This window comes from Symphodus melops, assembly GCF_947650265.1.
Source record: "Symphodus melops genome assembly, chromosome: 1".
NCBI lineage: Eukaryota > Metazoa > Chordata > Actinopteri > Labriformes > Labridae > Symphodus > Symphodus melops.
In genome coordinates this window covers 37,557,485-37,839,491 of record NC_136691.1, presented here as the reverse complement: position 1 = coordinate 37,839,491, position 282,007 = coordinate 37,557,485, and the positions used below count along the sequence as shown (strand labels likewise).

Genomic DNA, 282,007 nt, shown 5'->3' with positions numbered 1-282,007 from the left:
GTGCGTGCGTGCGTGCGTGTGCGTGTGTGTGCGTGTGCGTGTGTGTGTGTGTGCGTGCGTGCGTGCGTGCGTGCGTGTGCGTGTGTGTGCGTGTGCGTGTGTGTGCGTGTGCGTGTGTGTGTGTGTGGGTAAGGGTGATGAGTTGTGACAGGTGTTGTGGCCGCTAGTGGTGTTGGAGGAGGCGGAGGAAGAAGAGGGGAGGGAGTAAACGAGAGCAACACAGATGATTATTTAATTACTGTCTAATACTGTGTACCCCCTCCCTCCTCTCCCTTTCCTTCCTCCTCCCTCCCTCACCCCCACTCTCCTTGCCCACCCTCTACCTCTCTCTCTCTCTCACATACACACACACACACACACACACACACACACACACTGCTCCACCTCTCTCCCCTCTCTATCCTTTCTTTATTAATGAACAATCCGGGCCTTTCTTCAAATCCGCCAGGGCTTACAGTACCCCCTAGACACTGTGTGTGTGTGTGTGTGTGTGTGTGTGGTGTGTGTGTGGGGGGGGGGGGGTTATGCTCCTAAAGGAGAAGCCAGCTATACCCCCTCTTCTCACTCACTAAATCACACACTCGAAACATTAAAACACACACACACACACACACACACACACACTCACACACCCACACACACACACACACACACACACACACACACACACACACACACACACACACACACACACACACACACACACACACACACACACACACACACACACACACTGCCTTTGGTTCAGTATGCAGTTTACTTGATTCTAGGCATTGTATGTACAGTATGTAAAGTAATCGCTGTGCATACTCTTACACCTTTAACTTACATCACTTGTGCATGTTACACAGTAGGGTGTGTGTATGTGTGCTCAGGTAACTGTCAGACTGTAATGATGCTGCTGACAGTGACAGTGTGTGTTGCATCACTCTAACCTAGTTCTGTCCTTATGGCAGCACACAAGAGTGGAGTGAGTGTGTCAGCAGGTCCTGCGACTCTGTACTGTAACAAGAAAAGTCAACAATCACTAGCTTTAACACAGACAGATCCTCAATGAAGAAATGTCAATGTTTTTCATCACTATCTATACAAACCCTGCAATGGAATATGGAAACGCAAACACAGACCAGCAGGTGCACTTGCAGGCTGTACAAGTGAGTAAAAATTGCAATCCAAATTCAAGTCAGTGTGCATGATTTCTGTTTTTTAAGAACAGCTCAGCAGATTCCTAAATTGAGGATCAGTTCGTCATCACAACAAGAGCTACTCAACTGTAAAAATAGTCTAGAAGGGCTCTCTGTTAAATGCAAGAGTTGTCTTGATTTGAGATTTCAATTTCAAACAGAAAACCTGCATTTAAAAATGAGCACAAGAGTTAGAATTAGTGGGGAGTTATAACAGGTAAATAGGGACTAAAAAGCATGGCATTATGGGAAGTAGGACAGTGTTTTATTAAAGTCTTCTTATTGTCATTTACAGAATACAAAAAAAGAGAAACTAGAAATAACCAATCTCCACACGTCAGATCATCAAGTGTGTGAGGGCGTTGATGCAAACTTTACAACACCAAACTATGCACTGTGTTGTAATTCACAGGCCTCACTGTGTTCTGTGAGTCCTTATTACTGCAGATGTTTCTGTGGGACTGAATGTATTTAAATGTTAGGGCAGTATTCTATAAATTAAAAAAGATAAATAAAAAATAAAATAAAAAATTGATAGCCAAGCAGCAACCTCCAGTGTTAAACAAAAAGGGGAATTCCATTCTTAGGCGGAGTTACACTTGTATAGGTAAACTATTTTTGTGTTAGTCATAAAATCCCTTTTGTAGCTCAACAAGTCTTTGTCAGTCTCTAACACATGTAAAGCAGTATTTGTAAACATTTAAAATTACGGATATATGTAACCATTGAAAAAATAAATTCTCAATGATTTTGTAACTGGTTAATGGTTTAAGTCTTCAAAAGTTCTGTTTGTTGATAATTACACTTTAATATGTTTTAATGTCTAATGTCTGCTCAAAGCTTCATCATAAACTATCTACAAAGTAGTTATCAATGCTGAGAGGAGTAAAATCTGCTGTTATAATGTTAGAAAGACCTGAGGCATCCATAACAAGACCAGAATAACATTTCTGGGGTTTTTTTTGTTTGTTTTGCAGCTGTGCCATTAAACCCTTAATTTTAACTGTGCTTCCCACATTTTTTTTAGACTACAACGATGAATCATTATCGGAGAAGCTTGACAAGGTTTTATTTGCACAAAAAACTACTGTTGAATCTTTTCATTATCTGGTCTTCATCCTCTGCCTCCTCTTCACCCTTCGTCCATTTTTCCCTCACCTCTCTTTGCTCTTCTCACCTCACTCTCTCACCCTTTTTCTTCACCTCACCTCTCACTTCATCTCCACACCTCTCCTCACTCCCCCTCTCCTCATTCCCTCTCTTCCCTCCCTCCTCTCATATCTTCCCATCGCCTCCTTCTTCTTTCTCTCCCTTGTTAATAATTCAGCAGCACTGCACACATGAGTGGACATCGGCGAGCCTCACATGGGGGATCTGGAGGACAAATGAACCATAATGGTGGAGAAATTAAAAACTTCCCCACGGCTCTACTACAGGGCCGGAGGAATCTGCCGCCTGCCCACCCCGGCTGCAGCCCGTATGTGCGTCCTTTCCCTCTCTTCCCCCCACCGCTAAATGTTAGCACGTCTTTCTCTGGGTGGGGTGGGGGGCTTTAAATGCTAAGTATGCCCTGAGTGGGGAGGTGGTGAAGTGGGGACTGCCTGGTGACATTTTGTCTCTTCACACAGCTTGTTCCCCCATTAGAGAGCTGGAGAGACCCTCTTTGTGTCTTTGCAGACGCACTCGTTTGTGGACGGGAAAAGACAATGGGATGCAAACACAAAAATGTAAATTATAGATACTAACACATTCCACGACATTTACTCATGTGAATTAAGCAGCTAATGAATAACCCCCTGTTAAAATGAAGTGCATAAACATGATATTCCCATTATGCCTCCATCTTTTAATCCACATAAAGTAGAACGTAATATTTATCTGGATTTTTTTTTACAGCATTTATAATAATAAGTTGAAAACTGATGCAGTGATATTCCTTTGCTTTGTGTAAGTGCGATGCCATTGTTTTATGGTAATATACTGACCAACTGTATTTTTGTCTTTCCAATACAACAACATTTTCCTTCATTTTCCAATTCAGTGTCGACTTAGTGATGTTTATCAGTGGAGGAAACACACAGCACACATATCTGAAGGTTATGAGAGAAGAATTAAGCAGAGACATGTCAGTCTTAGCAGTGTTACATGGAAGGAAGCTCGTGTCACCAAGGTTACCTTTAACAGAAGATTCCTCTGTTATCAACAGGCCTTGGGTGTAGAAAAATTAAGCCAACGAGAAGGTGAACAAACTGCAGTTTCTTAAGTGACCACCAGAGGCTGGCTCAAAAAGATTAAAAAAAAATCCCTATTCTGCCCCAAATCAAAATGCCCATTTTTTTCCACAGAATTAAACATGTTTACAGCCTGATACAAAATTGTTTTTGTCTCAAAAGCTAATTAGTATTTTTACGTCAACTTTTCAAAGGGTGCATTTTTATATAGCTTACCTGTTTTAATTAATAATACTTGTAATTAATATTAATCCTTTATAATGTGGGGAATAGTCACTTTAGTTGACAGGTGGATACTGCTAGATGCAGATGTAGCAAATATACAACGCTATGACAAACATATTTGCCTTTATATCAATGGTACGTGGAGTTAACGGAATCACACTATTAACAAAACAGCGGAGAACAACAAACTGACAAACATGCATTTGAATTGCCCCCCTGGGACACATAAAGTTTTTTGAATTGAATTGAATAATGCAGCTGTTCAACTATGTTCATGGAGATTGTAGCAGTCGAAAGCATACACTCTGTCTGTGCAGTAGTGACAGGATATAAATGTCATTCCCCCTCCCATTGGCTGAAGTGGAATTTTCCAGAAAATATCCTGCTCCGTTTTCACATCATCTCACATGGGCTTGCTGCAGAAAAAATACTCATTGCAGATCTTGGTGATAGTAGCAAATATTCAAACGAGAAACTGACCAAAAAATGTGGCAGTTTGTGCTCACAACATCCAGGACAAGAGAAAGTTTTTTAGTTTCTCTTCTACATGACCTATAGCTCAAATACAGCGATGGCCTAATTCCAGAGGACTTATCTAGAGAAACAAATGGGTGATGACACAATTGCAACATCATCTGTTTTTAATTTAAAAAAACAAATGTATCAAAGGAATATAGATTCACCAGAGTGTTCATGATCCTATTCTAATTAGGGAAAAAACCTTTTGCTTTTTATTTTGTTTTGGAAATAGAGAAAATGACTTTTTTCAGAACAGATACTTTTTTTTAGGTTCAAATGAAGACAAATTTGGAGCTTGCAGTAAAAAAAAAAGAAGAAAAAACCCCCACAACATTCGAATGTGATATGATTTGGTGCGTCTTTGATCAACTGTATATTTCTTATCTTTCATCTTGGCCAGTTTGAGCCACTTTGCTCGGGGATTATGGTTTATTTCAGGAAAAACCATGTTTGTGTTTTACTAAATCTTGTAGAAAATAAACAAGGACAAGGAAGGACGAGTCAGTGACAGGCTGAGGAAGGGGACGAGGTGTAATTTGTTCCAACATCCTTTAGGTTTCACCACAGCAACCATACTGTCAGTCAGAGAGCCAAGAAGCGGGCATATGTCACTGCATAGTCACTGTGGCAATGACAAGCACATTGATGACTCAATGTGACACATGGAAATACAACAAACAGACTGCAGGCCCACACACACACACACACACACACACACACACACACACACACACACACACACACACACATACACACACACACACACAAATGAGTCAGGGAGACATGATGATTCATGACAACACAAATAAACAACACATTGGCATATGCACAAAAAAATATACAAACATACAGAGATACCCAACATTATGTTTATGTGTACAAAGAGACACATTTAATGGTAAAAACCTTCCTTAGAAATATATAAGCCCTAAATAAATATATAAATATATATATATATATATATATATATATATATATATATAAGCCCTAAATAAAGAAGTTCAAGGACCTATAAATTTAAAGGGGAGATGAGCATGAAAATACAATGAAGAGTGCTGAACAGGCGTCACTGGGAGGCATCATATGACATCACAGGATGGAGCAGAGACAGCCAATGACAAATCGCCAATGCATCTTACAGGTCATCAAATAATTCAAAGGTTGACTAAACACCCTGTGGATACACACATCTGCACACATGTGGACCTGCACCCTCACAGCACACATATACACACATAATCTGAGAGAACATTGCTGCTTTTCATTGTTATCTACAGACTGGGACTGAACTATGTTCATATATTTACACATTTTATATAATGTTTTATCAGTATATCTGCAATTGTTGAAGACAGGAAGAAGAAGGGGGTCACTGTTTCTTCAGGACAGTATCAGCATAAAACCTCAACTGTCAAAGTAACCACCTCTGAGCCTAAAGAAATTGGACAATTTGGAACTGTGAAAAAAATGCCTTAAGTGGCCACTTGAGGCTATCAAAAGTAAATAAAATATCATGGAATTAAATGTCCCATCCCTGACATAAAAAACAAGGTTTACAGACTGTGATAATGGTTAAATGTATTAAGGCTCACTGTGATATAAAATTAAGAATGTGGACACTTTCAATGACAAGTGGTTGCAGCAACAGGAGGCGCTTTGCCCATTTGTGACAGAATCCCAGTTGTATAAATCTCAGTAAGAAAAGTAAAAAATAATAAGTCCCCAAAATGTCAAACGTACTGATTTAATAGTTTATTTTGTTGTTGTTGTTGTTTTTGTTTTTTAAAGGAGTTGAAATTATTGAAAGAACACACATTACAGACTTAACTTTTTTCTTTTTCATAAACCTTTGGCATTTGTAGTAAAATCTCATCTCAATATCTTGATAAAACATACAGTAGACCTATTGTTTTGGCAGATAAATAGAGGGATTATTGAAAGTTTCTGAATAGGAAATATGAGAATGGATCAAATTGTGCTTCCTCCCAACAACAAAAGCAGCATTAGCACAGAGAGGTGATAGTTTATGAATAAAAACACTCCTCTTTTCTTGTTTTTGTCCTCCTGAATACACTGCATGTAACAGCGATGCCTGTGTACTTGAGTGTATATGGAGATATATTTTGGCAGCAGCAGCACCAGGTCTGGTTATAATCTCTTATGTAATCTGAGACAGGACACCTGCCCCATTGTAGCAGATGTGTGAAAGAGACAAATCACTTCAACTTTTAAACACTTACAAGAACTAAGTGTTAGCCTTCAACCTTGACTTGTTCATTCTATAACATTTTATGTAGCACTGAATATTGTATGAATCCCTTTCAACTGTTCTAGGCATTCTAATTCTGTGAGGGCTCAACATTCTTGTCGGACCCTTTAGACTGAGACACTGAAGCTACCTTTAAATAACCACTAACAAGTACCGTACTAAACGTTAGACTACCATTGACCAGAAAATCTAAGTGAGTAAAACGTTTATGTAGCATTTTTGTCACAAGGTAAGACTGGTCAGGAAATGTTGTTGTTGACTAATTTGCTAACTTTTTAGCATTATCAGCCAGTGTTACATGTAGAAAGTTTTTTGGGTTTTTTTGCATTACGTGTTGCTAGCAATATTAAGTTTAATGATAACATTCAGAAGAAAACGTTTATCTTCATAAATGGTTAACCTCACTGCAATCTACATACTTCCTCATCTTCACATTTTTTATCTTTCTACAGTGGTGAAATGAAGTGCAAAGGCTAATGTTATCACAACATACTGTAAATGAATTCTAAAAAGTCACTTACAGTGTATTGCTTGAATGTGGTTTGATGGACAAAAAGTTTATGCATACAAAGTCCAAGGGTCTGTCACTTTGCAAATGAGTGCATTGTCAGCAGACACTTTAAGGCTTTGACTTATGAAAGGACTGACCTTAGCCCTTCACCCTGGTCCTGGTACAACATGCCACCCAGACCTTCTCCACAAGCATCCAGAGGTTTGCATAAGCAAAGACAGGGGCTTCTGTCTGCCTTCCCTTCAACTGCTATAAGGCTGATTTGCATTTATCATCCCACCTACAATGGAAAGTCTCAGAAGTAAGTTGGTGTTCTCCTGTTTCTTTTTTGGGTTTCTTGGCAGCTGATGGTGGGCCAGTTAACAGCTGCTTCAATGGGTGGTCAACTTTAGGGTAATCTTTAACAAAGCCCCTGTAGTATCCACAGAACCCAAAGAATAGCACCTGAAGCTGATCCCAGCTGGTTGAGAGGTAGTGGTCTGCTTACAGTATATTATAGGGCTTACATACAGAGACAGACAACAACCCACAACCACATTCACAACTACAGACAATTTAAAGTCAATAACCTAACAAGCATGTCTTTGTGAGAGTGAGGAAGCCAGAGTTACCATGTAGAACCCACAGGGAGAACATACTCCACACAGGAAGGCCCTGTCCGATTGGAATACGATTCAGGAAAAGTTCTTGCTGCGTGCACGAACAGCTTACCTCCATAAAGCCAACGGTAAACAATGCCTCCGAATATTAACTTATGAGTTTCAATGTTTATGTTGGTCGCTCCTCTCGTCTGCCTAAGGACAGTCAAACATCGCTTTGGGTCTGACAAAATCTTTGACCAGGATTGCATGATGGTATATATTACTTGTACAGTGATACCACTTTTAAAATGTCAGATTATAATAGGAATGCTCATTCGTAATTTAGACACTACAAAATAGCATATTTCTATCGTGCTCTGGTGAGTTTCACGTTTCCATATAACTTTTTAGCTTTATGAATACTTAAACTAAAGAAATATTTCCAAATGTACTTATTTTAAAAGGATATTTTTATGTTTTTTAAGCAATTGATTAACTAATTGTTGAACTTCATATGACAACTGATTTGACAGCTATCAATCGAGACATTTGATCAATAAATTGCAACATCTTTAAGTTTTTACAGATAGAATAAAACATTTTTTAACTGATATTTACCAGGTTGTTATATAGGCAGACAACAGAGGTCCTTTTTTTAAAGCTTAGATGGACTTTGTATCCTTACCTTTTCAACAAAAGTGGGTTAGTTGTAGATTACTTGATCAACCATAAGAACATCTCAGCTGAGGACAGCTTTTCGCATCCATGTTACTGCAACATTTTTGCGGGGATTGCAGGGTGAGTGTGTGGGGTCTGTCTGGCAAAGAGGTCCTGCTTTAGTGAGGCTAGTCACTCAAAGGCAAGCAGCCTTCAGCCCTGAGGCAACAAAGCACAGTTTAAAAGGAGCAACGCGGATAAGGAAGAACAGAACCCAAACAGAGGAGAACAACGCCTAAATTAAACATTTCTTGAAATTTGTTTTACTTTGCAGGTGTAAGGACACTTGATTTGATCCTCATATTTCAATTTCACTTTCAGCATCAGGCAGAAATTCTTGCTGTGGCTTGAAAATAAGCTTCATTCAAATTTTATGTCAACTAAGTACAGTAGGAGCGACAGTAAGGCTCAAAGAGAGAGAAAGAGATGGAGGGAGAGAGAGAGAGAGAGAGAGAGAGAGGCTCACATGAGAGCATACGAAGGAGCTTTATATGTAGGTTTGTCTAGACACTCAGGGCATCTCTGTGCACAAATGGAGCACTTTACAAGACAGACCCACCCACAAGTCTCATCCTCTAAACCTCCCCTCCATCCAGATCCACACGCACTCACACACGCACATACATTCATCTTACCCAAACACACATCTTCATCACCATGATCTATCTGTTTAAGATTGTCTCCTTGGGCGAGGGGGGATGGGAAGGAAAGCAGAACATTCCTTTACTAATATGCTTCTCTGTGGCTTTTACATCCTCAGCATTATTTGTTGCTTTCATCTTGAAATGCAGAGTCCTCTCAGCTCTAAAGTGTGTCAGTTGTTGTTGATGTGAAATCATCTTTTATATGTGGGTTTCTTTTTTTGTATCTTTCTTCTTTGCCATCAAATACAAAAGGTTGGACAACACAAGTGCAGTGTTTTCCTAAAAAGTGGCCTTTATTTATTTTAGCTGCAGGGTGAACCTGGTTTTTAGTGACGAGTCTTTTCCCATAATATGTCATGTTTATCCAAAATATTTGTTCTTATTTTGGTCAAATGGTTCCTGATCTGCACATGGGCCATCTGTATTTACTGTCTTTTCACAAGAGCACAAGAGCAAACAATTATTATATTAACACCATTTCATCAGACTTTGGGTCATGTAAGACCTCATTAGTTTGATAGTATGATTCTGTTGAAGGAACCCTACATGTGCTGCTCTATTGCATCATACATTAATAACGTTGTTGCGACTCATATTGTAAAATTAGGGGTTCTGTGATATTAACAGAACTTGATGGTTTGTTGAATTTCAAGCTCGGCAGCTACGGTAGAGTCAGAATTTGAGATGAACAGCATTAATCCTTTCATTCTGTTCTGTGTCAAATGATTAGGCTGGCAGTGGTGGTCTGTCATACGAGTGTATAGGAATTCACAAAATAGTCAAGACACTTGATCTCTAAGATATTTGTACACATTCACACACAAATCTTTGATCTTTTTGTGTGACACAACCAAATAATTTCATTCTTTGTATTTGAGGGTGGTTCAATAAGACCTTTGTGTTAAAATGTCATTGCAGCAAATGCAGGAAGTTCCCCCTGTTTTACACAGAGCCAACAAAAGTCATGGTAGATCTTTTGTCAGTTTCAGGTACCAACCCTTTTTCATGTTTAAGAAAAGATAAAGACATTTTTTTAAGTCAACACTTATTTGTGTGACGGACAAAGCTAAAACACAAACTGTAGTATCCTGATATGCTGTTGTGGTGCAAACACTAGAATACACGTCCTCCTAAAACGCGTTACTTGATGTTCAGCCAATAAAATCCTTTTGGGATTCTTGCACTCAGCAGATAGCTGCGTTGTAATTCCCTTTTGTTAAAATGTCAGAGTAATGTTGCTGACGACAAGGAATTGAGAAGAAACACTGAGGAATATTTGGCTGACCTATATGTACCATGAATGTTTCACGCTGTTCAAGGGGTTGATTAAGTATCTCAGCACAAGAAAGGTGTGATAGGTTTAGCGCCAACCGAACATGTTAGCTGTCGCAGTTACTTAAAGGCAGTGTAGGTAATATTCGAAAACTAACATGATTTTGAAAGTAGCATCCTCTCCATTCTCCGTATTCACTCACCCCTCTGTGCTCCCTCAAAAGCCACGCCCCTCACTTACATGCACTGGAGCTATTGGTCCAGGAACGGATTTCAGCTCATGCTTTGAGTTTGGGCTCGTGCATGCATGGGGTAGAGAGGCTTGATTGGTTATAAAACATGTACCGATAGCAGACATTGGTCGAAGTTTTTATGTTTTAATTGTTATTGATGAGAGATTTTTTTCGTTTCCTTTTCAGAGCACATGAATTATTAATTGCTGTCAGGATCGAAAGACAATTTCAACCAAAATCTTAAAAAGTATCTAGAGAAAATTGCCTACCCCTCCTTAAATACAGAAAACAACTAATAAATAAAAGATGTCTGTTAAAAAAGAGAAACTCAGCAAATTGATGACTAACATGGCAACATGTCTGATGAAATTTGTTATGTCAAGTATAGGAATTAAAAATAATTATTTTAGTATTTGGGTCATTGGTTTTGTCTTCATTGGAGACTAAGTAGTTAGTCAGACTGTTGGATTCTATGATCCCTTTTATTAGACATGTTCTCCCTCAGGAGTTGAATCATGGCAGGATGATATGTTTGAAGAGTAAGACTGATTTACCTGCAGTTTTAAATTACAGACGGTGTCATAATTGTTTGTACTTGTAAGGGTGTGCGTATGTGTGTGGATGCCTGTGTGCGAGGAGTGTGTGCTCCCAGTACAATGATTGGAGTTATCCATTATTGATGATGTCCTGATGAGATCAATCAAGCCTGAGTTTTCTCGTCTTTTGGCTGCTGAAGCTGATAATGCCGTTATGACATACTAATCGTCATGTCATGAATATTTAAATCACAGGGAACACACATTCCATATTCATGACCTCTGTGTTTTTGTTGTGCTTTTTTTTTTTCTCCCGTCTGCAGACACCCCCCATCATGCATTTCTCACTTTAGTCCTTCAGTTTAGACTGTTAGAGTAGATATGGTCTCCACCTTATTTTCAATTCAGAAAACCATTTCTACATAATAAAACAGATCTGTAGTGTTATGCCTGTGCTCTCTTTCTCAGCCATGACCAGACGTCCACAGAGAACCAAACCACATCACTGCTGCATCTCCATCTCTTCAATTCTACCGCTGCATTGTTGTTTTATTTACCTCAGAGACAAACACCATATTTATTCATGATTCCTCACAAAGAGCTGTAAAATAAACATTTGTTTCCTCCTAATGAAAAGCATGTTTCTGAAATGAGTTGTTTTGTTTCGTGCTCGACCCCAAATAACTTGCTCTGGATAAAACAAATATGTTTGAAAATAAAAAGGCAATAATACGATTGGTTACAGTGTAAATGCATTTGTTCAAGCAACTATCCTGTGGAGGCACATCAGTAATAATTCATAAACAAAAGAGCTAACTGTGTTCATAATTCATAAGAGGAGAAACATATACACTCCAGTCGTTGCTGCAGCTTGCTGGGCCAACATGCTGCACAAATGAAGACGCTACGAGTGTCCTAAATTAGGATATGAAGACCAGCATCAAAGAGATGTACTTCAGATGGAAAAGCGGAGATTCTGAGTTTGACAAAAAGAAAGAAAATCTCCTGAAAAAAAGTTCAACAATCTCTACTGTTGAAAGTGACTTACTGTGTGCACATAGTATTTTAAAAACACAAAGATTGGAGCACCTTAATGTCAGTCTTTGCTAAAAAGTGTGTGCTCATTTGTGTGTGTGTGTGTGTGTGTGTGTGTGTGTGTGTGTGTGTGTGTGTGTGTGTGTGTGTGTGTGTGTGTGTGTGTAGCTTTTTCCTGCATTTCATTCTTCTCTCTCTCTGTCCCTGATGTCTGGCTCTATCCACTGCCTGATCTCTACAATAAAGGCATGTGCCCAAAAATAAATCTTTCACAATAAAATAAAATATAAGCGGGGTTGAATTCAAACAGCATGTTAGGAACTGTCAAATCTAATCTAAGTTTGCAATGCACACAGTGAACAGAAAACATAATCTTCATTTGATCGCTACAAGCTTGGAACCTGCTTACAAAACTTTGAAGTTTTCATTTTCTTTTCAATTTAAGTTTATTTATCTTAGTTAAGGCTATGTAAGGATTAGGTCTAGTTGTTGTAACCAGGAAAGAAAACTCATTGGGATTAGAAGCCAAACATACAAATACAAAAATCCATCCTTGGGTAATTAAAAGACACAATTAAGTAATTTCAAAATAATAACGCAGCTGCTGTAAAGTCCTCAGTAGATACATGTGAGATTCACAGATCTGCCAAATATCAGTGTTTTACCTGGCAGGTGAACTAGGACATAAAAGACATAAACCCATTTCAATCAGAAGAGACAGAATGAAGAATGAACAATTATTGATTTAACGTTATCGGAAAAACATGCAAAGTCTTTGGGGATTACACTCCCTCATGACGACTTCATGTACTTGGAGGGGTAATGAGGCCGACAGCAGGATAGGATACCCCCTATGGAGTCTAGACACTGGAGTTGGTGATGATAGAGGGATGCAGGATGTGATGAGGAGTTGATAAGGAGTTTTTGAGCCTGTATCTGAACTCTGCTGAGCTGAGCTGTAATGGATGTAAGTGGGGCAGAGGAAGGTCCAGCCTGTCCTCCACCAAAACGACTCCACTGGTCGTTTGTGCAAGCGTCAAATTACGACCCATATTTACATTTTAGAGTCAAGCAACCTCTAACGTATAAACGTATATATAACTTAAGACCCGGTGAATGTGTGTTTGTCATCGTCTGACGTTTCACCCCTAACCCAAGCTAGCTAACTTTTGTCCCAAAAGAATAGCTAATTACCACTTACCTTGGTAAGCGCATTAAGCAGTGTGACGGTGCAGGGTGACGATTTACTGGCATTTCTCCGTCCACAGGTAGGGGCGTTAATTTAGGAAACGCTCCTATGGGTCGTATTATGTGACAGACGACCTCTACGGTTGTATAGGTTGGAGGACTTGTTGGGAAGGTCACAGCGAACGCACTGAAATGACAAGAGAGAGAACAGGCTTTGAAATGTAACCGCGGCAGGATGATTGGTTGAGAGAGGTTGTGGCAGAGTCAGCTGATCACCATCACAGGGAAACGGAGGAAGTGGTAGAGAGGGAGTGGCTAAGATGAATGAAGAATTGTAAAACATGTGTGAGAGAATGTAACCAGTCTTCCTGCTTGAACTTACATTGAGCTTCATTAAGGACTGACTTTTGACTGGCTGTCCAACCTAACATCACTTCTTCTTTTCTTTGTGCCACTGACTGGCTGGATGCCAGTCGAGGCTCAGGGGACTACTACGAGACCTGACAGCTATGTCATGTTAAATTACTACACAACATATTGTGCAATATGCCTGCTTCCTTTTCAAGTTACTTTATGTCTTGTAACTTGTAAGTGAATGTTGTGGTTCAACCTCTGATTCAAAAGAGAGGCTGCACAATCAGCCAGTCAACAAATCAGACAGAGGCTTGTTATTGTCCTTTGTTTCAGCTTCAGTTCAAGCTTTGAGTTTCTGCTTTGTTTTAATGATTTTTCCGTATGAGTCCTAAAATCTAGAGGCAAGTTAATATTTAAGCACTGTGGAGTCTATCCTCTAAAGGCCAATGGCAAATTGAAAGTTAGACACCTGAAATAAGGTCTGTGGTTGACACAAGCTCAAGAGATTTTTGTTAGATGAGATAAACTTCATTAGGTAATACCCCCATTTGGAAATTTTGAAGTTTTTACGCGTCCTTCAAACAGCGGTTGCTAACAAGTGGCTAGACAGTGGCGGGACATTGAACGTCATCACGCCGGGAACTCTTCCTAGTTCGCCTTGCAGCCTTGTCGTGTTTTTCAGTGCTCTTGCAAATATTAAGGCCCGTTTCCATCAAGGGGTCCGGTGTGTGTGTTTGCGTTAAAGTAGAGTATAGGTTCCTCCCGGGGGGAGGGGAGGGGGGGGGGGGGGGGGTTAAAAGTGCTTTTCTCATAGAGGAGCTGTCAAGACCTCTTGGGATCTGAACAAACATTACACGTAGGTCTACCTTTTATTCAGACATACACACACAAACACACACACACACACACACACACACACCTACACACACACACACACACACACATTCCCTGGCTGTAATACCCATGTTGTGTTTGTGTAAGCTGTATGGGCTGCCTCAGGCACTGATGCTTTATGCTGTAGCTCACAGACAGAGATCTTGGATAGATGAATAGAGGGACCGATGGACAAAAATGCAGACAGACGGATGGATGGATTTATATTCCATGCCACCAGACCAAGGGGATTTAATCAAGAAACAATTTTCTCTGTTTTATATTGTAGTTCACTAGTTAGTATTTACTTTTCTGTGTCAGTATCTGCTCTGTCCAAGGAGTAATGGCTAGCATCATAAAACACACACATGCATGCATGTATACACACGCACGCACGCAAGCATGCATGCAAGCACACACACACCCTCACTCGTACCATCATCCCCTGCTCCTGATAGGCCAGAGGGGGTTCCATTAGCCCAGACCACCTGCTGTGATACACCCACTCATCCTCTCTCCTTTCACACACACACACACACACACACACACACACACACACACACACACACACACACACACACACACACACACACACACACACACACAGGCACCAACATGCACTTCTGCAATAACTTTCCTTACTGGCTCACTATTTCTCTTTCTTACATTTTTAAAATGATTATTATTAGGGATCTGCATTTTCTTTTCTTGTTTGTGCAACACAATAACTGTACAGATTTCTACTTTACTTACTTTATTAAATAAGCCAAAGATAAAACTGTAACATCATGAGAAAAAAGTAATTTTAATTATTACTAATTATTATAAAACATTTTATTAAAAGACAAGAAATCCTGTTTGAATATTTTTATTCATGAAAATTAAGGTATAAATGCATCAGTAGGGAAATCTATAAAACAATCTCTCTTTGTAAAAACTGGTTCCCTTCACATTTAAATTATTGATGCATTTACCTGCGAGTTATATTTTAAAATTGCTGGTCTAGGTACTGCATACTGTTAAGTAACAATAAAAAAAATATATCATTGCACTCATTGAAGGCTTTAAATATACAATTCTGCAGTGCAAAATATGCAAAGATACAGCAACAAGGTCGTATGGGCACACATAAAACACAAGACTTAAGCATTAACATCTCAAAACGATTAAATGTGAAGAAATTGTGTTTTTTTGGTCTTTCTCGTCTTTATTAAATTATACCATATCACCCCTCAATTTGATTAACCTCTCCTTCGTGTTTTATTCCTTGTAGCTTCACTTAATTTCTTCCTCCTCTTCTTCCTCCTCTTCCCTCCCACATTGCGACTCACTGCATCCTACCCCTCCCCTCTACATCTCTCTGCCCCCTCCTCTCTCATGCCCCTCCTCGGCTCAGCAGCCGTGGCAAAGACGAGGCGATGCGCTGCAATTACTCTAATTGGTTGTGACTTCTTCATTTACATGACAAGTGTGCGACGGTCCTGGGAACCAACGGCCTGCTTTCTGCACCCTGTTGCAGCTCTGGTCAGCTCAGGATCCCAGTCCTGTGATTTTGAGGAGGGGTGAGGGACTAATGGGAGGGATGGAGTGATACAAAGGGGGCCTGGCATTGGATGGTCCAGGGGTCCCCTGTGGGTGTAGGGATCCTGAGGTCCTGGACCAAGGGGGGTGGGTGGTAGGAGAGAAAGTTTGAAGGGTAATTGGGAGTCTCAGAGTTTGCTTGATGGAGTTTTGGGAGAACTTGTGTAAAAGGTTAAATTGACTTCATGTGACAGAGAAGATGACAGTGAAAAGCGTTTGATTCTAGTTTACATCCTGTCAGGATCTTAAATGGCATCACAAAAGATGAAAGTGATACACTAAAGTCTAAAGTGCCTGCTCTACCCAAAAAGTCTTGGGAGAGTTTCACATCAGGCGTATCAACTTTTCGGGGTTAAGGGTTGTGGGATAGTTGGACGGACGCTGAAGAACAATGTTGTCTGCGTTGCAGCATTCCTCCTGTTTATCGTCACGCCGACGCTTCCAGTGCGACTGCTACCCCTCACAGGGCAGCGATCTCAAACAGTGAAACTTCTCATTAGCGTGGCTACTGTGTGCACGTATGCGTGTGTGTGTGTGTGTGAGTGTGTTCTGCACTGTTAGTTTAAGCATGATGAGTGTACTCAGCTGAGCCATTCTTATGCTAATTCAGGAGTAAGATATTCATTCTGGTGGGCGGCTCTAATGTTTGCTTTGCAGATAAAAAGAGGTTTTTATTACCAGCTAAAGTTCACTTGTCAAGACTAATCTCATTTAAACAGCCTGCTTCGCACACACATTACTCAACACATTAGTGGCGTGAAGCATTATACTATTTCTTGGAGATCAACACATCCATCTACTCTGACTATGGAGATGTGTGGGGACAAAAACATTAAATTCATTGGCTGATAAACATGATACAACTAATATACATGGTGAAGACCATACGCCGAAGGCAATGGCCATCATGTAAGTCAGATGTGATCAGAAACAAAGCCAAGAAGACCTCAATTATCTAGATGTACAGCAAGAACAATAAAGTAACTACTCTCAGTGCCAAAAGTACACCAAACATATAACGTCCCTGTCAGGCATGAGGTGTGATGGATTCTCTCACGTTAAAGTTATTAATATCTGAACATGAAATCTGAACTGAATTATCTTACTTTTAAACATGCCCTTCAGGACAGAAGACTATCGCTGTCGGACAGGAGGGATCAGCTCTCATGGAGCAAACATGATTTATGAAGAGTCTGAGACTTTAAAGATTGTTTTTGCCATTTATTCTGACATATTCATAATATCAACAAAATAGTCGAGAATATTATAGCAAACAGGAAACGTAATAAAGCAGTTTCATTACTTGCACTTCGTACTGATCATGTGCTATTTAGTCTTTTGTGATGGCAAGTCAAAGGACATAAACGTCACCACCCCTTCTCAATCACTCATGGTAAATTTTCTTGAATATTTCCTGCAGCATTCTCACAATGGCTCACTCAAACTCTCTTCAGAAAATGACTCGGGATCTGGTAGAAACATTTCAGAAGTTGGAATAAAAAATGTCGCTGTTAGTGATTGCTCATGAAGCTCACCCAGAAACATTTTCAGGAGTTTTGTGCATGTGTCACAGTGCCATTTTAGTTCACTTTACAATTCAATTGATAGAATTAAACTGAGAGTCCCCTTTCTCCCCTGCCTTAGAAAGATGACCAAGAGCTTCTTTTAGCAAACAACAATTGTCAAGCTGATGAACAAAAAATGAAGCACTCCAGTGGCTGCAGAAAGTGTGTCAGTGTGAACACAACAAGCAAAGATGGAAGTCAATTGATTAACAGGATGACAGCGCATCTAAATCTATGTATCAGGAGGTTATAACAGAAGATTGTACGACATGGAAGAGACTTGTTTGTTTCTTATTAAATACCAAAAGCATTGTTGTTTCTTAAAATTCCCTAAATATAGGTCTAATATTGTCATACTCTTAAAAACAATTTAAACCCATACTAACTTGTACCTTTTCTACCTGTACTATATACTAAATTTAACCCAATTCACTTTACATAACCAAAGCATGACAACCATATTGCTATCAATCGAATTAAATCACCAAGTTTCACAGCATCCATCCAAGACGTCCCTCCCACTGACATCTCCTCCAACTCTTGAGGCGTTCTCGGGCCAGATGAGACAATTATTCCCTACAGCATGTTTAGTTTTCACCCTGGGGTCTCTTAACAGTTGGATGATTGAAAAACTACCAAAAGAAAGCAACCAGGAGGCATTGTGATCTAAAGCCAGAACCACCTCAAGTGGCTCTATCCACATTAAAGCTGGCCACTGCCACTACGAAGATGATCCTCAATGTTAGTTCTGCCTGGAGGGTTGAACAATATCGGGAGGAAAAAGATATTTTTTGTGTGCGCAATATAAGAAATAAGAAAATTACGTCAGATGAATGAAGTGTCTTTTTAAATACAAAAATTTTAATTTCAATAAAAACATTTTTTATATTGTCAGTCATTTTTTTCCAATTTGAAATCTAAAGACGCTCCTACTTTCATCACAAACTGGGTCCAGCCCTCTGCCATGTGTCTGTACAAGGACACAAGGTGGAAGGAGAACAGGTGGAGCAACATGTCTCTTAGAAATCTGTACTGATAAACTTGTGACTTTTAATTGTGTTACTTCATCAGCCATTTCTATACCATATTCAAAGTCACGTTTATCCTACATGACCAGCCCTGTGAGTCTAACTTCTGATAAAAATAAGAGGTCTCTGTCTTGAGCTGCCTGAGACTGACACTAAACTTTGCAGTGTGCGCTGCAGGTTCAGCCACCGTTAACGGTTCACACATGTGGCTACAACAAAAACGAGCACTGGAACAGGCTGCTTTTGATAGCAGGAGCACAGTTGTTTCAAATTTGGGAACACAGACTAGAAAGTCTAAACTAACTGAAGTTGTAAAATGAAAAAAGACCGCTTTAGATAAAGTTGTAAATCTAAAACTTTGGGTAAAGCTGCTTATTGGTTTTGGTACCTGCTGATTCTGCAAAAACTCTGTGAATCTTTTGGACATTAATTTTCAAGACATCACATTAATTACATAAAACACATGATTGTAATTGACAGAAAAGCAGTGTGTGACATGTCCAACCTCCTATTCATCAGTCCATTTCAGCTCTTGTAGTTTGGATACCTCAGCATGTGTGTAAGGCCCCTCTTGTTTCGTCCCTGTGGTGCTCTCAACAGGAGCTGACCTTACGTGAGGTCAGGGATGTCAGTCATGACCTCTGGTGACCCCTGTAGGGACCCTTGACCTCTGAGAGTTCAAACAATGGAGTTGGCTCCCTCAGGGGTGAGGAGGAGGAGAGAAGTGACAGTGACAAGGAGTCAAACAAGTCGCAGATTAGAGTCCTTATTTCTAGGATACTTGTTTTTTTTTGTGTGTTTTTCCAAACACTGGGGTTACAATGAATTCAGAGTGTTTTCAAACATCAGCTCTATATTGTCTGATCAGGTAGTAGAGCTACAAAAGGAGGTGAGGAGGTGAAATGAAGTAAGAGATAAAACAAGGCTGGATGATGAGTTAAGGAAAGTGTTCTTTTGAGTGTAACCTCCCCTTGTGATGAATATCTAATTAGACTTTTTTCAATATATAGTTTGAAATCCAATTAGTCCACAAAAAACTGAGTATTTCTCTCCCAAGGTGAAAATAGATTAAAATAGATTAGCAATTTCAAATGATCCTTTAAAAGATGGTTCATCTCACTTTTTCTCATTAATCTATCACTGCCATATCAAGCTCTGTAATCACAGGGAGGAAATCACCACCACCAACATCAATATTAGTTCAACTTATACACATCCTGTATTGATGCCCTCTCCTGCATTCAGCAAAATGCAGGAGAGCCCGAATTCAAATCACACCAACTATTTATCTAAAATGCCTGTTATTGAGATAACACACTATTTTTTAAATGTGTCTTTATTTTTATGGCGCAAATTCTTAGCAAATATTATCTCAAGACATTTTACAAAAGAGCAGGTAAAAGACTGTACTCTATGTTTTATTATGTTGAAGAGATGTTACATTACAGAGCAAGAAACAGCTTCCTTTTGATAGGTAGAGACTTTGATCAAAACCAGACTCTATCTTCTAAATGAATTATATTGTCACAGCGATCAATACTAACTAAAAAGTTATTGAGAATTCTGGAAACGATTCCATAACAGCATGAAGTGTTGTTAAAATCGTCCAAGTTTGACACTTCTTTCTTTAGCTCAGTGATTTAATGTATTCTTAAAAAAGTGGGAAAATCTCATTCTTGTTTATGTTCAATATGTCCTGTTATGTGTTTATTATTTATTAAAGTTATCATCTTAGAATTCAAGCCAACAATTTTATTGCAGCAGATTGACCGCCATGATAAAAAAAAGAAAGATAGTGATAATACTTAAGTGACATCTTTGGGTAGGTGTTTTCTTTTATCTGTACATGTACAAACTCTGTGATCAGCAGAAGTTTGATGCTACTGATCACCGCTGTTAGCTGCGATCTGTGCGACTGTGACCTGCTTACAGTTTTGAGCAGAGTTGCTTTCAGGTTGCATCAGTCAGACCTGCAACTGTGTTTGCGTGGCTTCCTCACTTTGAGATAATACAACTATCAAAGACACTGCCTGAGAAACATGCTCCCACTGCAGCTCGCGAGTGAATTCAATCAAACAATCGAGCACAGCTTCAATCTTATCTCCCTCTCAAACACACGGTTCTTTTCTTCTGTACTTCCTCCTCTAAACTTCGCCTCCAGGAAGCTGCTCAGCACTTTGGCAGCCATAAACCCCAGTATCACTGCATTATAAAGGAGTGATTGTTTTTTTTTATTCTCTGAAGGCTTTGTGTCCTGCAGAGATAGTTTGCAAGGTGTGTTCACAGAGTTTGTGTGTCTTTGTTGACTGTGAGAAATGTATAGTTTTTAAAGCTGCCTTTTGAAGGTGAGGATCCTCAGAGAGAGAAAAAAGCAAAAGAGAGACACATAATGACAAAGCAAAAAGTATAAGGAGTGTAATGGGACAGAATGTGGACAAAACCCCCACACACGGACATGTGATCGATGATACACTCACAGAAACACACACTTTTGGCCTCTCAGCAGGCTGCCAGATTCCCCGCTGAACAAGCCAAGGATGAAACCCAAAGCTAACGTGTGTGTTCTCGCTCTGACCACAGCTGCTCCGCTCTCACGCTCCCTTAGGTGTGTCTCTATCTCACCCTCTGACACACACATACACACACACACACACACACACACACACACTCACTCTCACACTACAGGGATGAGATAGCATCTGAAGATGCACAAACACACAGAATTTAATAAAAACAATAAGAGGATTTGTTTTCCTCTGCCAGCCTTGTGACATGACTCTCATAGTATAATTCCAAGGCAGGTCATGACCAGAGAGGCTTCACAGATGAACTCCTGCTGCCGGGGGTGGGGTGAGGGGGTAGAGAGTGGAGGAGGGGTGAGGTCATGACCACTGTGGCACAGGAATGAACCCTTGACTGCCACCAGGAGACTGAGGGAGAGAGCGAGGTGTAGGGCGTTATATTGCTAACAAATTAGTTTTGGCTCGTCTTCAGAGATCGGCCATTTTGATTGGCTCCCCAGGTCTCTATGGCACACAGCAATTAGGAACCACACAACCCCTGCTCTCCACTGAGACAAAAGCTGGAGACGCCGCTCCTCCTCTGCCATGCTGACTGAACCCTGGATCTCTTCTGGAGAGGGGAAATGTAGAGGAATGGGGATGGTTCTTCAAATCTTCATATCTTCAAATATGGGAAAAACACAAGAACATTCTCTAACGAGACAGCTTTGTAAGACTTGTAAGACTTTGGTCCTGATGGTCAACTCAGATGATAAACAGTGTAAATTACTGTTTCATGAGACCATGTGCACAAAAAGACAGCTACACATGATAAAGCTGTAAAGTCTGCAGCTCGGCTGTAGTATTTTGATGAAGTTTTTCTGCTTTGTGTTGTGCTACCTCATTTAGGTGGCACTCAAATACAAATCTCCTCCTTACATATTAACAAATGGCTTACATGCAATATATAGCACAAATTATTAACAGGCAAAACCATGGATAAAATGAATAAGAGATAGCCGAGAATTCAGTCAGACCATGAGCTGAAATGACAGAGACGACATCATTCTTCATGTATGTATTCAAATGGGAAAATTCTGATCGCAGTAACATGAATTTCCACACTCCCAATATGCTTCATTGTTATGTTGATGATGTTTATAATCATTATACAGACATACAGCCAGTAGTTGAACGTGGGGATTTACAGCTTTATATCAACAGGTTTTTTTTTCTGTATGGTGCATTCAGGATCACCAGGTAGATAATAAAGATTCATAAAAGACATACAATAGAGAGAGAGAGAGAGAGAGAGAGAGAGAGAGAGAGAGAGAGAGAGAGAGAGAGAGAGAGAGAGAGAGAGAGAGAGAGAGAGAGAGAGAGAGAGAGAGAGAGAGAATAGAAGTGGAGCAGAGATTTGTGCATGGTGTGAGCTTTTCTGACTGATGTGTTGAGTGTGAAACATATGCTGCTATGCTGAAGGTGACTATGGCCTCTGTGTGTGTGTGTGTTTGTGTGCGTTTATAAGAGTGTTTGTGGGTGTGTGTGTGTGTGTGTGTGTGTGTGTTTTGGGGGGGGGGGGGGTTGTGTGTGTGGCAACTCTTGCTCATTTCCAGTCAGTGCCCCTGGAGGGCATCACTGTGTGGTCACTGCAGGGCGTCCTCTTGTCCTCCCCTCTCTTCAGACACACTATCCTAACCCAACGTGACACATTCACTGTCCAACTACTATAAATGTGTGTGTGTGTGTGTGTGTGTGTGTGTGTGTGTGTGTGTGTGTGTGTGTGTGTGGAGAGACTACATGTCTCTGTCATACAGTTTTTGTCACTAAAACCTTTCATGAGTTTAAAAGAAATGTTAGTGTACAGTTATGTTGCTCATCATTAAGTAATTTTAACAATGAAAAACTGGCTTTCTGAAGAGAAAAAAGCCTAATGAATATGATTATTTATTTTCTGACTGTTTACAATAAAGTAAGTATCTCATCAAAGCGATTTTCTCATACTGGACACAGTAAAACACATTAACCTGAACAAACACTATGCAGATTATTTGATTGAAATCAATATCAAAATGGTTCCAGATGCTTACATTTTCTGATTTAGTTATACGTATGATTTATTTGATTTAAAAGGATAAATGTTAAAATGAGACTCAATACAGTGAACAGTTTAGTGTCGATCAGCTGTTACATGTCTGTGAAGGTTCTTATCTACTTTAAAGTAATTGGAAGCTTGATCCTCAGAGGCAACTTGACTGGTTTAAGATCTTAAGTATGTTTCACCTCTTCTCTGAAAAAGACTTCTTTAGTTTTAAATGGCTGACCTGTTTTTTGACCATCTTGCTCACTAACATATTTACACTTCTGTTCTGACGGCCAGTCAGTCCAGAACTGAGTAAGCCTTCAGGAAGAGAGTTGCCTTTTTGGATTAAGCTTTGAATCATCGTCTGTGAGCTTCTTGGTCTCTTACCTCAGGCAATGAATGATCTCTGAATGGTTACAGTTATTGTACATAGTCTTTAATAGTTGCATATTTATTTTTTCACAAGTTGTGCAAGCTAAGACTGCAGTATTTTATCCTGAATTTAATACCAACAGATTACTCTAAAATGAAGACGTTTGTTTATAACAGACTATATTGTTATCTATGTGGTTAATGGAGGACTAACCACAATGTTGTTTTCCCCAAAAGACTTCTAGCAAACTCTGTACACATATTCACACACATGGACTTGAATGTCTTTCAGAAGTTCATTTTTACAACAGTCAAACATGTAGTCTGACAGCTAGTTTGTGCAAAAAGTATATATTTTAAAAAACTATGTGTTACAGTTGGGGGGTAAATATTAATGAACTTATCAATCCGCCTGCCAAAGAAAAACTTTTTTTCATCATGACATTTTTTTTAAGGGCTTCCCTCCTCATTCTGCTCTCTGCCTCTTCTCTCCCCGATCTCTTCCTCTCTGCACACAGAAAGTTACTGAGGAAGTTCGCACAACTCCTGTGGCTTGGGTGGCTTTTTAAGTGTTCTTTATTCATGTGTTATTTGTTTATGTGGATAAATTATTAAAAATTTGGTGCATTTTACAAAGGTTCAAGTCTGCAGATAATGATTCCTCTCCATTCTCTCCCAATGGGTTGTGTTTATAATTTTCTTGAATATAAAAGTTGCATAATTCATGTGTATCGGCGGGCCACATCTATTAATTATGTCAGTCTTTTAGGTGCTCGCGTCTTTACCACGTCTTGTTCTCCTTTTATTCTCTCTCCCTCTTTCTTTCTCTCTCTCTCCCTCGCTCGCTCTCTTCTTCACTGAATTTGAAACAGCAATAAAACATCCTTTTGAGAATTTCCTCCACTGTTTCTCTTATTTCACGCAGATCATGAGGGTCAAATGGACTGTGTCCAAGTTCCAACTAAAGATGAAAGGAAACAGAGGAGAAAAGGAAAAAGTTTGCTGAGCTGCTGTGATGTAAATGCCCTTATTTAGTAATTTATAGAAGAGGGAATTGAGCGCAACTCTGTGGAGATTCATAACTTATTGATGTGTCTAATCTTTCAGATCCTGCCAACATGATGATCATGATCTGTGTTAGCGTGAGATGCTTCACCCTCCTCTCCCCTTCTCTCTCTCTCTCCCCCCGCCCCCCCCCCCCCCCCCCCCCCCCAAACTCTTGTTTCTGTCACTTTTCCTCCTGTTCTCTCCTCGCCTCCACTTTTATTCAGAATTTTCAACATCACAAAATGTCTTGATAAAGACTGTCACATTTTAATGCAGCTTATCAACCAGCCAAAGCTGACAACATTGGGAACATTTGGTCACAGATAATGTGAAAAAAAGGTTTTGTGGTTGGATTTGGCAGAGCTCACAAAAATCCCTGTTCTCACTGAGCTCTTTCATTAAAAACTGATAAGATATTTAAACAGGACTAAAGTAAAAAAAAAGGTGTACAGTTAGTTGATTAAAGGAAATTGTATCGCAAAATAGTTTCATATCCATAGATATCGGCCATTTCTTTAAACAGAAGTGATAAAAAATGTACTGATTTGATCTCCTTAAATGTGATGATCTTCTGTTTTTTCTGTCATTGATGACAGTCAATTTTGGTTTTTGACTTTTCTTTAGGATAGGATATTACTTTATTGATCCCCAATGGGGAAATTCAGGGTAACAAATGACAAATGAAAACATTTTACAATGACAATTGGACAAGTGTGTTCATTTTTTATGTTGCACATTTAATTCATCAAATGTCATGTAAGTGAGGAGAGAAAATAAAAGAGAGCGACAAGCTTTTGATTAACATCCCATTCAAAAGTGTTGAACTATGTTATCATTTTTCCCACCCTCTGCTGACCGCTCCTCTCAGTGGTGTGGGAAAATGTAACCAGTAAACAGTAAACCATCCTTTCTCTTTGTGCAAAAGAAGAAAAAGAACAACATGAGATGCTCCTCCTCTGAGAGTGTAAAGACAACGATACTGTATGTCACTTCTTTCCCTCGATGCCCTCTATGACCTCTGACTTTTAATTCATCACCTGCAGCTGCCTCTCACCCTACATTCAGAATAAAGTGAATCTGTTTTTGTTTTTGCAAACAAAAACATTTATATCATAAAGAGAATATGAATTATTTTATTTTGGTAGAATGTAAACTCATCATGAATGCAGCAAATGTTAATTTTTCGATGATGTGGATGTCAACAGTAGATAAGACATCAAAAAGTGTAAAAGTTATTCCCTAATATTACTTTTACATTTTGTTTAATATAATTGTTCATGTTTTACTAAACTGTACAAAAACTAAATGCATTCATATCGAATAACAAAAAGAAACTTGTTTACGTGTGTGTGCATCTCAATAAGCTCCCCTCCTGGCATAATAAACTCTCTCTCCCCTCCGTCAGATGAAATAATGTGTGGCATAATCAGAAGCGGTTAAGCAAAGCAACAGCAGGAATAGGGAAAGAAATCTATGCACATCTAAATAATACAACCATCAGTATATGCCAAATCTCCTTGCCTACAATCTCCCCCCTAAGGGTGCATGCCTGGAGCTGATTTGTATACAAAACAAATCTAATGTATGCTTTCAACACATATTTAACATATGCCACTCACTGATAAATTATTCACGAACAGGGGCTTCAATTTTTAATCGTCAATGTTTATTTTTTCCTATATGTAATGAGGAAATGGGAGGACAATGGGTCCAAGGAGAGAAGTGAAAATATTGTGTTGACGTTAATTGAATGTAAAAGTGATGTTAACGTAATGCAATGCGCAGGAGTACTGTGAGTAGAATTCCCTGTTTTTTTTCCTTCTATCTCAATATCAAATCATTCTCAACATCTTTTTTTCTCCACATTTTGAACTCATTCACGAAAGATTATCTTAATGTTGCAGAAATCAACCACGGACAGATATAGTGAGGCGAATGTTGCACCGACTGATTTTCACTTTTAAAGTACATATATAGGCTTTTGCTGCAATGTATGTACAGACATATGTTATTAGAGTAATACACATCTGCATGTTGACTTACACATGAACTCACCCAGAAGGTGACCCGTAAAGGTTAGAAGCGTTCAGAAGCTGATTTGTAGCACACGGATGATTCATAAAGCAGCCATGCAAAGTGTAAATAATACCAAGCACTGGGATGCATGGCCCTTGGAACCAATAGGACACTCATGCTAACGTGTAAGAATTTAAATGAATGTACAGTATATACACTCACATAATAGAAGCACACCTGCACCCCTCAGAGGGAGACACATTGAAATTACATTGGTCCATCTTTTTCCAGATGCAAACTGTGTTGTTGTTTTTTTCTAATGCCTTTGTCTCAGTCACAGGGATGTTTACTCACATAAACAAGCTCAATAAAATGCTCAGACACAGTGTGCAGAAACATCGCCGGCATACTCTTGAATGCACACATGCAGCCTCTGTGTTTTGACCCTCAGCATGTCCAAGCAGAGAATGATAAACATGCCAGACATGAAGTGTGTCACAAGAACAAGGAGGAGCAATGAAAACGTTTTTTTTTTTTTATTTTAAACTGAATAAAAATGATTTAACATATAGTTAAAAAAGCCTTTTCAACCCTTTGGAACTCAAAGTTATGAACACACACGTTGCAGCTTTCTTATAAGAATCAGTTGAGGCAAAAGTATCACAATGTTTGGGATTGTGATCAGGCTGGATGGATGAGCATACACAGTTGTCATTTTAATACCATTTATCACTTATATATTAATATTATTATTATTATTATTATTAAGTATTATTATTATTCTGGCTTTGACGCTGTGACAAGGCTAATTATTATGAAATCAGATCCTCATTTAAAATTCAGCCTTTCATCTTTTATTTTATACCAATACCACATTTATAAAAATCTAAACCTGCATGTTCTGCTATCAAAACAACAGAGGCCTAAAAAGGAGCTGAACCACATCAGACTCAAAATGTTGACGTTATGTGTCAGGCTTCATATTATCCGTAGCCAAAGTATTTTCATTTAATTTCTTTGCTGTTTTTTTACCCAAGTATTGGAATTGATGATTGTGTTAATCTTTTAATTAGAAAACTGAAAGTTGGTTTAAAAAATGTTTGTTATTTTGGGCAACTTCCACTTCAGCACTGTCTCCTCACTCAGCTGATTGACTGAAATACAAGTGCAACTTTCTGAGCATTTATTAAACACCCTGTTAAAGGTTAAGCATGTCAGGACATCTTCATTGAGAAATTCTGTAATTATCTTATGAGTGCTTAAAGTGGTAATGTCAAAGCTCTGTGACTCGAAACAAACTGGCATGGTTGCACTTACATGTGCTGATGCTAACAACATCCCCTGTCCACTTTAAAGCTGTGTGCACACTGTTAACCTTAGAAACAGATTGGAAACTCTTCTCTTTAACAATGTTTGTTTCCATCAGTTCAATGCAATTAATGAAATATCTCATTTTATCTTAGTCAGGTCACATTAGTAACTGGCAAGATTGCACTTAGATGGGGTGAGCCGTTACCATGTACAGTGAGGAACATTAGTATTTGAACACCCTGCGATTTTGCAAGTTGTCCCATTTAGAAATTATGGAGGGGTTTGAAATTTTCATGGTAGGTGCCTCTTCACTGTGAGAGACAGCATTTAAAAAAAATAAAAAAATCAGGAAATCACATGTGATTTCAAAATTATTTATTTGTATGTTATTGCTACACACAAGTATTATGAAGAAAAATCAGAAAATCAGTGTTAATACTTGGTACAGAAGCCTTTGTTTGCAATTACAGATGTCAAACGTTTCCTATAGTTCTTGACCAGGTTTGTATACACTGCAACAGGGATTTTGTCCCACTCCTCCACACAGACCTTCTTTAGATCTGTCAGGTTTCAGGGCTTTCGCTGAGCAACACAGAGTTTCATCTCCCTCCAAAGATTTTCTATTGGATTTAGGTCTGGAGACTGGCTAGGCCACTCCAGAACCTTGATATGCTTCTTTCAGAGCCGTTCCTTGATTATCCTGGCTGTGTGCTTCGGGTCACGACCCATCTTCAATGCTTTACAAAGGGAAAGACGTTGTTGCTCAAAATCTCGCAATACATAGCCCCATTCATCCTCTCCCTAATACAGTGCAGTCATCCTGTCCCCTTTGCAGAAAAGCACCCCCAAAGCATAATTTTTCCAACCCCATGCTTCACAGTAGGGATGGTGTTCTTGGGATGGTACTCACCCTTCTTTTTCCTCCAAACACATCGAGTGACGTTCAGACCAAAAAGTTCTATTTGGTCTCATCTGACCACACGACTCTCTCTCTCTCATGCGTCCTCTGGATCATCCAGATAGTTATTGGCAAACTTCAGACGGTCCAGGACACGTTATGACTTGAGCAGGTGAATCTTCTTTGCAATGCACGATTTTAATCCATGACGGCGTAGTGTTCTACCGACAGTAACCTTTGGAACTGTAGTCTCAGCTCTCTTCAGGTCATTGACCAGCTCCTCCAGTGTAGTTCTAGGCTGATTCCTCACCTTTCTTATCATCTGTGATACCCCACGAGGTGAGATCTTGCATGGAGGTCCAGTCCAAGGGAGACTGACAGCCATCTTTAGCCTCTTCCATTTTCTAACAATTGCTCCAACAGTTGATCTATTTTCACCAAGCTGCTTGGCCCTTTCCAGCCTTGTGAAGGTCTACAATTTTGTCTCTGGTGTCTTTTGACAGCTCTTTGGTCTTGCGCATGGTAGTAGTTGGAGTCTGACTGTGGGGTAGACAGGTGTCTTTAACGAGCTCAAACAGGTGCGACAAATTAAGATTAATAAGTGGAGTAGAGGTGGACTTTTTAAAGACAGAGTTACAGGTCTTTGAGAGCCAGAATTCTTGCTGATTGTTGGCGAAATGCACCTACAATGTAAATTTCAGACCCCTCCATAACTCCTAAGTAGGAGAACTTGCCAAATTGCAGGGTGTTCAAATACTTATGTTCATCACCGTACTGTAATGGCTCACCCCATCTAAGTGCAACTTGCCAGTTACAAATGTGACCTGTCAAAGTACAAAATAAAGTTAAAATGAGATATTTTATGAAATGTATTGAACTGACAAAAAAAAAAACATTGTTAAAGAGAAGAGTCTGTTTCTATGGTTAACTTTAAAAGCACAGTCTGTACACAACTTTACAGTAGACAGGAGATGTTGTTAGCATCAGCCCTTTTTGAATTTAACATGTTTTTGCATGTGGTGAGTCAGATCCCAAATCGAACAAGCTTCCAAGGCATTGATGTGTTTTGTTACAAACAAGAAAGAACAGAAAAAGTTGATTTGGTGTTGCATTAGGGGGCAAAAGATGGGCCAAACAACACAGAACACTCAACCAGGAGGTCAAGATTCAACGACTCTTTATATCCAATAAATGTGGCTATTTTTGTCTTAACCATAATATCTAAGGAGAGGAAAGTAAAGACCACATTCTAAGACACAACAAAAGGCTATGCCAAAGCACCTGGGCAAGTATCAGTGTTTGCATTTCATTTTTTACCCTTTTTTACCTATAACCATTTTTCCCCGTCTTTTTCATTAACATCCCCAAATCATTCAACTGGAAAGCATTTTCAACCTTAAAACACATGACTGTGCATTGAAAACCAAGAGATTTGGTCAAATGCTTTGAAAAGGTTATTTACCTCGAGCTCAGGTTGTTCTTGGTATGTTATTTTTCCATCAAAAGACAAAAAACTTGAATGAAGTGACAGCTGTTCAAAAATTAAATCACAACAACAAGCATGAAGAGGACAACGCAATAAACTACAAGAATCCTTTCTCCAAAAGTAATCTTTTCACTTGTTTTATTCTTATCTCCTTCACAGCCTTCATCCTTTTCTCTTTCACAAAATGCTTGTCAGGTCTCTCAATCCCTCCCTCTGTTTTCTGTCCCTCTCTGTCACTCTGTCCGTCTCGCTCTACTCTCCCTGGGTAAGAATAAGGAGCAGCAGTGCTATTCAGACCGGTAATTACATTTCTGTCCTTTGTTGGAGCCGAGTGTTATTTTCCATTAATGGTTGGACATGTTATATAAGAGGGTCTTTATGGGAGTGATAATGGTTAGGGACAGAGGAGATGACGAGCTGCCAAGTATATCAGTGCTGCTCTTTTTCACAGAGAGGGCAAGGCAGAGCTTTCATCAGTCCTTGAAGAGTACACACCTGACCCTGCTGACATCAAACTGAAATATGTACAGCAGTGACACACAAAGCACACGACACACTGCCATAAAACTATACCGAGTGATTACCCCCAAAACATACACACAGTTCACACACTCACAGAATCCTCAGTCACCATTGCAGATAAATAGGCCATGGTGATATGCTGATGCAGAGGTTATGCACACTTTCATGGTATAATTTATTCATCTGTTGTTTGCAAAATGATGTATGAAATATGGATGGTCTGAGTTTGGCTTTAATGTTTCATATGACCCCGACTGTGGGAGCAGGTAAGCAAAGAAACATGGCCTCTACCACTCCATCCCAAAATACAGTGATGGAATGGATGATGCATGGATAGATGGGAGAGGCAGAATCATGCTAGTATACATGTTCATTTCAGGACTATCTGCTGAACTGTAAGCTATGTTTTATAGAAATTTTTCTCATGTGAAGGGTTGGGTGGATGGATAACAAGGGAGCAAGATAATGGTGCTAACATGCCTGTATAAAATTGCAATATTAGTCTCTGTTATGATTGGGCGCCAAGGTTAGCTAAATTGAGTTGACACCCCATTCATAAGAATACCTCTGTCCTAACTTGATACCAAATACATTGGTGAAATGACACCAACTCTTAACATTGTATTATGTTGTGGTGGTGTTATGGATACATGCAAGCACCAAAGAATAAAAAGATTGCAAAGTGATTGTGGTAGAAGTTGTTTTATATTGCAAAATAAAATCTGTTTGGTGAAGGACCTGATGTGATTTTTTTTTAAAAAGAAGCTATTTTACTTGGTTTGGGTCTTTTCAAATGTACTTGTGAGGAACGAACTGAACTTGAACCATGTCTGTTCAGTATGAAATCTGTTCTTTGGGCCAGTGGTTCTCAACCCCATCAAACCAAACGCCCCCCCCCCAAAAAAAAAAAACTACATGAAAAACATTATTGCCAAAAATTAACTTATGTTTGTATTGTTTTCATCAAAGCCTGAATTGCAGGTGAGGCTGAAAAAGTAACATTTTGAATGCATGTTTGAAGTGTGGCCCTAAAAAGTTTTTGCATTATGACAGAAAAAAAATCAATAGTGGTGTTTTATAGGTATTAAAGTCTGAGCTATTTTTGGACGGTCATTAAGGAACCACTTGGTTGACATTTTTGAACAGTTACAAAACAAGAAAACCTTTCATCAAAGATATGCACAAATGTGTAATCATGCCAATTCCATATTCTTTCAAGCATTCATACAAGCTTTGAACACCGGCATATTGATAAATCTAAAAAAAACTCACTAAACAGCATGTTACCACCATAGTATAAAGCATATCTTCTTGGTAGAGCATTTCACACAACAGACAAATTGCATATAATGATGATAACAACAGTGTGAGGCACCATTACATCCCTTATTCCAGGAAGACTTACTTTATCCATGCCTTAGTTGGTAAATCTCAGTAACACCTTTAACCCCAACCATTAGTGTCACCACTGTCAGTCTCTGTGTGTTCTCTCCTGCTGGATTACAGGTGAGATATACAAAAAGTTTTTGTATTTCATGCAATTGTACTTCACTCATGCAATACTATGTTAATTTTGTTAACGACGTTCCTCTCTCCAGAGATTTCTCGGTGCATTTTTTATTTTACTATGAACTAAAGATACATGCATGACAGGAGAGAGGTAGATTAAGCATTTGTTTCAGTATGTTACACAGCTGTATCTGTAGATGACAAGCACTGCCTGTGGACAGTATGGATGGGTAACTGGGATGTATGGTTGGTTTGCAAATTGACCATCATTGATTGTCTGCAGCTGGGGTTTTCTCATGATGCCAATGTATGAAGGGATCAATGTGCTTTGGTAAAAGGTAGAACACAAAACTACTGCTGTATCCTGTAATGTGGATTACACGCAGATCAGTACACGTGCAAGATACGTTAGCTTCCTAACGGAAGAAGGTGTGTGTGTGTGTGTGTGTGGGGGGGGGGGGGGGGGGGGGGGGGTTATGCAAAGTGATATGATACTAATGTACCCTGCCAGAAACATATTTTGACTTTCATTTGATATAAAACACAAAAAAGAATTTAAAAAAAGAATAACTATGGTAATAAGACATTCCAGGCAGAAAAAACCAAACAGCACTAAACAGCCATGTAGCGTCACTTTTATTGTTAAAGCAAAGCATGATGGGAAGTGACAGTGGAGCCTGGGGCAACATGGGTGAAAGAGAGGAGACATAGATAGAAAAAGGGATGAGAAGCGGAGGATGAGGCAAGCTGTACTGTTACATCAGTCTATATAACGATGCACACATATAAATCATCCAGCAACAGTAAATGAGGTTTGAAGGACAGAGGAGCGGCCGGCTGGGTCTGCTCTTCACATGATGAGATGAAGACGAGGCTGATAAACATTTCGAAACGCCACACTGTTTGTTTGGTAGGTTTTCAGGTGAAGCAAACTGTTAATTGGGAGGAAGCATGCTTTTCCTATTTATTTTATCGCGTTACTAAGTTAAAGCTGCTTCCAACATAAATACCCAACAGACATTGAAGTTGTGTCAATCTTTAAATCTTAGGCTTGGCATGAAAGTATAGAGTTTTCCAAAATTGCAAAGTTATTCCTTCGAATAATCTGTAATGTGTGGACAAGTTCATGGGGAATGATTTACTTTAAATGGGTAATGTTTTAGGATCAAATATCACTATTAATTAGCTCTCAAGTACTAGTTTTGTAATCATCTGTACTTGTGAGTGAGTCTTTCGAGAACGCAGTTAATAAACCATTATTGTTTGCACATTGTTAGCAGTCACATTCAATAGATGCCTTTTCTCTATTTAAGATGGCTTCTGAATGCAGAAGGGAGTGCACAGTGTAGTTTCTAGAGCAATAAAGATTCATTGATATTGATTAATATGTCTGTCATTTCCATAAGAGTTGAATAAAGCTGGTTGTTCTCACAAGATATAATTAGCAAATATTATAATTGACATATGGGTGCTTGTGTTAAATACCATAGTCACAGATGGAAAACCAAATCAGACAAATAGCACACATACTTCACACAGATCTTAGACACATCACGGCCTAACAACCTCATTACACATACATAATACACTTCAGGAAAAAAAACAAAAACATAAAACAAATATTCTCTGAAAGTCAAGTTGTTCATTCTTGTATGGAGAGGATGTGTATGATTGATTCCATGGTGATAAGAAGGCTCTGACACGGTGTCCTTCAGCTCCATCATAATTACATGTGCTGGCTGAGAAAAGATAGAAGAGTAATCATAACAACATCTCTGCCTCATAATGCCCTGTAATGAGATTTGTGACCACACGTCCATTGATTCCATCCCGTCTACTCTCACTGAGACAGAAAGAGACTGAAATTGGTTTCTGGCACAGAGAGGTACTGAAAAAGAGTCAGTGAAAGAAAAGATGTCTGACTGTTGTTCTAAAAACATTTTCTCTGATGTTCCTCTCGCATCAAGGTAATGAAGGATCATTGTGGGATGATAGAAAATACATCTGTGTGAGGTGTGCACTGAGAAAATGTTTATAAAAGCATGCGTAACATTGGCACATGTATAGGAGGTGAATACACAGCTACCCATGCATACACTATTTGTTTACTTGTGCATGCATGCGTTTGTTTACAGTATGTGACATGTATATGTAAATCCAAAGTTGAATAATTTCTGTATATCAAATTTGACTTGATGATCTAAAGACCTACAATAAGCAAATACATTAGGTCATTAACAAGCTGATTTGGTCTATGTACCTGTGTACAGTACATACATGCATCCCTGTGTTTATAATGTTAGGCGAGAGTTGATGTCTTCTGCATATTTCCTCATTAGTGAAAAGAAAAATGTCTTCCATGCTTTTAATCCACAAGACAGTAAAGATGAAGGGACAGACAAGATGGCAAACAGCAGCCCAGAGGGGCATAATAGAAAAACAGATTAATGACTCACAGACTGGCTGTGTACTTATTTTAAATGAATGGAAAAAGAAAACAGGTGTAATCGGATTATTTAAAAAAGAAACAAAACTGCTGAGGACGAGGCAAAGAGAGGTTGAGGGGGCAGACAGCAGACATAACATTATTTATGGGCTGGGAGTAGGGTAACATGAAGCTACATCACAGATTGTGTTAGCTTCTAAAAGCCATGTGAAGACTCACTTTCTCTCACTCTACAGTGGTGAACACTTGGAAACACTCATACATGCTGACAATACACACACTGTAGCGCCCTAACACACCTCTGATCCCATTCAACTATCAATATTTCAAGGGGGCAGATTGGGGATGCCACTGTTACTAGGCAGATTAAGAAACAGTGTGCCAAAAATCCTAATCAAAGTGAAGTCACATTAGCATGAAAGAATGAGAAAGGAGGAGTCTAGATATCATTGGTATTGAAATGCTCTGGTTGACTTTCTGTACTTTTTTCATTGTTAGGTACCCTGTAACAAACGCTTTCTAATAGGAGGTTCAAAGATGAGCTCTGTAGGTGTGCTCAGCGCTGAAATAGTTGTATCTCGGCCTGAGATATGAACAGATACACATTATGCATAACAGACGTACCAGGACCAAAAGAACATGAAGACAAAGTCATAGAAACCAGATCTGAAGAGATGTCTTATGCATTACTAACAGAGGAACCTTGCAGCCACATGGTCGACTTCACAACTTTGCGTGGTAGCTGTTTCAGAGCGCAAAGACATGCAAAGATGTTGGTCATTGCTTTAGGTGTATAGTTATTTTTTATCTTGAAATAAAGAATATTTATGTTTAACAGTCTCCCTGCAGTGTTAGGTCAAGGAAGTGTCCAAACTTTGTAAGTACGGTGGTGACCCAAAAGGGTGTAGGATGAGGATTACTAATTCTCACATTTCATACAGATATTGTAACACTCGGAGAGAATAGATTTATTGACTGGACTGTGTTCGTCTTCACAACAGTAGATGGAGATATACCCTCCTTCAGTGAGGAACCTATTGCACCTTCTTCAAGCTGACCTTGCGAACAAATTAGCAAGTGGCAAGCTTGTTGTATGTTGAACCATAAAAACATGGACAACTTTACGTTGTGGGGGGGGGGGGGATCCCTGGCCATCCATCTGCACATGCCCTAATACAATGTTTAATTAGCTTTGAACAGAAATGATCTTTTTCCTTTCCTTATATATATATTTTTTTCTACAAAACTATTTGTACTTCTATTCAAATAAAAACATCATGTTTATGCATTGTTGTATTATATAAAGAGAGTTTAAAAATGTGGTCACTCTAACTTTGCGAGCTTCAGAAGCATTAGCTTCAGTCCGGTGTATAAATGACTTGTTAGATACAACTGTAAAGTATTATTATTATTATTATTATTATTATTATTATTATTATTATTATACTGTGAAGTATTATTAACTATTATTTTAACTATTCACTTTACAGTTGTATCTATCCCTTTGCCAGGCTTTTTTTTTTTAATAATTACAGTTACCTGTTCAACTGATAGAGATAGATGGATAGACAGACAGCTCATCATCTCAATGCGATAGATAGATAGATAGATAGATAGATAGATAGATAGATAGATAGATAGATAGATAGATAGATAGATAGATAGATAGATAGATAGATAGATAGATAGATAGATAGATAGATAGATAGATAGATAGATAGATAGATAGATAGATAGATAGATAGATAGATAGATAGATAGATAGATAGATAGATAGATAGATAGATAGATAGATAGATAGATAGATAGATAGATAGATAGATAGATAGATAGATAGATAGATAGATAGATAGATAGATAGATAGATAGATAGATAGATAGATAGATAGATAGATAGATAGATAGATAGATAGATAGATAGATAGATAGATAGATAGATAGATAGTATTGCACAGCTGTGATCTCTGGTGTGCATGGTTTCTTGAAAGCTGTGATCACTCTGTAAAACATCATGTAGTCTAAACGCAGGTCATTGCTCGTTTTGCAATATTTAGGGGCTGGTGATTATTTAAGGGTCTGCATGCCACATCTGACAACTAATGTGCATCACTGCATGCTCACCTCCTGCACCCATCCCCTCATTCGTCTGGCTGCAGAGACTGAGGGCTTGGTGACAGGGACTGAATCAGTATCTAGGGAGAAAAAGGGGATCACATCTGGACCACAGACCGAGCGAGAGGAAGAGCAGGAGGAGGGAGAGGAGGAGGGTAGGAACACAGACTCAGTTGAATGAATCATTGCCCTAACACACGCACACTCATGCATCCACACACAGTCACCCCATCTACCCTTCCCCAAAGCATGTTGCACCCTGCAGCACCCACTCCCATACAGCTGCCGACCCCCCTTCTAAAACACACTGACACAGTCATAGTAGCAATGCATTCGATTCACAGGGAAGCTCAGACAGCCACTCACAGACTGTGTATCCAATTTCATTTTCATCTCATATTCTTGGGTTATAACATCCATTTAACTCAACAATGGAAACTCTATTGAAGGACCACATTAACACTCCTTTCATTAGCATTGAAATTTGCATTTACGCTTGTTTGAAAATTTCTGATCAATTTAAAGGAGCGCCCTGCAGTCATGTTTGCCCTGTTGTAAATATCAACTCCCAACTAATGGCATTTACAATGACATTTTTAACACTCTGCTTTTCTTCACAGATGCCATTAATGTTTCTTGTAATGCCCAGCGTGCTGTGATGCCTCCTTAGAAGAACTTTGCCCCTCAGCTTATTTTCCTGTATGTTTTTTTTTTTTTTACCATTGACACTCACATAGACACAGTCAGGCAGTCAATGGAGCTCCAGTGTGATGTGGTGATTGTGCTGGTCAATGTGCTACTCTGTGTGACTGCATGCCCCCAAGACTGAGGCTGAGTCTAGACACGAGTCAGCCAAGCCGCCCTGCTGACCTATATCCTACAGTTACACTAAGTGAGGGACATAGAGAAACACAGGGAGAGAGAGAGAGAGAGAGAGAGAGGGAATAGAGAGCGGGATGGGGGGGGGGATGAGAAGAGAGGATGCAGAAAGTGAAAGGCTGCCATAAAGTAAGAGAGCAAATTGAGAGAAGGGGGAAGAGACGGGAACGAGAGACAGAGAGCGAGTGAACAAGCAGACAGGAAAGAGGGGGATGGAGACAGGAAAAGTGAGGGAGCGATGCTGCTATGGATAATTCAGAATGAGTTAAAAGGGGGAAGGGATAGGAGGGGAGGAGAGATTGTAAGTGGCAGCCACTGAAGCAAAGAGAGAGTGCTGGCTACGTACAGTATGTAAAGCAAAAGAAAGAGAGGAGAGCGCTGAAAGACTCCCAAGAGGAGGACGACAGAGACATTAAATTATCCCTTTAATATCACAGAACAGCACAGAGGACATACATCAAACTTCCATCACGATTCCATCATCCAAACCGCGTTATTGGATTGCAGTTATTGCAAGTTAATTCTTACATGTTTTATGTAAATACCAATAATGTTTGAAGTTTGTGATTAAATGTTTTAGTAGGGTTCAGTCTCTAGTCAGGAGGACAGTCATGAATTAACCATTAATAAACTTCTAAACTCAGCAGTGTGACTATATTACCTGCAATTCTATTGTTCGGCTTTCAAAAGAGTTAGCTGTTCATAAGAATTTCAACAAGTCATGACCTATGCACAATTTGAATCAGTCAACGTATGCCGTGCCTAAAACTATGCTTATATTTGTGCATGAAGGATTCATAGTGATTGGATTGTGTCAGGAATCATGATTGTGTCATTAAAAGAGTATACAATGACACAGCAATTACAAGTAAACAATCTGTTACAGCATTGAAATTGTAGATATCTGTCTTCTGATGTCAGGGCTCTGTCATATTTGCGGTCTGAAGGTTTAAGAAATTAATCAGCGTCAGTGTTGAAATTAGCAAAGTTTCTGACAAAAATGTTCAAGTTTTAGTATCATATTTCAAATATGATCAGTTATATTATGAATACAGAAACCTATTATTTAAGGCTCAGCAGCCATCATTTGTTAAGGTTTGTACACATCCAGACTCACTAAGGCCGCTCTGTAACAACTTAGTGTTTACCATCTCAACCATAAACCTCAATGGACAAATCATCATCTGTGTCTTTCCAATTTTTTCTTTCTCTTTTCCCCATTACTCTTCCTCCCATGTATGAGAGAATGAATAGGCCCAGACAGAAGAGGACAAAGACTAAACATGTTTTTCTCTCTTTTCTTCTGCGCATTGAGAGGATGAGCTGGACTGTACTAATAGTCTTTGTGTGTGTGAATGGGACAGAGGGCTTTTTGTGTGTGTGTTCCAGACAGCGGCGCATAAGGCAGGACTTAAGTAGATGTTCACCAAAGCGTACGTAATACCAGAGAAATATCAACTAATCCCTACACTCTTCTACCCTGTACCCCTCCCTTAACATCCATTCTTCTCTTCTTCCTACTCATCAGCATCATCACCATCATGCTACCATGTTGCTACATCGACTTTCAATCCATTACTCAATGCATGTGACTAAATTTTACGATAAGGAAGTCCGTAAATCCAATTTCAGACATGCAATCATGAAAAACTGCACTGCACTCTCTCTCACTCACAGATGCACACAAACACACACTCACTCACACACAAACTCACAAACTCTATGGGGGATTGTTGTTGTTTCTTAATCCTGGTGGATTAACAGACTAACAGACTCATTTTACCTCAGACCAAACAAAGAGAGATGTCAAATCATCCATCAATGCTAAAGGTGATGATCGTATTAACATGATGAAGCTGAATGGATTTGAGAACATGTTTTTTTTTTTTTTTCTTTTCTTATGGGGGGTGGGAGGTAGTGGGAATTTGCTGAAGCCCCCTACATAAAGTGAAGAATAAGAGGTTAAAATTCCCCTGCTGGAAAGGGCAAGCATACATAAACATACATATTTTCTCCTTCGTCTGCTTAAATCAATATTTTGTGTTCTTTCATTCACATCTCACCACAGCATTAAAACATGCACCAGCACTCTGATTGCATAGGAAGTCATTAGCCAATGTGCTAACTCCAATATTCTCACAGTGCTGTGAATGTAAACTGCTTAAAGACGTAATCGTATAGGCTCTGAGGGAAACGCAATGTTCTGTCAAACAGTGCTGCTGCAGAGTGTCCGCTAATCCACATGCTAGACTCCAGATTAACGAGAGGGGATGGGGATGTAGGCAAGGGAGGGTTAAAAACATGTCGCCTGGACCCACCCCCACTTCATCATCACCACACACACACACACACAATCACTACCCCTCCCTTCAGATTATAGTGCTTAGTGCTGCCCCTGTGTGACAGACAGTAAGAGGATCTCTGGGTGGCGTCCCCCAGGGCTCCGTTATTGGTCTTCTGAAGAAGCCCCCCCAGACTGAACACCTACAGATAGGGTGGGGGCCAAAGGTCAAGGGGTAAGGGTGGTAAAGTCTATGAGATGAGGTGGTTATGAAAGATACATCTGTTTGTTTTGATGAAAGGGATTACCATAAATCAAGCTATTGCTGCCTCAAGAGAATAAGAAAGAAGAAAGCTTAAAATTCACAAAAGCAAAACATTTAAGGATAATGAGAACTGCAATCTGCTTGACATTAAATTACTTAAAATAACAATTCTGAAAGTACCAATGAATAATTTCTAATTACTTTTACAATGATTTTATCACTGAATTCAGACAGGGTTTCGAGGGTCTTCTTTAATAAAAAGCCTATGTCCAGAAATGTCTCCTTTAAAGCTGACTCTACTTTCACAAACTCTCGGGGAATATTTAATAAAGACACTGATTGGCAAAGCCGTTGCCTAGCATCCCTTGGTTTGTATCATTGCAAATCACTTCAGAAAAATCAACATAACTATCCAGTAGCCCTGAACATGAAAGCCTACCACAGTCCCAGTTTGCAATGTTCTCCCTTTTTTAATGTCAACGTTTATTAAGCTCTACCAAAGAAATCAATGACGGCTAAATTATTTTGAGAGAGTGCCTCGGGCTATAGAGGAATATTTGATATGCCTAGTGAAAAAGTGTATTCATATTAAGAGGAACAAGGAGAGAGGAGAAAGGGGAAATGACTGACTCAAAGTAAAACTAGATTTAATATCTTAATGGCTTTGTGTAAAAAAAAAAAAAAAACAGATAATAGAGAAATCCAATTAAAATCCAATGATTGGCACTGTGAGGTAGAGACATGAATCTGTTTGTCTGAACCACTGGCTCTATATAAAGCTTTGATTAGATGATGCTCATAATAGTACCAGCCAGACTAATAGGTTGTATATTTTTAACTCTGATATACCACAGGCTCTAAGCACTTAACACAGATGTAAAACACTGTGATGTAAAATAAAAATAAAAAAAAAGGTTTGGACAAAGAGGCTGAATACAAATAATAGAGCAACTTAATACAGGACGACATGAAGATTTTGATTTGCATGACCACATAAAATTATACTGAGCCATGTTCAGAGATTGGGTGTGTGTGTGGTTGGTAAGAGCTTCCCCTAATGCCTCTCAAGGTGACTTGGCCTTCCTCCTTCAGGGCTTTCCTTTCAATTCTTTTTGGGATTGGAATTATGATGAAGTAATTTTTCTGCAGAAATTGCCTATGTCACTTGTGGTATCTCACGGCAAATTTCTCAAGTGTATTTTCAATCTCTCTCTTTCTCTTTCTCTCACTCTCTGTCCTTGTCTATCCATCTCTCATCTCAACCACTTTAGCTTTTTTTTTTTCTCATTCTCTGAGCCCTTACTTGACATGTCAATGTGTCATTGTCACATTACACAGAGGCAATATGTGAAACAATTTGGCACATGATTGGGAGGGAAAAACCGCCCGTCTTTGAGGTGCACAGACACTGTCATGTATATATTCTAAATACATATATATATATAATGCAGAAAAGGACACGTGTATAGACACCCTCAAAGTCCCAGACACATGTGCTCAAACCCCCCCCCCCCCCCCCCCCCCCCCCCCCACACACACACACACGCTTAAAGCTTCAGAGTGAAATATCACCTGCTTGTTTCAGGGGAAAATAAGAGGCAGTGAGGAACATGTCGTCAGATTGGAGAGGGAGATTCCTCAGAGACCTGTGGCCTAATTTCTTATTTTCAAGAGGAAACTTATCTAATTATATATAAGTTAACTTCCTAGTGGTCGATTCAAGGGCAGCGCTGACTGATATGAATGAACAGCCTTAAAAGAAACAAGGCTATCACATCCCGCTGTCTTCATGCTGGTTGTTTTCCCTCTTACTTCAACACACACTCACTTCTCTCCTCTGCACTCTTCACACACACAATAGTATCTTAACCACTGTGTTTTCTTTTTGTTGAGACAGTGTGAATATTCATGTGTGTGATGGTGTACTTTGCTTATGATGATTAGGAAATTTGGTTGTAGTTCTGCTCTTATTTGCTCTGATTAAATTACAGTTTTTTATACTTTATTATTTAAAAATCAAATGTGAAAATAATTCAAAGTCACTTGTTTTGTGTGTTTATTCATACTCAACCCACATAGATTATGGGGTTTTATTTACTTATGTCCTGTCATTTTCACTTATATGATGCAGATTAATGCAGTAAGGTACTTTGAACTCTAATCAGATCGTCTACTCTATAGGGGGTAACTGTAGTGAAAGTGTGAAGTGTCTGCTGTTGGAATATTATTTCACAGCAGGCAGTGAGATGACAATTAGCAACATTTTCTTTACTACACCTTGCTTGACTCGCCAAGTGTTTTACTTTATATGTTAGCATGAATAGGGGTGTGTAAATGTTATTCAAAATGTGTTTAAACTAAATGTATTTATAAAGATAGCAGATAGTTACACTGATAATCAATAGCAATGTATGAAATATTCAAGTTGTCATGATAAGGGCATCACTTTTACCTGTTAAAGTAACAATTGTCTCTGACAGCATTTCCCCTATATTGCTATTACTTAATCATAATTACATTAATAACTTAAAGACAGCGCTTGTGTGGTTAAAGTGTTTTTACCAGATCGTGTCTGTAACATTTTCTGGAGCAAATGAAGCATGACTCCAGTGTTCGTTTTTTTTTTTTTTTTTTAATGCAACATCTTAAACAGGGTGATGTGTCCTTTCACTATAGCTCACTGTTTCACAATGATTTGAGCAGATGCAGTCTTCGAGTAAATATTCATTTCATAGCATATCAGTTTAATTCAATTTATGAGCTTGCTAAACCAGAACCAAAAAGGTAGAAGTTTTTAACCAGAATATTTCCATTGAGACAATCTCTCTGGACAAGGGGTCCTGGCAAAGATTGTAGCATAAAATGGCAATCATAGAATAGAAAACCGAGCGGTAACAAGCTGAAATTTTCAATCAGGTGATATATTTTCAGCATTTAGTATTAAAGGTACACTATGGAGTTCTTGGTAGAAAAAAATAAGTTGGAGAAATGTACCGATTCTGTGGCATATGTTCATAACTCTTAATGCGAACTGTTTGAAAATCTCTATTGAGTTCAGAAAATATAACATACAATTGTTTCCAACGTTCACATTTCACTACCAAATCTACATCGCGCACCTTTAACACAGCTGGATAAACTTTTCTTTATCCTGATTTAAAATCTTCAAAGCTGATCAAATGTGTTGCTATAGAGCTAAAGCCTTAAAGGCAATTTTACCAAAGACAGAATCAGTTTCTGGAATGGCATACATTATGTTCCCGTGAGACTGAAGGTTACAGCTACCTCGAGCTTTAGGAGTCATTAGGCAGCTCGTGTAGTACTGGCTCATTCAGAAAAATATAAAAATGTCCCATCTTTCTATTGGAAAGGAAAGACAAACCCATCAACTCATGAGACCCAGTCATGGGCACAGAAAGTCAAACAGAAGACACATATTAAGGCAGCATGATACACTAAGTCCAACTTTCTCAGTGACAATGACACAAACAAATCACTGTTGTAGATCACTGATTATGACATCGCTTGAATGACCTTATGAAAAAGGTGTGCTATTAGACTAAAGCTGCGACTTGATGTGTAGACGCTAAGTACGAGTGTGCTATCCTATGCTATGCTAACATTTCTGTGAACATCACTATGCCAAAAATCCCACACAAAAAATGCTTAAAAAACATGATCAGTTATAATTATGTGAAAATACATGTTGGTTAACATTTGATCATTGACCATCTTGGGCAAATTAAAATTCTGGCCTCATGGTGCTGCACATGGCAATGCTACGAGATAACCAAAGTCATTACAATTTATCCTCTGGGCACAATGAATGGCTGTGCCAATTTTCATGGCAATCTATCCAACAGCTGTTGATGTATTTCAGACTGTACCAAAGAGGTGAAAGGGCCAACAGATCGACATTAAAATCCCTACAGCTATGCCACCAGCATGACAAACAAGAAAAGAGGGAAGTAAGGAAGTTAGATAGAAACGTAAAAATGAAGTGAAAAAAGAATGACAAATTACAGAAGTGAAGACAATCAGAATGAAATTGGCAAACCTTCAAGGGCTGTCAGTCTGACAGGTGGACAAAAAGACACAGAGATGTAGCAGGAGATGAGGCAGCCAATAGGAACAGACAGTGAAACATAAAGGCAGAAGGACCTAAGATCCCATCTCGGCCGGAGTGCTGCTTCTACATCTCCAAGTTCAGCGGCCCTCAGGCATGGCCCGGTCTGCTTCTCCAGCTCCCTTCCTCCCTCTTACCACCATATGGACGGAGCAGACTACACTGCAGTATATTTCATCAAACACAGCCTCCATCTTTCCCACTTTTTCCCCTCTCTCGAAAGACGATGCACATATTTGGTCATGTTTAAAGTAATTTCTTTGCTATCTCTGAGGCTCTGGGAGAACAGTGACTATTTGGCATTGAGGGGTAATCCGTCTTAATATAGTCCCCAGCCCACAGATGGATTGAAGTCCATGTAGCATACAGATCACATAAGGACACATTTTTACTACTTTGACAAAATGAAATTGAGCCTTGATTGTATTTTGAAAAGCTAACGACCCCTTCTCTTTCATTTTCACCCCCCCCCCCCCCCCCCCCCCGCCCCCGCCTGTATGTCTTTCACTGTCTCCTCTTTTCTTCTGTCTGCCCATCTCCAAGAAGCATTTCTTCATCCTGACCAGTCTGGGATTTTATCACGCTTGCTTTGGTCATTACATCACAATTATGGAGTGTGTTGGTAGAAGAGAAATAAGAGATAGGGGGAAAAGGAAGAGTGGAAAAAAGCGACAGATGAAATGTAGGTCAGTGGAGATGTGCTTGGGGCAGTTTCTCTCTCTGTTTCTCTCTGTGTCTCTCCCTCCCTGGGCCACAGCTAAAGAGGCTAAAAGAGACCGGGGGTGAAAGTGCCTCTTGTCCACACCTGCCCCTCTCCTCTTCTTCACACAGAAGCTCTGACGATGTTTCTCTCTCAGAAAATGGTTTTACTGACAGACGCTGAACGATGGGTAATAAAAAAGCTGTGATGTCATGATGTGATCAGTTTTTGCATTATACTTTCATTTACCATAAAGCAGCAAAGATCAGCATAGGCAGAGTTTGTTATTGGTATTGGTTTAGTACCTTTTTGCTCAGTTAGTCAGGGTCTAAACCTTAAATCACCCCTGTGTTTAAAAACAGAGGACACTGCAGGACAGTAACACTATGAAAAAGACTGAAGACTAAGATGTCTGTTGAACCTTAAAAAACACTATTTGGGTTCAATTATATGACTAAGATTTCCCATAGACGGTGAAGTAATAGACTGCAACTAGACTGAATAACTGGACGTCCCCTTTTAGTCTTAAAAATGCTGTTTTTTGCTCTATAAGAATGTTAAGATGTCAAACTATTTTTATTTTTGCAAGAAAAAAAAAGTTTGAACTAAACTTGATTTTTCATTTTTGAGGTTCTTCAAGAAGTGTTTTTACATTTGGGAAACTATTTACAGGCCACTGCCATCTTTTCAGCTATACACACATTTACCTTTGAATGATGATTAATGGCAGTTTCTGTAATGTAGATGTTTTGGCTTAACTAAAATTTGACTATTTATTTGTTCAGCTCTAAATCACTTCATACCACAGTATAAAGAATGCATATGAATATTGAGTATATGAATTAAAACTGAACCTGTTAAATACCATAAGTAACATGCACTCTTCCTCATGTATAGCAGGTGGAAGTTTAGACTCTAGATGTATGTGAACACCCTGCAGCCCTCACTGGGTCACTTATTGTGAAGTACAGTGGTCTCACATAAACCTACTCTTTCATTTTCCAGGTCAGTATTTCAGTGTTTCTCAGAGGATGGAGAGGACCCCGCCCCAAAAAGCATCCTATGGACACCTGAGACAAGCCGAGTCACTTGAGCTGCTGTCTGTGACATAAGATCTATTAGCAATCATATATAACCTGAACACATAACCTGTACAGGACAAATGCGGAAAATGTTGCTATTGCTTAAAATACATCCTGCTCTATAATCAGTGTTGAACCAACATAAGCATTCATTAAATCAATCGTTAAGTTGACAAAGGACTGTGTTGTGTACACTACACTAAACATGCACTATTCAAACATATGCAACAAACTTCTTTAATACTTTTTTTGTTTTGTTTTGTGTTTGTAGGCCTGCACAAGCTTAAACTGCACAACCACGTGTATGGTTGTATGATGTGTTTATTGGGTTTGTATCAATCTGTTGATATTTCAGCATTTTGTCACTTATCTGCATTTTTTATATGATATTATAATTTAACCTTCTCCAACCCAGAAGAGAGACAAAACTCAGAGAATAATGTTTTGTTAAGCGTGTCTTCACGAAGAAACTAATCAGCTCTTGAATGCAGCAAATGATTCAACACTGATTAGTCAACTGAAGTGTATACTTGTTTGTAATATACATGCTTGTTTGTTTCAAAGGTAATAGGCAACACGAATAATAAAAATCTCTCTCATAAATAATCTTAAATAATCCTATTGGGCATACGGTCAGACTTCAGTAGCCACTATGGGATAGCTATTAAAGACGGACTATTTTATTTTGAAAATAGCCTAAAACGCATGAAGCGAACTGAATGTAGCTGAAAATAAAACTTTGCACTGACTGTGTCTGTGGCGGCAGAGAGCGCAGAGGCTCTATGTGTGCGTATGCGTGTCTTCGTGTGTGTGTGTGTGTGTGTGTGTGTGTGTGTGTGTGTGAGAGTGTGTGTGTGTGTGTGTGTGTGTGTGTGTGTATGTGCGTGCGTGCGTGCGTGTGTGTGTGTGTGTGTGTGTGTGTGTGTGTGTGTATGTGCGCGCGCGCGCGCGTGTGTCTGCTCCGGGCTGGAGGCTGAGCAGGAGAGAGTGGGAGGAGCAGAAAGTGCTTTAGTCCAATCCGGGCCGCCGGGTAAAGCCTCTCCAATACGTTATTCCCTCCCTCAGCCCGCAGAAAACAGTGAAACCCTCCCATAGAGGTGAGAGCGCAGATGTCATGAGAAACGCGACCACACGACCAGAGCGCACAGACCGACGCACCGTCCAACCTCAGCCCGCCTCCACGCGCCCCGCTCTGGGATGCTTTTAGCGCACAGACGCCTCCGCTTAGGGCAGACAGTGGACGTCGACGCCGATCATCTGCACTCTTTTCGTTATTGTTATTATTTTTAACCGAGGATCTTCCCACCCCCAGCATCCCCCACCCCGTTATAAGTGTTTATGTTTATATCTTCATGACTGCTGCTTTGGGAAGCGAGCCTCAGCACCAGCTCAAGCAACGCCAACATCATGCGAGGTAAGACCATACCACTGCTCCAGTCACCAGCGCACTTTCCCTAAGATCCATCCCGCTAAACACTTCCACTCACTCAAATACACAAGCGACAGGCTTCATCTCACATTTGGCCTTGGAAGTTTAATTTGGGAGTTCTTGCTGAAAAGCTGTTTTAATCGATTTCTTACAGGACGGGTGGTTGGATATTTGCGTAAAAGTTTATCACGATACCTCCTGTGTGTGTGTGTGTGTGTGTGTGTTTGAATCTGTGTGTGTTTGTGTGTTTAGGCCTACAGTTGTGAAAGTTCATGCGCAAAGCCACGGGAGTCTGTGATTGCAAATTAAAAGTGGCACGTTATGTTTGACTAAAGCTTTTAATCATTTGAGCTCAACTCCGCACAAACATAACGAATATATTGATGACAGATCAGATCAAATGAAGTGATGGAGAGGAAAATAACTTTATTTCTGCACGTTTCTTTGATAGGTTTTAGAGTGTGTGAGAAATACTTTCACGCGCTCCACTAACCCATTTCCGTAATGCTGTGCACTGCGCCGTGGATGTTGAAATTCAACGTCAAAGTTGTTCGCGCGCGCACACAGAGAGAGAGAGAGAGAGTGTGTGTGTGTGTGTGTGTGTGTGTGTGTGTCGTACACAAGTTCTCTCTCACACACACATACACACACACAGGTTAACGCAGCCTTTTCAACTCTCACTATTTAAAACCTTTCCTTGCACATCTGTTAAAAATCCATTTTAAATAAAAAAAAGTAGTCTGTTCCTCCTTCAGTATTTCTCCTGAAAAATATATCAGTAAAACTTTAATATTTAACGTTTTAATTTTAGCTTTGAGTTTCGGCCATGTGTAACCTATTTATTTACTGTTCTCCATGCTATGCAATTATTGCTGACGTAAAGTTGCAAAACTCGTTCAACTGGATGATCTTCACTCCAATTAAAAAGTCAATGTGTTTGTTAGTAACCTGGCGCTGCTAATTGACATTTCAAACAATTAAAACTAATTTCTAAGGCTGTTTTAAGTCTCCAACCTTAATTCTGAATAGCAAATTAACATGTTGGTAAACTTTGGTCAGCACATACAAAGTTTCAAATGACAATTAAACTACAACGTTGGCAAATGTGTAAAAATAAAAAATAATCAAAGTACAATCCTACAATTTAATCTGCTCATAATTTAAACAAACAGAATGATTTTAAAATGAAAAAACTATGATGAACAAAATGTCATTTTATTGTAAAATATCATTGGTAAAATACCAATGCAGTCATTTTAATGTAACATATAATTTCATGATATTGACAAGAACACATTTACCAGTGATATAGCCAGTGTAATGGATCAAAGTAAAATCTATCTATCTATCTATCTATCTATCTATCTATCTATCTATCTATCTATCTATCTATCTATCTATCTATCTATCTATCTCCTTTTGTGTTTGCCATATAAAGCTTTCTCCAGCCTCAGCTTCAGGCCATCAAACCTGCAGGAAAAAAACATGAGGCCAAACACCCCCTACCTTCTCTCTCTCTCTCTCTCTCTCTCTCTATCAGACTCCTCGGTCATCCACCTAGTATTTTATCCACATTTTAATGGGCCTCGCGACCACTCTCGTGCATGGGATGTTTTTAGGGGTTTACGGAAAAGCTTCTGCTTTCACTTTACAGCCGTGGTCCGCAGAAGAGGCCCCTGAAGCGTCTCTCTCACCCCTCTTTTTCCTCGTCTCTCCCTCTCTCTCTCCCCATCTTCCTCTCTCCCTCTGCACGCCCCAAAGGGTTTTGTCAGATAGAATTAAATCAGTGTGGGCCGTGCGGCCCCCACTCTCAACCTGTGTGTGTGTGAGTGAGTGTGTGGAGTCTCGGCTGCCCTTACACAGAAATGCGCTCACAACCACAAGGTTATAAAAAATAGAGGCCCCTCATGAGCCGTGGTAATTATCATTTAACAATAGCCACAACTCCTGAAGCCCTGACTAAAGATGATGTCACCCAATCGCGTGGCCGGAGAAATAACAGACACAAACGTCTCATCAAGGCCTTTTCTGCAGCTCAATAAATGAAGCAATATTCATTCGTTCATATTTTTCCACTGAATATGACCAAGTGATGTGAAGGTGGTTGTGAACAGGATTGTTATAATGGCTGTATTTTCAAAGGGAAAAGCATGATGCTTTTGGGTGAATGATTGAACTCAATAAAGAAGTTATGTAATAAACTAAAACCATTTTTATTATCTGTATATTTTTTAAGTGAATTTCAGGTTAGGGCAAAGGTTTATCTTCAAATATTATAACAATCAATTCTGAATGGACATAAAATAATGTACTCAAAACACGAGTAAAGTCAGGGTCGTAGTCTGTTTTACCTTATACTTGTTAACTTACTTGAATTACTGTATCTTTTCTCACATAATAAAAAAATTAAAACATTTCATGAGCATTTAGCTGAAATAAAGAAACAGTTGTCAGAAACACTTTAAAGAATCAGAGCAATAAACAACCTGAAATCAAACATTTGATTGTGTTATGAATAATGTGAGCAGAGAGCCAGTACCCAGATTTCAGCCTTTAGGTCTAAGCCTATTGTAAACCCGGGTCAGACAGGTCAAAGAGTTCAGCTATGGAGGGAACAACAGGGGACGAAGGGTTCCTAGTGCCATTTGATCTCCTCTGTTAGCGATATGTGTCAATCACTAGCTCCATGCTCCTTCCTTCACAGACAGAGGAGGTAGGGTGACAGAAACTGTAAGAATCAGTAAGAACATGAAACTGGGAAAAGATGCAAGGAGTGACTTTCACAAATCTAACATCCTTTGTATAACCTGGGACATTTAATCCTATACGAACACAAAAAGCATGAAAAACACAAATACAACTGCACATCTTTGCAAACAGCTGCAACACTACGCATGACGGCCTCATGCCAATAGAATTAGTCCCATCCTGCATTGCTCTGGAGGCATGTGTGAGCATTGATTTGTCCAATTCTAAAGCATCCCCGAATCGATTTTCGGTCGAAGCCAACGGAAGCAGTCTGTTTAGATAAATCTATGGCATATAACTGGAAGGCTTCACTTAACCTCTAATGTTAAAAATGTTTTTTTATTCACTTTTGCAGCTGTAATGTTTCCCTATCATTTATTATTCTATGTATAAAATGTATTATTTTGCTTGTAAAAATTTACAGGTGTACTTCATGATGTTTTTATCAGATAACAATGACTAAAAAGCATTTGCCACACATAACCTTGGCACCAGTAAGACACTAAAACACAGTTATAAACAACATAAATATGTTCTAATATTTGTGGTTAAGTTCTTAACAAACACTTTAAAGCCATAAAAAATGTCCTCATCTGCCTATAACTGTAGTGTTGTAGTTTTTGGTGTTCTTTTTTTCTCAAATGTTGATACAGGATTATAAATTCTACATTTCTGTGTGGTAGCTCTAATAACACTTGTACATTGTATTATAGAACTTTAAATTCTGCATAGTAGTGAGGTGAATGAAATCAATTAATCAAAGTGCTTATAGTGTCTCCTGTATAGTGATTTGTGTTCGTCATACTCAATAGGGGGATTTAAGTCAAGTGAGGACAAGTCAACAGTTTAGAGACAAACACTGTGTAACAATGTGTTGCCCCATGATTAAAGTCATATGATTTAGTCTTTTTAAGTACCTGTATTACCAAAAGTTGTGCAAGAACACAAACAATAAAAGGGTTAAAATACATTTTAAACGGTCACACTCTCCACCGGTTAATGAGGGAGCCTGTTTGGAAACCAGCAGCTTCATCCTCAGTCATGAACAGCAGGTCAGCACACATTTTCCCTGCTTTCCATTGTTGTCTTGAAATCACTTATTGAACACAATGGGAAACACCTGGCCGATTGAATCTTCAATTTGCAATGTTTTTCTGTCTCTATGTGGTCTCTCGGTGTTGTTGATTGTGTTGTTTATTGTGTGTTTGTGCTGACTAATGGCCCAGTGTTATGTAAGAAGAGAGGAGAGATTACCCCAAGCCCATGCAGGCCACACTGTTAATCCCTCAACACAGGCCTACTGACTGACTGAGGCACCGCCACGATGCTGTTGCAACACACGCACACACATAGACACGCACACATGCGCGCGCACACACACGCACACGCACACCAAACGAACAAAGAAACACATGCATTCGACAAAAGCTTGGATTCGGGACTCACTTCCCACTATCTGTGCACCTGTCCTCAGACACCCACAGTCCTCACTTGGCCTGTCTGCTAAACTGTCTACTCAAAATAGCTAACCAGGCTGTGTGTGTGTGTGTGTGTGTGTGTGTGTGTGTGTTTGGCCTGGATGGCACGTCTGTGGTCCCACTGAGCTGCTATCATAGCTTGTGTTAGTTTAGCAATCGCCCAGCGTGCACTCCTTGTTGGTTTTGTCCCTCAGCGGCTGTCTGGGGGAGTCTAGGGGAACAGTTTTCCTCCTCAGTCAATTCTCTCTCTCTCTCTTTCTTTTCTTTTTTAAAATCTTTATACACACAAAGCGTGGGCTATATAGCACGCTTTGGTTTGTGTCTCCACTTTATCTTAGCCAGGAGGGATTTCAGCCTGAACCACTCCTAAACTCTAAATCTGCCTTGAAGTCATACAGTCCTCTGACAGCTTCTTCTGTTTTGTCAGTTTTACTCATTCATGAAGCCAGCATGTCTCCATGGACTCACAATGATATTCAATATTCACATTTTACTTCGATTTGCATTGAAGTAAGAGCCAGGGGAAGAGGGTGACTGCGCTCGTTAAAAGCAGAAACGTATGCACAGAGAGAGCATATAATTTGATGCCTGGGTAGCTTTCATATAAAAACTATACACATAACGAGACCATTAGACGAGAGATTCAGTTTCTCTGACTCACAATCAGTTTTATTTTGTAGAGAGATACAGGGGAGCAATGTTTGACAGTCCAAAGTCAGAGAGGATTATAACCTGATCTCCGAAACTTTACTTCCAAGAGTCATCGTAGTGTAGAATATTTAATATAACATTTTAAAGGAATTTTGCCTTGGTCTTGTTTTGTTTCTTATTCGATAAACATTACGTTGAACACATTTCCTTTTTCTAAACTTTTCTGCTTCTACTTTGAAAACATTCAGAATTATTAACGGCTCTATGAAGAAGTAAATAATAAAAAATGTAAGCCAAAGAGATGTATGGAAATGTAGGAAATAAAGAGAAAGGAGAGAACGCATACAGTGAATAAGTGAGATAAGAAAAGAGAGTAAGTAAGAGAGCGGCTAAAGAGTTATATAATAGTGCAGTCGTGCATGTGTGCGTGCGCTCGGGCAGGAGTGTTTAAGCCGAGTGTGTAAATAAGTGAGGGAGAACAGTTTAGAGTGGATAAAATAGTGAAATGAGTTGACTTGCAGGCATGTTAACACTAACACACACACACACACACACACACACACACACACACACACACACACACACACACAAACACACCATAAACAAGGATACAAACTGTCCTGTCCTCATATCACACTTGTATTCAGGCGGCTGTTAGTAGAAAATGCATTAAACTTCAACCTGTAAGAACAACGGACAAAGTCCAAAGTCTAGCAAACACTCAAGCAGATTAGTCCAATGTAGGTCTGTGTAACATGCCCACCTTTTACTACACACAAATACACACACAACTTAAAAAAAACTTTTTTTTTACCTCAACAAAATCTTGATATTTAAAAAAAATCATAGTTATGGAATTGTATTCTGTATCCACATTAGCCAATTGAAATATGTACCATTAATGTCAAAATGCCTCTACTTTGTGAAGGTGTTCATTGTTGGCAGGTGCACAGTGTACACTTGCAACAATAAGCCTTTAATATGACTTAGCCAACTGCAGCATCTTTTCTTATTGACAAAGATTAGCCTCTTTTAGTGCTTGTAATCCCATTGAAGAGACTCTTATTAGGTCTATCTTTCTTTGCTTCCACTTCCCTCTCCCTTTTACACTCTTGTTAAATCCTTGGTTCCTCTCTTAACCTGAATGTGTGTGTGTGTGTGTGTGTGTGTGTGTGTGAAAGAGAGAGATGTGTCTCCTAAGCAGCGGCTGCTGGCATGAGGTCTCTTGTCATTTACAAAGCAATTATGAAACCAAGACTGCTGCTGCTTTTTGCTCTACCTATCGACTCACATTTAATGTTCATGATGCATTCTGTCAAATCATGCCACTGAAGAAAGAGAGCGAGAGAGAGAAAGAAAAAGCAGGTAAAGAGTAGAGCCGACCGAGCCTCGTTGAGCCATTTGATAGTCTTTGTGATCAATTTGCCTCTGTGAGAGATGCCCCTGGGGCCACTTTGGGGAGAACCTTGTTAGGCTGAGTTAAATTGTTGCCCGAGGCGAGCTATTAGCGGCCATCCCTGAGAGAGAGCCCACACATACGCTCACACTCACTTAAACTGACACACTGAAATGCACGGATACATTCAAACCTCTTTGAAACAGATAAACTCCAATGGGAACTCTTGCAATGCTCGCGATCAAGCACACAGCCTGTTTTACTCAAACCACACATAACCAATGAGGCTAAAAGAGTCTTTACTCACAGTGTACAGGCACTTTGTTACAAGTAAAAAAAAAGATGATTTATTTTTTAATTTAGCGAATAGGACAAAGTTACACACGCTTAGAGATGTTTTGCTTGGGGGTGCGGTTGACATAAAGATGTATAAAAAAATAACAGTATGATCCTATATTATAAAAGTATAATAAAAAATAACTAAGTAATGAAAGTCATTTAGAAGGGACCATTTTATAAGATTTACCATTAAAATGAAGAGATGTGATCAGTTACTAATTATTATTTTTTTATTTAATTTTTTTATTAAACCTTTATTTTTAACATATTTTTGAGCCATGTTTGCCTAAATTAAATAGCATAGCAGGATAACCAGGAAAGGTTGGGAGGAGAAAGTAGGGATCCACAGGCTGAGGTCAGATCTGAACCCATGGCCACTGTGATGAGGACAACAACCTCTGTACATCAGGGACTTTATATAACCACTCGGCTACAGGTGCTCCAATTCAACCTTTATTTATCTAGAAAATGTTTGTTGATAATAAAAATATTATTAAAGTTTCAGACAAACAATGAGCAGCTCAACATACAAATATAAATCAAGTATTAAGTTACAAAATAAAGGACCAGCAATCTATCAAAGTTAATCACAATCATGACTATATCTGGCTGAACATCTACAGTTAGATGTGTCTGCCTTATCATAGTCATTTAACATAGGCATTCAGGGGGGCTCAGTGGTAGAATCGTCGTCTCTCAAACAACTTAAAGTTGGGGGTTTGATCCCCATCTGCTGCAGCAGCACGAGTGGGTAGGTGTGACCTGCAGTGTAAAAAGCACTCTAATAAGTCAGAAGACTAGAAAAGTGCAGTATGAGCTCAAGTCCATTTACCATCTAACACCCCCTTAAAAGCGTCCTGTGACACCACCTTGTTAAATGTTGTGGTAGACGGGGGAAATGTGGTTGTTGATGCATTAACGCGACATTAAATGATATTATCGTTGAATTTATTGTCTGCTAAGTATCCTGCAAGATTGAAATGAGTGATTTGAAGCAGAAGTTTCCTTCTAACATTTTGTAGAGTAGAATAAGAAAAAAATATTCAAAGTACTTTATGACTCAACTACTCCTGCTGGGGAGTTATTCGTCATTAATTGAACCACACTCCCTGACTGCACTTTCTTTCACAAACCTCTCCAAATAAATATCCAACATGTTTACATACTCAGATTTTAAAAAAAGGAACAAAAACACCAATCACATCTGGAAAGCAAATACTTTGGTAAAATGTGAAGCAAACATTGAAACAATGAATTCATTATGGAGGATATTAACACAAATGGCCCGTCCTTTTAATAATACCATTTAATTTCACTTGTGTTAATGTTTCTGTGTTCGGTTTTATCACACTGACTGCTGAATTTCTCTTCACCTTCTCACCACCCTTCCCCCCTCAAATACAAATACACACACACACATGCAAACACACTCACACACACTGTCATCTACAATTAGGCTCAAGAGAAACACCATAGGAGGAGGAGCGTGAGGTTAAAGGAGGATTAGGACACAAGCAAGGCCAACAAAATGTTATTTTCTGACCTTAAAAATGGAGCACGAGGATCTCTGTATATGTTGTGTGTTTGCACATGCATAAACACAGTCTAAAAACGCAGCACCTACTTTCTTGTAGCAGCTCAGCATGCACTTGTGCATGTCTGCTGACATGGAGAGCAAAGGAGTCGGGGGTGGGGTTGAGGTGGTCGGAGGGAGTTAAATATATAAGAGTCCTTTAAGCAGTCAGTTTTTCTCGCTGTGTGTATTTGCATGTTTGTCACAGTGTGTGTGGATTCTCATGGCGGATTTCAGGACGGTAATGACCAGATGCAGACCTCTCACACTTGGACTTGTTACTTCCACTCTGATGCTCCCGCTCAGTCCTTAAGGAAAGGTCAAAGGCTGAAAGGGTCCTGCAGGTCACCCAGGGGGTTTGAGTGTGTGTGTGTGTGTGTGTGTGTGTGTGTGTGTGTGTGTGTGTGTGTGTACAGTGACCATGAGAGGGAGATCTGAGAGGGCAGATGGGCAGACTGTGTGGGTGTGCGTGTGTTCTCAGGCAGGGGTTGGGTTTACCCTGTGGATTTTTCCCACGCCTCCTTCTCTTCTTATCCATCTGAGGACACATGCTGCATGGAGACTGTACTTGTGTGTGTATGTGTGTGTGTGTGTGTGTGTGTGTGTGTGTGAAGGGGGGAGCAGGGGCACACATACAAATAATACAGTAAAGTCTGCTTTTTTTCAAAGGGAGTTTGCTGTAATGTATGCGTTCAGGCATGTCTGAATGCGCCTCTGTCTGTCTCAATGCTTCTCTGCAAAGTGCATGTGTTTGTGTGTGTCTGTGCATGTGAATCGATGCTCTGGATGACAGCCAATGGCCCCCTTCTGTTCCCTCTCTGTGGCGTCCAATCATGCCGCGACATCATATTCTATGAGCAAACCGCAGCTGATCCCAGACCTGCTATCTGAGCAATTACCCAGAGTGCTTTGGGGCTGCATGGCGAGCTGGACAAGCTCATGCCCTCTGACATACAGCATGGGGGGAGGGCAGGAGAGACTGTTTTTCTGACTGTTTGTAAATGTGTGTGTGTGTGTGTGTGTGTGTGTGTTGGCAGACCGCGGGATGGGGGTCGATGAGGATGGACTGATGGGAAAAGAGCGAGGTTGGGGGGAGTAACATGTATGCTCAGCAACAGTGTGGCTGTCTCTCACAGAGTGGACAAAGCCATGCATGGCGGCAAGGGATGGAGATGGGGGGAGGGGAGAGGAGATGGACCCACTGCATGGCATTATGATTATTACTAAATCACACAGAAGAGCAGAGAGTGCAAACAAAGACAGACACAGTACAAGACTGGGTCTACCCACGCTTCCTGTTTGTTTATCAGCGTGAAGTTTAAGTTTGAGTTCGCATGAGTCGGGGATGGCAGCAGCTAACATCCAACGCAATGCTGACATTTACAGCTGCCACTTTCATGATGGATTATTCGTTTAATTGATTAATTAAATGTTTCCTCTATTATATTTCAAAAATAGACAAAATGCCCAACAACCATTAAATATCCCTGATTAATCCTTGAGAAAGTGTTGTGCAGGAAATCCAACATGAAGGACATTTATAAATGCCAGATGAGGGCATCAAATGTCAGGGTTTTGTTTGTAAGGTTTAAAATGTTTTGTTTCTAAATCAAAATGTTCCTTCCTCTGCAATTTCCTGTTGTGGCTCTTTAAGTTGAGTTTAGAGATGTTTGAGAAGTTTGTTTGAGAAAATGTCAATATTTCTTGACAATGACAATACTTTTTACATTTAATAATTATTCTTTAGGATAATTTAAAGCTTTTGCAGAAAACATAGAGTAAAGACATATAGGATACAAGTGGAGAGGTGAAAAGAATGACGTGGAACAAGGGGGTCTGTGAGGTCCGCTTAACGATAGCATTCATGGTTAAAACTGGACTGATGTCTAAATTTAAAAAGAGGGAATTCAGCGTTGAAGACAGAGGAAGTAATTAAAACAGACTTTAATATTTCTATTTCTTACAGTACAGCAGACAGCCCAACATTCTTCAATATCTTTTTTAGATGTTTCAGACAGTGATAACAGACAGGAAAGAGAGAAAAGTATGACAGTCTTTTTGAAACAGTGGAGTGGTGGTGTTTCATTGATTTTAATGGGGCAGTATGATGTGAAAACATGACAGAAGACACAGGGGAGATAACCCAAGCAGCACTGCTATAAGCTATTCCCAGCTGTGTGTGCTAATCCACTCAGCGATCACGCCACCAAAAGTTTTTCGAGCTGTTTTTCATCATCGGTAGAGAGGGGGGAAAAAAAAAAACTGCTTGTTGGTCTCTAAGCTCTGTGAGACATTGACGACAGAGCTACGCTGAGAGATGGAAATAGATCATGAAATACAGAAACTGAAATGATTTCCCAGTCACACAGCCACTTACAGCGAGAGGAGAGACGCTCAAATGAAAAAGTCAAACAGACTGAAGTGGAATGGATGGTGAACAGAGATAGTATAATTCACAGTATATAGACATCTAAGAGCAACGCTGTGTTGTTCAGGTTTAACAAGGAGTGGTGGGGGGGTAAAGTGCTGATCTCCTTCATTCTCCCACAGGATATCTAGTTAACCGGAGAGAAGCTATGCACATTTTTAATGAAGATGAGAAACCACCCACATTCATCCCCAACAAATCAACCCCTGGGACTACAGTATGAGCCATGTTTGCATTTCTGAAGTGCCTCACATTGGAAAAAGTTATAGCAGAAAGAGATTTCAACTGTTCTATAAGCTGCAAGACTACAGCGCCAGCACCAACCTCTTGTGTATATATCATGTGTGTGTGTGCGCGTGTGTGTATAGTTCGTGTGTGCGTGTGTGTGTGTGTGTGAGTTAAGTCTCTGGTGTATCATCCAGGTTGAATAAATGAGCAAGCAGGCCCTGTGCTTGTAACACTAACATACACAAATGATAAACACGTTTAGAAACACCTATACATTTGGTGTTACATTGTCAGTATAGACACACCAGAAGCAGCCTTTTTTAATGGTCATCAGTGTGTAGTCCTTAATCGTGTATTTGTGTGATCTACTTACGTGATTCATTAGAAGTATTGTTAAAATATTGGTCCTAGGCTGCTGCTTTTTTTTTTTTTTCATCAGTGCAACGCAGATAATTAGGACTCTATTTAGAGAGAGGGCCAGCCTAGGAAATACACAGGAGATCCTCACCTCATTAAAAATCAATTATCATAACACACGTGCCAGCGCTACACAGCCCTCATGGCCACAGTCAACCACACACACATAAGCACGTGTGAAAACTTTCACATCTACTATTATCTCCCCTGTAAAATTCATCTCCAGTTAATTCTCTCTGCCTTTCTCTCTCTCTCTCTCTCTCTGGAGAGAGATAGATTGCTCAGGACTGATCCTCCTCTTAGCTGACGAATCGCCAGCGTTGCAGTCTTGCTCTTACATGATAACGTCAGGATAACACTCCCGTTCCCAGAACACTCTCTGAACAAAGAAAGAAAGCCTTCCCAGCCTTCCAACAAAATAATGAGTGTAAACAGAAAGGTTTTTGTTTTTACTTAAACTTTGTTTGGAATGAATGCCTATCAAACAAGGTTCAGGGAATGTCTGCGTCATGTGTCTTTCTCTGAAGTTTTACTCTCTCTTTGAAATCAACTTTAGCCTTAGCTTTGAGGCATTCACTTTTCTTTGTAATGTAAAGCCATGAAATCTAAAACACAAACTGTATTATTATACCTCCTAACTTTGAAAACAACAAATAAAGCTTTCTTTAAGCACCCAGTAGATAACACGTCTTAATTTCGCTGTAATCCACCATTGAAGCCACAGTGTAACAAGGCAGCAGGCATGTATTGTTGACAGGATGTGGAAGTGGGAGTCCTTTAGTAAACAATTCACAAAGCCTGTGCTGCTTAGAAGGGCCGACAGGACAAACACTGATGATACACCGAGTTGGCTCCGCACACCGATGACATCACTTCCTTTAAGAGTGTGACAGCTTAGCACATCATCGCTGTGACAGCCAGACGAGTGCAGTGAGTGGGCGGTCACCCTGGCAACAGCAATGCTGTCATGACCGTCTCCCTATATCCTACCTGACAGTCCCCGCTGGCAATGAGCACGGCACACACTCAACAAAGCACACACCCACATGCACAACACATATTCACAAACATTTTGTCAACATGTACACATACTTTATCTTTCTCTGTGTCTCTTTTATAAGTGAAGCGCTCACTCAAGACGTCTTGGAAACACACACTTAAACAATGCACATGCCCACACGCCCGTGCTCCTTTGGGAATAATTATGTGAAACAAAGACGAGAATGATGTCCCATGGGGCAAAAGGAAATACATTTAAGATATAATGTAATCACTGGAGAAAGGATAAACACACACTCTTCTGAGGTGCAAAAATGTAAAGATCCTACAGAAACATTACACATGTATCACACATACAACAGAAACAGCAGGTGTGGGCTGGAAAATGTGTCTAAACTGTAAGAGATTGATTTGTTTCATGGTTAACAATGTCTTCAATCATATTGACTGATAGTGTGTAATAAACAGTTTGAATAAGAGCATTTTAGGTGATAAATGTCCTTTCCTCTGTTGCTCATATGTGGTGTGTGTTGATAGCAGCCATCACAGGGCACAACTGACCTGTTTTCCAGACTATAAAAAGTGTGATACAGGCACATTCATTGACAGTTTTGTGTGTTGTCCCAGTCCGATGCTATGCTCTGACCCAGTTTGGAGCCAGTTGGCCAAGAGTTGGTGGAAATGGGTCATGTCTTGGGCTGCACCAGAACTCTCAGTATAAGCTCTGGTAACTCGAATGCACAGTTTAAGACCATGTTGTTCACCAAAGGTTAGATTTATTCCCAATCAGCTACACAAAGATTATTAAATTTAAGACGCTAGTTGTCAAAAATAAGTTCACAAGAGATACACAAAGGTTGCAAACATCAAGTTCAAAAAGATAAGGAGCTATTGTTAAACTCCCTAACAGCCACAAGGGGGCAGAAATGAATCTGACTAGATAATTGAGAGAAATGACTGAATGACTTGAAGAGTACCATAATTATCTCTACTTTCTGTCATATCCAACATTGTTGAACAATGTCTCTGTAAATGGTGTGGTGTTTATATTGAAAGCAGGCTTAGTTCACATGGATAAGTTGTCATTGGAGGACTGTTTGATAATATCTGTTTGTGTTTTATTGGAGATAATATGAAACTATTCAGTTGGATTGGCCACAACTCACACCTCTGAAGTCTTATAACTGGTACAATGATTGGGGAAACTTCTATGTATCGTCTACTATGCTTCTTGACTTGGTCAGTATCGCAACTTGCAGAGGTTCCTACAGGTGGGACAATGCAAGCAGATTACAGGTGAATAGCTACATCAGCTTTGACTAAGCCACTGCTCATTAGAGGAGGGAACCAGCTCGTCGGGAAATAATTTCAGATTAAATAGGCTGTCTAATCTCTTTATAGAGGGTGTGCCATCTCAGCACACACCTGACTACCTCTACATCTATCCCATATCTCTTTCTAGAAACTCTCCTACTACCTATTATACCATATATAATGATTGAAATAAACTAGTGACAGATGAGTTTTTGGTGCTAAACTGAATGTTTATATTCTGTTCCTTTGGTTGTGACTGTGCATGGAGCTGCCGATACACAGTGAGTAACATTTGGACTAATGATTAATGAGTAGTTAAATTAGTGAAGTTTTAGATTAAAATAGAGGTAATCAGTGAAACCATAAATAAAAAGCATTTAATGAGTTTGTGTGCAAGTGTGTGCGTGTGTATGTGTGTGTGTGAGAGAGAGAGAAAGCAACAGAAAGAGAACATGGAGTGTGGTGCTTCAGTGATATAACCTTTTGGCTTATTATGGGCTCCCTTTGTTACCTGCAGGGGTCTCTCCTTCAAGCGTTACACAAAGAACGCCAACACACAATTAACACTATCCTGCCATTTGTGCATGTGTGTACATAGAAAAGTACATGTCAAGCCCAGTCTTTAGAAACCCACAGAATATCCAGATGTCACTTTGCCCTTCTGAAGTTGAATTCAAACACAAACTGAAAACTGTTCACACAGTGTCCTACAGTCAACAAGGTCATGTCCCATTTTGACCTCGTTACTCACCAACTGACTGAAATAGATGCTGTTCTCAAATACAAGATTCAGGAAAAAGAAAATGTTAAAATTTGTCTTACAACTGTTGTCCTTTTTTTTTCTCTTTGCTTGCAGCCCAAATCGAAGTAATACCTTGCAAAATCTGCGGAGACAAATCATCAGGTATCCACTATGGAGTCATTACGTGTGAGGGATGTAAGGTAAGACAGCTTGTGCTTAAAAACATTGAGCTCTCTAAGTCATGAACATTCTGTCCTGTACAGATTCCTATAAGTCTATATCCATGCTCTTTCTTGACACGATGTAACCAGGGTTTCTTCAGACGGAGTCAGCAGAATAATGCAGCGTACTCGTGCCCGCGCCAGAGGAACTGCCTCATTGACAGAACAAACCGCAACCGCTGCCAACACTGCCGCCTACAGAAATGTCTCGCCCTAGGAATGTCCAGAGATGGTGAGGCCCAGTTATAGTCACTGAAATAAATAATGATAATGTTGTCAAGTTGTGCATATGTGTACAGTGAATTCAAGCAGATCCTAAAGAAGAACCAAGTATCATGTGTTTCGGTCGATTGGAAGAATGAAATGTTGAGACTGTCTTTCTATTTTGGTAATGGTCTAATCTTCCTTCATTATTTCGTCACCCTTTACAGCTGTTAAGTTTGGCCGCATGTCCAAAAAACAGCGTGACAGCTTATATGCAGAGGTCCAGAAGCACCAAGCACGATTGCAGGAGCAACGGCAGCAGCAGACAGGTGAAGCTGAAGCCTTGGCACGCGTTTACTCATCCAGCCTAAGCAACGGACTGTCCACCCTCAATCACGAAATTGGGGGCACCTATGCCAACGGTCATGTTATTGAGCTACCCAAGGGTGGACATGGTAACGGAGGTGTAGTACCAGGGGGATACTATGGGATGGATTCCACCCAGCCCTCTCCCGATCAGTCAGGTTTGGACATGTCGGGCATTAAGCACATCAAGCAGGAGCCTGTGTATGACCTAACACCAGTACCAAACCTGTTCAGTTACGGAGGCTACCAGGATACTCAGCTGGGACCGAACAACGTCAGCATGGGAGAGCTAGGTAAAGACTGTTTTTTTGTAATCTTGTAGGACTGACTCAGTTAAATGGTTCATTTAAAAGCTACATGAAATACTGCATCGAGTTGGGGATAAAAGGATTCCCCAGAAGTAGTCCTGATGAATACTAATATAGGGGCATCGCAAGATTTGTTTGGTTCACTGAAGCCCTGTTTGTCCTACCCCTTCAATTACCATACATCACTTTATCAACTGTGTAAATAAAATAGATAAATAATTGGCTATAATGTAGTGAGAATAATCGATGAAATAACAAATGATCCTTATTTCCAGACCGCATTGCTCAGAATATCATCAAATCCCACTTGGAGACGTGTCAGTACACAACAGATGAGCTGCAGCAGCTGGCCTGGCAAACACACTCCTATGAAGAGGTCAAGATGTACCAGAGCAAGGTGAGATTTTATTATGACAAACACATTTTTAAATACTCCTGCCAGCTAGAAGCATCTGGTACTCCAATGCTAAAGGACCTGAACTGTATAGAACGGAAAATAATGGAACAAGGACAATTTGCTGATGTTGCACTGGAGTCTCAACACTTGAGATTCAAATTCAATACAGCTTATCTTTTCCCTTTCCCTCGTAACATGGAAATGAAACACCTTGTTAGCATTGATAAATGTGAAAGCATTTTGTAAAAGAATGATTGGCAAGACTCATTCACAGACATGACTATAACTACTGAAGGACAGTCCATATAACCTTTAACTGTGTGTTTGGCTCTAGCCCCGGGATGTATTGTGGCAGCAGTGTGCCATCCAGATTACTCATGCAATCCAGTATGTAGTGGAGTTCGCCAAGCGCATCTCAGGGTTCATGGAACTGTGCCAGAATGACCAGATCCTGCTGCTCAAATCAGGTACGTTCAATCAATAACTGTTCATAGTTATCTTTGTCTTGTTACAGGCCGGACAGTGAAGCTCAGCAAAAGAGAAATTTCTTTGTTTTCTTATTTTTTTTTGCCTCTGAGTTGTGTATCAGCTTTCATAACAATCCCAATCTGTCTCCATGGATCTTCCAGGTTGTTTGGAGGTAGTCTTGGTACGGATGTGCAGGGCATTCAACCCTCTCAACAACACTGTCCTCTTTGAAGGGAAGTACGGAGGCATGCAGATGTTCAAAGCCCTGGGTAAGACATTACTGCCCGCGCATTTGTCTTGGAATAAATTAGTGACAAGGAGTATGCATTAAAAACTAAATGAAACTACTGCACCCTGAGTTATTTTTGTGCACACATGACCAGAATAAATGTACTGAAAATCTCTTTTTTTCTCTTTTGTGTTTCCCTCCAAGGTTGTGATGACTTAGTCAGTGCGGTGTTTGACTTTGCCAAGAGTTTGTGTTCCCTGCAGCTGACAGAGGAGGAGATTGCTCTGTTCTCAGCTGCTGTACTCATTTCCACAGGTCAGTACATATTCCCTTGCATTACTGGAATACTGGAACCAAGTGCACTGGTTTAAGGTGCTAAGCAGTGTGGACACGGGTGACACTGGTCACATTTGTAGGCATTAAGGAATATAACTACAGTCAAAATCCATGTAGTTTAACCATTTTGTTCAGCACTCCTCTGCCAAATTAACAATTCTCTCCCTTTTTTCCACACTCAGATCGACCATGGCTGATGGAGCCTCGGAAAGTCCAGAAACTTCAGGAGAAGATCTACTTTGCTCTGCAGCACATTATGCAGAAGAACCACATGGATGAAGATGCATTGGCTAAGGTAAGCTAAGCCTTTAAAGGCGGATCATATCAAGACTGCGCCCATTGCTGAGAAGCTTGATGCTACTACATTATCTTGCCCTGTTTGTAGTTCATCAGTCTTATTTTTCTCACTCTTGTCTGGCAGCTGATCAGCCGAATTCCAACCTTGTCAGCCCTGTGCACACTTCATACTGAGGAGCTTCAGGCCTTTCAGCAGCTCCATCCAGAAACAGTCAATGTCCTCTTCCCTCCACTCTACAAAGAACTGTTCAACCCAGACCCCAACTCTACCATGGCCATGCCCAAGTGACTGCCTGTGGTCCCCATGCAAACGTCAGCAGAGGACCAAGAAAATATGAAGACAACCGCATCTTACGAGGCACAAGTGGCTACGTCGACGTTGTCATCACTGTGGCAATCGCATGTTACTGAACTTCCCGAGCCTCAATTTGGACGGGAGGGTGAGGATTCATCTGCCAGAAACTTACAGTTATCGCCAACAATACTAGGAATGTCCAGCACTTATCCCATCCTGTTCACCGATACAGTCTGAAGAATGTATATATAAATGAAGCGCGCCTCGAGCCACAACCTAAGCGGGGCTTCCTCCCGTCACCTGAACTGAACTGACTGACCAGAAATGAACAGACTTTAAAAGATTTAGGAACAATTTTAAGCTGTCAATCCTTTATAAAAATGGGTAAGTTAATTTGTTTTAACTTTGAAAAAATCGTTTTTGTTTGTCTGATTTTGTATTTTCACAAGAATAATTGAGAGTTTGAAGAAGCTGAATGGGGGAGGGAACTGTGGATTTAGAGAAGCTATTGTAGATATTCTCCTAGTACAGAGCGGATTCCAGTATTACTTCTTGTTCTGTTTAAATAAGTTAGTCCTAATTTAAATATACAGCAGCCCACAGTGGCTGGCTTTACCTTGTCTATGTGATTTTGTTTTGACAGTTTCTTGTGTACAGAATTTGTAAAGTTGATACTTGTAAGAGAATATTGGGTAAAACCAGAAATCAATTCGGGTTTTGTTGATATATAGAAGCCTTGTCTGGATTTTGTTCATATGTAAAGAAGGAACTGCATCCTTCTAATGAGAACTTATAAAAATGTAAAGAGAGCATATGAAGGATTTAAAAAGAAAATAATTGCTTCTGCTATTCAAGGTGAAGAGATATACATAAATATTCTATTTTGCAAAAAAATAATAATCTGGCAGATTTGCCGTCCTATCAATCATGTTTTACTCGCTGCAATAATTACGTCCAACAAAAGCTGGACTGCTTTAGAACAATCAACCAGAAACAACCAATCAGAAACAAGGACCTCGTAATGAACCCCTTTTTCTTCCCACACTCCTCTAACCCTGAACCCTTTTCTTATATTAAATAGCCATGACACTAGATTAGTCAGATACTCAGACGTGGAAATAAATCACATTGAAGAAGTGACAAACATCCACCTGAAAAAAAGCTGAAAAAACAAACAAACTTGAATTCAACTAAACACTTGCCAATCTTCAAACCCTGAATGAGTGCGTTATGCCCTCATCCCTCTCATCACTATTTGCACAATCCAGTCCGTGGATGTCAATCCCTCCAGGCTGTGAATATGACGGACCCTTTTCTCTAAAAAGCAATAACTTTCGCACTGCCTTTTGATCTTACTCATTTGTTTCCTCTTTTAATACGTTTAGCTGTTCAGTACAGGGTAGAAGAACAAGAATGCACTATATTTGACTCTTGATCTTGTAATTATATCAAACAATCACCTCCATGGGTGGCACTCATTCCCACACAGCCTCTGTAGTGTATCAATGTGAAACAACATGACCTGAGGAGGATACAATACAAAGCACTGTTTGACAAATATGAAGAAAAGTCTCCGATGATGGACATAAAAACTCACACAAATAGTTGTGATAGACAATCCCATGTTGGCTTTTGTGTTAATCATTCCATCCTCCTAAGCACTTACAGACTCTCATTTGTCTTTGCAGTTTATATCTTTTAAAGAATTTGGCCACTGTGCACAATGACTCTTGTTCAAAGTGCCCCCTTGTCCATGTTAATTTTAACAATCACTGTGAATATATGCTTTAACACTAACTGAAGATGCATGTATTTGAATGAAATCTTCAGCTTTGTGATCCTAAATATATAAGCTGATGATATTTTAACAGTCACTTAATAGTTTTTGAACAAAACAACATGTGTTGCTTCACACTCAACCTTTTTGTAAATTGAAAGTTCTAATTGAGTGTTATATTTGCACTTACAGTAAAGCTTTGATCTCGGTTAACTGTTGTTTGCAAATAGTGACAGTGGCCAAATCTTCTATTTGATCCAAGCGTGGACACACTCAGATAAGTTGTGCATTCATTTACATTAAAACACGATCATTCCTGTTTTCATCCCGAAATATTAACGCTGGGTAACAAACGGTCATTCTAGCTTCCATCTGTCTCAGTGATCCATTCGAAAAGACCCTTACTTCTTCCCCCTGACCCAACCCCAGATCAGAGGCCAGTGACTCATGAGACAATCACTTGCTCATAAAGGCTTGATGCACTACACAGCATCTCTCAGGGAGCAGCTCTTTTTCTGACTTTGCATTAAAAGAGGGTTTAATATTTTTGCAAATTTACAAAAAATAAAACGTATAAAATAACTACTTTTTAAAAGAGGCATATGCTGCCAACGGTATGCTGGCAATGGAATCTGCCCAGACAAGGCTTTGATAAGTGTGTGTATGTGTGTATAGAGCATGAATTCACTGTCCAAATCTCTTTAGAGCCCAAACTGTATGACAAGCATTGTAACGTAGCACATGGAAAAAAAACAAAAGATATATTTTATGTCAGTGTGCTCTTGTCACCACTGTACACTCATGTTTACTGCTCATTTTGCTGCTTTCGGGACAGTGAGGGAAGTCCACTAGTAAGCTGTGATTTAGGAGCCACCACGCGAGCCCTGGGACAGTGAATTCCAACTCTGACTCTGAAGTTTTTGTGTGTTTATTTTCCCTTGTTAGACTGTGAATCAGAGGGGTGGGATGGAGGTATAAGAGGGGATGTGCTGGCAAAAAAAGAGTGGCAACGCAACACTGTAAGTAAGAAACTGTAGCAATAAGAACTGGAGGCATTTACTATTGTCATGTTTGCATTGTAAGATTATTTTTTATTTTATTACTATTTACTATTATTATTGTTCTTATTATGACTACTATTCTTCTATTACTATTAGCCTATTGTTGTTCTGTTCTATTTGCATGACGTTTCATTACAGTGAAACATTTGGGGCTTATTTGTGTTTTCTCTTCTCATGATATTGTGAGTTTCGTGGGAGGGGTTATTGGCAGGGTGGGAGAAGGGTTTTTGGGCAAATTCCATCTCAATTCAGTCAGTTCAAAGGAAGTTTTTTTTTTTCACAAGCTGAAAGAATTTTTGAATAAATTGCTTTTATTTATACACAACCATTTTAACATTTCTTGTTCAGTTTGAAATGTATTTTTTCCAACCTTTGAATGTGTGAGTTGGTATAACCAGTGAATGGCCCTTTCTGAACTGGCCTTACTGAACCGGATCAGAGATCCTTAACCTGGAAATGATGTGGGGAGGGTAATCTCTTCTGAATGTTATGGAGTAGCCTGTTCAGTGTAAGGGGCTGAACGCATCATACGCCTTTACCACTCCATCAACATAGACTGTCATCGCAGAGCGCACAATTATAGTTGTTATTATACTACGTGACAGCTTGGTCAAATTGCGCAAACATTTTTAATAAACTTGGTTTGAAGTACATTTCCTACACTTAGTCGAATACACTCCAACCCAAACCTCCTCCTCCCTTTGCCTGAGAAAATTTGAGTGAGAATGTGCGTGCGTGTGTGAGAGAGAGAGAATGAGATGATCTTTGCTCTACCAATGCTTTGTAAATTTTATTGATGCATTACACATGCGTGCAATTGGAGTAGTGTTGAAAATTGTTAATTTATTGTCTAGAATGTCTTTGCATCCCAGCAAGAACAAATAAAACAAAATGTAGCACATCTGTAGCTGAAACCTTAAAGGTGCTCTTGTTACAGACTCTTTTTACACAGGACTTACATAACAAAACAAAAAAATACAATAAAATGAGACTTTTTCCTTTTTTTCTAAGTGCCATAGCTAGTGAGGAGAAGAGGACGGATTGGCAGAGTGAGGAGTAGAAGCTTTACTGTGCAAGTTACTTGAGGAACCAATCAAAAAAAAAAAGAAAAAGGGGAAATCCAAGAAACGTGTACTTGGCTACACAGACAAACCGTTTTTACATTTTATGCTTTTTGTTGGTAAGAGAGGACTCTGCTGGACTCTGAACTCTGACTCAACTATATATTCAGGAGCTCTGCAGTTTCATTTTATTTTTCACATGAGAGTGAGCGTGTGCGTGCATGCAGCCATTTGCATTAAAGAGAGACAGTTAACACCCAACACATGATGGATCAGAGATGCTTGAAGTTCAGAGCCATGCAGGGCCCTTACAGAGTCCTCCTTTGAGATGTACATACAATGTGAAGGTCTGAAGTGATTTTTGTTAAATTCTATATTTTATCGCTTTTGTAGACATTTTGTTGTGGGGAGAAAAAAAATAAATGAAATTTTATGGGTCATTTCTGTCTGTTTTTTTTGTCTCACATTTGCACATATTTTTCCGCACATGGTAAATATGATCTTTGGTACATTAATCCATAAAGAACAAGTGTATGCAGATATATGTTATCTGTCACTCTATATTAAATAATTCAACAAAGTGAAAACAAATGATGCTTGTGTATGTGTGGTCCTGAAAAAGCAGGTATGAACATATTTTAAAATATAACATGACTAAAACATGTGCACTTTCTCTGGAAATAAATTACCTTTCTCATTGAGAGAATATTGACATCGTATGTGAAAAAGAACGCAATGAAATCTTCTGTGCTCAGTCACAGACTGTGCATGTTCAGGTATCACTTTTCTATCTGCCTTTTGTCCCGGCAAAGAAATCCAGTGCGTCAGTGCGTGTGTGCTAAGGCGGGCGTATATTTGCATGTTCATGTAAAAGTACTTGTGTCCTACTCTCCTGCTCCCTGGGTCAAAGGTTACATCCCGGTTTCATCATCTTCTTCTTTTTTCCCCGATGTCAGCTCTCCCCCACGGCTGTCCGAACGCTTCCTTAAATCTGAACAACAGAAACACCAGTTAGCGATGAGTCGCTCCAATAACACAAGCATTACCACAAGAAAGAGAATACTGACAGGCCTGGGAGGAAGTCCGCACATTCGGCATGAATAATTTGGTTTGATTTGTTGGAAAAATGTTGGAGAGGACACAAGAAGAGGAAGAGGAAACACAACACACCTTTGAAATATCAAAACAAGTGTGTCTGAATGTTTGTGTTTGTGCGTTTGTTTGCTGGGCTTGTTTGTTTTTGAGCACAGTTTCTTTCCGAGCAGTTATCCTCTAGATGCCAGTATCGTGCCTACCCAGAGACGTTAATTAATAGCTAATCAAAGCTAATGTCTCAGCAGCACATCGCCAGCACAAAGACATGATTAATATGTAATCAAAGGCCGTGGAGCACAACGCACAAAGCAGGGCCCACCCCCATGCCTCAAACACTACTGTTGTTTGAGAAATAAACGAACACTAGCGACTTAATTAGCTGGCTGTTGGTGCGTGTTGTCTTCATTTGAAGTTGTTGGGGATTTATCTCAGTGCCAACGTTGGCCTACTGAGAGACGACACAGAGGTGACATACACAAACACAGACGAACGTGCATGAGAGGAAAAAACCCTTATGAAAAAAGAGAATCTGATGTATACACAGAGGAAGGCAAGTGACAAAAATCTGTTTGCTTAATGTAGTTTATCAATGTCAACACCCACACTCCTCTTAATCCCAGACTCTCACATACTCATAAACATACACACACGAGTACACACACACACTCGAGTACACACACAAAGTATCCATTAGCATTTCTGACCTGATAGGCCCAGTCTGCGGCAGCAGGCACCACAAGAGTGTTTCTGCAGGAAACCATTGATGGCAGCAACCCCAAGGTTATCAGGACCAAAAAGCATCTCCCCCCTGCTACCACTGTAACGGAGTCAAAACTGCATTCACCTGTCTGAACTTTTCATTTTAAGTTTCAAACCCAGCCGCATTTAATCAAAAAGCCCGATGTTGCTGTACCTTTGATCGTCCGCCATGATGACTGTTGGATCAGTCAGCATCTCTCCAACTCCTTTGAAAAACAACGCATAAATAAATAGACAAAAGTAGACGTAAACTAAACAGCTCCTGTTCGTACATGCACACATACATAGAAAACAAAAGTGAAGTCATCAACCTTGTATGTCCAGCACAAGAAGCTCTCTGAATGAGTACTCGTATGTCCAGTGGGAGAAAGTTAGCAGTGTTTCTTCCAGTGGGCAGCAGGGGGCGATCTCTTCTCCTGTATTGTTGTTGTACTTCATAAAGTCACCGGACATGTTCCTCTCAATAGTTAGCCACTGGCCGTTTGAATGCCAAAGGACCAGGAAAACATCTAGAAACCTTTTTTAAAGACCAGACAGTGAGTACAGGAAAAGAAACACACTCCATATATGTAGTAAAAAAAAAAAAACAGACACAAACACACACGTACCTCGGAGAGTGGTGCATATCGTCAGGTTTGACTTGGTTGAATACTTGCATCAACTTCTGGGCTGCTCTTTGCTGCTGGATCTCCTGCAGTAATGTCAAACAGAGAGGTATCATGACGTTAAAGCTATTTTATGAATGTAAACATGGACCGATAACTAACAGGTACTATTTCCTACATTCAGTATGTGCACCTTTAATGTACACTCACCCTTAAACAAAGCTGCAGTTCGGTGCTACCATGGAAGTACCTCTTCCAGGCACTTACCACCTCCGGCCTGAAGGCTTTGACCACGTATATGAGACCTGGTCTGAGTACGTCCTGCTCTGCCCAGGTACACAAGACCCTGCAGCCCAGCCGCAGACCCCCATCCAAAGAGCCCTCTTCACTGGAGAGAGGCTGCAGTAAAGCAGACAGGCCCTGTGAGGACCAGGATGACACTGTGCTGGTTTCAGTGTTGGAGTCGGAGGGCACTTCTTCCAGGGAGTAAATGCTCACCTCTTCACCTCCTGCAGTAAAAAAGGAATTCAAGGAAGGCATAAATTAACATAATTAAGAAATTTAAAAAAAAAGAAAGTCACAAACAAGACAAAAGATGAATTGTGATACCAAATAACAGGCTTACCCAAAATGGAAACAGGAGTGAAGGGAATAGTGTGAGCCAGTCTCATCAGATTGTTTTTCTCCATCGCTGTTTACACACAAACACAACACAGGTCACGACTACACAGGAGCTGAAAACACCAGTGTGATACGTTTTGTTATTTAGTGCACCGATTGTGTTTCCAGCTACAGTTAATCATACTTCTGCATACTATCTTCATACCTGAATAGTGAGGATACAGATTGTCTGTGGACTGGAATGAAGAGCTCTTTACTAAAGTCAGAAATAAAGAGATGTGAAAAAACAAAAACAAGGACGTTGTACTGAATAGAAAATCTGATGATTTATAAATACCTTCAGGATGAACACCACTCTGCAACCTACAAAAAGAAACACAAAGAAATTAACGATGAGGGTTTTATAATGTTTTACATAATAGCAAGGAAATAGGAAAACAGACTTACGAGGGCCTACGGCTCATTGGTTTGGCCAAGCTGTTCCATGCTGAATGAGTGGGGCTCCACACATCCTGAAGGCCAAGTCTCACTCACATATCATACATTTACACAATGACTGCAGCATAATGGCACAGTGAGGAACCAGACTTACCTGATGGGAAAACCCTTGCTTCTGCAACTGATCCCTCGGTTCAAAGTCTAAAACAAAAGGGAACAGTTTTTCTTACAAATATCTTAAAACGAAACCAAGAATTTGAATATTTCATACACTGCACATTTTCTTTTTCTTTTGTGCACCTTGTTTTTTGATCTATATGGTGTACAGGTTACATTGTTTTTTTTTCTTTTTTAAATACATGTACTTTATATCGATTGGACTGTGGGTTCTTACTGAGCAGACTGAGGCTGCTTGAAGCCGACCCACATGTAAGTTGTCCTCTCAATCTCTTGCACCTTCTCCAGCAGGCGTCAGACAGGTGGGACTGCAAGGTCCGCTGATTCCATTATATGTGAAGAGAGCACAGACAGTCAGGTTGGTGAAACAAAGCATTCTGTGAAGGTTTCCGTTCAATGATCCATGCAGTTTTGAATTCATCACTGAACCCTGATAGCGTTTAACTCGTAAATCAATAATGCAAATCTTAACAGTAGACTCTGAAGAAGATATCTTGTGTCACATTACATCATCAGGATTGCTCTCTTGTATCTTCACTGTCTTCCTGTTCTGGATTTTGTCTCTGCAGCCAATATGAGTTAAGTCCGACGATTTGGACAACTCTGCAGAAACAAAACAAATCCCCCTCAGCTTATTCGTTCGGCATATTCATTCTAGTTACCAATCATACATTCATCATAAAAAAATGACGTATTTTAACTATGGAATTTCAAAGCAAAACAATAATACCTCTGCTCCTGCGGCATCGTAGCAAAGTGCCGTCCATAAAAGTCCTCCCACCAGAAAAACTCTCTTTGTTCATTGGTTCATTAAGAGAGGAAACTGATCCCCTCATTTCACTGCGTGGAACCTCAGAGAAAGCCATATTCTCCACACTGGATGACAGGGACCTGCAGTTGCCGTAGGGACGGTCTCTGGACAAACACGCCTGCCTGGGGGACTTGATGGGTTTTGACGCAGAACCTGGCTCGACATCATACTGACAAAAAGCAGGATTTACCAAACCCTCTGAGATGTCCTGAGGGTCCGACAATAGGAGGGCATTGCTTGAGGCTCTGGATACTTCTATACCGGACAGCTGTCTCTTCTCCTCCTCTTGCTCTTCCTCCTCTTCTTCCACAGAAGTTTCCTCCTGATTTGGATACAGGTATGGGTCACATGTCCAGAGTTTGTGATGTGGTGACTCCAAGACCCAGGGAGAAAAAGGAGACCCACAGCGGGACGGTCCAAAGGACTCACAGGGAGTCTCACCCCTGAAACCACCAGGACGAACGCCCCCTCCGTAAAAGTGAGAGAGTGACGTATGGGATGCAGGTTTAGAGCCCCCAGGCCAATTCTCCCCGGGATGTTCAACAGCAGCCCACTGCGAGTTAAGAAGTTACTAGTTATCTTTATGAATGTTCTTTAAGTTATTACAACAGCTGTCACAATTAAATCAAAGCTTTTTGATAATAAGTACCTCCTTCGGTCCCTCCTCAGTGTGTCCTTGTCTTCCTCCCCTGCTCGCTCTGACGCCGACATAACCCTCGAGTGATGCCAGTCTGCTCCCTGCGAGAGCGACACCCTTCAGTAAAGACGGTGGGGTGCTTTTACATGACTTGGCCATCGCTTGCCGCAGATTAGGGACACCACACTCTGCCCCACTTCTGTATGGGAGGCTCCAGCTGTGAGGAAGGATGTGCTGGGACGCCATGACGGTTCCACACTGAGCCAGGCGTGCCCCCTCCTGATGCAGGCTGTTGGATGCAGAGAGCAGGGTGAGGCTGTCCACAGCCAGCACAGACAGGTCCTGGAGTCGACCCAGCTGAGAGTCTAATTCCGACAGGCTGTCCTGAACAAAGTTGACCTTCTCTGACACATCCCCAACGGTCATGCACATCTCCTCTGCTCTGGTGGAATAAATAAAAACACATTACTTAAAACTGCCTGATAATGGTGTGAAATGATGACCACTGGAGCTACAGTGTTAGGGGGGTGAATGTTTAGGTTTTGGAGTTAGAAACAGATGTTTGACCTCCCACTTTATAAATATCAAAAAGCAGCTGATACACTGAAGAGCAGTAGAGCACACTTATCCTTGTTTTTAAGACATTCTCAAATAAAACTACCAGTGTCTGTCAAAGCTAAATGTTTACGTGAGCATCAAATCTATTAAGCCTACAACGATGACATCATCCTGTGAAAACTCAAAAAAAATCCTTAAAAGGCCAGTGAGCAACTACCCTTTCCGATTATTCAAAATGTCCCGCTGTAAAAGGACTACACAGGGTTAGAAGGACATCCGATTTAAAAAAATTTAAAAATATCTGAGACTATAAATCCAACCTCTCAGCGGTGGCCCTGATCCTGTTAATGTGACTGCTGTGAAGATCTTCGCTCTTCTCATGGAAGTAGGCCTGAACACATTTCTCCTCAAACTCATGAAGCTTCTTCCGACCCTCATGGCCCAGGAGGAGCTCTGGGGACAATAGGTAAGACATGAGAAGAGACTGAATACTTGACTTGAATTCAATTACATGACGTGCATATTTCTGCCGAATCACTTTTCTATCCACACTCATACAAACTGTGGCGCTCACTAAGTCCAGAGCCTCTCTCCTCCTGCTCAGCGTTCCCTCTGCATCTCCTGTAGATGGCTCTCAAACCGAGGTGCATGTGACTGAGGAGGGTGAGGGGCGGAGGGAGCCAAGGCCTCTCCTGATAGGTCATTATGTAGCGATAACGGTTGTACTTCCACAGCTTACTGGATGTTGATGCCATGTCAAAGTAGATGTTGCTGTAAAATTGAATGAAATATTCATTCAGATTAAAGCTCTGTTTCTTGGGGATCCTCCATCATAATAGAATTTAGTTACGCCACGCATACTTAAAAAATGCAATGAGAATGTTGACCATGATGATATACTGGAAGAACATGTAGACGGCCTGGAGGAACGGAGTGAGAAAGGAAGCAGGAGGACATGGACGACCTTTGTCACAAGCTGTGAACACACACACACACACACACACACACAAACACACACACACTTTATACTCGCGGCAATGAATACCTTTACTGACAGTGGGAATACGCTGTTTAGTCGAGGCTCATTACCTCTCGTGCTTATTGACTCTTTTACAAATGTCACAAATATTTATGTCACTTAATGGATTTTTTCTTCATGAAGGATTTTTAATTGTAGGTTGGTAATAAGATTGTGTCTCAGACCACCACCTCAGTTAAGAAATGCTTTTCCCTGTCCGAGATACGCACTTTGTCATCCTCAATAGATCGTTTGAAGAACTGAAGAAGAAGCCTTTCGGAGGAGAGGTGAACCGTCTTCAAGATCTTCAACCAGCCCAGTTGCCTTTGGATCAAGCTTCAAATTGACCATGACCTGTGACTGAGAACCTACACAGACATCTTTTGTCCTGAACCACTAACCATCTATCTCTCCTGCGTAGACCTCTCCATATATCATCCAGTAAGGCTGGAAGACTACATCCCGGGCTAAGCTCCAGGACGGCTCCTCCTCTGGAGACAGGATGGCCTTCCTGGACACCCCGAAGCTCAGCAGCACAATGGCCATCATCACCACGATGAAGAACATGTTACTTGTCTGAACAGGCACAGTGAGAGAAGAGATGGGTGACGAAAAATACACTTCTGCGCTCTTTCCTCCACAAGCAATAGTGTCCAGACTTTACCCACCATCTTAGTGATCATGGTGAGATACGGGCCGGCGTGCTTGTTGACTGCCAGCAGATCCATCACCCTCACAAACCAGAAGATGATGTCCATACAGTAACTAATGCGGCCTGCCGTGCGGTACGGATCAGCGAGTAAACGCATCCCCAGTCCGACGAGAAAGAGGAGGATGGCGATAAAATCTGATATGTTCCAGTACTCTGAGAACCAGATCTTCAGCTTCTGGCTTAGCTTCCTGGGCTCAGACATTAGGACCTAATGAAGGGGAATACATCTGGAATTTAGTTTGATATGTCGCAGAGCTGCAGCAAGAAATTAAAAATGATCACACCTCTCTTGTTTTCTCCACTGCGGTGGACATGATGTAGGCTATCACCAGCCACTCCTGGATGCTGGGTCGATCCCCCATCTTCACCAGAATAACATAGGAGAACAACATCAGGAAGGCCAAATAGGAGATCTTAAAATGGACAGAAAGACAATGAAACCATTTTAAGAAGAACTTGAAAAAATTCCATGATAAACATCACATGTGCTGCATAAAACTTGATTGGTTTGGGTTGATGTGCTTTCAGCGAGAGCTTTCTTAAGTTTCAGGAATAGCTCAGTGCACACAACTTACTGTGTGAAACCAGAACTTGACAACGGGAGCTGTGTAGAACTCAAAGACTGTCTTAATCAAGGACAGACACTGGACGGTCACAGAGGAAACCGTTTCTGACACAGGACCAAGACACCTGCCCTGAGGAGACAGGCCTCGCTCTGCATCCTGACCGCCCTGTGAGAGGAGAGGAGGACAGGAGATGAGAAGACGAAAAAACCTACAGAAATAAGGCTTCTCAAAATCAGGCGTCAGTTTCAACAGTAACAGGACGTGTCGATAATAATTGCTCATTAAATGCATATTTGTGGGCTCAAATGATCACATATTAGTGGCTCTTTTTGGCCAACATGTTACATTTCCATTCTACTGTGAGTCTTCAACGTCACAATTACAGTTCCACTATTTTATTCTTCTTCAGGACAGAGAGAGTTCTTCCACTGCTCGTGTAGCGAAAGAATTACAAGCATCATTTGATCATGCAGTACATACACTTTTAGCAAATATGTTTTTGTTCAGAAAGAGCTGTGCATAGATTCATCAATTTAAACTGCTTTTTATGTATTGTTTATTAAGACGTTTAAATAATAATAATTTGAGCCTCTTGATTTAAGGTCTTGTCGGCTCATGTCACCAGTGCTTGAAAATCTGCGTTACCGTGTGATCAGTTCCTTCATGGGCTGGTTCTGTTTTCACAGAGTCAAGTCCAAACAGCATTGCCTCCTGAGATTGAGGTACATGGCACATTTCAGCTTTGCTTTTAAACTCCAGTAACAAGATGACCGGGGGAAGAAGAAGACTCAAAATTATCTGTAAGAAAAAAAGAAAACATTTACGAAAAATATTCGTACACAAAGACAAATAAATTATAATTATAATTATAAAATCCTTGAAAGAAATGGTTTTTTTTCCTCCATTACTATTGAAAACAATTCTTTGTTACCATCATAACAATCAGAGAATTTACAAGGAATTAAAGTACATCATTATTGTTTTCTGGTATGACCGAAGACACTCACCGTGTTTACAGTGCTTACCTTCAAACAGGAGTTCTTCCTCATGTTGAGCGGACCCGTCCAAAGATCTGTGAGGAGGGTCTGTGTGCACGAGTGTGACACGAATGGTCTGTGACATGAGGAGACAGCCATCTGCAGGCAGGTGAAGTGGCTCCATGCCTCCATCTCTGAAGTCAACAGCTTCATGGCCATCTGCTCATTCTGACGAAACGCGCTGTCTAACACATCAACCGCCAGCTGACCAAACTCCCTGAGACACAGGACACAGACGCAATCATAAAACACGGGACCCAAACTTGTTTCATGTGAAAAACTGATAAAAGAACATTTTCAAAGATCGACTCCCAACATACAAGAGTAAACTTCTTTAATACAAATTACCAATGCAACTAATTGGGACTTCAATCATGCTTCTAAACCTTCAAAAGTTCATAAACTGTCCCTATTGATTAATAACATATATCTTCTTACTGTGAGTATGTCTTCAATCTCTCTGCAGTGTTGTCGTCCATGGTGCTCTGCTGGGCCTCAAAGGCCATCGAGCGGTACAGCTTGCAGGCCACGGTGGCCCGTGCGAGCGCTTCTTCTCCATGCTGCCAAAGGAACAGCGCCATCTGCTGGCGCTGCTGAAGAACAGCCCACACAAACAGGTCATTGAAGTTGAAGGGAACCAGAAGTGGAGGGTCATCAAGGCCGGGGCTCAATGTAATGTCTTGACTGCTCTCAGGTGGAATGTCTTGCTCCTGGTGGGAAAAATATGAAAGAAAAAGAAAAAAAGTTCACGCAGTGATGACACAATACCAGAATTTTAAACATAGATATGATACTGGTAGAAAAGACACAATATCGATGCCCATTTCAAGAGCATGGTGATACGAATTTCATGAGAAAACAACCAGTCAAGTTAAGTGAGAATGTAATGAGAAATAACCAGCAACCTTGGGTTTGAAGGGCTGGGCAGTTCTGAAGAAATGCAGATCCTGGACACTCCTGCTCAAGTTCAAGTTTGGTACCAATCCCCTTCTCTGTTTAGAGAGGGAGGTGGAGCTGTCCCACCTACCCTCCTATAAGAACAACAAGAAAAAGGAAAAAAAAACACAAGTCAAATCGTTTTCAGACCAAAATACTTAGTAGAAAAAAAGAGTTGTCATTTTGCTGCTTACTCTGTCTTGCAGGCGGCTGTAGGCAGCTCTGAAGTGTTTTCTTGTGTAGGTACTGAGATACGCTCCTCCAATCAGGTACTCTATCACCAGGCCCATGTCAATGAGAGAAAGACGGTAACCTATGGGAAGGGAAGTCTACTCACACACAGAAACACACAATGAATAACAGTATCTGTAAGTACCTACACTGTAAATAAATGAAGCTTGATGTCATTGTAAAAGCCAACACAAACAACATTTGCATTCATATGATTTTAGCTGGTGTTGTCATCTATTCTGACCTGTTTCGCATCTTCTACAAGGTGGTGGAGGAAACGGCCTGTTTGCCCTTGAGGCTGTGGAGAGACAGTTATGTTGAAATTTGAAATAATAGAAAACTGTAAAAACAAAAGAGCAAATAAGGGGGGGGGGGTCCACTGGGTTTTAGCAGAGTTGTACATTTCATATTCAGCAGCAGCTCTGGGATCCTTACTTAATTTCTAAGGGGATTTATTATCTCAGAGGAGTGAGTAAATAAACCAGGTTTAATATTCAAAAGATAAAGATTGTGTGGAGAAAGCCAAGTGTGAGTTTAAGAGCTTTGTTATCTTAGTGGCCTTCTAAAACAATAACTGGAATAAAACTGAGACTGTCCAGGAAGTGCAGAAATGATTGATGCAAAGCACTTACAGTGCACCATTGTGATTTCAATCAAAGTCACATGTTTGAGTCTAGTGTAAAAAAAATGGAGTTTTTGTCTGTGAAGCATGAACTGAAGACAAATCAAGTAAATATGAACACAGGTGTCCGTAAGTGAAACTTTTATTTCTTAGACTTTCTATTCTAGACCAAGAAAATAAGACTTTTTAAAGTGTGCTGTAGTAACCGTGTTATAGAGCTCCTCCAGGCGATCTACAGTCAGGAAACGTTTCATTGTCATGCCGTTGTCAATCAGCAGTTTGACAAAACTGACCCGGTCCATCACCAGAGCATCCAGCATGGCCTGCTCCAAAGAACCCACCTACATAAAGCACACCGTTTGAACAATAAGACAAGATATGACATCATAAAAAAACATGGTTTATTTCTTGGGTGGAGTGATAGCATGTCTTTACACAATGTCTACATTCTCACCTGCCAATGCTGTCTGTGCACCAGGACATCTTTCTGTGCAATGTCAGCCCGATCCCAGGCTAGGGCCATGCTCAGCTGCTCTGCAGGACTGACCTTTGTGCCTGTTCATCACATAGAACAAGTAACACCAAAATACACGCCTTCATTCATTGGACTCTAAAACAGCTTTTTTTCACAGCAGAAGGTTTGACTTGTCAGAGCAGAAACAGTCCAGGTCATACATTCATGATTGCTTGTTTCACGCACTGGTGGTTTTTCTACTATTACCTGTCAAAATGTCTGCAGGAAAAAAAAAACATCAACTGTCACAACTAAAGGGAAAAAAGAAAAGTACCCTTGAGAGTAGCTGTCAAAATTGCTGCATCCGGTGTCATCTGGTCGTCTGACTCTGAGTCAAAGATGGTTATCTGTTGACATATTGAAGGTGTTGGAGTAGTTTACGTGTTGAACCACAAAACAATTATTTCCAAGCAGGGTTTCACTTACAGACTGTCTGTGGTCCATACACTGCAGGAGAAGATCAAAGAGCTGAGAGGCTTCTGTTCCCTCCACGCCAAAAACATCTCCAATCCGGACAAGAAAGTCTTCTTTAATGTCAGCATCCAACTGTCTGTAAAAATGCAGTTCACATGTTGTATTTGTGTTCCTTCAATAAAACAACGTAGTGTTACCAGGCACAATGACGGTCACCGTCCAGATCTATTGCTGTGGATCACAAAGGTAAGCTTGAATACCTGTCAACAGACGTCTGCTTGTGTAAGAAGGCGAGCAGATCAGCAGCCTTCCCTGATCCCTCAAACACAAACACGGGCACAGGCGGCACACTGCTAACGTAGTCCAACACAGTGGACACAATGGTAGGACCTCCCTCCACCACCACACACACCACAGGCACTCCTTGGTTCAGTCCTACAGTGAAGGAACGAAAAGGGCAAATAACATCAGTCACATCAAACCCCTCTCTCTGCTTCACTTAATTTAAATACTGCGCTCACACAACTCACGAGGGTGTATCTTCTGTTGTCGGATGTGTTTCTCCAGCTTCCTCCTGAGGCCTTGCTGGCAGCCATGTTTTCCCAGAGTTCCATCATCCACAAACAGAAAGTGGGAGTGGAAACGATTAAGACAGGCCTTCTTACTCAAGGGATTCCCCATTGGTTGGTAAGGTCTGAAAACCTGAACCACAATGAGTGAAAGTCAAAACAAAAAAAGCAGCCAGGAGCCAATCAAAGCACAAATAAAGCACAAGGAAACTTGAGATAAATAACAATAACTGCTTGTCAATCTGGAGCACTCTCATTAAAGAAAAAAAACACCAGACCTTAGAGCGCACTCACTCTAGGCACAGCTGTCCCGTACCGTGCTTAAGCAGAATTGTCCCCGGTCCCCGTTCCCTCGCTGGCCTGCACTCACACTGTTCCAGGAGTAACAGTGCCGGTACACAACGTCGTAAAACAACACATGTACGGCTTTACATAATCATGAGGCGTGCTATGTTAACATTACAGACTGACTCAAAAACAAAAGATGACATAAATAACAAAGGGCGAGCGGTCGAATCCATGTCCGCACATAACAGAACTCTTATTTTGAGTCCTTTTTGTCAGATACAGTCGTAACAAGCCGGGATTACTCCTGATTGAAGGCTGCCCATGTTGTGTGGCCGTGTTAGCGCTCGCGCACGAACCGTACCGTGACGAAGCACACCTTTTCCAAGCATGCCATGGAAGTGTGCCGTGCGTGAGCACAGGTCGAAGCACTCACTCGCGCTTGCCAAATGAACTGGACTTTAGGGGTGACGCTTGCTTAAGGACGGCACACAGCTCCTCGTGTGAGTGCGCCCTTGATTCTCACATCTCTGCCGATAAGGTCTGTGTTGTTTTCAATGACTCCCCATGGTGTGATGCCAACTGTGTTTCTCTTCCTCAGGTCGTGACCTCCAAATGTTTGCACTGCCTCGCCCACATACTTCGACACACCTAGAAAGTATGTGAAGAACAGAGGAATGTAAAAGGCATACACTCAAGACAGGCATCAAGTACAATATAGCTGAGTAGCAACGTTGCAAGAGTATAAACAGAGAATTCTTAGAAATGAATTCATGTCACACAGACAAGAGAGAACAGCAGAGGAAGCCAAAATGAACATCTGACAACATCATAAAAGTAAAACAGGTATGTCGACACACGGAGTTCTTTAGCTGTTTCACAGGAACGCCACTAACACCATATTTACCTGGATAAATATCAGACACGAGATCTAGTTTTGTTGAGTGATCCAAGAAAACCATTTTGGAAACCAACCAGTATTAACGCCATCAGTGAGTATCCATGCCCCTGTGCTCAGAGCAGCAGTCATCAGACCTTTGCTAAAGGCCTGCTTTACTTTCGGGGGCAGGCTGAAGTTTTCTGAGCCTCCCTGGATGATCAGTAGCAGTTTGGGTCTCTCCATCTGCCACTCCTTCAGCATCAGTTGGAGCAGCATCTCTGGCTTTGAATCCACAGCCACACGGGCATACTGGAGAGAAATCATGGAAAACTTAAGAGGACTGAAATACATCTGTGGTTTTCTCAAATGCTAAAGTATGGGCACTAACGTTTTAGAAAGACATTATCTTCCATCAAGGCAAAACCCAAGCTTGTTAAAGCAACAATCAGAATCCAAAGCCCTGTCTCGTTCACTACACCCGCCCACCCAAACATTTCCTCCACTTTGTATTAGTATGGTTATTTTCTGGTAAAGGGTTTTATTTGACCTAGAAACCCAAATACACAACAGTTTGTAGACTTGCAGACCTTGGCTCGGCAGACACGTGTGGCAGTGTCCTGAAAGTCTACAGTCCCATAGGCGTCTGTTGGAATGGCTCTGGTGTGGAGCTCTATGGACCAGTCTTCTTCCAAGTCTTGTCCAGGAACAGAGAGGAGGGATATGGGACGAAGGGACTCTTCCCATGAGTGCTCCCCTATCAGGCGGCCACAACAACATCTGGCCAATGGAAAGAGGTTGTCATTGAACAAAGCAGGTAATGCTTTCTTTATCTACAGACATGTCGTCCACTACCGTGCCCTCTTTTTGTTTTAAGAACTTTGCAATCATCTGCTTTTAAGGGTTTTTTTTTTTGTCAAATTCCCAGAAACAGCATCAGAAAGCTCCGGCCTGTAGAGTCAGCTGGTTGGAAGACTCAACTCAATATGCCTTTTCTGTTTTCAGGCTTCTGAAATATTGTTAGTTTTTATGCTCTCATGCTCTCCTTTTAAAGACCTATCTTAAACATGTATGTGTGCATTTTAAATTATACCTTTTTTTTTTTATGTATCCGACTGGTTTGATTTTCCTTATGTTGTTCGTTCCATGTATTTTAACTTTCATCCTAAACAACTGATTCTTCACAGAGGCGTGTCAGAAGTTTCCTTATGTATTCTATCATCAGTTTTTTAATCATACGTTCATCATTGTATTGCTTTTTTTTATAATTATAGGTCTATAACGTGATTCGGTTTATTAACGTGAATATTTTGTAGCACTGTGTGATTCATTTTATGTTTGATGCTACAAAACAAAAGTTAAGTGGTACGATAATTACTTGCATTATGTATTAAGAAACAGTTCTAATAATAGCCTTACACGCTGGATAAAAGAAGTACTGGGGGGGTGTAATTTAGAGACACCTAAAGGTTCAAGGTCAGTGCTACAATCCCTCTTGTTTTCCTGTCTCCCTCCCTTCCTCTTCACCTCCCTTTGACGTCTCTGTAAAGTCCCACACTTCTCGTTAACTTGCACATCTCCTTCACTGTCATACCCCTAACTTTGAGGTCCTACGTAGATGTTTTGTTTTTACATAGCCTCGCAGCACATCAAGGATGCTGGAAATATTGCTTTTCTTAATCAACCTTGTGAGATCTAAAAAAAAATCAGTAAACTTACAGCATTCAAAGACATAAAAATGACTAAGAGAAGAGAGGATACAACAGAGAGCAAGAGGAGGAAATCATGAATGGAGGGGGAGGGGAACTCCAAAAGATGAACACAACATTTCTGATTAATCTGGGTTGGAGTGTAGATTTGACTTCAGACATAAAGACACATATAAATGCATAATTAAGATATTATACCTTATCAAGCTTTGGCATACTTGACATATTGGAATGCATCTGTAAGAAACAGGAAATAACACATTATCAAATCATCCACATGCTCTCTATTCCTGGAAGGAAGGGCTGAGAGCCAAATAGTTCTCTGCTTTTAGAAAATAATTGATGTTTCCAACCACTGCTGCTATAGTATTAAGCCATGAGAGTGAGGAAAAAAGGAGTACTTTAGAGGGTCTTTGGAAGCTCATCAATGATTTTCGTTTACCTGTGTATGTCCCGGGAGGAAGGAATAAACTTCACACACTCTCTCTTGAAGAATGTTTCCTCTATCCAAGACTTCCGTGACTGGAATAAGAAGGAAAATGTTAATTTACCATACGCAGAATGAAGATGCCAAGCTCTAAATTCTCAATTGCATTGTCAAACTAATTCTCTAGTCAGAAAAAAAAAATCTCTTTTCATGAAGAAAATGTAATCAGTGACCTTCTCAGTGAAGCTCATTGCAGTGCCGGCAGCCTCCTACATGCTGAAACAGATGTAGTCACTGGAAACTGCACTCTTAAATCCGCAGATGGGATGAAAGGTATACAGCAGGCCCGCTAACCTTTAACGTCACAGTAAACAGTCTCTTTTTATGCTTCCCCTGGTCTTTCAAGGTCTGGTCTGCTCCCGTTCCCACCGAACTTTAACAATGGCCTCACTGAATATAGAGCACTGCTGGTAGGAAACATACACATCCCCTTCCTGAGATTAGAGCACATGGCTGAGAGTTGTGAGCTCCCTCACTGGGTCAGTCTGTGTAAACACTAAACATGCTTCTTAAGTGTAGCTGGTGAAGCTCAGTGTTGTTTCCCTGTAGACTCTTAACCTCAAAGGTTTCACAACTTTATTCTCCTCTATGTAAGATTTTCCACAACACTAAGTAAACTTGAATTACTAAGGCAATGAAGTTAAGGTGCTTTGTTTTCTGTGAGTTATAAGTCTACATATCTTCACAATTCGTTGTATAGTAATTTATAAAAACTTGAGTGTAACACTGAACGTGTTGGGAAAACGTGAGGCAGATCTGCAGAGATCAATGGGTAACGTGCTTTGCAATTACTTTGGTAAAACATGTTAAATGTTACCATTTTTGGGACAGGAAGTGTTGACTCGAGTAGCCTTGTGTTTAGATACACTCATGAGGTACTTTTTTAAAGTATTTCCTCTAATTTATTACTGCTCTGTCCCAATGACAGTATACTCTTTACTACATGCAGCATTTATTTTTGTCAGTTTTCTGGTTCGGTAGCATACAAAGATTATCAATCGCAAATATATTAATTTACACAAGTATGATGCATTATTGATAATATTTTAATGTAGACGTGCACGTGACGTTATTAAAAACAACAGGTATCTTTGACGTGAAGGCTCGCTCAACTCTCAAAAAAACGTGAAGTGGGAAAAATAAAAAATACAATATTGGAGCCGTCACAATAAACTGGGTTAGGACATTGTTACATATTGCAACTTTAGAAAGTTAGCATAAATTGACTACTTGGTGATGTCGAAATCACATGTAGGACTTTGCTAACCATGCTAAACGCAGCTAACTAATGACGTGAAATGATTAATTTATTTGCATACACGTGCAAGAAATACAGAAGGTGGCATTTTAAGTTCATACAATTAAATTGATTTTACATAACTTACCATCTCCGTGGCCTCCAGTTAAACACGTGTACTGCAAACATCTACATGTATGTTGAATGGAATCAAATCCCTCCTCATCATTCCTCCGTCAAGGACTCTCTGGCCTTTTATCAGCCGCCGGTTCAAAGTGCAGAGATCCTTTCCAAGCAGCCTTGAGGAGTTCATGACCCCCTCCTTCAGTCAGTCACACTCAGGCACGCATTTGATCAAATTAGTTTGTTTATTAAAAAGCACTGCTATTGACATTGATAAAAAGTAAAATAATAATATTGAGGTTATGAAAAGATTAAAAGGTCAGAAAACTGTGCCATTTACAATAAAACAAGCGTCTGTGATGAGCAGCTGTAAGCAGTAGACGGGTGTATCAGTAACACAAGGAAATAAAATGTGCTATTAAAGCATGGTTTATTAAGGTACCTTCAATTAAAAAATATCAAAATATACGTTTCCCCACAACAGCAATTTATAAACAACTTCTTTAGAATGAGTTACTACACAGCACACTGAAAGTTATGCACATGCCATCCTTTTATTTCTGTATCTTAACAGACACAGAAATACATTTCACTGGAAACTGTTTTCGATGCATGTTTTAATGGAAAGGGAAATTAACTACATTGGAGGAAGGATGGACCAGCCTTCAGAGGTTGTCACCGCTTATTCTGTCCCTACTGTAAGAACAGTGGTATTGCTATGCAGATCTCAGTGTGGACTCACCTACCTTATTAAGATCGTACACCAGCATGAGGATCACCTTCTACAGTCTACATCACCCTATCATGGTAACATCAGATTGATGTGTCTCACCTGGCAGCAATTCAAGCTACCTTAATGAAGTTCTGACATGTCCATTTGCTAAAAGCATCACAGAGTGCCTATTGATGTCAGGGCAGATTAGTATAGACTCAATGCACCACAATCTTTCAAGTCTCCATGGCATCAGAAGATGAGTATTTGTCTTTTGACTTGTTTTGCGTTTGAGTGTGGTCAGTATTATCTTCGAGCAGTGAAAGGTCAAGTGGAGGTAAGGGGACCCTCCAGTACTGGAAGGAGTTGTAGGTGCAGTCCTCAGCATTGGTGTCCTCATTAGCCTGAAAGGTAAACCATATATACATCAATTATTGTGTAATTTGCATGATTTAGGATCATAACAAGGTATTGAGGGAGATTACACAAAAAATAGAATATTTGCTAAACATGAACACAAGGTATGGCGAGATTATAAAAAAGCCATTATGAACTATTTGCCTCTGTTTGTATTACAAAATCAGTTTAAACATAGATAGATGTTTAATTTTCTTTTGTAACAATATGGTTACACAGTTTATTATACCAATAGTTTAGCAATTAAACAAATATGTAACTAAACGTTTTGATTTTTTTTTGCATAGAATGGAGTAGACTACTGATTCTTCTTTAAGGCAATCACTTGGTGTATTAAAGTTGTGTAATCTCACATTACAGATCCTGCCGATCATTTAGGTTTTTATGCAACAAACAATTTGAACAGTTCTCTTAATAGTAGGCTACATGAAATGATCGGAAACTTCGAAAGCAGCCAACAGAGGAGTGTGGTGAAAGACAATCTATCATGGAGCATTTATTTACCTGGAGAGAAAAGAAATGACAGAGCGCTATATGACGTGCATATACTGCCATCGAGTGGACATTTTCTGCCACACACGTTCGCTCCTGAACACGGTAAAGAAAAATGAAGGTTTGTGCATCACTTACTTTATTTTTACTTTTAGGAAGGGTAGTCTCTGGACACGTGCACTCTTCTCGAGCTCGTTTTTTGGAGCTCGTGCGTGTGCTGGCGTCGTGGAGACTTCCTGAAGTCTGCACCTTTGTCAAAACTTGAGTTGCGTGCTTCCTAATGTCACACTTTGTGGGCTTCAAATAAACAGCTGCAGCTTCTTCTCGTTTCTCCTTCTCCTCGAAGTAGTGCGGGCTCGCATCCTGGGAGGGAGCCATGCTTCCAGTCTGCACGTCAACACTGCACAGAGAGCGATAACATCTCTTCGAGGGAGAGTCGTGCAGCAGTGTGTCTTCCGCTTGTCTCTTCGCCATAAATACCAGCTCTGTGAGTGTTCTGGTCGAATGCAGTAGCCCCAAAACCTAAAGAGATAAATGGTATTTTCACACTGAGGATAGCTATCCTGCATGCGTAGGTAGTGCACCGGTAGTAAAGTTATTGGAGGCAGTCTCGATAACCAATCATAGGAGAGGGCAGCAGTCTCGCCCTGCCCACTTCCTGTGTCGATGACGTAAAGAATCTACGGGTTTCACCCGTAAAAAATAATGTCATCCATATTCACAGTCCATGGTGTCATCTTTAATGTTTACTGCCTACGGTATACCTCCCTCTAGTACTCAAGACTAATACTGCTTTGTAAACAACTAAAGTGCAGCCTGGCTGTGGTTTGAGAAGCGCTTATTTACGTGTTTACTTATTTTTAATACATTACTTAATGTTGTGATGTGCTTTCCTATTTTTTTATATCTTTAACCTGTCCTAACATTTCTTCTCTTTTACCTTTTTAAATGCAGATACACAAGTCACATAGACTATATTATTCTTTTTATTCATCATGGGCTAAACAAGGACTCAGTTCTCCTAATTGGTTTGTCGCTTTAATTGTGGGATGGAATTACATATTAAGAAAAGCTCACCTAAAGATTAATGAAATGAAAAGGTTGCTCATCTCACCCTGGGTTCTCTCCATATTTTTCAACATGAGCCATGTTTGGATTTATAGAGATAATATTCAGTAATGATCTTCTTTCCTTACATACCAGACATGTTCCATGTGTTTTTATACAGTTGATCAAGAATCCATGATATTGATAGTTTTATCCTGAAGCAATTTGAAATAAACACGTTTTTAATCGTCATAAAAATGCAACAAATGAAAGCACTTAAATCTGTTTATAAACTGTTAAAGTAAGATGGTGTTTAAATGACAAACTTAAAATAGTTGATTTCACAGATCAGTATATGTTTAATGTTTGTCTTTATTCCAAAGTGTGATAAGAAACCAGAAAGTGAATGAAAGTCATACTCAATTTTAAAACAATGAAATCCTGGAAAGTTGGAAGATGAATGATTATATTTTCAGCAAGGACTGATGATGACTGATCAAAAGGTAGGCAGTTATCGGTAGAATAAATGAATAAAATAAATATGATTTCAATAACAAATGTTAGCGTCATGCGCTCCTATCATACTGTCACACAACCACACACAGCCTCAGTTTCAGTCAATGGAGCAGAGAAATAGTAAGAGCTGAGGTGGTCTGGCAGGCGGGCTCGCAGTTAAAAGAAGTCCACTTTTCATTGCTTGTCTCTGACACATAAAACATGTGAAACATTCCAACAGACTCCTCCCAAACTTAGGTATCAAAAGATGTCTTGTTTGAGGTGTTTTCAGGTGTTCTGCAGAACGCCGATTATTGTAAATCTAACCTGACCCACAAAGAAACAGAGTCTGTGTTGTTGGGTTCATTTCCTCATGAGGTGCACCATAAAAATGAAAAAGACAGAAATGAAAACTTTAGTCCAATGATTTTCTTCCTCTCAGTCATTTCTCTGTTTTACTTTTTGACTTCTGTCTCCTCTTTGCGTAACAAATGGTTTCCCCATGTTAATGATTTGTATCAGACGATCTTCGGTCACGTCAGGCTGTCGATACCTTCTCTCCGAGGGGACTTAGCCGCAGATGGAAAACTCTGAAGCTGGTCTTCTTCTTCTTCTTCTTCTTCTTCTTGGCCGTTAAAGTACAGGTCTGCAGGTTTTCTTGCCACAAAGAAGACGCAGTCATAAACGTATCTCAACATAGAGTGGTTGTTCTCCGTGTAGGTGGTCTGAACCGACTCTTTCTCCATCTGCAGGAGACATGTATGAATGCTGTTTTACGTCTGGAAACCAGATTTCAAAAAGAATTGTGATGTTGAAGCCATGAACATATAACAAAGTCTGTCTTACCTCAATGTGGAAGCCAAAGTTAACAATCGCTCTCCTGATATCTTCATAGCTGAGCTCAACGGAGAGCTCATTGGCCATATTCTCAAAGTGATACAGCAGTGGACCTGAAGAAACATGGACTATTTTTACTATGTGATAACAGTAGACAGTTTATCTAACAATAACATTTGTGTAATGTTGAATCAGGAATTTAAAAGAAAAGCATTTTAAAACAAACACCACTTTTGATACAAACTACAAGTATGTGCTTAAATAGTAGTTTAATATAATAACAGCAAGAAGACAAAGCCAAGCCTACACCCAATGGCTCAAGGCAACAAAACGTTTAATTATCACCCTGGTCGAAGAAGTCTTAGTCTGGGTGATAGTAACACTGTTTGGTCAAATTTGTAGATACACCTACAAACCTATTTGATGTGAGTATAACAACCCTCTGTTTTGTTCACAAACTAATCTCCAAGACTTTATCAAAGTGGAGTTATTATATTTTCATTGTTGTTGTGAAAAGCAGTATTTTGGCACTGAGTACACTTACAAACATTCCTGTACTGGAACATGTTTGTCTAGATATTCAATGACTCGCATAGAAGGCCAATAACAAAGGCCCACTTAGGTTCATATCGGGCAGGCTGTTCCAATCATCCCCCTTCAGGTGTCTCCATGATCCACATGAGCAATGAAGTACCCCAGCAGAACTATAGAGTCCCCAGGCAGAGCCCTATCCAGGACCCCACCCAGAGACTCATAAGGCCGTGTACTCCGAACTAATGTTTGTTGCATATTGTACACAACAGTCAGAGTCTTCCTGCCCACGACCTGAAGTCACAGGGAGGTGACCCTCTTATTCACCAGGGAAAGCTCCAACACTCGGCATAAGGCATGTGAATCTCCCCCTACCCACTGGTACCTCTCACCCCAGGAAACTCTGAAAAGGAATCCAGCCCCTCTTCAGGAGTTTGGTTGCAGCACTGCTCTTGTGCATGTGCAAACAGAGAGGTGACGTCCCACGTCCCGAGAACCATTCTGCATGCCCAGGCCTCCGTCTGCTTAACAAGCACCCGACTCCACAAGCCTCTCCCTGCAGGTGGTGGGCCTCCATGACAGCAGCTCCATATCATTGTTTCAGGCTGACCCCAACTGGGACCCATGGAGGTAGACCTGTCCACTAGACACTCACCTTCGAGCCCCCTAGGCCTGGCTCCAGGGGGCTGCCTCAGCTCCACTTCCACAACACTTTAAGAAACACAACTGAAGGGGAGCTTTTTGTGTGATCCTACAGTTTGGATAAACAGTACAAATACACTGTTATACTTGCTGACTCACCCAGGTTGATCCACACTCCCCCAGGTTTAAGAATCTTCCAGATTGTCTCTATATACTCGATGACATTATGAGCTGTGTCTATAAAGAAGCACGTCGCCACACAGTCCCAGGAATCTGACAGAAATATAGCAAAAGATGACATTTATAAACTTTCTCAAAGGACTTGTGTTTACATAAGGTTGGTAGGGTTTGGAATCCCACAAGGCCTCAAAATACGAAATTCTCACAATGCTTTAGTTGGTACTCATTTATCTTGTGATTTTAGCCCATTTGTTAAATGCAGAGAACAGCAAAAACAAATATTCTTAATTATCGTCTTTCTTTGACTGAAAATAATGTTGAAAAGACTGTTTAATTTGTTTGGTTTTTATCCAATAAGAATATTACAGTCTGTTCAGTCATTTTTAATGAGGCCTCATCAGTCACAGACCTGTCACGATTTCATTAAGGAAAACTACTGGAATAATTCTTCTCTGTTTTATCCAACTTTCTACCAGTCTAGCTATCTGTGAGCTATACTGAGCTCCTCCTTTTATTTGTATTCCCATTATCATTATTGAAATATTTATGCTGCCATTTGTATTGAATTTCCCTCGGGATCAATAAAGTATCTATCTATCTATCTATCTATCTATCTATCTATCTATCTATCTATCTATCTATTCAAACAATGTTGCCACACAACATATGGTTCGAGTATGCTCGATCTACTTTTTCCACCAGCCTGAATGTTAACGTCCTCCATTTCACATCAATCTCTTGAATTTTAAACATTAAATGCACTCTTATTCAGGGAAACCAGAACACCAACCAAAACTTTAACTAACCTGGGTCACTGTAGACTTCCACAAAGTCGCCTGCTACCATGGAGAAGTCTGAGGTTAGCGGTAAGCTCTGAGGGTTGATATCAGGGAATGTAATTGGTCTTGTTTGGTCGGTGGATTTCTTGTTGTTGCTAAACTGGTGGATCCAGGGGTACAGGGTCAGAGAGTTCACGTTTTCACACCTGAATGGAAAAGTCCAAATGCATAAGGACAGCTGTGGATGGAGTGAAGTTGGATTCTGCAGTGAATGAGGTCAGAGTTGTACTGCAAGGCAACGACTTGAGACACAGAATTATATTATGTGATTTATATTAAGTTTAAACATCATATATATATATATATATATATATATATTTGTCAGAGGGTAATAGCCATTTGGTGTTGTGCTGGACAATGTCACTTTGTGGTGTACCTATTGAGAACAAAGTTTGAAGAGAAGAGCATGAAGAAGCTCCATTCGTTGCCCTGGCAGGTGTAACCCAGCCGAGCGATCTCCCAGGCTAGACGGCCGAGTCCTGCACCCGGTACCAGCACGCTCACCTTAGACACATCACTGACATAATAAAATGTACAAAATGCACATATCACATAGAAAACAGGGAGTAAGTCACATCATCAAAACTATTACAAATGTGTTATGATACCATAGCACATGGATACGGTGTTTGATGCATCATCAAGTATCCACATATCGTTATGTCTGAGTGTACTTTGCATGCAAGCTGGATATTTAGTGGCAGCGCGTGTAAATGAGTATACGTTTCCTACTATTGGTCACTTGGGAAAAGTCTTTGGATCTGTTGGATGATAGGCTGGTAGCAAGAGTCCCTCTCAGCCCGGCCCACGTCGCTCCAGTCTCTGACAAACTGCTTTATGGTTGACTTAAGCTTGTCCATGTCAAACGTTGTGGATGGGCGCGCCTTACGTGGATCCTCCTTGAATTGAAATGATAACAGAATCTGAATAACTTAAGTGCAAAAACATGGTTGAACTCAAATGAATACAATACATGCATACTGGGAATGTAGAGTAGTTCAAATCTTACCCTCTCACCATACTCAATATTCTCAAACATGTGTAGGCTGTTGTGAATGACGGCTTGCAAAACCTCCTGGTTGTGGTCCGCACACTTACTGATTCGGGCCAGGTTAGACAAAACATTTGGCAGCATATTCTGGTGGCGCTTAGGTAGACTCAGAAACTGACGCTCGGCACGTTTGACCTGCTCCTCAACATGGACCCTGAAAATATTACACATAGGACAAGACAGAAGAATGAGCAAGGGTTCACAATCACATCAGTTGTCTTTAGGTAGATAAACAAAAAACAATAACTGAAAGGCCAAGATGTAGGTCTCACATGTGTTACAATGGTTCAGGATTCAGTGCATTTATTGTTTTAAAGTTAAAAGGCTAGGTCCCATTATTGCTCAGTGAGGTTGAGGTTGGGAGGAAGGTGGATCATAGGATAGGTTCGTGACGAAACGTGAAATATGTGGCGCTGTAAACAATTAGTTAGCAAAGAAAATACACCGAAAGCTTGCTGAATACAAGCTGACAACGCTATTTGAGTAAAAGACTAACGCATAAATAAAGACTAGCTGTCTCAATGAACAGTTTTCCCTCCAAACATAACGTAAGTCGTCTAATAACATCGTCTCCTCACACTGTCTGGTCGTTTTTTTCCCTCTTTTAAACACAATCATTTTACCTGTAAAATCTAAACGCATCGATTATCCTCCAGAAATGTTGTCTTTCTAGCTTGGCCTCTTCTTCGGGGCTATATTTGATTTTTTCTTTGTGAAAATATGGACCCCCTTTCGCCCCCTCTCCTGTTGTTTCGGCCATGTCTGAAACAAATATACAGCTACCCAATCAGAATGCGTCAAACTTCTTCTTCGTGACAAATATTAGTCCTAGCAGACCAGACTCCACAAGGCAGAGTGCTGCCACCTACTGACGGAGGATAAGACTGCAGCTGCATGCCTATGAATGCACTATTTACCTGAACTGTGCTGAACACTTCATTATTAAGGTAGCAAAGGCAGCGACACACCTTCAGTTTCATTGTCTTGAAGGACTTGTGATTGTTATAGTAAAGCATTTGAAGTTAAGGGGCTGAAGCCTGCGTGCTGGTAACTGCTATGCCAACATTTCCAGTACCACCTTGTCAGTAGATGCCAAGTCCAATATTTTCTTCTCTCTTCAGCTATTAAACCATTGGACAACAAGTAACATGGGGCTTTTTTTTATGGAGACAAGCCATACATTCGTATTGATAATGATTTAAATATGTTGGGCATGGTTTTGAAAAGTTATAAACTAAGGCTGAAAAGCTGGCCATACTATTTTGACTGTGGTGGCAATTGTTCCTATATTTTGTGCAAAGCAAGTTATTAAACCAGAAACTCCTCACATTTAATATACAACATCACAGGCTTGTTATATCTAATGTATTATATGTCCTAAGTTATTCTTGGATGTGTTGATTTACAATCTTTACAATCTCTTTGGACTGGTCTGTTGATAACATTTAACACTTCAAAAAAGAAAAGAAAAACAAACACTCAAATATTCAAACTGATTCCTACATACTGCAATAAACAAGACGGCACAAAACAAAAGTTTCTCTATGTAGTTTATTTTTGATTAGATGTTTGGGTTATTAATCTTTCCCATGAAAAGGATGTTTTCTGTACTGCGTTCAATGATGACCACCATAAATGGTCGATTAAACTTCAAGACAGGGACATGGCGTAAGGACATAAGTGTGATGCCAATGCCTGTGGCTGCTGCAGCTGTGGCTCCGGCCTCATCAACATCCAGTGTTGCCTGGTGCACAACCTACAGTTCAATGGAGGCAGAGTGAGAAAAAGAACTTGCTGGAATATGAGGAAAAAGACGTCTATAAAGTTACTTTTTGTACATTCTCTGTCCTCACCTCTGACACTGCCAGTTTTTGTGCCTCTGAAATACCACTCAGATCTGCACGATCTCCAAACATGTCACTCATTCCCATTTCACTCAAAACATCCTTCAGTGAGTAGGAGGACTTGATGGAGAACTTTGGAACATAGATGTCATACATACTAAAGGATTGGGAAAAATACAAACATACAGGGATTACGCCAACTGTAATAACTCTGAGAAATCAACAATGTCAGGATATATTTTGATTCAACCCACTTGTCCCGCATCCATTTTAGCCATTTAGTGATATGGCCTGGGCAAATAGCATTCTCGAGTGTTGCCATATCATCAGGCAACATCAGCAGCATGGAGTATGAGTTGTTGAAGGGAAGGTGGAGCACTGATGTGTTGATTGCCTGATCCTGGTAAGTATACAGAAGCCTCTCCATATTCATCATCTGGACTGGAACCTCGAAAATGATGAGTGAAACATAAAATATGAAAAAAGAACTGAATGGAGGGTGATTTACTGGAGCTTAAATCCTTTCAGCAAGTGAAGCCACTATGAACCTTTGTGTTCTCGTCCACCATGAACTCGTCCTCCATGGTTAGCTGAGGTTTGAACGGCGTCGCCCACTTTCCTGTTTGATGATAAGAAATAAGTTATTTAATGGCTAAATTATACAAAGTTTATTAAACAAATCAAATACACTTTGTGACTGATGAATTAATCCTAAAGGTTTGAATGCAAAATCAGCCAGCAGACAAGACATCTCATCTCTTTCAGTATTTTACCTTTGTAGTAAATATAGCTGATGAGGTACATGACTGTGTTGGGATCCATGCTGTCGACCAGCTTGTCAATCTTTCCGTTGGTCTTGTCCTCGACATACTTGTTGATGGTGTTAGTACTGTCTTTAGATTTGGTGAAGTCAACAGTAAACCCATCTGCGAAGTAGGACTGCCTCAAGGTCTCCAGGAACTCGGGTTCAGCCTTGAAGCGGCTGTCCATGAATACAGCTGTCCCTTCACTGACGTCTTCACTAAGTGTGTCATTTACCTTATCAAGGAGATTCCTAAAAGCCTGATTTACATCTGCCTGCGTCAGGAGAGAGTTGTTGTAACCCAGACCACTGAAAAGCTGCTGATGGGTCTCCCCTCGTGCTCCTGCGGACAAGGCAGCCAAGGCAAGAGACACACTAACTGGGGAGAAGAAGATATTCTTGCCTTCATTATCAGGATGAGCTGCTAACTGCTTGTACAGACGGAAGGCAAATTGTTTGTTTTCTGAAATCACCCGTGATACACTGTTTTCAGGTGCAGTGTCCTGCTCTGTTGGATCAGCCACAACATGACCTGCGTGTTGATGGCCTCTTCCCACGCAGATCACTGCTGATAGGATCCAGATAACCAGAGCTGCATGCATCATTGTGGTCTACGGCAGAAGTACAAAAGTTCAGCATTGGTTAGTGGTTACGTAACTACCTCTTGCAAATACTCATCTATAAAGACTTGCCAAAAAACAAACTAAGCAAATTAAAAGACTTAATATCATGTAGGGTTTAAAACATCAAAAGTGAGGTTTGTTTTTTGGATGAGTCTATCAAAGTTGATTAAAGAACACTTTGTCCCATCTGTCAGGAAAAATGATCATCAATGGGTCTGAATTGTCTGAGTATTAATCAGATAAAGTACTTGTCATTTCATTTGACTGCAAGCCCACTTTGAAGCTATTATTTTGTAAATGTAAAGGGGCGATCTAAAAACATATGAATGACCCACAATTATATTTTTCATATAGACATCCAAACAGAAAGATTTTTCGTCTAATAGGACAATGGGGGTCAGGCATCAACAGGGAATGGTCATATTACGGTACACATAAATCTTTCCAGACTGAGAAGTTTAAATTGAACTACAGATTTGTAATCTGCTCGGTTAATTACTTTCTTACCTGGTGATTTACTAGTACTAAGTATTAAACTTCTGGTAATTAATTTGCTTTATTTCTCAGAGAATAGAAAAGATGAGGAGAGAGGAAACTGAGCAGAACAACAATGATGAAGTGGGTTTTTTTGTCCTCACTGGAAACAAACCAGTTTGAATGCTGCTTGTATGTTTAGCCAGTACCAGTTATCTCATACCAATAATATATACATGGTGTTTTAGTTTTAACCACTGTCTAGGCTGCATGTTACGACCTTAAATTGACTGTCTATATGCTTACAGCTCAGTCTTTTCCAGTTTAGGCTTTTAGCTTAAATCTGGTGAGCCCTTTCTCTACCAGCACAGTCGTCCCTTGAGTAGATTACCTAATGTTGTTTTAGTAGCTACTAGCCTTAATTTTGCTAGTCTAGTAAAACGTTTCCTAATAATATAAATAACATGTTTAAATGTATGTATTTAAATGATGATTTTATGTTTTTCCCTATTATCTAAAGTAATTGGCCAAAAGAAAATCAACATTGGCTGAATCAGGCTATAAAGTCTAAAATTAAAACAAAACATTCACTGAATCTGTAAAAGTAGAAAACAGGCCTTAGTCAGTCATCAACAGCTGCCTTATTTACATTTCAAACTTCCACATTTGAAAAAAAAAGAAAGATTTCAAATAAAAAAAGGTTCCTAACCCCTTTAGTCTAACTTTAATCATAAATTAAAGCTCTGAAAATCTTAGTACAAACTTACATTCCTGTGGCCACCTTCAGTCGCTCAGATGCAGGCAGTGAAGCAGAGGGAGACAGAAGCCCTTTTTATACTGTCAGCCTGATCAGCAGTAAGCCTACTGAACTTTGTCTTTGTTTGTCCTCTGGCTCAAACCTAACATTTTGATCTGCCGTTGTATTTGTTCTGTGTAATGATTACATTTGAAACCATGTCGTCAACTGAAGTCTAACAATTTTAAATGAATTAAATATAAATCCCAACAGGCTAAACACACTGCAGACTCCGCTCACAAAAACAAGGAAACTAGAGCATTTAGGAACTATTGCTTAAAACAAGTAAACAATTGGCCAACAGAGCAGAGAATTTACCAATATTATTTGTAAACATTTGGAGAAATACATGGTTTCAACCATGTAAAACTAGTCTACAAATAAGCTTATTTGTTTGTCTAAGTTGGAAAATGTGCTTTCAACTTAAGAGTCCACATCTATTGCAGTCTGAAATATAGCTACCTGGATGTTACAGAAAATAAAACACAAACGTGTAAAATAAGTAATCCTTACAGTCACATCATTTTTTTTAGAATACAATTTTAATTGCTGAAAGACGAAAATGGGCAAACTAATTACATTATTTTTCATGAAAATGGTCCATTGGTTTGATGTATGTAAACTGACTAAATGTAAATATTTTAGGGTTCGGGTTCATTAACACATGATCCAGGAAAAGAGATGTTGATGCAAGTCTCTTCTCAACAACATACTGTACATAGAGTTAAAAGATAAAAACTTGACTAATGCAACCTAATGGAAGCGGAGTGCAATTATTTATTTATGTAATATGTTTAAAGCTGTGATGTGATTGTCTTTTTGATTCATTTGTAACATTTGATTAATCTAGACAGCCTTTTTTTCAGAGCTAAACCTATGAATCAGTCTGTATTCGATTTCCTTTTAAGCTTGTATGCTAATTAAAGTTCTGAAGTTTCCTCAAAGAACCCTTTTCGTTATCTTCCTTTTAAACGTTTGTTAACGACTGAGACAATGTGTTTTCCATGCAAATGACTGTATAGTCTTTGAGATGCTAATTTGTAGATGCCCCCCACTGAAAATGTATTTATTCAATGTTTGAGTGTATTGTCAGAGAAAACACTGTGACTGTCTCTCCCCACTGCATAGTGAAAATAAAACTCATCCAAACCAGCCACTGAATTTAACCTACAATATAAGCATTTTTCTTCCACAATATTGTTATATCATCAATAGACCTTTCTTTGTCATTGACTTCCATATGCTCTGGTCTGGACCCATGAAAACTTCAGTAATGCTACCAGGCTTCAGTGTGGGCCAAAGAGCTGGCCATCAAGTTTGATGAGCTGGCGGAGGAAGCCTCGATTAGGGATTATACCCCGGTTATCTTTCACAGCACAAATAGCCTCCACGAGGGTCAGGTTCTGCTTCAGCATCAGGTAAGCAAGGACCAGGGTGGCAGAGCGACTCACTCCTACATGACAATGCACCAACACTTTGCCTGAGAGTAAAAGGAGAGGAAAAATTATTTTTGCAACATAAATATCAGTCAACTTTAAAGGCCTTTAAGTTCCTCTCTTCCCATCTTCTCACCTCCTCTGCTCAGAGCCCTGTGGATGAAGTCTGCCGCTGCCTGGAAGTTGACACTCAGGTCAAAGGTACAGGAGTCATGAGCCTCAATGCCCATGTAGTTGATCTTCATTCCTTCATAGATATCTGGCTGTCCATTGCGTTTACTGTGGGCTGCATTCAGGATGTGAGTAACTCGATGCAAGGCTAGATCAGCCCGGTTCTCTGCACTGTGCCTGAAAAACACAACTCTCTGTGATCACCACACCCTAATCCGAAAGCAGTATCAAACTTGAGGCCTGTTAATATGACATTAAGTGGTACAACTTCTGAAACAAAACTCTACAAGCCCATATGCTGCAACATGCTAATCAATGTTATAACATCTGATCCAGAGACCTTTACTTAAAGGTCCTACTGATGTTATACTATATGTCAGCACTCATAGAAAGTCTCTTGGCCAATTACTTTGGCATAACAAAAATCTGAGGCAATAGACGGCTTTTCATTGTCCTCATAGAGATATTTCTCTGAGTATCATGTTTCAAGTTTACCTGATAAGCCCTTAAAGTATAAATCACATTTCAAATTTAAGAAAACTGTATCGGATCTGTAAATTGGCTCTATTCAAGCGACCTGAAATGTGTTTTTATAAACTCCCTCAGTGGAAACTCTCATATGTCAGAGTGTAGCAAGTTCCTAATGTGGAATGCAACTACAGGGATCTTAAGTTACGGATGCGTCATTTAAGTCTGATTTATGATCTGATTCAAGTGTAGACTGTAGAAAATGTCTCAGTCAAAGAGCACGAGTATGTGCAAAGTATGTCTTACAAAGCAAAGAGTTACCAGGCCATGCATCATTCCAGTCAGTCACTTAGTTTTTACCTAATGAAATCATTTAGTCACTTACTGGTCTCCAATGTAAAGCCTTGGCCACACTTCATCTGCATGGCTGATGATGGCTTTGCCAGTAAACAAGAGACGTTCCAACTCAAACACAGCTAAACCAGGAGAGCTCAGGTCAATTTCCACTTTTCGAGGAGGAGGTGTGTCATTCCAGGACGCAGGAAGTTTGGATGTATAAGACATTGTTTTACTTCAGTTAGATGAGTGTAGTTTTCCTAAATTACGAGGCAAATAAAGTCCATTAAAAGAAGCCAGAAGAAAGGCTGGAAAATAAAATAAGAACAGATTCACCTTCACTTTAGATCCTATCAAAAAAATGGATCATTCCCAAGAAGACATATGGCACAAAAAAACGAGTTCCTAGGTCGATGACCCAAACCCCTGAGTTGAACTTGGTAAAATGAGCAACAGTCTCGGGCTTCCTCACCTCGGATTCACTCCCCACAGGGTGTCCTGAGTGTTGTCAGGCCATATGATCCCTAAATCAAATCTAGCCTGTGTGCCCCAAGCCCTCAGTGGCCTGTGTTATGCTTTTGCATCAAAATAGCTGTCTATTTAAAGATCTGCATGCCAGCTGGCAAATGTAGTGAGAGTTGACTCGTACAGGAGAAGTTTCCACAACAGGAAAAAACAACTTATTCTTCAGATTTTATAACAGAAATTATTTCTATACTTCTGTCAAAATGATTATTTTTATTTATTTTTTTATCAGCATTCACAATGAATGTTTTCTGCTGAGGGTTTGTATCTGTATAAAGGTAAATATAGGGAGAGAAAAATAAGAATTCATTTGATCCCATGATTAAAAATATACTGACGTTTAATTGTTTCTCTTCTATTTTGTCCTGTTTGATCAGTTCAATATTAATCAAGTAAAGATTCCCACCGTAAGTTTTAAACATGCAAAACATTTTGAAATGTACAGTTATGCTCCGTCCCAACAGAAACAAAATACACAAGGAAATGAACACATGACAGATGAGGGTTTTTCATGCAAAGCTTGTGATCTTCATTTTATTTTTTTCTTCTAATAATATAAAACCATCCCCTGAATTATGGCACTCTTTTTTTTTTCTTAATCAACATCAAGAACGATTGAAAAAAAAAAAAAAAAAAAAAAAGACTTGCTCAACAACAAAAAAATGGACCGTGATATAACAACATTAGTGCTAGAGAAAACAGAAACAAGTCTTCCACGTGCTGTGACCTACATAAATACATACAAACACTAAAGAACAGTTTTTTCCTTCATCATTTACAGCAACTGATTGAACACTTAATTCTGAAAAATATGATTCTCTCTTTATCTTAGATATATTCTAAGTGTTCAAAAAGGGATAGAAAGAATTTAATTTACCAGCTTTTCATTTAATTTAAACCTTTATCCTATATACCTGTAATAACAGTAGTTCCTATAGAGAAATACACAGCATTCATATGTAGGTCTGATTCTAGGTCTGCACTTAGGAGGCAGTTTCATCCAAAAGATGGAAGAAATGGGACAGCAATCTTTAGGGGTTTTTCACTTATCTGCTACGATCTAAGCCCAATTACGAGCTCGGAAATGTCACGACTGTACCGAGTGCTTGTCTGATATTACAGTGCATGCGGGGCTGAAGCACATTTGAAAAGGAAAAGAGAAGAGCTGGTGACGTATGGGCCTATATGTTATTCATGCAAATGAGCTGAAATGTGTAAGTAGACGGCATGAGCTGGATGTAGGGTCAGACTAAAACCGACCTACAGTCCTGAGGGATAGTATGAAGATAACCTGGATCTTTTGAGACCACTACTGGTTGTGATGTGGCACTAAATAAATGCATCCATTTCCCACAGACTCTGCCCTGCATTATGCTGGCAAAGGTATGACATAAAAAGATGAGCAGAGCTTAAGTGTCAGGTTGTGTGGCCAGCACAGTCACTCACTGAGGCTGTCAGACGTGTATGATATGACCAATCATCAGTCTGCACTTCTCACACCATCCCATCATTTATACCAGCATAGTTAGGCTTTAGAAGGTTCCAGGTAACAGGAAATCCTTGTTTATGTTCTTTCTTCAGGCGTTTTATATGTTGATGGAAAAAAAAACCCAAAGAGAACGCTTTGAGGAACAAGACAAGACCCTCATTGTGTCCATGAAAGATCTGGAAGAAGAAAACAGAAACTTAGTGACCCACAAACCAATAAATAAGTCCAGTTTAGAACGCTTTCTTCTCCAGCTGGTCGAGGATGGCCTGGATCCTCTGTACGGCCTCCTTCCGGGCTTGCCGAACGTTATCCAGTCCCTGAGTCTCCACAGAGTCCAGCACCAGCAGCTCTTTGGTCAGCAGTTCCTCCAGACAGCGATAACTCTTATCCGACTTTCTCCCGACAAACTCGTCCACATCTTCCTGAAGCAGCAGCATTCTGGACATCACCTGTTGGACCTTTGCTAGGCCAGGGTTCTGGCTCAGGGGCTGAGGTCCAGCTGGGCCTGGAGCTGGAGCCTGAGCGGGGGCAGAGGGAGGGGGCTCCCCTTGTGAAGGATTTGGCTCCCCTCTCGCACTTTTGTTGTAAATTTGTGGAGGTGAACATATTTCAGCAGGCTTTCCGTTGGGTTGATTTGATGGAGGAGGTGGTCTGGGTTTAGGTCCCACTGGTGGGGGACGCTGGTGCTGCTGGTCCTAAAATAAGACAAAACAGAGGATTTTGTTGAGCCATTTTCACATATGCACTCTGGATAATATTTAGATGACTACGAGATGACTTTTCTGGAGATTCTCTCAAATGTCCATAGAGGCCGAAAAGGAGCTCCTCTTGGTTGCACGGGGCAGGACATCACATTCAAGTAGATTTTGATTTAGAATTAGAAAAGAAAGAAGCAGCCTGAAGCTGGTTTTCCTCTTCTAACATCAGCAGTAAAAAGAATAAGAATCTGTCTCATAATCTCTGTATCAATGAGGCTGAATTCATAATTGTTCACACACACACACACACACCAAAATTCATATTCTAAAATCTCCTGAAGATGACATGTGTTTGATCTTATACCAGCTCAAGACCACTTCTGGATTAAAAAAAAAAATCCACATTGAATGGCTGCAGATTTCCTACCTTGGGTTGATAAGGTGGTGGAGCCCCACTCCCAGTCCCAGGCCAAGCTGGTGGGTGGGCTGGGCGTACAGAGCTCCCGTAGTGGTTCTGTGGAGGCTGCTGGCCTTGTTGCCACTGCTGCTGTGAGGGGGGGGCATATGCACCAGAGTGTGTCCATCCATCACTCTGGGGGCTTGTGTGGAGAGGCTGACTGGTGGGGTAGGGTGGGTTTTGAGGCATTGCATGACCACCTTCACTGTAATGAGGGTAGGGTCCAGTAGGATATCCAGGACCCTGAGAGCATTAATGGGAGATATATATATTATTTCTTAAACAGGCCTAATGTTTTCTTTGCAACTGAGAAATCCTTTACTGCGTCAAAAATCAAACTTAATTTCTGAAATAATTACAAGTGTGTTAATAAACTCACCCCCTGACAGTGTGGGCCAGGATAATGATGATGTTGGTGTTGAGAGTGTGGCTGCCCAGACGGCCCACTGCCCTGCTCGGCTGGGCAGCCTTGGTTAGGATAAGGGCCTGGTGCTGGTCTCTGGGGGTCAGCACAGTAGAAAGGGTTGGACGGATGGAAACCACTTGTTGAATACTGATTCTGCGCCGGGCTGTAGACGGCATGGCCGTTTGGATAACCTCCAGGCATTACCTAAAGGGAAAGCACGAGAGGAGGTGGGAATAATAAAACATGCGTTTGTGTGTAACTACACATATTGTAGTGATGTAACTGTTCTAGCAAAGCAGCAGACTGTTATAAAATGTGTGGAGAAAGGTGAGAGAGCTTAAGGGACTTAAGGTTAGAATTAGTTCCACTGAACAAACTGGGACTTAGAGGGTCAGATTGTTGCATCATGATCTGTACCTGTGGACTGTACTGTGGCTGGACTTCTGATCCTGAAGGGTAAGTATTTGCATAGTGTCCTGTTGAATGGGACTGAGGATACCAGTAATGGGAAGGGTAGCCTGGATACTGAGGGGCGTCCTGCAATGAAAAACAAACAAAAAACACCACAGAAGAGTAAATAAAGGAAGAAAGCTGTCCCTAATATACCAGGAGGATAGCTTTTTTCAAACCCCCGAGCTGTAATTGATTCAGAGTCACAGAGAAAACTTAAAACCCTGTAACTAAGTAAAAAGAGCTGACTACACCTGATTTACCCAAACATGATAAAACTATGAAGCCAATCGGAAACGGCCAACTGAAATATTGAGAAAATACACTTTGTTGATAATATTAAAATGTGTACAAAGAAAGAAAATGCAGAGTTGTCATGTCAAGACAAACGTGACAACATCTGAACTAGTGTAGCGACAACTATTACATAATACTGGCTAGCTCTGTTAGCCGACATGCTAGGACAGACAGATCTCTGATGTTACGCAAGCTAACTCGGAAACAGCGGGTTTATAAGAAAGCTCAGATCCTTTTATCGTTATTAAACCTATTTTTAAACACAGCGGGGGAAACCCACTTGGGATTCGTCCGAGCCGTCTCCTCACACTTACCATGGTGTTATCCAAGTCCCCGTGAATATTTTCCGAGTTGCAGGTCGAGGGCCAGCCAGGTTTGAGATTTGACTGCATTTAATGATGATGCATCAACTAAGCGACCGCCTTGCTGTCCACCATTTCAACACAACAAACCTTGAACAAGCCGAATGATACCTATCCGAGCCGTCAGCAGGTCCGAATCGTTAACAACAATGTAACTGTTTTTTCTGCAGTAGTGGAGATCGCCAGATAGCAACCAGGAACTGTTTGAATGACATAGCGCCCAGAAAAAAACGTGCACTGTCTCTTTAATAAGGGAAAGACGTTATACTATAGAGGTCTCACTCTTACGATATTTTGAGGCACCAAATGTCCATTCAACGGTCAGAGGAAAACTGCTTTCTGCCGTCATTTTTTCTTTCACTCTATGGCACTGGCGAGAAATACCAATACTAACTGAGAGCGTGAGTGTTTTGGTGATTTGCAAGTAAAGTTGAATAATAGATTGAGGACTGTTATAGCGAGAACATCAAAAATGGTGCTGTTTTAAGAGCCGTTGACCTTAAATGTTGTATATACGATCTATGGTGTCGCATCTGCGTCAGTTGGCCAATCGGAAAATGTCTTAAGGATAGCGTATCATTTTAATCGTAACATATATTTTATTTTTTTAGTAACAATAAGTATTTGATCATACAATTATTTAAGAAATATTCTTAGTGCAGCATTCGCACAATTAAAAAATACAAATAAATTAATTAGGATCGTGGCACCTTAAGAGTTAACCATCTACAGGAAGTTTATCCCTGGCGTGTATAAAGACGCTTCCTGTACTCTTCTCATGAGAAACAAATGTTGAAACATTCATGGCGTGACCCTATATTTGAATACACAAAGCAAATACACAGCAACCCAAGATGAACTACGTACCAGGGACTGCAAGTCTGATTGACGACATCGATAGTAAGTATGAAAGTATTCTTTCACCGAGAGAGAGAGAGACGGCTCAGTGACTCAAGCTGCAGCATGGTGTCTGATACACACTGCATCATGTAGCTCCACGTTTAATACTGTCACTTCATGTGTTTGTTGTGTCCTGCAGAGAAGCACTTGGTGCTGCTCCGAGATGGCAGAACATTGATCGGTTACCTCAGAAGCATTGATCAATTTGGTACAACTCACTTTGTTACCTTTCAAATGTTTGTTCTCTCTAAGATGCAACACACCCGCCTCATTACTCTCAGTAAATTATGTTCAGACTCCAGTCCTATCCCAATGGGTAATGTTTTCATTTCTCTGTACATAATGATGCTGTGATCTTCTACATAACTCTGGACTTGTTTTTCTTTTTCTCCAGCCAATTTAGTTTTTCATCAAACTGTTGAACGCATCCACGTGGGGAAAAAATTTGGTGACATCCCCAGAGGGATATTCATTGTGCGAGGAGAAAATGTGGTGCTGCTTGGAGAGATAGTAAGTGGGAGTTTCCTCTTTCATTGTCATGTTAAGGACGTAAAGTTAATTGTAGCTGAGGTGATGCACTTTGAGATGAAACGGGAAGGAATACATGTAGTTGAAAAAACATCATTTGATAAGATAGTCTGTTACAGTATATCTTAATGATGGTTTTTAAATCGCTTTTTTTAAACTATAGATATCATGACTTAGAGATTTATTTTAGTATATCAAAAAAAAAAGATAGCATGTTTATTAGGAGTCTCCTGGAATAATGAATTTAAGTTAGCGGTAAAAAAAAAGAAGCTCTTCTAGTTACACACAAGTTGTGTGGATTTTGTACAATGACAATATTGTACCTTGTAAACGTGTAACCTCTGCAGCTGCAGGATTTGTCATTATTGAAATATGAAGAAGTAGACAATGTAGCAGACGTTAATTTAATGCCATCATTTATTTCAACACACACGCAAATCCATTGATGTTAATTGATAATAACAGCTTATATTGCAACCAAATTATTACACTGTTTCAGCATCATTTTATCATCCATTTCTTTCTCTTCTAATGGCTGTTGTGGTGTAGATTCAGTCTGCTGGTAGTGATCTAGTAAGACTTTTGTCATACATTTGTGTTTCACTTGTCCAGCAATAGCAAGTCTGTATCAACATGAAAATATTTTCATTTTGACTTAGGAGAACGGCCCTTAGCAAACACACTGTCTAGATGGTGGGGGGGCTGCTAAAGATAACATCATGGTTAACATTGCAGTTTGTCAACAGTTAAGAAGTTGCAGCAAATCAATAACAAAAGCTCATACCTGCCCCTTCGGCTACAAGAGCCTTGTTTCCACCAAGCAGTCTGGTTTGGTTCCGCACGGTAAACTCAGCCAACCGTAGCCTTATTTGATAAGCGGAGTATAAGCCAGATGGAGATGGCTGTGAAATAGTGTGACATCATAGGAGCCCAATACAATGTAGCCTGCTAATAATTTAAGTTCAACAGGAAGAATGGGACACAGTAAATAAAAATAACCCTTTATGGTCGGATCAGTATCCTTGGCAACACAACAGAAAGGTACCAAAAGAGGAGGATGGTACAGATCCCTTATTTTGGTACCATTCCCAAACTTTGATGGTGGAAACGCCAATGAAAGGGCAACGTACTGAACCATACTTACCTGGACTGCTCAGGGGAAACGAGGCTTTAAGTTTGACTTCACTGATTTATTAGCATGCATAATATCTGAGTTATTGTTGAAGCTGCTGACAGATAAGATGCTGTTCTTGTCTCTGCAGGATGTAGATAAGCCCTGTGACACTCTCCTGCAGCAGGTTTCCATTGAGGAAATTCTGGAGGAGCAACGGTTGCAGCAGCAAGCCAAACAGGAGACAGAAAAAGTGAAAATGCAGGTGTTGAAGGACCGAGGTCTTTCCATCCCCAAAGCTGATAACTTGGATGAATACTAACACCATGAGGCCTCAGTTTGTAAAGGACTGGGATGTTTTATGTTTGATTTGTGTTTGAGTGAGCACAAGTATGTTTATTTTTTATTGCTAAGAGGCTGCATCATACTGGGCCTGTATACTGTAACGTACTGTATGAATCTAATTTGAACTTTCTTGAGAACAAAATGTGATAACTGCTCTCAGTTTTGCAGATCATGACAAAATGGAAAAATCATGCATTTGTATGAGATCACTCAAACATAGCATTTATTTTACAGCAGCACTTTCTACTGACATGGTGAGTCTTTTTATTTGAACATATGTGATTGAAAATAACGTCTTGCTATTCTCCATTAAAGAGTTTAGTTTTTCATTATGGAAGGTGTCCACTACCGTACAGTTTTGTTTTTAACAAATGCTCTTCTTTTTAAGGCATCAAATGCTCATGTTTTGGTGAATGGCAGCCTGCGCTCTTCTCCTGCATATCACAGGGGCCTTCTTACATCAGACACATTTGTTGTGCTTTCTCTGATGAAATGGGTATTAATTGTAGCCAGTGTATCAGGCTGTATGTCTTGTTTATAAAAAAAAAAAAAAAAACATGAGCCTGTCTGGAGAAATTGATCCTTTCTATAATATAATTTAGAAATTAGATTGACAATCCTTTTGCTGGATACAGTAACTTAATATTAACAAGCTCAATAGCCTGTTAATATTAAGTCTGCATTTGACACTTCAGTTTGCTTTCCCATTGTTTTTGCAGCTTAAGCAGGTCTGTAGGTTGGTGCGGGACTCTCTCTAGCCTTCAACCCAGATTCAATGCATGAAAGAGATGTTTTTTTCTATGTGAACCCTGTACAGCCACCTGAAAGGGAGGGGGAGGGGGTGTGTATTCAGAAAGATGTCAAGCCCTTTGTAGTACCATAAGTAATATTTCCGGGTAAACTTCAAAATAAAACCCCACACTAAAATAATTAGGGCCACAGTAAAAAAAAAAAAAAAAAGTGCTATGGGGTAAATGGGGGTGATGTAAAGCATTAGGGGGATAAATCATATTAAGAATTACATTATTCTTTTGTCATTGACTAATGTGTGGGGGAAAAAAAACCCATCTATTATTATTATTGATTATAAGTTGATTCTGCTTGGGGATCTGAGGGTTAACCTCTACATGCAAATGCCACCAGCTTTGAGGAAAATGTAAGCTCGTCTGCATGAAGAGGCCGATAAAGACATTCAGAGAAGAACTCTAAACCTGCGCGTTAATGATACTGTTTAACCCTGAGGGTCGGTTCTTTATATTTAAATACCACTAGAGGGCGATCTTACCTCAAACTATGGTCACCCATGCAGCTCCATGTGGTCATTTTGAATTATGTTATTTACTTTAATAACTCAAATCCTTGGACGAGACAACAGCTTCCCCTTGGGCCCCTTTACTGTTTTCTGGTAGCCCCGTTTACTAACGAATCTTTGCGTGTAATGTGGTTAAACTTGAAGTAGGACGACGATACAGTGAGAGGAGAGAGGATTGCATTCAATCTTGTGTCTAAGCATTTTATGTATGAGCAACAGGACCTACAGTCAAAATGCTGTTCATGTGACCTTATTTTGAAGACAAGGAAGTTTAACTTCTACTGGAGTTGTGTGTGTGTGTCTCTGGCTTGATTAAACTGTGACGGCGAGGCCCAGCCCATTTTGATTACGCACCAACCGGGGAGGGGGGCGCGCTGCTGTCCTCTCTGGTGCGCTGAACCAACCCCTGCCGCTGTAATGTAAAGCTGGTAGTATCCTGGTGTTCTACTGAAAGAATCCGTTCAAAGGACCCGCTTTGAATTCACTTCTGCCGAGGACTTCAATATTCTTTGCATCCGAGGGATTCTGCAGCCAAATTACGCATGGGATGGTTTAGGGGGGATTGGAGTAGAAATGCAGCGCCGCACTTCCAGCCCACAACAAGAACCATGCCCAGTTTACATTGCAAGACAACATATGACATCCTGTTTTATCCTCAACGACTTTGATATGAATGATATTCACTTGGATACCGACGAAGAGTGAAGAGCAAATAAGCTGACCGACGTTGTTTCTGCTGCGGGCTCTTGTGTACAGAAAACCTCTCATTTTAGGATTTTTTGATGGAGCTGGAGAACATTGTAGCCAACACTGTACTGCTTAAAGCGAGAGAGGGTAAGTTGACACATTATGGAGCCAATAGTGAACAGTAAGTGTTCCTGGTTGTGTCACATTTTGCACGAGAAATGCAGAAAAGAATATTCGTATAAGATGATGGTTGCCTGCGGACTGTACGCCTCGGCACAGCAGGTAAATCATACAGATGTAGGTAACAAATGGGTCTTGTGCAAAATTACAGCCAAAATGAACACGTCTCATAATATGTGAATCATCTGATGATGAAAATCATTCTCTAATTCTATGTCGTGGGTCATTTAATCCTCGCCGATTTTGACAGATCAGACGCGTTTTTTACCACATAATGCAAGAGGTGGTGGGGGGATCTGCCTCCCACATCCGCTTTCACTGTCTGTGCAAATGAATGCGCCCTTTCGCAACATTATACGTGCTGAGGCACACACCGAGGCAAGGAAGAACTTATTTTCACTGAGGAATAAATGAGTGTTGGCTTGCTGGCATTTACACGGTGATCTGATGACGTGACTCGTGTTGAAATCTATGCAAGAGGCCTGTACTGAGACTCTGTTATCTGTGTATAAGCCATCCTGCATTTTGAAGGCCAGACACCGTTTGACTGTTTAGTTTAAAATATAAACATTTATGGTAGCATGAATGGCTCTTTTAGGGCCTAGAGTGAATTATCATATTGTCTGACGTCATTATTTTTTCCTTAAAAGTCTCATAGGGGTCCCAGAATCTGTTTTGGGTAGCGATTGGTAAAAATAAAATAGAAAATAATCCTCCACCTTTCATTGGAAATCTGTTTCTGTGCCAAGCATGGATTTCCCAGGCTAAATTTTGTAATTTTCTTACAAGCAGTAATTTTAGTTTAGTGGCGTGTGAGCGTCACACATGTAGCTTTCCCTACTCATTTATTCAAATGAATCCACGTTTGATTGAAGTGTGTGGTTCCGTGTGGCAACGCTCTCTGTGGAGTCGCAGAGTGACGCAGGAGAAGACTGGCAGCTTATTCCATTTATCTCACAATTATGACATACTTTAGAAAAAAAAGAGGCTGCAGAGGGTTTAATGAGAATTAATGGAACAATCGAGTGAACCAGGAAGCCGACATGCTGTCAAACCCTGTACGAATTACGCACTCGCCCGTGGGTCAATCTGGACGCTTGTTTTATGCGAGCAGAGCACGACCGGGCTGGCTGAATTAAGCCTCATGAATTAATAAGAGCAGCTAATGACCCATGACAGATCTTGCTTGTCCCAGCTGCTCCATTGGTGCTCATCCAGACCCTGCACCGACTGTGTGGGAGAGAAAGGGCCTTTTACAGTTTCACATTGAGGGATGAGATGGTTCTTTGAGTTAATGGCTGAAACACGACTTTCTCAGCAGCCTGATCAATTGCCATACAGACGCAGACACCAAAGAGAGGATCAACAGATATGTTGTTAGACTGCACATGTTTGAACATGTTTCAGATCGTTGTTAGTGTGTGTTACTGGTTGTGTTCTCTGACTGAATCATGAGGTCTTATCTCACAGGCCCAGTGAGACTGTTCAGATCCCTGTGTGCTGCCGCTCACTCACATGTATAGAGGAGTACAGGATAGTACACAGGGGCTCACTTTAGGTCACATACCAGCAACAGAGAGAGAATGTGAATGGAGTGTTTATTCCTGTTTGTTTATGCAAGTGTGTCTCAAGCTGGAGTTGAAGCAAGAGGGATGCATCCTCTGTCCAAAGGCTCCCAAAACGCACAACAGGAAGGCCAAGTTTAAGTTCTTTGCTGTGTATTACCCGCACAAGCATAAATTAAAAAATGTCTTTAATATCCCAGCCAGGTTCCTACAGCATGGATGCCAACCTCATATCACTCTTTGGCTCTTTTTGTGCCAACCCTAAGTGGTCTGCCTAACGGAGGAGACCTTTAAACTTGCACTATTCTTAATAAAAAAAAGAAGCATTTAATAGAGACAGGGGAAACAATGTACTTAAGATCAGGATCATTATTTTTGCACCAATGTATAGACCAGTCAGATGGGGGTTGTATAGCTGCTCTGCATCTGCTCCATCATTCATACAGAGTTGGCTGTTTCAGCTTGTGCATGTCCCTACAAGTTCTCAATCTTACAAACATCACATTCACTCAAAGCCTCCTCTCTGCAGGCGAGTTTCTGTCTGTGGTTTATTATGTCTTGAATTATCTTTAATTGTGTCTGTCATGGGGTCTCTATACTGATGGTACTCTTTTTCTACGCTTAATGCTATAAATTTAGATTGAAGTATGTCTTGCTCTTGCACAATATTAGAATGATATGCGGTGTGCGATCACATTGTTCTACATTGTGATAATTATATGAAGTACAAAAAAATGGAAGTTGAAGAGAGCATGTCAGCCTTAACTCAGTCATTGGGTCTTTTTGGTATACTTCATGTTGACTGAGGGTAACTGATAGGTTGAGCTTTATTTGACTGAATCAAAGTGGTTAACAGCACAAATGTAATACTCTTACTTAATGTAATAGATTCAGACTTTTGCAATGAAATGGCAATTAATTGCACAGCCCTTGACAAAATTATCAAAAAGTAAGACTATTCATTCTTTTTTTCTTTTTCAAATGAATTTAAAAGTATTTTTTCTGTATATTTTTGTGCAATGATCAGACATTACTGGTTTGGGTGTGTTACTGGGAACATCTTGTGATTGATTACCAGAACAAACAGATTGAGATGATCAGATTAGATGGTTTGAACCTCGTGGCTCAAAAAGGACTGACTGACAATATGCTGCTTTATGTTAATCACAGAGTGGAAAATATCAATCTTTGTGATTTCCAAGGGGAAAAAAAGAAGCAGCTCTGATCATATTAAACCATATCCTTGTGTGACTGCTATCTTACATAAAGGCAAATGGTATTATACGCTTTCAGTCAGATGTAGCCCATAAGCTATTTAATCAAATTGATCGTTACATAACAAACTGTGTGGGCTCCTGCTACCCGAGCTCCATCTTCCTGTGGTGCTGCGCTCCGCTCTCTGCGGAAGATACTTTATGGATGATGAGTATGAGGTGAAATGAAACACCCGGATCTCCACTGTGGTCATCTGAGTATCATCTGATAGCTCTAAAGCCATGTAAGCAGCATCCAAGCAGAATGAAAGCTCAACAGTCTTAATGATTGCTGTCAGCTGAAGAAATTTGGGGTCACAGCAAATCAAGAACAAGTTTCAGTAACTTGCTTAAGAATGATGCAGCTGTTTATAGTCTTATTTTAATGTTAGCTGACATAGGTCGAGCAAGTGTTCCTGTTTAATACCAGGACGTTATGTAGATTCTTGTGTGTGTAGCAGATGAGGGGTGTGGGGGTGAATTCCTTTGTTTAAGTGTAACCTGAACCCAGCCACTATGACGAGAGCAACATCAGTGCAGTAGACCCTGAGCTTTTTAGGGGTGTGTGTGTGTCTGTGCCTGTGTGTGTGTGCGTGTGTGCGCATACATGTCTAACTGCCTCCCCATTCACAACTCTTTCTGGCAGCCGTCGCAGATTCCAAGCCAGGCGAGCGTACGTCATCGGTTGTCCAAGTGAATGAGAGTAAGGGGGAAAAACTGCATCGCTGCATCCAGATGCCTTTCTTGAATTGCGGTACCAGAGCCGGGGTATTTAGTTTGGGCTACTAGCCTGAATTCCTCTCTGATGCCGGTTGGCTTTCCCTTTCTGCCTGTGCTCCCATCCCATAGATTCAACCAGGACATTATAAATGATACGAAGATATGACAGCAATGTAAAAGGACACAAGCAGTGATGTCTTATTCTTTCAGGGTAACTGATAGAAACAATGCTGATTATTTGAACAGAGCCTGTTCTTTGTTCAATAGAGATGGGAGTTGCAGGGCAAGTTAGGAATCAATGTACAATACATGGCCAACAATAGCAATAATAACATGATAGAGCTATTCTGAGTTAACAGATGTATTGCTCGACAATCATAGAATCATAAATCACAATATTTGATTTCCTGAAGAATATAAATGGCCCTAAAGAAGTGAAGTGCAGGATTTATGTATTTCCTCAATGTCATTTGGTGCCAGTTTTACCTCCTATCACGCTTTATTTCGTAACTTCTTTTTACTGCTGATTTGCATTATCCCTGTCATACACTTCTTGTTCAATTATCCCGCTGTGATCGTCTTCTTTGGACGTCAACTGTCTTTTAACTGTCTTTTTTGATGACAAAAATGCGAAGTGTTGCTTTAACTTTCTCCGTAATGAGTGTTTTCTGATTTTTTTTTTTGTTAAAGGCTAATAGCAGAAGTCCAGTGTATCCTCTGAAAATGTCTCATGTGAATCATGACTGTCCACAATGAGTGTGACAAAAAGTATATGAAATGCTTTTATTTTTAAGAACATGTTGTGTAGTATGGATTTATTTATACTATATGGGGTGACGATAGTTGGCGGTGTTGCACTTAAATGTTGGTCATCTGCCTTTAAAACATAAGTGAAGAAGAAAAAGTATTTATTTTTTTGTTTGTTTTCATGCTGCTAGTTACTATGGCTAAATAAGCGTGACACCTAAATCATGCGTTTTCCAACATTGCATGCAAAAAAGAACAATAAAAACCTCAGTGTGTTGTGTGCAGCAAAGTGCTAGCAAATGAAAACTTGATGCATCAACACTGGATCAGCAATCAAAATGAAACACTGCTTATGACTACAAGCTGACTACTGTCATGTTTCTTATGTTGACATACTGAGGATGTTTTACTTCTCTTTATACTGCTAAATACGTTGAATACATGTTAAAGGGGACATCATTTGTAAAAAAAAAAAATCCACTTTTACAGTTTTTAACATTTATTTGGGTAACCCGAGATTCTATCGACCCACAACATATGGAATAAACCCATGTTGAATTGATTGAACTGTCCACTCACTTCAATTGAAAAACAGCTCTTACTTTCATCTCTAGTTTGTTCATTATCTAAATAGAGAACTACCATGCAGTGGATCATGGGGTTGTGGGAAATACCCAGCCCTATCTGACATCAGTGCAGTTTTTTCCATAAACATTGGAGTTGTTTATTCGCTAAAAGACAGAGGGAATCCATAAAGAAAATATAAAATGGTTTTACCTAAACATGCGGGAACCCAGGCATTTGAGATCCTGTTCTTTTTGAGAAAATGTCAGATGCTCCGGTTCAGATTGCAACAAGACATGATTGTTCCCTGTCGTATTTTGGAGCCGGTCATATCATCGTATCTGTTATTGAGCCACTGCCCACATAAAGATTTGTTGATTAGTAAAGACACCTCAGGCAACTAATCATCCACCACTAGAAGCTGTGAATGATGCAAGATAACAACCCATGATAGTAGCCAAGGTATTAGTCAGCACAGTCGGCTATGGCTATACACAGTGTCTCCTGTTGTAGAAAGGGGGCAAGTTTCTATATCATGTGATCCCACGCCAAGTCTTAGCAAGTCTGGGGAGCAGCTCGGAAAAGAGTGACAGGATTGAAGGAAATGAGCTTGGTTGCCTTTTTGAATCTGCTTAACACACTACAAAGATCGTGTTTGTTCTGCCTGCACCTCCACCTGTCAGCTAATGCTAATGTCAACTCAGCATGACATTTTTACAGAATTATTTTGTCGCTGACAAACTTTATATTCAACTTCCACTCAAACAATAAAAAATATCTTACCTGGAGAGCTCCTCCCCCTGGGCCTGCTTGAAAGGACAGGGCCATGACACAGTGCCATATAGCCCTATATAGACGTTTGTTGGGTAAAGAGCTGTAAAATACTTGAGATTAAAAAAGACATGTTGTATCCTTACTTGGGTTGGATGAGAAAAAAGAAAGGGGTAAAAAGAAATATCCAAAGTCTTAAGCCTAGCCTGCCGGGCTGTGACCATTTCTTATCAGTATCTTATATTTATCGGCTGTCTTCAAGGTGATTCACTTTAATTATAGTTGTTTTTCATTCAACTGGGTCATTGCTTTGGATCATTTATCCTGCAATTTTAGATCCTCAAGACCCTGTTTTTACTTTCAGTCAGAGTTCCTGAAAAAGGAGCCATTCTAGTGGCTTCTTGCTTTTTGGCACAGACTGAAAAAATGTCATTCATGGCTCTGCATGAAAGGTCTATTCAACTATTTGATGAATTGCAATGAGTTTTGGCGCTGATGTTTTTGCTTTTACACTGGATAAACTCAAATCATTTTGGTGATCCCTTGAACAATCCATTTGCAACAACATCAGCTCAACATTTTAATGTATCCAACATGCTGTTTTATGACTGATAACCATCAGAAATAAGGCAATCAGCCTAAGCTGTACTCAAAGCGTCTGTAAGAAACTTTAGATTAATGTTGATTTTGATGACCCCCAGTCTTTGCTCATTTTGCCCTAAATTTATCACATGTTGTTTAACAAAATATCGTATCCTTATCCATCCAAATAAAACAATGGAAAAGAACAGAACAGCCTTTTTTAACGTAAACAGTGCAGGATGTTTGGATGTCTAATACCCAACCATTTCTGTTTGTAATGTAAAGTAACATTTCTACACATATGAAGTAGAAGAATAAGAACAACTTTGGTATCCTTTGCTTGTTTATGTGAGTCATTCAGAATTAATAGACTTTTTATTAATTAAATCCTCATCAGCATTACATGGAGCAATAAACCAATAGAAAGCAGAGATACCAATTTCTCCATCAAAAATGCACCACAAGGCTTGCTGTGTTTTGAGTGGGAGTGTGACTCATTTTATCTTGAGTGGAAAAAAATCAGTTCTCTCGCTCTTACTATCTCTATTGTTATTGCTCCCTCTACCCACACGTACAGTATACATAACTCAGCTGGATGCAACAAGTTCACGCCTCTTCTCTTGGGGCTGTCGAGTGGATTTCTGGGATATATAGGAGATAATTATCTGAAGTAGACAAGGTGGGCCGAGGGAAAGTGGAAGCAGAAAAAATGTGAATACTGAACGGCTGTCGGGAAAGTACTTCAGGAATGCAGTGAGCAGCCAAACTGATGATCTCTACTTTATACTTTCAGATAGAAAGGTGATACTTACGCCGCATTTAATTGTGTCTTGATGCCCTACAAGGCCTGAGATGTGCTTCATAAGCTTTGCCTGGCGGCCACGTCTTATTAATGGAAGATACAGTGCATATTTAATGTGCATTAATCTTGGAAAAATCAATACTTTCTCTTTTAAGCTTCCTGTCGGATGTCTAACAGCTGTATAGGAAGAAAACAATATACATCAACTCAAACCCATGTACCCCTATACTATCACACAGAGTTGTCTGTGTTTCCATTGGTCATGTAACTTGTGAAATTAGTATACTACTTATTGTTAACACAGTGATATCATATACATTATTTTTCATCACATCAGATTTATGGGAACTTGGCCAGACACTTCACATTTTAATGGAAAACTGAGAGTCTACTAAATCAAATACTTAAAAATGTATAAATAATAAATCTCAAACAGCAGCGTCTCCCTGGCTTTCTGTAAAATGTCAACATAGGCCAAAAAATTAAATGTCACTCAACAGAGGCTAACACAAATGGGGTAAAAGTGTAAACAGCAGCCTCTTCTTAGCACTTCCACTCACTAAAGGATATTCTCCACTCTACGTTATTTTATTTTTAGGGAGGTTGATGAAGAAGATGTGACTTCACACCTGTTTAAATGCTACAAAAAGTTTTTAATCAATCAATCACAACATTAATGTAAGAGCTCTTCTTCTGGTGATCATTTTTGTTGGTTAAAATTGTCACCTGAAGACTTCTGATCGAAGCTATTTGTGGCAATTGAGTAAGTTTGTGAGTCTATCTTCTCCTTCAGTCTGCTGTGCTCCTTTTTTATACTGCCTTGCACCTATTCCTTTTTGAAGGATGTTGCCATAACATGGACAAAAGAACAGGCAATGTCAACATAGGAGCAAGACATGGAACAAACATCTTGATGAAGTGTGTGTGTGTGTGTGTGTGTTTGAGGACAAAAAGGAAATGGAGCTTAGCTGGAGAGCATAGAGACCGGCTTGAGAAGGGCAATGTAATCACTTTAACCCTATTTACTGGATGGGTTTTTGTGCTCTGTGTGTCTGTCTGTGTGTGTGTGTGTGTGTGTGTGTGTGTGTGTGTGTGTGTGTGTGTGTGTGTGTGTGTGTGTGTGTGTGTGTGTGTGTGTGTGTGTGTGCATGTGTGTGTGTTCAATACTTTCCACATACAGTGCACCATGTGTTCCATCAGCCTGATAAGTTGAATCTTTTGTTTTCATTGGAAGCACTTTCCTCCATGTTTGCTCTCTTGTGACGTAACTGCAAAGTTTTACTGTGAGCTAAAAGAAACACAATCATCTCTCACAGTAATCTAGGATTATGTTGCCATAATGTTCGCCCTATCAAAACATTTGAGGAGGTGAACAAACACACTAACACTGTGTCAAAACGTAGGAGCTTCCTAATATGGTGAGTGTCATGTGGACTATGCTCTGTCCTCCTGGATCTTTATGGATGAGCAAACAGCCTGTATTACCCAGCATGCCATGTGTACAGTATATGTGTGTGGGGCCTTTGATCAGGCAGACTGGTGTGTTATATAATTTCAGTCAATTGAATGTTTCCTCCCCTCACATTCCATATTTTATATATTTATAGCACAGGAAACCTGTGGCACATGACTTTCCCAGACAAGAAGTGCATGCTGCCCTCTGCTTCTGCCCTCGTATGTTTGTGGTTGTTCATTTATGAACAGACACCGTTACTCTAGCGACAACTGTCTCAGCTCGCCAACTCTGAGGTCATGGACCGGTTTGACCACCTCAGTTTGTATCAACACATTGCTCCTGCCCTTGGGCTGACTGCTATTTATAGTGGTAATCTTAACAAGGACATCAGGACGGGAAAATAGTCCCACTTGTGTACTTTTTTTTAAAGCTTTGTGATAAATTAGCTGTGACCCTTCTTTATGTATAAATCACTGTGACCATGCTAAATAAGGTCATATTTGTTCAGAACTGAAGTGTTATTGTAAACGAGTGCTCTCAAAGCTGTATAAGCTAGCGTTATTACTGCTAATGACTTTTTTTTTTATTGTCTGCGACTGATTTAAAGTTTATGACCCTTCATTAAGTTCTTTAACATGTGGCGCCCCCCAGAAGCCAAAAGAGTAGTCAAGTGTTGACAGGTAAAAGGCGCACGTCACAGATGTTTAAGTATGTTAGCAGATGTTGCTGCTGACCATCCCGTTATTATCGCTGTGATGAAGAACACGTGAACTAAGAGCCTAGTTCAGGATGGTAATAAGAAGGCTGGACAGAGGAGCGACATGACATCATGGTGGAAAGGGCAACAAAGAGCTTCTTCCTGCTATAGTTCTCCCCTTCTGCTCAGGTCTGGGCAGTGTTTCCTGTGATTTCCTGTGGCACAGAGACCACACACACAACATACATTTGCTGCAAGCTAACCTCAAAGCTTAACTTAAAATAATTCCTTAATATATAAAAACAACTTTCTTATGGCAGGTGACACATAATACCCCTTCTTAATTGCATCAAATGTATCTATAATGCAAAATAAGATTTTTTTTAATTTTACCTCACATCCCTGGTTGTAGTGTCTATAGAAGTAACATTCACACATTTGATTAGTTAGGCACAATCCGAGAAAAAAAAAAAAAAAAAGAAAAAAAAAGAGAGAAATATTTCCAATCATCCATAAATTCACAATTTTAATTTTCAGTCTGACTAGACAGGAAAAAAAAAACATTTTCAAATATTTAGTTTAGAGACTGTTTAGTGTAAATATAGTCATAAATATAATTAAGTGCAATGTGTACATGTCAAATATGAAAGACACAAACTAGAATGAAATAATATCAAATAAGAGAAGCAGTAATCAAAACAAAAGATGTCAAATGAGTGATAAATATTTGCATAAGAAATACATTCAGGGCTATAAATAGAAGTTGAAGTTGTGAAACACACATTCACGATACAAATACATTCAAGAAATCAGTGTGTATTGCAGGCGAGGTTAGATTGCACTTGTAATAAAGGGATATAAAGGAAAGATTCTATTTAATTAGGTGTGTATCTATTTTAGATATTCCTTTCTTCAAATCAAGACTGTGCCATTTATAACAACTTTAAAGCATGTTTGCAAAGTTCTTGTCTCTGCTTAAGATCTTGTTGTGTATTTGCAACTGATGTTTGCATACACAGGAACACCAGCCCTTACCTCCAGTCATGATACAAATATATTCAATGATCAGTTTGGTATTGTGAGAGAGAAGGAAGTAAAAGACGAACAACGAAGTTTGTGTTCTGGATTATTTGAGTTAATACCTTGCTGATCCCTGATCACGGTGGTGTAAGTCAACTGGGAGGCTGACGTTTAACACCTCAGAAAAAAGGAGGTGATGTAAGGGATGGATAATCAGAAAGAAATAAGCAGTGTTTGTGAGCAGGAATTATATTTTTCTGGCAAAGGGAGGGGGGTGAGAGCGAAGAGTCGCATAAACCAACCCAAAATCTCTCTTTTAGCAGCGTGTAGGTGTAGACAAAAGCACAAACTAACAGCTCTCGTCTCTGCCAGCGCTCACATCTCCTTCTGCTCATTCTGTTACTGTAACCTACACGCTAGTTGCACAGCATGAGATTTAGGATGTGGTTTCGGCTGGTTGTCCACAGCAGATCTTAAAGCACGTCTGGTGGCAGTGCAAGTGGAGGTGTTTGAAAGTGTGTGTGTTTGTAGATGTGTGTGTGTGTGTGTGTGTGTGTGTACGCTTGTATGTGAGTGTGAGAGCTCTAACTGGTTAATGAGTTGGATTCTTCTGTGTGTCAACTCTGTGAATATAACCTAACAGCTATGCAGGGACGTTTTTCGAATGTGTGGATGGACAGGCCCTGCAGAACTGCCCCAATTTAGTTAAATTGAGCATGTGGACGTCACAACAGAACACTGTGTTTGCACACACGCACACACAGAGGTTTGGGATGCTGGTAACTCCCTGGTGCCTTGCCAGACGGATGTCGTTCTCCCTTGACCTTATTTTTGCTTCACTTGACATGCCTCGATGATGTCAGAGCCACTAAGCAGAAACATAAATAAAGGGCGGCGATCACACCACCCTCATGGAACAAATTAGACTGACAAGTTCCTGTGTGCAGCGTACTCCGCAGTGCAGTGCATATTTCTACTTGTGTGTAAGTGATAGACCAGGAGAGACAGAGAAATACAAACACAAAAGGATTTGGTTGGGAACATTCATGGACAACATTAATGAGCATTTTCATACTTTTAGAAACTCAAATTTGTTCAACAGAAAGCCAGAGTTACAGAACTGATGTAAAACAAAAGTCCAGGATTTAAATATCTCTCTGCCTTTATACTTACAGTCCTTATATAAACTTACTCTCAGCATGGTTAGTTACATCCCAGCAGAATATTTCCCCTTCAGCGAGCAGATACACAAGAGCTGACAGCCACCAACAATGCAACACAATGTTATATTGTTGAGGTCACAGACATCAGAGACAGAAAACGATACTGGAGCCAGACAGGAAACATCTTGTTACTTCCAGATGGATGAGTCCTTTGCATGAAGATAAATAATGCATGCATATTATATTTGCATGTTTGTCGGAGTTGCTGGGTGTATTTGTTGTGTATGGATGTTCAGGTCTTTGCAGCCAACAGGCCTCCGCTATTACTCATAATCCTGCCTGGAATCAGTCCTAATGTTTGTTACAGCTGGACAATTAAATATCCTGAAAGGGCAATAAGTTAGAGATCGTCAAGCAGTTTGGATGTTTCAATCTCCACTCACTTTGCCACAACCACACAGTCTTTATTTTCACACTAAGCAGAGACAGACTGACATTTAAAGTTTTTTTAACCAAGATAAATATCACTTATTTTGCAAAATGAGGCCTCTTTGTTAAACACAGTTATCATTGACTAATTACAAGAAAGACATGCAGATTGGAAAAAGCACGATTATTTTTAATAAACGTACTTATGACAAGACAACAATAGCGGATATACCTTTTTTCAGTGGTCATAAGTCAGATATTATAGGAACCCACTGATCTGATAGCAATGTTTTCCCTGAAGCTTTAAATTGTGACCTTATGTTATCCTGGAACAAAGAGGGTTGATTTGCCTGAAGCTGCCAATGAGGTGGCAGCAGTGTAGTCGTGATAAATCCTCAAAACAGTAAAGAAAATATATATATATATGTTAGATTTGTAATATTCACAGTCTAAGGCTTGATTACAGGAAATGGGGACAGAAGGGAAGGTGATGGCCGGGGAGACGGGTTACAAGAAGCAGGAAGGGAGAGAGTAGGACACAGAAAATGAAAAGTAAATACGTTGGGAGAGCAGTGAGAAGGAAAGAAAACAGGACATACAAAGAAAAAGGAGGAACTACATTATTTATGGTTGTCTCAGCATTGTGTAAAAGTTGAATGCCTGGGTGGAACAACAAAGTTTGGTACAATTATCTGACATGATGTTGACCCTTCACAGGAAATCTGTGCCATTTGGTGGGCACTCTTATCCACAAATGCCTTACAGTAGCATTCATTTTTAGCATGGTGGCCCCCCAGGGAATGACCTTCTGCTCTCTCTGTGGTTTTTGGCAGACGTCATGTTTGTATGAAAAGAGATTAAAATATTGGACCACACAGCGACACACTGACATTTCATTGTGGAGAATAACTTCACATATTAAGTGTTTTTTTTAGAGAACAACTGGTACTTAAATAAGGAAGTGTGCCTCTTTATAGCTTGTTTGGTCAACAGTAATGTTGATGAGGAGCAGGTGCCGGGAGTTAATGATTCTCTCAGGGGTAATTTTGACTTGACTTATTAATACATTCATGCTTTGTATTTGGCTATGGTTATACTGTATGGCTGCCATTCTGTATGTCAGCTGTGTAAGACAGGATCTTTCTTTTGATTCATACCAGGCCTGAAGTTACAGTAAGGATTCCTGCGAACCATGAAAAAAATATTTTTGTCACTTTAGTTCATGCAAATTTGGATTTTGTTTATTGCTGTTATGTATGGTTACCCTTTTGTCAATGACTAGAAAGTATCTCAAATTATTTCTGATATTTTACTTCTCTAGTGTGATGTGCGTTGACTGGTAAATGTATTTCAGCAAAAACATTTAATAATGATAAAAATACATAGAAACACAACTGAGAACAACTTTAAATATGTTAAGTAGATATGCTTTATACTATTGGCCACTAAGTGGCAAATATCTGAAATCAAAGAGCAAAACTTACTCTGAAGCTCATGGGATTTCGGCACAGTCAGTAAATCCAACAAGGTTAATGTCCAAGTGTTCACCACAGCAAAGAGTTGGCTGTTTGCCAAAACAATGGTCTTTGAAAAGGAAATACAGCCCCCAGATTTATCATTCATGACAACAACTTTGATGCAGGGGCTCTTATCTTAACTGTTTTTCAGGATATCAAAATGACTAGTAAATTAAGTCTGTATGATGTCTTAAGGCCACATTTGAGACTTTGATCTGTACTTTCTGAAACCAACTTAAAGTGTGTCATCATCAAGAATTACAAAAGAAGCAATTTATTTAAGATTAAAAGAGGAATTTTTGACAGTGGAGGAGTGATGTAGGAGGATTGATGGGAAAACTGGTAAAGCTTTCACTCAAAGGCACCAGCATGACGTAGTGCCTCTCGCATTCCTGGGTTATTACTTAAAGATGTCTGCTTGTCATTGCCTCTCCTGCTCTCATGCTTTCAATGTTGCCTCTCACATCGGGAAAGCCACTTGCACCATATTTCCACCGCAGAGAGCGTTTAAAGGAAATCCCTGTCAGTTCATTAGAGCAGTCTCTGCATTTTAGAAAAAAAATGAAACCAAGAAAAACATGGCGTTGAGCGCAGCAATAGTATTTTTTGTATTTAGTATTTTGAGAGGAAATGTGGGTGATGGGCAAATGTGAGAGGCAAGTTAAAGGCGAGATAAATTATACTACATGAAGTGATTTTTGTTCTTGATGGTGTTATATTGCTGTAGAAAGCTGATGCATGATTATTCAGAGTCAAGGAATCCAGTCTGGCACAGTCCCGGGTTCTGATGGGAACCGAGTTGGTCAGAATAGGCTTTCTGTCTGTGTAGACACACACACACACACACACACACACACACACACACACACACACACACACACACACACACACACACACACACACACACAGTATTCCCCTTTCAGACAAGCTACTGAGTGAGGAGGAAAGTTAGAAGAGAGATGAGAGACTTTTACAGAGGAAGTGAGACGTAATCTGTAAATTATATATACGCAGAGAGTATGATTTAATTCAGGGGGGAGCCCACAGACAACTCCCCTCTTTTCCTAGCTTATTTTAGCCATCAGGCCTCCATCATTTCTGATGACAATAGACTTTGACAATTTCATGAAGTTCTTTCATTACAACATTTTCATCCTCTTGTTTTTTTCTCTGATGCCACAGGTGGAGGAGGAAAGAGGAAAGGGAGGAGCAAGAAATGGAAAGAGATCCTCCGTTTCCCCCATATAAGCCAGTGCTCTGAGTTGGGAAACAGCATTGGTTCGTATCATTGCATGCTCACCTGTTTTGTCTGCTGGTGTTTGAAAAAAGTGTGCATTTTAAAATGTGCCTCTATCACTTTTGCAGAGCGGGACTATTTCAGCATCTGTGAGAAACAGCCTATCGGACGGCTTCTCTTCCGTCTTTACTGTGACACACGAATCAAACTGCAGCGATGCATCCAGCTACTGGACGCAATGGTACACAGACTCTCAAACACACATAACCCCATGATTGTGTATCTTTTACAAGAAATAAGCAGTTCGTCATCTCAGAATATGCTGTCATTAAAGTAATCAATGTGCTCTCTTTCTTTCTTTTAACAATAACCATAATATATAACATTTCATGAACAAATTTCAGCCTTCCATACTAAAGCGGTGTATGCCTGTGAAGTGTTGATGTCTGAACATGCTTGCTGTAAAGAACAGATTAAAATAATTGCCCTGTTGTTAGCTACAGGTTACGTACGCAAGATAACATCTACCCTAACCAAGGAATATAAACCCTGTGGGTGGTAAAATGGTATAATGTAAAGCTAGTAATCATACTGCAGTGGCAGTGCCCTTTATGAGGTTTTGGGAAGCTTAGACTTCTTTAACATAAGGCAACTTTTTATTTTAACTAAGTCCTCAAATAATTTTGTCTCATAAAGTAAAGCACACATCTGAAACATTTGTGCTTTGAGGCTCACAACTCTTATTGGGTCTGATTTTAGCATCATACAGTAATAGACATGCTTATTAATATTTTTTTAATAAAAGAACAATCTTTCGACATACATGCCAACCAACTGAGTTTTAGCCTCAGAATTTGCTTAGCTAGCAGGAGTTGGCAATAGCAATAGTAACGGATAAAACGGTCAAACTGGCTTTTTTAAACATTCTTGTGAAATTGGGAGAAAAAAAAGACTGGAACAAGAGGTTGGGGTTGGTCATAAAAAGGATAACTGTTTGTTATAATGTAGGAAGGATTTGTACCACTGTGTAATGGAAAACCTAAAAGGCAAAGCAACAGTTTTGTTAGCTAACTGATGAGACGCTAACAAGCTAATGTCCTCTCCTCTAGTTTAACGTGACAATTTTAAGAGAAAATGCAGAAAAGAACACTCAAACCTTACAAAGTAAAAATGTAAATACTGAACTTAGGTTTACAGCAAGAACTAGCTGTTTGTATGACATGTTTACCTGCTGTGTGCTATGTCTTGGAAAGCTGACTGAATCAGACACCATTCAGGAAAAGACAGAACTTGAATAAGACAATAATTCATTAAAATATGTATGTAGTTTCTAAAAATGATTATTGCCAAGGGTCACCCCTAATATGACCTTGCTCCAATGTACAAACCAGTTGAATGTATATATAATATAATATTGCTCTTAATGTGCTCATCTGAACGTTAGCTTGTCAGAACAGTCTCATCATGTGTTTAGGTTGAAATTGGTTTGATGTTGAGAGGGTGTCTTACGGTGATGCAATATATTAATTAAAGTTAAATATCCTCAGATGCATTCAAGCTAAAGTAGCAAGGCTGTAAAACTGTAAGGAGTATAACGTTCAGATAAGTTAATTATAATTTAGGAGATGAAAGTAATAAGTCTTCATTTTAAAATGTAAAACTCTGACAATGACTTAACAGTTTTGGTTTCAGGTTTTACTATCCTCAAAATCATCATAACTATTCATAGTCACAGGTTACAAGAACCAAGAGATTGGAGAAAGGTAAATTAAAAAAGTGTAGATTAAATAAAATGTAAAGTCAAAAATGAAATCCTCTTTTAATATAACACTTCTTCAGAACAGTAACCAAGTGCAGAAAACAGCACTCACTTTCATTACTGCGTAGCCTGAAAGTACCCGGGTGTTGCTGGGTCATGCTGCCAGAGGAGACAATTAAACTGAGTAGTGATTATTCAATAGCCAGATCTCCCCCCTCCATCCCTGCTTGTGGTCCCCCCATGTCCAATCTTTCTCTCTGCGTCTAGACGAATACCTCCCACATGACACATTTAAGTCTTTATCTATGCCCAGAATATCTTTGGGGGCATGTGACGGAGCAGAAAGGACAGCATTGTTTCTCACACCACCCCTTCCAATCCCAACACCCCCTTTCCTCCCTTTCTCGCCCCAACCTCCAGCCCCCTGGATGTAAAAAGTGACCGAAAATCACTCACGCATTCATCCCAAACACATGTTGGCACTAATTCCGCAATTCATGTGACGAACTGTGAGGCCACACTCAGTGTTGAGCTTTACACTCCCCACTTTACTGACAATAAACCAGGCCTGAGGCTGATTACAGCCAGTAAGGTGCCTGTATCTAAAGTGAATAAATAACATGTGAGGCCTGTGAATTTACAGGATTCGTAGAAACGCTTTTATTTTGTAAGCTTGTCACAGTATTTCCTAGAAGTAATATAATGATTTGATTATAAAATTCATAAAATAAGTGAGACAGGATAATTAGCTTTCTTATATGGAAATAACAGGAAAGCTAGTTTTAGTGTGTGTGTTTCACTTTTTACAAGAGAGAAAGGAATGTGCTCGGGGGTTCAAGTGGTTCCTCTTACATCATGAGAAGGTGTGTGTGTGTGTGTGCACAATTTTGTGTGAATGTGTGCGTTGGATCCCTGCTGCTTCCAAAAGGCTAAAAGGGAGTCTTCTTATCCCCTTTGGCTGACCCCCCACTGGCAAAGGGTGGGATTCAGACAGCTCATTTACTGTGTAATTTCTCTGGAGGCTTTTGTAACAAATGTTCACTTAATCAAGACTCAACAGAAATATTAATTTGCTGTCTGTGCTGCTATACATTTAATTCTTTACATTTACATTTGTACACACAGTGTGTATACATTTATTTCTAGAATTCTTTAGGCTTTGTTCTGTAGAGCCAATGGCGCTATGGCTTTTTATGTGTCCTTAAGCTTCTGGCTTATGTGTGTGCCCATGTACTGTATGCATACATGCGAGTGTGTGTGTGTTTGTGTGTTTTGTAGTGGAAAGCTAGTGACGCCGGTGTGACACACTGTGACACTCCAGGACCTCAAGGAATCCCACTGTGTTTACTGTGTGGCTGCCAGGCAACACAGGACCATGCTGGAAAAAGGCCACTGATAGAAAGAGTAGAGCCAGCTTGCAGCCGGGTGCCATGTTGCTCCCCCACCCACCACCCACCCCTCCTAGCCTTTTTTTTTTCTTGAGAAGTTAAAAGTGTTGAATATGAAATGCGTCAGAGCACTGTCAGGGAGATGTCCAATATGTCCAGTGTGTAACAGCCAAACCTGTTAGTGTTAACGTATGCTCAAACTCAGAGCCAAGAGCAGCATATGTGTGTTTGAGAAGTGTCCATGTCATCACTAAACAGCAGCTACTCCATCATGAAAATATGTGATGTAAATTTCTGCTTTTTTTCTTGTAAGATACGTAATATGAAAGTAATTTCGATTTTACTTGTAGTTTATATTTGAAGCTAGAAAACAGCAGGATAGAGAGGGGGTTGGTCCCTCTGGTTTAACACCAGGTCCTAAATGATCTGCTTAATTTATGATGATACAGTTTCAGTATCACCTCCTTCATCTCTGCTCCATGTAATTAAATGAGATCTTGCAAATTTCTGAATTGTGATTATGAGTTTAGAGGATATTTATAGAACCATATTTTATTTGTAATTGAGGGAGTAGACAATGCGTTGTTATTTGTTTTCCCTTTTCTAAATACATTTTGTTTAGAAACATTATTTGCCAACTTTTAAGCTCAGTTGGGTTTGTTGCTTGTAAGTCTCAAAAACATGAACCGCATTTAGTTTTGTGAAGACAAAACATAGTTGTAACTTGAGGTACATTCAAAAAACCCTTGTTTGAACTCTATAAAACATTAATACTAACTAATAATTTTGCTGAAATCTCTTTCACTGTGTGTCCATGTGTGAGTAAGTCTAGTTATATACCGTGTGTGTGTGTGTGTGTGTATATATATATATATGTATATATATATATATAAATAAAAGGTAATTTTTCTTGAGCTTCACTTTTTAAACTAGGACTACGAGCAGCTACGTCCCCTTCTCCTATACAGTCATTGGTCCTCATTGGTCATAAGATGAGTTAAACTCAGCCGGGTCGTTGTTGATGTGATTGATTTTGTCCTTTAGGAAGACTACGAGGTGACACCAGATGAAAAAAGAAAAATCAGAGGCGACCAGATCATCAAGACTTTTCTATCAAAACAAGTAGGATTCTTTATCTTGAATATAATAAAACAATACATTATAGGGTTAGTTTTAAAATAGATGTGAGTAACCCTTTTATTGATGACTCATATATAGAAAAGTCATGTATGTGACTCTTTCATTTGATGTAGTTTATAATAAAACATAATGTATTTCTGTATGTTGCACATATGTCATTGTGTGTTTACATGTGTTGATATAGTCACCTCAGCATGTGGACATAGCAGAGGTGTTTGCAGACCAGTGCAAAGAGAACCTCGAGCTCAGTCCATGTAAGGAGATCTTCAGTAACTGCAGAAAGTGAGTCTTCTCTGTTTGTTTTTTATTCCCTCACCTGTCGGCTGGACGCTCACCTGTTCTCTTTCAGACTGATCTGTTTACCGTTTGTCTCTTGTTATATGAACACAAACTGTCAAGATATTGTGAAGTGATTTTTTTAGCTTGTTTGCACTGTTAACTGTGCTGACTGTACCTGCTGTTTTGGTTGTGTGCTTTTGTGTACCATGTGGGAGTAGGGCTGTTCATGACTACCTGAGTGGAGCTCCATTCTCAGACTACCAGAACAGCATGTACTATGACCGATTCCTGCAGTGGAAGGTGTTGGAGAGGTACGGAAATTAGTAGTTTTAAGTGGAAGTTTATGTATTTTTTTCTCGCTTACATGTAAATCATGCCAGAATAAAACCTCTGCTTTGCCTTGAATTCAACCTTTTTTCTTTTTTTTTTACTTAAACATTACTTAAAAATAATCAAACCAATATACCAGTATACACATACTGTTGTATTAGATTGTGCACCTATATATTTTTACAATATAACTGCAAAGGCACCCAGGGTATTAATGAGCCGAAAGCGACCACAATACAATACATCAGATAACAATTATTTTTTAAATAAAATGTATAAATACATGAACTGGTACACTCAATAAAGTGCACACTGAGTGTTATTGACTTTAACACTAACTATGATCATCATTTTTGCCTTTTTGTGTCTCTGTGGTAAGTATTCCTTTACCTGTGTACACGCTGTCAAGCAGACATAGAAATAACACTCCCTCCAAAATACCTACCTACTCACTATTCAGCCTATCATTAAATAAACTTCTGTTAGACTAAAGAACTATTCTCAATGGTGAATTTAGAAATATCAAGATAATTTACTGAAGTAAGAGTTCAGCAATTTGGAAATACTCAAAGTCTCAAAGTTTCATCTCAAAGTCCTGCATGCATATTAAATACTTTGATGAGAATTGACTTAAAGTATGCTTTAAATGGCTAATGTGTTTGATATATTATTATATATCACATTATTGGATAAATGTCAGGGATGCATTAATGCATTTTATCTTTTAACGCATATTGTCTCATCTAAATAAGCAAGGTAAATAGCATTTATAGTGGTGAAAAAATGTAGAAAGTTTAGAGTATTATTAAGAAGAAAGTAATGTACAGGTGAGACACTTAACTTTATGGAATCACACTCATAGACACTGAGAGGAGCCTGACGGCTTCAGACAGGAACATATTTTATGCAGAGTGCATATCAGAGTCTGCTGGACAGCAGGCTTTCAGAACAGCTTTCAGAGCAGCCATGATTGAATCCGTGTCTGGAAAGTGAAATTGCTTACAAGAGGCCTCACCCTCCGTACAGGAAACAGATTCAGGATGGTATTGAGTTCTGCTGATAATATCTCCGACCTAATCAATACGACATGAACATCTATTAACGGGATCTGCTGTATCTGTGTTCTGTCAGGCAACCAATCACAAAAGACACGTTCAGACAGTACAGAGTGCTGGGGAAGGGAGGATTTGGAGAGGTAAGAGATACACTTAATGACAATGCACACATCTTGTGATTATGATAAGCAGATATTTAAAAAAGCCTCCCTGTTTTTCTTCTTCTCAGGTGTGTGCCTGCCAGGTTCGAGCTACTGGGAAGATGTATGCCTGCAAGAAACTGGAAAAGAAGAGGATAAAGAAAAGGAAAGGAGAGTCCATGGCTCTCAATGAAAAGCAGATTTTAGAGAAAGTCAACAGTAGATTTGTTGTGAGTTAACTAAAACAATAATGTATTTGTAGCACAGCAATCATTCAATAATATTGTATGCATCTCCTCCCCATCTTTAATACTATTGGACATGTTCTTGCCCTCCTCCAGGTGAGCTTAGCGTATGCATATGAGACCAAAGATGCTCTGTGTCTGGTGCTGACCATCATGAATGGTGGAGACCTGAAGTTTCACATCTACAACATGGGGACGCCGGGCTTCGAGAAGGACAGGGTACAGTTTTACGCTGCCCAGATCTGCTGTGGACTCGAGCATTTGCACAGGGAATCCATCGTCTACAGGTAACAGTCTAAGGCTCATTTTTAATAGTTATCAAACCATGTCAGTTTATTAGGTTTTAATTCTTTGTTTCTTTCTATTGTTTCTGTAAATGATCATGTTTGAATTGATTTCCTCCTCTTTTTTTCATGCTGTATAATTTGTAGAGATTTGAAACCGGAGAATATCCTATTAGATGACAACGGTAAGTTTCTTTGCACAATATTTAATTTTGCTGCTGACACACTACTTTATAATCCAGTGACCTTTAAGTAATTCAAAAGTATCATGCTCTCCACTCTTATCTTACAGGACACATTCGTATATCTGACCTGGGCTTGGCCATTAAAGTGCCTGAAGGAGAACTCATCAGAGGCAGGGTGGGGACTGTAGGCTACATGGGTAAGATAAATAAATCAACATTTCCAAGAGTAAATATACCTGACTATCCAGCCATTTATAAGTACGCAACAACCTCTCTCTCTTTCTCTGTCTCTTTCTCTGTCTCTCTCTCTGTCTGTCTCTCTCTCTCTCTCTCTCTCTCTTTGTCTCTCTCTCTCTGTCTCTCTCTCTCTCTCTCTCTTTGTCTCTCTCTCTCTGTCTCTCTCTCTCTCTCCCTATCTCTCCGTCTCTCTACCTATCTTTGTCTAGCTCCAGAGGTGATAAACAATGAAAAGTACGGCATGAGTCCTGACTGGTGGGGACTGGGCTGCCTAGTATATGAAATGACAGCCGGAAGATCGCCTTTTCGTGCTCGAAAAGAGCGAGTGAAGCGAGAGGAGGTGGAGAGGAGGGTGCAGGAGGAGGAGGAGGAGTACAATGACAAGTTTACAGAGGACACAAAGGCCATCTGTAGAATGGTGAGCATTTGATGGGAAAAAAATAAAAGGTATGTGTGGAGGGATAGATATGGAGGAATGATGAATAATTTGATGACTCATCTCTGCTGCTGCTCACCCAGCTGCTGACCAAAGACCCGAAGCAGAGGCTGGGGTGCCAGGCGGACAGAGCAGCGGGCGTTAAGGCCCACTCATTCTTCAAAAACATCAACTTCAAGAGGCTGGAGGCTGGAATTGTAGAGCCTCCCTTTTTGCCTGATGTGAGTAATTTATACTCCTGAAAATCAATCTCACTGCAAAAACATGCTCTGAAACACTTCAGTACTTTTAAAAAACCTCTTGTTTGAATTCTTTATGCTTACCAAAATACTCTAAATGCTGCACCAGGAAGAAAATGTTTTTTGTGTTTATAGCAATTGTCCTACCATGATTATAAATGAACTGTTAAGATAAGCTTGTCTGCTTTTTCCCCCTTTTTTTCTGGTATTTTCTCATTGTGGTCACTGGCCTTTCCCAGCCCCGGGCAGTGTACTGTAAGGATGTTTTGGACATAGAGCAGTTCTCCACAGTCAAGGGAGTCAATTTGGACCAAACTGACAACGACTTCTACTCCAAATTTTCTACAGGCTGTGTTTCCATCCCCTGGCAGAATGAGGTAAGTGTGTGCACCTATTATGACATTTTTAAATGCTTGGTGCAGTTTGTTTAACTGCTGGAAGAATTCGCTCACCAAAGTTCACCTAATCAGCTCTTTTTCATGTTTCCTTTATTTTCCCATCTATCATAAACTTTCCTTTTTACCCACCACTTCTTCCTCTCATTCAATCCATTTTCCTCCTCTTCTTTTTTTACCTCATTATTACTCCTTTTGCTTTTTCTCGCCTTACCGCGTTTTTCTCATTCAATTTCCTTCCATCATCTCCTTTGTCAAATGTTCTCCTCTCTTCTTTCCTTCCCTCTTTTTTTTCTTTCCTGTAATCTCTAATTTAACCTCATTTTCATCTCCTTCTCTCCTTCCTTATTGTTATTATTCCTTCCTTTTCTGTCCTTTCCTTTCTCTCGTTCATCTTCCTTTCCCTCCTCATTCTCTCTGCTCTCTCTCTCCTCTCATCCAGATGATAGAAACTGAGTGCTTCAGAGACTTGAATGTGTTTGGGCCTCAAGGGACAAGACCTCCAGATCTGGACTGGAATCAGCCTCCAGAGCCACCCAGACGCAGCCTGCTGGACAGGATCTTCAGGAGGCACGTAAGTGAACACACAGACTTGCTCTCTTACACACACACACACACACACACACACACACACACACACACACACACAAACACATACACAACTTTAAATGAATAAAAACAAACTCTTGCAAGTCATGTCCTCTCTCTTCTGCTGCAGCATCCAGAGGTGTCTATTTCCCACACCCGTGTGCAGTCTTCCAGTGTGAACTCTGTGGACTCCATGTCCAACTCTGCCCCCTAGTGGCACATTTAAAGTGTGGGGCCGCACAGACACAAAGGGAAGGAACTCCGAAGGGCTTCCCCGCTGCTGATTGGTTCACAGCCCAGTCTGAGCAGCAGCCGAGACAGCCTGTCTAAGAGCCTAAATAGTCAGCCCCAAGGGGGGAGGGGGTGACCAGGCCTTGAGACCCTGGGCATTTGGAGTGGGATAATCAATGTTGCAGAGACGTTTGGAAATATTTGGACAAACTTAACTTACCCTCAGGATTGTTGGACAACAGAACAGAGCCACTGACATGGAAGAAAACTGAAAAGAATAGAAAACAAGCTAATATTCAGGGCATCCACTGTAAAATAAAGACCACCTCTCGGAATAGAAGATGGGGTCTTGGTGAATTTTTTTTTTTTTGGTTGTTTTTTTTTGTTTCAAAAACAGGAATTTCATGTTCCACTCATTTCCAGTCCTTTTTACTTTCTGGCCTGTATCTTGTATCAGTGTCTCTTCATCGATGTATCTACACCCCTGAGAGTGTCCACAACTCTTCCTTAAACTTTTCTTTCTCTGTATGTCCTTTCTCCCATACCTCAAATCACTCCGAAACATTCATAGCACATCACCTCGACAACCTCAACACATTGTACATTGCCTTGCGAACACTCAGGCCAAAGATTACAGCTTAGTTTTGTGATACTGTTGTCATGTTGATTTCTTGGTTTTTGAAGGTTTTCCGCTGTTGTTTAGAACCACAGGAGGGTCAGAGTGTGTGATCCTTTCTTTAAATACGAGCCTGCAGACATATCATACTGCTTAAAGCACACATACAGTACATACACACACAATTAATTAGACACGCTCGGACAGACTTGTGAGAATTGTGTTGTGTTATTGCATGGACAAGTGTTAAGTATGGAAAGCTGTATCCCTAATCGCTTCTGCAAACTATCCCATCTACATCATTGTCATATACAACACGCAGGATCCCTCTCTCCCTCAGTTTACATTGTCACTTTATATTTGACATAATGTAGATTTTTTTTAAGTATATGCTGTACAGAAACAGAAATCTCTTCTGTTTGTTTGCTTCATTTTCAGCACAGCCCCCATTTACAATATTCTCATGGCCCCTTTTGTCAAAGTCAGGGTAGGAAGCTCAAATGTAATGTTCTGCTCCAATTCAAGCATCAAAAACCCTTAAATGTTAGTAACCAAAAATGTAATTTTAACTCTTCCAGATTTATCAGTAACCAAAGGAGACACGGAAACATGTTTCAGAGAGACATTTTGCTTTATTAAAATCAAAAAAGGATCGTTCAAGTCCCCTTTAATCTATCTTTGAGAGCATCAAACTGCAGTAAAACATCACAACAGCCTTTGCTTCTATCACTAGCTAACTAGCTAACTTCACAGTTTGCAAATGTTACTCAACATAATGGAGGTAATAATCACTAGAAAACAATGTTAGTATGCTTGTAGTACATTTTGCTAGTCATTAGTTAAATGCTATTTTCGTCGTTGTGACCTTTTACTCGTTAACTATTTGGTTTAATAGCTTGTGCTACTTTGAAACACAAAACACAAAAATCCACTATCTTTAAGTGTATACATTTAGTCAGATTCACTTCTTCATTTTGTTTGCAAACAAAGCATTTTAAATTGCCTTTGAGCTTCTCACCCTGAGGGTGAAGTCAGAGTAAAATCGCCGCTGAATGAATACAGTGAATGGACTAGAGGGGAACACATGCACTCAGCCTGACTTACAAGTTGCACAATTTCAAATGCTGTCTCACTCTTTCCTCACCAAATGAGAATTGTTTTTACCTCTGATCATTAAGGCACATTATTGTATTGATATTGTCAGACGCCTCTTGTTTTCTACATCCCAAACTAAAGTGGTCTTGTTCTCCCTTAATGCCTTTTCCATTTTAAAGATATTGCTGCATTGCCATTGTTGTCTCATGTACAGATTTTTCTAGTTTGCTCCTTTACACTTACTCTATGCTCTTCAAAACGCCTCACAAACCTAAAGGGTCTTCCTCATCTGTAATCTATGACAACAGGGTATGGAAGGTGGATTGTATCTGTATGTCAGTTCATCGCTCCGGTTCATATACAAGAAAAAGGAGGGAAGGAAGATGCCAGAGGATCACCACACAATGACGTGGCCTTCTCACAGCAGTGGAGCCAATTTAAAGGGAGGAAGAGCTCATTCTTCTCCACTTGTTTTAAGAATTTTTTTATTTTCACTTTGTGAGTCAGAAAAGCTGGACCATGCAGTAATTTTAATCGTCCTTGCAGATCTTACGCAAAGCCTATGTTTTTTTTCTTCACTCTGCGTACTTGATATGAAAAAGGAAAAATCGGAATCAGACTGAAGTGCCTCCTTGTTAGTACGATCTCCCAGACGAAGCCCACACAGACATCAGCACTTTGTTTATTCTCTGACTGTCATGCTCTGTTTGTTTTCGCCGGGCAACACAGATACACACAGACACACACACAGACTATCTTACTCACACACACACACACACACACACACACACACACAGACTCACACAGTTTGTTGGAAATAAACTGAAGGGAAGGATAAATGATGGAGCAGAGAGGATCAAATAGAGGAATTCTCCTTCTTAATGTGATGTACAGAAGAGTGCTGAGTGCATGTGAAAGCCAGACCCACTGTGTCCTTCAAGTCCCAATAAACTCTGTGCTATTGTTTGAGTACTGCTCAGTAAGTCTGTCTCATTATTTACCTGTCTCCTCCCTCCAGAGAAAATGTCTTTGGTCGTATCCAAATACATGTAAATTATTGATGGAGATCTTTTTCATACTCAAAGTTACGAAAATTTCTATACATAAGGCACAGTAGACTGCAAAGACCAGTTTTCAGCACTACTAGTCTAACAAAAATAATGGTGTACATTGTGTGTATCTAAGACATGACCCTTTCCAAATATGGAGCCAGATAAGTCTTAAAGATGTTTTATAATGCACATTAAAATATTTGTCTATCATATTTAAATGCAAAAAATAATAATATAAAACAATTCACAAGTATATTTTTGGTGCTCACAAATATTTCAATATGGGCCATGAAGGCCATTCATGACTCAGATGATTTCACTGCAACAAACAAATATGCAATGAATCTAAATAAGTGAACTGCAGTCTGAAACGAGAACCAGGAAAAGGGTGATATTCATCTGTCACTACTGAACAAACCTTAGGTTCTTTATAGTTATGTTTCATGTTACAATACATCTCAGTATCATAAAATCAAGCAAATCTAAACTATGTTTACAATACTAATACTCATCAAATACTTGAATGGTCTCTGAATGTCAAAGCTACATAGCCTTGTAAGAGCCCGAAATGAAAATGTAATAAAACCAATAATAACTGGTCGATCATGTAACAAGATGCTGAGCCCAAAGCTTAATAACTTTTTGCTCAAAGAGTTTTTGGATATTTTGGGTCGGTCATTACATTATGGAGCAAGCACATTGTATTACATTACAGAATAAGTCAATCATTTTGTAGAATGTAGAGTGTAGTATTAGATAGATGGTTGATTTTGATAGATTTCATAAAAATCTTCACACACAGGCCGAAATCACACATGCACAAACAAGACCTGTGAACATGCATTGTTGGAGCGATGTCAGAGTGGGTCTGCTACACCTTGCTACAGGGCACCTCTGCAGCTACCAGACCAGTTGCCATAATTTTGATGATGGCTGCCTCAAGTCATTTATTGTCTTCTGTCCTCTGTCTTGAAGTGATATCGGGTGGTTGTTACATTTCGGGTCATTGTAACATTTCGGACTCTTATAGGTCTACTTACAGAGGGCCATTGATTTTATAAAGACTTTCTAACAGGAGATAAACTCAGTCCAGGATCAGTATAAGATAAATTCCAGAAGAATGTGGCCCATGAATGCAAAAAAAGCTGCTGTTGTGAACTACAGAGTCACAAGAAACAGACAGATGAGCCACTTTGGCTTCCAGTTTCATGTCTCAGAAAAAATGTCATTACAGTGCATGAGACGTGGGTGTGTTGTCCATCCACTATGGCTGAGTAATGGGTCAGTCAGATTGTACTAGGTCTGTGCGAACTCAACTTGTAGAAGGCCAAAGCACTGCAAGGTTGCAGGTGAAGGTACCATGAGTATTTCTTTGAAAGTGATTCATCTCGTCATGTTTTCTGTGAGAGCTGTCCTTTTCACTAATCAGATGGCCTGCTGCTATCTTTCCACGTGCAATGTTGACTCTGAGAGTACATCTGACATGCAGCTCACTGAGGCAATATTGCTGTTAGATAGTTTGGATTTTGCTTGGACGCAGTCAGCAAGGTTGTAAAAACATATGAGCAATTTGATAAAACATGTTATTAACAGATCATAGTGTGCCGTTCGTCGATGAAGTAGACCTTTTGGAAAAACTAGAGAGTATGACTCAATGTTACTGTCCAAAAAAGTGCTGAAGCAAAGTTATGGAGCTGATCTTTTAATATTGGGATTATGAATTATGATGTGTTCGACAGGTCTGACCGCAGTGCAAAAAAACTGACAAGGCTGCTTTTGAACAATATTATTAAAACCAGTTTTGTTCAATCTTTACTTTTACTGTAAAGTCATTTTCCTCTATCTGTCTTTTTGCATTTTTTTAAAACATATTAAAATGTGAAAGACATCTAAAACTGTTTAAAGGGAGGTTTGAAAACTATGGAAATGACCAGCTCAGTTGTTCTTAGTTCATATATAGGCTATCAATAATTTGTGTTTCCAGTGTAAACGCTCTTAAACATCCCATTGAGCAAACCCCACCTGTGTGCTCCAACAAAATAAAGTGTCCAAGATATCTACTGTTTGCAAAATCCCAGAATATCATGTATCACCGTCTTTAGTTTTGTCTTCAACTTTTTTGTCTCTTTACATTAACTTTACTTTCTCACTGCCTGTGTGATTATCACTTTGTTTTTCTTCTTACCTTTTTCAAACCTGATTCGAGAGAAAAAACTAAACTGCCTGGATACTCCTCTTGTTGACATAAACTGGACTGTGCAGTTTATCTGGCAGTGCTGAATTATTGTCATGATGTTTTAAATACACGTATGACATTTTTTTCATGTTTTGCGTTGAATACACAGCAGGAATAGGATTCACATTCCTTTTGATTGCCAACAAGGTATTCTCTTCCCTTCTTAAATATCATTGGAACAATCATTCGATGAATTATCAATCCAAACCATATTGAAAACACTTCAAGAGATGTTGAGAACCAATGATAACATGACTTTAGAAGATATGTTCTTCTTAACATAATTAAGCTGTCAATAAAAAGAGGGGAGAAATAATCTGAAGTGAATTTACTGTTTTGCCCTCCTTACTGTGACCATGGTGGGCTCAATGAGTCACTCAGGGTCTCTCTGCCTAACCTCTCTGATGGGTGCTGTCATCATTGACCATCACTGGTATACAGATCGTTTATGGAGGTGTGTGTGTGTGTGTGTGTGTGTGTGTGTGTGTGTGTGTGTGTGTGTGTGTGTGTTTAAGTGAGCTGTTCAGTGGGCTTGGGCACTGGACGTTATCTGACACAGTGTTTGTGAGAGCCTGAAACATCCTCGTCGTGTTCGCAAAGCAACCTTGGCAACATGGCTGTTGGTTGAGTGAGGTGATGTGTGTGTTTATCTACAAGGTGATAACACGTTGGCCTTGTGGACAGCGCTCATATATAGAGAGACACTTTCAGAACTCCTCAGACAGAAAGCCAAAGTCCTCTCCACAGCACTCACAGCTGTTCTTATCCACGTCTTCCAGGAAGATTTTCAGCTCATACAGACTCTGAATCTTTGTGATTGACTTGCTTTACGGCTATCTAGTTCCTTTAACAGCTGTAAAAAAATAATAATAATAACAGAAAAATGCTGCCTGCAACCTTCAAACTGTGCGCTGGCATCTCCTACCGGCATATGAGGAACATGACAGGTGAGTGAGAGAGTCCTGTTTAGACTGATATTGAGCATTCTTACCGTGGCCTAGCTTTCTCTTTGTTGGACAGATGGTGCCTTCTGATGAAACATGTTATTTCTTCTTTTTTTTTCTTTTTGTCTTCCTTTACTTAAGTTCAATAATTGGATGTGTTGCTGCAGTAAGTGTGTGCTTTCTGTCTCCCAGGTTTGAGAAAGAGTGCGATGGTGGCCATTCACCATGAACTGAACAGACTTGCAGTCCCGGGTCCCGGTAACTGGATCAGCCAAGTCCGCAGACGTAGCTCCCTCCTCAGTAAGTTGTTGAAGAGGATCATTTGAGCCAAAGAAAGGAAAAAAAGTAGAAACAGATTTCAGTTTAGACCTTTTGTAAATAGAAATAAGCAGATGTTTTACTATTGTGCTTACTGTGCTCCTTGTCTTTAGGCTCTCGCATTGAAGAGAAGCAGGGATATAGTGAGGAGGAGATTTCTTATGTGAAGCAAGGTGAGGATGCACTTCAGAAAGCCATTAGCATTCTCAGTGAACAAGATGGCTGGACTATTGAGACTACAGCTGTGAGTATTAATGCAGGACATATACAAAAGAAGAATTACTGAATAATAACTCTTAAGTTGGAAAAATCAAACTCATGCCCACAAAGTCTGCCCAGAACCTAGGTGTCATGATAGATGACCGGCTAACATTTAAGATTCACATGGCCTTGATTGCACGGTTGTGTTGGTCTGAATTGTACATCATCATGAGGAAGATTATACCTTTCCTGTCAGAGCATGATAGGAGGCTCTTGGTACTGGGACTTCATGCATTGACTACTAGAACTCCTCACTGGCGGGTCATCAGATGATCCAAAACACAGCAGCTGGTCGCTCTGTGTTTCATCTCCCTACACTAGCTCCCAGTTACTGTCCACATCAAATTTAAAAACCTGTTGCTCGCTTACAAACAAGGACAAGAAGGGCTCCTTCTCACCTAAACTATCTCATCCAAGTCTACCCTCCCTCCCACACGATGCTCTGCCAACAAGAGGCACCTGGGCCCTAAGTCTCGAGCTAGACTCTTCTCCTCTGTTGCCCTCGCTGGCCTCCTAGTCTCCATTTGATCTGCAGAGTCACTTTGCAAAAGGAAAAGCTAAAGACCCAGCTCTTTCATGAACGCTTACACACTTAACATGTTGATGTTACTGATGATGATGTTGATGACCATGAGGGTATTTTAAATGGTTTTGATGCTGCTTAGAAATATTACGAGCAGTTGTAAATGTTGTTGATGACGATATATTAGCTTTAAAGAGGAGAAAAACAATAATTAAATAACTCAACCTGTGCTTTGCCTCTGTCAGCACCTGTCCAAATCGACGTAAGGCTTTTCATTAGCACTTACTGATGCTTTCTCCTTTAGAGCCCTGCTTGTGTGCTACATACTCTTTCTTATATGTTGCAATGGGCAAAATTGTCCGCTCAATAAATAGTGGAATTTCTTCCTGTATATTTGATCAATTTTAAAAGAATTATTTTGCTATCTTACACATTTTCTCAGGCAAATGGAGACAAAGTCCTGAGTAAGACATTGCCAGACATCGGGAAGGTATTCAAGCTGGAAGTTATGCTTGAGCAACATCCTGACAATCTTTACCAAGAGCTGGTGGGAAATATGGAGCAGATGGGCGAGTGGAACCCAAACGTCAAGCAGGTCAAGGTTAGAAAGACATGGCAGCCGACGTTTGACCCTACATAAGGATAACCTTAAGACCCTGCTTACAAGTATACTGACAGAATCTCTCAATTGGATCCAACAGATTCTTCAAAAGATTGGCGCAGACACAATGGTCACTCATGAGATGTCTGCAGAGACACCCGGCAATGTGGTGGGGCCAAGAGACTTCGTCAGTGTCCGCTGTGCCAAGCGCCGGGGCTCGACTTGCTTCCTGGCAGGGATGTCCACTCAACACCCCAAAATGCCACAGCAGAGGGGGGTGGTCAGGTGAGTCAAGAAGTCGTGAACAAGTCATGTGTCGGATATTTGCACAAAGTTAAGAGAAGTGTCATTAAACCTAATTAACTTTTAACTTCCATGTTCATTTTTCAGAGCGGAGAATGGCCCTACCTGTATAGTAATGAAGCCCTGTGCTGAAGACCCAAATAAGACCAAGTTCACCTGGCTGCTAAATATAGATCTAAAAGTAAACAACAACCCTTTGTCAAAATCATGAAGAAAAAATGGTTTAAAAAAAAGGTGCATTTCTACAATCTAACACTGTCTTTGCCTTTGTATTCTGCAGGGCTGGATCCCAAAGACAATCATAAACAGAGTGCTCTCTCAGACACAGGTGGACTTCGCAAACCACCTCAGGCAAAGGATGGCTAATAATGTTTCCATGGAGATGGCTCATGCCTGCTGACACAAGATGCCTCTTGAGCTTTGGCTCAACAGGGGTAGACGAGCAAAAGGACTTCATTTGAAAATTATACCTGTCTGAGACTTTGGAAAAGCTGTCGTATAGGTTCAAATTGGCCGACGTGTTTTATTACCACTTTGATCTGAAATAAGCATAACCGACAATCTTACTCAGTTTGTTATCTGATTTTTTTTTATTCCTTATCTCACAGACATGATGAGTCAGTGCCAGCAGTAAAACACTGCACATTGTTTCCTTCTTATAACAACCTATTTCCCCCCTCCCTCTGAGAAAGCACTTTTATTTCTGTTGTATTTATTTATGTTGCACCCATTGAGTTACAATGAATGCCAAGTGAAAGATGATTGTCATCTATATTTATGTCATTATGAATGTATTGTTCTCTTTGATAGGTAGTTTTAAATAATTACTATCTCTTTCCTGATCCATAAGAAAAAAATAAAAGCTTCAGAACAACCATTTGATCATTTTCTACTTAATCCTCACAGATTTCACACATTTAAAAATAGCTGATGAGGAAAATACACACTGTTTGCCAATCATCATGAAGGAGGGGAGGGAAAAATGTAAGGGTTCTTTTAAAACCATGAAAGATGTCGTTCAAATAAATTCAGTTCCTCCTCCTTGATGGGTTTTCAGACGGACAGTTTGCCAGAACGAGCAGGTGTTTGGCTGCTCAGACTTGTGAGGAGCCCAGAAGTAAGTGAAACAGTTCACTGTGAGCCAGCAGCACATTCCCTGAGATCAAGTAACGATGTATTCCATCCCAAACAGGAAATCTGTGCACCATTATAAAGACTTGTGTAACATTTTTCCGATCCTGTGTAGTTTTAATCGATCCAAAAGCTTTTGCAACAGCTCATGTTCTTGGATGTTGTACATTTTTCACTTTTTGTTTCAATGGATAGGCTGACAGATATACTCTTTAGTACATCTCCAGCATTATATCATAACACACCTCTATAGGACCTTAAAAAAACGTTGTGGAGGGAAATAAGAAGCAGAGCTCTGCACTCTAAATAAAACAAAGTTAAGCAGAATAGTTCTTAGTGCTGGTTTGTGTAACTCAAAACAAACATTTTTTCTCCTTGAAAGAATGTTCCAGTGGGTAATAATTGACATCTGCTTGAAATCCTTCAAAACTGAACATTAGCAGATGTGAGGGGAGCTGTAGCCACTTGGAGATTTAGTTTCATTATTTGTCTAAAGTGAAGAAATGTTAGGGTTAGGACAGGGACAATTATCCAGCAAGACAAAACAAACGATCTAGCATTCATATTGAATCCCTGGCACCGATGAGAGACTTGATTACATTTGTTTTACTTATTTCCATACAATATCCACCCATGTCCTTGACTGAAATTCAACTCCAAACCATAGCCAATTTACTTTCAGGGAAAATGTAGGCAAATCTTGCACTTACGGCCCATGCACCGAACATTAGGGCCCAAATAAAAAAGGGTACACAGGCCTTTCAAAAGAAGAGTGTCTGCGCTGTTAGGAAATATAGATCTAGAGAAAAAGAGGTCACGCAACGTAGTCTCCCTATGGTCTCCCTGCTCCCTGAGCCTGATATCTGAATGCAATGACGTAATGAAGCTAGAGTTCTGACAGGAAACCACAACTCCCAAGATGCACTGCAATTTACAGTGGCCACTGGACGGGGGAAGGGAAGCTGAGATTGGAGGGAGAAATAGTCAGAAACTGAGGTACTTTTTTAAAATGCTTCATATCTAATTATATTGTTGGACAAGTCCCAGCACGCAGTGTTTAGTAGCGTGTTTATCAGGCCGGGATGACAGAAGCAGATTAATCCGCTGTCGACTCCATCCCCGGCACACAGCTACTGTAGCCCGTTAATTAGCCTGACAGCTGGCTTTTCTTCTGCTGGCTTCGTCTCAACTCTTTAATTGCTTGCGGATAGTTGTGACAGTAATGTGTTATGTGTTTGTGGTACATTTGGGGTGTCCTGCATGTAATGTAGGAAGACGTCATGTTATCCTCGGTCTGAAGAGAAGCTGCGTCTTTGTGCAGCCTGCTAGCTGTCTGCTAGCTCGTTGGCTAGCTGCTGCTGTCAGAGCGGAGACAAACTGTCATCTCACAAAGATAGACTTTTTATAAAACAATCTAAACATTGTGATTGTTCTCTCTCATGTCAAAGTTTGACTTTATAATTTGATGAAGTTTGAATACATTTTGTTTTGTCTTGCTGTGATTTTCTTGGGTAAAAGTAGCCTCCTTCTGTAAATGTTTTTATAACAAGTAAAAGTCCTAAATAGTGTTTTTATGACCAAAGTAATGAATAAAATAAACAAATAAATAAGAAGAAATCAATAAAAACGTTGCATTATCAACGTAACTCTTTTTCCAATCTAGTGTTAAATTGTTATGAATATGTTTAAAACATTTTATTTGTAGTTGTCTCTATGTTGGATTGTGCATACTTAAATATTTTGAGCTAAAGGAATAAATCAAGCTGCAGTAATTCAATGTTACTTGTTATTCTTGTAAATAATATTGATTTCAGACTGTTTTTGCTTTGAAAAAATGTGATAGGGTAAAAAGTCGAACATAAAGTATTTAAATTCTAAATGAGAATTATTCAAGTTAAGAAACAACACTTGTATTACTCTACAGAAATCAGTTTAGTTTCTTCTAAAACAATTAGACTATGACACAAGGTTTCATATTTTGCATTTTAGCTTAACACAAACTTTGCCTTGTTTAATAGCCTATTTTTGCACCACAGTGACAAACACATGGTTTTTAACTGTGTAGTTTAACATTTGCTTTTTTCTTCTTCTTTTTAGGTATTGTATACATATGACCGCCCCTCCTCAGGACTCTGGTCACACAAGAACTCTATCCAAACCCTGAATTTATTGTACACCTGCACTTCTTGCTTTGGATTTGTATTACTGTTTCGTGTGAAGCTGAAGACATAACAAAGCTTTGGTGCAAGTAAATTAAACTGCAACTGTGCTGGATTTGTCTCGAGTGCCAAAGTAATGATTTGTCTCGTACAAGGAGAGCCGAGCCCTGAGAAGCAATGTCATTGTGCAACTTCTGTGCATCTCTAATGGGGCTGAGGAGTGAACTCAACAGCCAAGCAGATCTGTGGAGGAGAGTCAGGAGGCAGGTTTCCAGCAAGCTTGTGTGTTGATGGAAAGTCGTAGACTCATACCTGCACATTCCTGCATATAAACTCAAGGTTTGACTTTGGAGCAGCTATAAAACTGGGCTGCAATCAAATTCACAAAATCATCGCTATTGTCCAAAAAAAAGGAATATGGTGTGTAAGACTTGCCCCAGTGCCAGATTAGCAAAATCCTACTTGTGACTGTGGACGTGGATTTCTCTGTTTATATGAGGAGAAGAGGAGAGAAGCAAAGAGACTTACAGTCACTAAAAATGTGCTCTACCGACACCATGGTGGCCCTTGCATCAGCTCGTCAGTCCATCTCAGTTTGTGACTACAGAAGCCTTTAGAGGCCAGGATCAGGAACACACTTGCCAGCCAACACCCTCATATGCAATGGAAGAAGACATTGATGTCACAGCCCACACTGAGGTAACATCATTTCCCCTTTGGCCTCTTAAGTTTCTAATTGGTAATCGCATTCCAGTGTTTTGGTTTACAGGTACCTAACACCATTAAAACAAAGTAACCCCTGCTGTGTGGTTCAGTGAAATGAAACTCGGGGCCGTCTTACCATATTGATGATTAGACTTTTCCCTTTCTCTTTCACTCTTTAGTACAACATTAAACATTCAAGAGCTCTTTTGTTTAAGCAGTTCTAGCACATGTGTTTAACTTAAGGCCTAAAGTCAACCGTGCTGCCTCTGCTTTAGCTGTAATCTTTGCTCTGACTTGCTTGGGAAGTTGCCATGGCGGCAGCTGACCGGGCACTTCTCTTATCCTCGGCTTGGTTCTCTAGCCGCAAGATTACTTCTTCTCCTCTCTGGCCTCTAGCCTTGTGTTTTGCTGCGTTTGTAAACAGTTGGCTAAGTAGGTCCCCTTTTTTGGCCAGATGCAACCGAACATGGAAGTGATAGTTATACACAGCCTTAAAAGTCCTATGTGTGCCAACACAGGAAGTATCCAAATAAGTAAGACGTGAGGGTTTTGTAAGGCTGCAAGTTTTGAGACACCTCTGAGATTGTCTTTTGCCTTTTAGTTTGATGTTATTAACAGAACAAAAAAAAACATGATGACATTCAGTCCTCTTGAAAGAAGTGAAAGCTGCAGTATTTTACATCCTTTACACATCTGAAGCATGTCCTCTGTGTCTGCTCTCCTTTTAGGGCCTGAACGGTTTGTCCCATGAATGTAAACCCTTAGAAGTCATCACCAACGGACACTCGAACCATAAGCCTGTGAGTATCGCTTAATATGCACTATTTATAGGGTTTTGTTTTGATATTACTTCTTTAAACATTTTATTTCTTAGGTCATGAATGGACTGATAACTAGTAATGATGTCAAAGACCACGCCAATGGCAGCGCACCACTCAGATCCCTGCCGGTATTGCGATTTCTTTCTTTGCGTGTCTTACTTCAGCAAACATCTCGCGTCTTGATTTAATTCAATAACATAATTATTTTCTTGATTGTCCAGATTTCAGCTCTGAAGCAGAGCTGTCTCCTGCAGACCCTGGCAGCTGGAGGGGACCAGCCCAAGCCTGAAGGTAACAAACTGTCACACAACCTCTCATTTGTCTCACGTCCTCTTCCCACGGGAGTTTGAAGTTGTACCTTAGATACCAGGGAGGTGGTAAAAATAAATCTCCCTCAGGAGTTCAGGTTGCTTGCTTAGAGGATGCACAGGGTCTCAGTGGCACAGATTGATGTAGGTCCGTTCGACGGGAATTTATACCTGGGAAAGAACACAATGGGTATCATCCATTGCTGCATAATTTAATTTGTATTTTTTTACCTCACAGAGGAAGATGAGGATTTGGAAAAGGCCAGGCAGGAGTGGGACGCTCTGGAGAACGTTCAACAAGGTCAGATGCATCTCGTTGTTTTACATGTCTGCAGCTAAATGATCATTTTATTTTTTGTCCAAGTTTTTTACCTTTAAAAAAACAAAAAAAAACTTTCCAGCCCTCAGTGAGGATTCAAACCCAACCCCACTCATCTCCTTCAATGAAGCCCTGCAGTTCTTTCAGACCACGGACCTCGGCGACTTGCTGGTAAGGAATTTAACATGCTGTTAAATTTTATATCCATACTAATATTGTATCAGAGCAAAGTGAGGCGTTTGTTTGGTAAGAAATAGGGCCTGATACTGGCTCATATGGGGACTTCAGAGAAATGCACACATTTATTTTTATATCCTCTGAAAATGAGCGAGATTGATAAGAGATCTGCTTCAGCAATGTTTTGTGAAACAGATACAGGATGTCGTGTCATTAATCAAAGAAGTCAGAGGGACATCATCAATCCACAGCAGCTTCTAAGTGCATGAAAATATACTATATTAAAATATACTAAAACAGAAATAGTATTGTAGAATTATGCTGTGTACTCATTATGTATACATTCATTTATTAGATTCCAGAGTTCAAGAGGATTTGCTTTACAGTTTTGTTTGCTTGTCCCTTTTTTTTCATCCCCATCTCCATCTGTAGAAGAACATCCAGCCAACCATTCGCAGGACAGGTCTGGCTGCCATCACACACTTTCTGTTCGGACCTCCTCGGCTGCACAGAGAGCTCCTTGAGGAGAGGGATCTGGTCTTTGCCATCGCACAGTGTGAGTGTTAGTTTGCTGGGCCTGTTAGTGTAATCACACCAGTACAGCTCGCTCGTGTTTAAAAGGAAAAAACAACATTGATTTTTTTTTATTTTTTTTTTTAAACACTTTCTTTTCTGTGTCTGTATTTTACAGGCCATGTGGACAACAGCCAAGCAGTCCACATGCGTGTCCTCCAGACCATTTACAAGAGGCTGATCGGTAGCAGGCTGGACTGTCCTCGCTTTGGGACACACTGGGAAAACATCGGCTTTCAGGGTGAGACCCCTTTTAGGCTTTCTTTGCAAAACACGTTAATTATAAACTGTTACTGGTTTCTCCAAGTTAATGAAGGAATTAATTGAGCACAATAATAACTTAAATCAATATAATTGTACTCGAAAATCCCTGTTTCAAAAATCCTTTAGTATTCAAACAAGAGGGATGCGCTCTGACTCGTATAGTTTTTTTTCTTCTCTGCAGGTACAGATCCAGCCACTGATCTCCGTGGCACTGGTTTCCTGGGACTGATGCACACTCTCTACTTTGTGATGGACCCAGAAACTCTACCGCTGGCTAGAGACATCTACAAGTTATCACAACACCCAACACAGGTCTGAATGAGTCATGAAAGAGCTGTGCATGCAGTCTTGTGTTGAATTTTGTGGAGTTGTATGTTATGTTTACAGTTTGGACAATCCAATCAAGGCTCAGATTTCACTGATCCTTCAAAGAGAAAAGCCTTCCTCTCCAGGCTGACCCTGACCTCTGTCTCCCTGCAGAGGGAAATAGGTCAACAAGAAAATGTACCCCCAGGGATCAATAAAGTGGCTACAAGACGAGCATGTTTCAGGACGTGTTCTTGCAGTCTTTGTTAGTATTATTCATGAACCCTAATTCTCTCGTGTTTTTTCACGACTGTAGAACTTTCCATTCAGTGTGATGTCCATCAACATGACCCGCATCGCTCTGCAAGTACTCAGAGAGGAAGCCCTGTCCAAGTGAGTCACTGATGCACATTTTTTTTAATTTACTGCATTTTCTTGAGGTTTCCATTTTTAACATTTCTTCTTCGAACACTCCTCTGTCTTTTTGGTCAAACTAGGGAGTGCAATCGTCGTCAGCAAGTGGTCGGTGTGCTTAATGAGTTCTACGTTGCCACGTATCTGCACCTGTATCAACTGTGGAAGACCCAACAAAAGACCATTCTTGACTCTGGCTTTGTACTAAAAGGTAAATAAACAATATGTATTATTTCTAAGCAATTGGAGGTTAAAGTATCCTTCAAGAAAAGGAAAAGGAAAAACGACACTGCACCTTGCCAAATGAAAACCCTGCCTTTAACCTGTGGGAAAGTCGAGTCATTTTTACTCACCTGTTTTTGTCCATAGAAATTAGATGCAGTGCAAACTGTTTGTTACTGGTTCTTTTAAAGGTTTCATCATTACCATGTTTTTTTATTATAGAGAGCTGTTTCCTGTCAGAACTAGAATTAGAATTTGGTTTATTGCCAAGTACATCTAAACACGATAAAACTTAATTCTGTGAGCATGGAAAAACTTTTAACATAGAAGTCTTCAAGCTGCGTGTTCCTCCCGTGCTGTGGTCTCAATCGCCCCCCACAACCACAACAAGTGCAATAACCTTCAACAATTACTCAGGCCGGTAACATGCACAAGCTCAGTCCTGCATCACCAGCAGAACCTCTTTTTTTAAAAACTCTCATTGGTCTACAGACCTATAGAGAAATATGTGTGGACAGTTTGTACCATGCACCTACGCTGCTTTTCAGAAGTTGCTTTTGACAGTTTTGATCCATTCCCTCCTTATTCATTCCTCATTTTTCAGTACTTTTAGTCCTGCAGGGAGGCCACTCAAAGTGTTGTTGTACTTTGTATAATGAAAATAACGTTCATTCCATTTTTTTCTTCCTCTTAGATAAGTTGCTGCTTGCTTTGGTTTTACATTTAAAAGATAGATGTGACGATTGTCTTTGACCCCTGAGCAAGAAAATGTATTTTCTAATAAATCACAGACTTCCTTCTGTAGATGTATGGTCGTTGCGTTTGCCTCAACAGTCAGATTACAGAAATGGACCTAAACACAGATTGTCCTCTCAGCATGAGTCCCACATTTTCTGTGTATTCTGACCCCTCAGAAGTGGAGCTGTTTGCCAAAAAGAACCCCAAGCAGATGCTACGCCGACTAGAGGTCTTCCTGAAAGAGAAGCGGGCAGGTGGAATCCCACGTGGGACGTCGCCAGAACCCCAGGCCCAGCAGTCCTCTCCCAGCCTGGGGGAACGAGAGGCCAGAGCCGAGACGGGAAGCAAGGGAAAGGAGATGCACTTCATGGGAGTGTGTGATCTACCGCCAGACATGGAGGGAGAGGCCAGACTCATCTAAGCTAGACTCTTTGTGGGTGTGAATGTGTGCGTGCTAGCAGATCCCGTTTGTGAGTATATCTATTATAGTATGTGTGCGTGGCTTACTCTCAGAGAGCTAGAACCCCATCAGACCCTGATCCAGGACCTGCTATTTGAACCCATTGAAACACTTCCACTCCTTCCGCTGATGCTGGGGTGCTGCACTTTGATCAGATTAAGCTTAAGGGTCTCTCAGAGTTATATAAGATTTTTTTTGTTGTTGTTGTTGTTTTTTTTAAGAAAACAAAAACCAGATATATATATATATAAAGAGGTTATGCAGGTCAGAAACACAAGATGTCACAAAAATAAGAAGAAAGTGAATGTTTGCACTTTTCTGTGGATTTAGTAGCCAATACAATTGCTGCCAAATTCTTGTGGTTAAACTTTACCTGCCTAGAAGTCCAAACATACACACTCTTGTCCCTACGATCTCTCAGTCAGGGCTGCAGAGGGGGGAGCATGGCTTGAACTCTCCTCCTGAGATACAGTTCTTTTATGCTAGAGTGCTAACGGCTAATAAACGCAAGCTAAGGGCTGCCTTGTCAGACATCTTGTTAAACGCTCCGTTGACGAGACAGATGTGAACCAGGTTGAAGCTACACGGAAGCAGATTTTCCCTCAGCAATGAATGAAAAGCCGCAAAGTTAAACAGGCTGTTGTTAGATTTCTCAAACAGAAGACTTTGAATGCTGCTCTCTTTGAAGGTTCAATCTCTTTGGATTATTCCTTAGAGGCTGAAAGAAATATAATGCACGTGAAAGATGAATGGGCACTCGGTCCAGATGTGTGAAAGTGGATCCAAGTGTTGGTGTACTCACCGTGTCTGATAGATTAGGTGCAGAGCTTCCATGTGATATGGGAGATTATATTTTAAAAAATTAAAAACTGTTCAGTCTTTTCTGAAGGGGACAGATGTAAACAGATGTAATACGCTGATTGATGGATGCCTGGGAGGTGGATTGTTACAAAGTCACCTCTGAAAATCATCTGACTTCATGACTTCTGTCACGTTTAGAGACGCTTTTAGATCAAAGAGTGTGTATTTGGTTTGGTCCCGGCTAAAGTCTAAGATCTGGTATGAGCTTCCTCTACATTCCGTTATAAAGCATGTGATTGTAATTTCTTTTGACCAGTTCAAAATTTAGTGTGTGTGTGTGTGTGTGTGTGTGTGTGTGTGTGTGTGTGTGTGTGTGTGTGTGTGTGTGTGTGTGTGTGTGTGTGTGTGTGTGTGTGTGTGTGTGTGTGTGTGTGTGTGTGTGTGTGTGTGTGTGTGTGTGTGTGTGTGTGTGTGTGTGTGTGTTGGAATGAATGAGCTGGTATTGATGAAGGGTGCCTCTCCTCGGAGATGTACGGTACGCGATAATCAAACGATAGTGCTGTGTGACGATAGAAATCGTTCCTTACTTCAGGGTTTGTGCGTGTGTGAAAGTGCGTGTGTGACAGGAACTGACTACAGATGGGGTGCTTTCCTCCGCACACAATAAGCCAGCTTTACTAAGTACTTGATCCATCAAGCTGCACAGGCGGTACTTCACTTATTTAAAAAAAACGGTACATAACATTTCTGAAGGAAAATGTTCTTTGGGTTTTGCTTTAAACAAAAAAACAACATACAGCTGGTTTCAGAATGGGTAGAGCTCCTCAGCAAAGCTGGTTCCTGCTCTGTGCTAATGTGAAACTGTCTCCCATCGTCGTAGTCTCAATCCGTAGCATGTTCAGGTAGCACTAGTACTGTAGCATCTTATAGCCTCCTCCTCTTCGTAAAGCTTGTTGATGTCACGTCTCAGTTACAGTCCGTAGTGTCGATGAGTGCGCAAACTGTTATTGCTATAGCACATTTTTGTTTCCTATTTGCATCAAGCTTCCTTCAGTAGATACACTTTGGGTGGCACACGTGGGGCAGGCATGAAATGTTTTTGAGCTCAGTTCGTCTTCTAAGAAGGTACAAGTGAAAAAGGTGCCTACATCCAGTGGAGCCATATTGAAGGAGAGTGCTGGTTGCTTCCTTTTTTTTTTTTATTTGAGCCACCGTGCCACATTCCAGTCCCTCCATTCATGTATCGCAGTAAAGATAGTTGATGTGACCCTTAAAAACATGCAGGCCTCGTTAATATATACAAACACCCAGGCATGTACATTTTCTGTGACAGCATCTGTTCAAATAGTTGTACTCTGCCTTCTCCTGTCTCCACCATTACTTCAAAAACGAGCTGGTGAAGTTTTGCCGATTGTTTGCAAGTGTTTTGATTGAACAGAAGATTTTTGCACTGTTGTAGATATTTGATAGTATGTGTGACGTGTGTGAGAGGAAACAGGCCATCTTCAATAGCCATATTGTCTATGAACCCCCCGCGTCATTAACCAGGCTTCATTAAGTCCCCTCCATGCTCTTAAAACAAGCTGCACCACAAATATGATCTCACATTTAGTTTTATTCAATTTTAAACTGAGGAGCAGTACAGTGTATGTAAATCAGGAAGTTTGTATATAGAGATTTAATGATTGTAACTGTATGATTGTCTGTAGGGCATTATACTGAAACACATTGCTTACCTCAAGACTTGAGACAAATCTCTTCTTTTTCTCTCTCTCTCTCTCTCTCTCTCGGACTCTTTTTATGTTTCCCTCTACCTAGGCCTTCTCTCATACTAATTGGGCAAGTTATATGATGTATATCCAACACCTGAAGCACTATGTAAAAGCAAACTAACGTAAAAGGCTGGTCAATGTTACATGTATTCTATTTAAAGACACATTTATAGATTCTATATAGGCCCACTCACGCTCTGATGATGCACATCTGCAGATGAAAAATGTCCTTTTTAAAATGATCTGTAATTGGCTAATGTTTGAAATAAGCTGATTTTCTTGTGGCTTCAGTGATGGTACAGTATACTTTAGCTGTGTTTAGGTGTTTGATGTCCAGGAAAACACTCAGAAACAATTCAGTCTTTACAGCCACAGTCACAAACAAACAGTTGAATGATTTTAAAGACATAGGCTTGATTAGCAGTCATACGCTGTGTATGCTTTGATCTTGATATTTATTGGGTATCCAAACAAGGCCTGATTTATCCTCTCATAGGTAAAAGTCGTGTTTTCTGCAGATTGATTAGATCATATTCTAATGTGTTGATCATCATTTAGGAATCTCCTCAGTTGTTAAACCAGAACCAAGTGGAAAAAAACAAAACTAACGGGTTCTTGCAGGATGTCGGATGCTCTGAGAGGTGTGGTGTGTGGATCAGCAGCTCGGCAAATACAATCACTTCTCAAGATCCTGCGCTTTATATGAAGGTGTTTTACTGTTGCCGTTGTCGTCAAGTCCCTCAGAGCATTTTATGACTGTACCTTGATTGTAGATGCCCTATTTTATACTGAGAGTAATTTCAGAATACAGTATGTGCTGTTGTACATTAAATGTATTGTATGGAGAAAGCTAAATAAATGCTGTTTAAAAACGAGTGGATCTTTTCTGTGGAATTACTGAACACTCAATGACAATTGTCCAGATGATTTTAGAACTGTTTAACCTTTTCATTAGATCTATACACTATATAGTTTCCCAATGATTATACTGATTACAGTATGCTACTATTTTGATCACAAAGACAACTTGTGTAGATTGATGTTGATGAAACTACACAATGTCAAAGCCATTTAAATGTCCTCAGAGGACACTTGTGCTGTACAAGTTAATATGATCTTGAGCTGAAGTTGTATGGGTGAAAACTAAAGTTTTCTGACTGTAGCTTAACAAGCTGATATTTAGTTCCCCTTGAAAGATCTTTCGTTTTGGTTGTAAAATATCCGAAAATTAAACCATACAAAAATCCACTTCTTAGAGTCTGATAAGAAAGAACGAGAATTGGCAGAAATCTTTGAATGTGAGCAGCTGAAGCTGACAAATATTTTACATTCCTCCTAGACTAAACGAATAAAATTGTGCTTAACTTCCTCAGTGCACGTCAGTGGCACTCAGATATCAAGGGGTTTTGAATGGATACTGACATATTTTAAAACTCATTCAAAAAGGTTTTGAATTGTTTTTCTTTGCAATGGACATGAAGTATTTTGTAGTTTTTCTGTAATGCAACCACTAGAGTGCACACTTTGACAAATCTGAAACTAAAAGGACGGCGGCTTTAAGAATAAGCCATGTTTAAGTCTACATGTGCCACGAAAAATAAAAAAAAGTCACGCACATCCCTTATGGGTGTTGGATCCAAAAACATAGTTAAGGAAAGTAAAAAGATCTGCACACCAAGAAGCTCCCTTTTAAAGGATTCATATAATGACGTTTTGAGCCAAAGTGATCTGAAGAGCATGAAGTGTGCAGGTGCTGCATTATTTATAGGGTAGTTTGTATATTTTAGTAAAACAAAATATTAAGTCAGCTACTTCTTGTTAAGTAACGTCCAACTATAAGTCTTCAAATCACTTTCAGTTTACTTCTGGGAAATTCAAATTAATCTTTATTTATTCTCCGTTTGGTTGTTTAGTTTTATGTGAACCTCAAAGGTCCCTGTGATCCTTCATCATTCGGGCTGAGAACTAATATTGGCAATCTGTGCAGACACTCTTGAAAGAGACTTCAAGGCTCCCCAGTCTGCTGCATCTTTTATCAGGGACAACTACAAGTCATTCAAAACAAGTCGGATTCTCCGAACTGGAGTTGCTGCAATACAGGTCAACTGTAGTGCAATGATGAAATGTGTTTTCAGTAATCATTGAAAAGGGATTTTGGTCCTGGGTCAATAATGTTAGGATGCTTCCAAAGGAATCTTGAAGCTGCGTGTTTCTACATCTGTCCTTAATCAGACGTGTGGCTCCGCTCCCACAATGCCAGATGACTGAGCTGTGGTGGACCTGTTGAATCATAGCACACACATACAGGGTGGAAACAATATTTCAGCCAACCCTTTATCACTAACCTGAATCTGAAATCACAGCACCAATAGCAGTATTTCATATCTGCTAATACTGTGCTCTGCTGTCTGCCCTATTAACTGCATTCTTAAATGTCTTAGTAGTTTAGGTTGAGTGCAAGGACATATACAGGTCTCATCTTCTATTTATACCATCCAGGGACCAATAAAAGTGTTAATAATGTTATTTACAGACATCAGTTTTGTATGTAATATCCTGCTTGAGTTTGTATGCGTCCACATGCCCAGTATGAGAGAAGAAGAAATGGGCAGGATGGAGTTATATAATTCTGTTTCCATTTGTACCTAGTGAGCCTGCTGGAATACAGCAGTTTTCTCACTCTGTCTCTCCTTCCCTCCCCCAACTCTCCGTCTCTTTTTCTATCTGATGTCATTGTTTCCTCCTCCATAGATGCTGACGCTCAGCTCAGGGCTCTTTGCTCACAGTCCAGAATTAATAGGACTAATAGGAATTTACAGACACAAATAAAAGTGAATACAATTTCAAAGTAGCATACTTTCCTGTGAACTAGATAGAGGGTGGATCCCTGTGTTTAGAGACCATCCATTATACAGATAAGATGTGGTTATAAGCCATGTTTTATTGCATCATTTAAATTATTCACATTGTTTTACATTCTTCCACCAGCTTTTACAGATAAAGGCACATTGGTAAAGATTCCTGTCTGTACTTTGGAGCAGCCTGGAAGAGTGTGTGTGTGTGTGTATGTGTGTGTGTGTGTGTGTGTTTGCGCCTGTGTCCTTGCCAGTTGAAAAGGCCTCGGCTTGACCTTACTGTAGTCTGAATTATCTGCTGCATACTTTGCAGCCTTAGTCACACCCTGCACAGATTTATTTGTATGTTGTCGTTGTCTTACAATGAAATTCTCCACAGTCTTTCTTTTAATACAATATTGAAATACAAGCCTGTGATGTATACTGAACTGTTTAGCAGGTGTGTTAATGTGTATGTACCTTCTAGTGATTTCACCTGAAAACCCGCTCAGTTTGAAACCATTTCCGTGTCAGCTTTCCTCTCGCTGCACGATGTTCTGATGACTCTGCTTTATGCTCAAATACAGCCTGGACAATAAAACTATCATTCGAAACTGTTTTGGGGAATCTTGTGAAACATTAACTTCACTTGCGTTGATTACATGTTTGCATATTATGCACTGCAGTATCTTTTCTTTACTTTTTTTTTTAACCTAAACTCCTATTTTAATTATTATTTTGACAATTTAAAATGTGTCAAGGCTAAAAGTGTAGTCACGTCTGTCACCATGCTGAAGGCCTTGACAGGCTCTGCAAACACAGAGGTGGAGAAAGATGATGGGGGGGTTGCAAAAAAAACACTGAATCTTAAAAGGTTATAATTCTGTCATCTGCTGAAACAATTCTCCTGGTGTGTGTGTGTGTGTGTGTGTGTGTGTACTCCTCCATGGCCCCTAGTCTCTGCCATAACCTTTTTTCCAGAAAGCAGAATGAGCGCTTTCACAACACAATGAGGAAAGAACGACAGAGCAGAAAGGTCAATTCAACTAAAACAAATTCTGGACTGAGAGCAGATGTATGTTCTTCTCCTGCCTGTTTTCATTCTATTTATATCTCTCCCTCTGATGATGAACAGTGTTTGGTTTTGTTAACGCACACAAAATCCTTATCCAACCCTTGTAGCTTCTTTCTCCTCCTCCTCCTCCTCCTCCTCCTCTTGTTGTGGAATTCAGGGTCCTTGGAGTGACTCCTCTCTCCTGCTGTTCCTCTCTGCAGTGGGTCTGCAGGGTGAAGGCTCTCCAGCAAGGAATTCAACAGAAACCTTGGACAAAATAGGAACTGTCTTCTTTCTGAGGGGGTGCAAACCCTTTTGTCTGAGGCCTCACCTTCCTTCCTTTACCAACCTCCCCCCCACCACCTCCTGTCTGAGCCCTGCACCTGTTGTGACTCGTCAGCCAGGTGAAGGGGATCCTCTGGCCTTACTGTGTTGTTTCAGCTGACCCTTGCTGCAGGGCAATTAGAAACCCAGTCTACTCATTAGACTGGATTGCTGCTTTCCTCTCTCTCCCTCTGTCTCTCTCAAACCCACCTCCCTCCCTAACCCGCAGATCCCTACCCCCCTCCCACTCCATCTCCGTCAAGCCCACTCTGAGCCTGCTTGTCACTGTGGCTGTGGAGCTGCAGAAGTTTCCTTGCTGGAGTAAAAGTGTGGATCACATTGCAAGAGAAGGCAGACAAGGAATTTTCTGGTGGAAAGACAAAGTTGGACTAAGCTTTGGACGGCTGAATTGAAAGTATTGTGCAGTTGGACGAGTATCAGGTATGAAAAGCCAGACTGTGGTTGTGTCTGTGGCTCTGCTGGCCCTGTGCTGCCTCTTGATCCCCAAAGGAGGGGAGAGTGCAGGGGGGATAGTTGCTCTCCGGGAGACTGAAGGGGAGAGGCAGGCAGGGAATCAGCTACAAGACGAGTCCCTTGATGACCCAGAAAGTGAGCAGCATGGACTCACAGTGGACCCACATCCACTGGGAATGAGTAAAAAGGACAAAAGAGACACAAAGGACGCTGCACAGGCAGGTAAGTGTAGAGTCGTCTTTCCACAAAAAAAAAAAAAACAACCCAAAAACATTTCCACATGAACAAGACATCACAGCTAGTTAGTTACATTCTGAGCTCCCAGATGCATTGGAAGACCAAACACAGACACAAACATTCAGTCTTTGACAACATAACAAAGTCCAGGTGGTAACCTTTTCACAACTATGTCTCCACAGCACAGAATAAACAAAACAAAACAAATGAATTTCTTTGGCTCAAACCAAGTAAGCCAGAAAGACTCTGAGTCTGAGTTTTAGTGTCAAGCATCTCACAGGCAGATTCTTATGACACTGACCTTTTCCACTGCGTCTGTTGCTGCATGATTAATGCTGACTCTGTTGCACAGTCATGCTAAAAGAACGGCTTAGCTTAGATTTATACACATCAGATAAAAGAAGCTCTTTAATAGCATCACTGGTGGGTTATTATCATGTTGCTGAGGTGAAACTGATACACTTTTGAATGTCTGACAGATTTTCTGTAATTAAAACTGACTCCTGGTAAATCGAGCAAGACTAATGGAAAGATAGAGAAGTGTTTTCCATGAAAGTGTCTCAGAACTTCAGACAACCTCAGAGGGAAATACTGATAGACCTCAAGCAGCCACTAAAATAAAATCTGGCTGTCTGGCTTTTCCCTGGCAGAGCTGGAAAGTAATAATTGCACAGTTGCATTCTTACAATGCTCTTGAATGATGAATGTTGAATGTTGAATATATATATATATATATATATATATATATATATATATATATATACCATGCTACATGGGCCTTGGATTTTAAAGCAGTACTTTCATATATTGATGAATTTGCCCAGCCCAGGGTTTGGGCTGGTGATATGGGACTCATCAAGCAGAGAGCTCAAAGAAAAAGAAAGTAATTTATGCATGAATATTTATACTTATTAGTGCTTAAGTTAACTGTAACGCAAAGTCAACTATGTGTGATTTTGGGAAACCTTCCTTCTTCTTCTTCTTTTTTTTTGTCAGGTGTTGTGGGACGAGTGAGAAGAGCCCCAGAAGAAGGCAAAAAGAAGAAGAAGGACAAGAAGAAGAACAAAGATCCAAACGCCACCAAAAAGCCCAAAACTGAAAAGAAGGGAAAGAAGAAAGACAGGCAGACGACCACGACGCTCCCACCAACCACAACAGGTGAAGACAAAGTGAAGTGTGCACAGAATTGACTTTGGATTGAGTGAATGACATTGACCCTTTGTCCTTCTGATGCCTCCAGCAATCCCAACTGAACCGCCCACTGAGCCATTCACAGACTACGCTTATCCTGATGTAGGTGAGTGACACATGGGGGAACCATACAGCAACGATCTGGTGGGTCGAGATTTGACCCACCATTGAATTTTTATTTCATTTAGACATCACCTGTCATAGAAAGACTTCAAGATCCTTCACCTCATAAAACAAATTCCTGGTATGGTAGAACTTTCCACCATTACGTAGACTAAGGCGAAAATTAAAGATTTTAGAGGGGAACTCCACCCGTTTTAAACATTACAAGTGTGTTTACAGGACTTTACTTTGATTTGGTTTACTATGAAACATGTTGGATTCAGCAATTTGTGGTTACAGAGGGCCCTTATATCAAGTGATGTCACATTGTTTATGTCAATTTAAATGTTATTACAAGTTAAAAGGCCCTCCTCTACTCTCAAGAAAATAATAAAGTTCTCTCAGGAGAAAAGAAAAAACACAGTCCATCCCTTTGCTGACCTTAATCATTTGTGCACAGTCCCTTAGGAAGGTGATTTTGGACCCCTCAATTTTCCTTTACTTAAAAGTGAGCTAGTGTTTAAGAATTGAAATTTGAAGAGACAGCTTGTACAAGTACTTATTAGACATCAAAGTCCTATTGTCCTGCATCCAATAGGGTCAGGACCAGGAGCTGTGCCACTACTGCTAGCGCCCCTTGTGTTATATTTCTAATGAAGTATTTGTTTGTAATCATTTCTAAATATGAACCAAAAAAACAGAAACATTAATCTGAGCCCACCAACATTCAATCTTTTGACCTGTTTCTCTGTCAGACGAGTACTGGAAACCAGAGGAAGGTGACTACTGGGAGGCTGAGCCCACAACATCCAGGCCTCAGCCCGAAGTCACAGATCCACCTTATGACTACTGGAAGCCAGAGGAAGAAGACCCAGCTGCTCCAGTGACAGATGTCTATGATGACTACTGGAAGCCAGAGGAAGAAGACCCAGCTGCTCCAGTGACAGATGTCTATGATGACTACTGGAAACCAGCAGAGAGAGAGCAGTTGACCCCGGCGCCTGATTCCTACAACTACTGGACTCCAGACGGGAAAGATCCATACGCTCCGGTGACTGATAACTATGACAGCTACTGGAAAGAGTCTGATCCCACACCCCCTGCCCCAGAGGTCGATGGGAAGGCTGGGACAGATGAAAGCGATTACTGGGATGCCACTTGTAAGTTTGACTCTCTGCTTTGTGTTGTTACTGGATTTTTGTGGGGGGACAGTTTATCAAACATGAAAAAGATTGAGCCATAATAATCCAGTAAGTGGTGCCATGGCAGATATGATTCTTTGCAAGACAAAAAGGAAGACTAAAGTATATTTAAACTAAGATTAAACTAAAGTATTATTTGGCCAAAATGTATCCTGCATAATCCTTTTTATTGTGACATTTTTTGTTGTAAGTGATCATTTGAGATTAACAGAACTGAGAGTCCAGATAATATCTTAAAGAAGAAATCTTTAAGTGTACTCAATTTAAGAGACAGTTTGTCCCATCAGCTGATAGAAGTGAGTTTTATATATTTCATTGGTTTTAAAGCAGATGGGCACATGGTACAGTATAAGTTAGGCCATTAACTATGTATTTTATGTTCCATGTAATTGTTTAACATCATATTCTTTCTCCTCATTGTCCGGACACTATTGCTTGCAAATAGTCAATCATGAATCATTGAAACCTGGTTGAAACATGTGTGGCTGGAATGTGTTTCAAAGATGGAGAGCAGGAAGTGGTTATAGTGGATCTCCTCATGGATGAATTTGTCTTTAATTTGATCACAGAGAAAACCAAATGACTCATCTGGAAGGCTTGTAGAAAACACACACATAACTTTCCGTACATCAAAAAGACAACTTTCTGGAAAATGTTAATTCAACCTCCAAAGAGAAGACTGTGATAAGTAGAAGAATAACACGGTCAGCTTACAATGAGTCTTAACAACATGATTTAAGGCGTTTTTAGAGTGGCTCAAAAACATTTGAACTTTGCAATGATACAGGCAAAACATTTTAATGACTCACTGCTGTTGAAGTAAGAGTCTTAGGTCTGAGTTTGCTGCCACAAACTAAATCTTTGTGTCGAAATAGCGACTTTACTTTTTAAAAAGCTCACCAATTTGATATGATTTAAAGAATTAGGTGTCTATGGTGACAGACAGATTTATTGATATCACTTTACCAAAGTTAAGCCGTTTTATTTCTTACTTATAACCCTAAGTAACTAATACTTCCAGAATGATCCAGAAGAATTTAAGCTCAGTATTGATGCTAAAAGTTTTCACAGTGGTTGATATCGCCTCCAGACTCTGTCCACCTGAATTCAGCACTGTCTGACTTTCTTTTCCACAGACTCAGATGTTGGAAAGTGTAGTGTGGTTCAGTCACACTTATCCGGACCGGACCGGACATGTTGTCATTACTGTGTGTTTCCAGCAGACTGTTCCGTACCACTGCTCCTCCAACCTTTCCACTGATTCACTCACACTTGCCCGTTACTTTCATATGTCGTAGTCCACCTCTGTTACTCAAATCATTTCTCAGTTTGAACTTTTTAAAGTTTATTGTGTTTCATTGTTTTCACTGCTGCAGTTGAGGTGCCGGATAATCTTCCATTCCCCGACGGTAAAGAGGTCAGCCCTGAAATCATAGTAGAAACACTAACAGGTAAGTGCCGTCACTCAAATATGCGGAAAATTCCCTTCTTATTAATATCCATCAATCAACATTTTGAGATGTCCATTCAGTTTAAAAAATCATCCGACTTTTGAGAAAGACGTTCAGTCTATCTTTGTCTCTAAACATGTTGCAGATGACAAATCATGAGCAACACATGGGAATAACATTAGAGTTAACCTGCCCTACTTTCCAAACAGGAGTGGGCGGTTTTGTTTGTTCCACGGAGTCGACAAAACTATCCTGTCATTAGATCACAACTCTGTTTATATACTTGTAAATGAAAGATTTAGCAGCTGAATGACTTGGAAGGCGTCACAGTGGTATCCAAACAGACACCAAAGGCTGAGGTTGAATAAACCAGGGCTGTACTTTACTGTAAAACTTTACACATCTCACCACTTAATCTAATAGCATCTGATTTGTAATGTAGCAGTGGTTCTGAATGAATGAATGAAAGAGTCACATTTGGGTTTTTTTTATTACACAGAGGAGCCGACAACCTCTTCTCCTTATGAAGGGACGTGGTACGAAGATTATGACGAATATGGTACGTGGACACAGAGCATTTCTTAACAGCTCACACAAATTTTATAAAGTCATAAATAAACCCACTGTTGGTGTATTTATTTATAAAATGACCCTTGTCACAGGAAGGAAAGAAGACAAATGGTTGGAGAAGGAACGGGAGAGAGCAGCAAAAGAAAGGGAGAGAGAAGAGAGAGGTAAGAAAACTTACATATGGATCTTTTTTTTTTCTCCTTACATAATCATGTACTAAATCATGTCACACTACATACTTCCCTGTCTTTACTGAAGCAAGGAACACAGCCTGTGCCCTCAGTTCAAAAGTACTCCTAGATAACCGCTCCAAAGTGATCACTCCTTGGGATCCTATTTCTCTCATAAGACGATGCAGATGTGATTTCCTTCAACACTAATGTCAGCAATCCTGTGGTACAACAGGGACAAAAGTTCATGCTTTCAAACAAAAAAAACAAAACAGAGATTATTTGTGCAAGTTTAGAAGTCTCTTGTGAGCCCAATTGAAGCTGAGTGAACAAAAGCGGGACCGCACTGAGAATGATCCACATGCAGAGGATTAGTGTGAGTAATAATAATGAAAAGATGCAACAAAGAGAGATTACAGAGTTAGGATGTTGTAACTTTATCGCCACGTGTCTGCTGCATGTAGAGAGGAGGTTAGCTGGTGGTTAATGCGAGCCCCGAGACACTGATATACAGCACCATCAGAGTTGGTGTCAAGAGGGCACTTCCTGTGTGGATGAGAAGAAAAGTATTTTAAAAAATCAACTTTGTGCAAACACTTAGGGTTTTTTAGGGGTCTGACAACACAAGCAGATTTAAGTCTCCCCCTACACACATCAGTGTACGCTAATGGCTGCAAGAGTTTGTCTTACATTTTGCATTCCCACAGTGGGTAAGACCTTTGGGCAACCATACAACAAGCTATAAACCACAATGTCAAAGAGCAACAAAGTGTGTCAGAATATGAATACTGACAGTGATAAATGGGAGATGATGCTAGTCTTCTTTAAAGTCAACCCTCTGGATCAGGATGATATGAATTTTGATCAGAGTCTAGGAGGGAAATCATAACATCTGGGTTGTTTTTCTCCACACTCCAACCTTCCAGGTCCCCTTAGGGATTTTTGGCACGTGAAATTTTCAAAAGTAATGATGAGTTCCTAGATCATTTCTGGGCAGACGGAAAGAGAGGAAACGTTTAGCCAAGGAAGAATTTTTTTTTTTTTCATGAAGTCTGTTTTCTGACTTCTTCCAGAGAGAGTGCAGAAGCTGAAGGAGGCAGAGGAACGAGCCAGGAACAGACCACGTGTCTTCAAAGAGCCAAAGAGTGAGTCTACTGTCTGTTCAAATCTGGGAAAACATGGCACAAGCTTTGCTAATATGATTAACATATTATTTGATTATCTCGGTTTGTGTGGCAGAGTGTCCACCCCTTGGGATGGAGTCCCATAAGATTGAGCCGGACCAGCTTTCAGCCTCTTCCATATCTCAGTATATCTTTGCACCTCAGAGGGCGAGACTGAACATGCAGGTAGACAACAATCAGAGCACAACTGCTACACAAGTGGTCTTACATACACAGCAGCTATCACTTACACACTGCCAGGCCTCGAATTAAACACCAGATACAAGACACATGTTGGAAAATACTGTTTTAGCTGAGTCTGTCGCTTCCAGTAGCTGACTTTTTTTTAACTTTATTGTCAAAGAATTGTTTGAGCAGCTGAGTCATACGTTTTGCTTACCACAGCTCATGTTTAATTAGAAAACTCAAAACGATGTCAAATAGTTTTGAAGACAGTGTTTGATGATGTGACATTTTTTCTTCTTAGGGCTCAGATGATGAAGACAGCATGAGAGGGGGAGCATGGTGCGCAAACTCAGAGGACAAGATCCACTGGTTTGAGATTGATGCTCGCAGGGAGACAGAGTTCACGGGAGTCATCACTCAAGGACGAGACTCCATGAATGAGTATGTAACCAACACACGAGAAGCACACATTTAATCTGACATAAACATAAATTAAATAAATACATTAAACATATTGACTACCTTGTGATTTCTATTTCCAGAAACGACTTTGTGACGTCCTACTACCTGGCTTTCAGCAACGACAGCAGAGAATGGACAACCATCCATGACGGTTATTCAGACTGGGTGAGTTCAGTTGAAATATTTTCTCACTCTTGGATATCTTGGATGGTGTATCTCTCTTTGTTCCCTGGTTCACTTTTTATCCCTCCTGTCTTTAATCTAGTTGTTCTTCGGAAACGACGATAAAGACACTCCAGTGATGAACCAGCTGGCAGAGCCAGTGCTGGCTCGCTACATCCGCATCGTCCCTCAGAGCTGGAACGGCTCTCTGTGTATGAGGCTAGAGGTCCTGGGCTGCCCCCTGCCTGGTGAGCCTCTCACATGAACACAGCTTCCATGCATGTGACCAAAGCCTGCACAAATTGGTTATAAGTATCTCCTCATTCTTCCACGACAGATCCAGCTGATGTTCTGTACAGGCAAAATGAAGTGACTCCAGTAGATTACGTGGAGTTCAAACATCACAGCTACACAGAGATGGTTACTGTGAGTATCTTCACAAACACATCCTGATTAAGAAAGAATCCTTCCTCTGATCGAGAATGAACACAAATCATTGTCAAGCGTCTCCAAATGTTGTGACCTGAAATGCAAAATAGTTAGCAAGTGAACAAAGAGGTTCGAACCACCCTAGTGAACTTCTAAGCATCCACATTTTCAGAACTTTAAACAGCAGTATTGAGGATTTTTAAAGCTTTTTCAATGAAAAATAAAAATCAGAAAGACATTTTCATCCCCTAATAAGCTGAAGAGATGTTCAGCTGCCCTTAAATACATGTGGAAAAGGTCTTATGGTGCAGTCTGAAAGGTATCCTACGCCTGTTCCTAAATCATTTCTAAATTTGAGGACTGTTTCTGTCTCTTATGTATTCAGCTCATGAAGTCGGTGCATGACGAGTGTCCCAACATCACCAGCATCTACAGTCTGGGCCGCAGCACTAAGGGACTGGAAATCCTGGCTATGGTCATCTCTGGCAACCCCACCGAGCACGAAATAGGTGTGAATATGTCTCACAGCCTTGAAACAAGCATAAAGAACTATTATTTAGAAAAATAAAAGTCTAATAACGCAAGCTTTTATATCAAGTGTTTTAAATACCATTCAAATCCTCAGGCATGTTTTCATTCCAACCAAAGCAAAACCAGCTTGACAGCCTGAAATAGTGATCGGTTAAAATGAACACCAGAGGACTGTTGGGCCACAATGGCACCACAGAAGATTCATGAAAATCCTAATAAACACCAGGTGGGAGTCTTTGATTATGGTTGAGAGACAAACAGCTAGAGTCTTGTTTGGTTGTCTCTGCAGGTGAGCCAGAGTTCCGCTTCACGGCTGGTCTTCATGGAAACGAGGCAGTGGGTCGAGAGATGATACTGCTTCTTATGCAGTATCTGTGCAAAGAGTACAAAGACAGAAACCCCAGGGCTCAGCGACTGGTGGAGGGAATACGTATCCACCTAGTTCCCTCGCTCAACCCTGATGGACAAGTTGAAGCCCTTGAAGCAGTAAGTGGCCTGTTATAGTCATGTTTGTACTAAATTGGCACAGAAAAATAAAAACCATCCAGAAAATGCGAGTGAATCATCTTGTAGCTGTCTGTGGTAACTTTGCTGCATGTGTCGCCTATCCAAATTCTCTTCTGCAGGGATCAGAGTTGAGTGGATGGAGAACAGGACACTTCACAGACGGAGGCTTTGACATCTTCCAAAACTTTCCTGACCTGAACAGTATCTTGTGGGATGCTGAGGATAAAGGCATGGTGCCCAAACTTACCCCCAACCACCATGTTCCTATCCCAGAGAGCTTTGAGACCAACAGCTCGGTAAAGTCGACACTGTTTTATAGGGAATTTGATAACCGTATAAAGGTGGTTGTGGCCTCAATAAACAAGATTTAAGAGTATTTTGATTGAGCTAACATTGGTTTTTGGCTCTATGTTACTATTTATGTGATGTGGATCCTTCTGTTTTTGTTCCAGATTGCTGTGGAAACCAGGGCCATAATCAACTGGATGAAAAGCCATCCATTTGTGCTGGGTGCGAACTTCCAGGGCGGGGAGTCGATTGTGGCCTATCCTTATGACAGCTTACGTCCCAACAAGCCCGCTCAAAGCCAGAAAGCCCTCAGTCGCAAGAAGAGACAGTATGGCTATTTCTTTCCTTTTACCCACTGTGTTCTGTTGTTGATTCTTTGCTTTACACACATTTGTTGTCTAAATATGTTCTTATGTTTGCCCTACATAGTTCTCCATGAATCTCTCAGAGCTGCAATCAATGTTTACCAACTGGAATCATTTCTTACAGGTACGAGGAAGAAAGTTTTGATGTGAACGAGTGGGGGAGGGGCTACCAAGAGGAGCCAGAGGAAGACTGGAGAGGAAGAGGATATGCAGAGCCAGAGGAGGAGTGGAGGGGCCAGGGCTACGACCATGACCGTGGCTATGATCATGGCTATGACCGTGGCTATGACCGTGGCGATGACCGTGGCGATGACCGTGGCGATGACCGTGGCTACGACCGTGGTAATGACCGCGGCTACGACAACGGCTACGACCCCAGCTACAACCAAGGTTACGGTCACAGAGAGGAGGAAGAAGATGACAGAGGAAGAAGTGCTGGCTACCAGTATGGCGAGCCTGAGGATGAGCCTCGGGTGATTGCAGACGAGTCTCTCTTCAGGTGGCTGGCTGTGTCCTATGCCTCCACCCATCTCACCATGACACACAACTACCACGGCTCCTGCCATGGGGACAACTCTGCAGGGGTGCACGGCATCGTCAATCGGGCCAAATGGAAGCCAATCACAGGAAGTAAGTAGAGGCCACAAAGTTAAAAGCTTCTGGGTTTGCAGGTAATGGACTTACTGCACCCTGGTGGACATTGTGTGTAATGCTGGCACAGAGGTTGACGTGTTATGTTCACACATCTTCAGGTATGAATGATTTCAGCTACCTGCACACCAACTGTTTTGAGCTGTCCATATTCCTTGGATGTGATAAGTTTCCTCATCAGAGTGACTTGGCCAGAGAGTGGGAGAAGAACAGAGAAGCAATGCTCATTTTCATGGAGCAGGTAAGCATAAATGACTCTGACATGTCTTTGAACAATGTAGGATCACAGTAACATAAGATCCCCCCCCCCCCCTTTACGGCATCTAGGTGCACCGTGGAATCAGGGGCATTGTGAAAGACCAGCAGGGCAACCCTATTGGAAACGCCACCGTGTCTGTAGAGGGAGTCAACCATGATGTCACTACAGGTATACGACATCCTTTTCTTAGCTATCATTAAATATTTGCATATATATGTAAAAGATCTCCAATTGTGCCTTTTAAAAAAAAATGTGATCTGCATTTTTTATGGAGTATGAGGGCCAAATTCAGGGGTAAAAAATCTAAGATTTCGAGACTAAAGTATTTTGAGAAGGAAGTGGTAAATGTATGAAAATGAGATTAAATTAGTAAATTTATGACATTAATACAGATTGAGTATTAACTTTAAGTGGCATGACCTGCTATATAATAAAAGTTTGACAAGGTCTCAAAATATCCAATTAGTTGTGTTTGGGTTTTACTTTGTCATGAGTATCAGGACCCTGAAAATATACTCCAAATATTCTCCATTTCCCAAGAAAGACCCACAATGATTGGAGGAAATAATCTCTTTAGTGATCGAGAATTGGCTTTGAGGTTTGAGGCTGCTCTTCTGATATATAAAATTTCTGAATAATAATTTACACCATAGCAGAATTAAAATATTTATAACCTAATAATATTCATATTTAATAAAATACTTAATTCTTGTAAATGCGCAACTTTAATCTTGAAATTTAAGGCGGGAAAATAACATTGTAATTTGAGAATGATGGTTCCACTTTGAATAAAATGGAGGATAAAGCAGGATACAAGGTAAGTCTTTACAACAGTGATGTTACAAGTAGAATAAAGATGTTACAATTAACCTGTCATCAGAATTTGGTCACTTCTGGTTAAAAAAAAAAAAGACTATGACAGACATAATGAAGGACTCGAGGCTTCATTAAGACTTAAAACATAAATATATGACTTAATTGTAGCTACTTTCACTTATTTTTATGCAGTCTTTGCTTCGTCTCTGGTGCCTTGAAACAGAATGAATGCACTGTCATTGCTTAAAACTAAACATTTGCTTTCTCTTTGTCACTGTAGCACCAACAGGAGACTTCTGGCGGCTGCTGAACCCTGGGGAGTACCGTGTGACAGCTCGGGCTGAGGGTTTCTCCCCGGTGACCAAACTGTGTGTGGTGGGTTATCAGTCAGGAGCAACTCCCTGCAGCTTCAACCTGGCCAAGTCCAACTGGGACCGGATTAAACAGGTGAGGCACTCCTCTGCTGAATTAACCACAACCTCAGTGCCTGTCTCTCCCGTTCTTAAAAAAGTGTCTTAAATTGTGTCTGCAGATCATGGCCCTCCATGGCAACAAACCAATTCGACTCAGCTACAGCAACAACAAAGTACAGTACCCTGCTGTTACTTATGGAAACAGGCGTGTGGCTAATGGCAACACCGGGTATTCAGGGAGCTCACACCTCAGTGGCGAGCAGCAGAAGAGGCTAAAGATAGCTCGTCTACGTCGCCTTAGGCAACAGAAATTAATGAGGCTCAGATCAACTACGACGCTACCCCCAACAACCACAATTCCCACAACTACAGAGACCACCACATCCTGGTATGACTCGTGGGTCATAGGGGAGGGACAGTCATCGACGCCTGGCGGTTTCACAGACTCCATCCTGGATTATAACTATGAGTACAAGATAGATGACTATTAAAATGACCACACATCAGTAAACACGCACCAGTCCTATTAGCTCCCCTAGTTCCCACTGTCATGTCATACAAAAGTCAAATACATGTCTCTTTGCTACATGTTTGCTGTTGGACTTTCCTGAATAGTAACTCTATTGATTAAATAGATCTCTTACTTGACAAAATGCCTCTTCATAGAAACTGATACTGTCACTGTTCTGTCATTCAGTCTTTTTTATGAGACTTTATAACTCATGAGTTTTATTGTTGATGCACAAAACAAAAGTCATGACATTTTTACATTTCACCAGGGTTGAAATATTTACACTGTCTTCATCAATGGCAGACACATTTTTACAGTATGAGCAGTCATTAAAGGTACAAAAGCATTTGTAACAGAGGAGTCAGGGGGTGGGGGGAGTTTCCTCAGATACAGCTGTGGTGAAAAAGATTTTTATAATAAAGGCTTGTTCATACACAATGCTTGTCTTCTCTTTCCTCGTTAACACTGATTTTTTTTGTTAACATAATCTAATGACCTTTATGATTCTTTACAGGATCAGTGTGGCAAATTCAAACTGTCTCCAATCCGAAGAGCGGGACACTCAAATGTAATCTCTCAGTCGGGTCCAAGAAGTGTCAGCATGTCATGATGTTTGAGGTCCTGACGCCTCAGTGACTGATATTCATCTCGCTTTCCTCATCCTCGTCAGCGGCGAATGCAGAGAAGCTGACCGGCTCACATTCAAGTGTGCGTAAATTGACCAGACATGCTGTTTGGGTGCTGCTGAACTCTGGGACAGTAAGCAGAAGAACTTCCTGGCCATCGGGACCTGCCAAGAAGAGGAAGACAAATTATCTGTACATGAATCAGGAGGACAACACATTACATTAAATAACTATTTATAAAGCACTTTTCAACTTACAAAGTGCTTTACAATTAAAACAAACCAAGAAGAGTGAAAACTATTTCACAAATCGACAAATAATAATCTAATGATATAGATTATCAATAACAATTTGGTAAAGAAAAACACAGCCATGCCAACGATTAAGAAAAGCAACTGATAAAGGTGAATTTCAACAAGAGATTTAAAAGAGGACACTGAGTGTGCCTGCCTGAGATAATATGATCAAAACATTTGGAGTCTCTATAAAGTACAACATGAATATCCAACAACTTCACACACTGACCTTTAATGAGCTTGGACTCAAAGGTTGGGGCGTTGCCTGTGAAGTAAACATGGGGACACTCTTCCAAGATGAAAGGGTCTTTTTGGTAAAATGGGTAACAGCCTGAAAACAACGTGCAGAAAACCGTGTAAATGTACGGCACAAACAGACAACAGGATTCATGTTTTATTTTTCGTCAGCTCATTTGAATGACCAAGAGTATCAGGAGCAGTAGGAGCCAGGTGTCTCAGCCGCAGCGTCTCCTCCAGTATTTCCAGGTGACTGTCTCTGCTGCTGTACCTCTGGATGTCAATCACATTCTGGCCTGATGTGCCCAGAAACCTTAGAGCAATCAAAAAACACAAGAAAGGGGCTTTAAACATCGGTCGGCTTGCTTGGGATTTGAAAGTTAAAAGCAAAATGGAAGAAGGTGATTGTGTATCATTTTACCTGACTCCATCAACAATGGCCTGGTGTGGATTGAAGGCTAACTGTAGCGTGGGGTACACGGAGGAGAGGGGGAACATGCAGCGATGGAGAGGCTGCTGTGGGAGGGTGTAGTTGGTGGGGTCGTACTGGCCTGGCATAACATCCACTGGCACTGAGGCCTAGAAACAGCAGGGGGCAGTGACGCTCTATCTTTAAAAGCATGTGATGTTCTCCCTTACATTAGTAAAGAGCCATACATGGGCAATAACAATAATCATTTCTAATACTTATTAGAATCAAAGACGAAATCATCCATACAACTACAAAGAAAAAGATTTAAATAACATAAAAATGAACATTTTACAGCACCAACTATAAGAAGAGTCAAGTTAGGAAATTAAACCCCACATTTAAGCGCCAAGGGTGTGACAAACTGCTTACTTAGTAAATAATCAAAAAAAATTATTATCAGAATAGTTGTCACTACTTTTAAGCCACATCCAGAGACAATAACGAGGGTAACTATACAGGAAAACATGTAAATGTAATCCAATACATATCAGCACCTTGTTTTAATTGTTTTTTTGATAAAAAGCACAAAATGCAATAAAGAAATAAGGATGCAAAGAGCTGGAGACAGACTCACCACCAACTGCATCAGCAACTCATCCAGCAGACGCATCGCGTCCACAGTGCCCGCCTGAGTCTTCTTGGTGAGGTACTTTGCCTGAACATGCACAGAAAGCAAACCCAGTATTGAATGTTTTTAAGTGAGAAGGTTCACGTTTTCTTTTTTGTCCAAAGAGTCAAACTTAGAATCTGTGTTTGTTAATAAGTGTGAGAGTGAGACACAGCTTAAGAAGTCTCGGTTACCTTTGTTGAAGCATCTTTGTCCTGGGTGTTCTGACTCAGAAGGTTTCCAGCCAATAAGACTCTGGAGATTGTCGCTGCCCCGCTCTGCTCACCCTGGTCACCAAGCTGACCTGTTACCATGTCAACTAGTAACTGTAGTCCCAGCATGCTGTCAGCTTGACTACTACCAAGACCGAGTCCTGAAGCCAGAAGCACAAACCTGGATATTGAAAGACAACACCATTACAATTGAATAAGCCATACCGGCTGAGGCATTTACACAGGATGTGACTCAGCAAGTTTACCTGTCAGAGCTGAGCGCCGGCCTTGGTGTCTGCGGAGGAAGATCAGCCATGCAAAAGTCTTCAACTGTAAATTTCCCGTCGTTTCTTTCAGCTCCATATATTGCAATAACACTACCTGAAAGGAAAAACATTAGGAGGCAATTATACAGCTGCGTTTCAGTAATGTCTCCCTGTATTCCTTGGAATGACAGTAACATATATATATCCTGACCTGTGACACACTTGTCTCTGTCAATTTTGCCCTCCAATTTAATTCTCTGTAGCTCATCCTCCAGAATCAGCTCATCTGTTTCACTGATGTATTTGGCTCGTGCAGGCTGAGGCAGAAGGTTGTGCTGCAGGAGACAAGAGAAACAAGAGACATGACACAAAAGACCTGCCAGCATGTTATTATGTTGGGGGTCAGCTTGTGATTTTTTTTTTATATTTGCAGACCTCATCACTGATCTCTCTTAGGATAGATGGCTGCAGGTCCATACGCTTGAATAAGGTTCCCACAATGCAACACTGCTCCCCTGTCTGCAGATCACACAGCTTCCTTATAAGCACATCGGATCCTGGCAGAAAGAAAATAAACATAATAGAAAGTTCAGGGAATGACTAATCAGATAGTTATGAGTCCCGGACGCTTGTAACTATGTCCTGAAATTACCCCACTTCTGCTGGGCTCTCTCTGACAGCAAGGGCCTCATCTGCATCAGCCTTGCTGCGTAAACATGAGCATACTGCCGACTGAAGCTCCGCTCCCCCACTTTGAAGCGCTCAGAACAGGGACTGTAGGCCGGCGTGCTCCTCTCAAACACCGGGTCCTGGTCCTCGGAGGCGGGTCGACAGAGCAGAGAGGGGCCCGGCTTCTGGGCGCTCACGTCGGAGAACATGTCGGTCCTGGAGCAAAGGGAAAACATAAAAGTAATTAATTTACTATTTAAAATAAAACTGAATGGCCAGCATCGTAATAAACAAGTTAGTAAGAAGACGTTTTAACCTGACTTTACGGTGAAGACAGCTATTAGATATCGATTTGTTGATCGATAACCTCTACTGTAGCTCATCGAGAGACCTTACCTTCTAATAGACTTCCGCTGTAACCGTATTAAACCAAATATTAAGCTATATTTTCCAGGGAAGACTGATTTCAGTCCTTGTTAACAGACCTGTTCCCGCGAAATAACCCGTTCAGTGCAACATTGTTATTACGTCGCTCACGTATTCTCGCGAGAATTAATACAGAGTACGAAAAAAAGGAAATGTTGGGTATTATAATCACAAAATAAGACCTTATGTGCCATCAGCTTCAACAACAGTTATTTTATTTTAACATGTAAAGAAAAAAGAAAAAGCCTGCTTTTTGTTTTTGTCTGACAGTCGTAAAAAAAAACTACGTCACTGTTTCAATGAACGGGTCGCATGTAATTCACGTCATAATAGCGTCGCGGTAGCACGCAGGCTCGCCATTTTTGCAGCTCTTTGTGCGCCACTAACTGGTAAGAGTTTGCGTGTTTTAACTAAGCAAATTCTCAGTTCGGGTGTTAATTCAGTTGGAAAAGATGCAGGGAAACCGAGGCCCACAGCAGAATCACGGCCCCAACCGCCAGGGAGACCAGAAAAGACCCGGGGGGTCAAACACAAATGGCCAGCAGCCTACCGAGCAGAACGACCCAAATGAGGCCTTAACCCTGGACCTGCAGAGCTTCAGGAAGCCGGGGGAGAAAACCTTCACACAGCGCAGCAGGTTGTTTGTAGGAAACTTACCGAGCGGAGTCACAGAGGAGGATCTGGAAAAGATGTTCGCCAAGTACGGGAAGGCCAGTGAGATCTTCATCAACAAGGAGAGAGGCTTCGGCTTCATCCGCCTGGAGACAAGGATCATCGCTGAGATCGCCAGGGCCGAGCTGGATGACACCCCGTTTAAAGGCAGGCCCATACGGGTCAGGTTTGCAACCCACGGTGCAGCTTTGACTGTGAAAAACCTGCCTGACTTTGTGTCTAATGAGCTACTGGAGGAGGCCTTTGCTGGGTTTGGTCAGATAGAAAGAGCTGTGGTCATAGTGGATGACCGAGGGAGGCCAACAGGGAAGGGAATAGTGGAGTACACCTCAAAGCCAGCTGCAAGAAAGGCTTTGGATAAGTGTGGTGATGGTGCCTATCTCCTCACAGCCTTCCCTCGACCTGTTACGGTGGAGCCGATGGAGCAGTTGGATGAGGAGGAGGGTCTGTCAGAAAAGTTGATAAACAAAAACCAGCAATACCACAAAGAGCGTGAGCAGCCCCCAAGATTTGCTCAGCCAGGTTCTTTTGAGTACGAGTACGCCATGCGCTGGAAGGCCCTGATGGAGATGGAGAAGCAGCAGTATGAAATGGTGGACCGCAACATGAAGGAGGCTCAGGAGAAGCTGGAGGCAGAGATGGAAGCAGCCAGGCACGAGCACCAGGTGATGCTGATGAGACAGGACCTGCTGAGGCGGCAGGAGGAGCTGCGGAGGATGGAGGAGCTCCACAATCTGGAGGTGCAGAAGAGGAAACAGGCCGAGATCCGACAGGAGGAGGAACGCAGGAGGAGGGAGGAGGAGATGAGGATGCGCAATGAGGAGCTGATGAAGAGGCAGCAGGAGGGCTTCAGGGGTAACTTCTCTGAAAACAGGGAGCAAGAAATGAGGATGCATATGGGCAACCACGGGATGCCCATGAACAGAAACTCTATGGGTGGAAATTCTGGTCCTGCTGGAACTCCTGGCATGGCTGCTGAAAACACCCCCTTGATGGCCGGCCCAGGAAACAACAACATGCCCGGAGGAGGACAGGGGGGCTTCCCCAGAGGTGTCCCTGCCCCTGGAGACTATGGACCTAACAAGCAACGCAGATTTTAAACCCCACGTCTAATCTCTCTCCTTTTCATACTTACTGTATTTTGAAGTTCATGTAGTGAGTTTGACTTAATGAACTTTAAAACACTGTTGCATGTTTTTTTTTACTTTTTATTTGTACTTTCAAGTTGTTTTAGTACAAAGATGTTATAACTTTCCAAATGAGCCATGTGTTTTACTTTATCACTCACCCTGATGTAGTTTTCATAGTAATAGGAACAATGTTTTTGTCCTGGATATGTTGACTTTTCTGGAATAAATTCATGATTCCCTAAAAGTTCTGTTTGATTTTTCAGAGTCTTTAGTTTAGCTTTGAGTCCCCGTTGACACTTTTTCATCATGTTCAGTCATTTTTAAAATGTGTATTTTGGATGCTAATAAACAACACGGGTCACAACCCATTCTTGCTCTTAGTGTTTACATGTTGAATATGTGGCATTTGAGTATTAATAATTAACACAGGGGCACTGATGAAATCTACTGCTTCACCAAATTAAAATCAGTGCAGTGACATCTCTTGTGAAAAATGCAAAATATAAGTTAAAAAGTAAGTAGATTGCACTGCCTATTGTGATTAAAAAAAGTGAATGGCCCTCCAGTGACTAATAAAAAGTGTCCACTATTTCCTCAAATAGATCTAGATTATTAAGACATGATTAAGCCTGTAATTATCCTATTTAAAAGCCATCTTCTGTCAGATAACAGCAACACAAGCAAGGGAAACATCAGTAAGTGCAAACAAACATCTTTAAGTCCAATCAGACATGAAGATGCTGACAGGTGGCGTACAGAGGCAGAGAGCTCTAATCAGTAAAGAAACAATCCTAAAAATCGTAATCAAACGGGACCATTGTTATTACCATCATCATTAATGTCTAAACCCTCGTCGTAATCATTGAGATCATAGTTGAGAAACCAGGCCTCTTTCATATTTTGTTTTCTTATAGTACCACAGCACAGAGAGAACAGGTGTTATCATTTGTAGCTCAGACGTCTGTGTGGTGACCAGAGGAGCACAGCCATAAAACATTATTAATTAGGCCTTCACTTTCCCTGCTTTGACAACGTAAAGAGAGCGCCATGAATGTTGAACTGCCTGTAATCATGTCTGACCCCCCGTTCTCCTTCCTCAGCAGATCAGAGTCTATTAATTTAGTTGTTTTGTGACTCATCTAACCCAAGAGGAGTGTCAGGCTGCTGATCCACAAGTAAAGAATAACACACTGTTCAAACAACAAGGTAGGTACACCTACATACGTACCCAGTGATAACCACTGTCTATATGTATAGAGTGCAATAAGGTGTTACCACTCTATTGAACAAGCACTGACTAGTGAGTGTGAAAAAGGGGGATCAATTTATGATTGACTGTTGAAGGAAGTGAAATGAAGCCAGCCTCACATTTTGCTATCCACTAAATAAACAAGATGGGCGAAAAAAGAAAAAGAATAAAGTCAGTGATGTGGAAATGACTAAGCAGCTCAGGGAGTCAATTAGGCCTACGAAAGCCAGCCGAGAGATGACATGACTGCCTGATAAAGACAATAATCTGATAGAACTCCAGATATGTAAGGATCCTCATATCTCCATCACGCAAACATTTTATGTCCTCTCAGACAGTTTTCAGCTGATAATCGTGACCTTTCCAAGGAAACTACCCTTTACCTTTATTCAGAGTCCAAAAAAAGCTGAGATAACCATCCTGCTCCACCGTCCAGCCAGCACAATGCAAGCTCCATAAACAATGTGTGATAAGAGCTCTATCATAAAGAGGGGAAAGTGTGTGTTATCTGGAAGTTGGATCAGCGATGTCTTAGAGAATAAATGATCAAGATTGATATGAACTCTTAGAACTGTAGCTTACAGGATAGATGTTTAGAACTGTTTTTTTTACAGATCTCTGTGTAATATGTGCTTTTATTTTAAGTTTTCGGCCAGTAACTGTAGTAAATGGAAATTCATCAGTAATGTGTCACCTTTTATTTCTTATTGAAAGGCTTTGTGATTATACAGCTCATTTCAGACTAGATAAATCAAATCGTGCAGTACTGTATTTTCAGTGTTTCAAAACCTTCTCTGTTTTGTAACTTCACTTTAGTTATTCTAACTTGCCAGAACCTGTTTTTTTTGTTTTGTTTTGTTTTGTTTTTTTTAGAAATAAATCTGTCTGTGATGTGATTGCATTTTGCATCTTTTGTCTGAATAATCTTTGTGTGCAGGTTAGAGTAATATATAGTCTGGCACAAGAAGAGTGAACGGCATGAAGAGTTCAAAACACTCCAGTAACCCTTGTAGTGTGAACTGAATAATGTTATTATAGAACTTTGTGATGTTTGACAAAGACCATTACTAAGCAGGATCGGTGCAGATCCAGGCCCCTTTTCTGTCTAATTATTATTATTACAGCTATTACATACAAATACATTTACTAACAGCTTAAGATGCATCAAAAGCAGTAAATGCTATACTGAATATGAAAAGACAAAGCAAAAATTGCAAAAAAACTAGTACCTGTCTACTTGGAAGTATAAATCTTTCACTTTGTCACACCAACAAAACTTGAAGTTATGTAGTCATTAAGGTAGTTTAAACTAACTTAAATAAGGTGCCTAATCATCTGATCCTATGCTTCACATTTAAAACCGATACAGATAAAAACAAAACAGATACTATGAAAAATGTGAAGGTTTATTATATTTTCCAACCAATAAAACTGTCACAGTTAACCTCTTTTGCTCCCTCTATGTAACACAGGTGCGTTATCTGAAAGCATGTTGTGTCAAAATTGTGTAGAAACACAAGTTTAAGATACCAACTGTAATTTATTTATTTATCTAATTTCTCAGTGAAGTACATTGACATTAACAGTTTTAATTTAAAACTGAAAACTGGAACATGATGATGATTATAGATGATGATTACCTTAAAAATAGGTTTTTAATAATACATTCATGTATCACGCAGGTGAGCTCTATCTGATTGAATGTCGGTTTTCAAGGTGCTTCATACACTGGTGTCATGATTGCGTGTTAGAAACAGAGGCCAGATCTGATAAACCTGTTATTTGTGAAGCTTTTGTTCATTTGTGAGTATATTATATATTGTCAAATGTTTTCATGTCCCTGCTATAATGCACTGTGCACCTCTCTAGGCCAAGTAAAGACAAAAACATAGAGCAGAAATAATAAAAATAAAGACACCAGAGAACACAGAGATTTATATTCTATCTATCTCTAGATAAGCAATTTAACAACAAAAAAGTTGGAATTACTGAATTGCAATCCATGTTGATTATATTAGAGCTGCCAACTTGTAATGTATTTCAGCAATAGATCTCAATACCAATGATTTTTCCTTCATTTTCAATACATTGCAGAGTTTCTCCTTTTCTACTGTGACTTATCAGCTTCTGAAAGAACAAAGAACATCACCATATCTGCCCTGGTTTCTTCTTGTCATTTTTTCCCATCTCTGTTTATCTAAAACTGAATTGCTCGTGCAACTTCGCCCTCATACCTCTAATCACCCGTGGCATAATCATCAACCTTGGTTGGAAGTTTTATCTCAGCTTCGACCTTGAGTCTTGATAAAAAAAAGAACCTCAATTACAGAGGATAACTTAGATTTTAGGATAGGATTCAGGAAGTTATTATTCTTGTTGTCTATAAATGGCAGCCATTTACTACTTCGAAGATTTGGTTTTAAGAGTTTTATATAGACAAAAGCAGATGAATATATAAAAACAGATGAATATATAAAAACAAATGAATATATAAAAACAGATGAATATATAAAAACAAATGAATATATAAGAGAGTTGAAGTAAGGTGTCTCTCTTAGTTTAGATAGCTGGTCTAAAGGTCACATTCAGACCAGCTGTTCTGTTCTGAACTTTGTATGTTCGTCACATACACTGCCCTTAAACCAATAGAAAATTCATTCAGGTGCTGGCTTTTTTATGTGTTTATGTCTCCATATTCAACACACAAGCTTGTATTGGAGTCCATAGAAATGTGTGACGCAGAAGGAGAAACTGGGTGCGGTTGTTATTTTGGTTTCCCTGTAGTTTCTCTCTGCTTTGAATCTCCCCAGCAACCCTATCAAAATCTTTCCCATGTTAATTATCAGACAGAGGGATTGATCAGCCATATTGCTATTGGCCAGCAGCTACATCGTACCAGATAAGACAGCTGTGACATCACAGGATTAGTGCCACAGGGCATGGTGTTCCTCCTACTCACCCTTAACACTGTTAGACAGACTGACAGATGATACGAGAGAGCAGACAAAGCATCTCACTCACACTGTCTAATCTCATCTTATGTATCTTGTAAGAGAGCATCAGTGATTGATAAACACTCCATATAACTGAACTTAAGGAATTCAACTTTCTGGTGCTGAAAAACTGCCAGGAATCATGGTCCGTGTCGCTGCCCTGATCATTTTTCTGGCCTTTATGGTGAGTTGGTCTGGTGATCTCACTTTAAATCCTGTAAAGTATTTTAAATGATTTTCAGTCAACTGCATGAGCTTAGAGTGCTTTATTCTCTCTCTTCAGTATTAAACACTTTAGCGGGCTATGATCTTTGAACAGGACATAATAGGAGAAACATTCAAGTATAATCACTTAAGAGAACTGAATTCAAAGTAAAAGTCATGTTTCACAGAAATTGGGACAATGTTATAATTAAACTGTAATTAAAGATCCATGTATGGCTAACGATAAAAACATTTGCTTCGGCTGTAAAACTAAATATGTGTCAAAAGCACCCATCTTGGGGCGCAGGTGGTTGGTGCAAGCGCTCCGTGTATGAAGGCTGTGGTCCTTCAGGCGGGCGGCTTTGTTCAGGTCTGGCCTGCGGCCCCCATTTTATTCAAGTCCCGTTGTTAGTAATATAAGTGTACATGTAGTACAGTAGCAGTGCGTCACTCAGATAAATGTTTCCACTGATTAAATGGGGGTTTTTTTGTAAAATTTGTGGAAGCTCTCAAATTATTTTTGATTTACATTCAGTTTCATTTTGTTGATTTTTTTTACCTAAGCAGAAGAAATATTTATGCCAACATTAACCTTCAAAAAACACAGCATAAAACAGGTTTAAAATGATCCATTCACTGTGAAGATAAATCCAAATGAGAGTCACATTAATAGTTAATCATCCATTTTACTGCTTTCCAAAATTTTAAAATATCATTTTGAATACTGAATGTTTTGACTGCATATAGATTTTTAAAATGTAGCATCAATTTGCAATTTTTCATTTTGAAAGGCATTAAATGTTTTTCTCGTGTCGTCGCATGTGTTGCTGTGATAAACTTTGACTGAGCTCCACTTTTATTGTTTTACAACCTGAGAGGTGACTCTAAGTAGCTGACATGACACAGCATTATGATGCTTTTATGACATTTATGGTGTAGTAAACTCTTAATACATAATGATTGCTATGATAACTACAGTGTTTTATTTAAGACATATGCTAACCTACACAAGGTAGTGCCAAAAACCAAACTTTAATAAATATCAAAACTACTTCCTGATGTATAGGTATATTTTTTAATTTGAAAGAAGGGACTTTAAAAGTATCTCCCGATTTATTGTCACAAGTGAGCAACATTACGAGAATCCTCTTATGTATTTATAACAACTGTTTCCTTCATGCAGGCTCTGTCAGAGGCCGAACATGAGCCCGGCTTTTGTGCTTTCTATGAGGAGTGTGGTCGCAACCCGTCAATTGGAGGATCCCTTATTCCTGCTATCGTCCCCTGTCTCAATTACAGCAGTGCCCGTCTCCTCACAGGGGAACACTACAAGAAACTCAAAGAGGTCTGTAAATCCTGCTTTATATCAGACAGAAAACTGAATCAAAGCATTCAGTATGTCCACTCCTAATTTAATGAGACAATGCATTCCTTTGATGACACATGGGTTTGATAGTGTGTACTTTTCTGCTGCAGGTGTGTCCAATGCTGGACCAAGGTCAGGACACATATGCCTGCTGCTCTATCAAACAGCTATCATCTCTGGAGATGAGTCTGACCCTGTCCAAGGCAATCCTGGTCCGCTGTCCTTCCTGCGCTGAGAACTTTGCACACCTGCACTGCATCAACACCTGCAGCCCCAACCAGAGCCAGACAGTCAAAGTCACAAAGGTCATGAACGTCACTAATCTTGGCAAGACAAGGGAGGCAGTTGTAGGTTACAAGGCGTACCTCAGCACTAATTTTGCAGATGCTTCTTTCAAGTCATGTCAAAATGTCAGGATCCCAGCCACAGGGGGTTTTGCCATTTCCACCATGTGTGGTAGATATGGCGCCAAGCTGTGCAGCCCCCAGCGTTGGTATGACTTCCAGGGAGACTCAAGTAACGGCCTGGCACCACTGGACATTGACTTCAACCTAATAAAACCAGGAGACTCTGCTGGACTACCAGAAGGTGTGATTCCCTACAATGGACGTGCTCTGAAGTGTAATGAGACCACTCCATCAGGAGGTCAGGTCTGCTCCTGCCAGGACTGCCAAGAGTCGTGCCCAAAGATGCCGGATCCTCCTCTGCCTCCAGGTCCATTCAGACTGATGGGAACAGACGGCTTCCTTGTGATTTGTATAATCTTATTTTGTCTCTTGGTGTTTGCTTTCCTTCTCTACCTCTTAACTGCTTACTTGACAAGGCCTCAGAAAAGAAAGTCTAACAACACAGGAGAGACAAAAGAGAAAGGCAAAGACCAGAACTGTAATGATGTGACTCAGCGGATCATTGATCCATCAGAGGTGACGTGTGCTGACAAGAACAGCCTGGCTGCCCAAGCTTTCCTAAGCTTACAGTTCCAGCATTGGGGAACCCTCATGGCCACATATCCACTCTGGGTTAGTTACTCTAAAGTTTTTTTAACAGAAGGTCTAATTGGACCAAAAAATGTTTTTCAGCTTGATTAATAAGATACTGTGTATCATTTATTACATGTATCTTCATCACAGGTGCTCCTGGTGTCAGCTGTAGTCGTGGCTGTTTTCTCTGCCGGTCTCAAGTCCATTGAGCTCACCACTGACCCTGTTGAGCTGTGGTCTGCGCCCAACAGCCGTGCTCGTCAGGAGAAAGCATTCCACGACAAACACTTTGAACCCTTCTTCAGGACGAACCAGCTTATCTTGACAGCACCAGACAGAAAGGGCCACATTTATGACTCTTTGTTATTTGGACCTCAAAACTTCAGTGGGCTTGTTTCCAAAGACCTTGTCATTCAGCTGCTGGAGTTACAGAAAAGAATTCAAGTAGGTTTTCAAAACACAGTTGGACATTGACAGAGTTTGCAAAGGCTAAACATTTGACTTTAACCCACTGGTTGTTTCTCTATGGCATTTTTAGAAAATTGAGTTCTGGTCAGAGGATCTGAATCGCACAGCAAGTCTGAAAGATGTATGTTATGCACCACTCAACCCATCCAACCCCTCCCTGACGGACTGTGCAACCAACAGCTTGCCACAGTACTTTCAGAACAGCTTGGACAACATTAACGCTAAGATTAACATGACAGAGCTCGGTGTGACGAAAGAAGTGGACTGGCGGGATCATTTAATCTATTGTCTCAAGTAAGGATTCTTCAAATAAATATGAAATTAAGATGTCTATAAAAGCATTAAATTACCTGCAAATGATCAAAAACCTGAACCTAACCTTCTCTGTCTCCATCTCTTCTCAAGCTCTCCCCTGTCGTTTAAGGACATCACTGATCTAGGCATGAGCTGCATGGCTGATTATGGAGCCCCAGTCTTTTCTTTTCTAGCTGTGGGAGGCTATGATGGTGAGTGACTTTTAGTGATACATTTGGATACGAAACACCTGTATGATTACGGAGTAAAGACACAGTGCTTATTGCATCTTTCTTTTTTAAGATGACGACTTCACCAATGCAGAGGCTTTCATCATGACCTTTTCCCTCAACAACTATGTTAGAAACAGCGTCAAGTTTAAAGTGGCCATGCAATGGGAGACAGAGTTTCTTAAAATTGTCCAGGACTACCAGAAAGACCCTGCCTGCAACTTTACCTTTGCATACATGGCAGAGGTAGAGTAACATCTGTGGCTAGCACCAAGGGCTTATGTTGAGTCTTCTTCTCTTCTTCTATATTCTCACTTTTATAGCTCTAGGGTCCTTAATCCTGTTTCTCTGTTTGGTCTCCACCTCTACAGAGGTCTCTAGAGGACGAGATTAACCGAACAACAGCGGAGGATATCCCCATCTTCATGATCAGCTATGCTGTAATCTTTGTTTACATTGCTGTGGCACTGGGGGAGTACTCTTCATGGAAAAGAATACTGGTAAGACTCCTCAGAGCGACCTACCTTCATTTTCATTCTCAGCTGTTTAAGCCAACACTTGAGTGAAACTACAATTCATGTAACCTAGAGGATGGGTCTCTCTCTCTTTTTTTTTTTAACATGTCACCATGCTAAATGAAGATAGTGATCATTGTTTTTACATTTTACCTGCCGAAGCATGTCAGTATAAAAACACTATTGCTGTGAGCATTTCAATGTGTGGTTGTTATTTAGCTCTCAACAGTGATAACAATACAACAGATGTTAGGAGTGATCACAACCCCACAGTGCTGCTACCATTCAGGTAGAAGTCAAGGTTTCCCGACCATAAAATAAATACATATATTATATACATATATAAACCTTTACAACATGTCTCTAGGATTTAAAGGTATCGTCAATAAAGTAAAGGTGATGAAACAGCACTTTTCACATTTTTGATAAGCAGAAACAGCTGCAGTGTCAGCCGTATAGGTCTTATCTCAAAGCACATAGGTTTATTGGCCATGAAGTCTCCGTAAAGAAGACATGATAAAGTGAAAGATATTTGAAATAAGGTTTCCTTGAGTTGAAAGTAAATCTGGACTCTTATCTCTGTCTCGTGAAGGTGGACTCCAAGTTCCTGGTGGGTCTGGGTGGGATCTTGGTTGTCGGCTGTTCTGTCCTATCCTCAATGGGTTTCTATTCCTGGATCGGTATTCCCTCTTCGCTAGTTATCCTGCAGGTCGTGCCTTTCCTGGTGCTTGCTGTTGGAGCTGATAACATCTTCATCTTTGTCCTGGAGTACCAGGTGGGTATATTTGTTTGTACCAGGATTTTGAATGCTTTGTGTATTCATTTCAGAGACGATATCCTCATTTTCCTCCCTCACAGAGAGATGTCCGGAGACCTGGAGAAAAAAGAGAGGAGCAGATTGGTCGTGTCCTTGGAAATGTAGCTCCCAGCATGCTGTTGTGCAGTCTCTCAGAGTCTGTTTGCTTCTTTCTAGGTACAAACTTTAAGTTTCTCTTTGGTCTATGTGCAACATGTAACACTGCCATTGTTAAGATCAGACCACAAAGCAATTCTGTCCACATAAAGTGTTAAAAAGCACCATCAACTTTTTGTTCAATGTGTTTATCTATGTTTTTATTTGTTCTGCTACCAAAGGGGCCCTGTCCACCATGCCAGCAGTGAAGTCCTTTGCTCTGTATGCTGCTTTGGCTGTGCTCATGGACTTCATCCTACAGATGACTGCATTTGTGGCGCTGCTTTCCCTGGATGCCCGACGCCAAGACAACAACCGCTGTGAGCTGTTGTGCTGTGTCAAAGTGTCAACCCAGCGTCCAAACAAGCCGAATGAGGGCTTCCTGCTGCCCTTCATGAGGAAATACTACGCCCCAGTCCTACTGCACCGTGTCTCCAGATTCATCGTGGTAAAGCTTCCAAAATGTTAATTATTCCATTCATATTTAAAATTCCTTTCACATAAAATCAATATTTGTATATTCATTGGATTTTTTTCTGTTTTCCAAACAGATGCTGGTTTTCATCTTTATGCTCTGTGGATCATTATTCCTTATGTTTAATGTGACTGTTGGCCTGGATCAGGAGCTGGCCATGCCCCAGGTCAGTATGCCTTGATATGTACATACAAGCAAGTGTTTCGTCATACAATGGAGTATTAAGGAGTGTAAATAAATTTGAGTTTTCAAGACAGTAGCCGTACAATAACAAGAAGAAAGGATAAAGGATAAAAGAGCTGTAATTGTGAAGAAAACAATTCTAATACATATCATGAGAACAAAGTCATAATTTTAGGCTATGGTTTGCTGATGTGTTATTTTGAGCGGAAATATCAAAATAGCAGCCAATTTTATATGTATTTTAATAAATACATGTTCTTTTTGCAGGGCTCTTATATGCTGGACTATTTCAAGTATCTGTACAAATACTTTGAAGTTGGAGTCCCTGTATATTTTGTCACAAAAAAAGGCTTCAACTTCAACTCTGTGGAGGGTATGAATGCGGTATGCTCCAGCGTGGGCTGTGATCAGTTCTCACTTACCCAAAAGATCCAGTATGCTACCAACTTCCCCCATTTGTAAGTATTTCTTCATATTTATGGCTTATTTGTTAGGGACAGATACAAGTGCAAGTATCGCAGTGGATCGCATAATTATGTGCAACAATGGTCCTTGTGTGAATTAAAGACAAAAACAATTAAGTTAAAAAGGAAAAAATAAAGTTAAGACTGGGTACGAGTAGATACAATGTGACATACAGTAGCTACAACAAGTAAGTTATGAGTACAAGTTTGTTGCTGAAACAACCTTTGTTTGGTGGCTCTCTTAAAAGAGGTGAAGTTTACAGTAAGTTTCAAAATAAGGATTTTGCTCCCGTAGCAGAAAACAGTTTAAGCACAAGATGTTTTCCAAAACAATACTTTACAATTGCCACTTTGAGCTTAACATGATGTCAATAAAATGTGCAAAACCTACAATCTTGTATTTAATTAAAATGTGGCCTTGGTGATATGTTATTTGCTTTTTTTTGGCCAGAATTTTTAAGGCCCATTTGTTAAGGTCACTCTACAGATTTGATTACTGATTGGTTGGCTTTCAACCATGCAATTAAACCATAAAACAAATGTAAGAACATCATGGCATGGGCACAGTTGAGTATCAGACAGTTTAACATGGCTTTTAAAATTGAATTGCAAATCTAAAATTATCCACAGATACTTCACCTCTGTGACTTTTTCATTAAGTTAAACTCTAATCTGACATTTTGTGGTACTGTTGCAGGTAAGTTTTTTGATGGTGAAACAGATTGACTTAGTTATCTTGGGGTTTAGTGTCAAACAAGAGGCATCCAGCCAAGCTGATAGAATAGATTTTGTAAGAACCCTTTGGATAAGATTCAAACTCATGACAGAGATCATTTTGAGGGTTAAACTTAGAACATTTTAAAAGTAAAGTGTTACAATCAAGTGTCCATTGAGAAACACCGCGCCTACCACATATCCTGTATCCAACAACTGTTTTATTTGCTGTCATAGCAAAAAAGGAGTTGAATCTGCCGAGTGTTGTGGGCTGAAACCAAACTGTAGAGGGTGCAAATAGTGGTCTGCTTCCAAGTAAGGGAGAGAGACAACACTCTCTAGCACTTCAGACAGGACTGGGAGAAGACAAATTAGTCTTTAGTTACTCAGGTCTCTGGCGTCCCGTTTTACATTAACTGAACTATTCCACTCGATATCAATCGGTTTCTGTTCAGTATGGTTAATAGAGGTTGTCTGCCTTTGTCCTTCAATTTATTATTTTCGTCTGACAAATCCTTGACCCTGCTGATATCATAGTAACAAGCCTCTTACGTACTAGCCATCAGCCATCAGATCAGTTAATAATAAACTCAGTTAGATGATCTCCTCCAAACAGATAAAAGTTGCCTCTCTCTGATTGTGCCTGAAAGATAGCTCTAACTACGAAACATCCCTTGGGGTTTCAATTTTAGGATGGAAAGTGTCAGAAGTAGTTAAGATTGTGTAGCACACTTGATGCAAAGTTTGATTCATGGCCCTGAGATGTGTAGATTGTTTTGGACTCAGTGGTTGAATTAAAAAAATATCTAAGTAAAGTTTGAAGAGTAAATTATGTATATTTACCACCAAACAAGTTGTGAATGATAACTGACACTTTTAGATAACTCTGCTACATAGAGATAACTTTAAAATAATCATAATTAAAAACACACTGTCTCCCTGTGATCCAGGAGGATTATGAAGCGAACTTATCAGCATCTTCTCTGCTGCTTGCTGACAAAACAGCAAATCTCTTTTTTATGAAATTACACTTTTATATGAAAGTGAATGATAAGGCTCACTTTCCTTACTGGCAAAAGTGTGCATAAGTGTTTCCTTTTAGCGTAAATAGGTTGAATATTACTTCCACAAGCTAAAATAGCTTAAAATTTCCCACAATTTTTTTTCTGTTACTATGTGGGAAGGCGTATAAGAAAATTGACTTTTCATGAAGGCCAAGTTGTAATTTCCTCCTGTATGCTAACCAAAGCTAACTGGCTGCCAGCTTTTACATATTTTTATTGAAGAATCAGTCTAGTCTTCTAGCTCTTTGTAAGAAACTCTTTTAGCCATTTTCTCAAAGTGTTTACTCTTCCACAAAAACAACATTTTTTCCTATCGTATTAACATTTGCTTAAAGTTATGATTTTGTTAAACATGTAATTTCCAGCAGTAGCCTACTAAATATTGCTTTATTACTAAACAAAAACATCTTGGTTTTGTATGTTCTTAACTTGTGGTGTGATGGTTTTTAAAATATTTCTTTCAGATCATACATGGCTATTCCTGCTAACTCCTGGGTGGATGATTTCATCGACTGGCTGAACCCTGGATCCAAATGTTGTCGCCTTTACACTTTAGGTCCAAACACTGGAAAGTTCTGTCCTGCAAGCCAATGTGAGTATCCTTTCTGAGGGAAAAAAAACACACAATCCTTTCCACAAATTGAAGAAATGGTATGTCTTTAATTAACACCAAAACTTCTACTATGTCACAACAGCTGCTTTTCTGTGTGGGAAAAAGTGTATGCCTACACCTCCAGACGGTGTCCTCAGGCCCAATGAGACACAATTCAACCGCTTCCTTCCGGACTTCCTGGGTAACAGGCCAGACCTGCAGTGCCCTAAAGGGTGTGTGTAGCTGCACATGCATGTTTTACTTCTTAGTTGTTCTTTATTTGGGGAAAGCAAGTGAAGAAGAAAAATATAACAAAACATAATGAAAGCCATTGAATGCAAGAAAATAACAAATTGATATCTCATTCATCTACCCTATCAGGTCTGATTAAGACAGGCCGTATAGGTGTAGCATACTCAGCTCGTTTGCTCCTTTCTGTCTCATTTGGAGCAGTTTCTTATCATTTATAATCTGATCATTGCATACAGTGTCAACCACATATACTGCACTCCAATTATATCATAAGTGGTTTACAGATTTCCAGCCAAAAGGATGTGGATGTTATTGGCTTCATTATTCAACAAAAATCCCACCATGTGGTTGAATGAGTTGAGCTTCATTCTGCAAGAAATATTCTTCTCCAGCCATGATTATATTTTCCCACTTTTCTTTGATGTACCTTTTTTTCAACTTTGACTGGAGTGTGCAATTATATACAATACATAAATAAATACATAAATACATTTTAATTTTTACTGCTATCTTTCAACAGAGGTCTTGGAGCGTATGACACAGCTGTGGTGAGAGATGAGAGTGGAGAAATTATAGGTAAGTCATATCTATTTATTTGAAAGTCGACACACTTCTTATGTTCTTTTAATTGAAATGCTTATAGGTGAGTTTGTCTTCCCTTTCTGTTCCCAGCTACTCGATTCATGGCTTACCACACACCCTTAACTAACTCTCAAGAGTTCACCGCTGCGCTGCAGAAGTCCAGAGAGCTCGCCCACAACATCACGTTGGGCATGAGGGCAATACCAGGAACCTCACCTGACTTTGAAGTTTTTCCTTATACGTATGTACCTTTAAATCTTGTGCTCCATTTCATCTTTTATCTTCTAAGAAAAATATCTTGCTCTATTACTATATATATTTTCTCTATTTACAACATTAAATATTTTCAGTCTGTAGTTTCTGACAAGAATTTCTCTTTACTTTGACTTCCAGGGTTACGAGTGTATTTTACGAGCAGTACCTTACTATTGTGCCCGAAGGTCTCTTTAACATCTCATTGTGTCTGCTGCCGACCTTTGTGGTGTGCTGTCTGCTGCTGGGTTTGGACCTGCGCTCCGGTTTACTCAACTTGATCACCATCATCATGATCGTCGTGGATACTGTTGGTGTCATGACACTGTGGGACATTGATTACAATGCAGTGGCCCTCATCAATTTGGTCACGGTAAGACCATATCTGTGAAGAGGGATTAATAGTGTTCGCCACAAAAAAAAGTCATATAAAACTCAGACTGTGAAAACAGCTTTGTAACATCTCCATAGGAAGCTGTGAAAGCTGGGGAAAAAAGAACTGATAATAAGTCACCTTGAATTAGACTCAGAAACTTCAAATTTTACAAGTGGAGGGTTGATTTCTCAAAAGGCACAGTTTTTCCACCAGACTCCTGTATAATAAAATTAATCAGTTGCATCATGGGTAATGTAGGATCTAGTGATGTTGGAGCTTATCCTAAACTAAGCTCAGTTCAGTTCGGTCCCTGGAAGGTAAATTTAATTTAGTGGACAAAAACACGACAGATAAAAAGACACAGAACAGTAAAACATAACCTGATGATATGCATATCTTGAAATTCAAACCTCCACTGTTTAGTTATATCCTCTACTGTTAGTATGCTGATGACCCCACAGGGATGTGTCTCAAGGTTGCCATTGTCCCCTGTTGAAATCTACTTGGCCACTTCTGGTTCCACCCACTGTTTTTAAACTTAAGTTAGAATTAACCTTTTAGCTGTTTTGCAAAAGGCGGCTATTAGGAATTTCTTCCTCTACTTACTTTCCTCTTTGTGTTTTTTTTTGCAGGCAGTGGGCATCTCTGTGGAGTTTGTGTCTCATATGACCAGATCGTTTGCACTCAGCACTAAACCCACACATATAGAGAGAGCTAAGGAGGCGACAGCCAACATGGGCAGTGCGGTGAGTAACTAAGGCAATCCAGAGCAGGCATAGTTTATCAGTTGTACCATTCGAATAAACACTGACATGTTGTGCTGATCAAAAGTCAGTGTATAAGTCCAAAAATAAGTTGTTTGAGTTTAATGTGATTACTTTGTTGTCTGTAGGTGTTTGCTGGTGTTGCAATGACCAACCTGCCTGGCATCCTGGTACTGGCGTTTGCAAAAGCACAACTCATCCAGATCTTCTTCTTCCGACTAAACCTTGTCATCACACTTCTGGGCTTGGCTCATGGACTCATATTCCTCCCTGTGCTGCTCAGCTACTTTGGTATGTTTTAACAGGTCTTTCTTTTGAATACAGCAAAGACATGTCAGGAGCTATTGTGAAATAGAATTTAAACACATTCATATTTTTCTTTTCCCCAGGTCCAAGTGTAAATAAAGCTGTGTTGCTGCAGCAGCAGCAGGCCAAAGCAAAGGCGGAGCAGGAGCTGGAGATGAGAAACACAATGAAACAAGTTTATGACAACATGAGTTATGAAGACAGTGAAATGAAACAGGAAGTAGATGCAAAGGCTCCTAATGATGTGGACAAAACTTCACAAATTGAAGCGAACCATCTGGCACAGAAAGAGGTGCAAATTGATCATCTTTGAGCGGATAATAATTAAACTGTTAAAGCTTTAAAGAGTGAATACCTCTGTAACAAACTGAACAAGGATGAAAAAGGACAATGTTAGTAAGCAAAGAGTCATTTTGTCAGTTTGGAAATCATTAACTTAACTACTGTATATACCTCAATCAAAAATGGACCAGTGGGACTGAAACAGCAACACACAGTTGTGCAATATCTTTGGGCAATCAAAGAGTGGATGATTGCAACATGAGACAATGGTCCTGTCTCGACCAATAAGTAGTGACATATTTGTCTGCAGCTTGGCATCATTTGTTGTTCAATTGTCATATAGTTTTGACAGGCCACAAAGTTTACAAATGTTCTATAAGTGTCATTTTGTATGTTTTTTTTATTGACTATAATTATTTTGTACATGTAAGTATTTCACATTAGCACTGTTTAGAGTGATTTACAGAAGCAACCACTCCAGCATTTCATATTATTGTTTCTCATTGTTGTACAATGTGCAATCAGAAAGAGGATGTTTTTTTTTTTGACATAATACTTAATTTATGGTACAAAAAATTATACAACCAAAAGATTCTGTATGTCAACAAATATTTAGTATTTATTTGTGCCTCTTGTTTTTGTCCCTCCAGCATTAGTTTATAGGCTGGTTGAGCTCTCGTCAGTTGAATTTATTAATTTGTATTTACATAATGTTGACATACTAGATTGCTGGCATTAGCCCAGTCTTTGTCTGGGTCTGGATTTTCTGAGGCATAGCCTAAAGGATAAAAAGATGAATAGATGGTGCCTGACTGGAATCCAGAATCTGCACCATTCACTGTCGCTGGATCGAACACTAACTCTGAACATAACCCCTGAATCTTATTTGAATCAAGAGATGATAATCAGATGCATTCAATGTTGAATATGCCAATAAAATGTTTATTTTAAAAAAAAGTAATTTCTTGTATTGATGTTTGGAAACATGTTTGTGAAAGTTCAGAAAATATAAACCCAGATGCCAAAACTGTAATATTTTCTGCGGGTTATTTGGCAATATAAGATGGAAAAGCATTTAAATCATTTTATTGTTCTTTTTTTTCAGGGGAAAGCCTTTCAGATATAAATAATACATTTGATATTTAAATCATTTTGCTTTACTCTATTTATGAAAAACTCAAAACATTAAAACAGTGAGACACAGGCACACTGTAGAATATAGACCTGGTGATGTCATAATGCTTTCTGAAAAAGACCAATTGTCGCAATCCACCTAATATTGGAAATGCTGACTCTTGCAAACCGTCATCTATACAACTAACAAGGCTGATCCTTTATTTCTTTTTTTAAAAGCAGGCTGTAGACATTTATTTCTGCTGTAACACTGACATTTCTACATGGGTCCGACACATTTTTTGAGGTGTCCCTCTAGTGGACATTTGAGAATCTACAGTTTACTTCCACAATTGCTTAATTTTTTGTAACACTGGAAGTTGCAACTCTGGTACAGGACATTATTTCATTTTATCAGCAAATCTGAAATTAAATAATTTAGTTGGGATATTGAGACCACGCCAGGGTCTACATATATATAAATTACAAAGTATTACTAGATATAAATTACAGATAAAAGAAATGAAAAGAGGGTCAAACATTTTGGGTATTTCCAATTTTTTCTTTTATTAACAATGCATCCCTTTGATAGGATTGTATGTTTCTTTCGGTCAAAGCCCCCCAAAACATACTGTACACATTATACAAGGGAAACCACAATTCAGGCAAAACAAAACAAAAATCTTTTTAAATTATAATACAGTCTTGAGGAAAAATATAAATAACATTTTTTCTTCTTCTCTGGTTGAGCTCACTCTATGGTACAGACATATAATAAATAGATCGGACCTGACATCACGCAGCTGATCTATGAATTATCTCTCTATGAGTCCTTTTGTTTAGCAGCATTATAGCAAAAAACAAGCCGATGGAAACAGAGATCCCCCGTTTCCCTTGAAACCTTTTACAAATCCTTTAAGTCATTGCACTCCCTGTGTCCCTCTCTCCCTCTTCTTCCTCCACCTCAGCCAATGACAGACAGTGATATTGCATTGTGGAAACAGTTTCAGGGATTGATATATTCCTACAATGTGATGGCAGCATGTTATGGCAACCTATTTCTTTTAAAGAACATTTACAAGCAAGAAACACTTTAAGGTGACATAACAACTTTGCCATGCTTGTTGCACATGCAGGGGACTGAAGCACAGACGTAAGAAGGCAAAGAGTCGGGCAGCAGCTGGGCTTACACAGGATTGGAGACATCAGATTTGGTGCTAAATCTGTAATGAATCAATCAACAGGAACTTGAACATGTTTAAATATCCTCCCACCTCCTGAGAAGCTTTACCACTAACACATGGCTGAAGAAAAGACATAAAAGATCCTACGCGAGTAAAGGATGGCATAAACTAGCATAAGTTTACATGCTATTCTCTTGCACGGTGTAATGGTGCCATATATATAGTGCTTTAGAAAATACAATACTAGTGATGTTTGATTGTCTGAGATATAAGAAATAGAAAAGGAATTAGCTGTCTGTGCTGACAAGAGGCTACAGGTTGTAGGAAGTGGCAAGGCAAGAGAAGCAGGTGCACATACGTGGGGCGGGATGGGAACCAGGAAGGCTCCAGAAACGTGAAAACATCAGGACCCTCTATGTAGTGTTTTTTTTTTTGTTTTGTTTCTGAAGGAGAAAAAGAATGCATTGTCTGAGGAATCACTGGGTTGACACAACAACATGCCTTATTCATTTCATGACAGAAAAAAAGAAAACACAACCTCAAAAGAGATAACAAGTTGGGAATTATTTCTTCTTCTTTTGTTATAAATTGAGTCTTTGACTTAATGATCCAGAGTGTCCTTCAGCTTTATGTTGTTTTATCAAGTTGCTCAAGATTTAATCCATTTGAAAACAGAATTTGGTTAAACGGCTCCCCCTTTTAACTGTAAACTGTCAAAAAAAAAAAAAAAAAAGAGGAAGAAGTTTGAAATAGCATTAGGCGTGTCAGGTTAGGTTTTGTTTATAGATATTGAAGTCTTTGTTTCCAGATTGTGTTGCTTGGAAGAAAAAGTGAGCAAATATCTCTGTATCCTTCGCTCCCTTGGCTTGTACTCTGTTTTGAGAACACAACCATACCAAATGCTCCCCTCTTTTTTAACAATGTTCAATTTTTTTGTTGTCTATGATGTTCATGTTTGTAGGGTGCTAGGACAGGGTCTGTGCAGAAACAAATAAAACACAGGTCAGGGGGTGATCAGGATTCTGCTGGAGGGTCAACATCCTCTTCAACAGGTTTTGGTAGCTTTGTCAGGATTGCCTCTGCTTCTTCATACATCTGGAAAAGAGGAGAGAGGGGTGTCAAACTTTTCGATACTAACAGGGATTTTAGAAAAAAGAAGGCCAAACTGTGTCTCACTGGCATGAATTGAACGTCCTGGAAGAGTTCCTGTATGAATCGTCGGGAGGTCAGACGAAACATACAGTGAGCTAAGAGGTGAGAAACCTCAGAGTACAGGCAGATGTCGTCAAATGCGTAGGGAAACTTTTCCTTTATCCTGCAGAGAAAAAATAAAATAAAAATAAAAACATTTTGCAAGGGAACATGCATCTAAAGAATGTGTATAGTGTGTAAATCAAAGTGCAGAGAGGGCATTACGTCAGAAGTCCTGTTTCGTGGCCTTTGGTTCCTACAGAGGAGCTGAGGTTGATGATGAGACGGAGAACCTCTTTCCTTAGCAAGACCCGGGAGGCGGGACCATCCTCTGATATTGCCTTGCCACCTGAAAGACATACAAACACATATAATGTCTATATGGGGAGAAAGAGTGGGGACTGACATGCTTTAAATGAGCTGCAGGTCAGAGTCCAACATGGGCTGCCTCCTTTGAGGACAACAGGCTTTGTACAAGATAACTGCCAGGACCAGCATCCTGTGTGGTTGATTTTAAGTAAGTTAAATGATATTTCTTTTCTTTTTTTATTCCAATTCAAAAATAATATTTATATCTTTTCTGTTTACTAGACAAAAAATAGACCAAAAGGAGATTTTGTTCTTAAATGTCTCAAAGTCATTTCTTTCATAAACATGGTTCTGTCTCACAGTGAGGCTCATATTTCTTAATTGGTTCATTTCAAGATCTGAGATTACAAAAAGAGGAAACTTGTGCAAGCTATGAAATTTGTCTCAAAATGATCCCAGACACGGAAAACATCAATGCTTTGCCTTAAATAGTTGTTCTCGTCCATATCTCAGCTTTGCCACATTTAGATTACCGTATTTTCCGCACTATAAGGTATTATAGGGCGCACCTTCAATGAATGACATATTTTAAAACTTTTTCCATATATAAGGCGCACCGCATTATAAGGCGCTACAGTAGAGGCTTGGGTTACGTTATGCATCCATTGGACGGTGCTGCGCGGAAACTCTGTTTAGTCTTCTTTACTTGGCGCAGCTCATCCTCTTGCTTCCTCCACTTCTGCACCATTGATTCGTTAATGTTAAACTCTCTCGCTGCTGCTCTATTCCCGTGTTCTACTGCGTGACTGATTGCCTTGAGTTTAAACTCTGCGTTGTAAGCGTGTCTCTTAATAGGAGCCATTTCAGGGTCTTTACACAAACACACAAATGGAAATGAAACGCCGTTTTATATATCCCAGCATGCATCGCGCACTACTTCTTCTACGGGGGAAAATTGAGTCGGCGGCTGCTTACCGTAGTTGCGAGACCTGTTGCGGCTCAATAGTGATCCATATATAAGGCGCACCGGATTATAAGGCGCATGGCCAGCTTTTGAAAAAATTGAAGGCTTTTAGGTGCGCCTTATAGTGCGGAAAATACGGTATACTACATTCATGGGACATTCATTTGTGTTGTGTATAAATCCTGTCTGTTCAACTCACAGAACTGTAATTTTGTTTCACACACAAAGCATCAGAAAACTCCTCTCTAAAAGTAAGAAATTGTTGCTTTGAGTTTTGAATAGTTGATCGAGCATATCATTTGGTAATTTTGCTGAATTTCAGTTTGGTGTCATAAAACAGTGTTTCACTATGGTGTTAGACCCCGCAATAAGGCGGCCCTACGAGGCAACAACAAACCACAAAATTGACCTATGAAACACTTAACATCTGAGCAAACTCAAACCAATTTATGTTTAACAAACATTATGATAACGAAGATCAACCTAAAACTAATGCGATCAAACAACTACACAAACACATAATCCCTGGCTGAGAGGCGCAGTAGTCCAAACGCCTCCTCTTTGCTGAAGCCCGCACTGAGGCCAGGTGAGCCTCATTGAGCAATTAGTGGCTTCACCTGGGCAGGAGACAACAGGCAGTGGAGAGGGAACTAAACAGCATAGGGAACATCTGTAGCAATGCTCTTACCTAGCACGATGTCACCAGGTGTGGGTGTGCTACAGATTGAGCCTTGTGACACAGCAGCGTCGCTGCAGCCCGACACACCAGAGAACTTAGACTGAGGCATCACCTCCAGGCGATGGCCCCCCTGCCCGCCCCATGACGGGAAGTCAACATAATCTATTCAAGACAAAAAAGACTATTCATCATATTCTGCTCTGAATTTAAAGCAGGTTCATGTGATGGACTGTGAATGTTTGTGAAGTTCCACCTGTGCGGGGGTGTGTGCTGTTGATCTGTGGCTGTGTGGGGTATCCCAGGACGATGGCTCCGACACAGTAGAGGCAGCTTTCATCAGTGTGATCCTGCAAACCTGTCTCCTCTGAGCCCACCATATGGTTCTGGGCATCCCCTCTGCAAACAATCAGCTCAGAGATACTGAACTGTGGCTTTAGGAGTGGGAGAGGAGGGCGATCACCTTCAAAAACAAAAACAGTGTGAAGCTCAAATCAAATGTGTTTCTTAACATAGTTATTATTTATTTAAGAATTAAAAATGCATTTTACCATCTCCATCACCGAAGAGAAAGCATTTCCGCTCCTCAGACGGCGGGCTGACCCTCTGCTGAAAATAAGCAGAGTCTCTGATGTGAAACATGTCGTTGATGTCCATGGGCAGGGCCAGGCCAATGTAGTCGTCGTTACTCCCATAGGTGGCGCTAGACACCATTGAGCGCACTGAGGAGCAGCGATGCAGAGTGCTTTGGTTGATCGGACTCAGGAGTTCCTCCTTATCCAAAGAGGCAAAGCTCAGCGCCTTCAGGAACCTAGGGAGGGCAAGAGGAGAGGTGCGTGAGAGGATCCGGGGAGAGAGGCTGGGACAGATAAGGAACGTGAGGAGTAAGTGAAAAAACGTTGGATAAAAGCACAGAGACAGAAACTTAGTGGACAGAAAGAAAAAGGGAAGCTGAGCTCACACTGAAGAACTGCAGCGGTCAATCAGGGCATCATCATTAATGTGCTCGGCACTGAAACTGTTCAGCTTTAAACTACACTGATGCGCCAAAGGATGGGTAGTTTTTATTAAACAGTGAAAAACACCTGGATGTTGATTCAAAAGATCAGAAAACAATTAGAACTAGTCCATTTCCCAAAACACACCAACTATAAAGAGATGTCGTGTGAAAAAGAAAACATTGTGTTTTTAAAACAACAGAAAATGTTTTTTCCCACAACATAACTGATCGAGTATATGAGGGGTTTTTTTAGCACATATTCTCAATGTCTGATGTCTCAGACTTCTGAATTAAACTAATTTGCTGTTTATTATTATATATTATGAGTCTGGGTTCTCAGTAGCTTTGCCAAACAAAACTATTTAGACTGTAAGATCAAGAGATTCATTTTTCCTAATTCTCTTTGAAAAAGGATTCAAAATTAGACTTTTTCATTTAACAGCTGGATTGATCTATAAGCTAAGATAAATAAATAAATGAAACCCATTACAGTGAAAGTCAACAGAAATGGCTCGATCACTCAGGTGGCATCTCTCTCTACCTGTGTGCACGTCTGCAAAGGGTTACAGCTCTAACAGGAAGAAACAACCAGAAACTGACCAAACTACACAGGTCAAATCACACTACGGGGATACAGGATTGTAAGCAGTTGTTTAACATCTGAAGGCATGGAGGTGTAGTAGCTACTAAAGTAAAAGCGGTGAGGACACATTATTTGTCTGATTTGTTGCTAGATGCTACATCTACTTGGGGAGGACACTGAGCAAGTCCACCCACCGCGGTACAAGTGTTCTGGACAGCCTGCGATACGGATTTAAGATGCTGGGCTCTGGACAGGTACCCCTCCTGTCTGATAACCTGACAGACACAGCAGAGGGTGCACAAAAACACACTTGTAGCTGTCATTTCCAAAGCAGGGAGAAAGAAAAACACAGCCCCAGGTCGCCTTCCAAGGCAACAGTAGCACATATGGACACATGCTGATGTGATGTTTTTCTCTCGGAGGACTCGAAACACCAAAAAAAAAAAAAAAAAAAAAAGCCAACCTAAAACCAGTTTCATGTCAGCAAAGGGCAAACAGATTCATGCAGTTACAATACTGTCCGTTTTCTGTCATATTTCCCCTGTATTAATGTTCGATTTACCTGCGAGGTGTTAATCTGGAGTCCAGGCTGCCAGTCTTCATGGTGATGGTGTCGGTGAACAGCACGTCTTTGGCGGGTGATGCCAGGGCTTCACTGTGAGACAGAGAGGGGTGTATCCTCTGCTGCTGCAGCCTCTTCAGTGTAGCGTAGCCCAGCGCGTCCCGCGGGCTGGTGTACATGAAGCTGCAGTCTGCCAGGCTCTTGATGGTTGTGACTGACGGAGACTTGAGAGACTGGGCTCTGCGGGGGAGAGTGTGCGACGAGCCCGGCGGCACCAGAGAGACAGTGGAGGACTTGGACGTTGACATGTGGTTGGTGTGAGCCTGGGGGGTGAGGGAAGAGAGCGTTTTTACAGTCTTGGCTGACACCACTGTGTTCAGGCTCACGCAGTCAGAAGAGTCCGGTTCAGGTTCAGTTTGCTCAGGGTTTCCAACCGTCTCCCTTGAGGGGCTGGAGCTCATGGAGCTGATGCCGCTGGTCGTGGTGTCCGTGTTAAAGCTCTGACTGCGGCTTTTAAACTGAGAACCTCCCCCGCCCCCTCCTATGTTTCCTCCACTGGACGAAGAGCCCCCATCTCCTGCGAGGCGCTCTCGGCTGCTTTGCTCCCTCTCCCGGCTTGGGTGCTCCACAGCGACGTGCACTCCTAGACCACTCAGGGCAAGACCTGAACCCCGGGCCAGCCTACCGTCCACCAGCTGCTCCTCTGATCCCCCCCGTGTCCCCACAAAGGACGTCTCCAGGCTGACCGTGGGACTCTTCGGCATGCCTCTGCCGTTAAAAATAGGGGTAAAGACGTCCTGGTTCGGGCTGTACACAGACGGCTCTGTCACTGTCCTGTTCCGCCTCATACTCCCTGTGTTAAGTTCCGTCGGGGTGCGAGAGCCTGTTGGGGTCTTGGGATCGCTGGTGGATCGCAGCTTCTTGCTGGGGAGGGACAGAGAGTTGAGAAAGCGCGTGCGAACGAAGCGCGTCGAGGCCAGGATCGTGAAGGGGCTGCGTTCTTTAACTGGTTTGGAGTGCAGATAGAAAGAGGGCTCGTCTGACGAGTCCAGAATGTCACACTTGTCGTCGTCCTCCAGGATGTACATGTCTGAGAAAACGGTGAGATAATACGGATAACAATGAGAGGATACACGTTTTTCCAACAAACACAAATAATGATAAAAAAAAAAAGACAGACAGGTCTACGTACTTGGCTGAGACTCGCTCTCGCTGTTATGACGCGAGCTCGTGGATTCAGAATACAGACTGAGGGTGCTTGGTACGGAGCAGAGTTCAGAGGTCAGCTGTGCGTCCACCTCTTCTGGAGTGACAGGCCATAGCGTCCTGCGACTGTGTCTGACCGCATCCCAACCGTACTGCTTCAGCACCTCACAGCCCTGTCTGGTCTTGGAGATCACACCCAGCACATAAACGCACGTCCTGTGGACGAGAGAGGGAGGTCAGTAAGAGAGGTCCTCTCTCTCCCTGTGGTGCTTCATGTCTTTGTGACCCTGCTGATTTGCAGCCCAACAAGCAGCAAGCATCTTGTTATCATTTAACTCTTCGCTGTTTATTAATGTCATAATAACTTTAACTGTCCTCTTTGGATCAGAAACATGATGACAATGGTTCCCCTTCAGGAGAAAATTAAACTTCTTAACTCTGGTAATGTCCTCCCGATTGCCATACACCTTTTGTTCTCTGGGGTCAAAAATCACCCCGTCTGGTTTGACTGTAATTTAAAGCATTATAGTATAAATTGTCAATCCATTTTGTGTGACACCTTTAGTCTTACTTCAGTCCAACTCAATCACCAAATGTTCCTTTGCTTTTGGATTTAGGGCCAATAGACGTCGTTTACATAAAAGCCTGTTTTTTTTTGTATAGCCTGTTTTTGAGAGAAAATAAAATGAAACAATGAATTATTTTGACTTTATATTATTTTGACTATTTAAATGATTACATAATGGTATTGGTCTATGTCTGGATATAAGTTTAGTGAGGATGCTGTTTTAATCTTTTGAATGGCAGCAAATAATATACACCCGCTGTCCTCTGGGGTCAAAATGACCCCGTCTGGTTGGACTGTTTTTAAAGAATATAAAATTGTGTCAGACCCTTAGTAACAACTTAATTCAACCACATGAACACAGTTTCTTTATTCCACTTGAAATGTAAGAGCTCATTAACATGTCTGCATGCAAGGCAGGTAGTTCTGGCGTGATCTGTGCAAATGTATGCATTTCATTTTTTTAAAAACGTTCAATGTTTTGAGATCACCCTAGCGAGGGCAAAATCAGCGCCTCTTTTTAGGTTGATGGTTCAGGAGAGTCAGCCGGGCGAGGGGGAGCTGCTGCAGAGGCCAAAAACATTTGATGAATAAAAAACCTATTTGACGGCAAACGATTTTACTGTGGGGTCAAAATGACCCCAGGACAACACGAGGGAAACACGGTGGCATAAATCCTTGGTGAACATCTGCTTAAATATTCTACTCCTCTGAAAAATAAAATCTTGGAACTTGAAGGTAAAAAGTGAAAATGATGTGCTCACCCTCGAACTGAGAGCACCTCACAGTGCTGGGCCAACGCGAGGATGTCAGGAATGACATTCTCCTCCTGCAGGAGATTCAGACCCCAGTTTGAAGAGCCAATGTTACCCTACAAGAAAAAACCAAACTCACCATCAGAGGCATCTCTTCAACATCAACTGTTCCAGAGACAGAGTAACTGAGGGGACAGGAAATAATAGCAAGAGACACTGACCAGGGCCCAGAGAGCAGCTTTCAGCTGTTTAATGCCCTCCCAGGTGTCCAGCATCGGGGAGCGAACTGTGTAGCTGAGGTCAGGAACCACACTCTGGAGTTCAAAAACAGATGTTAGGAAGAAGGCTTCTAAATCTGCACAACCCTGAGCTAAGTGAGTGTATAACTAACAGTAGTTACCTGAGCCTCCAATAGATGGCAGCCTGTCTTATCATGGACCAGCTGGCCGTACAAGTGCACAGGGAGATAGACATTTGGTCTTTGTAACCTGCAGACACAAAACAGAGAAGAATTAGGAACTCGCTGCGAAGTGTGTCCTGCAGCTCGCTGGATGAAAACAAACTACTTCTCACCTTTGGTTGCTGCGTCGGACATAGTTGTCTCCATCAACAGGTTTGCGGTATGTTGTCAGTGCTTCATTGAGCTGCTCCTCTATCAGGTCCACATACTTTAAGTTGTACTCCTACAATCAAAGAGCTCTTTTACTACGTGGTCTTATTGAAATGTAGAAGATATTTGAAATCATTAAAGAAACAAACGCGTCATGCTTTGAAGATGTGGATGTATTTCTCCGGATAATACCTTCTGCCACTTATCCAGCTGTTTGCTAACATAGCCTCTCTCGTTGAGGTAGGAGAAACCTTTAGGAATGGACAGGAACCTGGACAACACAAGGAGTATTCAAGAAGGAACATTAATGCAGCCGAGCAACAAAAGCTTAAAAAATAATAAAAAGCAACGTCTGGAGTCGTGGTATAAACCCCACCTGAGGAGCAGCAGGAGGCCCTTGTCTCCCAGATGGGACAGAGCTGGTTTCAGCTGGATCAAAGCGTGGAGGTTTGCCTGTGATCCAGCAAAAACACAAACAAGTCAGACAACAGAGAGGCTCAGTCAGACAGATACTATAATCTTAACCAAACTGCCTTTTAAACCATTCATATTTCAGCGCAGCCTCTTATGTGAGACAAACAAAGTGAAAGCATCAGAATCCAACAAACAGCTCTTCAGTTCTCCTGAACTTGCAGTACTTCTTAATGTGCATTTTCATTCAGTCACCTTGTCCTCGCAGGCCTCATCTAGTATGTCCAGAGCCTCCATGGACACAGCCTTGCTGTGGTCATGGAGCTGGGTGACCAGCAGCTCCATGCCCCAGCTGCTAAAGAACTCCACGCCGGCACGAAGCAGCACGCGGAGGTGTTTGGTGGCGTACAACCTGCATGTCTGCTCGGTAAGATCAGAGGCAGTGAGGGAGAAAGAGGGGATATGAGGATGTTACTACAATACTGTGCAGATGCAAGAACATTTCTTTCCTTGAACATAACGCCTTGTTTTTGTTGTGGCCTTCTTACATCAGTAGCAGCAGTGAGGATCTTCGAGAGGATCACTCTGGCCAGACCGTCTCTGCTGTAGTCCAGTGTGGAAACAGCAAGTTTCAGCACAGCATCCTGGTTCTTCACAGAGCACAGATTCAGCAGGCTGCAAATAAAACACAAAACAAGACTTGTTGTTCACCGTAATCAAATGTGTAAATTCATCAAACTAACATTTCTCAGTCCTACAGTCTCAGGCCTTCGAAGCTCTGGGATCCTTTTCTCTCTGTGCACTCACCACTGAAACAGGCCGCATTTCTCCAGCAGTTTGACGCCCTGTGGGTGTGCAGAGAGTGTCCCAAGGAAGAGGAAGTAGTGTTGGCTGAGTGTGGTGAGCAGGCCGTTACTCTGCAAACAGCGCTCAGGCTTCAGCCCTGAGGATGAGGACAGCCATGACACCATGTCCTTCACCAGGTCCTCCAGGTAGCCCTGGCCATCCTGGTGAAATGACAAAGTCAGGACACAAACAGCGAGAAAAGAGGGGAGTTAAAAAATGATAAGAGGTGCAAATAGGAATGTGTGTTTGTGTATTGCATCGCTAACCTCATCTGAGTCCATGAGGAACTCCACAAACTGACAGCCGACCACAGTGAGTTGTCTGGACTTTGGGTGATCCAACGCCAGCCCAGCGTATAGCTTACTACTGGGCTTATAGAAGTACAGCAGCCTCCGCACAAACCTGGAGCACGCAGCAAAGAAGGAAGAATTCAAAACAAGACGTCAGATCAGAATGTCAGACTAATAACAACCATGATATGAATGAGTCTTACTTGTGCATCTGTTCGTCTTTGTTGTTCCTGAGGTTTACGTTTGGCCACTGAGGGAGAAAAACATCATTTTTAACGAGAGAAAAAAAAAACAAACAAGTGAATTTTTGATGCTGACATAAGGACTCCCTGACCTTTAGGATGGTGGCAATAAGCAACCAGTTCCACTCCAGGTTCTGCTTGTGGTTGAGAATGAGACTGTCCCTCAGGTTCATCATCAGTGCTTCTTCTGTGTCCTGAACACAGACACACAAAAACACATTATTCAGCTCTGCAACACCCTTGTATCTTAAAATTCATTTACTTAAACACAGAAATAAAGTCTGGGTCTCTTCTCAAACTTCAGTAAAAACAGCAACATAGCGAGTCTTAAGCACAAACACTGAACTGAAACAGGTGGCTTAGCTTCTTCTGGAGTTCCTCAGAAACTACAGCACCACGTCAATCAAACATCATGTGTTGTAGAAAAGTGTACATTACATACAACACGAAAACAACGTCAAAGTCTTGTGATTTTCTGTCAACCAAATTATTTTTTTTTAATTTAAATCAGACCATTTTGGCAGCTGATGAAAGCCCATGTCTGAGCTGATGAGCTGACCGAACCACATCCCAGAAGGTGAATTTGTTATTAACCATGGGGGAAGATGACTATGACAAACAAGCACATTCCCTTAAATGTGTTCCTCTAACCTATCCTAACAGGCTAAACTATCTGAGAGCAGAAACTAAAGAGTGCGTCCATGTTTACCTTAATGACGTAGATGTCCCTGTGGGAACGCGAGTGTGACTCTCTGCGGCTGTGGGAGGACACAGACTTGCGGATGATGTGATCCAGATAAAGACTGTGAGGTTTCAAGCCTTTCTTCTTCTTCTCGTGAAAACGTTTCAGATTGTTGACTGCTGCACTCGCCCGACTGGAACACAAACAGAGAAAATGTATTGTCAAATGTAATTTACCATTCATTCATCAACATGTTCTGTCTTAACGTCACTCTTTTTACAGTGCTCGTGGTAAGACAGGCATTGATGACCAATGACAACTATGTTTGGATAAAGAATTGTATTGACAGGATATATTCTGGTTTATAAATGTGTTATCAAGGAGAGCAGAAGAGGATGGTACTTACAGTCGTTTCTGCTGGGGGATGTCGAAAGAGGCTGCCATGTTGATGAGGGTGGGGAGGCAGTGCAGGTGGTGACTGTGGGAATGAGGGAGGATGGTGTTTGCCTGAACAAGAGAGGGGCGGGTGAGACGAAAGGAAACATGAATTTGTTATAGAACCATTATCTGCTCAAAGTCTTTTTTAGAGATATTGTAACAAAGACTTGATGCAGTGACAAAAACAAAAACGTGAAGTGACAAGAGCTTTTCTCTCCACCGTGCTCAAAAGTGCACCCACACCATTTTATCAGACAAATTAACAGAGAAAACTAATCATAAATATATGTACAGCACATACAAGATGTCAGCTTGATGAATCATTGCTGGACAAATAAAGAAGTAAACACATAAAGTGAGAGTTAAGATTATGAAACATGGATAGAAGACGGTACATACAAATGAGAAAGTGGAAGAAAAAGATAAATGTACCATGTGTAGAAGTTCTCCGAGGAGGATGGTGGCTCTGACCGCAAGCTGATCATCGCTACTGGTCACAACCTCCACAAGACCCTGCAGTGAAACAGATACACAACGTGTGAATTAGAGAGCCAACAATGTGCTGTGATGTGTTACCCTAAAAAACAATGAACTAAAGCCTGAGCTCACCTCTAACAGCCCGCTGGTGATGAAGGCAGAGAGAACAAACGCGAGGTAGTTGTCCATCAGATCGGGCCTAATGCAACAAACAGGATGAAGCAGTTCATAGATCATGTAAAAGCTCAACTGATGGCAGTTTGTTTAACACATTATGCTCTCGTAGTATCTCCCACCTAGAACGGGCCCGATGAGGAAGGATGACTTTGGCCTCAGCAGCAACAAACCCGTCAGAAAGTCTCCAGGTGTCCTGGAACCTGGCGGGATCTGAGGAAGACCCGAACAGAGATTATCTTTGACTGTGTGTGTGTGTGTGTGTGTGTGTGCGCGTGTGTGTGTGTGTGCGAACTTGTTTGTGACTGAATAGCAAATTACAAGACACAAAGATGTTGGCAGGAAGCATAAAAAATGAATCACTTGTGTCACTCACCAACACTTAGAAGACCTTCTGTGAAGTCTTGAGTTACAATGGGCAGAGGGAGCCTGAATATCTCATACAACACCTCCAACAAGCCTTTCTGCAATCATATCACAGCAATCAGATACACACATCTGTGGCAGTACAAGCTACACCAACCTCAGATCAGCAGATCTGATCCGTTAATGTCTCTCTAGAGTGTAAAATATCTGATCTGACCAAACTGTGCTGAGTGTTTTAATCACTCACTCTGTGCCTTTATACTCTAACCAGACTCCACCACAAAACTGCTTCAATTATTGTGGGTGTTTGGGTTTTCAAGAGCAGCCAAAGTTTAATCTAAAAAAGGTTTAAGATATCTTGTCTATCTCAAATGATCTGTCAAATGAGCTGTCCCCTGCTAAATTACATTAAAAAAAAAGTCACTCTTAAATTTCTGCATCTGTGAATTTCCTGACTTGCCTTTTGACATTTCTTTGTTTGCAGCTGTGTTAACACTCACCCTAACCTCCATATTTGGTATACAGAGTAAGCCAATTAACGATTGGATCCCAGAATTTCCAGCCTTGCACAGGTTGATAATCCCTGAGAAAGGACAGAGGAAAAACAAGGGATTATGTTCCAATAAATGACTAGCAATATTAAAAGCAATCATTCGACAAAGAGTACATTTATAACTACATCTTTACTACATCATCCTTACCAGACCAGGAACGAAAGGCTGCCACTATGGCCATTCTACTTGACAAGAAACGAGACTCTCTGTCCTCCCTGTGAGCAGAAAACACACATGAAGAACAGGACATGATGTTCCATAAACACAACATGATCAAAATCACTGTAAGGCACAAAGCTCTACAAAGCCTTCCACTAAGGATCAAACTACTCCACTGAGGCCTCACATCAAAGACAAGGAGGACCAATGAAAGATCTTTTATATCAAAGCAAATCATTTAGAGTGACTTTAAGGATTAGTGTGACTTTGGCCTGTGTCACTTCCCCAGGCCAGTCATGCTGGAGTCAAGTGGCCCAGATCACAAAAACCATCTACTGTCCTCAGCGCTCAATGAGCTAGCAATGTAAGAACACAACAACAACAACAACAACAACAACAACAACAAAAAGAGGTAAACACAGGAAATGTAGGAAACACTATCTTCTTGTTTCACTTGTCATACCTCTCCAAACACACAAACACACACACTCACTTGAGTTGCCCTTCAGCCGTGTCTGCATTGTGACGGTAGTGAAAGTCTGTGAAAGGTGCGAGGATTTGCTGGAAGATGAAACAGAAGAAACAGATGAGTTCAAAAAACGTCAACACTTATTGAGCCTTTCTAAATCATTTGTAAAGTACAAAAGTCTGCAGGCACCATCACTGATACGTTTGCTTTTGGTGATTTTACAGCATTGTTTTTGTTTGTCTCCAAAAGTAATGAAGGCTTAATCTGTTATTAATTTAAACAAGTTCAAGTTGTTTTCTTGTTTTTGTTTTTTTTGGGGGGGGGATGACACATCATGCAGTTATAACAACTGTCCTGCTTGATATCTCATGTGACATCCATGTTAGGATGAGATTTCACTGTCCCAGGCGTCTGTATACAGAAACAACGTGACTGATTATCGTGGTCTCCATGAGAAAAGAGAGGAGCAGTCTCCCCCTGTTAATCCTGACAGGAGTGACCCCGGCACACAGAGCACAAAGAAAATTCCCCCTGAATTCATATTTTGAGTATATGTGTGTGTGTGTGTGTGTGTACCTCCAGTTCGACATCAACACGCACGTACTGGCGTGTACGCGGGTGGTTGAGTAGATGGAGGACGGTGGTAATCAAAGCTTCGTTGATGCGACTCAGCTGACAGTCGATGACACTCTTCAGGATGGTGCTCAGGCCGCCCCTTTTGGCCACCACCTCCGGATTCTTCAAGGCTACAAATCATCACAAAAGAAGGAGAATTATCACGGTTGCTTTCTAACACTCTATTTACCGGCTATTTCTGCACCACTTCCTCAGTGCTTTGGTGTCTGTGGACTTCATCGTTTGCTGCGACAGAAAACTCCAAGGCTAGCTATTCACCTAGCTCGCAGACGATGGCGATGGCAGCGCGGACCATGCGGTCCCTCTCCTGGAGCCCGTCAGTACCCACAGCGATTAGAGAGTTTGCAATAGAGGTGGGGAACAGCATGGCATTGACAGTGATAATCTACAGAGAGAGAGAGAGGAGAGGAAAACACGAGTCATCAAACAAGTTGGGACAAACAGAGGAGGAAATATAACTACAAGGTTTTATTGACACTTTCTGGGGACTCAGTTCTTCCAAATGCCAAAACCTGAGTTATAATATTCAGAGTGTCCCTTTTCTCTGTCTTAAGATCCAAAAGGTGATAACAGACACGTATGCTGTGATAAGAGGTCAAACTATATGTCATTGAAGGCACACGGGGATTGGATTTCTGCCTGGATGGCTGATCCTGAAACCAGACCCTGACTCTATGTGTGTGTGTGTGTGTGTGTGTGTGTGTGTGTGTGTGGAGTTTACAGTAAACTACAAAAAGAGCTGTAAATAGCCTCGCCTGCAGAGTCGTGCACACCGTCCACACACTGACACAGCTGCCAACCAAAACTGTCAAACAATGTTTCCAGGCAGAATGACATTCTCTGAATCAATTGGGGAAAAAAACACATTTATATGATCTTACCTTTCGTACAAGTCTCAGAGCCTGAGTTCTCTCCCCCTCATTGCTCTGCTGGATGTCAATGCATCTGAACGAGCACAAACAGAATACATCATGTCCTTTCTTTTTTTATCAAAATGAGCCTGAGAAAAATCAATGTGTCTGCAGGAGAGAAACGAGTGACCGAGGCATGCGCTTTCAAAGCAACTGGAATGCTGTTGCAGTAATTGAGAGACACTTCCTATGATAACAGGAGGATTCTTTGAGCCACAAAATGAAAGTAAGCCAGGGACAGCACTTTTACTGTTCCAGCTTAAGCAGGATCTCACCTGGCTATTAAATAGTCCACCTGTAGTCTGAGCACCTTCTGCAGCACACTGGTGTCTCTGATGAGGTAGCGGAGCGACCGCAGGCCCGCAGCGCGCACTTCCTTAGCTTCATTAAGTAGAGCGAGTCGCAAACTGGGGATAGAAAAATCACACAATTACAGCCCAAAACTGCGCCGATACTTCTGCAATTGCAAATGTTCGTAAAGACCTCAGCTGAATAGGGCCTGACTTACAAAACAATGTAGATGTAGATGGATTGAAAATATAATGCACATAATACAATCAGCAACTAATGGCTGCAGGAAAAAGCTTACCAAATGATGATTTCTTCGTACGTGTACCCAAAGTTTTCCTCACGGTGACTTATGCTGCATAGAAGCTGCAACAAAGAGACGGAGAAATAAATGAACTGTCTTGGTGAAGGATAAAAGACGCCGAGCACAGGCACGTGACGACGAAATCAGGGTGCTGAGAAGTAACCCAGAAGTGGCACCAAAAAGACCAAACAACCTAAAAAAAAAAAAAAGACCATCTACAAAATTCAAGCAGCCACACGGTGCCATGCCAGCTGCTGCAGGAGCCATGCAGGTGTGTTTGTTGTGCTTTTCCACTTGTCTGTTACATGCTGACTCGTTTGGAGTAAGTGAGTCGTGACTGGATAATGTTATGCTTTTCGCTGCAGGGAGATGGAGGTCATAATAACTAAAGTGTAACTCGGGGCGAGACATACAGTAGCGGGTGGGTTGTTGACGTGTCATCTCCATCATGTGTTGGATTAGATTGAAGGGTTTTCTGCACTGTACGAGGCCTGACACTGGACTCTGCTTTTATCATGAATCGTCACTCTTGGCAGTGCCCTCAACATCAATAACAGAAGCCCACACACAGCTGCTGTGTACAAGAGTCAAACTATACAAACGGCTCATCACAACGCGCCTCCAGCTACAGTCTGCGTCAACTGGCAGGCACTCTGAAACTTATTGTTTGTAGTTGTACAACGTAGTGTGGTGCAATTATACACAACTGATTGATGAAATGAAAACAAGGCCATTGTTTTGGGGGCTTCTTTTTAGTTTTTTTTTCATGTTCACATGTAAATACAAGCACGGGAAGTGTGAAGATGCTTATGATGTGTACTTATGCGAGGTCTTTTCCCCACTTTTATAAAACAAAATTGTGAATTATCCCTCAGCACTACGTCCCGGGCAAACAGGTCTACTTCTTTAATCTGACTTCATATAACACTAAACAGATAGTAAGAAAGGGAGGGGAGAAGATGAAAGATTGGATGGGTGACACAGCATGCTGAGGAGGGGGTTGTTTTGAAGCAGCTGCGATGTCAGAGCCCATACAGGCAGGAGGGGAGAGGAGACAGGGGGATTAGGTCACCCTCATGGTCCTGCTGGAACCCTTATAAGGACTTAGAGGCATGGTGCTCCGACAGACGTAAACACACACATACACGCCACGGCTTTTCACCTTCCGTCTGTAGTAAACTAAAGTATTAGGTACAGGGATTAGACACAGCCTTTTTGCCTGACTGTGCCAACGGTAAAAGGACAACACTGATTAGCTGAACTGGCACCAATGACAGGCCAAAAGATGCCAGAGAGAAAGTCAGCTGAAGTCTATCAGCAGCCAGTGACGAAGACTCTGAAAGGTGTGTAAACAGTTATGATACTTCTGCATAAGGCAGAAGTATCATATGGTGGCCTGAACTAATCAGTTCAAATCTAGAAAAACAACAAGTTTTTCCCCTCATACTTTCAAATTTGCAAGTCATGTTTTCATTTTCTACATGGTGTTATTCCCGTTAAAAAATAACAGGAAGGCTGGAGAGTGAGCGAAAATCTGTTGGGTGGACGGCTGAAAAACACCCTGCAGCAATCACTGGTCCATAACGGAGCTGACGCTGGGCATGTCAGCATTAGGGAAAGCCCTTTAAACTACGTGGGGAAATTGCTTCCCTCTGCACTTGTTTTTAGAAAGTGTTTGAAAAGACTTATCTGTCCACACTGAGAGTCCAACAGAAAAGAAAACAGCCAAACTTTTCCCTTCAAATTGTAAACAATAAATCTGTTGTGACTTCTATTCCTGGTCCATTTGTTTGGATCAACACAACTGAGTTGCAATTCAGACAAAATGTCCCTGAATCTTTGCCCTAAGTCCTTGACTTAGGGTGCGTTCCGGTTGTCCCTCCTATCTCCTTTCACTCTCCTCTTTCCCTAAACCCCGGAAGCATGCAAGTAAGTAAGTCTTTAATTATAGAGCACTTTTAAAACAATGCTTTACAAATGCAAAAAGTAAAAACAGTAAAACATACACAAAGAAAGAGAAATAAATAGATTTTAAAAAGTAGGCATAAGGAAGAGTAACTGACTACATGAAGGCTCGTGGGGGGGGGGGGGGGGGGGGGGGGGGGGTTTAGTTTAAGTGACGGGCTCGCTAAGAGCCTTAAATCAATGCTTCCTTTCTAACCTCCTTTAGCATAGGAAACACTGGACCATCCTTTACCAAAAGGAGACAGCTAACGATCTGTTGGGGGAGAAATGTGGAGACAATCTGCATTTGGTTTCTATGTTGATTTGTCTCATAATTTGTTACAGCTTTTGTATTTATTTTCTTTTTTTATTGTGTGTGTGAGGAAGTTGAACTTTACTTTTACACATTCTTGTATCATGTTTAGTGAAAACGATTTTGCTGGTATTAGATGTTGATTCACACGAGAGATTTTAAAACAAAACCTTGTTAATAAAAAAAAGAAAAGGGACGCAGATCATGGAAGTTACCGCTGCAATAACATGCCTTGAACAATCTTAAACCCAGAGGTGAACTATGAACATGAAGCTGATGTTATAAACCCATCCAAGTGAAGTGTCCTGGTAGCCTTTATTCCTTTTATTTTCATTCACACCTCGATTATTTATAGGATTATTTCACCAGTAAGAACGCACAGGGCAATGTTTTTTTAGATGAGCTTTTTGTAGTCCATTTTCTGAAAATTCTCCTAACACCTTCTCCCATGACGTTTTCAACGGGGTGAAAGTAAAGTGGAAAGTACAAGTAGACAGGAGGGACCATCTGAATGCACCCTTAGACTCTAATCTGGTATCATCCATCAACCAAAAGCTTTGAGAATAGCAAACAGAGGGCATTAAAACAATTATCCATTGGAAGCTACGGTTTTAAACTCAGAGTGCTGCCTTTGGCAGACATTGGGTCAAAGTACTTAAGAGTCCTTAACCTTCAGTGTCATAACAACAGACACAGCTAGGCTGGTGGCAGCAACATCCCAGAGAAGAAGATCAGGGAACAGTACAGAGGATGGGGGCACAGCTAGTCAATCTTTACAGACATCTGACTGGAGGTGCAACCTTTTTTAAAAATCTGCATGTTCATGTTCTCAGCTTCAGAGGAATCTTAGAAGAGAACATCTTACAGATTGTCTGTTTAAAACGAGTCCAAAAATAGAAAATCAAACCCTTTGGTAAAAGCCTCAGAACTTGACAGCGTTACCTTTATGAAGTTGTTCAGGTGGCCTAGTTTTCGCATGTTACTGACTCCGTGCGGTTTGGCCACATTTTGGAGGATTTCACGGAAGTTTTCTGATGGTTCTGCAGGAGAAAGAAAGGGACATACAATGTAACCGACAAAAGCTTGAAACCATATTGTCATAATATCAGTTGATGAACCGTATTTTATATGTTGCAGGAAGGAAGTTGGTTTATCTGGTAACACTAATTTAGTGTGTACAGTCAAAACACGGCCTGGACGGTAAATGTTTGCAGGGAACTGTGTTCTGTTTTCAGTTCCTTTCAGCTAGTATGTCCTTACTGTAACACTTGTTAGTCTTCACTACAGACAACTGGTTTTCTAGCCAAGAATCAGCACCATAGCAATAGTTTGCATGATAGCGCTATACGAGTATTACACTTTCATAAGGACGACATTAATATTAATTAAACTGCAAACATTGGAAACCACAATCTGCCATGAAGCAAGAGCAAGAGTAACAAAAGAAGGGTTCCTTTGCTCAAAAAACATACCGACAATAGTAACATTTAAGCAATTAAAACAGCATTGATGCACCTTTTAACTACATTTAAGTAAAGTTAATGTTAAATGAATATAGTAGTGGGAATCCATCCATACGCACACGGTATGCAAAAGTACGTGTACACACACACACACACACACACACACACACACACACCAGCTAAAGTTCACTAAATGAATCTACTGATCTGAGATAAACATGGTTGTCAAAGAAAATGCATAAGAGTGTGTGGCTTCATGTTCTTGAATCTTTGGGCACAGACAGACAAACATCCGTCTTCAGCTAGAGGATTGGACAAAACTCCTTTGACACACACGGTTGTGATATGAAGCATTTCTTTCCCAAATGAAATATTTCTGTTGACCAAAGTGTAATGATTCAGACATCCCTGAAGAAACAGTTCACTGATTTTCTCTATTGTATGAGGGGGCTTGAATCATGTCAAAGGGTTAAGGGTCACTGCTGGCCTTTATGTGCAGCTATCATGTCTGGACCATATATCGTATAGTTAAACCGCTGGTAAAAAGAACAGAAGGCGTTTTTGTTTTGATCTGGGACAGAGGAGCTCTGCTCCATTTTGCGCTGAGGTGCTGCTGTCTATCCTGCGCAGCCTCTCAATGTCTGAAAGCTTTTCAGCGAACAGCCTTCAAACCCGATTTCTCCCACAGCCAGCGAAGACCAATTCATGACTGCTGCTCTTCTGTTTGCTCGGCTAAATGACAGGCTACCTTTCTGCACACTCACACCAATCAAAACAACAACGCGTCGTCATGGCTGGTTAGCCGAGGCAGCTAGCTGACGCTAACTCAGCTAGTTTAGTTAGCCCGCTGCCGCCTGTTATTATTATGATCGTGCTAACAATGTTGTTGAACCAAACTAAAAAACTAAAATGGAAGATTTGACCATTGCTTTGAAAGGACACGTGCGCTAAATATGAGGATGTGCGCTGCATGATGAGAACAGCTCCTCCTCATCCATTTTGAAGAGTAATCGGTGTGATGTGATGATGAAGCCTCTGCTCACCTCTGCTCAGATCCAGCGGTACGTTTTCTTCCCCGCTGTCATTCCGACCTGTCAAAAATACACACCAAGGACATGATGAGGGGTCACGCCAAGGTCATCACGTGCATCACAAACTGTATTTTTTACTGAGCCCACTATCACGGGCATCTTTGAGTCGAGTTTATCACGCTTACCTCGCATCCGAAGACTCCGGATAGGACGGCCGCGGAAGCTGGCCGCCATGTTTCCAGGAACATACACAACACCGGAAACTTCGGGGCTTCTCGCGAGAAAGCAGACAAGGGGGGGCTGGCTGGCTGTCTCGAGGTCACTCCAAAGCCGCATGTATCCCACTATCACTCTCTGTCAATAATTGTTTAAATTAATAAAGCATGTTGCTCAAAACAGGTACTTCAAAAATGTACTTAACCGATGATTAAAAGTCTTTGATTTAATATTACAGCATTTAAAGGCACTTTCATTTACTTCTTACAAATGAATGGTTGTTGTTGACCCCACTTAAAATGTAAAATAGACTCCACAAGTACAACATTTAATTTTTCTATTAATAGGGCCTACATTTTAAATTAAGCAAGTAGATTGCTATTATTTGCAGATTAAATTGTTTTGTTTTTCAAACACAACACCTCTAGAGTCACTATTTTAGATTGAATTGCAATAAAAGCCCCAAAGCTCTCCCCCATACTAACTAGCACAATATTGCAGACATATTCCAACACTACTGGTCTGCTCACACATATTTCAAGTTAGAAGAACCTACCTCCTCTGACGTCAACATAATTACTATATTATAATCAGATGATATGCTATAAATCATGCAAATAATCTATGCAAAATGTCGTTGCAGTTGTTTATTTGTAGTATGAACAAATAAATTACTCAGAGAACATCACTGTCTGTTAACGTTTATGATCTAAACAATCAGCAGGAAGAGAATTACTCTGGGAATAAAGATCGTCACAAACAACCACATCTGTGGATCAATTTGATATGTTTTACTTTTTGTTTCACCCCCAGAAGAGCAGTTAAAGACATATTCGAGCAAAAACTGACATGTCATCTGAAGTTTTGAGTGTCAGCAGAGAAAAGAATCCGGGAAGAGAAGTAAAGGCAAAGAAGATGCATTAGTGTGTGATTAAATCAGCGTCTGACTTAGTCTATGCAAAAACTTCATAATCATTGAACCAGTAGGCTTTGGCAGCAGATTTGATACTTGCAATAATATTGTTGACCACTAGGTGTAGCTCAGACACAATCTACATCTTCATCTAATCTAGACAGGGAAGGGCGAGCCAAGTGCTCAATTTCATTAACTGGATTTCTTATTTAGATGTTTGCTGGTAGCCATGTACAATGCATGAAATAAGATACACTCTTTCCTTTTTTCAAAATCAGTTTTTTGCTTTTAGCTCCTGATAATTTCAGTTAAAATTGAATCAAACTTTTATTTCAGTAATGTCTGTGGAGACAATGCAACCGATAATTCAGCAATACTAACCCCCTGATTTATTGACTTGTTTGTCATGGTGTTTGTTCTGTTATTAATCTATGCTGGCATGGTCAAAAAGAGGATCTTTGAACTTCCACCTGTTTTATTACTGTAACATAATACTACTACATAAAAGGATACTCAGGGGCCTAATAGGTTTTGAAATCAAAAACTTTATTTAAATGACATATTTCATAAGACAATTCTTCACATAAAGAAAAAATCTGAAAGACTTGAAACTCTGAAAGTTTAGTTGTCAAAAAGTATAGACGCATGTAATACATAAAAAGGAAAAGAAAACAGCAGAAAGTGTCAATAAAAAAGAATCTAATTTCATAATCATCTGATAAAACATTTAATTAATTTAAAATACAGTTTTATGTGTGAGGCAATAAAGACTGTAATCAACACAACACATTTTGTTTGTTGCTGCTGCATCATTGAATATCTCATTTAACTTAAAAGAAAAAACTCTCATCCTGCATTTATATTTGTATTCTCAAAAGTGGAGTGGACATTTAGGGGTATTCTTCTGAAACATGTTTTTTTTTCAAGTCAGTGTGGCTGCAGATATGAGAGCATCAATGTCCTGGATGGCTTTAGACGTCCTCTGTAGAGCTTCAGCGATGCAGTTCTCACTTAATGACTCGTGTTTCACCTCTTCTGCTGAGTTACTCCCAACTTCTGTACAGCCTTTCTCTCTTCTTAGCAGGCAGTTGTTCTCTAGCAGAACTGGACACAGAGTCAAAGAACACACTCTGCATAGTATACATGTAGTGACAGCTCACAAGATCATCATTTTAATTCTCAATACCCCTTAGTGCCATCACCTTCGTTGTAAAGGATACAGTTGAATCGTTTAATCTTGTCCAACTCTGCAGCTACGAGATCTGACCTAAGTTTCATAGAAATAAAATAATGTTTATTCTAAAGTGGTTAAACATCCATCTTTTGATAAAAATAATAATACCAACAGAGTGATCACAAAATCATGACTCACCGGCTTTCTATTGATCGTGCAACATTCACACGCTGCTCTATAGATCCAGGAGGGTTGGACAGATCTCCTTCAATCATTGTTGGTTTAGAAACACATCTGCCCTGAAAACAATGCCATGATCAATTCAAAGACTAGAATTTGGTGTTAATACTGTAGGCATCAACAGTTGTGACAAGGAACTCCTTTTACATCTTCCAAACAGCTAAGTGTTACAGGAAGTTTTAGTGATTGCTTGGCCTCGTTGTAGCATGTCAGGATCCTGTAAAACAGAGGCATGCTGGTCAAGACTGATGCGATCAAGTCATCAAATCAAACTGACTTTGACGAAGCATTGGCTCACCTGCTCGCACGACTCACAACAGAGCAAATAGAGTACAGCTGTCCGGGTACATCAGGTGGAAGGCTGTTCAGATGGTATGTTACTTCTTTCACCTATGAGACAGAATAAATTCAATATCGCTTTTAAGCAGAGATGCACTGTAGCCCAAATGCTACTTTAAATATAGCAGATTAATAAAGTTAAATGATGAGAAATCAAAATGTACCCGTCCTGACAGAGGTTCAGGTTTGTGGTGGGTGAAGTAAGAGTTGAGGACACCATTAGACCGGAGGACAGATCCATCCCCTGGAGAAACCTCTATGACTGAGACAACTCCACTCAGTATTCTACACAAGTAGCATTCAGATAAACACACAGTAAACATATTGCGTTATATAATAAAGTGATAAACTGATATTTCCCCTCAAATGTCCTTTTACAGCCTTATTTTGGTTTGTTAAAGATCTAAGATTTAGGTATCTTACCTGTATGTGACTCCTTGACACCACATTACTTTTACCAGCTCTGTTGGAAGATCTTGGTCTAAATGTTCTTTTATGACCAGAGGATCTTTGAGCTTCCACCTTAAATACATAGGAAATGAAGATTAGCTCAGTCAGTGAACGAGGTTAAAAAGGTGCTCCACATGCCTGTTGTCAATGCAGATCAATAAGTTGTTTAACCTGTGCCAATGAGGTGATGTACATGTGAGAGGCAGCACCGGTGGAAGCTGAGACCGACTCTCTACACTGGATGGATCAAACATTTGGTGGAGATTGGCAACACCTTCTGCCTCAACATCTTCAGGTTTAGAAAAATGAGCGGTCCAAAGATGGCGAGCCAAGTACAGAGGGTAGAACCAGATGGGGTCCACATCAGAGCAGGAGCGATGCTGGACCACAGTGGTAGATTGGAACATCTCCTCCAGCTGGGAAGGGGAGTAACATATTTATCCAAAGCTTTGATTTCAAGTACTGAAATATTACTAAGAAGCCTTACCTTTGGCAAAGCAGTGCTTGAAATCTGAGGAGAGCAAGACGATGATCTAACAGAATCATTCCTTCTGTTTCCTCCACCCTCATTAATGTCTTTGGTCTCGTCATAACTGCTCTGGCAGATCAGATTGCTTTCATACTGCTCCTGACTGCCTTTGAGGACTTCAGTGCTGGGGTGCTGATTTTTATTCCGACTGAGGTTGCAGGTGTACTCCACATAGAATTCTTCACCTGAAGGTGACAGCATCAACACAGCTCGTCCCTCCTCTGACCTGACGATGGTCTCACCTTTTGGACCTCTTGGTGCAGGATCTTTATCAATGGAAGACCACTGAGGCCACTGAATGTCCGAGTTAATGCTGAAAAATGGCTGAAAGAGGAAATACAATCAAATTCCAAAACTGTTTTGGGAGACAAGGTGTTTATATGGGAACCTTACCTTCTTGTTGTCCACAGGGATGAGTTCCTCTGGCAAATATGGTCGTCTTGCATATTTATTCCTAAATGCTAATGCAGCCACGATCAACTCCTGAAAATTACATTGTGACTTTGAATCCTGTGGGCAAGTCAGTACTGTATTCATCAAAGCAAATACCAGCCTCTATAGACATTGATAGAGTTGTTCATTTTCACTATTCATAAGTACATTTGTAATGTAGGCCTTGTGTATTTCCACCACACAATGATCATTATGTTTTACTTTTCGGCAGTTATTTGTTAAGTAAGGTTATTTTGCTAGTTTAAAATGTTAGTAAAAACATCCATCAACTGTTAATGTGTAGGCCTATACATAACAGAGATTAGCTCAAATACTACCGGTTCACACATGAGAAAACCTGGCTCTTTAATCAAACACTAATCACAATGAAAATATCTAAAATGAAAATAATACTGAAAAAGATTGTCAATTGATACAGAGTTGTATTTTGTTACTAGTCGTCGGCTTTTTTCCTCCTCTGTCCAAAGGCCACATTTCGTTTAATATAGGCAAACAAAAGAAAAATTACCAGCAGTAAAATAAAGGTTTAAATGTTGTTAATAAGTTGAGCACACCTTGTGAGCGCTGATGGTGAACCTGGTCCTCTGTCGGACTCTCTCTGGAGGCTTCAAAGGATGATCGCAGGGCTCTGCGGGTTTTACCAGCATGAATTCACAGCCACACGGCGACAGCTGTATCTGTGCTCCGTTACTGCTACGGACATCTACCGACTGATCCTCATACATGATCATTAAAGTCACACACGTTTTGTTTTCCATCGTAAACCCTGTAAACGGGAAACCACACTCTATCTCCCGGGTTGTAGACGCGCTGAAACTCAAAACACAGTGACGCGTCGTTCAACGTCATCAGTTGGAGACAATAATTGTTGGCGCGTTTACAGGCTGCATCTCACTTCTCTTATTTGCATCAACTGTTCTCCAAGTTGTCTCCTCCACTAACATACTGGACTTTGATGATTTTAGTCATAAATACAATATTGAATGCTCCAAGAAGGACTACTGGGCTATAATTAAAGCAATTCCAAAGGCTTTAATTGGTATCATTAAGGGAACTCTATATGCCAATTACAATGAAACTGCCCAGTATCTCTATAGATGGCCAACCTTTTCTTGAAAAAAGATGTAACAATAAATTGTTGAGATCGACTCTCACCAAAGATTTGTTTCCCTTTCCTCTCAAAAGAATATTTTAAAGGAATATTCCACCTCGGTGGTCAACAGATTTAGATGTAATTTTCTTAGCTTTCCTGTCTCCCCTAAAGCCAAAGTACATTTTAAAACAATAAATTACATTTATCTATGTGGTGAATTCATAAGACAGATCTTTAATTTGGACAGTAATGAATGTGCATTTTGTAAAACAGTAATAGAAACACTTGAGCACTTAATGTTTTCCTGCAAGGTATCTGATTCATTTTGGAAGAATTTCACAAGTTGGACAGACCATAATAACATGGATGTGCCTCCCCTGACATACAACAGTGTGAAACTTGGTTTTATAACGGAGGACAAAAAATTAGAATTTAACATAACTTACTTGTACTGGCCAAATATTTTCTACATGTCTCCTCCACTTGCATCTTAGTCCCGCCCATCAGAGGTGCACGGAGGAAACGAAGCAGAGGAGAGAGGAAGGAGGAAATCAGTTTTCAGTCTGCACAAATACACAGCGTTATTTCTAATCAAACACACAGTTACAGTTTTCAGTCTCTTTACCTGATAACACACATCTGAAGAACAACCTGCAGTCTGCTTCAAACCAAAAGGACCATTTCTACAGACCAACAGATTTTATGTTGAATTGTCTCACTTAGCCTAGCCTATATTTTGACAATGAACTCTGTGTTTTATAAACACAGATATTTCTGTGGCAATGATAGGATCTAAATGATGAAACTGTGTGAAGATAAGTGTGTGTAAAGTTTGTTTGTGACTGACAGACTCCCTCTTCATCAAACTATCATCCTCGTCATCATCTCACTCTGTGACTTCACTCTGTAACCTCTCTCTGTCACCCTGTGACTTTACTCTGTAACGTCTCTCTGTCACCCTGTGACTTTACTCTGTGACCTCACTTTGTCACTCTGTGACTTCACTCTGTAACCTCTCTCTGTCACCCTGTGACTTTACTCTGTGACCTCACTTTGTCACTCTGTGACTTCACTCTGTAACCTCTCTCTGTCACCCTGTGACTTTACTCTGTGACCTCACTTTGTCACTCTGTGACTTCACTCTGTAACCTCTCTCTGTCACCCTGTGACTTTACTCTGTGACCTCACTTTGTCACTCTGACTTAACTCTGTGACCTCAAACTGTCAATATGTGACCTCATTCTGTGACTTCACTCTGCCATTACTGTGAACTCACTATGGCTTCACTCTGTGACCTTACTCTGTGACCTCACTGTCACTATGTGACCTCATTCTCTGACTTTATTCTGTGACTGTGACCTCACTCTGTCATTATGTAACCACACTCTGTCACCCTGTGACTTCACGATTTGACCTCACTTCTTCGTCTACCTTTCTCAGTGACTTCACTCTGTGACTACACTCTGTAACCTCATTGTGTGACTTCACTCTGTAACCTCAATCTGTGACCTCACTGTCACACCATGACTTCACTCTGTAACCTCTCTCTGTCACCCTGTGACTTTACTCTGTAACGTCTCTCTGTCACCCTGTGACTTTACTCTGTGACCTCACTTTGTCACTCTGTGACTTCACTCTGTAACCTCTCTCTGTCACCCTGTGACTTTACTCTGTGACCTCACTTTGTCACTCTGTGACTTCACTCTGTAACCTCTCTCTGTCACCCTGTGACTTTACTCTGTGACCTCACTTTGTCACTCTGTGACTTCACTCTGTAACCTCTCTCTGTCACCCTGTGACTTTACTCTGTGACCTCACTTTGTCACTCTGACTTAACTCTGTGACCTCAAACTGTCAATATGTGACCTCATTCTGTGACTTCACTCTGCCATTACTGTGAACTCACTATGGCTTCACTCTGTGACCTTACTCTGTGACCTCACTGTCACTATGTGACCTCATTCTCTGACTTTATTCTGTGACTGTGACCTCACTCTGTCATTATGTAACCACACTCTGTCACCCTGTGACTTCACGATTTGACCTCACTTCTTCGTCTACCTTTCTCAGTGACTTCACTCTGTGACTACACTCTGTAACCTCATTGTGTGACTTCACTCTGTAACCTCAATCTGTGACCTCACTGTCACACCATGACTTCACTCTGAGACCATAGTCTGTCACTCTGTGACTTTAATCTGTGACCTCTCTGTGATCTCACCATTTAGTCTGAGACCTCACCCAGTGACCTCACTGTGTAACCTCACTCTGACCTTGCTCTGTGAATTCACTCTTTGACCTAAGTCTGACATCACTCTGTGACCTCACTGTGTGGCTTCACTCTGTGACCTCCCTCTGTAACCTCATTGTGTGACTTTACCCCGTGACCTCACTCTGTGACTTCACCCTGTGACCTCACTCTGTGACTTCGCTCTGTGACTTCACTCTGTAACCTCACTCTGTGACCTCACTGTCACACCATGACTTCACTCTGTGACCATAGTCTATCACTCTTTGACTTTAATCTGTGACCTCTCTGTGATCTCACCATTTAGTCTGAGACCTCACCCAGTGACCTCACTGTGTAACCTCACTCTGACCTTGCTCTGTGAATTCACTCTTTGACCGAAGTCTGAAATCACCATGTGACCTCAATCTGTCATTCTGTGAATTCACTCTGTGACTTCACTGTTTGACTTCACACTTTAACCTCCCTCTGTGACCTCACTGTCATTCTGTGACCTCACTCTTTGACCACACCCTGTGAACTCACTCTCTGACCACACCCTGTGAACTCACTCTCTGACCTCACTCTGTAACCTCACACTTACTGACATGGGCAATCTCTAAAGCTAAGTACAGTTCTTCAGATGACAAGAGTGTGATGTGGAATTAGATTTTGCATGTCACTGAATCTCTTCCTGTTTCCCAGCAAGAGTTTATCACTGAGTCGAAAGCTGATGAATCTTTGGATGATATTTTTTCCACAATACAATCTTGCAGTGAAGCTGAAAGTGCAACCTTTGGCTACTTTTTGGGAAGTGGTGTATTGGTATGTAAGTGGGTTTCCCAGGGTCCTGACAGTGTTGGTGATCCAGATGTCCAAATAGTTGTTCCTACTAGGTTACAAAATGAAGTGCTGAAGTGTGCTCTTTAGACCAGGCATTTGGGTGTTAGTAAAACGTACCGTCACGTTTTGCATTATTTTTTCTGTGTGATGTGGCAGCTTACATTAAGACGTGCCATAGCCTACATGTCAAGTGACCGGTAAACCTAACCAGTGTATTAAACCTGCACCTCTCTATCCAATCCCAGAGGTTGATAATCCATTTGAACGTTTGATCATAGATTGTGTTGTATGGTTGTACCCAACAGCACATAACAAGGTTTCTGCCTCTTAGTTTTACTTCTTATAATGTGTTAATTTCCACTGCAACTTTGCTAAATGTTGCTTAGTGGTTTTCTCCTGATGGATTCATTTGCGAAATACAAATTGATCATGAAGGCTGGAGGCTGTCCTTGTTTCTATATTTGACCAATGGGGGGCGGTGTTATAATTACATCTCAGTCTACCGCATCATCATGACGAAGAAGAAGAAGCAGACCGGAGTAGACGGAGTAGACTCGGTCCGTGCTCACAACACAGACAGACGCATACAAGGCAGGCCATTAAAATAAGAAACGCTCAGTTTTGCAATGATAACACGGTCGATCTGTCATTTCGTACTAGACACGCCGGAGCTGCAATGAAGGTACGAGTTTCTCTACATGTCTTCCTCATTTGTGTTGCTGTGCTGAGCTAACGGAAGCTAATGAAATGAAAGCTTGGTGTTAAATGGCCTGCTGTGCAGCTGACTTTAAAAACGACGACAAGTCAAGTCCAACATGATCATTATGACTCTTATACATATATAGATAATATTATATGAGTTAATGTGTTGTCAGTTTATTCGATTGTTTGTGTTGTAGTCGTTGCAGCTGCTCACTGGTCCACATGAAGGTTCGTGTGCTTAGGTTAGTTAAATGATCATATCTCTTGTTACATTACACTGTTATAGATGCATCCATTCTGTTCAGTGATTAGGTGTCAAATATTAATTTTCATTAATTATTGGAAATATTCTAAACTAGAAGTTCCTTAATACCATAAATTAATGTGTGTCCGCGCGCATGAGTGTGTATGACTTGATTTGTATTTCATGTTTATGTTATGTATCTATATTTGTATACTGTCTTCACTAATCAGATTCACTAAACTCACGATGTATTTAACTAAATGTAAACAAACGATGACAAAAGATATACACCCACTCTTAAGATCTGTTTGGCCATATATTATTATTATTATTATTATTATTATTATTATATATTATACTTGATATAATGGGAGTAGATTGGAGCTGTCATTGTGGTGTCGATTAAATGCTGCATCATGTTGGCTGTGCTGTTTGTGTAGTTCTTTGTGTGTTTGTGTAGTATGTGCACACAGTTTTTGTCTCGTCTTTTATCCTCTCACCTCTTTCATTTTCCATCTTGAGGAATCCAAAATGCTTCCACACCTTTAAAAGACAGTGGTGAGTCCAGCAGCTGCCAACCTCCTCTGCTCTCCAGCTGCTGACGCTCACCATATTATTGTGATCCATTTTTCAGAGTAACGATGTGAACCTTGACACCATTGAATTGATATATCACGATTAATCTTTACGTCCCTACTTACTCAGTTTGATGTGAAGATAGCATGTACTGAAGAGATGGTGTTTTGTGACATTCAGGCAGGGGCCTCGTCTATGTGGGCTTCATGCTGTGGTTTGCTGAATGAAGTAATGGGTACTGGGGCTGTCCGAGGCCAGCAGCCAGGGTTTGGGACCGGTGCGGGACCCTTCAGGTTTGCCCCCAGTGCAGGATACTCCACATACCCGCCCACCAGCTCAGGGACTCCTGGTCTTGTATGTAAGGCCTGTGGTCAGGCCTTCTCCGTCTTCAGGAGGAAGGTGTGTATTACAATGTTCCTTCTTGTGATGGCACTTCATGTTAATTGCTCTGCTGACTTAATGAGAGGGAGGAGGTGCTCGCGCAGAAGTCGAGGGGGACATGGGATAAATATTTTAGCCAAAAGTGTAAATCATCTGCTGTTGTTGGCTGTTAGAGTCATCTTACTTTTGGCGTGAAGATAAAGTGCACATTTTGTTGCCACCAGGCCAATGACGCTAAAGTAACATTGATTCAGCCAGCCTGTAAATAAAGCGCTGATCTTTGAAAGAATTTTCAATCTTCCAGATAAAGTACAAAGCTTTTTTAAAGGAAAAGCAGAAATAGTGCCACACTATTATAGAGCAGAGAATAACTCACCCATGTTTTCTAAAAAAAAAAAAAAGTGAAAATTGTTACTTGTTTATTGTTTTGGTGGGGAAGAGGAATTAATTGAATTTACACCTGCAGGCTACTAATTTCTCTGGAAAAGACTTTGTTCTGGCTGGTTGAAGAGACAGATGGACAACATGGACACTTGTTCTCTAATGTCACCTTCACTGAGTGTTCATGCAGGTCTCCTTCTGTTTGAGTCCTGCACTTTACTAGCTCTCTGAGCCAGTCGAATCCCACCTCTTGCATTCATTACTGTTTGATGTTTATCAATTAAAGACATGTGCTGCCTTCATCTCGGTGCCTGGAGAGATAGAGCAGATGTGAGAGAAAATGTAAAAAATCTCCTAATTTGGAAACGGTATCTATCTGGTGATGTGTTAAAGGGACATTTCACCCGTTGAAACATGATTCTATATGGACATTGAGTCATATATGTAGTAGAAAGGTGAAATAATTTTTGAGGTTGGTTCCTTCTTGACTGAGAAAAGGCTGAAACTGACTTTTTGGCTCATGTGGATGAAAGACAACAACTCCCAGAAGGCCCAGCACGGCAAGCCACTCCCACTGAAGTTTGGGTGCACTATTTACAGTCTATACAGACGTTTCATTAACTGATTCTGAGATTTCTTCCAGAAGGAATTATCATCTCAGAAAGTCCTGACAGCAAACAAACTCTCTGTCTGTGTCCATAGACAAACAGTGAGAGCACCGACACAACCAGCCTGAGCCAGCTCGAGTCGCTCCAGGCTCCTCGTTCTCACCGCCCTCGCCAACAGGCAGGTCTTGTGCTGCTGCTGAGGCCTGTCTGCAGCGGCCACCTCCTCTTCCTACTCGTCGCTATATTGCGGCTCGTAGAGATAGCCACGAACGTCCGATTCGAGCACGTGGCGTTGAAACAATACTTGTTAGCATAGCTTCAGAGCAAGAAGGCGGATGTTGCTTTTAGATTCTGTGAGTGAGGTCCCGCCCACTAATCTGTAATAGGTCTGTAGCTCCAGTGGGTCGAAAACATGAGGAACTAGCGATGTAGTTTCATCCCCTCTAACCACAGCAGCCTCCGCTGACGCAACATGATGTTTTTCGTGTCATTGGAGGCTGCTTTTTAGAAAAGAAATACAGAGCTTTCCCAGCTCAGAGGAAAATTAGACCGGGTTGCACGACCATTTAAAAATTCTGCCAGGTTTCTAATGATACAAAGCCTTATGACAATGTGTGAAGTATCCCTTTAAATATGATAATACAATGTTTAAATTGAAATAAGGACTTTGAGCCATATTTTCATGCTAAACGCAGCATTTTTTACCGAGGACATTCTACAGATCAATACCAAATATCCTCATCTTCATCTCTTTTCTTTTACTCTGTTTCTGCAGTACATTTGCTGTGACTGCAAGAAGAGCTACTGCTCCCTGTGCTCCGTGCTTCAGGAGAACCTGCGCATTTGCGCAACATGTCATCTGTTAAAGGCAACAGCTTTCCAGCGGCCGCGGCTCATGCGCCTACGAGTCAGGGACCTGCGTCAGTACCTGCTGCTCCACAACATTCCCACCGATACATGCAGGGAAAAAGAGGACCTGGTGGACCTGGTGCTCTGTCACCGAGGAATCGAGGAAGAGGAGGACCCCGACATGAGCAGCATCCACTCTCATTCCCTGTACACACAAACATCTTCCACCACGCAGTCTGCCTCGGAGCTGTCTGCTTTTGTCGTTTCTCAGGAGGAGCGGCTCAGCAGGAGTGACAGTTCAGATACCAACCAGGTCAGGGCACACGAGTGATGATTTATGGTTTTTAATAATGCCACTCTTTAGCCAGGTGCTTCTTATTTGAAGAGCAACACAACAAGCCTCTGGCATTTGAAACTGGCTTTTACAGTGCCCTCTTTGGTTGTTCTTACTTATTGACTTATTCAGCAGGAACAAACTATTCTCATGTAAAAAAAATGTGTATTGTTAAGTACTGGCCTTAAGACACCAATCATCAGGACTTACTACATGAAGTCAATACTTGTGGCAGACTTTTGTTGTGCAGCTTTACATGAGTCTGTGGGAATCCCTTGTCATGTCACCAAAAACACATTCTGAAACAAAGCGGTAAAGGAAGGTTTCATTGTTCATCCTTTCATCCTGGATTTACAAAATGAATGCATTGACAGAAGGGAAACTGAACTGGATTTATTGAGACAGAGAGGCAGAAAGAGATCATACGAAGTGCCACAATTGGCACTGAAATAGGACCTCGGCTCCAAGCAGCGAGGATCCACTATAAATACTTGTACTTGGCCTGCTTAAGGAGCAGTAAGCCTTTCTTTGACTGTAATGAATGAGACATTGTTGTTTCCAAAGTGTCAATGGGCTGAATGAGGAATGTCTAATCCTAATCCTCTGTTAACTGGCCTGTTCCCTGTATGTGGTGCAAACTGATGTTTATTGTTGCTGCATTTGTGTTGCAGGATGGTGATGCAACGTCTGTGTCTCTGCTCAACCTGGACCCCAGTGATCACACTCCTGAGGTGATCAATAAATCAGTTGCAAATAAAGTATTGAATGGCCGCTTTTTAATTCTCTTCTGAATGTGCATACTGGAGTATAAATAGCAATATTATGTATTTGTGTTGCAAATCCATTTAAATTAGGCAAGCAATACATGTTATAAATGAGATGCTCGTACATACATTTTCTCTGTTGAATCTAAAACTAAATAACAATGAAACTCCATTTGTTTGCCAGATATTCTACTCAGCAGACTCTGGAACAATTTCTTTTGCTAAGGATGCTTTCTGAAGTGGCTTCTGCCCTGCTGATAAGAATACATTGCCTTGCACATTGCAGTGTGTTACAAACTCGAACTTAAGACAAAAGAAGCTGAAATAAACCCATTTTTAATTTGACATTCAGCTACAAAAAGTGCTGATGCATTTGAACAATAAAAATGCAACATAGAGGATTCTGGGATATATAGGCAGCATTTAAAGGGGACACATTGGAAAAAAAACAAACAAACAATTGAATTTATTTGGGTAACCTGAGAGTCTACTGACTCACAAAATCTGAAATAAGTTGCTCATTGCATTTAAAGAGACACGCACCAAAACGGAGCATTCAGAAAGAGCAGGTTTATACGGGGTGACTAACTTCCTCTGGTGCTTGATATATTATATTCTGACCACAGCTCAGATGTTTTATTAACACCACAAGGGCTCATTGAAAAAGTGAATAAGGGGTAGAAAATGTCCTCTTTAAATCTAACATTGATTCTTAATGTAATGTCTGCCACTGCATGTTGTAGTATGTATTATTATGTTATTTGAGTGCTTCTTTATGCTTTTTTTCCTTCTTTCTATTATTCATATTTTGAATTCTGCTCTTTCAGGTCAGTCCTCAGACGCGATGCCGGGCCAGAGCGTCTCTCTCAGACCTCTCGAGCTTGAGGGACATCGAAGACCTGTCGGTCAGACAGCTGAAGGAGATCCTGGCCAGGAACTTTGTAAACTATTCAGGGTGCTGTGAGAAGTGGGAGCTGGTGGAGCGCGTCAGCAGATTGTACAGAGAGACGGAGGAGAACAGGAAGTCAAGTGAGCATACACTTTGTCCCTCTGTGATAACACTGTTTGCTTTTGCCTGTCGTTAGCTGTATTCATCTGGAAATTCTAAACACGAACAAAAGAAAATTTGGTCTTCACACAGAGAATGGGCTATTTTTAATAATTGAACTCTGAAATCTTTATCTTGCAGTGGAAAATGTGAGCAGTACTGTAACCACGGGTAAGTTGACACTCAGATATCAGTATTCGACACCACATCCTGTTTTTAACCCATAGGAAGCTGATAGCTTTGCTTCTTACAATATCAGAATGTAGCTAATACTGGTGCCTTGAATTAAGATGCACTTATTCCGAGTAGGGTTCAGAGAATCATGCTGAAATGTCTCTTGCTTGCTTTATTCCCCCCCCCCACATTAAAGTGGTGGCCTTCCCTCCCTCCCCTCCCATCTGCAACGGTGCCTTCGGAGGTAAGGCTTGTATATTGCCCGTCACTGTTGCTGTGGTCACGTGAACCATCTGTGGCTCGCTTCTCCATCGTGCAGTCGTGTCAGTAGCGCATCTATATTTGCAGTCGACCCATTCTCATTTGTTATCCAGCCTGACTTGTTTCATTGATGTTCATGTTTCCAAAATGAAGAGATTTTTTTTCACGCTCCAGAAACACTGTTCCACCTTGACATCAATCTTCCTCTTTCGTCTGTTCATGTCTTAAACGTGTGAAGCTTATTTTACCGAGACCTGCACGATGTCACACGTGTATATTCACTCACTTACCAGCATGCCTCCAGTGATAAAGACCCTGTGGTTGTCATGGAAACATCTTGACACAGCCATTGTAGGCAATGACATTTTTGAAGAGATTGTAAGCATGACCTGACTGAGATAAGGCACACCTGATAAGACGAGGTGTTTTATTGAGACGCTCTGTGTTTTGAAGCCCCTCTTGTCTCTTTTCACTGCTGGAAGTTTCACAGCTTTAAAAAAAAAAGAAAGAAATAAAGAAAAAGCAGTGTTCTTCACAGTTCCCGCCTCTGTATCCGTCTTCACCTTGCAGATGGAGAGAAGGTCCCTCTGACGATCAATGACGACAACCTCTGCAGGATCTGCATGGACGCCATGATTGACTGCGTTCTCCTGGAGTGCGGTCACATGGTCACATGCACTAAATGCGGCAAGCGAATGAACGAGTGCCCGATCTGCCGGCAATACGTCGTGAGGGCTGTGCATGTTTTTAAGTCCTAATACACCAATGCAACACTGCTGCTCGGACTGAGACTTCAATCAACCATGCAGCTCATCACCTTCAAATCCATTTAAAGACTTACTTTATGGATGTTCCACATTTGTATTTCCTCAATTCCCACATTATTTGCACATGGATATATAATATTTTGTTTTTTTGACTCCTGAGTTTCACCAGTGGGCAGAGTGGGATAGACCCTCATGAGTCATTCCTCAAGTAAACATATCTCTAACTCTGTTTATTCTCAAGTGTCTGTTTGGCTTTTCTTCATGTTTTTTAAAGCAAAGAATGCAGTCTTGTTAGACACAACTCTTCACCCTCAGATTTAACTTTAAACTGTAGCTGACACTCAGCTCTGCCAGGGACTCTTAAGAGCCCCTCGCTTTACAACTGCTGCAAGTGACTACATATCTTAATAACACAGTGGGCTGACACACACTGGACCTCTCCATGGGAGGGGCGGGGGGATAGCCTGTTGGTGCCAAACGATGGGTAATACCATCATGATTTTCACCTATTTATTTCCCCTCGACTTTGTGGCCCGGTGTGTGTCAATTCTCCAGCACGTTTTAACAGAAAGCACTTTGTTCACACTGTGTGTTTACTGCACCACTTCTCACAAACAACTGCAAACTAGGACCAGTAATGACAGCTGAGGTAGCATTTGTACAAGGTGTTGTTTACTTGTCTAGACTGCAGCTTGATTGATCGAGTTAGGGAGGACACTGATTCTGTTCAGGAAAAAAAAAAAGGCTCATCAGAAATAACTGAGCTCGATATTGGTGATATATAATGAAGTTTGTCAGTTTTATTTTTGTTTCATTGTATTCTTTTGCTATAAAAGAAGCTCTTATTGCAGTGCATTGAAAAATCTAAATGGTCATACAATGTGTGTGATTACGGCAATAGCTAACCTCCGCTGTCACCTCTGTCTTATGTGGAGACAGAAAAAACGGTGCTAACTCATCCAACCATCTTCCCTGACTTCAGCTGAACTGTGGATGTGAAACTGAATGTTCTTATCAGTGTAGTTGTATATTGTTGGGGCTGGAATGAAGTGTCTTAATGCGTTTGAGTAGATTTTCTCATGTAGGAGTAGTGTATTGAAATAACTATTCGAAGCTATAGCTACAAGTTTACTGACACCTGTGGTTTAGAAAGTATATAGAAATAATGACTTGCTAATGTACATTTGCATATATTGATCCATATGAGATGTATATATCTATATTTTTTCCATTTGATTTGAATGGTGTAATATGAAATAATGAAAATGTCCCTGGCCTTGGGTTAGTTTATAACTTTTCTGTTTTCCTGTCATGTGAATTGAAAGATGTTTTATCTCTCTTAAACCAGAGCATGACACGAACCCTTTATGACACTGGTTATAATCTCTCTCTCTCTCCTTCCTTTCAAACTACATTTCTTGGTTGTCTTCTCTACTGATCCTGCTCAATCACAATTTTTTCAGCTCTTCAATGCACCACACAAATTCAACACTGCTGCTATTACAGATAAAAGTCCCCTACCTGAACAAACAGGAGCGGAGAAGTGACACTTTTCCTTTAAAGAGGGTGTTAATATGTGCAAGGTTTGTTCTTTGTATTTGGGAATGTTAAACTTTTTATTTTGGTAATTAAAGATTTTAATCAAAGTCTGTTTTTGTACACTCGTGAATCTTAAGTAGCAGTGTTGCCGTTTCATCTAAGGTATTGAATATGAGTGAAAAGTTTCCATCAATTTATCAGCACATAACTTTAACATTTGACAGGAAATAAGCAATAGGGAGGTGATTTGGCAATTTTGTAAATCATAACAGAAAATATTTGGTGGTATAATGTGTAATGCAATGACTAACACATCTGAATGTAATTTCACACTGGGTCTTGTAAATTACACGTAATTGAAAAAGGTAAAAAAAAAAACTTAAAAAAACAAGCATAAAGGATAAAATTATGGAAATTAAAAAAAATATACATTTCAAAGGACAGACTGAAAATGCGGCTTAAATATTTTTCACATTACATCATTTACTTGTATGTACCGTAAATGTGATTACGAGCGTCAAATCCTCAACTATTTAATCATTAATTTTAACTGGCACTGTGTGCTCTTTTAGGCTATCCTTGCTCTTTGCTGCTGTAACTTTACATTTCTCAGTTGTGGTACAAATAAAGATTGAACACTAAGTCTGGTGAGGAAGTCTTACATTTAAAGAAGAGAGGAAATTATATATTTGAAAGTAGTGGAGGCGTTGCATGGATTATGTTGCTGTGTTACAAGTGAACATCATGATACAGTTCTTATCCAACAATCTATCTGCCTTCATTTAGACGGGAGAGCTGAAGATAAGACGGGACATAATGGGAGAGAGTGTAAGAGATGACATGCGCCAAAGAGTGTAGGGATGGGGAGTCTAGTTTGCGACCAGTACTACCAGTACTCTGGTTTCTGTATATGCTCTACATACTGAGCAAAGCCAGCCCCACCTTCCTCCAGACCATTCAATCAAAACCAGACATTTACATTAGCACCTTCTGACGACCATGGACGTCTTCTCAGACTGATTCTCCGCAAAGACGTGATTCAAATTCACCCTCATTTACAAAACCCGGGTTTCCTTGTTCCATCAGACTGGCAATAAAAGCTCGAAACAATGATGGTACAAATGAAATTCTTTTTAATGCATATTTGCACATACTTTTTTGCATTTACAAATATAAACATTATCACATTTACCTGATGTGATAGATTACAGCACAACACACAACACCTACTGTATGGAGTTAGGACTCAAGATATGCAAAGCTGTTTTTTGTTTTGTTTTTTTGCATAAGTGTGTCAGCTGGTTAGACAGTCAGTGTTGGTCAGCTGTCAGTAACACACTGTCTTTTCACCGTCAACTCTCTGGCACTGGTAGAGAAACCTCAACAACTGGGAACATAAGAGATCCATTTTTGGACCCAGCTGTGAGACGTCGGTGTCAAGTTACTAAAAAAAAAAAAGTGAATAAATACAAACTGTAACAAAAAGAAAGTCAATAAATTAATGTTGAAATGTTGGAGAAGCCCCCGTCAAACACAACAATGATCTATTTAAGTATTAAGGTGAAAACATGGGGGTTTATTGGGACATTTTGTTTACTGCGTTTTATCATCCTTCAATTATATTCTAAATATTCAGGAAGTGTTTATCAGATGTGTATGACTGTACATTTCTGTCTGGTAGTCAAGTTATATTAATGTGTAATTATGGCACATGTATGAAGGCGAGCTAAGAGAGGGGGCTATATCAGTTCTCATGCTGTGCGGCCTCTCCTGTGGAGCTCCTCAGACACTGTAAACTCATGAAATGATGCTTTATAAAAATACTGCTTTCAAATATTTAAAGAACAATAAACAACCAGAAAGTCAATTACAAAAAGTAAGATATCAAAGTACACGCATGCCTTTTCTTTTCATCTGACCAGAGAATGTTCAAACACGATCCTTCTGACATCTCCGTCCAGCAATCTGCCTTCAGTCCGTTTGCTGTGACATCGACTCAGAGGCTTCACAGGGCCAGTCAAATAATAATAATAAAAAAAAATTCTTGTTCCATTAAGTGCAAAGAGAATAGTTTTGTCCTGTTAGCCACTAGCTTGACTTCTGTAGCAGTTTTTCCTCTTTCAGTCTGAACGGCACGCTGACAGACATCTCTGCGATGAACCTCTCGCAGGCCGTCTTCGTCACCTGCTTACAGAAGCGAAGGTCGATCTGACAGATGCTCCCACAGCGCTTAAAAAAGTTCAGGGAATGGTCCGTGACTCTGTTACACACTAAAGGGAGAAAGAGATTTTTAAAAACTGTATTTGTGTGCTCTGGCGTTTCATTTTTCTCTTTATGTAAAAAAAAAAAAAAAAAACTTTGACATGATCTTGGTGCTCAAAGGCTCTTAATTTAAATCAGTCCAAGTAGGCAACTGGCTACAACGTAATAACAGTGATGAAAATTACCTTTAAATAATACATTTCACCAGTGGGAGAGATTATGGGCTGAATAAACCTGACTTATTTAATACAAATCTTTTTTTGCTCAAAAATGTTTCTGATATGCGAGTGTGTAACAGAATGACTTAAATGTCGCACTTTAGTGATCCAGGAATACGCTGCGATACATCTCGTCTGCTACTCATAACGTAAAAAATACTCGATCCATTTTCTCCGCCGTTAAAACACAAATACTCTGAAGATACGAGCATTGATCCATTGTTAGTGGAAAACCGTTGAAATAGACTAAACATCCAAAAGCCAGGTTTGAGAAAATTGGGTCTGCATGCCTCAGATTAACAACCTGTGTCAACAATGAGAGTACAGCCTCACTGGGGGACGAATTTAATAAGTCACTATTTTATTATCGGCCATGTTTTAAGACTCCTGATGTTATTCGTGAAACTGCACTTTCTTTCTACCCTGACAGCTAAATGTCTAAGAAAGACCTTTATAGTGAAAACATTTTAGTGAGGTTCAGTTTGAGTTTAAAACCTTTTGATTTGAGAGCACAGTTACATTGTCTTTTAATCAAGCCTACTTTAGTCTGTTGTGTCTTCTACCCTCTTTGTTTCTAACTAGCATCGCTTGCAGGCTCCGTGGATTGCTGAGGATTTCTCAGTGAGCAAAGCTGTGGTTCCTCGTCCTCACCTGACAGGTTGATGTCTGTGAGTGAGTCTCTAGTTGTGGTCCCGGCTGCGGTCAGCAGGTTAACTGACTGGTCGTTGATGTGGTTGCAGTAGCTCAGGTCCAGACTTGACAGAAAAGGCATCTGCCGACAGATGAGGCGCAGAGATGTGTCGGTGATGTCCAGCCCCGCCAGCCGCAGGTCCTCCACGTTCCTCAACTTGCAGCGATTATCTAGCTGACCTGTCAAACATTCACATGAGGAGCGTCAGGGACCCATTCATTTAAATCGTCAACACTGTCACAGTGCACTGAAGCAAAGGATCAAGACCACGCCTGAGGAAGTGTTTGTGCTTTGAGTTACCTGGTCTGTTGTCCGTGGGGGGTGAGAGGAGGTCTCTCATCTGTGCATCTTTGAGTCCCTCCACCCACTGCACGTCCAAGGTGCGCAGCAGAGGACAGCTGGAGGTGCAGAGCGCAGACACAGCAGCCCAAGAACACCCGGATAACTTCAACACTCGCAGACCTGAAAAATCACAGCAGAACTTTAAAATGACTGATGCAGGACAACAGACGACAACTGAATCCAGAATCACTCGTAGTCACCTGGTAGTCTATTAATAAGCCAGCTTAATTGCTTCTTGGAAATGTTTGTCCAACTCAGGTCCAAGGAAACCGGCTGTCGGCGTATAATCCCACTTAGCATGAGTGGTGTGATGGATGTGCAGCGGTTCAGATCGATCTTCATCCAAAGTCTTTTATCACAACACCTAGACATCAGAGAGACATTTATGTTGCATGTTTGGTCTTTTGTGTGCATCAAACAACAAAACAATGAAATCCAAGCTGTAAATTCGGAGCCGAGAATACTTTTCTTTTTGACTCGCCTGCCATGTTGAACATATGATATACACGTGCTGATTTAAGTTTGTTTACCATCTATTCCAAGTCTTGCAGACTCTCATGCAGACGCACAGCTCCTGGTGTGTAAGGTGGCCAAAGATCTTCATCCACACCTCACGCTGTATGACGTGTGTTTTTCCGTCTTTCAGAGGCAGTCTGTCGGGCGGCGGGCTTATTGGAGGTGGCCTGATGACGTGCCGCTCCATTTGCACACATTTCGGTGGGGAGTGTGGGGGTGCCGGCCGGTTGGTGGGGGTGCTTCTGTTGAAGCCCAGCGGCGTGATCTGACTCGGGTAGAAGTGACGGAGCTCCCAGGGCGTGCCGTTCATCTCTTTGGTCTTGAGGTGGGACCTCTGATCCCCGAGTTCGCCGCCGTTGCGAAACAACCTCTTGGGCTCCTCGTTTTCAGACTCGGGCTCCACCTTGAGGGGTTGGCGGTTCTCGTTGGCCAGGCAGTCCTCCGTCTTCTGGATCTCCTGGTTCAGTGCTTTACTCAGCTCTCGGCTCAGCTCTCTGTTCGGTAAACGTCGCTTACGGCGGGCTTTTGGACGTGGGCCTTTTTCCTGGGTCTCGCTCCCCCCCTCGCTGCTGGGGCCGGCCTGAGGAGAGCTGCAGAGAGACTGGTCGCTGTCTCCAACGGGAGTTTTAATGCAGGGATTCAAGAACTCACTCCTCAAATCTTTTTCGTCCCCTTCTTCTCCAGGCTCTCCAAAACGCGCTCTCCTCTCTACGCCACCCCTGAAGTGAGGCTCTCTTCCTCTTTCATTCTCCTCATATGCCTCTTCGTCATCCTCTTCTTTCTTGATTTGGTGCAGGAATTTGGAGAAATAAGGATCATCTGGTCTTTCCTGAAAGAAAAGAAAAAGCGTGAACATTATTTACACTACTGTGGGAGTGATTCTACTTGTGCCAAACAAAATACTATGTTCTCAACTGTCACTCTGGGAATGTAACAAACCTTCTTCCTCACACCCAGATCCTCCTCCTCATCGTCGTCAAACAGCTTCCTCTTCTTCCTCAGTTTGTCCTCCGGCCGGGGCCGCAGCAGGTTGCAGGGGGAGAGCAGAGGCGGCTGTCGATGGAGAGACTCCTCCGCCCTGAACCTGGGAGTCTCCTCTCTGTCCGGTCTCCTCTTGGCTGCAGTGGACACGTCCCCTTCCTCCTTCACAGGCTTCTGTTCCCTCAGCAGAGAGCCGGGGAGGTTGGAGGCGTATTTGAACCCTGGACCCCTTTTTTGCTTCAATGCCAGAGGGGACAAAAAAATTGCGAGACAACTTTATACCTTAAGCCTATGGTGAGGAGTGAAACGAGCTGCAATCCAAGAGTGCCTGAGGTCTAAGAAACATCAACACTGTGATCGAAACATCAAGTGTGCGAGTGGTTTCCTGCTTCTGTGACACACCAGACTTTCACAGACCACAAAAGTTAAAAACCAGAAGTGGCAAACTGATCACACACAATAAATAAAATGACTGAACTCGGGTAACTACACTCATAAGCGATACCAAAACTCTGAAAATCTCAGGAGTCTTTGTTGTTCTCTCAGCCAAACATATTTCCGACACACACTTAGCGAGCGATTACATAATCTGAATCTTCTGACTCACGCATATTTGTACTCACTTTTCCACTCTTCCCAGCGTGGTTGCATTTCGGACATTCCCAGCAGTTCGGGAGCTCGTCGTTCACCACTCCCGAGGCGTCGCTCACCTGATGAACAAGAAGAAAAATGAGCCGGACGCCGACGAGAAGCTCCAACGTTCAGCTCGTTGAAAAACAAACTAGACGAAGGGAAGCGAAAGTGACTGTTGTGAAGTGTTTCAGCCGTGCAGGTCAGCAGAGTTTAAACCTCCAGAGTCAACGTGCAGACTCTTGCTTTATGCACAAAGCAGAAGAAAGGAACTAAAGGAACTATTACTTGAGCTGCATAAATCTGCACTTCCGACCAATCGTACTGTCCAAATTGTTGCTTTTTGGGCTTGAGCGTGGAGAGAAAACATTTTGTTGTTGCCTGCAACAATACTAGACAGCGCTTGTTTGAGAAACTGGTTTGACCGAGCATGTTGTAGCAACCGCCTGTTGTGTTTTTGCCACAGAAACAAACAGGGTGTGTGCTGCTTTACATTTTGGTGTTTTTTTGTTTCACTTCACAAAACGCGTTGAGCTCTACTGCCCCACGTACTCGTTTGGCAATGAGTGTATTCATTAATGGTTTTAATCCCTGTAATGGTTTGCACTCGGCAGCATTCGGTGGGAGTCAAATCATCGAAACCTGATGATGTCACACATGAGCCATAAAACCTCCCGAACCTCCGGCGTGATGAGAGTGCTCAGTGTTAAATAAACAACGCCAATCCTGTTCTTTAACTGCAGTCTCAGTACAGTCCAAGTGTCTGACTCACTCACAGTATGATTGGCTGTCCTGGGATTCCTGGCACTCTGCTTTAACAGGAATGAGTCAAAGTATGAATGACTCTGCTGAGGTGGAGGTGTTAAACTAACTCTCTTTACCTTGAGACAGTTGGGATGGACGATCTCGTTGCAGATGGAGCACTCCATCAGCATGAAGTTGAACTTGTCCTCCTCTTCCTCCAGTGTGTCCTCTTTGCCCGCCTCTTTACACACGACACACACCGCCGTGTGGGGCAGAACAGGCTGCACGGATCGGGGGGGAAAAGAAGACTTCAAAGACGAGGCACCGACACCAAGTTGTTTTCTTTGTAGAAACAGGAGGCTGAGTACTGTGTAAACGTTTGGAAAACAACAATTAACTTACCGCAATGCATTGCCTCATAATGCAGGACTGCTTCATGCGTCCCGGGCCCCCGAACTTCTTCATGTCTTTGCAGAAGTGACACTCGCCACACTCGGTCCGCAGACACGCCTCACACTTTCTGCAGCGCGTCCTCCTGCGTCTCGCTCCGGATGAGCTCCTGTTGGACGGCAGCTTAACGGCCGACGTGGTCCCCATCTTTGGGGGCTTCGGCCGGTTGGCTGCCCGCTGCTGGAAAACAGTGGACAGAACATAAAGACACAGTCAGTGGAGGTGGACAAGTTTATACCCGTAAACCTCAGACCTGTCAGATGAACAGCCGGTGCTTTATTCAGTTCTTCTTTGTCATCAGGATCAGATATCAAAGTCATGACTACCATGTTGCCAAAAACACAAAAAACTGATGATTCATTTCTTAACTTTAGTCACAATACGCTGTTCAACGTTGCTACATGACAAACTAGAAGGTGACGTTGTTGTTATTTTTCAAGTCGTGCTTTCAGTGAAATGCTTGCAAAAACAACTCAAGACCAAACATGTTTTTAATGTTGGTTTTTACACAGGTCATCATCATCTCGTGCAGTCAGAGAAACAGTTTAGAAGACAAGATGAGGGTTTACATATCTGCACCGAGCATTACTGTAACAGAAGAGTAACATCATCAAATGATGGACACAAGAAACAGCATTTTAAATTTAAAAATTATATATATATCATCTGTTGATCTATTGTGTGTGTGTATATATATATATATATATATATATATATATATATATATAAATAATATTACACAAAAGCGCCACAGAAAGGACCTTCCAATGTCTCTGTTTGGTTGATAAAAATATTTCACTGACCGGCCAGAGGCAGCAAACGTTCTCATGTTGAATAAATGATCAAGATACAGGAAAGAGAAACCAAAACTATATTTCACAAGTTAGCAGACCAAACCCACAGATTTCTGTAAATCAACATTTAACCTTCATGTTCACACATACTCTCCGTGTGAGTCACCGGAGCACATTAAAGGCAACAAAAGATGAGCCTTCTTTTCTTTCTCCTGTGAGACATAAACTCACACCCACTGCTCTGATCCCAAATTCATGTTTGCGAGATTTTCTCTTCTTTTTTTTTTTAATTCTCGCATTTATTTTTAGCACCTTCCCTGTTGCTATGGCAGGATCGTAACGCCACGGCAAAGCAAGGCAAATCAAAACGCATTACGCTGATTCTTCTTATTACAGGAGAGATTACCTTGGCAACACGTTATGCCATCGCTGGTGGCGACCGTTTCAATAGAAGACTGCAAGAGGTGGATAAAAATAGGCTCACATGAGGAGGTTATGATGAAGTGGGAGGCTGTGAGCACACTTTTTCTCCTATTGTTGATCACTAATAGAAAGCATTTATTTAATCCCACATTATCTAATGTCTGTAAACTGAGTGCTGTAGACAGGTCTGACAGGTAGAACAAATACGCACACAGAACAAGATGTACTAAACTATTTAGACTGATGAACGACAATAACACAAACACGGAAGGGACACTTGTGAATCTGTTGACAGTAACAAAGAACCATCTCAGCAGTAGCTGATTAACATTATGTATTTCCTGCCTGAGAATTTAATGGAGGCGGCTGTGACCCCATAACACATGTCCATGCATCTGGTGTCAAAAGTTGAGGGAAACATGAAAAAGGAAGTTCTTCTAATGCACGGGTGGTCACACTGTCAACATCGATGTTTTTTATTTTGTTATTTTTTTCCTGTCACCAAAATTTCCCGAAGTATCCGATCCTGTCAAAATTGAATGCAAGTGTCCCGCCACAGTTTTACACAACTAATAAAACACAAAGCTAGCGCCTCATTTCCCTCTGATATAAACAAATAATTTTGTGACTGAGAACAAATCAGAGCAGCCGAGATCAGCTGACCCTCCTTTACTGTAACCCTGTGCAGTAAGATGTCAGGAATTTGGGATTGGTTGCCGAGGCCTGTGAACAAAAACATGGCCTATATTCTTTTCAGCGTGGTCCTCTGACTCAGCTTCAGAGAGGCTTTCAGTGGGAAGAAGAAAGTCACGAGGCTTATCATTGGCTGCTCATGTACAATGTTATTCAACACAAGTAATAAATAACGCGCTACTGTCTTGTGGCACAACAGAAGAATACCTTCTCTTATGATCTGCTGGGTGTTGTTGGTGTCAACATTGTGTAAGCACAAGGAGTTGGCTCTTATGTCAGCACTTCTCATATGTCCAGTGGAGACTTGTGCAATATCTGTGAGCCTCGTTTGAAAGCAGATATCAAAACTTTGTCTGGTATAGTTAATGCTCAACTACTTTGTGAGATTTAACTCAATTTGCTGGGTAGTTTGGGGTGTGTGTGTGTGTGTGGGGGGGGGGGGGGGGGGGGGGGGGGGGGGCTGGGGTGTCAGTGGACCCCAGTTTGGGACCCACTGGACAACCACGAAACACAAGCAGAGCCCCTTCATTGTTCCCTCTCCCCATCCCCCCCCTCCACAGTCAGTCCCAGCCTAAACAACAATATGCCTTTAAGTCGTATTATAGGCACAGTCTGGTGAGGAAATGCATAGGAACTGAGAGGAAATTAATCACAGGAGGAGCATTTTTTTCTGAGGGGTTACATGTGGTAGGTTAAGTGTACACGAGTAAATCACATATCGCACAAGAATCAAGTTAATCAGTCTTAGATGTAAACACATCTTCGTCACAGCCACGTCCATGTGATATCACTGGATGACATGGGTTTGTGATCATGTTGATCACAAAAAAATAGGTCAACATAAAAGATGTCCAAGGTGGAGAGGACACGGTGTGTTTGTACACTCACCAGTGTACCGACGTCCACAGAGAGCTGTGTGTACTGAACACTATCTCTTTATCGTGCTTAAATACTAAAGGAGCTTTTAAAGGAACATTTCACCATTTGACTCGACCAGGAAAACAGAAGAGCGGCTAAAACACCCAGCGTTAACCTGAGGCAGCAGAAGATATACACACTTTACATATATACTTTATTTCCCAGAGCACACACTGCCATTCAAACAACACACGAGAGGTTATGTAATGAAATGTAGGAGCTCTGACCTGCTCAGACTCTGAATCATATTCCTCATCGTCTCCGCTCAATGACAAGGCCATGGCTCCTCTCTCTCATCGCTCGTGAACACCAGAGAAAACTAACATGGCTGAACAAGGCTCCTCCAACTCCACCCCTCCTCCTCCTCCCGTCACATAATGTTCATCATGCTGCGTTCAGGAAACATAGGAACATTCACAACCCACTACTTGCTACTCAATGTGTGTTTTTCTTTGAACAAAGTATCTACGTCTGAAAGAAGTAAATGCGGGAAAACACATCCATGCAATTTAAAAGTGACGTGTTATTAAAGCTATTTATGAAGGGTAAAGGTGTGTATGACAATGAAATGATTTTGACATCATTTTTTAACGATGATAAACGAGTGTATTGAGAGCATCATCCATGCTAACAGGAAGTAAAGATTGGAAGGAAGCACATCTACAAATGCAACACGCGTCAGTCTTTGTTTCGGACTGTTTGATTTTCTTTTATATCTTAATCCTCAGATACTTAATGGGTTAGTTGTGGCATTTGATTGTGATCCTTTAACCCAATGACTGATTTGTTTGAGTTAGCTGACGATAATTCAGAATGTCAGAAAGTTGCGGGATATTTAAATATGAAAAAACAAGTGATTTTTGACAACATTGGTCACTTGTCAGTCAGTAGTTTTACCCATATGTGTGTGTGTGTGTATATATGTGTATACACACACACACACACACACACACACACACACAGGTGCGATGACACTCTAACCTCAGGGCTTAGTTATAGAGCCAACGTGCTAAAACAATAAATCACATGATACTGAGCTAAAGATGTCAAGTCTCTTTGCTGTTGACTTGTGGGACTGAGTGTTTAAGAAGTTTGAACTCACACAGAACGGTAATGCCTCCTCACTAAATCAACCTGTGAAGAAATGACCTGCAGTCAGGTAGTTCTCCTTTAAGGCACCTCAATGACATAAGATTTCAAACTGAAATGTTTTTAATTGTAAATGGGCTACTGCTTTTGTAATGCAGAGATAATCAATATGAATAATTAGAATCTGGGATAATTATTAAGAAGGTTTACACTACAAGGAAAATGTGATACCATGTTGTGCTTAATAACGAATAGAAATAGAATAAGATATGACATCAGAAGCATGTAAACCGCAAAGCTATGAGCCTTGACTCTAAATATACCCTGATTTAAACAACCGTGAGAAATGTACTGAAGTTGAATATCTGATTAGAATAAAAACACTAAAAAACATCTATTCATGAATATTTATGTGTTGTATGAAACAGTATTAAGATATGTTATGTAGGACATTTTTTTGCCTTTTAGACTTCTGGGATATATTGCATTATGAAGCAATACATTGAATCCACACTCAGGACAACTCAGATATCCTCATGATGGGCCCTTATCAAACCAAAAATCCAGTAACCACATTATTAAAATAAACAGGACTGTCTTAGTTGTAGTTTTAGTGACAAATTGTTTCTGACAATCTGTATTTCCTTATGACACTTCTGTTCTAAATGTGGGACACTGAAAAGTCTTTGTCAAAAGTCTTTATTTTATTGAAATACTTGTTATTTTAGCCTTATTTTGCACGTTAACTGTTTTTTTTGTACCATTACAGTATACCAAGACAAATTCCTCGTAAATTTACATGACAATAAAAAATGATTCTGATTCTGAAAAAGGCCTAAAATCACCTTAATTTAAATAATAAAACCTCTCAAGGCTGTCACATTTAAATCTAAAATGTTCAATCCCATGTTTTGTGATTTTACAACCTACAATGTTATAGGTTAAGACTATAATAGTTTTGATACATTCAGTAGAAAGACAATAAAACATTATCATATCTGATATGCAATGAAAGCAGAATGTAATGAATAATTTATGAATGTATTTATTAAAAGAATTTCAATGTTAAAATATTTTCTGTACTGGACAAAATGAATTCCTCGCCAACTAACACCAATACTATTTTGTTGATTAATTGATATGCTCAACACGTCTTTAAAAGGTTTTTTATTATTAATATTATTTTGCAGAGAAACATGCATCATAACCAATTGAATGTATCTTTAGAGATTGCTCACATGCTTCTTAAAAATATGTCATTCAGCATGGAAAACCCCCTAAAACCACCAATTAGTCAACAAATGGGGGGGAGGTAGCTCCACTAAACAGGAAACGCATACAATCACAACAGCCATCTTTGAACGCAGAAAACTGTTTCACATCAGTCATATCATACGGTCCCACTTTTAGAAGCATGTTACCTAAAGCAGGACAATTGACATTTGCTGACAACAACAAGTTTCTTTACAACCTATTATAATGTGTTTTTGATGAACAAGCACATCATTAAAAGATCCCAATAAAAAGCAGGGTTGTTTTATTTATAAGAAATGTACATATTCTTAATATGAACTTTGTGTAAACAGTAGGCTATGCCACTGACATTTGGGTGGACGGTTTGAATGTATCACTCATGAATTGTATCACTCGTTGGATTTTGATCACATGATATCACAACCTCTCTAACCCTTAGTTTTACTGACTTTTATTGATTGGAGGAAGCCTTGGCTGTCCCCCATTTGGCTAATTCACCCTGCTTGTAGTCCTCTGCTGCCGCCAGGAGGCGACATGCTGCAGCAGTCGAAGACAGCGTTGGATTGTGGGTATGTGTTGTTTCCTGACAGACTCTGACAGCCAGTCAGCTGCTGCAGAAAACTTTTGACAGTTCTCCTTCGTGTTTTGTAAATGTCGTACCGCTTCCGAAACACATTTCCTGTTAAGTTTTTTTTTTACATCTCCAGTCTAATTCAGCGGCCTCTAACTTGTGAATCTATTCGGTTTATAACTTATTAGAAATTTAAAACTGTCGTGACTTGGATCAACTTTTGGGATGAGTTTAAACGAGCACTCCATGCAGGCTTTGTCGTGGAGGAAACTCTACTTAAGTCGAGCTAAACTGAAAGCTACCAGCCGGACTTCAGCTCTGTTGTCTGGGTTTGCGATGGTAAGTCAAAGTTTTGACCCTCGTACTTCTTCTCAAAGTGATCTCAGTGTTTTTTTACATGGTCGTAAACTAAGCACAGGCCGTGCTTATAGTATGTGACGCAGATATGAGTTTACAAGAGCTGGATTGATCTTGACCCTTTTCTAGGCGGCAGGCCTAATGACAGTCTTTGTGCACACTTTAAACACCGTTAATAACTATTCCAGTAACCTGGACGACAGGCTGACCGACTGGAAGGTTAAAGGTCAAGAAAGCCAAAGAAGCGCTAATCTGCATTATAGTCGTTTTGACTGAACATAATTCATACCTGTGCAACAGAGCCTCAACAAAGCGTTTTAAATGTGTGTAAACGTTAGGGATTGCCCACACACCTTTTTATAATCCCGGTTTTATCGTCCGTCAGAACAAGTAGACAGAGCACTGCCAAAGCATTAGGTTAATTGTATTTCCTTTTTTAGTTCCTTTTCATAGAGACTATTATGTAAATAGCCAATATAGACGGTCATACTGCAAAATGTTGCCAATATTTGTGAGCATAAAACAGAAAAAGCCTACTTATTTTATAAAACTTTGATTTACAGATGCAGAGTATCAACTATGACTCAATTCTTTTGACTTAAAAGAGTTTAAAAGCAAACAAATCTGAATGAATTATCAATAGATATATATTGGTGTATCTGTAAGAAAAGAATGCCGTTACAGGATAAATATCTCATTATAATTGTTATACAATATTCAATGGCTTCTTTATGACACATTTCTGTAAAACCAAAATGAACAAAATGCTTGGAGTTGTCTTCTTCATCGTTAAAGTCCTAACAGTAGGCATATTGACCCTAAAAGTTATAACCAACACGTGATGCTCAAGCTCATCTGAAGGGATACTTCAATTCTAAACGTAAGAGTCAAAGAGTTCAATTCCAATGTTTTACAAATAAAGAGCTTTTTAGTTTTGCATGTAATGTTATGGGATAACACATTTCCATGCAATGGTACAGCACAAAAAAACTAAAAACATTGCACAGGACCAGACCATGTATGAGTAGCACACCTCGTTCACAACACGCGGGCCTATTATATGCAGGGGTTACTTCAGTATCAAAAGTGTCAGTACAAGGTCAATCATTTATGAGTGTAGTTGACTTCTGTTTTTAATTTGAATGTAGAAACATCCACAGTAATACAGATGAAATCCATATTCATTTTCTGACTTACTAATACTTACTTACTTAAAAGGGTTTCACATACTTTCATCACAGGTGTTAAAGGGTTTGCGCTTTCAGTATTATATGCAGAATGCCAGTTTACTGAAGTTAGTGTTTCAGTGTTAACTAAATTCTAACAAACACAAAGAACCACTTAGGGTGCATGCGACAAAATGATTCCTATAAGATGTGAAGCAATCATAAACTGCTTGAATAAATACACTTTGAGCTATAAGTAGCAATAAGAGACATTTTATTGGTCTTATTTTCCAGGTTGCCATGGTGGAGGTGCAGTTGGAGCGGGATTTTACGTATCCCCCCGGGCTGCTGATAGCCTTCAGCGCCTGCACCACTGTTCTTGTTGCGGTTCACCTCTTCGCCCTCATGATCAGCACCTGCATCCTTCCCAATCTGGAGGCGGTCAGCAACGTTCACAACCTCAACTCTGTCAATGAGTCTCCCCATGAGCGCATGCATCACCACATAGAGCTGGCCTGGGCCTTCTCCACGGTCATCGGCACCCTCCTCTTTCTCACCGAGGTCATGCTCCTGTGCTGGGTCAAGTTCTTGCCCCTCAAAAACAACACGGAAGAAAATAACGGCACCATAAGCTCTGGTCAGGCTGCAGCCATTGCCTCCACCTGCATCATGGTGCCGTTTGGGATCGTTTTCATCGTGTTTGCCGTTCACTTTTACCGCACGCTCGTCAGTCACAAAACGGACCGTCAGATCCGAGAGCTGGAGCAAGTCATCCGGCTGCAGAACCAGCTTGATCACCGGACCGAGAACGACGATCTGAAGTCTAACGTCCATTTCCCTTGAAAAGAGCCACTGAGAATATAACTGCAGCTGACATTTAGCAAGAGTTTTCTCTGGAAATCTCTTTTTACTGTAAAGCTTTATGTTTTATGTCTGTGAACTGTGCTTATTCTTTTCTGAATTTGCAAGCATCACAGTTTGTTACAGTTTTCAAACCAATATTTGGAAGGTGCATGTTTAGGAAGTAGTTCTACTGTGCCTTTTTCTTGAAGATATATCTTTGGCTCTCAGGCACTTGTATTTTACTGGTTTTAATGATGGCAACAGTATCAATGAGTTAAGTAGCAGCATGCTACTTCACACCAAAGACCAGAGCTGGTTTAGCTAAAGTCTCTGTGAAGTAAAATATTTTCAGACTCTCAAGGATGAAGTTATTTTTTTGTTGATGGAGGTTAACTATTGAACTCAGCCTGACTGCATCCCCATGTTGAAACATGCATGTGTCTCTAGTTGTTACATGTACCTGGCTTAAAATTATCAATCCATTATTCAATTATCTTGCTTTGATATCATTAGAAAAGCTATGCATGCTATAAACCCAAAATGTGTTATTGCACTGAATCGATTCTGTTCGGGACTTTACTTTGCTGTTACCAGTTGGTTTTGGTCTATCTGATGTTTACTTTCAATTTCCCTCACTTCGACTTCCAGTCCTGTAAAAACTCAACATATTTTCCTTTGTTTTCTGTTGTCCTCCATTTGTTTTTCTATAGTAAGGGAGAATCAGTTGTAAAGGTTGTTTTTTTTGGACTCGTGTTGTGTTTCTTACTTCAGACGACTCATCTTCTCATGAAATCAATCTTTGGTAAAAATAAATAAATCTGTGCTGGATTTTCCATTGTTTTTGCAAGTCTACTATCAAATTCACTCACATACTGAAACACTCATACTTTGTACTTTTTTGTAGATTACGAGTCACGGCATGTGGACGTGTTGTTTAGTTTACTCATTTCGAAGCCCAAAGATGTTTGAAGTATGAAGTTTGTGGTTGGCTCTTTTTGTCCTGTGGTACATTGCTGAGTTTGTTTGCATGTGTTTGACCATTTGCTTTGCTCTGAGAAACAATCTTTCCATAGGTACAAACATGTCACAGTGTTATGACAGCATATTCTTACATTGCCTATACCCTCAATACGCTCTTTAAATACTGCATGTTGTTTGTCACTACATGTCAGAATGTAGACATTCTCTTCATATTAATCAGGTCATTAAACACAGTATATCCATCCTAAACTGTATTTAAATTAAGGAGATGCTGTGGTCATTATTGCAATATTATTTGTGTTTGTATTACCGTCCCCATACATATATCTCATACTGTGTCATTGTTCTGATACAGACTCCACACCGTGTATTCAGATTGTACCCGAACAATGGTTATATCTTTGACAAGCCATAAATGTAACAGATTTTTTTTAGGAAAATTATTTTTACTGTTGCTCCAAAGTGCTGTTTTATCTTTTTCTGAAGCTATAATATTTTTAAATAATACGAATAAATTAGAATCAGCTTTGTTCTCATCATCTGCTCACACTCTGAGACTCTTGTTATGGGAACTGCCACTTGAACCGTTCAGCACCAATAAGTGCATAAAAGGGGTCATGTTTCTTTGTTTCACCTTTGCTGTGTATTTATTTAATCCAGTGTTTTGTTACTGTGTATAGAGAAGTATCACTGTTTGTGTTCATACACATGCTACATAGTACATTTTGTGTAGTAAGTTGTGTGTGTGTGTGTGTGTGTGTGTGTGTGTTGTAAACAGTCCACAGAGCTGTGGGTTTGTCACCACAATGTTTTTAGTTTCTTCTTTTGAGAATAAAGCACATTTGAGGATTTTTGTGTGGTTCATTTTCGTCGTTTCGAGGGAAACAAACAAAACAAATAAGGAAGCATTTCTGTCTTGTGTTAAACTATGAGGTTAAATGGAAAACCACACAGGAAATATGTCCAAACATGCAATGTCAGGTTCGCCTACTGTAAGAGCAACGGGCGACCAAACAAAGTGTGACTCATTCACGTGAAATTCTCTTGAGTAACATCTTTTGTCAAACTAAGAAGTTTACATTTGTAAGAGAGCATGGTTAGCCTCTGTGAATGGGGCCCAGAGGATTGTGTTTAGCTTCAGTGTTCCTGCATCATTACATCATTCTGTCCTCATAAAAACATTTTCTCCATCAGGACTCTTCCTGAGGTCTGAAGATGTTAAACATAGTACGAGTGTCATATAATGGAAAGATTGCAAATTCAAAATAAAGTAAAAGTCAATATGGAAGCTCACCTGAGTCAGATATTGAAGCTCAATATGTATTATGTCTCCTTTTTGTTGACCAAATACTCAGACTAATGACAATTACAATATACAATTGGAGCTGGTTAAAGGCAATTTAAACCTGCCTATCCTTGCTGAACCAAAACACAGAAGAAACATATGTCAATGAAGATATTGTTAATGCTGTTGGACACAGATCTGTACGATGCTAATCACGTGTACGGTAAAATTCAACAGGGGGGATAATACTTATCGTGATAAGATTTAAGCCTGCAATGGAAACTAGAACTTTAACACACAACCTGGAGCCTGACTACTAAACTCAGCCACTCCTCTATTAATCACATAAGATATATATTCCTGGATGTTAATTATTTTTGCCCACCAATTCCGGTTCTCTGATGTTTGATTGAAGGAAACGATATAAATACCACCTAAAAAAGCAGGCTAATTCTGGCTGCTGTTACGTGTTTGTTCCTCCTGATCCTTTCTCAGCCATGTTTACTTTTTTCTAGGATTGATGAGGAAGGAAGCTTCAGTTGTATATTGGTCCTGGCACTTTATCTACTGAAGAGATCACCCAGAGATAAACAGAAACTGAGGCTGCTTTAGTTAGTACACATGCATGATGGAGGTGGTGATACGAAACACTCATACCTCATAAGCTCCTCCAGGACATTCTCTCATTCTCTACAGAATTATAAAAAGAATACAACAAACGAAACATCAATATTTTGTTGTACTATGATATATTTTTCATCATTTTGCTAAAATGTTCATTTAAATTTCATAACTTCAAAAAATGTAAAACACTTGATGTTCATGATTTATTTTGTTCATATTATGTCCTATTGTTTTCCTTATAAAATAAGATCATCCTTTATTGTCCCCAGTTGAGAAATTCAATTGAAGTGTTGAAGCAGTACAAAGAAAAGAGGAAGACTCTGAATGTGAGTGCAAACAATTTTAGAATAGATAAAAATACAATAAAAGTACGATGTATTTACAAATACAGATTTTTTTTTAATATAAAATACACAGTCCAAATATACTAAATATAAACGTCATTTTCATTTGAATATTCAGATACTGCACGATAAGTTAGGCATTTGGTTTATATTTCAGCTATGTTATTTTATGATGTCTTTACTTACATTTTATAAACTCTAAAACATTAAGTAAGGGAATTTTATTTCACTTCCATTTAAAATGATTAAAACTTTATTTGAACATATTCAATTAATAGTAATATTCAGTTATACAGTTAAGTGTTCCCATTTGATAGGCTATTAGAGTTAGCCTGTAATCAGAGAGTAACCGTGTCATGGATAGGCTACAAATAAAAGGCCTAGGCTATGGAGTACCACATACTATGCCTACTACATGTTTTCTCTTATTCTTTTGTTGCTATAGTACATTTACAACATATAGCCTAACAAGGTGCATGCACTCTTCTGCTGAGGCAGAAAAGTCACACCTGTTAAGTCTACCTGTAAACTTACCTCCCGCTCACATTCTGTGTTCTTCCGCCTTTTTCGGATCTATCTCAGAAATCTTTTTGCAGGCGGATGGATACAATCTCTAACAAGGGCGAAGCAACTGCGAAGAGACCGAAAATAACAACAGCTTTGTCACAATGTTGCTCCATCAGTGGCTACAACTTCGGTACAGGTGGGGAAGATTGAACTATTGAAGTACTTTTACTTTGAGTTTTTTTTTTGCACGTATTGTATTTTACAGCCTTTCACCTTTAGAAAAGGATAAGGTTACAGGTGCTGCTCTCCATCACCTGTCGGGGCGTGTTAACCTTCAGTGGAGGACTGATGTCAGCTCGCTCACAGCTCGAGTCTCTCCGTGCGTTACAAATGACAACTTACGGTGTTTATGTTGCTGTATTTTCAGGATTTGATGAATGTAATGGAAATCGACAAACAAACTTCTGAAAAAGAGACACAGCCTCAGCACTGGACAAGCTGCAAGTTGATTATTGATCCCGCATTGACAAAAGGACTGTACAAAGTGTACCGTTATGATGGACAATATTATAACATACCAGTGAGCACTTTTTAATATCTGTTCATTGTCTGTGCTGCATGGAAAATTATCGGTTGAAATATATCCCAGCTCTTATATTGCCTTGAAACACGGCACGTTTTTCATCACAATAATGGTCGTTGTTTACCTGAACAGGTGGAGGACTTAGGGCTGTTTCCTGTGGTTACAGTCAGAGATCCCCGGATCTGCCGCCTGTGGAGCAAATTCATCAAGACTGACCTTTCAGTTCCTAAATTTAAGGTAATGCAGCTGGATGAAGAATCCCAAACTTTTTCTCAATATCTTTTTTTGTTACCAGTAATAGCCTACATTAAAAGAAAAAAAAGTTAAAGTAAACAAATCAGAAGAATGATCACTGTCAGATTAATAACTAATTCATCCATCTAGATGGTAAACAACTGAGCTATAGGGCTGCTTCTGATGACAATTTTAAAAAAGTGTAGTTTGATTTACTTTTAATTTTACTGATATATTGAGTGCTTTAGAATTTCAGCAAGCTGATAAATGTTCATCAAAATGGTCAATTATTATCACATTACAGGAACACTTTTCAAATGCTTGCTTGTTCTCCAAGTTCAGGATAATGCAATAATTTAAACAGCATTTACCCAGGTTATCAAAAAATAGACAGTCGTGACAAACTGCTTATGAATACCATCCTATTAATGAAAATCTTCTGTGATGGGAAAATACATTTATAAAGGCATCATAAGGCTTTATTGTGTCTTGTTGATTTGTTTAATTTATGACAAGTAGGCTCCCATGTGGTTGGTAAAGGGTCAACAACAAGCATGTAATATATTTGGATGTGTCAATACAACAGTATTTACTTCTGATTTGAGGTGAGCACGAATTCTGAAGTTGCATAAAACAAAAAATCTGAAGTTAAATAAGAGTAATTCCAATTCCTTATGACATTAGGCTATCTGAGTTGCAGTGGCCCTCCAAGTAGGTGCCGCAGATTCAAATCTGACCAGGGGCTCCTTTCCCTCAAGTCATTCTCCACTGTCGCCCTGATTTCTGATTATAGCCACTATCCCTTCTCTTAATATATGCAATAAAAGCCCCCCAAAAGAAACCTTTAATAAAAAGAGATAATAGTTGTTTCCTCATTTATTTTCAGGTTGATGGGTGGTATATCGGCCCTGTTCCTCCCAAAGAAGTGACATTTTCCAGGTTGAATGACAATGTAAAGGAGGCGTTCTTGACTAATATGTGTAAAAAACATGGGAACGTTGAAGAAGTGCAAATATTTTACAGTCCGAAGAACAACAAGCACATAGGGCTCGCAAAGGTCGTCTTCGACACAGTGAAGGCTGCTAAAGAAGCTGTCCAGCACCTGCATCAGACATCAGTGATGGGAAATATTATTCATGTGGAAATTGATCCCAAAGGTAACATTAATTTTAAGAATATTTTGCATTGAATTAACTCAGTATACACTAAGTGTAATTCTGTGATTGAATTGAAACGTGTATCGTTCCTCAGGAGAAAACAGGGCTCGATACCTCCAGCTCCTCTTACATGGCCTTTATACTCCGTGGACGTTGCCAGTGGGCAGCAGTGAGGGAGCTCTTCAAAGCTTAATCGACAGCTTACTGGTAAACATTTACTGCTGGGTATAATTACTGGTTTGAACATTCAAAGAAAAAATTAATTTAGTGTCTTTAAATGGTTTAATGGTTTGTTTGGCATAATATTTACAAGCTGTTAACTTTTTAAGTACAGTTGTATTTTGTATATTTCTATTGTTAAAAGAGAACGGAAAACCTTCTTTAGTGGCAGATGTAGAATTATTTACCTTGGATTTCCCAAAAGATGTAATTAGATCAACAAGAATTTGGACTTCGTCCTTTGTTAGGTTGGACAGATAAGTAATAATATCATCTGCAAAAAGTAATCTGCAAAAATAATATGATCAAATGTGTGTGTTTTCATGGCCTGTATTCCTGTCGTGTTGCCTTGTTCTCTATATTCTGCATCCATCCAGGGGAGCACAGCCACACACAGACAGGCGAGTATCTCCAGCCCCACCAGCATCGCCACCCCCCTGTCTTTGGACACGGCTTACTCGAGTATTTGGCAGGACACACCATGCAGCTTTGGGCTCACACCGCGTTCTCAGGGAACCCCCCGCACTCCATGCTTCTCTGCTACACCTCTCTCCCAGGACTCCTGCTACTCCAGTCTTCAGGCGACTCCAGTCCTCATGGGGGAGCCCTTTACATACAGTGTTCACAAACCGTCAATAAGACGAGAGCTCTGCCATGGTAAACCTGGAAGGTATCACAGGGGATCCAGCGAAGTCTCAGATGCCAACTTCATTTTAAAGCATTGGCAACCACAGCCAACACACACACCAAAAATGACTCCGATACAAACCGGCAGGCAGCAGCTCACACTCTGGGGTCAAAATGAAAAATCGTCTTCTCTGGATGATACAGAGCCTTCCTTTGACGAGTCCAGAGGTGTGCTCAGCGCTACACCCAAGTCTTTGCATTTGAACCACAAGTCTTTCAGCATCATGAGCATTAAATTAGCAGCTAACCAGCAGACAGCAAATAATGAAAGGACTTGCATAACAAACTTGTCTCCATCTGATGCTGACTTTTCCCCAGTCAGCCCCTATACTGAGGTTGAGAGTTTGGACTCTCGCATCGAAAGTTTACTTATAAACAGCCAGAATACAAATTCTTTATACTTTAATAGAAAGACAGATTTAGACAGTGAGGACAGCCCAGCGTCGCCCTGCTTAGCAAGGGCCTCCCCTGAGTCTCCTTGTATATCCTACAAAACAGGCCATCAGCACTTCTGCAACAATACAGGTGATATCAGTTCAGCTTGGCTTGAAAATGAAGACGATGAAACTGCTGAAGCTGTTTCATTTCTCACAAGGAACTTGCAATCTCCCAATCCTTCTGATTTCACACATTTTGAAAGGATGGCTCAAATAAACTATGAAAAGGATGCAGAAAGGTTTCAGACCTCATCATGTCCACAGGTAATTCCCTAAGCTCGCTATATTCATCATGATGAAAATAAAAGTATTGTGTTTGATGTTATTTATGTGAAAGTGTTTTCAAAGCTTTAAATCTGATTTGTTGTCTTATTTAGGAGCCTTGTGCAGAAAATGAAGACGAAGGACCATGTGGTGCTTTGACCCCCGCACCTGAGATCCTCTCTCTTCCTCTGTCTCCACCTTTCTCTTCTCTTAACAGCACCACTCCTCTTCTTGCTCCTCCTGCCATTAGACCTTCCCATCCACCAGTCCTCCCTTTCCCCTTCCCTATCCCTCCCTTTCCTCCCCCTCCCCCACCTCGCCTGCCAAATGGTACCATCCCCATCCCACCTCCAGGCTGGATTCCACCTCCAGGACATCACCCCCACATCCCCATTCCTCCTCCTTCAATCCCCCCTCCACTACCGTTTCTAAGACCTCCTCCACCTTTAATGCTGCTTCCTTCTATTCCCCCTCCTGCGCCAACTTTCCCCTTACCCATTCAACATATTGGCGGTTTGGATAAGGCAACTGCTTCAAGGCCTGACAGCACACCTTTCCCGTTGCCTCGACCTCCCTGGTCGGCTCCCCCTTTTCCCAGGTTTAACCCCTTTGTGCCACCCCCAGGCTTCCCATTAATGCAGGAAAATCCTCACAAGGTCACAATAGAAAAAGTTGTAGAAATATTTTTGGATGAACTGAAGTCGATCATGAAGAAGGACATTACGCGTAGAATTATTGAAGGTGTCGCTTTCAAGGTGTTTGAGGACTGGTGGGATTGTCAAGAGGAGAAAACAAAGGTTGGTTCCTTACATCCTTAATTTTCACTGTGGTCAACAAAGTCAAATAAAGGAGTCATTTGTGTTTGCTTAATGTTAATGCACTTTTGTAAGCAAAAGTTTCTTAATTTTTATGTTGTTTTACTTCTAAGACACTAGCTTCTCCTTTGAAAAATGGATCACTGAGTGGGGAAAAGACGGCCAAAATAATCACATCACAGAATCACATCAGGGGAGAGGGCAGAAAACCTCCACTGCCATCCTTCAAGGTAGTCTCTCTGCTTACTGTAACATAAAGTATACTCATCCTTGATCTCTGAGTTATGCATAGCATGATGTAATGTAAAATGATATCTTGTTGGGCAGGTAAAAAGGAAAAAAGAAGATCATCCAGTTTCATCAGCAAAGACAGAAAATGTTTTGTGTCCTAATCATGAAAGTTCGGGTGAGTATAATAACACAGGAAGCGTTCATTTACCGTTCACTTTCTTTGTAGCCTGTTGCTTTATCTGCGCTCTCTCCATGTGGTTATAGAAGTGCAGCAGGGGGTGGACACATGTAGACCTGCGTCTGAGAGAGCCAAACGCAGACATGCAAGACCACATGAGCTGGACAGTGAAGATGATGATGCTGGAGATGAGGGGAACGGAGAAGAAAACACACAAGAAAAAGAAATAACATCAAACAAAGTTGACGTTGTGGCGCCAGTGCATGATCAGAGCATGGTAAAGAAGTTTGCCTTTATGTTGAAATTCTGAAATTCTTGAAGAGTAAATAAACTGGTGTTGCTATTAGTCCAACAGAGAGGATCATGATGCAAGTGATGACAGAAATCCATCGGAGGAAGATGATGAGTTTGCACAAAAGCACACAGAGGACGAAGATGCTGTCATCTGTCAAATGAGCGATGGAGAACAGCGTTTAGGCAGTGGTATGTTTAAAGGTCATACAGTTGCAACACTGCACATTTGTGTATGATCACACACCCTTAAGTATGCCTTTGTGTCTTTTCTTGTTCAGAGAGCAGCTTGTCAGTGGAAAGTGAGTACTCATCAGGCTCCACTGACTCGTTCACCTCAGAGAGCTTCGAGGACTCGTCAGACTCAGACCTCAGTCCTGACGAAGATTCGGAGGACAGTGATGACGACAGGAGCAGTGATTGTATCATCATATCAGATGAAGAGTCAATGGAGCTTGAACCACCCGTCACACCCTCTGCCCCGTTGACACCCGGTGCTCAGCTGGAGCTGGAGCTGCAGGACTGGTCAACTCCATCTGAAACTGAGGGGAACGAGTTCACATCCTCTCAGCAAGAATTAAGTGTTTTAGATGCCATGATGGAGCTCCACGACGGCAATCCCCAGCACGTTCTTCATCCCCTGTCGCCTGTTGGACTCCCAGGTTGTCTGTCTTGCATGTTTATAGAGCAGTAAAACAGAAATATTACATGCCTTAGGAAAGTAAAAACATATTTTAAAGGGGACATATTATGGGGGGGGTCTCATTGTATTTAAAGAGACACACATACCAAACCGAGTGTTCTGAGCGCTGGTTTCTACAGGGTCAAAAACCTTGTCTGGTGCTTGAGTCATGTTCTAGTTTGACCAAAGCACAGCACAGATGTTTCATTAAGACCACAGGGGACTGATTGGAAAAAGGGGATAATTTGTCCTCTAACTAGGGATTCTCAAGTATTTATATGACCTTCAAAACTATCCTCAAATCGTCATCATGGCTATTGACAAGATGCCGCAGAAAACTGACTTTATTGCCCTTTTCTGCATCAGACATTAACAATGAGTGACGTGATTGACTGTTAAAAGACAGCAGGGTTATTTTTTGTCGGAAACTCAGCTTATGCATGACAAGGACAGGTTAAGCTAAGAGATAAGACATAAAGTTTGGTGCTCAGGGGTCGCCAGAATTGACGTAAACTTCTCTCTGTAGCTTTAAGATAGCAGTAGATTATAACATTGTGTAATGTTTTGTTACTTGTATTTTTTTTGTGATTTATCTCTGCAGCAGCAGAGCCACACCTCGATGTAGAAATGGAGAGCCCTGAATGGACGGTGGAGCCACTTGAGAGCTTAGAAACCCTGAGGCCTTTCACTCCTTCAGGCTACTTATTGGACAGTGACCCTGACCTTCTGATAGGAAGTAAGCCAACATCTCCATCTGTGGAGGAGGTGGAACGACCCAACACACCAGGCAGGGGGATAGTGGAAGTACTGGAAAGGGAGGAGTCTGCAGAAGAAGTCCTCTCTCTCTCTCCAACAAGCGCTGAGTTTGTTCTTGCTCCCTCTGATCACCTGCCATCATACTCAACATATCATGAAAGGCCTACAACTCCTGGTAGAGAGGACAGAAGATGGACTCTCTACAGCTCAGTTAGAGCTCCAGCAACACCGGACAGACAGACAACCATGTCTCCTGTGCCATCCAATTCATACATCACAGCCCCAAAGACTCCAGGACGGGACATTGTCCTACATCCAAGAGCTATAGTCCACAGAAGGAAAACTCAAACAACCACCTCACAGACGCTGTTACGCGAGTCCCTCAAAGGCTCCTCTCCCTTCAGCCCATCTGAGTCCTCATCTGACTCTGCTGATGGGAGGCCCATGTGGATCAGGTCAGGTGTGAGGATGAAGCCTCTGCAGGGACTCGAAAACATGCCTGGACTTCTAGATGTGGAGAACAAGACAGATACAGATAAATGTTCACTGAGAAAAAAACATCTGAAGAGGCTGAAGTGGAGAATATATAAAAGACAGAAATACATTAAAAGGATGACGGGTTCTCCTCATTCGTTTTATTGTCATCCTCACAAGCGTTCACTCCGTGAGGAGAGGAGGATAATTCATGGTGTTTGGAAGGAGGGTCTGGATGAGGAAGATGCAGGACTGCTGGAGTGCACATACAAAAGGTTACAGGAGGAGGATAATGGCTTTGGGTGGCTGAATGACACCCTATGGATATCTCACCCTCATATCCTTTTTCAATTGCATATTAAATTAAATTTGCAGCATCAAGTAGGACTCGTGCAGGTGGAGGAATTGTAAATAATACAAGCAGGCCATTGAAGTGAGCAGTAAAGAGTTTAAAGCAGAACAACCTCACTCTGCGATGACATCTTCCTCCTATTTCCCAGACTGCAACCTGGTGTGGTCTCACAACAGCCCACTTGGCATTTGCTTTGATTATTTACGATTGGTTAGAGCAGGAAAAAAGTTGGCATTAAGTCAGAGTTCACAGATTTGATCATTTGCATTCACACATGCACCCCAACTGGACAATGTTGGATATTTGTGTGAAGTGTGAAAGCTTCTTAAGTTACTGGAAATATATAAATAACCAAGAAATGTGTTGCAGATGAATCAAAAGTTCTGCTTTTCAAGCATTTAACTCATGAATAACACATTCAGACCATCAAATGACCTTATTTGATTAGTAATTTGAGTAGTACAGTGCTGTGTAATGTATATACTGTATTTGACATCCTTAACTGCTACTCAATGACCAAAGTTGTGCCTGAGACAAGTGACGAACACAAACCCTGGCTTCCCCACCACAGGACGGGCTCTGCTCGCAGCGAAGGATTCTACAGAATCAGCAAGACAGATAAATTAAAATATCTCAACCACACAAAGCTGACCACTGAGCTTCCATCTAGGAGTACTCAGGTATTAAAGAAGGGAAGGTCTGATGATCCAGTGTCCAGATGGTATCATCCAGTCAGTGCATAATGTCAGTGTGTACGTCTGCAGGGACTGTGCATCCCAGCCCAGCAGCTGACATCCGTGCGAGCTGGATCAGATTTCAGGTCAGAACAGCGACGTCTGCTGTCCTCGTTCAGCTGTGACAGTGACCTGGTCAAGTTCAACCAGCTAAAGGTAAGTCAGGTTAAACTCAAAAGCAGGAGCCGCGGTGTCCTAGCGGTTAGTTTGTGCAGTCAATGAACAGAGGCTGTTGTCCTCAAAGCAGGAGCCTGGGTCAGAATCCTTTTCCACACCTCAGTGTTTGTATTGTCATAGATACATGACAACGTACAATGAAAAAAATAATGAATTTAGTTGTTAGCTTGAGCTAGAATGATGCATTCTGATACTTATCTTGTATTTATCTGACAAGAACAAAACAATGGATCAATGCAGACTTTGCCAGTGGTAGTTTAGGTCTATTGATAATAAAATAAATGATATCTTATCAGAGTTTTTTTCGCAACGTAACAAAACACCTTATGGATAATTATAAAGATGTGACGAAGTATTGTCTTGTAGCAGCAATCCTCAGTACTAAAAGAGATTACTAACTATTGAAATGTAAAGTGGGGTAAGACAGCGCCAAAGTGTCTTTGTGTTGTTTGGGATGGATGGACATTTGGGTACTGAGTACTACAGTATATGAATAAGTGAATATTACATGTGTAAAAGCGCTTTGAGTGGTCAGAACACTATAGAAGCACCATTTAAAGTCAGTTTATCTTTCACAGTTCTATATTACATGGCATGTATCCGTATGTTAAACAAAAGTAATGTGACAGGAGCTTACTATCGTGTAAGTACTTAGAGCTGTTCAAACCTTTCTTTACAAACAGCACATGTCTTATTTGGTCACGTTACTCCTCATATCTCTTTAAATCAGTTTCGAAAGAAGAGAATTCGTTTCAGCCGGAGTCACATCCATGAGTGGGGCTTGTTCGCGATGGAGCCCATATCAGCAGATGAAATGGTGATTGAGTATGTGGGCCAAATCGTCAGACAGGTAAGACAAACTGTAACTTAGAAAAAGGCTTTATAAGAGTTTACAACACACCAACCTGCTAAAATAAACCACATGGGCTTTAAATCAAGCTGCTTTTTCAAAAGGACTTCATCTAAATTGGCTCAGCATTACTCTTGGGTCTTCTGGTTGTATCAGGTACTTTCCTGCATTGTGAGGTAAGCTCCAGTGATAATGATCACTCTCTGATTCTTTTCGTTCAGGTCATAGCTGACATGAGGGAGCAGAGGTACGAGGAGGAGGGCATTGGGAGCAGCTATTTGTTCCGGGTTGATCAGGACACCATAATTGATGCTACTAAATGTGGGAATTTGGCCAGATTTATCAACCACAGCTGCAATGTATGTAAAGGAAATACAGAAAGTATTAGACAAGATCAGTATTTGGTTAGAATTATCCTCATAGCTTGACATTTATGTTTGATTTTTTTTCTGTCTTGCAGCCCAACTGTTATGCAAAGATCATCACTGTGAACTCTCAGAAAAAGATAGTGATTTACTCCCGGCAGCAGATCAGGGTCGACGAAGAGATCACGTACGACTACAAGTTTCCCATAGAGGACAAAAAGATTCCTTGTTTATGTGGAGCAGATGGCTGCCGTGGCTCCTTGAACTAATGAAGTGTCCTGATTACGTCAAGAGCCAAGGTTGCCTGAGGTAGTGCACGATGTAAACACAGACACTGAAGCTGTTTGAAAGCATCCCTTTATAATCTGTGAAAGATATGCAGTCATTAAGTGTCTGGAGTCCAAACAGGAGCTGATGGAAGCAGAGGAGGGGTGCTGCTACTCAGTGATGAAGAGTTTTATCATGGGACCACACACCTGGAACTTTATCAGTGGAGGTTTGACATGAACTTCAATGTGCCACCTACAACCACTGTGAAAAACAACATCCTCAGTTTCTGGTTAAACATTTCAAAACACCACATTTATTTTCACATTACAGCTTACGTAAACATGGCAACACTGTCTCAACATCAATATTGTTGTCTTAGCCTATGGGAGGGAGGGACATCATGAGGAACCCTCGGTAAGGATTCATTTTATGTTTTGTTCAAATGATAGCAAAACATGTCTTTCATTTACGAGAGCTTGAATTGGGATGTTGCTTGAATCAAGCTTTTATTGATAATATGGATTTTCTGTTCAACATTTTTGACAAAGTTTGGCTTTACGAGCGTTAAATTTGTGGCATACTCTGTTTGAAGAACTTTGAAAATGGTGTTTAATGAGAAACAAGAGAGATGATAATGAAGTCATGTTCAATCCATATTTATCTTTTTGTTACATTGTAAAAAAAAAAAAAAAAAAAAAAAGAATAAATGAATAACAGCTTTGATAAACATGCTGTGTGCATTTCAATGTATTTTGTATCCAACAACATAAGAGCAATGATAAAGCATGACATTTGTATAATACTGATTAAAAGATGAATTAGTCCACTATCAGACTATTCATAGTACATTGATTGCTGGTGTAAAACTGATCAAATGTTCCTCGTAATTCCATTTGGTGTCAGGACAGTCAGGTTTCCTCTCGCATGCTGGTCTGCTTCGATGGCTTGAAAAAGAGACTTGAAGTTTCCTGCTCCAAAGCCCTGTCAAGAAAGGATGTATTTAAGTTACTTTCTTTTGCAACAAACTGAATTCTATTCAGATCACTTGTGTTGTTATTTTAAGACATCAAATCATGCACGGTCTGTTCCCTCTTGCTTAAGTTGTCATCCGTGCAGTGGCGCCCTCACCTGGTGGTTGTGTCTCTGAATGACTTCCAGGAACACAGTGGGCCGATCCTGAACCGGTTTGGTGAAGATCTGAAGTAAATAGCCATTATCGTCGAAGTCCACTAAGATCTTTAACTCCTGGAAACGAGTCAGATCATATCTGTTCTTGAAAGGTGCTATAAAAACAATCTCTATTTACTCACATTAGAGCTAATGTCTGTTGTAAATAACAAATAAAACAAACTTTACATTAAGGTACATTTCACCCTTAACAAGATGCGTGTTACAATGCATGTTATTTTATTACCAAGTATGGGTAGAACAGAAGCAGAATAAGAAACTGTTTAATGCTTTTCAATAACTAAAGAAAAGCCTGCATGCTATTGATGTGCTTCAATAAGCAGCTAGTTAATGGTTTGTATAATAAAACCAAGATAAAGCAATATTGCAATTTAGCATTAACTATATATTTGTGAAATACTACAATAATTCCATGAACCAAAAATCACGATGGATCCAACTGTTAAAGTAAACATTGAAACACAAGGTTCCCACTGCATCATCTCGCCAAATCAGTCAAAGTATGATCTTTGTTCTCACCTGCAAAACATCCAGATCCTCTGACACTCTGACCTTGGAGTTTTTCAGGTTCTCCCTCAGCTGGTCGTAGTAAGTGTCTGGTACACACATGAACTCCATCCCTCGCTCCTTCAGGTTACGGATCTGTAAATCAGGGATTCACCAGAGCATCATCAGGGTTGCTTTTGGGATAAATCTACGCATTAAGCTAAAGACTGTTTTGTAAACTCACTGCAGTGATGATGTCCGATGTGTTCATGGCGATATGCTGCACTCCTGGACCTCCATAGTACTCCACATACTCCTGGTAAAGAAAATGTAGGAAACAGCTGCCTATTAGTTAATCGTTACTGTGGGAGTAATTGTTTCTTGTTGAAGTGTGTGATCTACCTGGATCTGAGACTTTCTCTTCCCCATGGCAGGCTCGTTGATGGGCATCTTCACTGTCTCCTCATAGTTGGCTACAACAATGGAGCGAAGGGCACTGAACTCTGTCTGAAGCTGCTTGTCGTCCACTGACCAGAAGCGGTGGAAGAGGAGGTTTCTTTGATACCTAAAGGTAATGTAAATGAATTTTAAACATTGCAGCAATAATAAAACATATTCATCATTCAGACTATTTTAGTGATGATGCATTTCAATGTGAACAAAAATGATTGACGCTTTGAGTTATGAGCCAGATCCATGACGCTCTTCACTAAATGCTGCAGCCTTTGTTACTCCCCTCTTTCGAGGATAAACCAATGAGCTCCCTCATTTAGAGAGCTGCCTTTCCCTCCGCCTTTCATGGCCAAAAACTAGATCCAGATGTAGAGAACTGCTGGAGACCCACTTTAAAAAACGCAAAGTCATTGTGATCGCATGCCAGTAAAGCAGAGTTATGCAGGAATTGGATACCCTCCTGCCTCCCATCACACCATCACATGACAACACAATGAAACACGACACAGAGAGGTGTAGAAATCAGGTATGTTCATGTAAATTACCATTCAACCACTGGAACCATCTCATCGTCTGGCTGGTTTCCTACAACATGGTCAATGAAGTCCAGCTTTCCACTTGGTCTGCATGAAAACATGGACACATGCAAACAATGAACTACTGCATTTGTTGAACTACTTTGTTCTTTTATTTGTCTTATAGAAAACATAATAACTGATTCACACTCACAGTTTGGATAAGAGAGGGTCCTTGAACAAAGGGGGGTGGAATCCCGGCAGAAACAAGCCCGTGTAACCTGTCCTCTCCACAAATGTGTGTGTGGTGTCCCCGTACTGCAGTAAACAAAAATGAAAAAAAGTTTGCCATTTTCATGATGTGTTAAATCGAAAAAGAGACCATAACATTCACACTGACTAGTGTCTCTTACAGTCTGAAGCACAGCCAGCCTGACTTTCCCGAGCTTGTCCTCCAGCGTGTACGGCTCCTTTATAATAACTGCACCTCGCTCTCGGGCTTTCTAGGGAAGAGATTGAATGAAAAGTACATCATGTACTTGAAAATATGAATCCAATAGCATAAAAACCACCCTAAAATGAATAATTACCTGCACAAGGAAGTCACAGTCCTGCACTGTAAATGCAATATCCTTCACTCCATCCCCATGCTTGACTAAATGATCTCCCATCTCTGAGAAAAGATCAGAACATGTTCTTGAGCTGCACAAAATCCACCACTCTTGATAAAGGAATGCATTAAATGAATATTATACAACTTGACTGTTGCTAAATCCACACCACTGAAACTGTCGTCTTTGTGATATTCTGTTGTCTTCTGCACAGTAGAGAGTTTTTTTGGAGTTTATTTAATGAAATTAATCAGAATACATGTGATGTGTCACTTGATTATATAAGGTTGATTTTTGTCCATTACATACAAGTATAATGAATGGCCTGCTTACCATTAATGTGCAATGATAAAATAGAGATTTGATTTGTTATATTTTTTTGTGTGTGAATGTTGCATTGTTAGTTTATTTAATATTGTGGGTAAAACTCAGTTTACACTTTTACTTTGATCTTGTTTATATTATGATGACATGAAGAGCAAAGCTCCTGGTCACTTTAGTACCTTTGTTTCCAGGGTTGAGGGCGGAGGAGAACACATAAATGATCTGTGAACCACAACAGAAAACACAGGATTTGGTTTCTTAGATTGTTTCCACTTAATAAGATCACTTTAAAAGCTGTTATTTATTATCCCTTTTACTACAGAGAATGATACATTATGACATTAGATTTCATTTTCAAGTGTGAACACTGAAACCTGCTTCAAACCTCTTTGACACTTTTGTTTTGTTGCACTGAAAATAATCTTCAGTTGCGTGTTTGTGTTCTCACAGTCGAATGTGTGTTTTACTTCCAGTTTCTTTTTATTTTTTACCTTTCCTTGTCGGACTGCATGGGACACCACATCTCGATGGCCTGTCTCCAGACCCTGGTACGCCAGAGGCTCAAATCCCAGCTTGTTACAGTAATATGAAGCAGCCTGAAAAAGAGGATTTATTGAACAGTAAGTCATGTTATATTATGGAGTATACATGAACATGGTAATATATGCCTTGTACATTCTCATAGCGCCACCTCCAGGTGTTTTGTGGGGACTTAGTCAGTTAGTGTTGAGTGAAATTGGTGTAAAGTGGTCTGTGGTTATTCACACTGTGTCCCCTCCACCCCTCAGGAGAACCAATAGCCTTCTGTGTCTGACATCTCCCCCTCCATCTGTGAGGACAGTCGAATAAAAAGTGTTTTTTGACACAAAGAAAGAGGTATCTTACCTGCTTTGCATTTCCAACCCAAAACGTTAAGTGGTCGAAGCAAAGGAACCTGCCCTGCTCATGCTAAAGACAGGAAGAAATGATAGCATAGTCACTGATGGTAGTTACACTTTTCATACTTTTATTGTAATAAATAACACAAAATTAAGCATAATTAACCACCAATAATCAAACAAACCCAAAGGAAAAACATTCTCTAAGGTTGTCTGCATAATTATTAAATGTTTCCTTTTTTTGTTCAAGTAATATGTTACCTACCTTTTCTCCCTTATCTATGTATGTTGTCTAAAGTGAAGAAAAACATAAAGAAAAGAAAGTCAGCCAATTACCAATGTAAATGACAAGTGCTATGCATTAAAAACAATGTTAACAGGGTCACTCACCATTTTGCTCCGGTTGCCTGTCAGGATGAAATGTACAATGAAGTTCAGAATTTAAAAGCTGAAAATGACACTGAGTCCACACCCACCAGTGAGGGGGGAGAAGTTGTTGGAGGAGAAGGAGGAGGAGGAGGAGGAGGAGGAGGAGGAATAGGAGTAAGGAGGAGGGGAAGTATTGATGCTTGTTGAATTTTTGCTGTTACACAATGATTACTCGGGGAAAACATGTCAACATACCACTGCTCAGATTAGACCTCAACACTTCATGCTTTTCAGTTTGACTGTACATAAAATGTTACTGCCAAGAAACTAGGGATAACTTATTTTGCACACTAAAAATCACTAAAAGTTATTTTTACAGCTTTTTTCTTTCTTAATTCATAAAAAATAATCACGATCAAATATGAACTCATCCAAAGTGTTATTTGCAATGATTAGAGAAAAGCTGGTTCTCCTCAAAGGTTAGATTTACAGCTGCACTTTCTAGAACAAGTCCATATGTTAGTGTTTAGTGGCGAGAGGAGGCTCACTTTGCTGGACTCTGATTGGCTTACTGGACTTGAGCTGCGTGAACCAAAAATGCCCCCATCCCATCACTCCTTATTGACAGATATTGTTCCATTCATCTGAATTATTTCAATTAAATATAGGAGGAAAGGATGCAACGCTTGTGTGGTGTATCTTCTTATAATGTGATACATCAAAAGAAGGTTGAAGCTCTGTTTTTTGACTGTGTGGACATATATGTATGTAGGTTGGATTAATGGGTTTCAGCTGGTTAACAGTGTGCAGCTGAAAGACTTTGCTCGGCGCACACCGATACAAAAAATAATGTGAGTGGTTTGAAGGACAGAAGAAATGTGGAAAACGTACGGAACTGAACTATAATATTTCATTTGCGATACATTTTTTCCAAGACATCAAAGTATATTGCAACAAAAGAAGACAGTCAAAAACAGACTAGATTTTATACAGGGGGATAATTGTCGATGTAATTTAATACAGGTTCAGCATACTTAAACTGTATGCTGCAGTATTACAGCCATATAAGGTAAAATGTACATGTATGGTTTATTACAGTTTTCTCTTAGATCTAAGCACCTATACGACCACAGTACTGAATAATAAAGTACACCCAGTGAATTTAATGGGAAAAGCAGAGTGAAACATTGAATGATTGTTTCAACATTTATTACCTTTTTGAAATAACAACCCAGACAGCGAGGAGAGGAAGTGTAAGATTGTTTTACAAACTTAATCAAGAAGGTCACTGGTTTGCATGGGCTGCAGCAAAGAAAGGAAAAGCATTAGTAAAGGTAGAAAAATAAAAAGCAAAAAGTTATCAATGAAAAGTCGTGTCATGTTAAAATATGTAAAATCCCCAAATTTGATCGATAACTCTCATCATTGAAAAGGTCGGAGCCTTAACAACCAGTCTGAAAATGAATGCAGACATGCTTCACTAAATCACAGATAGGTAAGGTACTATGGTTTATTTAGAAACTGTAGTATGATATATTACTTAAAGATACACAGTGTCTAACCAGAGACAAAACACTTTATACAAATGATCAACACCAAATTATTCATCGATTTAGTATCTCACAATTAGTGTTATTAGAAATCTCCACTATCCTGTCTAGTCCTCAATCTTATTTATATGGGATTTTAAAAAAAACAGATGCTAATCTCTAAAGATTCATTGATCAGGGGATCATTCTTTTCTTTGTAGCTACCAAAAATATTGTGTACAGACTATGCACATTTCTTGAAATATGAAAAATCATAACTAGGCTAACACAGATTTGTGTGATGTGTTTTACTAACTGTGTGATCTACTAACAGCTCGCTCATGAGGATTTCAAGCCGCCCCTCTTTGCCCCCGCTGAGACTGTCCCTGAAGAGCTATGTTTTTCCACACTGTCACCAGGAGCTCTGTTGTTGTTATGGGACACACACACACACACATACACACACACACACACACACACACACACACACACACACACACACACACACACACACACACACACACACACACACACACACACACACACACACACACACACACACATACACAGAGAGAGAGGAACACAGAGGAACACTAAGTGCAGAATTAAATAATGCCTGATTCTCAAAATTACAAAACATCCTTTGTGATAGTGGGAGGTTCTAATAATAATAATAATGGGTTTTGGAGATACCTAAAATGCAACTTAAAGTGGTAAATAAAGATTCTAAGCCTTCTTGGATTTGATATTGTTTAGCTTCAATAACAATTGTCTGAGAATGTTCTCTATGTTGAATACGTCATACATGCTGCATGATTCCCCTGGTATTGGGTCTCTCTGGGCACAAACCCCTCATAACAACACTACACACAAAATTATAGTAGCTCAGTTGAAGAAAGCAGACAAGAAGTAACAATGAGTGAGTTCTCATCTGAAACTAATCCACAGATACTGGTGAACGGGGAACACCAGGAGCAGCAACAGGATGTCACTGCTGCAGGAGAAGAGCAGATATCCTCCGTCAGTCGAGAAGATGAATGTTTGGAGGACAGCATCGCTGCACAGAAACAGGCAAAGATGCAGTCTGTTTTCAAACAGGTACGTGACCGCATAAGATCTCAAGTGGGTGCGAATGCTCCGAAAAGCAGCATTGTGGAGCTAGTGCAAAGAGTCAAAGACAGAGAGATAGCACGGGGGAACAGTGACTCTGGAGGTGAAGATGTCAGCAGAGAGGAAAAGGAACACGCTGAAATGTTTGACAGCAAAGATGAGATGGATCTGAAGGAGAAGGAGTTGTGTGCAATTTTTGAAGAAAAGCTTGAGGCAAGAGAAAAAGCCTTAAGGGAGGATTTTGCAGTGCAAATTTCCCAGGTGCGTAATGACATGCAGGTCTACACCAACAAGGCTCTGAGAGACTTGGAGTGCACGCTGCAGAGCCAACAACCCCAAACTTCACAGCAGACACACGTCAAAGAGCAACAAGAGAGCAAAGGTCCTGACAAGAAACAGAAACCTTCAGCAGCTCCTTCTCTGGCCTCCAGAAGAGGAAGAGTCCTGACCCGGACCATGACCACCATCATCCCAAAGACATGCATCCCAGTCATCGTCTGTCCACGTGCCAAATCAGAGACTCTGAGCTCCTCGAAGGGTGAAAGCTCTCGACCTCTGCTGAGAAATCCATGGCCCTCCCAGCCAGGCCAGAGGCCGGTCCAGAGACGCAGGCCGCTTCCCCCGACCTGTCCCCCGACCTGTCCCCCAACCTGTCCCCCACTGAACCAGCGCAAGAAGCCACTCCAGTCAAAAGCTAAAACAGCAAAGTGACTCGTTTGTACCAGACAAGAACGTTCACACAGCTGAACCATAAACACTCAATTATAAAGAGCATCTTTTACTTGTTTTCATGATTTTTTTCTCTGTATTGTACTCCACCTGAAACACCTGTGTCTGTATCTTTATGTTAACATGTCAAGTCTGAAATGTTACTTCATTTAACTCGTTTTTTGGCATGTTATTTTATTTTGTTCAAAAAATAAAGCTTTTGTGACAGTTTATGAAGCGATTCACTAAAGTACATTTCTCTGAACTGGTCACTGGATTTATGACTTATTTTCGGTTGCAGAAGATCAGACATGTATAATGAAGGACAGCTGAGGCTATTTACTGCAGGCCTTTATTCACACTGCTCTACTGTCCCACTGTCATGACATACTTCAGTTGAATACAGAATTGATTAAAGTTTTAAAAGGCAACTGCAAATCACCAGTCAAAAACTGTGCTACAACCAGCCCTGCTGAACAATAGCTGTTGTTAAATAGGAGGCTATGACTCAGTTAGTTATGACTAAGCTCAGTTTGTTAGTTTGCAACAGGAATCTGTATTAACACCCAAACTATAACAAGTTTAACGAGAGGAGAAACTGACCGAACAACATGTCTGAAATATGTTGACTGGTTTTAAATTGCGTGTAAAAAGTTTTCTATATTGTAATGGTCAAATATTTTTGGACAAACCAATAATTTGAAGTAAAGTAATCATAATCTGTTAAATAAGAAATCATCAGTTAAAAACTATAATGGGCCTGCGTGTGTGACTGGGAGATTATTTAATCAGAGTGAACAAGCATTTGTATAATCTGACCACTAGATGGAGCAGTTCACTTAAATGCTTTCACAAGAAATGTGTGTAGATGAAGAAAAAAAGTCCATGGCATTAGTGGCATATAGTGAAAACACATTTTAACATCACTTAATGACTGTTGAACCTAAAACAGGAACATTAAAAGAATATTGTCATTGTACTTCAGTGATTAAGTAAACTGTATAATTAAAGATTAAATTAAAGACAATTTATTTCCTTCTCTGACGAATTCAGCAGTCTGCTGCTCCCTAGTGGACAAACATGAGGACTGCTGCTGCACTGCTCATGAAAAAAGACAGAATAAAGAAGTGTGAAGTAAGCCAATTATTTTACTTGAACAGCTTTCCTCTATATGACTGATTCTAGATTATGCTTGGTGTTGCCTTTGTAAATACTTGTGTACGCGTACTGAGATGGACGGCCCTCTTCATACACTCGTATGTGTCCATGTAGTGCTGGAAAAATGCTTCAAGGTGTAATTTTCGAGCTGTTGTTGAAGGCCAAAAGGATTTAAGCATTTAGCATATACACTGCACATCAACATTTTAAAACAGACATCCTCCCAAATATATCTCAGAATGGTCCTTACTTCTTGATCATTAGAGCTCAGGTGAGCCAAATCGCATCTGTTACCTCTGATATTTCCTTGAGGGGATCTGAGCACCTGAGTATTTCCAGCAGCTGAACTGGCACAGGGACCAGCCAGTGACAGGAGAAGCATTTAGCCCTGAAGCAGGCTCAGGAGCTGTGTGCCTCGAGGCGGGGCCTTCACAATGGATGGGATAGAGAAAGATGTGAAGAGGAGCTTTGTGTCTCAGGGACGATGAGCCCTGAGAGACCACATCCGGAGGGGACAAGAGCCCAGCACATTCAGGTCTGGCCAAACCACGCTAACCACGGAAGCAGCATCTCTCGCCTAACGATGTCCACCAACAGCAGCAGCAGCAGACTTATTGACATGCAGCATGCAGGGTTTGTCCCTCAAATATTCACACAGAGATCCCAGGAAAATAGATAGATAGATAGATAGATAGATAGATAGATAGATAGATAGATAGATAGATAGATAGATAGATAGATAGATAGATAGATAGATAGATAGATAGATAGATAGATAGATAGATAGATAGATAGATAGATAGATGTTAGTGGGATAAATTGTGGTACAGGAGTGAATAACAAAGATGAGGGGAGGGACCCCTTTGAAAGCCCTGATTTCACCTCCTCAAATGTGCCAAAAGATAACATCATTACCATGGAAACACTGATCCCATGTAAATTGTCTTTCACACTGTTTTTGAGAATCGAACGATCCTAAAGAGGCCTCTTCCAGGATTTCTGAGTGATTCACAGCCATCAGGGGAGAGATGGAGCTGTGAGTGTGTATTAGTACTTGAGCATTAGGTCACTTTACTGAGGCATGATTAGACATGTTATGCCAACTTATCAGTTAGACTTACAGAGACTTGATAAGAATCATGGTGATTTGGCTCTGAGTCCAGGTCATGTGAAAAACATCACTGATGATGATCAGCACAGGATCAAGGCAAATGTACTTTGCAGTGAATGCAGGCACAGATGAGCTGTCACTTGTGTTATTTCACATCAGGAAGCACTAAGTCTGCAAAAACTATCACAAAATGTGCTGCATGTAAAAGAAACCAAGGAGCAAACATTTGTTGTGTGATTATTTTACATTAAAGCCTGCTTTTTTATTTTCATTTGTTCATAAAATATCATCCTATATTGGAGTTCAGCCCACTCGAGTTCTGCATTAAACTTTTAAAAAAAAGTTTGTAGGGTTGGAACCACTGAAATGTTGACGTTTATACTTCAAAGAATTTTAAAAAAAAAACTAAAATTAATAAATAATCAAAAGTGTAATCTTTTTTAACATACATTTAACATTGAAAAAATGTTAACTCTCAGAGTTCATTAACGCGACTCTCCTGAGGATAAGGAGCGTTAGACATCAATGAGAACAAAATAGCTCGTCTTTTAATCACTCATTTTTACAAAAAAATAATAATGTGTTTGTATTGAAAGTTTTCTCAACATTAATGAATTCTAAAAAATCCTTTAAGCTGTGAATACTTTAAATCAGCCATGACACATTGTTATGGGAAAAGAGGATTAAAGGTCAGTTTTGACCGACCTTTCAGGTGTCTGTCAGGTCGGACTAACTTGTTTTCTGTGGCTCAGGGGCTCTGCTGTCTAGACTGATCCTGTACTCAAACTCAGACCACAGACTCTTTATGTTATTAACTGTACAGTTTGAGCCTTAATCCTCTGGACGGTTACTTGTCACAAAGCTGTCAACCCAGAGCGTTAAAGTCTATTTTCATACAAAAACACACATACAGACAAGCGGATAATGTTTTTGTTACATCCTAAAGAATATGCCATAAAGGCAGATTTTGTAAAAACAAAGGAAGTACTAACCGTGCACTGCAAATAATACAGCTGATAAAACCTATACTGGACAGTTAGGGGATTGGGAAAAAGCACTACAACACAAGGGGTTCAGAGAGGCTTTTGAATTTTAGCTATACCTAAAACTGCAATTTTGAAGAGTATCTATATTCAAAGCATTATTTTGCATTTAAGTAGAGCTGGAAGGCAATACGTGTATAGAGAGCTGAAACAATCTAGCTGTTTTTTTTATGCTAAGCATCATTCATGTTCAGTGTGTTTGAGATGCAGGTGGATTTTCTTTGCTAAGAGTCGAGCAGAACTTGTGTGAGAACACATCAGAGGATGTCTATTTGTATATCTTCAGTTAAAAGCAAAAAAGAAGAGTGGTAATTTCAGGTTTATTTGATTTGATTTGTTGTGTTATAGTTTTCTAGAAATGAAAACATTTTTGTTGAATGATTAACTCTCAGGTGGTACACTATCTTTGTGTCAGATTTTATTAAAATTGAGTGACGAGTAACCTAAACATGCAAACCTACAACTGTCCCTATAAAGGTGCTAATGTCTGATTGGTTCATGGAGATATGTGACATTACCTTTCTCACTTTTAGATCCACCTTTGTCAACTGCAATAAAGTTGTTTCAACTGTGGTCAGTATTGATGTATAAACCCCCATGTCTAATTGCTAAAGCAAACATCAAATGTACCACACACACTCCTGCCCACCTACCGAACCACCCACATGCACTCACACAAACATTTAACACACACCCACTCACACATAGGAACAAATGCAGCCACACTTCACCATCCTTAACCTCCTCTGATGAGACAAGTGTTTGGGTCTTGTTTGAGCTCCACATTCAGAGATACAACAGGCAGCGAGAGGCACTCTGAAAGGATCTTTTGATCTGCCACGCATTAGTTTCAGGTGAAAATAGGTGACGCCACACATCCCCACCCTGCTCCGTGTTAAACCAACTAATGGAAGGACAGTGTGGAAAGAGACTTTTACTAACTGCACTTTTACCTGACCTAATGCTGTTTGTCTTCAGACTGATTATAGGTGTGTGTGTGTGTGTGTGTGTGTGTGTGTGTGTGTGTGTGTGTAACCGTCGCGCAACAGGTGGATGAATGCTACGGAGAAAGTAGTGTTGACAGCCAGTGGAATGTGTCAGATCTCTGTTTACATGTGCGTAAGAACACACACACACACACACACACACACACACACACACACACACACAGGGCAGGGTGCATTTGTTGCTGCCTGGGTGGGATGAACAGCAGGGACATTTGAGGGGAAGCGAGCAGTTGTGTTGTGGTTTGGATGTACCATTTGGGTGTGGCAGCTCACACTGAGGACCAAGTGCTCACTTAAGTGACACCTGTGTGCTGCTTTAAAGTTACTTCACTCAGAGTTTGGAGTGAAGATGCTGAGCGATGCTGCTATCAGAGTTATTATAGGAAAAGCAGTTGAAACTCTACATCTTTTATTATCGACCAATGAGGAGGTTTGCAACTGTACACTTTGTCCAGAGGAGGTGCAACAATCCAAACAACCGAAAAGTGCCAGTTTAGCTCAGTTGGCGTCCCATGGAGCGAAGCTTTACTCCTTGCTGCATTTGTTGCAGCCTTGATCTCCAACTCTCTCTTGTTTCATTTCCTGCCTCTCTCTAACTTATCACTCAAATGCCAGAAGCCCCAAAATTATCTTTAAAAAAGTTCCTCAAAGTTCCTCACAATCACAAGAGGTAGAGTCATTATATTAAATCACAGCAGCAGCATCACTGCATGCAAGAAATGCACATTTATGTCATAGACATGTCTGGAAGGGTGGATTTTGCCTTGTGGGTGGATGTATGAATGAATAAATAATTAGCTTTCTGCATGGTTAAAGAAAGTTTAATTTCTTTTTTGATGATGTATATATCAGGGCAGTGACACGGACACACAGCTCGGAAAAAGATGCTTATGTAGTGTATTTCCATTTAATAATCAGTGAACTAAATTGAAGGGGTAGTTTGTCGTATATTTTTATGTTAGCATGGAAACAGCTGCAGGGTTTTACAATTAGTGGCAGCTGTTAATCATTACAACCAATGTGAAGATTCATGCTTTACTGCTCTCCTTGTGAAAAATAAAAAATAAACATATTATGAAAGGTGTCTGGGTTAACATGGTTTAACTCTCTCTAATAATACTCTGGGCAGACAGTAAAGCCCCCATCCAAACTTCCCATACAGATAAACAGGTCACACACATGGGCCACACACGAACACTGACAACATTTATGATCATTTGGACACAACTGTTGTTTTGTGTTGGCGGTGTCCCCCGTGTTCCCCCATGCTTTACTCCGTTGGTATTCTGGGTGAGTTAGCCGGACGCGTACTCTCGGTCTAACAGCATCGGACAAGCTGTCAGGCCGGTTCATCACAATAACAACAACAAGTCTGAGCAGTGTGGCATGCATGATTGACTCCACCCTGAACCCACTATCTTATTGTTGCACTCGTATCTACTGTTTGTAGATGGACACTGAATGCTTTTGTTACAGCACTTTTATGGTTTAACAATCCTTTAAAAGCTTTTTATGTGTGTTCGATTACATTTGGTTCTTTATAGAACCAAATCATAACAAAGGATATCTCAGGACACTATGCAAAAAGACCAATCATATATCCACCATCAGCAAACATGGGCAAGCCTTTCTTTTACTGCACATGAAACATTGTGCATCACCAGACTCATGGTGAACAGCCTTCTGCTTCAACTATGTAGATCAAATAATATAGATCCAAAGCTCAATGTTAAAACATATTAGTACTTCGAGCAATATTTAAAGATCCTAGTTGGTAATGAAATAAATGACCTCAAGAACGAAAAAAAGTCAAACAGGGAGAAGTCTGATTTTTTAATTGCTGGTAACCACTGCTGCTTAGTCGGTGTCAGATGAGGCGATGAACCGTATAGTGTTTAACTGTCTTTGTGGACATTTTTAACAGTTAAAATTCAGTGAATACTTCTCGAAGGAAGCAGGATAACATTTTTTGCGTGCATAAAAAACACTTTTTAACATTTAAAGCACAGGATCAGGAAATTGATAAGATGTTATGAAAAAATATATACAGAAGTTTTCAGTAATATCACTTGAGAGGGAGTGTAGTATTAAATATAGGAAGCGCTGTGACACGGTCACTGGCAGAGTCCTGAAAGATAATGCCATGTTTATCAAGTAAGATGGAAGGAGACCCTCACCGCACTATTTATGCAGAGTTTAGACCCCTGCCAAAAGGGAGGAGGTCTACTTAAACAAGGAGGGCCAAGTGAAACTGATCTGAGGTCATTGAGGTCATTGGTTCTATCTTGATGGGGTCTTAAACAAAGTGTAGGCATTCTTACCATTACAAATATACCAAGGACTTTTTGACTTCGTATTTCATACCTCACTGCATGTTGTCTATCATGATGACATGCATGTGAGTTACATTTGTTTTATATTACATGCACATATTCATGTCTTTCTGGGGGGTTTTTTATGATGTGTATTGCTTGTGTGAACTTCTATTGCAAGCCAAATGCTCCCTTCGGGTACGCAAAGATTTCCCAATCCGATATATCTTACTAGAGTTTCACAACTGGGATGTAAAAGTAAAAATAATTAGAAAAAAACAAATCACTATCTTTGGTTCTTTGGTTTATTAACGAAATATTTATTCAGCTTCCCAAACAGAACTATTGCATCTTTAATGGATCTGGACTGTTACCAAGCAACACACTGTATATTTAACTGCTCTGTTTTCATTTGTGCTAAAGGGGTTCATAGAAGAATGTGTGATAATGAGGTACACGATTGATCAATCTTACCAAAGAACCTCTGCTGTAATGTTTATGAACAATAATCAGAAGACCTGGCTGTGGTGGGGTGATAAGCAAAGTGAAAAGTCCCTGTTATGTTTTGCTGTAGATCAGCGCTCAAGGAATCCCTCTTATCCAATCAGATTACTCTGTCAGGACTAACTGTTGTATCAATGAACTTCTTGCACTCATAAGACCATAAAAGTCTCCACTGATCAATCCTTCAAACTCAACTATATGAAGACTAACAGTGTGTTTAAGTAATTCTTATTCTGTCTGTGCGTGATGAACAAGGTGAGGCCCTCACATACATCACACTGAACCATCCTGTGATCTTTTTCCAGCTCCGCCGTTGTCAAATCTGCTCCATTTTGCCAGGATGGGCAATAAGTAACACATGATCTCTCGCACACAAAGACAAGATGAATCACGTGGCTGTCACATTCTTACTCTTCTCCATATGTTTTTCTTTAAAATGTGATGCAAAGCGAACTTGAGCATGTGCGATTTCCCTTCCCTCACCTCATCCATAAATTCTCTTGTTTCTGATTTTCCGGGCCAGCTCCTCTGCTCAGTGTTTGAGCATCTGCACTTAGACCCAATGCCCCCCCCCCCCTTGTCACGCCCCGCCCAGCACCTCAACCACCGCTCTAACTGCGATCTCTTGTCAGTAGGGACAACTATTGACTTGTTCGTTGGCCCAACTTCTGCCAGGATTAGAGCCCCTCCACTTCCCCCCCCCCCCCCCCCCCCCCCCCCCCCCCCCCCCCCCCCCCCCCCCGCCGCTGCCACCGCCACCATCTCTAAACGGCCATTATGACCAACAGAGCTCATTACTGTCAAATCAAAGGATCCCTCAGAAGAGTCACTCATTGGTAATGACCCTATTATTCAGTGAACATCAGGGCCTGGGTTGGTTTTACCTCCTGTGGATAGATGGTCCTGAATAAATGCTTACAGTCGTCTTGTGATGGTAAATAACATTGTTTCACATGAACTAAAGATTCTTTAAATTAGACTTTGAGTCAAAACTCACGGTGCCGCCCTTCTTCAGTCTTTTTCTTTATATATTATTTTAAGGTTAAACCATTCTCTTTTCCTATTATTTACACAGACCCCAACACTTCTCTAAAGGAGCAGGGACTTGGCAACATTTGTACAGTAAAATTTGAGCAGAACCGAGATCTGCCGCAGACAGCTAGGTGGATAATTTACAATTAAAATAAACACCGTATTTTGTAACCCACAGGGCTGTTTCGTCAAATACTTAAAGGACCACACCTGATGGAAATCACAACCAGGTATTGAATACACACTTTCAGGATGACGGTTACTTTGCATAATCTGGTTACAGTCTGGATACTGACTGTGAATCAATAGAGATTAGAGATCTATTAGTCTGAAGGTGTAAACCAAATGCAGCACATTCATAACAAAGCTTTAACCCCCAGGAGATACTTAACACTGAGATAACAGGACGGTGTAATGAAACTGATGTGAAACTGCTGGTTTAATGGAAAGATCTACAGTTCAAAAGATCCTTTTATGTTAGTGTTTTCTCTCCTTTTCCATTAAAAGACATTTTCAAAGCTGTTAGCCAAACATTCATACACAATCTCAATGAAGTTAAGACATCCGGTTCATAGATCACATCTTTAATACAGTAGTTAGTTACAGTGATGTCAAAAAATAAAACATATATACATCAAATCAGAACATTTATTTACAGTTTCTTTGTCCCCTTTAGTGCCGTGACTTCACTGCGAAACCCCCTCGACCCTCCACCCCACCCACCCTGTTCCTGCTCCCCAACATTTGTCAACTGCCATCTGCCTGTCTGCCCCCGTCTCCTCTCCACCAACTATATAATTAAACTGCAACACCTTTACTCCCCCTACACCCCCCCCCCCACCCCTGCAGCACAGTCTTCTACCTTCACAAACAACAAGCTTTTAAAAGGACACTGCATCTGATCTGTTATATTTCCCTGCTCACATTTTTTTTTTTCAACAAGTGCTTCTAAAACAAAACAGCGATAAATCTGAACAAGAAAAATGCTATGGTATGAAAATACTGTACAGCTTTATGTTTCTTCCAGTGTAAACAGATTTGCATGTAAATTGTGTCATAATTCCCGACATCAGTGTGTGCTATTGTGATAGAAATGAGAACGTTTGCAGAGCAGAACGAACAAAAATAAACTTTTTTTTTCTCTGAGAATTTGAGGAATGAAGTCGCAATAGAGCTCAGCCGGCTGGCTCCAGCTTCAAGTCCAGAAAACACAACAGAGCGTTCATCTCTCCATGGATTTCATGACTGTGAGCAGTGGCAATTCAAAGTTCATCATCTCTTCTTACCAGCTTTTAAAGACGGACACCTTAAGTCTTTTTTTTTTTTTTACAAGTGTTCCAGTGGTTGGGGCTAAGACTGGCCTGCAGTACTGCTCCACCTTTCCCTTTGACTCTCTACACCTTTGTGGCCAGAGACTGAATCTCTGATTTCTGAGTCTGGGCACTGAGCGTGGATGACATGGAACTCATCTGGCCATGCATTGCTTTCTTCAGGTTGAGCAGGCACAGGCACTGGGAACGAAAGCGCAGGTCAAAGAAGGCGTACAGGAACGGGTTGAGGCAACTGTTGACATAGGCAAGGCAGGTGGCATAGGGGTGAGCCAGCAGCAGGAAACGCAGGAAACCGCAGGAACTCGGGGCCAGGTTCAGGTAGGAGAGGGCGTCCATGCTCTTTAGCATGTGGAAGGGAGTCAAGCAGATTGCAAACACCACCACCAGTGTTGTGATAATCTTCAATAGGCGCTTCTTCTTCTGGTCCTCTTTGCGCAGGTTGTTGAAGTGGCGTGTGACTGTGCATCCAATGAAGCAGTAGAAGATGGTCATGGCCAAGAAAGGCAGGACGAAACCCAAGGCAGAGGAGGAGAGACTGAGCCCAGCAATCCAGAGGTACTCGTGCCTCTGGTTCATAGTGACCAGGCTAAAGTCCATGTCACAGGTTGTGCGGTTGCTGTTTAGGTCATTCACAGTGGTGCGAAAGAGCAGCGTGGGCACCGCCAAGAGGCAGGAGAGGAACCATATAGCGCCCAAGGACGCCAACATAGTGCCGCGTGAGCGCAGACGGGTGCTGGACAGAGAGTGCACAATTGCCAAGTAGCGGTCAAAGCTCAGGCAGGTGAGGCAGAAGACGCTGGCATACATGTTGACCAGAACAACATAGCTGCTGATCTTACACAGAGCCACACCAAAGGGCCAGTGGTAGCCCAGTGCTGTGTACACTGCCCACAGAGGTAAGGTCACAACGAAGGTGAGGTCAGCCAGAGCCAGGTTGCCTATGTAGATATCAGCAGCCCGGCGTTTAGATTTGGATCTCCAGACAGTGAAGATGACCACAGCGTTACCTGACAGGCCCAGGATGAAGATGAGCATGTAGAGGACCGGGATGAGGGAGTAAGAAGGCTCCCACTCTGAAAAGTCACAGGCAGTCTCATTGTCGTCATAGTAGTCATAGTTGTCAACATATTCCCCAGTAGTGGTCTCCATGCTGCAAAAGATCTGGAACAAATCCTTTCGATAACGTCCCGTATAGATCCAAGGTGGAAGTTGGAGGATTGTTGCTCTGCTCAGTTCACTGCTGGTGGGAATGTAACAAGAGGTCTGACTGTGTGTGAGAGTGACTGACTGTTGAAGCAGTCCGCCTTTTTAAACTCGGCCCTCAATCCCCCCCCCCCCCCCCCCCCCCCCCCCCCCCCCCCTGTTTCCCTCCCAGGACAAACCCCCTCCCGTATCCTCCTCCCAGTACAACATCTCTCAGCCTCCTCCCTCTTCTCCTCTCTCTTACCTCTTCACGAGAGCCCATCCCTCTGCCTGGGGGAAGAGGAGCCCCTTTAGACAGGTCAAACTCTTATAACAAATCTAAAAGTTTGAACACTAAAACATAAAAAAAAAAATTGGGATAAAATCATCCGAATGCAAAATCAATTTCAAATTCATTTTAAATCCCTTAAAAACACAGCCAATGTGACTAATAAACTTTGTTAGTCATAAAACAAATTACATTTTGATATCCTTTAATCCATCATAATATATTTTTTTTAAATCTCTGGCTTTTGATGTCTGCTTGCATGAATTAAAAATCGATTTCCTTAGTTTGTCTGTTTTTTCTTTGATTGTTGTTGTATTGTTGCTTTATGGAAAACGAATATAAGTTGTAAGTAAAACAGTGCGGTGCAAATCAATATTGATGTCAGTGTAATATAATTAATCGGTGAATCAATCACCTCTCATTTTAGTGTATCCGTTTTTAAAGTTTATTGTTGTAGTTCATTGGACAACCACGACCATTCCAGCTGTTCTACTTCTCGGCTGCTTGTGACACTACAACTCTGTAGAGGAGCAGCACGTTAATTAATGACATGATAAACGTCATCAAGCAATCAGATCCTAAGACCTGTCTGTCACGCTGGACCTCCCGTCTGCGCCTCACGTTTCCTTTTCTCCTCTGAAATCTTCATCTATAATCGGCCTCACGACGGGTTTTTTAATTTCAAGTTAAAAAAAATGTATCTGTGCTCATGCCTCTGCTGAACAGGTCTGGACACATTTCACCTTCATTCATTTAAATAACAATCACATTTAAATGGCTGTTAAACCTGCAAACTGGGGAGCTCATTTTTCGTCCCTTTCTAATGTTAACAAAAAGAGATTTAATGTCGCAAAGTTAACACGTCAGAAATATTAGTCTAGGAGTTTAACGACCTGCCTTGATCTGACACCGTTATTAGATCGACAGTGAATCGCAAACTGTTTGAAGATTAGATTAAAAGTCAGCATGCAGCTCGGCGCATGTGTGAAATCAATTCTCAAGTCTGCAGATGCATTTCCATCAGAAAAGGAGAAGCAAACACACCGGTTTGCTACAAAAACAGAAGGGAAACTTCACATTTTCGCCTTCATGAGCCAACAGTGCCTATTTCTAAATGCTTTTCATTGAAGGAAAAGGTGAATACATGTCTTTGTATCTACTGGTTGTATGTTTTAAACAAGTAGTTAATTTATCGCTTACAGTGAATGACATTTAGCAAGTTAAAAATGATGTTCACTATCTTGAAATGTGTTTAATTAAATTTAAGTGGTGCATGGTTCTTTTTTCGGGGATAATACAAACATACTTTAAGTTTCATGTTACTTTCCATCAGTTTAATGCAATGAAATAAAACACTCACAAAATCTAAGGCTCATTTTACAACCACCTGTAGAATAACAGCATATCATTATTCCATTTGGGTGATTAATATTATTTATCCTGAAACTGGACTTCAGAAGACCTTTAAATTAAAATAAATAAATTAAAAAAAAATCAGTCCTCCTAGTGGTAGAAACAGGGAGTAACTGTGTGAGTCAGATCAATGTAACCCCTCTGAAAGACAGTATGAGTTTGTGATGCATTGCACTGCACATATTTTACAGCTGGTCTAACAGGAGAGTGGAATATGTTGGTGCCACTAGTTCTTCTTTTAGGAAACAACTTGTTTACTCAGGCAGACAAAACAGAGCTCTGTTTATAATATGTCGTCAGATAAAATCAATGTGAAAAAATGTGAGTGGTTATTGGAAAACAAAATGCACAGCGTTGATTCAGGAAAAAGGTTTTTAAAAAAAGCATACACAAAGACACACCAGGTGGGTCCCACCTCTACCTCATTCCCCAGGGAGAGGATTGGCTGCCTGCTGCTTTCAGACTTGGTATCCCTTATACAAATAAATTAGTAAATTCAAAAAATAAATGCAACCAGATAAGAAACAGATGGTCAGATTAGACCATCATCAGATATCTTCAGAAGACCTCCTCACTTGTTAATCGGAGCCTCTATAGGTGCCAAGATAAAGTCCTGCTGCTGATCCTGAATGAGCTTATTGGGGCTGGGAATATTATCAGCTGTGAGTGAGGCCATCACTTTTCTCTTTATTTATTTACTTGTAAAATAATGTTATTTAATGTTCATCCAAAAAGCATTGCATGCTTTTATTTTGTTGCTAAAGCAACATTTCTGCATTAACTCACAGAGTTTTGTTTCATGCCTGGCCCACACGTGTCTCTGCAGCAGCTGTGATTGCTTTTGATCTGCTGCTGTAATGACCCCTCTGCTGTGACGTCGCCTAATTGCTTCTGTCTCACTCTGACCATGAGCTTAATTTTCGCTTAAAACAATACTCAAGTATTTGCTACAGCTTCTTCTTCAACACAACATCTTCTTTTAAAGACAAAAAAAAGATGTATAATTTTCATCCTCAAAGATTTCACCAGTCTCTGACAGGAGACTCTTGAGGATGTATGTAAGGAACGTGTATCAGCCCGAGTCTGCTCGAAGCAGCAGATAAGTGATTGAAGGTGTAATCTGTGACCTGAGGTTTGTTTGAAGTGTAAAAATTGATGACAGCACACAGATGCCCCCCTCCTTTCTTTGATTTGTGGCAAATGCAGCACACCCCAGGGCCCCATATATCATGCCTGCTGAGGCACCCTGGGACCAGGGCACAAGGGGGGTTTAGGGTCACATTGTGGTGTAATTTCAGAAACAAGATAGATCCTTAAGTGTACACTTTCCCTACTGAAAACACTGTAAGGGGAAAAACATCAGAATGTCATACTGCACTCTGATTTGTTTTGACACCTGGTCAAATCTTACCTGTGAGCCGAAGCCGTAGATCTTTCACGTCGGCCTGCGAAGTGCTGACTCTGCTGTGTCAGACGATGTCGCACTCCTGTGCCGTGAAGTCAGTGCCACACCTTCAGATGTGCAAGGCTCTGCGCCTGCTGGGGAGTTTGTTAATTGACACAGCATCTAGTCAAAGTGAAGGTTATCTGAGGATCACTGAGCCGACATGTTCAGTGTGAAAGAAATAAGGCATAAAAACAAACAAACAAAAACAAAAATTAGGCACAATGCTATAAAAAAAAAGTATAAAAAAAGTTCTGTAGCTTTCAGAGATCATTGTTCTTTACTCTTTGTGTCAAGTTAAACCATAAAGCTTGAGGTCAGCTGAACCACAAACAGCTATCATCTCCACACATCTGCCTTCTCTTGACCGAAGCACTGAACCCGACGGTGACTCCACCCGATCAAAAGAAAAGTCTGTGCTGATAAGACTGCACTATTGTTTCATTTTTGTCGCTCTCAGCACTTTCCTCTTAATGAGCAACACACCTGTTGTCCAGAGAACTTACAAGTTAATGTATCCAAGATCAAGTTGAAGCAAAATATGAACAAACTGATTGTCCCCAAGATTTTAAAGAAAACAAATTCTTTTTCAAGATTAGTGATTGTTTGTGTCTGTATCTGCAGACAGTTTGAAAAAATAAATACATAGAGAAACACACGATGATTTAAACAATTACTTTGCCAGAATAAGAGTTATCAAAGGTTGTTCCCTGATTTGGCTGAATGTCCAGTTTCAGAACACATCTGTTTTATATGTACATTTGTAAAAGACTTTTTCAATGAACCAAATATTGAAAGTATAACAGAAAATAACCATCCAGGACAATACACAAGCTTTAGAGTCCCTTGAGAAAAAAAAAATCAATCTCCCTGTTTTCTGACCAACTCTACCTCTACTTTCTGACTGTCCCTAACAATTCAAGACAGAACCTTAAACTTGAAGCTAAACACCAACATTTTCAAATTGAAAACAGGTGCATATGTAAAAAAAAAAAGAAGCTTTTTGCAACTGCAGAGGTAGTGTCACATTGACTCAAGCGATGTCACAGTATCCGTGGGGCATGAAGAATACAAGGTTGAAAATGAAAATATTTTGCAAAGGTATTGCAGAGCTGAGCTTGCCCTACCTACAGAGCCAACTCTTCATGTGTGTCCACTTTCAGGCTTCATTAACAGCTATAAGCATCCATCCATTGTCTACAGCATTTTTCCACATCAGGGTCAGCGACTGGGCTGGTTGGGAGTACACCAGTTTGCCAGTCAATCACAGGGCTGTCACATAAACCCATAATGACTGGCAGAGTCAACATCTTACCTAACCAGCATGTTTTCAGACTGTGGGAGGAAGAACCTGTTCATGCATGGGGAGAACATGCAAACGGTGAACAGAAATGCACCTGTCTACTCGGGATTTCAGTCTCCTTGCTGTGAGACTATATTGCTAATCACACACCACCATACAAGCCTACAATCGGCATGAGTCATCAAAATTCTCAGCACATTGTCAGCAGCCCAGTTGAATAATGTAAGATTTAAAGTTAAACAAAGAATATGAACGTGTGGATCTTTGGTTTAGGAGCGTTGATTTTAATTCTCTCATATAAAAAAAAAAGTCCAATGTGAGTGCAACAATACCACTGGAATGCTACAATGAGTTTGTGGAGGACTTCAATGCACTTAATAATTTGTTGCATCAAATGATTTCCTTTGTGATGCTGCAGTATGATAATGTT

At 40.5% G+C, this 282,007-nt stretch overlaps 23 protein-coding genes across 37 annotated transcripts; 11 read left to right on the top strand and 12 right to left on the bottom strand.

The window, feature by feature from the left end:
• Positions 1–47,204: 47,204 nt before the first annotated feature.
• rorb (RAR-related orphan receptor B) lies at positions 47,205–67,580 on the top strand. 2 transcript variants are annotated; one of them, XM_079346427.1, is made up of 10 exons: positions 47,205–47,596; positions 62,039–62,124; positions 62,236–62,377; positions 62,577–63,008; positions 63,299–63,420; positions 63,755–63,887; positions 64,050–64,157; positions 64,322–64,432; positions 64,636–64,748; positions 64,875–67,580. In XM_079346427.1, the coding sequence occupies exons 1-10, from the start codon at positions 47,590–47,592 to the stop codon at positions 65,037–65,039; spliced, it is 1,419 nt and encodes a 472-aa protein (XP_079202553.1). In that variant the 5' UTR covers positions 47,205–47,589; the 3' UTR covers positions 65,040–67,580. The 2 variants fall into 2 exon arrangements, with proteins under 2 accessions (XP_079202553.1, XP_079202552.1); XM_079346426.1 differs by lacking the exon at positions 47,205–47,596 and adding an exon at positions 59,141–61,463.
• Positions 67,581–68,647: 1,067 nt separating this feature from the next.
• Positions 68,648–86,102, bottom strand: trpm6 (transient receptor potential cation channel, subfamily M, member 6). Of its 3 annotated transcripts, XM_079346396.1 has the most exons (42): positions 86,008–86,102; positions 84,917–85,026; positions 84,796–84,838; positions 84,578–84,657; positions 84,334–84,372; positions 83,017–83,206; positions 82,525–82,738; positions 82,076–82,200; positions 81,226–81,397; positions 80,956–81,130; positions 80,708–80,831; positions 80,556–80,628; positions 80,222–80,322; positions 79,974–80,108; positions 79,390–79,443; positions 79,109–79,243; positions 78,884–79,009; positions 78,417–78,688; positions 77,967–78,195; positions 77,587–77,739; positions 76,951–77,106; positions 76,660–76,788; positions 76,332–76,583; positions 76,065–76,239; positions 75,507–75,621; positions 75,220–75,416; positions 74,966–75,098; positions 74,100–74,529; positions 73,370–74,003; positions 73,148–73,242; positions 72,857–72,959; positions 72,617–72,663; positions 72,472–72,536; positions 72,362–72,387; positions 72,230–72,280; positions 72,029–72,094; positions 71,614–71,912; positions 71,407–71,489; positions 71,110–71,315; positions 70,953–71,004; positions 70,744–70,856; positions 68,648–69,935 (listed from the first exon to the last, which is right to left on the bottom strand). In XM_079346396.1, the coding sequence occupies exons 3-42, from the start codon at positions 84,811–84,813 to the stop codon at positions 69,856–69,858; spliced, it is 5,922 nt and encodes a 1,973-aa protein (XP_079202522.1). In that variant the 5' UTR covers positions 84,814–84,838; positions 84,917–85,026; positions 86,008–86,102; the 3' UTR covers positions 68,648–69,855. The 3 variants fall into 3 exon arrangements, with proteins under 3 accessions (XP_079202522.1, XP_079202523.1, XP_079202524.1); XM_079346397.1 differs by lacking the exon at positions 84,917–85,026 and having other exon boundaries at positions 84,796–84,916; XM_079346398.1 differs by lacking the exons at positions 84,796–84,838; positions 84,917–85,026.
• A 293-nt stretch (positions 86,103–86,395) lies between these two features.
• LOC306836301 (uncharacterized protein) lies at positions 86,396–88,240 on the bottom strand. The gene is made up of 2 exons (XM_079363301.1): positions 87,742–88,240; positions 86,396–87,098 (listed from the first exon to the last, which is right to left on the bottom strand). The coding sequence occupies exons 1-2, from the start codon at positions 88,075–88,077 to the stop codon at positions 86,931–86,933; spliced, it is 504 nt and encodes a 167-aa protein (XP_079219427.1). The 5' UTR covers positions 88,078–88,240; the 3' UTR covers positions 86,396–86,930.
• A 764-nt stretch (positions 88,241–89,004) lies between these two features.
• Positions 89,005–94,032, bottom strand: carnmt1 (carnosine N-methyltransferase 1). Of its 2 annotated transcripts, none has more exons than XM_079366089.1 (8): positions 93,849–94,032; positions 93,184–93,379; positions 92,907–93,073; positions 92,551–92,691; positions 92,142–92,320; positions 91,315–91,428; positions 89,992–90,095; positions 89,005–89,891 (listed from the first exon to the last, which is right to left on the bottom strand). In XM_079366089.1, exons 1-8 carry the CDS (start codon positions 93,983–93,985, stop codon positions 89,679–89,681), a joined length of 1,251 nt encoding a protein of 416 aa, XP_079222215.1. In that variant the 5' UTR covers positions 93,986–94,032; the 3' UTR covers positions 89,005–89,678. The 2 variants fall into 2 exon arrangements, with proteins under 2 accessions (XP_079222215.1, XP_079222216.1); XM_079366090.1 differs by having other exon boundaries at positions 93,192–93,379; positions 93,849–93,983.
• Positions 94,033–94,758: 726 nt separating this feature from the next.
• On the bottom strand, positions 94,759–97,839 carry LOC306828689 (serine protease inhibitor A3K-like). The gene is made up of 6 exons (XM_079351240.1): positions 97,736–97,839; positions 95,843–96,482; positions 95,618–95,688; positions 95,324–95,517; positions 95,079–95,226; positions 94,759–94,981 (listed from the first exon to the last, which is right to left on the bottom strand). Exons 2-6 carry the CDS (start codon positions 96,474–96,476, stop codon positions 94,787–94,789), a joined length of 1,242 nt encoding a protein of 413 aa, XP_079207366.1. The 5' UTR covers positions 96,477–96,482; positions 97,736–97,839; the 3' UTR covers positions 94,759–94,786.
• Positions 97,840–98,334: 495 nt separating this feature from the next.
• Positions 98,335–100,845, bottom strand: LOC306828716 (dual specificity protein phosphatase 26-like). 2 transcript variants are annotated; one of them, XM_079351310.1, is made up of 4 exons: positions 100,512–100,845; positions 100,225–100,435; positions 99,337–99,548; positions 98,335–99,244 (listed from the first exon to the last, which is right to left on the bottom strand). In XM_079351310.1, exons 2-4 carry the CDS (start codon positions 100,401–100,403, stop codon positions 99,051–99,053), a joined length of 585 nt encoding a protein of 194 aa, XP_079207436.1. In that variant the 5' UTR covers positions 100,404–100,435; positions 100,512–100,845; the 3' UTR covers positions 98,335–99,050. The 2 variants fall into 2 exon arrangements, with proteins under 2 accessions (XP_079207436.1, XP_079207435.1); XM_079351309.1 differs by having other exon boundaries at positions 100,225–100,845.
• A 357-nt stretch (positions 100,846–101,202) lies between these two features.
• On the bottom strand, positions 101,203–105,114 carry bag4 (BCL2 associated athanogene 4). Its single transcript, XM_079351269.1, has 5 exons — positions 104,812–105,114; positions 104,168–104,287; positions 103,724–103,954; positions 103,315–103,587; positions 101,203–102,884 (listed from the first exon to the last, which is right to left on the bottom strand). Exons 1-5 carry the CDS (start codon positions 104,887–104,889, stop codon positions 102,420–102,422), a joined length of 1,167 nt encoding a protein of 388 aa, XP_079207395.1. The 5' UTR covers positions 104,890–105,114; the 3' UTR covers positions 101,203–102,419.
• A 307-nt stretch (positions 105,115–105,421) lies between these two features.
• On the top strand, positions 105,422–108,075 carry lsm1 (LSM1, U6 small nuclear RNA associated). The gene is made up of 4 exons (XM_079351316.1): positions 105,422–105,759; positions 105,899–105,967; positions 106,154–106,269; positions 107,550–108,075. Exons 1-4 carry the CDS (start codon positions 105,714–105,716, stop codon positions 107,718–107,720), a joined length of 402 nt encoding a protein of 133 aa, XP_079207442.1. The 5' UTR covers positions 105,422–105,713; the 3' UTR covers positions 107,721–108,075.
• Positions 108,076–108,858: 783 nt separating this feature from the next.
• Positions 108,859–136,070, top strand: grk5l (G protein-coupled receptor kinase 5 like). The gene is made up of 16 exons (XM_079351198.1): positions 108,859–109,889; positions 124,391–124,486; positions 124,574–124,686; positions 128,637–128,714; positions 128,917–129,014; positions 129,230–129,322; positions 130,473–130,536; positions 130,626–130,766; positions 130,878–131,068; positions 131,213–131,250; positions 131,358–131,447; positions 131,697–131,905; positions 132,007–132,144; positions 132,402–132,539; positions 133,000–133,131; positions 133,276–136,070. The coding sequence occupies exons 1-16, from the start codon at positions 109,838–109,840 to the stop codon at positions 133,357–133,359; spliced, it is 1,755 nt and encodes a 584-aa protein (XP_079207324.1). The 5' UTR covers positions 108,859–109,837; the 3' UTR covers positions 133,360–136,070.
• A 3,039-nt stretch (positions 136,071–139,109) lies between these two features.
• star (steroidogenic acute regulatory protein) lies at positions 139,110–142,191 on the top strand. Its single transcript, XM_079351281.1, has 7 exons — positions 139,110–139,322; positions 139,512–139,619; positions 139,751–139,881; positions 140,864–141,022; positions 141,123–141,307; positions 141,413–141,506; positions 141,606–142,191. The coding sequence occupies exons 1-7, from the start codon at positions 139,259–139,261 to the stop codon at positions 141,723–141,725; spliced, it is 861 nt and encodes a 286-aa protein (XP_079207407.1). The 5' UTR covers positions 139,110–139,258; the 3' UTR covers positions 141,726–142,191.
• A 1,122-nt stretch (positions 142,192–143,313) lies between these two features.
• On the top strand, positions 143,314–150,138 carry elmod3 (ELMO/CED-12 domain containing 3). The gene is made up of 13 exons (XM_079351258.1): positions 143,314–143,452; positions 144,554–145,314; positions 146,049–146,120; positions 146,195–146,269; positions 146,363–146,432; positions 146,688–146,750; positions 146,851–146,939; positions 147,378–147,501; positions 147,637–147,759; positions 147,964–148,094; positions 148,405–148,481; positions 148,586–148,713; positions 149,639–150,138. The coding sequence occupies exons 2-13, from the start codon at positions 145,279–145,281 to the stop codon at positions 149,881–149,883; spliced, it is 1,233 nt and encodes a 410-aa protein (XP_079207384.1). The 5' UTR covers positions 143,314–143,452; positions 144,554–145,278; the 3' UTR covers positions 149,884–150,138.
• A 6,458-nt stretch (positions 150,139–156,596) lies between these two features.
• On the top strand, positions 156,597–169,285 carry aebp1b (AE binding protein 1b). The gene is made up of 22 exons (XM_079351185.1): positions 156,597–157,403; positions 158,415–158,576; positions 158,659–158,715; positions 159,467–159,871; positions 161,290–161,364; positions 161,864–161,923; positions 162,027–162,098; positions 163,178–163,249; positions 163,344–163,453; positions 163,755–163,894; positions 163,996–164,080; positions 164,181–164,325; positions 164,415–164,503; positions 164,892–165,015; positions 165,327–165,523; positions 165,664–165,840; positions 165,997–166,160; positions 166,322–166,827; positions 166,950–167,089; positions 167,176–167,275; positions 168,204–168,370; positions 168,456–169,285. Exons 1-22 carry the CDS (start codon positions 157,151–157,153, stop codon positions 168,825–168,827), a joined length of 3,672 nt encoding a protein of 1,223 aa, XP_079207311.1. The 5' UTR covers positions 156,597–157,150; the 3' UTR covers positions 168,828–169,285.
• Positions 169,017–172,772, bottom strand: pold2 (polymerase (DNA directed), delta 2, regulatory subunit). Of its 2 annotated transcripts, none has more exons than XM_079351211.1 (11): positions 172,629–172,772; positions 172,216–172,448; positions 171,999–172,120; positions 171,775–171,898; positions 171,564–171,678; positions 171,280–171,478; positions 171,053–171,133; positions 170,428–170,585; positions 170,192–170,319; positions 169,999–170,100; positions 169,017–169,637 (listed from the first exon to the last, which is right to left on the bottom strand). In XM_079351211.1, exons 2-11 carry the CDS (start codon positions 172,439–172,441, stop codon positions 169,477–169,479), a joined length of 1,416 nt encoding a protein of 471 aa, XP_079207337.1. In that variant the 5' UTR covers positions 172,442–172,448; positions 172,629–172,772; the 3' UTR covers positions 169,017–169,476. The 2 variants fall into 2 exon arrangements, with proteins under 2 accessions (XP_079207337.1, XP_079207338.1); XM_079351212.1 differs by having other exon boundaries at positions 172,549–172,638.
• A 179-nt stretch (positions 172,773–172,951) lies between these two features.
• On the top strand, positions 172,952–174,702 carry LOC306828684 (non-POU domain-containing octamer-binding protein-like). Its single transcript, XM_079351227.1, has one exon. The coding sequence runs from the start codon at positions 173,111–173,113 to the stop codon at positions 174,428–174,430; it is 1,320 nt and encodes a 439-aa protein (XP_079207353.1). The 5' UTR covers positions 172,952–173,110; the 3' UTR covers positions 174,431–174,702.
• A 3,994-nt stretch (positions 174,703–178,696) lies between these two features.
• npc1l1 (NPC1-like 1) lies at positions 178,697–190,974 on the top strand. Its single transcript, XM_079338323.1, has 21 exons — positions 178,697–178,886; positions 180,090–180,251; positions 180,383–181,291; positions 181,403–181,696; positions 181,791–182,014; positions 182,126–182,226; positions 182,318–182,490; positions 182,616–182,744; positions 183,352–183,534; positions 183,618–183,732; positions 183,894–184,159; positions 184,263–184,352; positions 184,637–184,827; positions 187,076–187,203; positions 187,307–187,436; positions 187,976–188,031; positions 188,128–188,278; positions 188,431–188,662; positions 189,298–189,411; positions 189,558–189,720; positions 189,819–190,974. The coding sequence occupies exons 1-21, from the start codon at positions 178,845–178,847 to the stop codon at positions 190,046–190,048; spliced, it is 4,083 nt and encodes a 1,360-aa protein (XP_079194449.1). The 5' UTR covers positions 178,697–178,844; the 3' UTR covers positions 190,049–190,974.
• Positions 190,975–191,671: 697 nt separating this feature from the next.
• On the bottom strand, positions 191,672–213,076 carry LOC306820463 (rapamycin-insensitive companion of mTOR-like). Its single transcript, XM_079338313.1, has 37 exons — positions 212,919–213,076; positions 212,746–212,793; positions 211,182–211,279; positions 207,980–208,044; positions 207,666–207,797; positions 207,361–207,424; positions 206,738–206,864; positions 206,420–206,589; positions 205,868–205,935; positions 205,363–205,430; positions 205,162–205,244; positions 204,672–204,759; positions 204,418–204,508; positions 204,254–204,320; positions 204,077–204,157; positions 203,613–203,713; positions 203,234–203,399; positions 202,617–202,718; positions 202,486–202,532; positions 202,259–202,394; positions 201,954–202,153; positions 201,695–201,821; positions 201,402–201,566; positions 201,112–201,188; positions 200,928–201,006; positions 200,699–200,808; positions 200,526–200,613; positions 200,347–200,439; positions 200,135–200,241; positions 198,792–199,021; positions 197,600–198,689; positions 196,006–196,265; positions 195,711–195,917; positions 195,467–195,619; positions 193,731–193,854; positions 193,491–193,629; positions 191,672–193,409 (listed from the first exon to the last, which is right to left on the bottom strand). Exons 1-37 carry the CDS (start codon positions 213,067–213,069, stop codon positions 193,329–193,331), a joined length of 5,283 nt encoding a protein of 1,760 aa, XP_079194439.1. The 5' UTR covers positions 213,070–213,076; the 3' UTR covers positions 191,672–193,328.
• Positions 213,077–214,387: 1,311 nt separating this feature from the next.
• cUnh5orf34 (chromosome Un C5orf34 homolog) lies at positions 214,388–217,910 on the bottom strand. The gene is made up of 11 exons (XM_079341354.1): positions 217,602–217,910; positions 216,988–217,077; positions 216,553–216,918; positions 216,237–216,481; positions 216,039–216,137; positions 215,780–215,900; positions 215,575–215,666; positions 215,424–215,493; positions 215,235–215,335; positions 215,083–215,129; positions 214,388–214,966 (listed from the first exon to the last, which is right to left on the bottom strand). The coding sequence occupies exons 1-11, from the start codon at positions 217,803–217,805 to the stop codon at positions 214,785–214,787; spliced, it is 1,617 nt and encodes a 538-aa protein (XP_079197480.1). The 5' UTR covers positions 217,806–217,910; the 3' UTR covers positions 214,388–214,784.
• Positions 217,911–221,733: 3,823 nt separating this feature from the next.
• On the top strand, positions 221,734–229,945 carry LOC306831202 (E3 ubiquitin-protein ligase RNF34-like). Of its 6 annotated transcripts, XM_079355154.1 has the most exons (10): positions 221,734–221,892; positions 222,110–222,154; positions 222,679–222,714; positions 222,913–223,131; positions 224,878–225,264; positions 225,957–226,016; positions 226,877–227,078; positions 227,239–227,268; positions 227,468–227,515; positions 228,103–229,945. In XM_079355154.1, exons 4-10 carry the CDS (start codon positions 222,928–222,930, stop codon positions 228,288–228,290), a joined length of 1,119 nt encoding a protein of 372 aa, XP_079211280.1. In that variant the 5' UTR covers positions 221,734–221,892; positions 222,110–222,154; positions 222,679–222,714; positions 222,913–222,927; the 3' UTR covers positions 228,291–229,945. The 6 variants fall into 6 exon arrangements, with proteins under 6 accessions (XP_079211280.1, XP_079211277.1, XP_079211279.1 ...); XM_079355151.1 differs by lacking the exon at positions 222,679–222,714 and having other exon boundaries at positions 222,110–222,140; XM_079355153.1 differs by lacking the exon at positions 222,679–222,714.
• Positions 229,946–230,954: 1,009 nt separating this feature from the next.
• Positions 230,955–239,880, bottom strand: kdm2ba (lysine (K)-specific demethylase 2Ba). 3 transcript variants are annotated; one of them, XM_079346735.1, is made up of 10 exons: positions 239,728–239,880; positions 236,625–236,852; positions 236,360–236,503; positions 235,472–235,558; positions 234,807–235,094; positions 233,882–234,696; positions 233,552–233,715; positions 233,310–233,471; positions 232,970–233,188; positions 230,955–232,108 (listed from the first exon to the last, which is right to left on the bottom strand). In XM_079346735.1, the coding sequence occupies exons 1-10, from the start codon at positions 239,779–239,781 to the stop codon at positions 231,927–231,929; spliced, it is 2,343 nt and encodes a 780-aa protein (XP_079202861.1). In that variant the 5' UTR covers positions 239,782–239,880; the 3' UTR covers positions 230,955–231,926. The 3 variants fall into 3 exon arrangements, with proteins under 3 accessions (XP_079202861.1, XP_079202863.1, XP_079202862.1); XM_079346737.1 differs by having other exon boundaries at positions 234,807–235,085; XM_079346736.1 differs by having other exon boundaries at positions 236,625–236,849.
• A 2,411-nt stretch (positions 239,881–242,291) lies between these two features.
• Positions 242,292–246,610, top strand: LOC306831352 (calcium release-activated calcium channel protein 1-like). 2 transcript variants are annotated; one of them, XM_079355409.1, is made up of 2 exons: positions 242,292–242,412; positions 244,232–246,610. In XM_079355409.1, exon 2 carries the CDS (start codon positions 244,238–244,240, stop codon positions 244,778–244,780), a length of 543 nt encoding a protein of 180 aa, XP_079211535.1. In that variant the 5' UTR covers positions 242,292–242,412; positions 244,232–244,237; the 3' UTR covers positions 244,781–246,610. The 2 variants fall into 2 exon arrangements, with proteins under 2 accessions (XP_079211535.1, XP_079211534.1); XM_079355408.1 differs by lacking the exon at positions 242,292–242,412 and adding an exon at positions 242,419–242,753.
• A 2,030-nt stretch (positions 246,611–248,640) lies between these two features.
• On the top strand, positions 248,641–258,839 carry LOC306832968 (histone-lysine N-methyltransferase SETD1B-A-like). The gene is made up of 18 exons (XM_079357990.1): positions 248,641–248,717; positions 248,949–249,101; positions 249,237–249,341; positions 250,225–250,495; positions 250,590–250,702; positions 251,092–252,102; positions 252,216–252,899; positions 253,031–253,147; positions 253,245–253,323; positions 253,413–253,603; positions 253,674–253,809; positions 253,899–254,279; positions 254,901–255,936; positions 256,330–256,561; positions 256,646–256,771; positions 257,523–257,642; positions 257,864–258,001; positions 258,103–258,839. The coding sequence occupies exons 2-18, from the start codon at positions 248,955–248,957 to the stop codon at positions 258,274–258,276; spliced, it is 5,061 nt and encodes a 1,686-aa protein (XP_079214116.1). The 5' UTR covers positions 248,641–248,717; positions 248,949–248,954; the 3' UTR covers positions 258,277–258,839.
• An 88-nt stretch (positions 258,840–258,927) lies between these two features.
• On the bottom strand, positions 258,928–263,713 carry LOC306832237 (4-hydroxyphenylpyruvate dioxygenase-like; the record flags this gene model as incomplete). The annotated part of the gene is made up of 15 exons (XM_079356744.1): positions 258,928–259,258; positions 259,406–259,522; positions 259,985–260,107; positions 260,196–260,267; positions 260,354–260,516; positions 260,950–261,027; positions 261,134–261,237; positions 261,333–261,422; positions 261,510–261,592; positions 262,034–262,076; positions 262,346–262,450; positions 262,740–262,802; positions 262,998–263,024; positions 263,123–263,139; positions 263,650–263,713. The coding sequence occupies 15 exons, from the start codon at positions 263,711–263,713 to the stop codon at positions 259,148–259,150; spliced, it is 1,260 nt and encodes a 419-aa protein (XP_079212870.1). The 3' UTR covers positions 258,928–259,147.
• Positions 263,714–274,971: 11,258 nt separating this feature from the next.
• Positions 274,972–277,212, bottom strand: aplnra (apelin receptor a). Its single transcript, XM_079359899.1, has one exon. It carries the CDS (start codon positions 277,093–277,095, stop codon positions 276,010–276,012), a length of 1,086 nt encoding a protein of 361 aa, XP_079216025.1. The 5' UTR covers positions 277,096–277,212; the 3' UTR covers positions 274,972–276,009.
• Positions 277,213–282,007: the final 4,795 nt, after the last annotated feature.

Coding starts and splice junctions, on each gene's coding strand:
- rorb (XM_079346426.1), top strand. Junction 63,009..63,298: donor CGTCAGCATGGGAGAGCTAG/GTAAAGACTGTT, acceptor CCTTATTTCCAG/ACCGCATTGCTCAGAATATC. Junction 63,888..64,049: donor GATCCTGCTGCTCAAATCAG/GTACGTTCAATC, acceptor TGGATCTTCCAG/GTTGTTTGGAGGTAGTCTTG.
- trpm6 (XM_079346396.1), bottom strand. Junction 82,201..82,524: donor CACTGATGGCGTTAATACTG/GTTGGTTTCCAA, acceptor CATACTTTCTAG/GTGTGTCGAAGTATGTGGGC. Junction 72,281..72,361: donor GAGTGGTGTTCATCCTGAAG/GTATTTATAAAT, acceptor TTCTGACTTTAG/TAAAGAGCTCTTCATTCCAG.
- LOC306836301 (XM_079363301.1), bottom strand. CDS start 88,077: ATGGCGAAGAGACAAGCGGAAGACACACTGCTGCACGACTCTCCCTCG. Junction 87,099..87,741: donor TTCCTAAAAGTAAAAATAAA/GTAAGTGATGCA, acceptor TTTACCTTTCAG/GCTAATGAGGACACCAATGC.
- carnmt1 (XM_079366089.1), bottom strand. CDS start 93,985: ATGGCCGAAACAACAGGAGAGGGGGCGAAAGGGGGTCCATATTTTCAC. Junction 93,380..93,848: donor GATGCGTTTAGATTTTACAG/GTAAAATGATTG, acceptor TAATATTTTCAG/GGTCCATGTTGAGGAGCAGG. Junction 92,692..92,906: donor CTTTTCCCAAGTGACCAATA/GTAGGAAACGTA, acceptor TTATTATGTCAG/TGATGTGTCTAAGGTGAGCG.
- LOC306828689 (XM_079351240.1), bottom strand. CDS start 96,476: ATGATGCATGCAGCTCTGGTTATCTGGATCCTATCAGCAGTGATCTGC. Junction 95,689..95,842: donor CAGCTATATTTACTACAAAG/GTAAAATACTGA, acceptor ATCATCAAACAG/GAAAGTGGGCGACGCCGTTC. Junction 95,518..95,617: donor TGGTGGACGAGAACACAAAG/GTTCATAGTGGC, acceptor ATCATTTTCGAG/GTTCCAGTCCAGATGATGAA.
- LOC306828716 (XM_079351309.1), bottom strand. CDS start 100,403: ATGTCTTATACATCCAAACTTCCTGCGTCCTGGAATGACACACCTCCT. Junction 99,549..100,224: donor AGGCTTTACATTGGAGACCA/GTAAGTGACTAA, acceptor TGTGTTTTTCAG/GCACAGTGCAGAGAACCGGG. Junction 99,245..99,336: donor CAGGGCTCTGAGCAGAGGAG/GTGAGAAGATGG, acceptor TTTTACTCTCAG/GCAAAGTGTTGGTGCATTGT.
- bag4 (XM_079351269.1), bottom strand. CDS start 104,889: ATGCAGTCAAATCTCAAACCTGGCTGGCCCTCGACCTGCAACTCGGAA. Junction 103,588..103,723: donor CTGGCCCACACTGTCAGGGG/GTGAGTTTATTA, acceptor TAATGCTCTCAG/GGTCCTGGATATCCTACTGG. Junction 102,885..103,314: donor CACCACCTTATCAACCCAAG/GTAGGAAATCTG, acceptor GTCTTATTTTAG/GACCAGCAGCACCAGCGTCC.
- lsm1 (XM_079351316.1), top strand. CDS start 105,714: ATGAACTACGTACCAGGGACTGCAAGTCTGATTGACGACATCGATA. Junction 105,968..106,153: donor CAGAAGCATTGATCAATTTG/GTACAACTCACT, acceptor CTTTTTCTCCAG/CCAATTTAGTTTTTCATCAA. Junction 106,270..107,549: donor TGGTGCTGCTTGGAGAGATA/GTAAGTGGGAGT, acceptor TTGTCTCTGCAG/GATGTAGATAAGCCCTGTGA.
- grk5l (XM_079351198.1), top strand. CDS start 109,838: ATGGAGCTGGAGAACATTGTAGCCAACACTGTACTGCTTAAAGCGAGA. Junction 124,487..124,573: donor TGAGTTGGGAAACAGCATTG/GTTCGTATCATT, acceptor TCACTTTTGCAG/AGCGGGACTATTTCAGCATC. Junction 129,323..130,472: donor CAGTGGAAGGTGTTGGAGAG/GTACGGAAATTA, acceptor GTGTTCTGTCAG/GCAACCAATCACAAAAGACA.
- star (XM_079351281.1), top strand. CDS start 139,259: ATGCTGCCTGCAACCTTCAAACTGTGCGCTGGCATCTCCTACCGGCAT. Junction 139,620..139,750: donor CAGACGTAGCTCCCTCCTCA/GTAAGTTGTTGA, acceptor CCTTGTCTTTAG/GCTCTCGCATTGAAGAGAAG. Junction 141,023..141,122: donor CAAACGTCAAGCAGGTCAAG/GTTAGAAAGACA, acceptor TGGATCCAACAG/ATTCTTCAAAAGATTGGCGC.
- elmod3 (XM_079351258.1), top strand. CDS start 145,279: ATGGAAGAAGACATTGATGTCACAGCCCACACTGAG. Junction 145,315..146,048: donor ATGTCACAGCCCACACTGAG/GTAACATCATTT, acceptor CTCTCCTTTTAG/GGCCTGAACGGTTTGTCCCA. Junction 146,433..146,687: donor GGACCAGCCCAAGCCTGAAG/GTAACAAACTGT, acceptor TTTACCTCACAG/AGGAAGATGAGGATTTGGAA.
- aebp1b (XM_079351185.1), top strand. CDS start 157,151: ATGAAAAGCCAGACTGTGGTTGTGTCTGTGGCTCTGCTGGCCCTGTGC. Junction 157,404..158,414: donor AAAGGACGCTGCACAGGCAG/GTAAGTGTAGAG, acceptor TTTTTTTGTCAG/GTGTTGTGGGACGAGTGAGA. Junction 159,872..161,289: donor CGATTACTGGGATGCCACTT/GTAAGTTTGACT, acceptor TCACTGCTGCAG/TTGAGGTGCCGGATAATCTT.
- pold2 (XM_079351211.1), bottom strand. CDS start 172,441: ATGTTCTCCGACGTGAGCGCCCAGAAGCCGGGCCCCTCTCTGCTCTGT. Junction 170,586..171,052: donor AGTTGCTGATGCAGTTGGTG/GTGAGTCTGTCT, acceptor TGCTGTTTCTAG/GCCTCAGTGCCAGTGGATGT. Junction 169,638..169,998: donor TGAGTCCAAGCTCATTAAAG/GTCAGTGTGTGA, acceptor TCTTCTTGGCAG/GTCCCGATGGCCAGGAAGTT.
- LOC306828684 (XM_079351227.1), top strand. CDS start 173,111: ATGCAGGGAAACCGAGGCCCACAGCAGAATCACGGCCCCAACCGCCAG.
- npc1l1 (XM_079338323.1), top strand. CDS start 178,845: ATGGTCCGTGTCGCTGCCCTGATCATTTTTCTGGCCTTTATG. Junction 178,887..180,089: donor TCATTTTTCTGGCCTTTATG/GTGAGTTGGTCT, acceptor TCCTTCATGCAG/GCTCTGTCAGAGGCCGAACA. Junction 180,252..180,382: donor ACTACAAGAAACTCAAAGAG/GTCTGTAAATCC, acceptor TTTCTGCTGCAG/GTGTGTCCAATGCTGGACCA.
- LOC306820463 (XM_079338313.1), bottom strand. CDS start 213,069: ATGCGGCTTTGGAGTGACCTCGAGACAGCCAGCCAGCCCCCCCTTGTC. Junction 204,321..204,417: donor CCTCATCGGGCCCGTTCTAG/GTGGGAGATACT, acceptor TTGTTGCATTAG/GCCCGATCTGATGGACAACT. Junction 204,158..204,253: donor TCACCAGCGGGCTGTTAGAG/GTGAGCTCAGGC, acceptor GTTTCACTGCAG/GGTCTTGTGGAGGTTGTGAC.
- cUnh5orf34 (XM_079341354.1), bottom strand. CDS start 217,805: ATGGAAAACAAAACGTGTGTGACTTTAATGATCATGTATGAGGATCAG. Junction 215,901..216,038: donor TGTCAAGGAGTCACATACAG/GTAAGATACCTA, acceptor CTACTTGTGTAG/AATACTGAGTGGAGTTGTCT. Junction 215,494..215,574: donor GTTGTGAGTCGTGCGAGCAG/GTGAGCCAATGC, acceptor TCTGTTTTACAG/GATCCTGACATGCTACAACG.
- LOC306831202 (XM_079355150.1), top strand. Junction 225,265..225,956: donor ACAGTTCAGATACCAACCAG/GTCAGGGCACAC, acceptor TTTGTGTTGCAG/GATGGTGATGCAACGTCTGT. Junction 226,017..226,876: donor CCAGTGATCACACTCCTGAG/GTGATCAATAAA, acceptor CTGCTCTTTCAG/GTCAGTCCTCAGACGCGATG.
- kdm2ba (XM_079346735.1), bottom strand. CDS start 239,781: ATGGCCTTGTCATTGAGCGGAGACGATGAGGAATATGATTCAGAGTCT. Junction 233,716..233,881: donor TGCAAGACTTGGAATAGATG/GTAAACAAACTT, acceptor TCTGATGTCTAG/GTGTTGTGATAAAAGACTTT. Junction 233,189..233,309: donor CCCCACGGACAACAGACCAG/GTAACTCAAAGC, acceptor AATGTTTGACAG/GTCAGCTAGATAATCGCTGC.
- LOC306831352 (XM_079355408.1), top strand. CDS start 242,640: ATGAGTTTAAACGAGCACTCCATGCAGGCTTTGTCGTGGAGGAAACTC. Junction 242,754..244,231: donor TGTTGTCTGGGTTTGCGATG/GTAAGTCAAAGT, acceptor CTTATTTTCCAG/GTTGCCATGGTGGAGGTGCA.
- LOC306832968 (XM_079357990.1), top strand. CDS start 248,955: ATGAATGTAATGGAAATCGACAAACAAACTTCTGAAAAAGAGACACAG. Junction 250,496..250,589: donor TGTGGAAATTGATCCCAAAG/GTAACATTAATT, acceptor ATCGTTCCTCAG/GAGAAAACAGGGCTCGATAC. Junction 256,562..256,645: donor TTCCATCTAGGAGTACTCAG/GTATTAAAGAAG, acceptor GTACGTCTGCAG/GGACTGTGCATCCCAGCCCA.
- aplnra (XM_079359899.1), bottom strand. CDS start 277,095: ATGGAGACCACTACTGGGGAATATGTTGACAACTATGACTACTATGAC.